This window comes from Trichomycterus rosablanca, chromosome 10 (assembly GCF_030014385.1).
Source record: "Trichomycterus rosablanca isolate fTriRos1 chromosome 10, fTriRos1.hap1, whole genome shotgun sequence".
NCBI classification, from domain to species: domain Eukaryota; kingdom Metazoa; phylum Chordata; class Actinopteri; order Siluriformes; family Trichomycteridae; genus Trichomycterus; species Trichomycterus rosablanca.
In genome coordinates this window covers 31,381,304-31,596,370 of record NC_085997.1, presented here as the reverse complement: position 1 = coordinate 31,596,370, position 215,067 = coordinate 31,381,304, and the positions used below count along the sequence as shown (strand labels likewise).

General features: G+C 39.2%; 8 protein-coding genes and 1 long non-coding RNA gene across 12 annotated transcripts; 6 read left to right on the top strand and 3 right to left on the bottom strand.

The window, feature by feature from the left end:
- The first annotated feature begins 1,232 nt into the window (after positions 1–1,232).
- On the top strand, positions 1,233–45,698 carry grid2ipb (glutamate receptor, ionotropic, delta 2 (Grid2) interacting protein, b). The gene is made up of 23 exons (XM_063003158.1): positions 1,233–1,324; positions 1,960–2,245; positions 5,240–5,572; positions 6,373–6,527; positions 14,006–14,272; positions 19,118–19,203; positions 22,941–23,010; positions 26,054–26,347; positions 28,197–28,348; positions 28,497–28,625; positions 31,148–31,230; positions 31,326–31,473; positions 31,607–31,917; positions 33,124–33,996; positions 34,105–34,192; positions 35,860–35,949; positions 37,168–37,364; positions 39,121–39,276; positions 39,358–39,444; positions 39,562–39,691; positions 40,624–40,742; positions 43,487–43,651; positions 44,521–45,698. The coding sequence occupies exons 1-23, from the start codon at positions 1,233–1,235 to the stop codon at positions 44,590–44,592; spliced, it is 4,383 nt and encodes a 1,460-aa protein (XP_062859228.1). The 3' UTR covers positions 44,593–45,698.
- Positions 28,126–47,232, bottom strand: LOC134321416 (uncharacterized). Its single transcript, XR_010013847.1, has 5 exons — positions 47,202–47,232; positions 43,438–43,531; positions 40,952–40,976; positions 40,602–40,752; positions 28,126–28,286 (listed from the first exon to the last, which is right to left on the bottom strand). It is a non-coding gene; the product is annotated as an uncharacterized LOC134321416 (long non-coding RNA).
- On the top strand, positions 47,149–54,216 carry LOC134321415 (testis-expressed protein 47). Its single transcript, XM_063003161.1, has 7 exons — positions 47,149–47,290; positions 49,155–49,239; positions 49,377–49,480; positions 50,454–50,515; positions 51,826–52,024; positions 53,849–53,996; positions 54,079–54,216. The coding sequence occupies exons 1-7, from the start codon at positions 47,165–47,167 to the stop codon at positions 54,132–54,134; spliced, it is 780 nt and encodes a 259-aa protein (XP_062859231.1). The 5' UTR covers positions 47,149–47,164; the 3' UTR covers positions 54,135–54,216.
- arhgap17a (Rho GTPase activating protein 17a) lies at positions 53,995–97,645 on the bottom strand. Of its 2 annotated transcripts, XM_063003159.1 has the most exons (20): positions 97,239–97,645; positions 81,703–81,742; positions 76,955–77,059; positions 76,770–76,846; positions 74,723–74,834; positions 73,215–73,291; positions 69,257–69,374; positions 66,400–66,468; positions 66,208–66,289; positions 64,148–64,275; positions 62,736–62,847; positions 62,564–62,645; positions 62,384–62,464; positions 61,999–62,112; positions 61,830–61,921; positions 61,568–61,724; positions 60,595–60,846; positions 60,134–60,261; positions 58,769–59,314; positions 53,995–55,394 (listed from the first exon to the last, which is right to left on the bottom strand). In XM_063003159.1, the coding sequence occupies exons 1-20, from the start codon at positions 97,289–97,291 to the stop codon at positions 55,276–55,278; spliced, it is 2,544 nt and encodes an 847-aa protein (XP_062859229.1). In that variant the 5' UTR covers positions 97,292–97,645; the 3' UTR covers positions 53,995–55,275. The 2 variants fall into 2 exon arrangements, with proteins under 2 accessions (XP_062859229.1, XP_062859230.1); XM_063003160.1 differs by lacking the exon at positions 60,595–60,846.
- Positions 97,646–102,969: 5,324 nt separating this feature from the next.
- Positions 102,970–116,343, top strand: lcmt1 (leucine carboxyl methyltransferase 1). 2 transcript variants are annotated; one of them, XM_063003814.1, is made up of 12 exons: positions 102,977–103,024; positions 103,180–103,347; positions 106,244–106,335; positions 107,290–107,411; positions 108,606–108,682; positions 111,109–111,170; positions 111,267–111,369; positions 112,961–113,081; positions 113,216–113,317; positions 115,656–115,747; positions 115,956–116,053; positions 116,207–116,343. In XM_063003814.1, the coding sequence occupies exons 2-12, from the start codon at positions 103,262–103,264 to the stop codon at positions 116,227–116,229; spliced, it is 978 nt and encodes a 325-aa protein (XP_062859884.1). In that variant the 5' UTR covers positions 102,977–103,024; positions 103,180–103,261; the 3' UTR covers positions 116,230–116,343. The 2 variants fall into 2 exon arrangements, 1 of the variants encoding a protein (XP_062859884.1); XR_010013943.1 differs by lacking the exon at positions 116,207–116,343 and having other exon boundaries at positions 102,970–103,024; positions 115,660–115,747; positions 115,956–116,044.
- Positions 116,344–120,167: 3,824 nt separating this feature from the next.
- On the top strand, positions 120,168–122,744 carry aqp8a.1 (aquaporin 8a, tandem duplicate 1). The gene is made up of 5 exons (XM_063003813.1): positions 120,168–120,456; positions 120,661–120,787; positions 121,648–121,862; positions 122,162–122,296; positions 122,480–122,744. The coding sequence occupies exons 1-5, from the start codon at positions 120,200–120,202 to the stop codon at positions 122,520–122,522; spliced, it is 777 nt and encodes a 258-aa protein (XP_062859883.1). The 5' UTR covers positions 120,168–120,199; the 3' UTR covers positions 122,523–122,744.
- Positions 122,745–128,754: 6,010 nt separating this feature from the next.
- Positions 128,755–134,408, top strand: aqp8a.2 (aquaporin 8a, tandem duplicate 2). Its single transcript, XM_063003812.1, has 5 exons — positions 128,755–129,008; positions 130,264–130,390; positions 131,221–131,435; positions 134,080–134,214; positions 134,366–134,408. Exons 1-5 carry the CDS (start codon positions 128,755–128,757, stop codon positions 134,406–134,408), a joined length of 774 nt encoding a protein of 257 aa, XP_062859882.1.
- An 8,636-nt stretch (positions 134,409–143,044) lies between these two features.
- On the bottom strand, positions 143,045–144,875 carry hbae4 (hemoglobin alpha embryonic-4). The gene is made up of 3 exons (XM_063003811.1): positions 144,784–144,875; positions 143,347–143,557; positions 143,045–143,173 (listed from the first exon to the last, which is right to left on the bottom strand). The coding sequence occupies exons 1-3, from the start codon at positions 144,873–144,875 to the stop codon at positions 143,045–143,047; spliced, it is 432 nt and encodes a 143-aa protein (XP_062859881.1).
- A 17,816-nt stretch (positions 144,876–162,691) lies between these two features.
- rhbdf1b (rhomboid 5 homolog 1b (Drosophila)) lies at positions 162,692–190,815 on the top strand. 2 transcript variants are annotated; one of them, XM_063003809.1, is made up of 18 exons: positions 162,692–162,900; positions 177,015–177,165; positions 178,570–178,712; positions 182,694–182,907; positions 183,576–183,776; positions 184,289–184,411; positions 184,920–185,083; positions 185,295–185,546; positions 186,059–186,170; positions 186,256–186,330; positions 186,424–186,585; positions 187,547–187,647; positions 187,737–187,800; positions 187,937–188,031; positions 188,142–188,217; positions 189,613–189,713; positions 189,799–189,952; positions 190,053–190,815. In XM_063003809.1, the coding sequence occupies exons 2-18, from the start codon at positions 177,043–177,045 to the stop codon at positions 190,470–190,472; spliced, it is 2,580 nt and encodes an 859-aa protein (XP_062859879.1). In that variant the 5' UTR covers positions 162,692–162,900; positions 177,015–177,042; the 3' UTR covers positions 190,473–190,815. The 2 variants fall into 2 exon arrangements, with proteins under 2 accessions (XP_062859879.1, XP_062859880.1); XM_063003810.1 differs by lacking the exons at positions 162,692–162,900; positions 177,015–177,165; positions 178,570–178,712 and adding an exon at positions 181,125–181,182.
- The last annotated feature ends 24,252 nt before the right edge of the window (positions 190,816–215,067 follow it).

The following is a 215,067-nucleotide window of genomic DNA, read 5'->3' as shown; positions in this document are numbered from 1 at the left end:
GTTTGTTTTCAGTTTTTTTGACAAGAAAATGTGTGTAAAATTATTAAGTCACTCAAACTAACAGTAGCAGACATTAGTGAAATCCCAAGACTGCCACAACATACATATTTGTTTACAACTTTAACTGTACCTGTTGCATTAATTATTGCCGTCACCTTTATTATTCATCCATACAAAACATTTGGTTTTATTACTGTAACACAATGATGAAAAGTGAGAATTTATTGTTGAGTAAATGTAGTTTTTTTTAAAGATCAACCATGAAACTGTGCTTTAATTTCCCCAAAACATCTTTTATATAATTTGGTTTTTGAACCAAATGTAATCTAGTTCATGCTGGGGAACTGAGCTTTTGAAACACCAAACCATTTCTCAGCTTGAAGGTTCAGAGCCCTTGAACTGGTAACATAATACATTGGCCAAGGAAGAATATCTGTTTAGAAATGCAACCACTGCTACTAAATAATTTAGTTAGCAGTGAATAAAAAGCCTCAGTAACTGGACATCTGAATATTTGTAGTAAGACTTAGGCAATATGTTGTATTACTTCTAGTATTACTGATACACTACTCTTTATTATTCTACTCTGTTATAAATGTATTGGTCAGTAAGACCAATGGGTTCAGTGTACCCTTCACCAGTATACATTGTTTATGCCATGCAGTCAGGGGGGGTTTAAGAATGTAACATTTAATCCACCTAATCCAAAACCAGGGATTTCATTGCACCTCTCCTGCTCAGAGTGATGCGACTGTGATCCTCACACAGACGTTTTAATTAGGCAGTATCATTCTGTTGGATCCCCATGCTGATACTGGGCCACTTTCCATTCCTTTGAGAGGAAGCTAGCTGTCAGAGTACGGGAGGAAGGTATTTATAGCAAAATGGGGCCTCACTTCACCCTTTTTTGGAGAGAGAATTATTAAGGATCTGTGCTACACTGTCCCAGATTCACTGTGTTAGCTCTGCAGGCGAGACTTGCTGCACTTGCCAGAGATGCAGAGTCAACTCGACGGAGGGCAGGACGCTGGCACAACATGCCCGGTCACTTTTTTACGTCTTTATGTTGTGCGGGATGATAGAGGTCACCGGGAGGTCCTGCTCATGATGGCTTATTTTTGAATGGAGGCTCTGTTAAACATTATTGGTTTATGTCACGTTGGTGGGAGAAGTAAAGTGGATTTTTCTTTTATGATTATAATCTTTCACACTTGTTGAATTTTGGGGGGAAAATGAAGAAATTCCTGCAGAATAAGAAAGGGAGGTCCTCCTTACGGCAGAACCAGAAGTCTGGCCCTCGCTATTCAACTAAAGATTTCTGTGAGTTTTGATTAAAGGTTTGACTTGTTAAAAAGAATTAAGAGTATAGAATTTAATTTCCCCTTGGCTTATGCTTAATTGTTAGACATGCATGGAATAGTGACATATATGAGCATTTAAATTTACTTTTGTACCCTCTGTTTGGGCACAACTGGGCATTTTTGTGATGCCTCAATTACACATCAAAGTCTTTTATTATAAAATTAATATTTCTGATGCTAATACATGTAACATTAATTGTCTGTTTCTTATTTAAATGTTAAAACAGGCTTGATCAGGCTCGAGTTTAAGATGCACTGTATATGATAAAACTGTGCTGTATACAGGCTATTCTAAATACAGGTGCTTTACTTTTCTTCAGCTGTGTGTTCCTAATGAGGTCAATGACGGTAGAAGGTTTGAGGAGTCAGCTGAGATTTGCTGGATGAGAGCATAAATTTGGTCCCACTTTTGGTCTCTCTTGGTCCCAAAGCATTTTCTGAACCCTATAGGTGGATATTATCATTGTAACCACAGTCTGGTCTTTTAGCATGGCTGTTTTATAAATTATTTATATTTGTTAGGTTTCAGTAGTTAAGGTTTCAGTAGGTTTATCAAATGGCACCAAAACAAGCATTTAAGTGTTCATGAAAAAGAAAGACAAGCTTCCCTCCTTCCTTTCTCTGTTACAGTTCTCAGCATGCCAACATCTAACCAGGGCTGGCCAGAGGAGTTTGGCTTCCAGCTCGGTGGCACTGGGCCCAGCTATATCCTTACAGTGGAGGAGGGTAGCAGTGCTCACTTGTCTGGCCTGCAGCCTGGAGACCAGGTGCTGGAGATTGAAGGACAGGATGTGTCCAGTCTGGGAGCTCAGGCTGTCACCGCCTTGGCACAGGCACAAAAGAACATCCCACCCAGCATTGGCGTAGTCTGCAGAATTCAACAGGTCTGAGGGCTTTTGAAAAGGCGTCTCATATGTACAGTACACCATGCACCAATTGTTTTCTCTTCCTGTTCCTCCTGTCTTACAGTAGCGCTTGTCTTGACTACACACAATTTGTTTCATACATATACAGTGTATCACAAAAGTGAGTACACCCCTCACATTTCTGCAAATATTTTATTATATCTTTTCATGGGACAACACTATAGAAATGAAACTTGGATATAACTTAGAGTAGTCAGTGTACAACTTGTATAGCAGTGTAGATTTACTGTCTTCTGAAAATAACTCAACACACAGCCATTAATGTCTAAATGGCTGGCAACATAAGTGAGTACACCCCACAGTGAACATGTCCAAATTGTGCCCAAAGTGTCAATATTTTGTGTGACCACCATTATTATCCAGCGCTGCCTTAACCCTCCTGGGCATGGAATTTACCAGAGCTGCACAGGTTGCTACTGGAATCCTCTTCCACTCCTCCATGATGACATCACAGAGCTGGTGGATGTTAGACACCTTGAACTCCTCCACCTTCCACTTGAGGATGCGCCACAGGTGCTCAATTGGGTTTAGTCCATCACCTTTACCTTCAGCTTCCTCAGCAAGGCAGTTGTCATCTTGGAGGTTGTGTTTGGGGTCGTTATCCTGTTGGAAAACTGCCATGAGGCCCAGTTTTCATAGGGAGGGGATCATGCTCTGTTTCAGAATGTCACAGTACATGTTGGAATTCATGTTTCCCTCAATGAACTGCAGCTCCCCAGTGCCAGCAACACTCATGCAGCCCAAGACCATGATGCTACCACCACCATGCTTGACTGTAGGCAAGATACAGTTGTCTTGGTACTTCTCACCAGGGCGCCGCCACACATGCTGGACACCATCTGAGCCAAACAAGTTTATCTTGGTCTCGTCAGACCACAGGGCATTCCAGTAATCCATGTTCTTGGACTGCTTGTCTTCAGCAAACTGTTTGCGGGCTTTCTTGTGCGTCAGCTTCCTTCTGGGATGACGACCATGCAGACCGAGTTGATGCAGTGTGCGGCGTATGGTCTGAGCACTGACAGGCTGACCTCCCACGTCTTCAACCTCTGCAGCAATGCTGGCAGCACTCATGTGTCTATTTTTTAAAGCCAACCTCTGGATATGACGCCGAACACGTGGACTCAACTTCTTTGGTCGACCCTGGCGAAGCCTGTTCCGAGTGGAACCTGTCCTGGAAAACCGCTGTATGACCTTGGCCACCATGCTGTAGCTCAGTTTCAGGGTGTTAGCAATCTTCTTATAGCCCAGGCCATCTTTGTGGAGAGCAACAATTCTATTTCTCACATCCTCAGAGAGTTCTTTGCCATGAGGTGCCATGTTGAATATCCAGTGGCCAGTATGAGAGAATTGTACCCAAAACACCAAATTTAACAGCCCTGCTCCCCATTTACACCTGGGACCTTGACACATGACACCAGGGAGGGACAACGACACATTTGGGCACAATTTGGACATGTTCACTGTGGGGGGTACTCACTTATGTTGCCAGCTATTTAGACATTAATGGCTGTGTGTTGAGTTATTTTCAGAAGACAGTAAATCTACACTGCTATACAAGCTGTACACTGACTACTCTAAGTTATATCCAAGTTTCATGTCTATAGTGTTGTCCCATGAAAAGATATAATGAAATATTTGCAGAAATGTGAGGGGTGTACTCACTTTTGTGATACACTGTATATAGTATATTGGTGAGATTTTTGCATTTGTGTTGGTTATAGAGTAGATTGATTTGCACCTTTACTCTCAAAAAACAGAAGTGTGTTTGCGCAGATATTTCACTATATGACTAAGCTAATACAACCACTCCAGTAGTAGCTCTTTGAGCTTTTGACAAGCAACAAACCCTCACAGTTTGACCAGGATACTGGTAATCTGAACCTAGTTTGCTGTAAATGTTTTAAATATGACATTTTTATCATGTAAATTGAGTTAGATGGCACTGTGGCAAAGTGGTTGGCACTGTCTTTTCACAGTAAGAAGGCCCGGGGGCCAATTCTCCGGCCAGATGGGCAGGGTCATTTCCGTGTGGAGTGCATGTTTTCCTTGTGTACGCATGGTTTTCCTAAGGTTGCTCCATTTTCCACCCACAAATCCAAATACATGCAGTCTGGCCAACTGGAGCTACTAAAACTACCCTAAAAGCCACAAACTACTAACAGTTTGTGAATGTGTGTGTGTGTGTGTGTGTGTGTGTTAGCTCTATGTTAGACTGTCAACCTCTCTGGGGTGTTTCCTACCTTTTGCCCAAAAAATCAGACCCACTGTTACCATGACCCAGACAAAGCGGTGGTAAATACAGAGGAACCTCGATTTAACTGACCTCCATTAAACGAATTTCCTATTTAACGGACAAAATCTGGAAAACTAAATGTCCGGTCCGATTGTTTAAAATTTCTACGAGAAGCGTACTCAGACCAGTAGTTCAGTAATCGTCTACTAGCCAGCGCACGTCTCTCTGTTTACATGAGTTATAGGCTTTGTTTTAGTAGGAGGCTCACTTTGTTCTCGCCTTTTTCTCTGTGTTTTATGCTTAATTTTTGCACGTTCTAGTGCTTCGTTATGCACCAGCACTGCTCCAGTAGCCACCAGCAGTGCTTCAGACTCCGAACAATAGATACTCTGAGCTGTCAAGTTTGCTTGGAAGCTCAGTAGCAAACTATACTAGGCTAACTGTTCTTGCCACTGCATGTGTGGGAGCTTGGAGCTTGGGGGGATAAGGATACATAGCAAGCGGAAATTGGCCACAAATAAATCCTATTCATTTCCACTTCTTTACTGGTACAAACACCACACATTTTATTTTTTTGCATCTGACCATGTGATTTATTAACCTATCCACAGTATCTACATAGTTTGTTTTTTTCTGAAACACTGTTTTAAGTAACTCAATGTGATAGATACATTAATAAATTCTTTTTAACTGACTTTATTTGAATGTATTGATTGCAGATGGACATCACCCCAGGACCTGATGGTCGTTTTGGCTTTACTATTGTGGGTGACTGCCCCCTTTTGGTGGACGACTGTTCTCCCTGTTCCCCTGCCGGACGCAGTGGTCTGAGGGCTGGGGACTATGTTATGGAAGTGAATGGGATCCCTGTGAAGCACCATGAGATGGCTGCTGCCCTCATAAAGTCATCACAGGGTCGCACACTGAGGCTCGGAGTGCTCTGCATGGGCAGTCGTCATAAGCGCAGCAGCAGTTTGGATGAATGGCAGAAATGCAACGAAGGAGGAATGCGGCTGGACCGCAAGCACAAGGCCCTGGAGTTCAACAAAAGGGTGAGGTCATGTTATAAAGGGATGATATGATTGCAGTGGCTGCACTGAGGGGCAATGAACAGAAAGATCAAGTAGAAGAGAGTGAAACTGTTTAGTTTATAGTAAAACTGTGGTCAGGATGTCTGTTGAAAGTTTTTAGGGTGTGAGAGGTAAGCAAAGTTACTTAGAGGAAACACAGATATGGGGGTTCACAGTGAGGGTATATCAAAATTTGTTCATTAAGGTCGCCCAGGTCTTAATTATTAAAGGATTTGTAATTTAAACAAAGGATTGCACTGTGGCACAGCAGGTAATTTTGGAGCTGCACCTTACCAAGGTCCTGGGTTTGATCCTGAGCTCTTTGAGGAGTTTGGCTTATGATTTTGGGGTATCCGTTAGGGCAGTTGTAGCCTAGTGGTTAAGGTACTGGACTAGTAATCAAAAGGTCGCTGGTTCAGGCCTCACCACTGCCAGGTTGCCACTGTTGGGCCCTTGAGCAAGGCCCTTAACCCCCAATTGCTTAGACTGTATACTGTCTCAATACTGTAAGTCACTTTGGATAAAAGCATCTGCTAAATGCCGAAAATGTAAATGTATCTGGTTTTTTAAAATAAATGACTTGGTAAATTGGCCTCTCTTATGTGTAAGTAAATGTGAATTTGGGCTGTTGCATTATCCAGGGTCTATTCCTGCCTCCGAAGAATTGTTCGTATGGGCTTCGTTTTCAACCTTAACCAGCATAAAGCAGTTACATATACGTTATGATTCAAGGCCATGGCAGTCCGCTGTTGATATATATTTATTGATAAATTATGTTTTAGATTGAGGAGGTTTTGGGGAATGAACCTGAGGTAAAAGACAAGCTGTTTGCCGTGTTGAAGCAGTTTGCTGCGGAGAGAAATGTGGACTGGCTGGCTTCTGTTCTTCCTGACATCTTGACCACTGAGGAGCAGCATCAGCTCATTTCTAGTATCAGGTAGGCACTCGGTCATTGTTCAGCATCTTTACCGTGTGCTAGTTTTTGACCTTCATTACAGTGTTTCTCTTGCGCCTCAGTGAAAAAAACAACAGCTTGTTATATTAACATTTCTTTCAACACATAAAAATGAATCTATTTCATTTTTCACTTGTATAAACAATGTGGCATGGATTCAACTGTTTGGATGTAGTCATGAGCCATGGGTGTAAAAGAACTGATACCATGATGCCGCGCAGGTGGCGCAGCGATAAAGTACGCTAGCTCACCAGAGTTGGGGTTTTGGATACATCGTATCGAACCTCAGCTCTGCCTTTCGACTAGGCTGGGCGGCAGTATGAACAGCAATTGGCTGTTGTTCTTAGGGGTAAGAAAGTCGGATCATAGGTCCTCATAACTGGTGCAACTGCGGCCCCTGCTGGCTGACTGATGGCGCCTGCACAGGGCTGACGGGGTGTGGCCCGCCGTGCACAGTGCCTGTCAAGTATATGAACTTGACTCGTGAAGGTGAAAAATGCTGTACTGACTGTGCGTGGGGGGGCGGGTGGAATAGTTTTTTAAATGCTCCTCATGCTATGGGCACTAGAGTGATCGTCTCATTTTCACTGCCAGTAGTTATTATAATGCTCTGTAATATGCTGTGGGTAAATGTTAAATCTCTTTCTTTTATTTTGTGTTTATAATTTGGTCATAACTTGCTAGAGTGTCAGTAGTGCACAGTCTAACCTTTGTGTTTAGCATGGTAAAGTCTAGTGGTTAGACTTGATCTGCTACTGTGGTGCTCAGGGATAATCCACTGGCATTGCTAAGTTAGCATGCTTATTAGTGACATTTCCCTCTGAGTCCATTCATGCTACAAGACCAAATAGTGATGAGATAGTGCATGTGATTTACTGTAGCTGATCCAGTGCTGACACAGCATCACGCCCTGGGCCTGGCACAATCTGTCTGCTTGGCAAATACAGAAAAAGGAACTGGCTCTTTACAGTTTCCTGAATTTAGCTTGTAGAGTTTTGCTCACATGGGGCTGTGATGCTGTAAAATATTTCTTGGCACCGCATGTTGACTATGTCAAATTTTCGTTCCTCCCTAGCTGAGATACCTAGCGGCACTAAGTCTGTAATATTTTCTCTTGAATGCGGATCTAAGCAAGTGATCAGCAGTTCAAAGACATCTGTCAGCTTGTGGGTTAATCTCAGAGTTTTGTCTTAATGCTAAGTAAATAGCATTAAGGAATAAATCCGCAACATTACAGCAGTGCTAGTGGCTTAGTTAGGACAGCAGTCTGTTATGCTAGCCCACCAAATCTGAATCTCAGTGGTGAGATTATCTGTCTATCTGGTCCTGGATTCTGTATAGTTGCTTTAAGACAATGTCTGTTGTAAAAAGTGCTATACAAATACATTTGACTTGACTATAAGATTATCTGACCATAAATGCAGTTAGCTGTCTTGTTAAAAAGTAGCTGTTCAGTAACATAGTTGCATGGTTATTGGTGCATTTGTCAAATATACACATTGCCATGGTGCCACCAATTACTTGAAATTACTTTGCCGACCCCACCCAACAAACTTTTAACCCAGTGCAGGTATCTGTCTGGCCCTTGCTGCCATCCTCCTCTTTTTTGCAAACCAAAATATGGTCACCCTACATATTCTGCATGTTCCTGCATGAGTTTCTATCAGGTACTCCAGTTTCACTGTATCTTATAAAAATAATGCAAAGTTTAATAGACCATTTTAAAATGAGCCATGCAATAAATTGGCTCTTTGCTCAGGCTGTATCCAGACGACTAAGCCCCGATCAAAATTTCATTTTTGGTTATGGATATGGATGCTCAGGGGATGCAGTGTGTCTAATGTGCTAGCCCAGTACTGCTGAGATCTCTGTTTACCCAGTGGTTTTGAGCTTTCTTATCTGGGCTGCAATAATGGCCAAAAGAAAGACTTGGGAACATAATACATGATATTTATATACAGTTATAATAGGATTATAGTATAAAGGTATAAGTCACACTTCTATGTGTTATGGGCTGCAGCTTGAAAATCAGTACAATAGGTTAATTAGAATAATGAGAACTAATTGAAAAAGTTCAATTGAAGATTGGTTTAATTACATATTGGCTGTTACATCATGTGATGGTAAGGTTGATTCATTGTACATACATTAAAACTTTATGTATTTCACCTACTAAACAATATCTGGGTCAGCCTTTGAGTCTAATACAGTTTGTGATGGCCTACTGGGACTCTACCCAGCTCTCAATACTAACACACTCTTTAAATTGTTATATAAAGTAGTATTTGATTTGGTTCTCATGCTGAATGCTGTTACACAATTTCAGTAACGTTACTGGGGTTAGAACATAGTTTTTTTGTTTGTAATAGAGAATAAAAGGGGTTGCCTCTTATTTACGGGACAAATTTGTTATGGAATATACACCGATCAACAATAACATTAAAACCACCTCCTTGTTTCCACACTCACTGTCCATTTTATCAGCTCCATTTACCATATAGAAGCACTTTGTAGTTCTAAAATTACTGACTGTAGTCCATCTGTTTCTCTACATACCTTTTTAGCCGCCTTTCATGCTGTTCTTCAATGGTCAGGACCACTACAGAGCAGGTATTATTTAGATGGTGGATGATTCCCAGCACTGCAGTGACAATGACATGGTGGTGGTGTGTTAGTGTGTGTTGTGCTGGTATGAGTGGATCAGACACAGCAGCGCTGCTGGAGTTTTTAAATACTGTGTCCGCTCACTGTCCACTCTATTAGACACTCCTACCTAGTTGGTCCACCTTGTAGATGTAAAGTCAGAGATGATCACTCATCTGTTGCTGCTTTTTATATATGTGCTGGATATAGTTTTGGTTGGTGGACTATTCTCAGTCCAACAGTGACAATGAGGTGTTTAAAAACTCCATCAGTATTGCTGTGTCTGATCCACTCATGCCAGCACAACACACACTAACACACCACCACCATGTCAGTGTCACTGCAGTGCTGAGAATAATCCACCACCCAAATAATACCTGCTCTGTAGTGGTCCTGGGGAGTCCTGACCATTGAAGAACAGGGTGAAAGCAGGCTAAAAAAGTATGTAGATAAATAGATGGACTACAGTCAGTAATTGTAGAACCACAAAGTGCTTCTATGTGGTAAGTGGAGCTGATAAAATGGACAGTGAGTGTAGAAACAACGAGGTGGTTTTAACGTTATGCTGATCAATTTACTTTAGTTACAACATAATAAAAGAACGAAATGAACGAGTACAGAAGCTTATGACTTCCACAAGATGGTGCTCATACCATTATAGATGTTTGGCAGCAGACCTTGTGTGTTAAAGCCTTTTTTTTTGCTAGAAAAACATGATAAAATCTGACTCATCACAGCACTATATTCAAGTTATTGCTCAGGGCTTCAGGTTTTGTGTTATTTATAAAGAGTTCTGCATGCTTTCATACTGGTGTTTTCACAAAAGGTTTCTTCAAGGACACTCCTGCCATGAATTACAGCTTGAAATTGTAAAGCTCATGGCTGATAGTTTTTGACACGACTGTAGAGGTACTTATTCACTTCTCTGGTTATTTTTGTGATTGTAAAGAATGTATTAACCATCCTATAATGCACTAAATCTAATCATCTTCAGACCGCTGTTCCTCTTTACTAATGAAATTGATTTCATGACTGATTCACCTGCAGTTTGTGCATCTGATTGGACTCTTAGGAACTCTGTAGTTGCTTATATTGCTTTGAACTCTCATACATGTCGTTCACATGGCTCAGTGGTCTAATACGCTGGCGCAACAATGATGAAATTTGAGCTCTTAAGTTCAAATCCCATCTCTGCTACCAACCAGCAGAGTGCCCACACAGACGATTGGCTGTGTCTCAGTTGCTGCTGCAATTTCACCTTCTGCTGGCTGTTCAGGGCAAGTCTCCAACAGGGGAAGAAATGCTCAGTGTCTGCATGTGTGATGGAAGGGGCGTGTGATAGTCTGCGCTCTCCTTGCTCAGGGTTGAGGTCTGCAGCGGGGAATTGACTGCTACTAAAAAACTAGAAAAAGAGGGGGTGTAAAAATAGAAGTTCTTCTATAGCTGATTCTTGTTGTTTGCAAGCAAATAGAACTCACCTCTGATCGCACTGTAATTTCATTTTTATCTGCTTTTGATGTATATTATGTATATTTACCTGTTATTAGTCATTTTACTTGATTTACTTGACATAAATGTATTTATTTATTTATTTTCACTAACTGCGTCATCCTGGTCAGGGTTGTGGTGGGACCGGTGCCACTCAGACAGACTGATCACAATGCAGGAACACTGTCCACAAAAGGGGACAATCCATGGCAGTGAAACACAGATTTACTCACTCATTCACACCTAGGGACAATGTAGTGCAGTCAGTATACCTTCTGTATGTTTTCTGAGGCTGGGAAATTGAGGTAGCAGAGGAAACGTGGTGACAAGAGAAAACATGCAACAACCAGAGGCGAGGATCAAAACCAGGGCTTTAGGAATCATGTTGCTATGCGACACCAACTCTGCACAGCCACACAAAATTAAATAATAATTCTTCTTTTTAACAAAAGAATCTAATACACACTAATCTTATAATACAATCTTATGATAAGAATTATATTATTAAGTTATTGTTATATTACTTTTGTCTGTGAGACATAACGCCTAGTGAATATAGTGTTCTTTAAATAGATAAAATAAATAGAGATAGAAATGCAGCATTGCTCAAGTCTTTTTAAGTCTTTATATGTTCCCGACTTTTAAGTTAGTATGATTTTTTTTATCAAATCTTGTCAGTAATGCCAGCCCACTTTTATTTAAATCACTCACTCATCTCTGCATGTGTAATGTGCACCTGGAGGCAGCTTGGGACTGACGGAGCATATTTGCATTTTGCCTGGAAACGTCTGAGCATAATAATAATATCTCTCAGTAAAAATGCACATCCCTTCAAGTGTAATTCAATTTTAACTATTGTTACGTCTCAAGCACTTAGAACAGACGTATGGTTGGAGCACAGATTGTGTTAGTGCTGTTTATACTTTATTTAACATGTACATTACTGTTCTTGGTGCTTATGTGGTGCAGCAATCTGTAGCCCAGCACTGAGATCCGGGTTAGAATCTTAGTGGTGCTATCAGCCGACCAGGCACCTACATAGACATGATAGGCTATGTCTGGGTTGGCCGAAGCCCTGTGTTGGATAGGCGTCTTGTCCAGGGTACTCCCGCAATGTGCCATGTTTTTCCTGGTGGAACCAGACCTGCCTCAACCACAACAAGGATAAAGCAGTTAATGAAAATAAATGCAAAATAAGTAGGTTTTACGGCGGGATATTCCCCTAGCACACCAGCACTGAGATTCTGAACACCATGGTTTGAATCTTGGTCCTGCTACCTGTCAGCTGGGTGCCATCTAGCTGGCACAATTGGCAATGCCTGCAGCAGACAGAAATTGACCACTGTGTCTGCTGTGTTGGAAAATGACCGGACTAAGTGGGTGGGGTCTTCAAACGCTGTGCAAGGACCCTGGTTAGAAGATTGAGGTGCCTGTGCAGAAGTGGAGGAGCCTCATGTGCATATCCACCAAAGCACAGGTGAATAAGAAGGGGTCTGCAAGGACCCACGTTGACGGGGCGTGAGCAGGCAAATATACCCTCCTCGAATGCAATCGGGATCCCCAGCAGCGGAAGACAAATTGACTATGAGGAGTTCTCGAATTTTGTCATTTTAATATGTATTTTCTATTTGCATGTTTCTGCAGCTGCTAAAAACTCTTTAAAGCATAGATGATGTTAATGTAGTGCACAATGTCACATATGGGTCTGGCCCCCCAGGGCACCAATACTGAAACACACCCTGGACTGGGGCCACTCAATCACAGAGCAACACACACTCACACATTCAGTCACTTACACACACCTAAAAGAAACTTAATGTGACCAATCCACCATTCAACTCAGCAGGTGAACAGGTGTATGAAGTGTCTGTTAAGTATACACTGATCAGCCATAACATTAAAACCACCTCCTTGTTTCTACACTTACTGTCCATTTTATCAGCTCCACTTACCATATAGAAGCACTTTGTAGTTCTACAATTACTGACTGTAGTCCATCTATTTCTCTACATACTTTTTAGCCTACTTTCACCCTGTTCTTCAATGGTCAGAACCCTCACAGGACCACCACAGAGTAGGTATTATTTAGGTGGTGGATCATTCTCAGCACTGCAGTGACACTGACATGGTGGTGGTGTGTTAGTGTGTGTTGTGCTGGTATGAGTGGATCAGACACAGCAGCGCTGCTGGAGGTTTTAAATACTGTGTCCACTCACTGTCCACTCCATTAGACACTTCTACCTAGTTGGTCCACCTTGTAGATGTAAAGTTTGTAGATGTAAAGTCAGAGACGATCGCTCATCTATTGCTGCTGTTTGAGTTGGTCATCTTCTAGACCTTCATCAGTGGTCACAGGACGCTGCCCACGGGGCGATGTTGGCTGGATATATTTTTGGTTGGTGGACTATTCTCAGTCCAGCAGTGACAGTAAGGTGTTTAAAAACTCCATCAGCATTGCTGTGTCTTATCCACTTATACCAGCACAACACACACTAACACACCACCACCATGTCAGTGTCACTGCAGTGCTGAAAATGATCCACCACCCAAATAATACCTGCTCTGTGGTGGTCCTGTGGGGCTCCTGACCATTGAAGAATAGCATGAAAGGAGTCTAACAAAGCATGCAGAGAAACAGATGGACTACAGTCAGTAATTGTAGAACTAAAAAGTGCTTCAATATGGTAAGTGGAGCTGATAAAATGGACAGTGAGTGTAGAAACAAGGAGGTGGTTTTAATGTAATGGCTGATCGGTGTATGCTGTCCTTCAATGGACTGACCCCCTGTCAAAACACAGCAATGTAGCTAGTAGAGGGGGCTCTGGTGATCTAGGTTTGATTCTCAACTCCATTTACTGTGACAAGTTCTGCATGTTTGCATGAGAGTGCGAGTGTGAAAGAGAGAGAGGAGAGAAAGAGAGAGGAGAGAGAGAGATGGTGAGAGATACTCCCACACCTTTGCAAATGCTGTACACTGGTAACTGTTCTGAGAGCTTCTGCAGTGTCAACATGAAACAAGACTTAATCAGAAATTCTTTTTAAAGGCTGAGTAATAATCTGCAGTACAAAAAAACCTTGTACTGCTGAATTCTGCTAAATGCTTGATAAATTTTTAAACAGGACATCATTTCCAGCTGCTTCATCCTGATCAAAGGGAAAATAATCTTTGCTCTCCTCACATATCTGCTCGAGCTTTCTGAGGAGCACGGCTGAAGCTTTTAGATGGAAAGTCTGGCAGGTTAACTGGCTCCAGAAGTTAAACTTCATGGCTCCTCACAGCTGATTTCCACCATCTCTTTCTGCTGCTCTCCTGTCACCATGTTTGCTAGGATCTTCATCCCTAAGAAGCACCGGCAGCGCTTCGATGAAACCGTCTCCCAGAGTCTCCTCAACCGAGTGTGTCGCAGTAAGAGTGTGAGCGAGCCCGGTCAGAGCAGACGACTGCGTCGCAGCCGCAGCCAGGAGCACCACGAACGACCACACATCTCCAAAAGGGCCAGCTCCGTCCCCAGGGAACCTGCAGAGGACCATGAGAAAACACACAAGAGGAGTACGGCTGGCATCCCTAGCGTTCCTCCCACCGGACCAAACCAAAGGTATGGACATTAAATAAGATGTTGGAATATGAACACTTATGCATGAAGGGTGTCTGTGCTAATGATGCTGTTTTACAAAACTCTTATAGAGTACATTGGAACTCAGGTACACTACATAACTTTCCTTTTTTCTAGCCTAAAAAAATCACATTTTAATAAAGTATAAAAATAATTATTTATCATTATTTTATAATAAATTATGATAATACTACAACTAATTAATTTTATTATTATTGTAATTTATTATTATTATTATTATTACTGTAAAGATCAAAACTCAAAAATATATTTAGTACTCTTTGAAAAAGAACCCAGTATAATCTTTTATAAATATTATTTTACCAAAACCAAATTGATATCCATGTACAGGTAATATATGACTCTATAGGGTGGCGCAGCAGCAGGTAGTGTTATTACACAGTAAATAGCTCTAGTACGCCATGTTCAGTCCCTGCCTGCAAATGTTGAGTTTAGTTTGTTCATTCATTTTATGCTTGGGCTAATTCTGGGTATTTCAGTTTACTAACCCAACCTAAATACATACCGTAGATACCCTATGTAAAAAGCATTAGTCCTCTAAAGTACTAATGCCTTGACCAGGGTGTATTCCCAGATTTTACCAAGTGCTTGTACCAAGACATGCACCAGAATCAATAATTAATATATAATAATTAATATAATTAATATATATTATACACCATATGGTCAAATGTATGTGGACACCTGACTATTAGCTTACCCTCCTCTAAAGTACTAATGCCTTGACCAGGGTGTATTCCCAGATTTTACCAAGTGTTTGTACCAAGACATGCACCAGAATCAATAATTAATATATAATAATTAATATAATTAATATACTGTATATTATACACTGTATGGTCAAATGTATTTGGACACCTGACTATTAGCTTATTGGAGACATCCCATTAGAAAACAATGGGCATTAATACAGAGCCCCCACCATCCTTTCTATAACAGCCTACACTCTTCTGCAAAGTCTTTCTACATGGTTTGGTGGTGTGTCTGTGGAAATTTGTGAAAAGAGCACTTGTAAGGTCTGTTCTTAAATTCCCTGCTATTTATTTACCAAAGTTATAGGAGAAGACTAAGTGCTATTTTATTGGCAAACACAGGTTGTATAAAGTATTATATGCAGGGCTGCCAGTAATTATGGCACATGTGATTTTGTTAATATATATATATTGTAACTATGCTAAAGGTTAATTTCTTAAACCCTTTTACTTTTTACCTGGGGTGCCAATCATTGTGAAGGGGACTGTATATGGACCTTACATAGATACCAGTCATTTTAACAATTGAACAGGGGTTCATATTAAAGCCATGTTGCGTCGTACATGGAGGTGGACGTGTACAGATTTTGACCCACTGGTGTAAAATTATGAACAATGCGAGGCTCTCCTTTCATAAAAACAAACATCTGTGTTGCCATATTACAGTCCATGAAATGTTGGATTTGCGTCATGAGTAGGAGGGTGTGCGTGGGGGCGTGTGGGAGAAGCATCGGTGGCATATGCTTATATCAGGACTTCACACTTACTCCTCAAAAAGGTAGAACGAAGCTCACAGTGTATTATCATAATTAAATGAATATTGATGCGACTGTATGGTCTGCTGACACAAAAACACTTCTGTGTCGCAAAACGTTTGATGTGCTCCTACACCTTTTTTCTCTATCTGTTCCCAATGTGGCCATCTTCAAATCCCTCCCACTAGCACCACCCCCTACGCTGGCCAAGGAGAGCTGTGACTATGCTGGCTGAGGAGAAAAATCTACGAGTTGTCTCAGAAAAATCATATTTATTGACACATACAAGCAATTTTGATTCTATAAATTGAAGCAATTTTGAGTTTAAATGACAATCATCTGGTTGATGAATGTCCATGTGCACCATTATTCAACCTCCAGCCTCAGTAACATTCTTCTGCCTTGTTAACCTCTAACAAGCAATTAATGTAAGTGCTAACAAGCTTCTGACACCTCTCTTGTGGAATTATTACCCATCATTCTTATACAAAAGCTTCTAGCTCATTGACGTTTGTTGGCTATTGTGCTGGAAACTGCTTTCTTTAAATCCCACCAAAGATTTTCTATGGGATTTAAATCTGGATACTGAAAGAGCCACTCCAGGAGCTTTCAGGACTGATTCCTTAACCCAGCTTTGGTTGAGCTTGGGATCATGGTCTTGTTGGAAAGTCCAATTATCACTAAGGTTTAATTTCACCTCAGAAGGTACCTGTGATGCCAGTTACACGACCCCTTCCTCCAGCAGAAAGACACACACACATCACTACTGATCCACCTCTATTCTTGACCATAGGATAATATTCTTTTGGTCATAAGCCTCACCTTTTTCGAACCAGACCCGTTGATCCCTATGTCATAACAGTTGATGTTTGAATTCATTACTCCATAGAACTGTGTCTCAGAACTCTGCAAGCCAATTAAAATTTCTTCTGGTGTATTCCAGTTGACCGTTCCTATGCAGTTCTGTCCATCCATCTTTACACAGTTGCCACTGACACATTTGTTCCAGCCTTCATCAGATCAGTATGTCTTTTGCAGTAACACTAAGGGTTTCTTCATTGTCCTCATGAGCTTGCTAAGATCTCTGGATGAAATTTTAAGATTTCTCCTACAGGTTTGCTGCTGTTCCATAGGGAACTTCCACACAATACTCCCAATGATGTCTCTAGAAATGTTCAAGGTCTAGGAAATCTCATACCTATTGCCTGTCTTGCGCAATGAAGCAAATTAAGGTTTATTATTAAGTTCCCAATGGTTTAGTCATGTTGTAACCCAACTTTAGGTCATACGGACTAGCAGTAGGTTTTAAGAGCAGCAATATTATGTAAGGGTTGAACAATTGTGACATGGCTGTATTAACAAAATATTCTTTATTTTGCTTAATAAAAAGCCATTGCACAAATATGTAAAAGACACTGATGCACTATTTAGAATACTTGGATAAATGATAAACATTTTAATCAGATCAGATATGATTCAGTAGTATTTTCTGGATTACCTATTTCAAGTCTCACTTTGCTTACTGGTTGTAATAAATATACTATACTAATTCCTTGTTTTAATATGATTTAAGGACTTTGCCTTATATAATTGGTTGGGTAACCCAGAAAATGCACTGCTGTTTCTCGTCCTTGTTTATTTAAAATCTTTTCGAGGAGTTGCCACAGCAACCCAGCAGCATGCTCTGTGATGTTGAAATGTCAAATGTTCTTTGTGAAAAGGAGACAAACCTTCACACTCTTGTGTTGAGATGTTAAATGTTTCCAGTGAGAAGCAGAAGCAGAATCTGATAAATAAATAAATAAATAAATAAATCTCAATGTGGTCATATTGTATTCATTCATTCATTGTCTGTTTTACCACTGCTTTATCCTGTCAGGGTCATGGTGGGTCTGATTCACTGGGCAAAGGTAGAAGCAGGGCAAGCATACAGACACAGACACACACACACTTACACTTAGAGCAGTTTTAGTAGCTCTAATTAACTTGACTGCATGTCTTTGGACTTGTGGGAGGAAACTGGAGCACCCAAAGAAAACCCACAAAGACACAGATTGAACATGCAAACTCCACCCAGCTTCCCCTGGCCACCCAGCCGGGGAATCAAACCCACCACAGTGCCACCCTGATATTGTATTGCTGTCTTCTATTAAACTGTAGTGTAAACAGAGGCCAAATTAAGAATCTGGGACAGATCTGGGATGCCTTCTAAAGAGGGCTGGATGTAAACATATTAGCAGCAGCGTGGTATCATTTGATTTATATGCGATTTATCATAGCAAGCACCTGTTTTTATCCTGTCTACACTGTATATGTCATCCTGTGATGCTTATCAATGCCTGCTGATGCTGCAGAACCCATTACACCATCATATTTCATATTAGGGCAGTTGTAGCCTAGCGGTTAAGGTACTGGACTAGTAAGCAGAGAGTCGCTGGTTCAAACCCCACCACTGTCCGGTTACAATTGTTGGGCCCTTGAGCAAGGCCCTCAACCCTCAATTGCTTAGACTGTAAGTCGCTTTGGATAAAAGCGTCTGCTAAATGCCAAAAATGTAAATGTAATGTAAATATTTCCAGCTAAAATAGATTTTGCTCATGTAGCCCCACCAGATTTGCCCAATGCACCCTACACTTGGCATCCTAAATTTAAAAGGGTCAGGGTTGTGTTACCTGCAACATGTGCTTGTGTAGCATCAGTGTAGACAACACTTCAACTAAAGAACCAGCTTTTTGTTGTTGAAACATTCTCAGAACACAGTTACCTAACAAGCTTTAATAAACTATTCATGAGACCCATTGGCAAAACATCTTTTAACATGGGTTTCCTCCAGAAACTCAGGTTTTTTTCCATTTCCTAAAAGCTTGTCTTCCTAAAAGACAGACTGGCTGCTTTAAATGATCCCTTGGTGTGAACAAGTAATTAAATGGGTGATGAACTGTTTCCAGGTGGTGGCAGATCAATTTTTTTTCTTCATTTTATTTTCGTCAACCACTTTATCCCCGTCAGGGTTGCAGCTGGTCCGGTTTCACTGTGAATCACTGGGCGCAAAGCAGGAATACCCTGGATAGGGCGCTAATTCATCACAGGGCTTCAACACCCCCACCCCTCCACATACATAAACACACCGCCCCCACAGGCTTAGTCAAGCTTGTCTTTATAGACATGCGACCAGCTGATTTCTAGCATAATAGACTTTTGCCCAACCAGAGCACCCAGATGTGCCATTGGCATTATATAACTTAACACACATTATCTTAAAAATGGTGTTTTTCTTACTGGTGGTTTTCTCTTTCTAGAACAATCCGTGTATTCAGAGGGAAGAAGACCTTTGGATTCACTCTGAGAGGTCATGCGCCCGTCTGGATCGACTCTGTCATCCCAGGTAGGCTGTGCGCTGCGTTACATCTGTAGATGACAAGAGTGCTTTTTAATGAGCTCAGACTTTAGAGGTTTTGTTAAAAAAAGAACAGCTAGTATTAGTCACAATCATTTAGCGCTGCACTTAGGAGGTTTACAGTACTCTGAGTAGTTCTACAACTGCTGTGATTGTGATCTTCATTGACCAGCATCTGCTGTAATTAACAAACCCTAGAAAAATATGAAGCATTAATGAAGTGGATGCAGTGGTTCATTGTGTTACTAAAGCCAGTGCTGGGTAGAGCCTGCAGAGTGTATAAGTGTCTGTGTGATTGTGTGTGGGAGCTGTATGTGTGAGTGTCTGCATGACGATATTCGCCCACTTAGGGCCTGGGCAGAGCCTAGTTAGCACTGAGTCAGCAGAGCCATGTGGGGCCCCTTATGGAAATATTGTAGGCGTCCAATATCGTGATGAAGAAATCGATTACTGAATCTCTTGTACTCAGAACAGAGTGTCTTTTTGTGTCAGTTTTGTGTCAGTTTTGTGAAAAATCTCAGCAACACATTCATGTTAACATTATTTAATTCATTTACTCATTGTCTGTTTTAAGAACAGTAATATAATGCTATATTTGAAGTATTACCTTATGTATGCTGCTTAGGTAGCGCAGTGGTAAAACTGCTAGCACATCAGAGCTGACATTTCAAACTCGTCGGTTCGAAACTCAGCTCTGCCATCCGGCTGGGCTGGGCGGGTATATGAACAACGATTGGCTTGTTGGCTTGCCGGATAGGGACCTCATAACTGATGCAGTTACGACCTCTGCTGGCTGATTGATGGTGTCTGCACAGAGTTGAGGGATAATGCAAACAGGGTGTGGCTCTCTGTACACAAAGCTGTTCCGCATATGAACTTGCCTCGTGCAGGTGAAAGTATTACCTTATGTATTTACTGGTTTTTTTTTTTTCCTAAAAGATGATCATTTCAAATATGCCACTTAAAATATAGTTGGGACAGCAGCATGTTTATCACTTACATGTTTAACACCCAAACTCTCTGATTACACTCTGTCAAGATGGTGTTTAGCGATAACTATTTGTGACAGTATTCCTAAGGCTGTGTGGTTATATTCATCACAGAATCATTTCGGTCTTTAATGCAGTGCTGTCTGAGGATCAAATGTCACAGGTTTTTAGTTATAGTTTTTGGCTTTGGCCTTTGGGACGTTTACATACATATGATGGCCTATGCCTATGGTGCTTGGGTGGCTGTTGCTGCATTGTGCCCAATAATTCAGGGTAAAACCAGCAACCCAGACAGAGATAACATGGAATGAAGGGAAATGAAGAACGAATTAAACACAATCATAACTTAGTATGTGTTTATCCCTCCTAACAGACACTTATTATTACAACTTCTGAGGTTTATGATTTCCAATAATGGTATTTAATGCTGTGGAGAAGAAAAAAAATGTACTGTTGTGATTTTATACATTTGTTAGCATTTATTATTGGCAGCTGTAAATGGCTTTTACAGTTTACATAGTGTATTATCATATGATCAATTGTGGAGTCAAACTCTCTGCCAAAATGTAGTCAGCTGTTTTTTTGGCAGCTTCATCATGTGAGAGTAAAGTATCAGACTTCCAAGAACAAACATGCAACTCAGTATCAATAACAACAGCATATATTTTTATTAGTTAGTCAATAAGGGCCTTTGTGGCCAAAAATGTGAGATACTCTTTTTATAGTAGTGTAGTCTTTACCTCACACAAATGCATTAATATGCATTTACACCAAAATCTTACAATTGATCCTGTTGATTTTATTACTCTTATAGCAGATGAAAGACAACAATTGGTTCAGTTTATAATGTACAAAACATCTGTGGGGTGAGACCTTTTATAGTAGATCTTTTTAGAGTAGCAGCAGTATTTTGTAGTCAGTAGGAACACTAACTGGCAACCAATCAGGTGTGATAAAGGGTTATTTGTTTATACACCATAACTTTATACACCATACGGCTAAAAGTATGTGGACACCCCTCATAATGTTTAAATGTAGTTGTTTCTGCCACTTCTATTGATAACATATGCTTTTAACCTAGTGCCAACAGTTTGGGGAATTCCCCTTTCTCTTTCAGCATGATTATGCACCAGAGCACAAATCAAGGTCTATAAAGACCTTACATATAGAGTGCTGGTCTCAACCCAACTGAACACTTTCAGGATTAATTAAGCTTGGATTGTGAGCCAGGCCTTCTATTCCAACATGAGTTCTTGACCTCACTGACTATCTTTACTGAATGGGTACAGTTTCTCACAGACACACTCCAAAGTCTTGTAAAAGGCTTCACAGAAGAGTGGATTATATCAAAGCTACAAAGGAAAGGGGGAGCAAATCAGTATAAATGCACATGGTTTAGGATTGGGATGTTCAACAAGCTTGCGGTCAGGTGTTCTAGTACTTTTTTACAGATAGTGTAGTTCTAGTTCTAGTTTTTTGGAAACATTAAAAACATCAAATAAGGCATTACGGTAACTGAGCCTAAATGTAGATCATCAGAATATTTATTTTGGCAGCTCTTCTGTTTTATCAGCACTCCTGTCTTATTAGAATGAAGTAGGAAATGGTTACTCAGCGTCCAGTGTTTTCCTGTACACATTCCTCCAGCTTATTATAATGGTGTTCAGTCTAGCATGTAATTAAAAACAACATACACGTTTTTGTAAGTGAGTTGAAAATGCTAGGGTAATGTTTTTGCATCTTTAACATTCCACGTTCAACATGTTTCAGCACTTTTGCTTTGATAAACAGGTAATCACATCAATCATTTATGGTAAATTAGAGACTATAGTTATTAGAACTGCATCAATAAGCATTCATGTAATGTGTGTGTGCTCAGTGATGGACTGATGACCTGTCTGGGTCCTGCCTTTACCCAATGAATCAGACTCACTGCGACCCTGTCCCTTAAAAATGTACAGTGGTACCTTGAAACTCAACATCAGTTGGTTCTGGGAGTGGCGTTAAGTTTAAAAGACGTTAAGTTTCAAGGTTTTTTTTTTTTCCATAAGGATGTTTGGGAAACCTGTTAATGTGTTTCATGGTCCCGTGGACTTGCATATATTTTAGGCTAATGTAAAATAATAACCCTAACCCTATACTGAAAATAACACAAATATAAAAATACTGAAATAAAAAGTTGATTCTTACAATTTCTCAGAACCCCGAGCTGCAACACAAGTTTAAAAGTGAAACAGTGAAGAAAATCCAGATAAACACAGATACATGTGGACACTTCGTGAATCTGACGGTTATTACACACAAATGCAGATTCGTCTCATATGCACACTTTAATGATGTATTACCGCACCGCTCAAGCCGAGTGCTGAACAAAGCGACTGTTCATTGTTAATTTGAAATAAAATAAATACATATTTAAAAAACAAACTGAAAACGTTGAGTTTAAGGGAAACGTTAAGTTTAGGGGGTACAAATTTCTTGACGAAGGGCTTTGAGTTTCAAAGATTTTGAATTTAGGGGACAATGAGTTACACGGTACCACTGTAATTTTTTTTTATATTTACAAAACACAATTAAGTTGTTTAGTGAAGACATTGGAAATCTTGTCAGTTAAATCAAAGTTCTAAATGTTTGTTTTTAGCCTAACTTTTTCTAAATGGGTTTTGTAAATAAATGTTGGTAATTCCAATTAAATTAATGTTAAAAATGGATAATTTATTAATTTTTATACTTCAGACAGCCCTGCAGAGGAGTGTGGTCTTAAACCAGGAGATCGTGTTCTCTTTCTAAATGGACTGGATATGAGGTGAGCTTTTTTCCTCTTTTGCAATTGTGACATTAAATTTGATTTAAAATGCACTCAGGTTTATGTGACATTTGTAAGATACTTCTGTATTAAAATAATATGGTTTAGTTATTGTGAACTACTGATTTTTGTGTAATTAAATGGTGTGTGATTTAGCTCGTGTCAGTGATTAAAATGTAATGGATTAAGCGCCTGGGTGGCGCAGCGGGATATTCCGCTAGCACAACAGCACCGAATTTCTGAACTCCTTAGTTCGAGGCTCTGTGTTGCCACCGGTCGGCTGGGTGCCAGCTGGCGGACATAATTGGCAGTGCCTGCCGCAGATACTAATTGGCCACCGTATCTGCAGGGTGGGGGCCGGACTATGTTTAGGTGAGTGGGTCTTAAGGACCCTAATTGGCAGAAGAGGCACCTGTGCAGAATGCAGGGGCGAGAAGAGGAGGGCTGTACATGTGTCGGAAGAGGCGTGTACAGTGGCGTGCTCTTCTCGAATGCAATCTGGTATCTCTCAGCAGCAGAAGACAAAATTGAGTGCGCTAAATCGGGAGGAAAATGGGGAGAAAATGCATAAAAAATAATAATAATAATGAGCAACTATGGTTTAATTATTGTGAACTACTGATTTTTGTGTGATTTAGCTCGTGTCAATAATAAAAATATAAGAGATGGGGACTATCTTTAATAGACTATTCATTTACTGAACATTTGCAGCAAAAACATTAATTGAACATTGTGGGGGGTGAGGGGGGGTGTTTAAGGGGCGGCAAGTGGGCGATGTTCCTGCCATTCTAAAACATCCCTGCCATAACTGATGGGAGCACGGATAGCTGCTAGCTGACCAATCCTAACATTACACATTACGCTATTGATTGGAATTTGTTTAATTATATTTTTACATCATTATATTGGAGGGGCATTTTGAACATATCCCATTGTATATTGTGCTTATGGCCTTAGTGTATATAAGATCTATGTAACATGGTTTATGTAACTCCATGTTTAACATGATAGGTTTTGTTTCTGAGCATGTAATAATAATAATAATTAGAATGTTTTCTACATGAATATAGCAATTTTCTGATTACATTACCAATATTTTTCATAACTGCAACAAGGCTTTAATTTAGGCTACTATTATCGCACTTATGAAATACACCGATCAGCCATAACATTAAAACCAGCTCCTTGTTTCTACACTCACTGTCCATTTTATCAGCTCCACTTACTATATAGAAGCACTTTGTAGTTCTACAATTACTGACTGTAGTCCATCTCTTTCTCTACATATTTTTTAAACCTGCTTTCACTCTGTTCTTCAATGGTCAGGACCCCCACAGGACCACCACAGAGCAGGTATTATTTAGGTGGTGGATCATTCTCAGCACTGCAGTGACACTGACATGGTGGTGGTGTGTTAGTGTGTGTTGTGCTGATATGAGTTTATCAGACACAGCAGCGCTGCTGGAGTTTTTAAATACCGTGTCCACTCACTGTCCACTCTATTAGATACTCCTACCTAGTTGGTCCACCTTGTAGATGTAAAGTCAGAGACGATCGCTCATCTATTGTTGCTGTTTGAGTTGGTCATCTTCTAGACCAGGGGTCGGCAACCTTTTTTGTACTCTGTGCCGATTAAAAAAAATTAACTGAAGATGAAGTACCAAGTGTGCCATGGAATACATCATATAACACAAACTGTTTCTATGTATGTCACATAAACCAACTATTTAGTTAATTAAACTTACATGTCAGTGTGATCCTTGTCACTGACTCTCTGCAAAGATGATCCATCTGTGGTGTACATGAGGTGAACTTTTACCATGGCTTACATTTCTAAAGAACACTCGTCTGTTTCTTGTACCTTGAAATTGCTCGTTTGATTGATTCCATTTTGTCAGCATCATCAGCATCATCAGCTCTGGTGCTTTGTCTCAAAATGGCAGCGCACACTTGAGGTGCGACAAACGATGCTTTCACAGCACATAGCACACACAGGCCGGTCTTTTTGTTGAATAAATACATACAAATCTGTCCAGTCTTGTTGAATTGAACGAACATCCACTTTTGCGCGATTAGCAGCCATGCTATACCACGTTTTGCACGAAACTGAAAGCTGACTCACTCCTGACACCTTGATTAACCTTAACTGGCATAAATTGCTCAACCTTAACTGGCCATAGGTGGAGGCGGTTAAGGTGGAGTAATTTATTGTTGTTAAGGTTAATCAAGGGAGTGAGCATATGGCATAGGGTGTAAGGACGGATCCAACTAATAAGGCGCAGCCCTGAGCATGAAATAAAAAAATTTTTTACCATTACCAATCAGCGTGCCGGGCAAACATGCTTCAAGTGCCAGCTTTGGCACGCGTGCCATAGGTTGCTGACCCCTGTTCTAGACCTTCATCAGTGGTCACAGGACGCTGCCTACGGGGCGCTGTTGGCTGGATATATTTTTGGTTGGTGGACTATTCTCAGTCCAGGAGTGACAGTGAGGTGTTTAAAAACTCCATCAGCGCTGCTGTGTCTGATCCACGCATACCAGCACAACACACATTAACACACCACCACCATGTCAGTGTCACTGCAGTGCTGAGAATAATCCACCACATAAATAATACCTGCTCTGTAGTGGTCCTGTGGGGGTCCTGACCATTGAAGAACAGGGTGAAAGCAGACTATAAAGGTATGTAGAGAAACAGATGGACTACAGTTAGTAATTGTAGAATTACAAAGTGCTTCTATATGGTAAGTGGAGCTGATAAAATTGACAGTGAGTGTAGAAACAAGGAGGTGGTTTTAATGTTAGGGCTGATTGGTGTATATATTTACATCAGTGTATATATTTACAAAAATTTATTCAGCTGCTTTATTTCATGCAACAATAATGAGGACAGACTCGAAGAACTGAGTAAAACAATAAGATATTCCATATAAATAAAACATAATAAAAAATTTTACATGCACTAACGCTAACACCCTCTTTTAAAAATTCATTAGCCATAGTTTAAAAGAGCAGCACTAAGCTGATTGTACTGTTTGTTTAGGAGCTGCTCCCACGACAAGGTGGTTTCCATGCTGCAGGGCAGTGGCGCCAACCCCACTCTGGTGGTGGAGGAGGGTCCAGTGCTGTATTCTTCTTCAGACTCAGAACCTGAGGAGACTCCATCCGTCCCCTGCTCTCGCTCACCTGCCCTCAGTTCTCTGCAGTGGGTAGCAGAGATCTTGCCTCCCAGCATCCGGGTGCATGGACGCACCTTCAGCCAGCAGCTCGAGCATTTACTCACAGTGCAGGAGAGATACACCATCTGTAAAGCTCTGGAGACCTTCTTCCAGCACAGGTTACAGCCATCCTGGCACTCTGATAGCTATTGTCATTCAAAATCAAATAGATTTAATGTTTAATGATTCTGATACTTATATAATGATAACTATACGATGATTCTGGTATAATTTCCTAAAGGGAATTAATTGAACTTAAATTTAATTTTCTGCTATTATGAACATACTGTAATACACATTTCGTATTTATTAATAATCAGAATTACTTCATTTGACAGTATTTGCTGGACCTGCTATGTTGCACAAGTGATATAAAGAGTAGTTTAAAGAAGTTAATTTTGGGGAAATTACTTCTTGAGTAATTTCAAAAAGGATCTGACCGTTCAATTTATGCTCCACAATCTCAATATAAAAAAATTGAGATTTGGCCGCTCAGGTGGCGCAACGGTAAAAAAAACACACGCTGGAACCAGAGCTGGGATCTCGGATACATCGTATCGAACCTTAGCTTTGCCTGCCGGCTAGGCTGAGCGGCCACATGAACACTGATTGGCCTGTTGTTCAGATATGGGTGGGGTTAAGCCGGATAGGATCTCTCTCTCATAACTGATGCAATTACGACCTCTGCTGGCTGATTGATAGCACCTGCACAGAGATGAGAAAAGAGTGTTGTCAGGGTGTGTCTCTCCGTACACAGTGCTGAGCTGCACTCGTCAAAGTGTAGGTGACAAAATGCATACGGCTGCTGGCCACGTGTCGGAGGGGACGTGGGTTAGCTTCATTCTCCTCAATCAGACATATTTCGTTGCCAATAAAATATTTAAAATGTCATTTTAATCAAGTCTCAAATACTGAAATCCCATTTGTTTCTACAACTGACCACTGCAAACCATTTACAGTGGTACCTTGACACTCAATGTCACTTGGTTCTGGGACTAGTGTTTAAAAGCTGTTGAGTTTCAAGGTATTTTTTCCCATAAGGATGTATGGGAAACCTGTTAATGTGTTCCATGGTCCCGTGGAATATATATATATATATATATATATATATATAGCATATATTTAAGGCTTATGTAAAATAATGGGGTTGTTTTTGACACATACACTAAAAATAACACAAATATAATATAAAAACACTAAATAAAAAGTTGATTCTTACAATTTCTCAGAACCTCGGGCTATAACACAAGTTTAAAAGTGAAACAATGAGAAAAATTCAGATAAACACAGATACATGTGGACACTTTCAGAGTGAATCTGATAGTTATTCCACACAAATGCAGATTCGTCTAATATGCACACTGATGACATTTTACCGCACCGCTCAAGCCGAGCGCTGAACAAACCGACTGTTCGTTGTTAATTTGAAATAAAATAAATATTTTTTTAAAAACAAACTGAACACATTGAGTTTAAGGGAAACGTTGAGTTTAAAGGTACAAGGTACCACTGTATTTAGAAGCTGGCTTGTAATCTGGGCCATGGTTGTGGAATAGGATGTCCAACAAGCTCAAAGACAGGTGTCCAAATATCTTTGGCAAAATGGGATTTGTTTGTTTCGAGGCTTTGCATCCTGGCTTCTAAAAATGTGCTTATTTATTGTTTTTATTTTATAGGGTGCATTTAGAGCGCTAATTTTAGTATGTGAAGACAGCTAATTTCACAGTGTAAACATGCTTTCAGCTCAGTGTTCCCACAGCCTGGAACGTTCCTTCAGCCTCACAGTGACAAAGCTTATGTGCAAAATGTACAGAAATAGCTTCAGGCACAAATAGATGCACACAAAAAATATGGAACACTGTGTGGGTTCTTTTGGATTTTCTGCTTGAAGCTTGCAGCTTTACTGGGACAGAGTACGGGGACTGCTTGACTCCATTGTCTCTGAAATGTTTTCTGTCTGGCATCCAGGAATGTGGATACGCTCATTGTGGATGTGTTTCCTGTGCTGGACACTCCTGCCAAGCAGCTGATCTGGCAGTTCATCTATCAGCTTCTGACCTGTGAGGAACAGGAGCGGTGTAAAAGCAAGATCTCACGCTTCCTGGGCTTTAAAGGAACAGGTGTGCAAGTGCATTAAAACGGGTTTAATTTTCTCTGTAGTGTAGCTGTCTGACCTCGGCTGTTTAGTCTGAGTGTGTTATGCATTATGCATAATTAATGATGTTTGTATATTAAATTCACTTTGCTGTATGTGCTGTTTATGTGCAGCAGAGGCTGAGTTGGGTACAGAAAATCACAGACGGAGCAGCTCTGTGAGGGTGACAAGAACATCCCACCGTAACAGCATGAGAGAAAGAAGCTCAGACGACTGTATCATTGGCACTCATCTAGGCATGGGTATGTTAAATAAGTGACTCATCTTTATGAGCCTCCTTCCACCCCCATTTTTACATTGTCTGCTCAAGAACATACTCCTGCACTCTTATGGAACCTTAAACATCTAGCCATGTTGTGTCTGATGTTTTTGGTTCAGTAAGACTGCTGCTGAGCTGAATTTTTAGGGCATCTTGTTGGTCAGTTTAAAGTTAAGGTCAAAAGTTTACATACACTTGTATGAGATGTGAACTGAAACACATTTTGTCAACAAAAAAAGTGATTTTAATGTTAAAGAAAACCCACAATAAACATGCAGTATGGAAGAACTTATTATTATAATTATTATTAAATTATTTGTTATTAATAAAATTATAATTTTTAAGTACACGGTCCAATTATTAAAAAAAGAACAGTTAAATGTCAACACTCCCAAAACAGACTTGATATGGCCAAAAGTATGTGGACACTTGACCATGAGCTCGTTAACTTCCTATTGGAAAACCATTAGATTTTGAGTCAGTGAATTGAAATTGTACCCATTTAGTAAGAAAAGCATTTGGGAGGTCAGGCCGGTCAGTTGGATTAGAAGACCTGGCTCCCAATCAACATTCCAATTTATTCTGTAGGAGTTTATTGAAGGTTAGAAGCATATAATTAATTTTATAAACGTGTAAGCAGGTGTTCACCACAAGCTATCATCCAGCTGGGCATCAGCTGTGGCTGAAGCTTTGGAATGAATTGATGCCCTGTTCATGGTATTCCTGCGGTGTCAAAAACTTTTAGACATATAGTAGAAATATCCTACAGGTGTGTGTAAACTTCTAACCTCAACTGTAAATGTCCAACAACAAAGCAAATATTGAACTGTCTGTACTTTGTGACTTTACAATTGCTTTTAAAAGACTGTGATCTCTTTGGTATCACCTGGATTTCTGCAGTAATTACTCATATGTGGTCTGATCTTCTGCTCCAAAACAAATGTACTTTTCATGCCTTCTGTTAATTAGGCAAAAAAGAAAACATACAAACTGCTGGGTTCATGAAAAGTAGAAAGAGATTAGAGATATGGGTTGCATATTTTTTCAGTATGAAAGCTTAAACCCCTAAAACACAGTAGGATGATCTGTGGCAGTGCATGAAGCTGGTAAAGACGACAGAAGCATTACTAAAGCATATCGTCGCTGTCCGATGAAAAACACATATCTCCACTTTTAGCGGTTTTCACTTTTTTACATGTGTAGATTGTGGGTATAAATATCAGCAAATATCAGAATGACCAATGAAAAGATGAAAAATCGAGCAATCTCTTTAATGAGTATCTCCATTGGCTGCTAGACCTGTCCATCAAAACCACGTATCTCCTCTTCTGGTACTGTTTGAGAAATGTGTAATGTTTGATCTATACAGTTTATTCAGGTTATTCAATTGTAAACATGTTTTATATTTGTACATGTAAGTCCATTTTACATATGAAACCGACGGACTGACGACCTGATAAAGACATACTTTTATTTCTGTGCTGAATTGTATCTAAATGTCACCATCTGTGGTTTGTTTGCAGCGTTACTGTCGGGAAAACGGTTTTGCTTTTTGCGGTTTTTTGAGTTTTTGGAGATAAGTGTTTTTACAAATCGTCTGCATTTAGAGGAAATCCAGCATTGTTTCTACTCTCTTTAGTAATATATGTCCTACACCAAGAACAAAATTACACTACTTTAGAAAATAAAGAAACCCAAGGGTCAGGGGTAATAAAAAAACAAAGGAACTGTAGAAAATAAACTGAATTTGTATTTATAATGTGAAATCAACTCAAAAGGCTTAAAGTCGACTTCATTCCCAGTACCAGGAATCCAACTCCAGTCCTTCACTTGATTTCGTATTAATGTGAACCACAGATGTTGAACCAAATTTGCAGTTAAAGACACGCCTTGATTGAAGCTGTTGGACAGTAATAATAGGCAAATTTAAAGCAAAAAAAATGTTATTGGTTAGAAATGTTGTGACGCCCAGGTGGCGCAGCAGGATATTCCGCTAGCACACCAGCACCAAGATTCTGAGAACTCCTTGGTTTGAGACTCGGCATTGCCACCGGTCGGCTGGGCGCCATCTAGCAGGCATAATTGGCAGTGCCTGCAGGGAGGGGTGACCGGACTATGTGGGCGGGGTCTTCAAACGCTGTGTAAGGACCCTGATTGGTGGATAGAGGCACCTGTGCAGAGTGCATGGGTGGAAAAGGGTTCCGTTAAGGGCTGCACGCGGGTCGGAAGAGGTGTGAGCAGCAATATACCCTCCTCGACTGCAAAAAAATTGGGGATCCCCAGCAGCGGAGGACAAATTGACTACGCTAAACGTTTCACCCCCATTAGTTTGCTATTATTTGGATGAAAAAAGACCACATTTTATTTGTATTTTTTGCAGAAGTCTATGTAATTCTAAAGGGTTCCCAACCTTTTTCATGCAAATGTATATGCTTTGAGATGTGTGGGTGGGGCTCTCAGCTTGCTTTGGGGTGCTATGTGCTGGACAGTGCTCTTTCTCCTCAGGGACTTTCACTGAGCCCACAACCCCAGGAGAAAGACAATGTGGGGATGGGACCTCCTTTCCTGAGTCCCCTGATATAAACCATGTGGGTACAATTCAGCACTTGCCAAGCACACATTACATTTTCAATTGCTTTTATTGAGTCATTCCATTTTCATCTAACCACACCAAAACCTGTAGATGACAGGAGTGTACACAGAGCTGGAGAATGCTTATACGCCGAAGAACAACATCAAGCCTCTGCAGAGTCACTGCTCACCTGGGAATGAGGGCATGGGCAATCCCGAGAGCCATGCCCTCACTCTCTCCTACACACATGCCAAAAAAGGTAAACCCATTATACCATCAGCTTCCTCTCATATAAATGGATAAGTAGTGCTTGATGGGGTAACATGTGGTATGACTGTAGACTTTATCTTTTGTGGACTTTACTGCTCCTTACAGTGTGTTGTTTCTCACAGGAAACCGTAAGTCTGGCCTGTCCCTGTCATGGAAGGAGCCCTGCACTAGTCCTCAGTATGACCACTATCAACAGGCTGTCCCTTCTCCAGGAAGCATGGACTCAAACCCCTATGTCAGTCTGGACAGCCCACCTGCCTCCCCTGAGCACTCAGAGGAGGTACCCAGCCCCCGTCGCAGGAAACTTTTCACCTTCTCCAGACCCCCTCGCAGCCAGGACACAGACAAGTTCCTGGATGCTCTGAGCGAACAACTTGGCCATCGTGTCACCATTGTGGACAATTTTCTGGGAGGAGAGAATGACTATGAGGAGGTGTGTCTACATTACATGGTCAAAAGTATTGGGACACGCAGCTCAGGTGGCGCAGCGATAAAAACACACACTGGAACCAGAGCTGGGATCTCGAATACATCGTATCAAGTCTCAGCTCTGCCTGCCGGCTAGACTAGCAACCACATGAACAACGATTGGCCTGTTGTTCTGATAGGGGTGGGATATTTAAAAAGCCGGATAGGGTCTCTTTCATAACTAATGCAATTATGACCTCTGCCGGCTGATTGATGGCACCTGCACAGAGGTGGGAAAAGAGTGCTGTCTGGGTGTGTCTCTCCGAACACAGTGCTGATCAGCACTGCACTCGTCAAAGTTTAGGTGACAAGATGCATACGGCTTCTGCCCACGTGTCGGCGGGGGCATGGGTTAGCTTTGTTCTCCTCAATCAGAGTGGGGATCGGCATTGGTGGAGAGGATGCACGACGCAATCGGGCAATTGGACACGCTAAAAGGGAGAAAAAGGGGGATAAAATGCATAAACAAAGTATTTTTAAAAAAAGTATTGGGACACCTTTTCGAATTATTAAATTCATGTGTTTCAGCAAAACAATTACTAACAGGTGGAATAAAAAAATTACATAAAAGAAATTATATGCTTCCAACATGTTATGCCACAGTTTAGGGAAGGACCTTTTTCATTCGAGCATGGTTGTGCCCCTATGAACAAAACAAGGTCTATAAAGACATGATGAAAAGATTGACTTAAAGAACCTCCAGTGGCCTGCAAAGAGCCCTGACCTCAGCCCCATTGAGCTTTGGAATGAACTGGAACATCAACTGAGGCTTTCTTAACCAACATCAGTGCCCAACCAAATACAAATACTCTTTTGACTGGACTGAATGGGCACAAGTTTTTACAGACATACTGTTGTTATAGCTGAAATTATCACATAGCAGTCACTCTATTTTAAAACCATTTGCTTTTGAAATAGGATGCAATGGTCAAGCTCATGGTCAGGTGTCCAGAAGACTGCTGCTCTGAGAAGACTTTGTAGTTTAATATGTAAGGGCTAGAGTGTTTTATCGCTGTGCCACCCAAGCGCCTTACTTGTGTTGTCTTTATCTAATATTAAAGTTGGAAGATCTGAAATGTGACATATTAGCAAAAATCAAGTGAGGGTCAAATACTTTTTCACAGCACTGTATAAGACTCTGTTTTCACCCACTGTTGTGTGTTTTCTATAGATGAGTTACCAGGATGAACGGGAGAACATGTTGTCCCGTCAGCCGAGCAGTGCCAGCAGTGAGGATCACAGCGAAGACACAAGCTCGTTGTCTTACTCCTCCGAATCTGAACATATTCCGCCCCCTCCACAAAGCCCACCACCCCCTCCTCCTCCAATTCAGTTCACTGATGGGCCCTCACCTGTTTGCCTCACACCACAGCACCTACCCCAACCCCCTCCGGCTTTCCAGAACCACCCCATCATACCCCCTCCACCACCCCCTCCTCGGTTCATTCTTGCCAGCCGGCCCTCCTTGCACCGGGTGCTGCCTACACACCATGACGCAAGGTTCCGTCACCCTCAGCACCCAAATCTCTCTGCTCAGTCCAGTCTCCCGACCAGCACACAGCTCAGCACACAGCCTTACCAATCCAAAGTCCATCCAATCCTGCATTCATCCTCTCACATCTCTCCACAGCCTGTACACGCATCCCAACAGCCTCATACATCACCTCATCCACCCCTGAGGCACCGTGCCCAGACCATCTACCAGAGCCAGCAAAACTCGGCCATGCTGCCCAATGCTCAGAAATCCTCACCTACCCATAAAACCTATGAGCCTACACATAAGGCCTATGAGTCTACCCATAAGTCCTATGAGTCTACCCATAAGTCCTATGAGTCTACCCATAAGTCCTTTGAGTCTGCCCATAAGACATATGAGGGTACTCTTTCAAAGGCACCACCCCCACCACCACCTCCACTACCCCCACCCTGTGAACCCCCACCTTTGCCAAAACCCAGCCCTCAAGCTTCAGATACCAACCACATGAGTGTCAAAAGGCTCCGCTGGGAACAGGTGGAGAATTCAGAGGGCACCATCTGGGGTCAGGTTAGTCAGTTGGAACAATCACAAAATAATCCACATTTTGGGATCAACAGATAATTTATCGATTTGATATTGATCTGATATTGATTGGTAGTGTTTGCTTTATTCCAGCTTGGCGAGGACCCTGATTATGGCAAATTGACTGACATGGTGAAATACCTCAATCTGGAGCAGCACTTTGGCACACATACTGGTTCCAGTAAGTTAGTATTTTTTGTTACTTTAATGTCATTATGTACAGTGGGTGGAGAAAATAACAGAAAAGCCTTATGAAATAGGAGCTTGACTTTGAAGTGATTAAATCACAATTGCAAACATATACCAGCTGTATAAAGCATACCAGCAAAGCATGCCAGTTATATAAAGCGAGTTGCTAATTAAAACATGCATCACGTTTGAAAGAGTTTTATCAGTGTCACTTTTTGGAGATTTTGGAGGCAACTAACAGAGTTACTAACAGAGTTAGTCTTGATGGCGCCCAGGTGGCGCAGCGGGATATTCCGCTGGCACACCAGCACTAACTTTTTGAACTCCTCGGATGATTGGCAGTGCCTGCAGCAGTTACTAATTGGCCACCATATCTGCAGGATGGGGACCGGACTATGTGTGGGTGGGTGGGTCTTCATACGCTGTGTAATGACCCTGATTGGCGGAGGAGAAGCCTGTGTAGCATTCATGGGCGAGAAGAGGAGGGCTGTGCTCATGTCAGAAGAGGCGTGTACAGCGACGTGCTCTCCTCGGATGCAATCTGGTATCTCTCAGCAGCGGAAGACAAAATAGGGAGGAAAATGGGGAGAAAATGCATTAAAAAAAGAGTTAGTCTTGATGGTGGAGAATTTATAAAGGTACAGGTATAACTTGTGGAATTTTAGGACATTTAGGAAGACCAAGTGCACCCTATGGTGCAAACATTTATAAGGCAGTTCTGTATGGTTTAGCCTGTAACCAGCTCTTATAGTTAGCACTGTGATATAAAATTTGGAGGATCCATATCGGTTTCAGCAGCAGCATGCGATTACGACCTCTGCTGGCTGATTGATGGTGCCTGCACAGGGACGAACGATACTGTGGACAGAGTGTGTCTCTCAGTACACAAAGCTGATCTACGTATGAACTCGCTTCGTGCAGGTGAAAAGATGCGGTCCACTACTACACACGTGTTGGAGGGGACGTGTGTTAGTCACGGCTCTCCTCAACCAGGGTGGAGATCAACATCAGTACAGAGGAAGCGTAATGCAATCAAGTGATTGGATACGACTAGATTGGGAGGAAAATTGGGGGGAAAATTCAACAAAACAAAAAAAAAGAACTGCTAAAATATCACCAGTTTTAAACATCATCAAACCTTTATCTAAAGTTCTTGTAAAATAGATTTCCAGTGTCTTCATCCCTTAAAGAAGTTTATTTTGGTAAAATGCCACCTCATCCCACCACAAACAATTTCGCCAACTTATGACAGTATTAATAAAGATTACATCTGTTTTAAAGGTAAAGAATAAACTTCAGTAAACTATCAGGTCCTTGATATTAATACATTATTACAGGTTTCCATTTTTGTCCATCCCCTGTATATAGCCATGAATTTCATTCATCAAAACATCTTTGTTGTTTACACGTTGTGACAGTTTTGTATTAATACTTAAAATTCATTTCTCATATGTGTTGTCTATGTTTGTGCTTTTTCAGCTCATCACACACACCACTTCTCATGGACCATTTTCAGTCTCTCCATCCCCATTATCCAAAATCCTCCCTTTCCACCCGACAGCTCAAAGCTTTTTTTTTTTATTCTCATGACATTTCATTTATTGTTTCCACTGCTGGTGCCAGATGAACTGATCCTTACAAAGTCATTAAATATGTCAGTTTCCCTTCCAGAACCCACCATTCTACCTGAGAGCTTTAAAAAGAAAGATGTGGTCGAGATTCTGTCTCATAAAAAGGCCTACAATGCTTGTGAGTATAACCGGGTTGCTTTGCAGTAAAATCATTCAGTTTGTTTTTGAGATTAAGTAAAAAGGTGAAGTTAAATGTCTTTAAATTTAAAGAGGGGTGTTAATATTGATTTTAAAAGGAGGCTTAGTCACAATAGTACACAAAGAAGGGGAAGGTTATAACTGTAAAACATATACTAGCTTACATTTAAACTGGTTACTGAATCACATTAAACTGTTAAAATAATTAATGGAGGCTAATTAAAATAAACATTTTATTTTTTTATTTTAATAAACATTTATTTTTTTATTTTTTATTTTTATTTTATTAAACATTTGTTTTATTTTTATTTTTATTTTTATTTTAATAAACATGTATTTTATTTTTTATTTTAACTTTATTTAATTTATTTTAATAAATTAAAATAAACAGTGGAGGCAAAACTGTGTTGGACAAAAAAACAATATAGACTTGAAAGAAAATCTTTGGAATCTTTTCAAACCTTTTGAATGTACTTGGACTTCTAAATTTCCTAAAAAAATTGGTGTAATCTGTGTCCAAGTCGTAAAATCAACTAAACAAATAACTAACATGAAATTGCAATTTTCATGACTGTATTGGACACATTGACCATTTCTTGTAAGTCATGCCACAACATCTCAGTTAGATTACCTCAAATCAGCCACATATCTTAATACTCCCTTAAACATCTTTACAGATGTACATTTGTTTGATGTTCCATCTAATTCAACATTGCATGATGTCTGATGGGTATGATGGTAACTACTGAATTGTCTTGTGGACTGTTTGTCTTATTGAAATTAATGAACATCAGTTCTTTAGAAATATCCTTGAAAGACTTCTTCATGTTTCTCAAGAGTTCTTCTCAAAATGGTCCTCTTAAATTCTTTTGATCTGAGCATGGTTCACATAAGCAGATCCTTTTTGAGAAGAGCAGACATTTTATAGAGCAGGGCACCTACAACTCGCAGTCCTAGTCTCACCCTGTTAATTGAGACATCTAACTTTTGTTGAAGTCGATAATCAACAGTTTTACATCTATGATCTACAAGTGTTTACTATCTGTTCAACTGTTCCAATGAAATGAAATAGACATGCAGACCAGGCCACAAATTATAAGTAATTCATTAAGCAATCCTTGTAATTCCTAAGGGTTTACATTTCATTTAACTTTTTATATTTGATATGTGTGCTTGCTTTTCCCTGGCTGCTCTCCAGCGATTCTCATCGCCCACCTGAAGCTGTCCCCAAAAGAATTACGACAGGTTCTCATGACCATGAGCACTGAACGTCTCGAGCCCTCACATATCAAGCAGCTGCTGCTGTATGCACCAGACGATGAAGAAGTCAAACAGTTTCAGGAGTTCAACCAGGACCCTGCCAAGCTCAGTGAACCTGACAAGTTTGTCCTCCAGGTGCAGACTACTTTTTTTTTTTTATATTATGCAAAGAACAAGTATGATTCATTAAAATGTGGCATAGTTGTGAGTGTTCCTGGGTACATACTGGTTCATGTACAGTGTATCACAAAAGTGAGTACACCCCTCACATTTCTGCAGATATTTAAGTATATCTTTTCATGGGACAACACTGACAAAATGACACTTTGACACAATGAAAAGTAGTCTGTGTGCAGCTTATATAACAGTGTAAATTTATTCTTCCCTCAAAATAACTCAATATACAGCCATTAATGTCTAAACCACCGGCAACAAAAGTGAGTACACCCCTTAGTGAAAGTTCCTGAAGTGTCAATATTTTGTGTGGCCACCATTATTTCCCAGAACTGCCTTAACTCTCCTGGGCATGGAGTTTACCAGAGCCTCACAGGTTGCCACTGGAATGCTTTTCCACTCCTCCATGACGACATCACGGAGCTGGCGGATATTCGAGACTTTGCGCTCCTCTACCTTCCGCTTGAGGATGCCCCAAAAATGTTCTATTGTGTTTAGGTCTGGAGACATGCTTGGCCAGTCCATCACCTTTACCCTCAGCCTCTTCAATAAAGCAGTGGTCGTCTTAGAGGTGTGTTTGGGGTCATTATCATGCTGGAACACTGCCCTGCGACCCAGTTTCCGGAGGGAGGGGATCATGCTCTGCTTCAGTATTTCACAGTACATATTGGAGTTCATGTGTCCCTCAATGAAATGTAACTCCCCAACAGCTGCTGCACTCATGCAGCCCCAGACCATGGCATTCCCACCACCATGCTTGACTGTAGGCATGACACACTTATCTTTGTACTCCTCACCTGATTGCCGCCACACATGCTTGAGACCATCTGAACCAAACAAATTAATCTTGGTCTCATCAGACCATAGGACATGGTTCCAGTAATCCATGTCCTTTGTTGACATGTCTTCAGCAAACTGTTTGCGGGCTTTCTTGTGTAGAGACTTCAGAAGAGGCTTCCTTCTGGGGTGACAGCCATGCAGACCAATTTGATGTAGTGTGCGGCGTATGGTCTGAGCACTGACAGGCTGACCCCCCACCTTTTCAATCTCTGCAGCAATGCTGACAGCACTCCTGCGCCTATCTTTCAAAGACAGCAGTTGGATGTGACGCTGAGCACGTGCACTCAGCTTCTTTATACGACCAACGCGAGGTCTGTTCTGAGTGGACCCTGCTCTTTTAAAACGCTGGATGATCTTGGCCACTGTGCTGCAGCTCAGTTTCAGGGTGTTGGCAATCTTCTTGTAGCCTTGGCCATCTTCATGTAGCGCAACAATTCATCTTTTAAGATCCTCAGAGAGTTCTTTGCCATGAGGTGCCGTGTTGGAACTTTCAGTGACCAGTATGAGAGAGTGTGAGAGCTGTACTACTAAATTGAACACACCTGCTCCCTATGCACACCTGAGACCTAGTAACACTAACGAGTCACATGACATTTTGGAGGGAAAATGACAAGCAGTGCTCAATTTGGACATTTAGGGGTGTAGTCTCTTAGGGGTGTACTCACTTTTGTTGCCGGTGGTTTAGACATTAATGGCTGTATATTGAGTTATTTTGAGGAAATAATAAATTTACACTGTTATATAAGCTGCACACAGACTACTTTTCATTGTGTCAAAGTGTCATTTTGTCAGTGTTGTCCCATGAAAAGATATACTTAAATATCTGCAGAAATGTGAGGGGTGTACTCACTTTTGTGATACACTGTATGTCCCACAGATGTTGCTAGTGCCTGAGTATAAAACCAGATTGCGGAGCCTTCTGTTTAAGACCACTCTGCAGGAAAAAACAGAGGAAATGCGCATTGGTTATGAATGTATCTGCAAAGCTTCTCTAGAACTAAAAAGCAGCAAGAAACTGGCAAAGATCTTGGAGGTAAATCGATTACACAGCCCAATCAGCAATGTGTTAATAAATCATTCTTTCTGTACATATTCTAAAAATGCATTGTTTCAGTTTGTTTTAGCAATGGGGAATTATCTTAATAACGGCCAGCCTGGGACAAATAAACCTATAGGCTTTAAAATCAACTTCCTTACTGAGGTAAAAATGCTGTTTATGCAGTTTATCATATTAGAAAATGTTTTAAAATGGCAGTTACATTTGTCATTGTCTATTTTGTTAATGATGTTAAAATCTTAAACCTGAATCTTTTTACAGCTCAGTACAACAAAGACAGTTGATGGGAAGTCAACCTTCCTCCATATTTTGGCTAAATCACTATGCCAACACTTTCCAGAACTTCTCAACTTTGCAGGAGAGCTTATAACTGTTCCACTCGCTGCAAAAGGTAAAATGCTAATAATGCAAGGTGATGTAATTATACAATGCATTTTTTACTGATGCATTATTTAAAATAAATGTTATGCCAAGTCCACACTACATGACTTTCCAAGTCGTCAGGTCACTGTACAGTTCACACTACACAACTGGATCTCTTGTAATCGGGAGTCTTTCAAGTCAGTGTGGCTTTCACACTACACGACTGATCGGCGATAGGGGGTTTCACGATCTATCACCAACTGGAATCGCAGGCGAGCTTCTCTGGTCTCCCAAAAATGCACATCAACAAGTATCGCGAGTGTTCAAAGTTTGTGCGCTGATGTGCAGCATAAAAGCAAGTAAGAAAAATAAATGAATCTGAGTGGATTTGGCTACACGACCAGCAGGGATTGTTTGTTCTATAGTGAGTTGGAGGTTAATAAATATTTTTTGAAATGCAATGTTGGTGTTATGTAGAGAAAGATAAGGTCAGAAATACTGTAAAGCTTGTGTGTTCCGATGTATTCTGATATAAACTATATTATGCCCCTGTCCCACCTGTTTACAACTCCTCCCCTGCGTTTCCCCTCACCCCGTATCTTGCGTTCTCGTTGGCTGTTCAACATAGCACTCATTGCCAGTCAGGCAACTCGGATCCAGATTTTTCACATTAGATATCTCTCTTCAGTCGCGCGGCGAGCCGCTTGGAGTTGTTGAGTAGTTCACACATAACGATTGAGAGCAGAGTTTCGATCGCCGAGCGAACGCCAAGTTGCCCCCGAGCCGGCAAATCTAGCGCCGACCAGTCGGCGAGCGAAAATCAAAGTGGGAAGTAGGCATTAGTAGTTTGTATTTGTAATTGTATTTTCATTATATGTTAAAAATTCTGTCAGTTAAATTATTTTTACGGACACAGGACAACTTTCATGAACATTTACCTATTTTTTTTTGCAAATCCAGTGAATCAGAGAACCATTACATCAGACCTTAGTGATCTTCACTCAACCATCCAGGAGATCAGAACTGCTTGTTTGAAGATCCCAGCCACAACAGAAGATCGCTTTGCAACAGTCATGAGTGTATCCTTTCCTATTGTAAAATTATATATGCTATTGTAAAATTATATTGTGTAAAAGTAACAATGAAATAGATTCACAGGTTGAGCAGAAATAATTATGACTACATAATAAATACACTGTCCTAAATATATTCAGCTACATTCTGTTAAATTAAAGAATACACACATAGTTAGAAGATGTGAAAATGTTTAAAGAGACATAAAACTCACATGTGGTTTGGTCGTTGTAGTGCTTCTGGAAAATAGAAAAATAAAAATAATGCATGACTACACAGTATGTGGGAACAAGATCCTAATGTGTGACCACGACTCAGTAAAGCAATCTCGTTTCCACGCCTTACTATGTTGTGGCCATGCGTTATTTTATTAATAACAGATGTCACCAGCAGGGCTCCACAGAGTTTAGTAAGTATACTTCATGAAATTCTTGATGGAACAGTAAGAACCCAGCTATCATACATAACACTGTACAATCCTAATTTTAATGTTTGTTTGTTTAGTAGGATTTTAACGTCATGTTTACACTTTTGGTTACATTCATGACAGGAACGGAAGTTACTCATTACACAAGGTTCATCAGTTCACACAAGGTTATATCAAACACAGTCATGGACAATTTGTATCTCCAATTTACTTCACTTGCATGTCTTTGGACTGTGGGAGGAAACCGGAGCACCCGGAGTAAACCCATGCAGACACGGGGAGAACATGCAAACTCCACACAGAAAGGACCCGGACCGGCTCATCTGGGGATCGAACCCAGGACCTTCTTGCTGTGAGGTGACAGTGCTACCCACTTAGCCACCGTGCCACTAATTTAATGTATTATTATTTTAACCATGTTAATAATAATAATAATAATAAATAGTACAGTAGTAGTAATATATGAACAATAAGAGCAGTATTTACACTAAACAAATAACAATTCAAAAACTTAAACTTAAGGGACATGTCTTTCTTTAATGGCATTTTGGTTCATGTGTTGGAATTTAGTTTTTAATGCTTTTTTAATGTTCTTTTGCTCTAAATGACTAAAACATCAGAAAATGAAGAATTTAGGGTCTATTAAATGTTTATTGTGGATTCTATGAAAATATGCTTGGACAAAAATGTATACCTACACCTATACCAAGGTGCTTGTAGTAAATGAATATGTAGTGGCTTACTTCACTAAAAACACTCCAAACGTGTATGGATATAAAGTGTTTCTGGTGGCACAGCAGTAAAACACACTAGCACACCAGAGCTGAGATTTCGAACACGTCATTTCGAATCTCTATCCGGCTGGGCGCCTACATAAACAACGATTGGCTGTTGTTCATACAGGGTGGGAAGCCGGACCAGGGACTCCTCATAACTGATGTAATTACGGCCTTTACTGGCTGGTTGATGGCGTCTGCACAGAGTCGAGAAATAATGCGTTGATCAGGTCTATACACAAAGCTGATCCATATATGAACTCGCCTCATGCAGGTGAAAAGATGCAGTCGGTTCTGCACACGTGTCAGAGGGGGTGTGTGTCAGTTGCGGCGCTCCTCAGTCAGCAGTGGAAGGAAGTATCGGTAGAGGGGAAGCATAATGCAATCAGGGTAATTGAATACGACTTAATTAGAGAGAAAAATTGCAATTGCAAAAAGGCAATAAAAACACTCCAAACTATTTAAATATTTTAAAACTCATGAGAAACCAATACCTACCTACACAGTTTTGTGTTTTAGTGTTTCACACTATTACAGCTTTGCACGTATTCATGCTAATAAAGAGTGCTTAGCATGTGGTCACTATGGTTACCACAGGAGAGTATTTTCACCTGCTGTGTGAAAAGCTGTACTAACCCTGGGGATTGTGACTGTTCATACAGGGAGCAGAGACAGAGAGAGGCAGGCATATGAAAAACAATTTATCTCCTCTTGTGTGGGATTTACTACTACAAACCATCTGAGTATTCAAAATGAAGTGTTTATCTGTCAGACACTGTTTATATAACTGTTTAGCAGTCTCTCAGAATGGTGACAAATTATTGCATTTAGCAGATGCTTTTGACCAAAATGACCTACAGTTGTTAGAATATAAACCAAGCAACTGAACGTTAAGGGAGAGCCTTACTCAAGGTTAAGGGCTTGGTGGTACCTGGGACCCTCAACCTACTGATAAACAGTCCAGTTCCTAAACCCCTGAGACACCACCAACCTTTAATTATACACAAACACATTTACTGTGCTATTAACTATGTAAGTAAGTTCGTTATGAAAACTGAGATTGTGTCAACTTTGCATACAATACCCAAATCTTTATTTTAGATTATGAACGTATGAACTGGTCTTCTTATTCTCATAACTATTCTTTATTTATGACAAAGTGTTTCTTTTGTTTTGTAAATAAGTTTATATTTTTGGATTTTAGGGCAGTGTATTAATTACCTGACTAACCCATCAGTTTTGTATTGGTATGTAATGTCTGTGGAAAATGGCATGGACAGAAGAAGCTTTAATATAGGTTGAGTCAAAATTATATTAATGCTAATGGATCTATTCCCCGCGAAATGTGTGTCTGGGCTTTAAATAGTACTGTTGCTTGCTGTTTTTTGTGTGTGGCGAACAGGTTGAGACTGTCCTGTAAATCATCTTACACATATGAAGTATGTTTTGTGAATAAATGGTTTCTGCCATTCAAGTGTTAACATCATTTTGACTCACCCTGTATTTAAGTATATGGGGTGTTTTGATTCCTTGACTTCAGAATCAGAGCTTCTTGGAGAATTCACATCCAGCTGTGCAGTCTCTGGACTCTCTGCAGCAGAAAGCAATGGTTGAGTTTGCCAAGGTTGTCATGTACTTTGGAGAAGACAGCAAGGCCACGAGCACTGAAGCCTTCTTTGGCATATTTGCAGAGTTTATCTCCAAGTTTGGGGTGAGCCATGCATGGTGTATCTTTAAATTAAAATCATATAATTATTTTCTTTGCATTTTTCCCAATTTTCCTCCCAATTTAGTCATATCCAATTACCCAATTGCATTACGCTTCCTCTCTACCGATGCTGATCTCCACTTCTGATTGAGGAGAGCTGTGACTGATACACGCCCCCTCCAACACGTGTGCAGTAGCCGGCTGCGTCTTTTCACCTGCACGAGGCGAGTTCATATGCAGATCAGCATTGTGCACGGAGTGCACGGAGACCCTGATCAACAAATGATCCCTTGTCTCTGTGCAGGCTCCACCAACCAGCAAGCAGAGGTCATAATTGCATCAGTTATGAGGTCCCTATCTGGCTTCCCACCCTGTATGAACAACTGCCAATCGTTGTTCATGTAGCCGCCCAGCCCAGCCGAATGGCAGAGCTGAATTTCGAACTGACAGGTTTGAAATGTCAGCTAGTGTGCTAGCATGTTTTACCACTGCGCCACCTAAGTGGCTTACAAAGTCATATAAATATTGAAACAAAATATCAGCAGTAGAATATGCATTAAAACAGTAAGAGACAGAATTTCCAAACTGTATTGGTGCGGCAAAGTTGAAAAGTCCAGGGTTAATCCTTTCCCCACGTTAATGGCCCAACATTATTTGCTACTGACTAAATATCCCTACATGTAAGTGAGAGTGAATCAGTGAATGTAATGGCTTACTACAGATTGTCTAGTGTGTATTCCCTGTAGACCGAGTGGCACTGATAAAGAAGTAGTTTTTAAAGATAAATAAATAAATGCTGATGAATACTTCAATGAAAGTGATTGGGATTTATCTAGCAGTGTCATTTGTAATTTTATTTCATTGTTTTGCAGAGAGCACTAAATGAGACACGGGCCTCTGAAAACCCCAGGAGCCCACGCATTGCTTCACCCCTAGTCTGGTGAGAACATGCCTTGGAAATGCTGCTTCTACAAACTACGGGCATTCATGTGCCAAGAGCTTAACAGAACTAACGGCTGCCCAGGGAAGCATATATTATGACCTATATATTTAATATAGTTATCATCAACATGAATTATTTATATTTTATACAAATCTAATATGAAAAAGCATATGAATATTATTAAATGATGTTTCCTTTGACAAAATAAAGTAGGTAAAATGTAAGCACTTTACGATTCAACCTCAGCTGACGATATTATGGACAGCTGGTCTTATTTATTTCCATTTACAGCATAATAGTGACCAAACCACCCACCAGTCTCATGCAGCAATGTGTAATGACGGCTGTAATAATGATAATCAGCAGTGTGTCAGATGCACTGTAATATATAAACATTTGAAAGATGTGATTAATTTTGCTCAGCACAAACGTTGTCACTGTCAAATTTCAGAGATCAGACACTGCCACACTGATGGGTGTATGTGTGGTTCAGCTGAGCAGTAAGGATGTGCATGAGAAACTGTACAGTATTACAGTAATTGTTGTAAAACTGGATGTTATCCATCAATGTCATCTTGGAATAGACTGTAACTGGAATAGAAAAGCAATGCAGGCTCTATGAAGTGGCCCAGTGTTTACATCCTGTTTGTTTTTTATGTTTTACAGGGTAAATTATTATGCAGCTTGGCTGACTAAATGTCAACCCTTTATTGATTGTTTGATATTTTTCTTTCTGCCTGATGCCTCATGTTTCTTAGTTTCCTAGTAGCTTACTTTTTAAATCCAAATGCATGGATTGTACTTACTGCCTAGCCCTGTGTCAAAAACCATTCATGATAAATGTTGGTCACTTTTGTGAGCCAGTGACCCTTTTGTGAGATGAATATCTACAATTTGCATGTAGCATTGTGTTTATAATAATATTTTTTTTATGTAGGCCTGTTTTGTCTTTATTTTACTTGATGATCGCGCTGCATAATTAAAAATTATTTGTGAGTAGGGTAGTAATTACCTGTGCCGTTCTGTTTTAGCTTTAATTAATGTGGGCCTCATATTGCTGCATTTTTCTCTAATTTATATTGTGTGAATAAATGGAGCTTCTGACAATCATAGGTCAATGTCTGTTTCTTTTAGATCGATTTGATCTTCGTCACTGCAGGCCAAAAGTGTTCATGGTGTTGAGATAATTACTATTGAAGTTTTAACACGTTCAATTTTAATTTTAATCTTGTGTGTCTATACCTATTGATTTATTATAAGACTAATACTAGTACTCATACTGGTACTGTTTAAGTAAAACAAACCATAGGTTTCAATCTACTTTTCATCCTTCCACATAAAAAGACTGAGAAACGAAGATTCATTCTGTCACACTGTGCATGTGGTGCATCTTTGTTCTGAGAGAAATTAGACAAAAATTAAAGTGCCACACACCATTAAACAGTCATTTCAAAAGTAATTTTAATATTATAGTAATTGCAAAATAATAAGGCTGTTAAAATATCTGTAAATTGGCCTTTGACAGCTGTTACATTCAGTTTAACATTAGTGTTTTTGTCCAGAAATATGACAAAATATGTTGAACACGTGCATAGATCAGTGTCCTTACAATTCCATCTTAGTGATTGAATCAGCTAGTGAAATTGGTCATATAAATAGAGCTAGTTTGACTGCACCTATTGCAAAGTACATGGAACAATGGTCACCTGGTTATGTTTGGAGAAAACCCAAACTGTCACTTTATGCTAAGCGGATATTTATCTGAATAGTCAGATGTAATTCAACCTACCCTATGTTGTCTGCTAATGATTCTGTGTTCACAAAACCTGTGTTCGAGTTCCTCCAAAGCACAAAATAAATATAATTTATTATTTTTAAAAAGCTATTTAGTGTACACATAAGAGGTTTGAAAAGTAACAGCAATGTTGAAATGCATTACATGGTCCAAAGTATGTGTACACCTCACCATAAACTTCTTGGAACATTGCAAAATTGTGGACAGCATTGGTGAGGTCAGGCACCGATGTTGATCAAAAAGGCCTGACCTGCATTTACGTTTTCAGCCTTCTTCCAAAGCGACTTACAGTACTGTGACAGTATATTGTTGAAGCAATTGAGGGTTAAGGGCCAACCGAGGCAACCTGGCAGTGGTGAGATTGAAACCAGCAACCTTTTGATTACTAGTCCCAGTACCTTAACCGCTAGGCTACAACTGCCCTGGGATTTGAAATCTACATTACAATTTAGCATGGTGTTCAGAGGGGCTGGAATTCTTCCTCACTAAACTCACCCGAGTATGTATTTATGGACATTACTTTGTTAAAGAGAGGAGCACAATCATGTTGGGCTTCCCCCAAGTTATTGCCACAAAGCTGAAAGCATCTTATTTAAATTCATATAATTGATTAATGCACATATTTGCAGTGGATGTGATTAAAACATATGAGCTCAATAATTATTAGGAGTGTCCACATACTTGTGGCCATATTATGTATAAGCCTTGTTATTGTTTGAAAAAGTCTAGAATGTTCTGGCACCATCTGCTGTTCAGCAACGGTAAACAACAACAGCTAATGTTTCTATTCATAAACATGGATAGTAATTACTCACTGTCCGGTAAACAAGGACGCTCCAGTTTCTATCATTTATACGAAAAGTCTCTTTTTGCTGAAGTTGAGAAACAAAAGACGACAAATAAGGTATAATTGTACCCCAGTTACAGTGAATTCGATCATTTTATTATTATTTTCTTTTAAGTTAGCTAAGATACAATCTAATTAGCTTGATTAGCTTCAGTTAGAATGTAAGGTAACGGTATTCCGTTTATTCGTTACTGATTTAACACACCTCATTATAACTGCTTCTCAGTCAGAGAACGCGACTGGTGGAATTAAATTAATAAATCTGTTTTATTATTTGAGTTGTATTGTAAATTGAGAAAACAAAGCCACAAAGGCTCTGGAATGGACTTATTGTGTTTACATCACTCCTGTCAGTCAACATTGTATACTAATTTTTTAAAAGTAAACATGGTAGACTTATGTGCTAAACAGCTGCTGTTGTGGGACCAAACTAAAACAAGTTACAGTGGTACCTCGAAACTCAACGTCAATTGGTTCTGGGAGTGGCGTCGAGTTTAAAAAACGTTGAGTTTCAAGGTATTTTTTCCATAGGGATGTTTGGGAAACCTGTTAATGCGTTCCATGGTCTAGTGGAACTGCATATATTTTAGGCTAATGTAAAATAATGGGGTTGTTTTTGACACTTATACACTAAAATAGCACAAATATAATATAAAATATAATATAAAAAATACACAAATAATCAATAAAAATACAATAAAACCTTTACTTTTACCTTTACTTCTGTGTCGTTTCCTTACGCTTTTTAATTGTGGAGATGCTTGATCTTGGAATACCATATTCCGTTCAGTATCGGCGCATTCACATGAGAAGTGTGGCGGTGCAAAAAACTTAACGTGACTTATTGTACTAAAACGGGCGAGAAATTTTATTAGTGATAAGAACTTATGAGCAGTAATAATTAAGAGAAGTTTAGTGTCGTTCTTTAGTACATTTTTTAAAAAACTGAACACGTTGAGTTTAAGGTAAACGTTGAGTTTAAGGGTACAAATTTCTCGACAAAGGGTGTTGAGTTTCAAAGATTTTAAGTTCAGGGGACGTTGAGTTACAAGATATTACTGTATTTAGTTATTTCATTTTTTGTTTTTGTAGATCTGTTTTTTTTCTCTTAATTAATCCCTTAATCAATCATCCAGTCCATCTTAAAATTGCTTTCCTGCAGTATTTGTGCTAATTACATGGGCAAAAAGTTGAGAATTTTCTTTTTGGTTATAAAAACTCAATGTTGATTGAAACACTAAATTGCTCCAAGCAATGTATAGAGTGTGGCAATGTTACGTGGCAAAATCTACTAAGACATAAGACACTATGGCAGAGCAATGTAATGTAAATACTGATGGCTCTTTAAAAAGTCTACACAGCCACATACATACCTAGAAACACCATGCACAGTGACAAGGGTCAGGTGGTGTGATGTAAAGCACATAGCTGATGGGTATTGGAACAGCACAAGGGAATTAATTTCCCTCGCATTACTTTTTTCTCAATTTGTTCATTTGCCACATGCACCAAAGTCCCACTCACTAAGATCATCACTGTTAATGCGTGTAAAGACACCGGCTCCTCCTTTTACTACCACTTTAACAGAGAGCTTTAACATGCACAGAGAAGAAAACTATGCTAAGCATTCATCCACTGCTTCTGCCAATGCCTTAGTAGACCGACAGTAGTGTCGCTGTTCTGTCAGCAAGGAGGTGATTTCCTATCCAGCCTTCCCTTTATCAGTCATGACTATTTGTCTGACCAAAAATCCGGTCCCTGTCAGCATTTTGGGACCAACACCATTTAAATAGATACAGTTTTATATACAAGTGATATTTGGGTGACCATACAAGAATATTACAGTATAGCTTGCTATTTATTTAGGCCTGCAAATGTTGGTTTTCATGAGCAGCTAACTTATGTCTGCTTCTTTTTATAGAACAGCTTAATTCACAGGTTGGTTTGTGTAGCGACTATTAACCAAGACCTGAGCAGCTGTAGTGATGAGCGATGTGCAGTAACTGGTAAGCATAACAGACGCTAGGGTCATATGAATCATTGGCCAGTTGGTAAAATGTACTGTGTAGTACATGAGTAATGTGATCCTAATGTATAATGCTATTTTCAGCAGCAGGATCTTGTGTGTTTGTACTAATTTCAGAACACTACAAACAATTTCTGTTAAAATTCCAGCAAAACACATTGACAGAAGGAGTTAGTGGCTTACTGCTGCTGTATCATAAATGCATCATCCATTTGCTCGAGGTAGGACACTTGTAAAGTTTGTTTTTTTATTTTTTATTGTGTATTCACTTAGTTGTCAGGTTATTAGTTAAACTTACATTGAAGCTACACTGGTAGTTATTTATCAGGAACACCTACCAAATACATATAATGTACACTGTACTATACTGTCTTAGCAATGCAATCTGTCAGCTCCTCTTTACTCTGTTCATTAATGGAAAGGAACCACTACAAGACATCAACAGGCACTTGATAAAAATGATGCACTGTACCTCATGGACAAGGCCTGCTACATATAATACACGTAACAAGAAGACGTTTCTCCACAAGGGGGAGCAATTGACATTGTTGCGGACTTGTGCTAGGCCTTAATAACACTGTTTACAGTGTAAAACAGTTTAAACTGTAAAAATGCTCATTGTTGGATGGCACAGTGGATCAGCAGGTAGTGTGGACCACCACCCCACTCACTTTATAGTCCAGCCCTGCACCCAATGTTTTCCAGGTGGTCCCTGAGATTCTAAAATGACTAAATGTTAATCTTATATTTTTATTACATAATCATAAGGATACAGACTTCTTCACTGCATATGTGTGGTGTAGAGCTGCTGAAAAAGTGCACTGCATCCGATGTACTTCAGTAAGTGATCGTATACCTACAGATTATATTACATGGCCAAAAATATGTGGACACCTGACCATGAGGTTGATGAAAATCCTATTCTAAAACAGTATAACTTTGTGACTATAAACTCCTCTACTCCTCTTGGAAGCCTTTGTACAATATTTTGGCATGTGTCTGTGGGTGTTTGTGTACGTTCAGTCAAATAACCATTGGTAAACTCAAGCATTAATAATGAAGGAGAAGGCCTGGTTTAAAATTAGTATTGTCATTTATTTAAAAGGTGTTGAGTCAGGTTAAGGTAGGTGTATCTGACAACTTGGCAACTCGAGATTTACTTGGATGTTTAACCTGTTTTGTTGCTCATTACAGTCTTCATCTGAGGTGCTCACACTGATCATAAAAGATCTGAGTGACATGGAGAAAGGATCCAAGTAAGAACACAAAGTGATTTTCATTTACTTCTAACTACCGGGGTTGTATTTATTCAGAGCCAGAACAGGGTTCAAACCTCGGCTGTGCTATTGGCCAGCCGGGCGTCTACACAGACATGAGTCTTTGTGTTGAAGTGAGATAGCCAAAGCCATGTAATGGATCAGCTTCCTGTCCAAAGTAATCCTGCCTTGTGCCCAGTGTTTTACAGTGGAACCGACCTCGCTGTGACCCCCACTGTAGGCATTTAGCATGTTATGGTTAATTAATATTCCATCATCAAAGCGACAAAAATGATTCGCATGTATAATTTTTAAATTCTTTTAGTCTTGGTACTTTCTTCATCATCTACTGTATATGTTCACAGTGGCCACCCCAAAAACATGGAGCTTAGCGTGGCTCTCCATACGCAATAAGGCTTCGTGTGGGAACCCAACACCGGTAGGTGATAAGAAGTGTCTGTTGGCTCTTCTCAATTAAAACTGGGGTTGTGCAAATGGCAGCAGATTCACAATCAAGAATTGGAAACGACTAGATTGGGAGAAAACGGGGGAAAAATCCAAATTATAATCACAAATCACACTTACCCCTTCAGTGGCTTAATTACACCTAAGGGTAGTCTAGAGCAGATAATCAACTCTCTGGATGTTGTTAGGCAGTGGGAGGAAACTGGACTAACAATAAACTTAAATGGACATGGGGACATGGTAAGAACATACCAGACATTTCACACATTGTGACCAGAGGCACGGTCTGAACCCAGGTCCCTGGGTTGCTGTAAACATCTGCTCCACCGTTGCGTATTCCTGTTAGGATAACTTTTAAGTGTGCATTTCTTTAAACTGGAACCTACCAGTTTAAAATGTTTTTTGTTCCCTCCAAAACCGTATTATGGTTTTGACTAGGTTTTGATGCTAGAGACCTGGTATGAATGGTATTCCTCTTGTCTACAGACATTAATTCTCGGTACTTTGGTGTCGTCCACATCCAAAAACATGTAGACTGGTTTGGCTACTCTAAGTTGTCCCTAGGTGTAAGGAATTTAGTAAATGGGTTTGTGAAATGCCCAAAGATAGACTGGTGTCTGGTCTATGGTGTATTTCTGTTTTTCTGTATTGCACCCATTATTTTCCATTGATTTTAGACCCACCACAACTCAGGTCAGAATGTAGAGGTGACTGAAGATCAAATAATTGAATTGCCAGGACAAAAAAAAAAAATAATCACATTGTACTATTTAGCAGTGGAAATGTATTGAATGACCAGTCCATGTTATATAATTTGGTTAATACATTTTTTTGTTTAATGCCAGCTGCTTACTAAAGGACTGCAGGATTCTTGTTTTCTCTCATTGCCTGATGGGTCGATTGTTTTCTTCATGGAGCTACCGAATGTTAAACCAGTCCCTAAGCTTAAACGTTACAGCTGTGCACACACCATCAGAAGAGTTGCTTGTACAAGACAGCCTGGCCAAGATTTACAAATATTGCACATGGCTGCTAAAATGCAAGGTGAGTAACCAGGCATTTACTGCACTGTAGAGGCTTCACGTTTTCAGCAGGTTTAAGCAAAGCTTCAGTAAGTGTACACCCATACAATGCAGTTCGACAACAGTATATAAGGCTGGACAATGAACAACATTTAACATTGTATTAAGATTGGCTGCCCTAAAGGAAAAAGGACAGATCTTTGATTCCAAAACAGCTTTAGTGCTTTTTGGAATGCTGTCACACGAGTGTGAACTGGGTGTAGTGAAATACAGCACCAGCAACAACAACAGCCTCCAGCTCTTTGACAAATGAATGGGACAAAAATCATGTGAATCATCCATTCAGCTGAGATGTTCCCCAGTGAGGCCACAGAAAACATTTTAACATCTACCATACAAATGATCTGGTCAGAGGTTTGTGCTTTCTAAATAGTTATTGCAATTAAAATATTTAATACTGTTGAAGTACAGTTTTTGTTGATCCCGGGTCTGTAGACCTGTTGCAATCATAAAATGTTTGCAAACAGTTGAAAAACATACAAAAACTCACATTTACTGATATAGTTGCATTCTTGTCATTTGCTCTACTATGATAATACAACCAAGATCTGTTTGGCTAGGAAATAGTTCATTTAATTTGTGCTCATTTAATCAACAATTGTACACAAACAAACTTGAATGCTAACTCTGAGGTGCTTTAGCTCACTACATGGCTAAAAGCAGTTGGATACCTAACCATTAGCTTGCTGTACATCCCATTTTAAAAACAAATGGTTTTAAAATAGTGACCTCTGTTGTGCCCATTCAGTCAAAGAAGCATTTGTATGGCTTGGTCAAGAAAGCCTCAGTTGATGTTCCAGTTTATTCCAGAGATTTAAACCGAGCTTTTCTTTACGTCTTTATAGAGCTTGCTTTGTGCACAGGGACACAGTCATGCTGAAACAGGAAAGGACCTTCCCTAAACTGTTGCTGCGAAGTTGAAAGCATATCATTTTCTCATTATAATTAATTTATCCCAGCTGGTAGTAATTGTTGTGGCTGAAACACGTGAAACCAATCAGCTTTCCTTCATCACACATGATCAGCTGTGTCTGTTGAGCACCCAGCCAGGCCAGTAGCATCACCAGCATTCGAATTGGAGACCTTAAACACCTCCGCCGTTCAGGGCTAGTACCACCAGAGTGCTTATACACTAACTAATTCCACTTGCATGTGTGTCAAGACTACTGGTTAATCATAGTCTTGCTGCTATTTAGATGCTTGCCAGAACATCTCCTGAATAACTAGCTGTCAGGAAAAACTGAATCTGCAGGTTTTTATTTTTTATCACATTTGTTTACATGCATTTTAGAGCACCAAAGTCTCAGGTTATTTTAGCACAGCCCATCTTGAAGCCATATTGCTAGGAACGAACTTCCCCTGTCTGTTCAAACATCCGAGTCTCTCACTGTCTTCAAAATATGATTACTGAGCAATAACATGCAAAAAAGCTTGGTCTAACAGGGGTTCAGCAGATTTGTATCCCTGGACTGGTGTCTACTTAAACTAGAGTAGGAAAATGTTTCCTGTGGAAGCTCTTCTGTAAGTCGCTCTGCATAAAAACCCTGATGGGTACTGTTATGGGTTGATAAGTGCTGAAAGTACTTATTTACAGCTAATACAGAAGTTACTGTTATTTTCTCCATTTTCTTGATTTGAGTAAAGGGCATTTATTTTTACATTAATTCAAGGTGATTTAGTGTTACAGTGCGTTTTACAGTGCATTTTACTCAGATTTTAATCAGTTGCACTATGTGAACAAAGCCGTGCTTTGTGATTTTATAAATAACTAAATATTACTCTGCAGGGTATCAGTGAAGGGCAAGGTACACAGAAACAGGATTTTTTGGTGGAAGAACAAGCCGTAATTCACCTTTGCCAGAGCCAAGTGCTGCATTCTCCCACTACATTCCTTCAGAGCTATATGAAACCAGTACACATACTCACGGATGCAGGTATGTTCTGTGTGTGCTGAAGGGTTAGGACTTGCTAGATTTAAAAAAAGAAAAAGTCTGGTGGAGATGTTTGTGTTATTAGAAACTGTGTGGCCAACGCAGCACCGGCTCTTGTGGCAGACAAATGAAGAAGAATAAAGGCAATAAGGATGCAGCAAAAGAGGGTGCAGCTTACAAGTAAAAGGAGCCTCCAAGACATAATTAAAAAACACCAACAGAAGCTGTTAATCTGCTTTTTGATTATTCTTAATAATAGCAAGCATTTTATTGTGTCCACCTCTGTCACACCATCAAAACTTTTGAATTCACTTCATTTCCCAAACTTCAGACAGTGTAAGGCAGCAATGTAAGGGCAAGGCCTGTGAACAAACATATTACAAAAATCGTCCTAAGTGTAGAAGTACATAATGTTGAGAATGGTCTTACTTGACATTATTTAGACATTTTTGGATGAGGGGGCAGCTGTGGAAGGATGAAATGGTGTAGTTGGAACTCAGTAAGACAAAGTTGAGCAGAGTTAATGTTCTTGTCCAACAAGTCACAGTCTTTCTGGTTTATAATTTGTCTGTTTGTAATTGGTCGATTGTACAGTTTGCTAAACAGTAAAGACAGACTTTTTATACACAGATAACTGAATTAATGTACACATATGAGCTTATGCTGTGAAATTAGTCATTGTGGACTCATCACATCAATGCCCAAAGTAAAGGAAAAAGCAAAAACCTTTGAAGGCAGAATACTAACCGTGACATGTTTATACCTTATATTGTAATAATAATATTGGTAATATATTGCATAATTCACTAACATGACAGGCATTATAAGACGCTTAAAAGAAAAATAGAAAAAACTGAGATACTGACATAATGTAGGTGTAGATGAAAGGTGTAGATGAAAATAGACGTAGGACAGTTTAGAAGTCACTACCTGACTGGAAACCTGCAGTCAGAAGCTACATTTTAAACAGTATACGGTTTCTATTTACCTTTATCCCAAACCTAACATAATCTGCACTTGAAAAAAAAAAACTAAGGCCACTTAAGAATAGTACCTCAAACCCAATTTCCCAGGTCCTTGTTACATTTGAATATGAGAGACTGTTTTAAACCTGTTTGGAGCCATGCCACTGTTTCTCTTACACCACCAATGGTCCGAGTCTTTGGAAGAATGCAGCCAGGCTGACGAGATCTTTGGTGAAATGGTGAGAACAGCAGCATTTTAAAGAGTCTTTTGTTTGTGGGGAAAAGGTGACAGGTTTAAAGCAGCCATGTCCTTCTCTTTATAGAACGGTGCTCTCTGTGTCCAGGTCCGAGTCCTTTAGCTGAGTGACACACTGCTGATCTGGGACAATGTCAGGGATTATGGCACGATTCAATCCTTTGAATTGCATTCCCGGATCTGTACAAGCATACAAGATGTTAATCACTAGACAGACTTTAATACTACATAACTACTAAGACAGTAAAAGCCTTCTGTGTTCTTTTATTTATTAATTTTTTTAAAGCATTTTCTCCCCATTTTCCTCCCAATTTAGCGCACTCAATTTTGTCTCCCGCTGCTGAGAGATACCAGATTGCATCCGAGGAGAGCATGTCACTGTACACGCCTCTTTTGACACGTGCACAGCCCTCCTCTTCTCACCCCTGCTTTCTGCACAGGTGTCTCTTCCACCAAAGAGTTCAGAAACTCGGTGCTGGTGTGCAAGCGGAATATCCCAAGCTGTAGCCTAGTGGTTAAGGTACTGGACCAGTGATCAGAAAGTCGCTGGTTCAAACCCCACCACTGCCAGGTTGCTGCTGTTGGGCCCTTGAGCAAGGCCCTTAACCCACAATTGCTCAGACTGTGTACTGTAACTGTAATGTATGTCACTTTGGATAAAGGCGTCTGCTAAATGCTGAAAATGTAAATGTAAAATATCCCGCTGTGCCACCTGGGCTCTGCCTTCTGTGTTCTAAAATATTTTATTCAATCTTTACTAACATGACAGTTCTTTAGGACAAAGATGAATAGTAATCATGAATTTTTTTTATTTTATTTATAGACAGAAAATATTAAAGCAAACTAGAGAATTCATAGAAGTAAGAGCAGTAAAAAGCAAAGGTAGTCTTTAAGAGGCTAATTTTGTCAGGTGGTGGTCAATCAGATTGTAGCAGGTCCTTGACATGAGCTACACACTAAAATCGGTTCAGTAGTCTTCTTACACCGATCAGGCATAACATTAAAACCACCTCCTTGTTTCTACACACACTGTCCATTTTATCAGCTCCACTTACCATATAGAAGCACTTTGAAGTTCTACAATTACTGACTGTAGTCCTTCTGTTTCTCTACATACCTTTTTAGCCTGCTTTCACCCTGTTCTTCAATGGTCAGGACTCCCACAGAACCACCAAAGAGCAGGTATTATTTAGGTGGTGGATCATTCTCAGCACTGCAGTGACACTGACATGGTGGTGGTGTGTTAGTGTGTGTTGTGCTGGTATGAGTGGATCAGACACAGCAGCGCTGATGAAGTTTTTAAATACCGTGTCCACTCACTGTCCACTCTATTAGACACTCCTACCTAGTTGGTCCACCTTGTAGATGTAAAGTCAGAGACGATCGCTCATCTATTGCTGCTGTTTGAGTTGGTCATCTTCTAGACCTTCATCAGTGGTCACAGGACGCTGCCCACGGGGCGCTGTTGGCTGGATATTTTTGGTTGGTGCACTATTCTCAGTCCAGCAGGGACAGTGAGGTGTTTAAAAACTCCATCAGCATTGCTGTGTCTTATCCACTCATACCAGCACAACACACTAACACACCACCACCATGTCAGTGTCACTGCAGTGCTGAGAATGATCCACCACCTAAATAATACCTACTCTGTAGTGGTCCTGGGAGAGTCCTGACTAGGGCTGTCGCGGTGACAGAATTTCCCCTTGCGGTATTCAGCCTGTCTCAATATCGCGGTATGCGGTTATATCGCCATTTTTTTGTTGTTTTTGAAAATTACTTAATTGATCTGGATTTTAGAGCTATATAAACAAGCTTTATTGTTAGGCTATGATTCGATATATTATTGCTTTATAATGACAAAGATGAGACAGCTTTAAGACCAATGAAATGCGTGTTTAGGCTATTGTTAAATACAGAACAGAGCAGGGATGCGCGTCTTTTCTCTATTAAAAAAAGGTTTAAATAAGCTTCTAGCCTAGGTTAGATATACACTGTGAAACAAAAAAAAAGTGTTTAGGCTAAATATTTTAAATGCACATCTAATCAAAATATGGTAAAAAAATAGAATAAAGAATAAAGTCTGTAAGAGTTTAAACCTGCGTTATCATGTGCGCTAGACGAACCAACATGTTCACCTGATGTGTTTTAGAGAGGATCTGAGTGGGGTAGCGATGTTCCCCTCGGTACTAAAACCCTCTCTGATGGTGCTCGTTGCATTAATACACTGTAGATGTACTGAACCTGCATGCGACTTTAGAGATCAGAGAAAATCTAGCCTGGTTATTGCGCCACTATTAACCATCTATTTAGTAGATATAATTAACATAACAATATATACTACGTTTCAAGTTATTATTCGTTTCAATACATTTTTATTCAACGAAAAAATGCATTTAAATCATTCCAGCAAGCCAGCAAGAGAGAATCTGCAGGCTGCAATGTCATATTAACCGTCATTAAGTGTTTTAGTTCGCCAAGGCTGTTTAAATATAGTCTAAATTACAAGTATTTATTGAGTGTGAACTCAATTTAATCATTAATAAACTTGCCTATAATTCCTGTTGCGATTGTTTACATTTTAAAACACAAAGCCTGACACTCAGCAGCAACGCATGAGAACAGGTTGCGGGAAAATGTCGCTCCTAGCTCATTTTCATTATGAATTTATTTAACATTTATTACGCACGAATGTAAGCGTATAAAACAAGATGGACCTGCAACAATAAAAAAAAGGAGATGAAAGAAAGAAAAAACGTGAATATACCGCGATATTTCAAAATTGCGGTTAGCGCGACAGCCCTAATCCTGACCATTAAAGAACAGCATGAAAGAGGGCTAACAAAGCATGCGGAGAAACAGATGGACTACAGTCAGTAATTGTAGAACTACAAAGTGCTTCTATATGGTAAGTGAAGCTGATAAAATGGACAGTGAGTGTAGAAACAAGGAGGTGGTCATAATGTTATGCCTCATCGGTGTATACACAGTGGTTTAAAAAACAATAATTTCTCTTTTTTAAACTGACTAATAATAATACAGCAGCACACCTAATGGAATGTACTTTTCATAGCCTAGTAAATACCTGTGACTCCATATCAAGCCAGAATGTACTGAATACTGAAACGCCCACTTCAGACAAATACAAGTATTTATACGTAAGCATACAGGATGGGATATAAATAATCATCAGACATGAAAACATCTTAAAGCTTTGTTATTCCTAACCAGCATTTCACTGGAGCTCTGAAAAAAATTACAATTTTGTGTGCACGCCGATTTGAACAGTTAAACCTGCCTGGTGTATTTAGCAGCAAGTAAACTCAGCTGACCAGCGGTCAGTGAAGTTAGACTTTCTCCTTGCTGCTGTGTAGATTCTTAGTTCAAACTAAGAAGTCTAACCTTACTACATATTGTTTACTGCAGTGAGTGATGTCTTCAAAGCTTTTGTTTGCAGCACTAAAAATAAACCTGCTAGCATGAGGGCTCAGCATTCAGTGCGCTGTGAATTCAAAACAACTACGAAACAACTGATTTAGCAATAGAAGGTGCCTCACCCATGAGTTTGTATGCAGTGCTCCACATGTCGTTGTCAGTGGTGTCGCTGGCTGCACTCTGAGGCTGTGGTGGAGGTGGAACCGTGGGTCTGTTGCGTGGTTTAGGCACCGGCCTAGGCCGAGGCAGGGAGCCAGTCTGAAACTGTGGTGGGGTGTTGGTATTTGCGGTTTCAGGAGACAAAGGTGGAGGAGTGTTTGGGGGACTAGGAGTGCTGGGTGGTGATGGCTCCTCACCCGTCTCTCCGACTGTTTGGCCTACAGCTGTCTGCTGGGCAGAAGGAGTGACCTGAGTAGGAGGCTCTGGAGGTGGATGGCTGGGGGCTTGGATTGGAGGCTGGTTGCTTGAATGGCGCCGAAGTGTGGAGTTAGGTTGAGCTACTGACTGGCTGGAACTCGAATTGGTTGGAGAATTAGCAGAGAGTGGTCTAGGAGATGGAGACAGGGATTGAGGAGTCCCACATGTAGGCTGTGAAGTAGACTGGCTGCTTATCTGCCCTGAAGGTGGGTTGGCTGGTTTAGGAGGTGCAGGAGCTGGCTTCTTCATAGCTATGACAAGCAGATTTAAAAAGAAAGTCACAGTTGGAACTTGCTAAACTAGTTGCAAGCAGGTTGCGAGTGGATGTTGAACTACAGCCAATGAGAACGCAAGATACAGGGTGAAGGGAAACCCGGTGGAGGAGTGTAAAAACATGGGACAGGGGCATAACATGATTTCTATCAGAATACATCAGCACACACACAAGGTTTACAGTATTTTGTTATCTTATCGTCCACGTCAAACCATAATACCAACAATGCATTGCAAAAAATATTTATTAACCTCCAACTTACTACAAAACAGATAATCCCTGCTGGTCACATAGCTAAATCCACTCGGAAAATAAATAGCATGTTTCATATACAGAAAGAACACTCCAATCTCCACACAGACAGTGACTGATGATAAGAATTGAATTCAGGTATCCATGGACCTGTAACTCATGTTAATGTACCAGCTGCACCACAGTGCCAACCTTGTGTACAAATTGTCATCAATACACAGACATACAGTCTTTGGACAAAGATGGTAAAAGCCCATCTTTTGTTGGCAGGGTAATACGACCCTCAACAGGGAACTATTTCTTATTTCTATGTCTGGGAGGGGGGGTGGTCAAGACCCTGCAGTGCGCCCAGTTATTCCAGGAAAGTTGGAGCCCCCGTGACCCTGATCAGGATAAAGTGGTGGTAAAACATGAAATAAAACTCTCCTACGTAGGTGTAAATAATGTGTATTGGCTTTTGTTAACAGAAGCAGAGTCTGTAATTACTCAGCAAATTGCAGTGCCAGTGTACCCAGTGTACCCAGTGTAAGGGTTTTGTTTGTACCTCTCAGTGACACGTGAGGACTGTGTGCTGATGATCCCGCTGCCGGAGGAGTCACATTCAGCTGTGATGAACCTCCACTACCATTTCTCTGAGCTGGAGGCGTGGATGCCGAGTCACATGACTTTGAGCTAACAAACAAACACATTTAACTGCTTTCATGTAGTGATGATAAAAACAGAGTGGGAGAGATTAGGATCACGACTATTACTGTAGCTGAATGTGTCAAAGCTGCATGCTGTAACATCAAGATTATCATGCAAATAAGGAAAAAAAGCAAAAAGCTGTGGAAATATTGCAATTCAAGATTTTTTTTTTCAGATTTAATAAAGCATTTTTGTCTGTGCAGTTTTGCACAGTGCAAAATGCACACAGAGCAGCTAGTATTGAAAAGAGAAACCAGAGCAAGCAATGATTTATACCAAGCACAGAACTATCACAGCCGCACTATACCAAGCTCATACCTGATCTCCTCAGTGTGTTGGGCCAGAAGCTGCTGCGCTGCTGCTAAGGCTGCCATCCCCAATGCCAGACTAGGCTGGCACACTTCCATGCCCAGACCCTCTGGTGAAGGCTGCTGGAGCAGGAGCTCAGTTGCAGACTGGCTTCCTGCAGTACTTACAGCCTCCACCGGGGGCAGAGGGGGCTGGAAGGCAGGCTTTCTAGTTAGCGTACTGCCTCTACGGTGATTGTGCTCCATTAATTTGTTAGCAGAGCTAAAGGGAGAGGAGATAGTGAAGACACCACCAGTGCTGACATTATCCCAACAAAGCAACACCACACTCGAACCCCTTTCACACGTGCACTTTTACCTGGGTAGCATCAAGAAATCGGCATATTTATTTCAAAACTAGGCGGCTCGGTGGGTAGCACTGTCGCCTCACAGCAAGAAGGTCCTGGGTTCGATTCCCAGGTGGGGCGGTCCGGGTCCTTTCTGTGCGCAGTTTGCATGTTCTCCCCGTGTCTGTGTGGGTTTCCTCCGGGAGCTCCGGTTTCCTCCCACAGTCCAAAAACATGCAGTCAGGTTAATTGGAGACACTGAATTGCCCTATAGGTGTGTGTGTGTGTGTGTGTGTGTATGTGTGTCTGCCCTGCGATGGACTGGTGCCCCGTCCAGGGTGTTACTGTGTGCCTTGCAAACAGCACTTTTTGAAGGGTCTCTACGATTCAGAAAAAGCACCCCAGTTGTGAGTGTGAAAGGGGCTTTAGAGTAAGAGAGAAGAATAAACTGCACCAACAAATATGCCTCCATTATAAACAATAAAGCAGAAAGCAATACAATCTATTGTTTACGTAATCACAAGGAAAGCAATTTATTTGATTAGGTGTGGTAGACCGGAGTTAATGTAAACACAGCTAAAGCATGAGAAATTATTTGGATTATTCATTTTTAATGTGCTGTAAAGGTTTCGTGACATTGAAGGTCAGTATGTGTACCTGTCTCGTCTGCCCAAATCATTCTCAGGTCCCACCATGCTGTTAGGTCTCTTTCTGTCTATTGTACCAGAGTCGTAGTCAGGAATGGACAGATTGTTGACATGGTTGGTCGGTGGAGCAGGCATCGAAAACATGCCTGATACATTGAATTCCACGTCTGAATAGAAAACATACACACACACACACACACACACATCTTAGTCTTTGTGTACAAAATAGAATATGAACCTTATTTTCATGAGAACAAGTTCATTGTTGTTACCTTCAGGGAAAAACCAGTCTGCATGTTGGATGATGGGCTCAATAATAATAACCACATGGACAGAGGTAGCAGCTGCCATCTCCGCTAGGCTCCTGAGATTAAAGATATAATACTGAGGCTACACAATCAATTATGTATACTATTTTTTAAGGAAAGATAAAATTCTCACCCCTCCATTTTTGGCCATAACAGATTTGGTCCTAGAACAATTGCAATGTTGCTGGGGGTCATCTTGTTAATCTCGCTGTCTTGAGCTAGCTTTGCAAGAAACTTCACCAGATACCTTATGAAAAAGAAACAATTGAAAAAATTGATTTGAAAGGCCGATTTTACAGATTCATTTTGTTCATGGGTTTCAAATTAGTCCTCATAGACTGTAGCTACAAATCACTTTTTGACAGACTACTTAATAATGTTAAAGGTGAGTTGGGACACAGCCAAATCATAGATAAGTTATAATAAAAAGTGTATCTTGACCCGAATTTACTCAAAATATTCTGTTTTATATTTTATTTTTATGCTTTACCACATTTAATCAATTCTGCTATACTCACCTAAAGTTTGCTTTGTTGTTCTTTGGTAGTTGATCACAGGTCACCCACAAGGCTTGTAACCTTTTGTCTGGGTCAGATATACTAGAACAATGTAAATAACCATGTAAACCAGTATAAAAAAGAAAAAAGCTTGTTTGATTAATGTTTTCGCTAGATAATATGGTGCATGGACATGCTTACTTGGATGCCTGAATCCACTCATCATACAGCTGAAAGGTCATAAGAGGCTCAGGCAGTTCCCTTAGATAAGACTTCAGTGCCCCTTATCGGTGAATAAAAAAAAAAAAGAGCTTCCGAATTAAACAGAATATGCAGTGTATCAGCATTACAGAAGATAAAATCTGTACTATACCAGCAACAGCATGGGGGTCGGAGTAGAACTCCTCAAGCTGAGAGGTGGAACAGTCCAGTGCTGCCTTCAGCTTCTTCAGTTTAGAGGCTCCCGCAGTTATTCGGAAAAGGCCCTGTTGAGCATGCAAAAGTGAATGGGGTGCAGGTACAGCCATGTTTACCATGGCTTGTGCCAGACAAAATTCCAACAAATTTCATTTGTTGCAATCTATTACAGTTTATTTGCTTGTAAAAATGTAGAACAACCAGTTCAAGTCTTAATGAAAAAACTGAAAAAAGAAAATAAAGATACAGGAGAAATACACATTGTCCATTTTATCAGCTCCACCACCATATAGGAGCACTTTGTAGTTCTACAACTACTGACTGTAGTCCATCTGTTTCTCTGCATGATTTGTTAGCTCCCTTTCATGCTGTTCTTCAATGGTCAGGACTCTCCCAGGACCACCACAGAGCAGGTATTATTTAGGTGGTGGATGATCTCAGCACTGCAGTGACACTGACATGGTGGTGGTGTGTTAGTGTGTGTTGTGCTGGTATGAGTGGATCAGACACAGCAGCGCTGATGAAGTTTTTAAACACCTCACTGTCACTGCTGGACTGAGAATAGTCCACCAACCAAAAATATCCAGCCAACAGCGCCCTGTGGGCAGCGTCCTGTGACCACTGATGAAGGTCTAGAAGATGACCAACTCAAACAGCAGCAATAGAGGAGCGATCGTCTCTGACTTTACATCTACAAGGTGGACCAACTAGGTAGGAGTGTCTAATAGAGTGGACAGTGAGTGGACACGGTAATTAAAAACTCCAGCAGCGCTGCTGTGTCTTATCCACTCATACCAGCACAACACACACTAACACACCACCACCATGTCAGTGTCACTGCAGTGCTGAGAATGATCCACCACCTAAATAATACCTGCTCTGTAGTGGTCCTGTGGGGGTCCTGACCATTAAAGAACAGGGTGAAAGCAGGCTTAAAAGGTATGTAGAGTAAAAGATGGACTACAGTCAGTAATTGTAGAACTACAAAGTGCTCCTATATGGTAAGTGGAGCTGATAAAATGGACAGTGAGTGTAGAAACAAGGAGCTGGTTTTAATGTTATGGCTGATCGGTGTTTTTAAATAAACAACAGGTCTAATTCTGATTTGCTTATATATAAATATTTATAGCCAAATTTCTAGCTAAAGAAAAAACTACTTGCTTATTTCTATACAACCCAAAATCTAAATAAGTTGGGACAGTAGTATAGAAATGCAAATAAAAAAATGCAGTGTCACATTTACTTTGACATTTATTTGCAAGAAGAATAAATCTGCCAGACTGTCTTCTCAATGCTGATTACTCACACCTACATGTTTTCTATTTCATTCAGAAGTAACAGTATAATTTATTCTGGTCATTGTCACACCTCTTCCTTCATGCCCGTCTCCAACAGCATCATCACACAGGCCTCTATGGGCAGCGCTATCTCTCTTCCACTGCGCTTCAGGTGCTCGTCCAAGCCTGTTCCAAATGCTGGCTTCTCGGTCCACGAGTCTGATCACAGTTAAACAGGGTAATTATACAGAGAAACACAAAACTATCGTTATCAGTCTTTCGTTGTTCATAGTTCTAATTTCTATAGCTAAAAATGTTGCTTTTTAGTTTTTCATTACTACATTACTGCTGCATTTCCTGGCCAACCAGAGTTTGTAACCAGTAATTAAGTCCAGATTGAGGCATCTAAATTTTTTCTTCTTTCTTTGCTAACGCCTGCCTTAAGGGTGGATGAACCAGGTGGTTTGACTCATAGCTCACATGCTGGGAGACTGAGTGCACCAGCCTCACACCACATGTGCCTACAGACGAACCCAAGAATAATCATTTACAGCTACTTCATTTTAAAGTTATTTTATACACTCATTGTAGGTTTTTGGAAAACGAGACAAAATACACTGGGTCATTTAATTTTCATGTTTTACTACTGTCTAATCCTGGTCAGGGTTGCAGTGGCTCCGGACAGGGAGCCAATCCATCACAGGGAATATCCAAGACATATCCTATCATATCTGTTTGTAGATGCCCGACTGGCTGATAGCACCGCTCTTAATTTGAACCTTGTGTCCCAGCAGTAACAGATTACCATAATTTGCTGCTGCGCCACCCGAGCGCATAATAATTAACCTATTAGACTAAACCTAGGGAGTTTTGGACAAATCTCAAAAGTAAGGAGTTATCAGAACAGGGTTCTTATTGTCATGAGTGTCATTTGAGGTTATGCCTAGTACACACTACATGGTTTTTGTCCTGATTTTCACTCGCCGACTGGTCGGTGCTAGATTTGCCGGCGTTACTCAGCGTTTGCTCCGCGATCAAAACTCGACCATCAATCGCTATGTGTAAACTGTTTAACAACTCGATCCACTCGGCGACTGAAGAAATATATCTAGCTTGTCAAATATCTGGATATGAGTTGCCCAACTGGCAATGAGTGCTATGTCGAACAGCCAATGAGAATGCACGATACGGTGTGAGGGGAAACGCAGAGGAGGAGTTGTAAAAAGGCGGGACAGGGGCTTAATATAGTTTATATCAGAATACATCGACACACACACACACAAGTTTTACAGTATTTCTGACCTTATCGTTCTCTACAAAACATAACACCAGTGTTGCATTGCAAAAAATATTTATTAATCTCCAACTCACTATAGAACAATCCACGCTGTTCGCGTTGCCAAATCCACTCAGATTCATTTATTTTTCCTACTTGATTTTACGCTGCACATACTTGTTGACGTGCATTATTGGACTTGGTATCATTAAACCTTTCGTCACTTCAAGCGTTTGTTTTCGTGACAGAACGTAGTTTGGGAGACCAGAGAAGCTCGTCTGTGATTACAGTTGGTGATAGATCGTGTAGTGTGAAACCCCCCATCGCCGATCAGTCGTGTAGTGTGAAAGCCACACCGACTTGAAAGACTCCCGATTACAAGAGATCCAGTCGTGTAGTGTGAGCTGTACAGCGACCTGACGACTTGGAAAGTCGTGTAGTGTGAACTTGGCATTAGGAGTAGATTTGTTTGAATAGTCAGATGTAATCCAAAAAACACCCTAAACAAATGTGCCATGAATTAAAACGCATGCAGGGACACAGATTTCACTGTCCACAGTCAAGGTAGCTTTAGATGACAATGGGTTTAAAGGCTGCCGTACAAGAAAGAAAAATTTTTTACTTAAGTTTGTCGCTGGCCAACAAAAAAGCCTTTTGAGAAGAATCTTTTGGTCACAATAAGCAGCGGTATGCTTAACGCAAATAAGGTGAGAAATATAAACCCAGCGACACTGCATCAACTGTCAACTGGCATACATGACGTCCCGTACTAGTGCATGTAACTTTTTACCTCATCTGTGGAGCTATTTGTAATTTGAAGACAGAACAACAATGCAATAAACAAAACCCAGCAGAGGTCAGTGGGGCTGTCGCACCTTGCTGTGCCTGAATAGTAGGCAGGACGCTTTCCAGCACAGCCAGTGATTTTCGATGGTAATCAGCTTGAGCCTCTAATAACTGAAAACACAGCACAGGGACACTATTATAAAGTAATATATATATTAAATAAACTACACAGAGTGAGTAAATCACTCAGTCTTTGCTTTTGCACCAGAAAATAATCTTACCGTTACATAGTGGCACGCATAGTCTCCTTCCTTTGAGGAGAAATTATACATGTCAGCAGAAAGTTGATCCTAAAACAAAAAGAATAAGTTACAGTTAATGTAAAATAAACTTAAACAACCCCAAAACAACCACTACACTTTGTAAAACTGCACAATTTAGAAGAAAATTATCTATACATTACACACATGTACTGAGTAATTACTGTTGTCACTGGAAAGTACTCATTCCTAATTAATTTCAGTCTACTTAATTATCTAATAGTACATCACATAATCGTAATATATTAAACACTTTTTGTTCAGGTGTCACACCACACCATGTCATTGTAGCCTGCATACCTGATTTGGTCCATTTTTATGCCGGATGCCCTTCCTGATGCAACCCTTCCTATTTTTCCAGGCTTGGGACCAGTACACTTTCCAATAGCTGTTTGGCCACACTCCGCCCCCCACCCTAGACATAGCCAATTCTGTCTACATGTCCAATAGCAACGCTGAATTTTGCAACCTGGTTGTCAGTGGTAGCAAGCTAGCTTGATTCACCGCTGCCACAAATATAAATGTTTGGGGTTATTTTGATGCCTCAGGAACTGGAAGTCTTTAATCTGTGCACAGATTAATGACGTCAAAAGAATATAATATAATATTGGAGCAGAACCTACAGCTCACTGATGGAAAGCTGCACCTCAATCACATCATGAGTCTTCCAGCAGGATGATGAGCTGAAACGCACTTTAAAAAACAACCAAGAAAAACAAAAACTTTGGACCAATCTGAAGAAAACTGCTATGATATTTAGGCCTGATCTAAATCTTACTAAACGTTTGTGAAAACACCTGACACTTGCAGTCAATGCCCATGAAGGCTGTGCTTTTTTTCCCAACATAAGATAAACTTAACCTTCAATAAAGGTAAGTTTATTCCAAGTAAAAGCGCTCGAGTGGTGCAGAAGTAAATTGCATTAGCCCATTACTGCTTGGATCCAGGGTTTGAATCCCCAGTGGTGCTATCAGACATGATTGGCTATGTCTGAGGGAGGATGACCGAGGCCCCACGATGGATTGGAGTCCTATCAGTGGTGTGTTACAGTGGCAAAACATGAAAATGAAATGAAAAATATTCCAAGGAAAATAAATAACTTGAATTAAAAGATAAGTGTGTTTCACAAGTCATAATTACACTGGCACTGCTGGATAGTGGACCTTGTGCAACCTCATTCTGTCTACAGCACAAGTGTTTACATATAATCCTGGATGAGATCATAAAAGAAGAAATCTAAATGCACTGAGACCATTATGCAATCCAGAATCTCTCTAGATCATTCAGACTTATTCAGATTACTTTTAAGTAATTTCACACATTAGTTTGTTGGCACAGAGGTACCAGCTTTTGCAAGTATTCAACCGTGATCCTAAGAGAACTTTTGCTGATTTCCTGATTGACAATAACACTCTTGTGCAGTTTCTCCACAGGGAACACAATGTGCAAACAAAGCGTAGTTGTACATTCAAGCATGCAGAAGTTTGTTCCTGGTAAAATTCATTTATTGTCATCTAAGATCAGTAAATTAGACAAAAGGGGTCCAAACATCTGCATAACAATGTACACTGAAGATCTAATAGTTTTTTAATAGCATGTTTGGTAAATTTCAACTATTTTTATAGCCGTTGTCTAACTGATAAAGGTCAGCACACTCTCTGTTTATTCTTTGAACCTCTCTGATGTTGATGAATAACTAAAGAAACCTGGCCTTTGTGTCACCTTATTTTTAAACCACAGTATAAAATAACTATAGGTATAAAAAAGTCAATTAATATAAACATGTTTTGGTATAATTAGATGTTAAATGTTTATTAAATGTTAAATTCCTGTCATTTTTAAGTAGCAATTAATCATATCTTTATTTGGGTATGAAAAATTCTGGATCTGACTGCATGTCCAGTTTAAAGATGGTAGCTTTTAGTTTTGCTCTTTTATTTTTTGCATCAGAGTTTAACATTACTACACTACACCGATCAGCCATAACATTAAAACCACCTCCTTGTTTCTACACTCACTGTCCATTTTATCAGCTCCACTTACCATATAGAAGCACATTGTAGTTCTACAATTACTGACTATCATTCTCAGCACGACATGGTGGTGGTGTGTTAGTGTGTGTTGTGCTGGTATGAGTGGATCAGACACTGCAATGCTGATGGAGTTTTTAAACACCTCACTGTCCCTGCTGGACTGAGAATACTCCACCAACCAAAAATATCCAACCAACGACGCCCATCATCCTGTGACCACTGATGAAGGTCTAGAAGATGACCAACTGAAACAGCAGCAACAGATGAGCGATCGTCTCTGACTTTACATCTACAAGGTGAACCAACTAGGTAGGAGTGTCTAATAGAGTGGACAGTGAGTGGACACGGTATTTAAAAACTCCATCAGCGCTGCTGTGTCTGATCCACTCATACCAGCACAACACTCACTAACACACCACCAACATGTCATTGTCACTGCAGTGCTGAGAATGATCCACCACCTAAATAATACCTGCTCTGTGGTGGTCCTGTGGGGGTCCTGACTATTGAAGAACAGCATGAAAGGGGGCTAACAAAGCATGCAGAGAAACAGATGGACTACAGTCAGTAATTGTAGAACTACAAAGTGCTCCTATATGGTAAGTGGAGCTGATAAAATGGACAGTGAGTGTAGAAACAAGGAGGTGGTTTTAATGTTATGGCTGATCGGTGTATATGTCTTAGGGCTGAGTGTTTCTGAATGCAGCTTTGCTGTAAGACTGCTAATAAATTGCATTAAAACGGAACACGAGAACCTGGGTGTGTCCTGGTCAGTGTGTGAATACCTTGCACAGCTCCATTTTGTTCATTGCTTCGTCCATCTCTTCCTTAAGAGAATCCGCCTTGGCTGTCAGAGCTTGTGTGTTTGTTCCCGAGATTATGGACTTGGTCGCCTGCGACCACCTGAGGGGTAAACAACGGAGGTTATTAAAAGAACTACAACTGGCTGTTAGATAACTGATTTTATGCAATGGTCACATGTAGATTTCTGGTTTTTGTTCTAACTGCTTAGAACATGACAGCTTCATGTTTAAGGCCAGTTCTCATTGTGCCACATGGAACGTAACCATTGTTGTTTACAATTCAATTCAAAGAGCTTTATTAGCATGACTGTTGTAGTGGTTAAAGTATTGCCAAAGCATTGAAATTGTACGGTGGCCGAGAAGTGCAAAACAAATTTACATTTCAGAAAACAAAATTACAAAAAAACTAAAACAAATTTACAACAAAAGCAAAAACAAATTTACAAGTGCTTGGGTACCCAGTGTTTGTAAATTTGTTTTGGCATATGTAAAAGTGTTTCAGCACTTGTAAATTTATTTTCGGCATATGTAATTTTGTTTTCTAAAATGTAAATTTGTTTTGCACTTCCCGGCCGCACATTTCTGACGGAAAAGGCAGGGACAATAAACCGGAAGTGCGTGTTGCTTACCTGCTGTCAATCAAACTGTTTCTCCGCGATAAAGTGAACGGAGTTTGTGATGGTGACGATAAACAAGGTTTTGTCTAGTTTGTGGAAATCATTTTATCCAGTTGACCCGCTATTGTTTTTCTTGTGGAAAGTTTTGTGCAGATGTTTAGACGTGGCGTGTGCATCTCTATCTACCGTCCGCTCTTCTAAACATCTAAGGAATTCCCACAAGAACAACAAAAGCGAAATAATGAAAATAATTAACACAAAATGGACAAAACATTGTTTATTAGGGACGGAACATTTGATACCGAGGCTTTAATGCTTGTTTCACTTTTGTAACACTGGACTCAGTGTATCGGAGCTCGTATTAAAGCAGCATGTGCGGGACTGATGAAGCTTTGTGCTGAGTTTTATCTCACTCACTATATAAGAGACAATCAAACCAGGGTTACCCACCGTCCTGTAACATACAGAATCCTGCTTTATCTGGAGACTAAACGCCGCGTTCTGTATTGAACTGATACAGGACGCTTTGTTCCGTATTTTTATCAATGGGAGACGGTGTGATGTGTATAAAACAGAAGGAAACTGCTGCTTAATTCATTATATTAAGTAGTGTTCACTTTTATTCTTAGTAACGTGACATAACCTGTTTAATAAACCGCTGTATGTGTAGCACAGTGGGAGGAGTGCGTTGTTTTGCCTAAAATATGGTTCTGACTTATTATAAAGAATGAAAATAATAAATTTTAAACACCATAAATAAAACCTTTGTTCTCATGACTGTGTAAGGTCCCCCCTGCTGCTATAACCAGCGCACACACACCGTTACTAAGAATAAAAGTGAACACTACTTAATATAATTCCCTCTGTCTCCCATTGATAAAAATACAGAACAAAGCGTCCTGTATCAGTTCAGTACTGAACGCGGCGTTTGGTCTCCAGATAAAGCAGGATTCTGTATGTTACAGGACGGTGGGTAACCCTGGTTTGATTGTCTCTTATATAGTGAGTGAGATAAAACTCAGCACAAAGCTTCATCAGTCCCGCACATGCTGAGTCCAGTGTTACAAAAGTGAAACAAGCTTCAACAAGCCTCGGTATCAAATGTTCCGTCCCTAATAAACAATGTTTTGTCCATTTTGTGTTAATTATTTTCATTATTTCGCTTTTGTTGTTCTTGTGGGAATTCCTTAGATGTTTAGAAGAGCGGACGGTAAATAGAGATGCACACGCCACGTCTAAACATCTGCACAAAACTTTCCACAAGAAAAACAACTGGATAAAATGATTTCCGGGTCAACTGGATAAAATGATTTCCACAAACTAGACAAAACCTTGTTTATCGTCACCATCACAAACTCCGTTCACTTTATCGCGGAGAAACAGTTTGATTGACAGCAGGTAAGCAACACGCACTTCCGGTTTATTGTCCCTGCCTTTTCCGTCAGAAATGTGCGGCCGGGAAGTGCAAAACAAATTTACATTTTAGAAAACAAAATTACATATGCCGAAAATAAATTTACAAGTGCTGAAACACTTTTACATATGCCAAAACAAATTTACAAACACTGGGTACCCAAGCACTTGTAAATTTGTTTTTGCTTTTGTTGTAAATTTGTTTTAGTTTTTTTGTAATTTTGTTTTCTGAAATGTAAATTTGTTTTGCACTTCTCGGCCACCGTAAAATTGACATTTATATAAATATACAAAAAGAAAGAACTTTAGGGAAAATATAAAATTTAAAAAAGGAACATAAAAAGAAAGATAGAATAAAAACAATCTCTTTGTGGGTCCATCAGGGCTGTTCTTGTGTTTGGGTGTATCAGTCCGTGTCTCTCAGACTGTGGCAGGCAGATACGTACTGAGCTGCTACAGTGCTGCTCTTCTTCTCCTCCCCCTAACATGATGAACAGTTTCTGGGTGTTGGTGAGGGAGCAGAATTCAGGGTGAAGTTTCTGAAATTTTTTGTAGTACACCTCCCATATGCGAGTGTATTTTGGACACTCAGTTAAGTAGTGCAGCTCAGTCTCTGTGGTGTTGGTGTTGCATTGTGTACACACTCTTTGTTCTGTGGGGAGCCAGGAGTTCTTGTAGCGTCCAGTGTCGATGGCCAGCTTGTGAGCACTGAGTCTGTATTTAGTCGGTGTGGTTCTGTGTTTGATGTCAGTCACTGTACTCAGTGTTTACAAGGTCAACAGTACAGTGAAAAGTTTATACTGGACCTGTAATTTTATTTTGTTATGGTACTGCTAAAATAAAATGAGAACGTATCAATATTACATTTTTTTTTCACTTAATTTGCATTTTTGCTATTACAATTTTGAATAATATGTTTAACTTGTTAATGTGAATTACAGATAAAAATGATATACAGGCTACGGTGTGTGGAAATTAAACGAAACCTGAATGTATTATTATAAGGCTGTTGATATGTACTATAAAGGATGGCAAAAGTTAGAAAGTTTAGAGGAATATAATAATTCCTATAATAATTTTACTCTTTTCACATCATTCACTTATTTTATTTTCATGTTTTACCACCACTTTATTCTGGGCAGTGTTGCGGTACGTCCAGGGTCCACTGAATCACTGGACACAATGCAGTGACACACCAGGACAAACACCAATCCATTGTGGGACCTCAGCTCTTCTCAAATACAGCCAATCTTGTCCCTTTGTAGACCAATAGCACCGCTGGGTATTCAAAGGTCAGTTTATTCCAAGTAAGGGCGCTCAAGTGGTGCAGAGGTAAATTGCATTAGCCCACTACTGCTGGGATCCAGGGTTTGAATCCCCAGTGGTGCTATCAGACATGATTGGCTATGTCTAAGGGGGAAGGCCAATAAAAAATGGCAAAAGGACTAGAAATGTTTATGAATATAATTATTTTACTCTTTTCATATTATCCTGGGCAGTGTTGTGGTACATCCAGGGTCCACTGAATCACTGGGCACAATGCAGTGACACACCAGGACAAAACACCAATCCATTGCAGGACCTCAGCTCTTCTCAAATACAGCCAATCCAATAGCACCGCTGGTTATTCAAACCCTGGATCCCAGCAGTAGTGAGCTAAAGTAATTCAATTACTGAACCATTATTCAGTTATATGGGAGCAAAACCTCATGTGTCAAACCTGTGTTATTAATGCTGGCAAGTGGCCATGATATAAAACAGGTAAGTAAATAATGAACTTGGCAGAGGTGCTTTTCATCTCCACCTCATTCTTTATCTACATACAGGCTGTATTCTCTTACATTCATGACAAGCCTATGAATGGAATGCACTCTTCTTATAGTGGATTTAATATCTCATAAATATTATACCTTGTTTTGGCAGAATCATAGTCTAGCACCAGTTTGGCAAGCTGCCTCCTCTGTTTGAGTATATTTGGGATGTCCACCTAAGAAAGAACGGTATTACAAATATTTTAAATCACCACTTTCATTTGAAATATTCTTGTGTATATGCACTACAGTGGAGCCAGACAGTGTTCAGACCCCTTGACATGTGCATTTTATGGGTTTAATTTTAAATTGATATAAATCCTGTTCTTACTCAATCTTCAAATCTTAAACAAAATTAATTAAAATCCCAAACTGAAATTCCAGTTTGTTGTCAGGTACATCATGTTTGCTTTAATTATAATTCAGTTGTGTGTAGAACTCACTTGGAGTCCACCTGTTACTATTTAAATTGATTGGGCATAGTATAAAAAAACTACACTCCTGCACAATTAACACTCAGTTTACACATCATTGTCAAAACAAGAACCAAGTCATTGAAACTGTCTGTTACTCCTTGTGAGGGTGGCACAGTGGCTAAGTGGGTAGCACTGTCGCCTCACAGCAAGAAGGTCCTGGGTTCGATCCCCAGGTGGGGCGGTTCGGGTTCTTTCTGTGTGGAGTTTGCATGTTCTCCCCGTGTCTGCGTGGGTTTACTCCAGGTGCTCCGGTTTCCTCCCACAGTCCAAAGACGTGCAAGTGAGGTGAATTGCAGATACAAAATTGTCCATGACCTTGTGAACTGATGAACCTTGTGTAATGAGTAACTACCGTTCCTGTCATGAATGTAACCAAAGTGTAAAACATGAAGTTAAAATCCTAATAAATAAACAAACAAACTCCTTGTGATCAAATCGTGGCATAGATCAAGGCTGGATATAAAACATCATCTTTTTTTTTGTTTTAAGTGTCGCCAAAACTACACAGGCCTCGAAAAGGACAATCAATAAACCAGACAGACTTCAGGTGTTGACTTGGCCTCAAAATTCCCCAAATCGCAATCCAAGTAAGCATCTGTGGGTGGTGCTGGACAAACAAGTCAGGTCTATGCAGGCCCCACCCTGATACTCACAGAACTCAAAGGATCTGCTGCTATCTGCAAGGGTCAGAGCTGTTTGGGCTGTTTCGCTTTGTTTGAGATAATATTAGGCAGGTCTGGGTGGTTTTTAATGCTTGGCCGAACAATGTGTGTATTTATCTCCGCCAGTATTGAATTTATCTCAACCAGAATTGAATTCTTCTTTACCTCACTTAAAAATGAGTCTTTTCCACTCTTTAGGTTTGGTTAACAGTTTTTTTTTTTCATTTCATTCCATTCCAATAACCTAATGATGACCACAGTTGTGATTTTATACTTTTACTCAATAAATAAGATTTGGTTTACATGATCATTTTATTTGTGCCTCATTAACAGAAACTGAAATTCAACAGATACTGGATTGGAACAGCTATCGTACATTTAAAGATGCTTCAAATGATAAAAAAAAAATTAGGAACATTTTGTCCAAAAGTATGTCCAAAAGTAAAACAGAAAAGACTGGTGTGCTTACCTCAGCCAACTGATTGAGTGGGTCTAAAATGTCCCTCTCGATGTGAAGCTCATGTTGCATCAGCTCAGACGCCAGTCTGTTCTCTGCCTCACCACACACCTCCATCATTTTTCTACCAAGCGCCAGAAAAACAGCAAAAATTCACTTTATATTTATTGTGTTTTGCTAGATGCTGAAGACAACTAGACTAGTGACAAAACAGCCAACTACAGAAGAAGTGACTCATTTGGAACCATTTCATTTAAGTTAGAATTAATGACAAAAATTTCCCTCAATATAACGCACACACACAATTCTACTTGTATGTCTTTATTAAACACATTCTTCATTTGCAGTCCAGTCTTGAAAACATATGGACAAATCTGGACCAACAACCTCTCCAAAAGTTAGGTATTCCAATTAATAAAATGAGTTCGCTGATGTGGGCTGTACTGATGCCCAGGCAAATAAAGGAAGGAATTCAAGTCTGATCTTTTCAGCTCATGTCTTTTCATGGGGGGAGCATCCAAATAGTTTTAAAAAGACCAACGAAATTAAGTAACGTTGATACTTGGACAAATAGAACCCGGATTTGGACAAATAGAACCAGGATAAAGTGGTAACAAAGAGATACCACTCCAACACTTCACAATGTTTCTGGAACTATATTTTTTGTTTATTTATTTTATTTTGGGGATTTTTCTTTGTTTCGAGAAAAAAAAAAATACTGCACAACTAAACAAAAACCTCATACCAACTGTAAAGCATGGTGGTGGGAGGAATCATAGGAAGAGATGGCTGCCTCAGGGCCGGGACAGCTCATCACAGAAAGAACTGTATCAAGAACTTTCATTATAAAATATCAGTGTAGTAGTTTATTCTGACCTAAACCAAACTGTAATGCTATTGCTTGACCTTATATGGATACAGTTTATACAAGCCTGAAACATTCTTGTTGCTGTAGGTGCAATGTATATGTGTCCCAATACTTTTGTCCATATTGTGTACATTTCTCTAATCTGGACTAAAATACTTCAAACAATCAGTCTGTTTAATAACAACAATGAAGAGTAATCAATGTCCAAATCTTGGTAAGGGTTTATAACATTTTGGCAACTATAGAAACTAATATTAAGCCTTTTTCCCATTTTCCTCCCAATCAAGTCGTATCCAATTACCCAATAGCATTTCGCTTCTTCTCTACTGATACTGATCTCCACTCTAACTGAGGAGAGCCGAGACTAACACACACCCCTCCAACACGTGTGCAGTAGACCACTGCATCTTTTCCTGCAGAAGGCGAGTTCATATGGGATTCAATCTCATGCATGAAGAGTCACGCACTGATTTCCATTATCCCTCATCTCTGTGCAGGTGTCATTAATCAGCCAGTAGAGATTGTAATTGTATCAGTTATGAGGAATCCCCTCTGGGATCCAACCATACAAATGAGTCGTGCTAGGGAATTTTACCAATGAGCCACCTGAGCGCCCAATATTTTTTTTTTTTTATTTTTTTTTTATTAACTATTTTCCCACTTTTTTCCCCCAATTTTTCTCCCCAATCTAGTCGTGTCCAATCACCCTGAATGCGTCCTCTATACTGATTCGACCCTTTTCGCCGCTGACTGAGGACACCACTCAACTGACATACGCCCCCTCCGGCACGAAGTCAGTACAGCCTGCATTTTTCACCTGCACGAGCCGAGTTCATACACTGACGGGCACTGCGCACGGAGGGTCACACCCCCCCTCAATGTTATTCCTCAGCCCTGTGCAGGCGCCGTCAGTCAGCCAGCAGGGGCCGTAGTTGCACCAGTTATGAGGACCTTCTACCCCTAACCCTGAACAACAGCCAAACGTTGTTCATACTGCCGCCCAACCCAGTCGGAAAGGTAGAGCTGAGATTCGATACTATGTATCTGGAACCCCAACTCTGGTGAGCTAGCGTACTTTACCGCTGCGCCATCTGAACGGCTTCTGAGCACCCAATATTAAACCTTTAAACAATACATTTATCACTGACTGGTGCATTGAAAAAAGTACCATAAAATGAATATTATATTTACCCGATAACAGACTCCTCCCCTAATTGACTGACGCCATCTTGCATCGCCTGTGATAAAGCAATCAGCGGAAGCTTTTTCTGTAAGACAGACAAAAGCTCTAGCAAGTACAAACATACAGATTTGATCATACTTAGACAAGAAATAATTTTCCACGAGGTTAAGTAATGTATGTAAGGGACTCTCACATGTCTCTTCTCAGCATCTGTGCCTATCTGTCCCTGCAGACAAAAGACCAGTTTTTTCTGTGTGTTGTGGGATATAGCTCGCACCAGCTCCATGCGCCGTTCGATCTGTGCAAAGCAACACAAAACATCAATGACAAAGTCAGATCAAACTGTCCATTCAAACCAGACTGTCCAGCAATCAAGTCTGTCAAGTAGTAGCAACAAAAAAGCTTTCATAAAAATGCCAAAAGCAGATTTCTTAATATCCTAATTTAGATTTATGCTGTGATATTCAGTGTTACAAAGAAAGAATTAGAAATTACACAGAATTAATTAGGATTTTAGCATCATGTTTTACACTTTGGTTACATTCATGACAGAACAGGTAGTTATTGGTTACACAAGATTCATCAGTTCTAGTTTTAATGTCAAACACAGTCCTGGACAATTTTGTATCTCTAATTCACCTCACTTGCATGTCTTTGGACTGTGGAAGGAAACCGGAGCTCCCAGAGGAAACCCACACAGACACGGGGAGAACATGCAAACTCCACACAGAAAAAAACCCACTTCTCCACTTGGGAATTGAACCCAGGACCTTCTTGCTGTAAGGCGACAGTGCTAACCACTGAGCCACCGTGCAGCCACATGTCTGTCACGATCTTTTACTCTGTGAGATTGTGGTAACTGCATAAAAAATATCATGATACAGCTGGATTGTTGTTGTCCACCTGTCAGAACTGGAAATTACAGCAACGGTCAGCAAAGTCACCTGGTCCAGTGAAGCCCATTCTCTCTGTAATCATGTATGACATTAATCCAGGGAAGAGTTGGCAATATCCAGGTTCAGGTCCAGGGAAGGACCTGATGGTAACGTTTCAGTACCAAATACCACATGAAACGTTGAAAGGTCTTGCGAAAGCCATGCCTGAGCGGGTCAAAGCTGTGTGACAGCATATTAGCCGGGTGGTCTTATTTTGTGGCTCTTCAGTGTGGTTTATAATTACACATTAACATCAACTGAAGACAAAACAAACAGATGCATCGGTTATATATGCAATGATGTTCCCTTATACACTGATCAGCCATAACATTAAAACCACCTCCTTATTTCTACACTTACTGTCCATTTTATTAGCTCCACTTACCATATAGAAGCACTTTAAAGTTCTACAATTACTGACTGTAGTCCATCTGTTTCTCTGCATGCTTTGTTGGCCCCCTTTCATGCTGTTCTTCAATGGTCAGGACCCCCACAGGACCACTACAGAGCAGGTATTATTTAGGTGGTGGATCATTCTCAGCACTGCAGTTACACTGACATGGTGGTGGTGTGTTAGTGTGTGTTGTGCTGGTACAAGTGGATCAGACACAGCAGCGCTGCTGGAGTTTTTAAATACCGTGTCCACTCACTGTCCACTCTATTAGACACTCCTACCTAGTTGGTCCACCTTGTAGATGTAAAGTCAGAGACGATCGCTCATCTATTGCTGCTGTTTGAGTTGGTCATCTTCATCACCTTCATCAGTGGTCACAGGACGCTGCCCACGGGGCACTGTTGGCTGGATATTTTTGGTTGGTGGACTATTCTCAGTCCAGCAGTGACAGTGAGGTGTTTAAAAACTCCAGCAGCGCTGCTGTGTCTTATCCACTCATACCAGCACAACACACACTAACACACCACCACGCTGAGAATGACCCACCACCTAAATAATACCTACTCTGCAGTGACAATGGGAGAGTTCTGACCATTGAAGAACAGCTTGAAAGGGGGCTAACGAAGCATGCAGAGAAACAGATGGACTACAGTCAGTAATTGTAGAACTACAAAGTGCTTCTATATGGTAAGTGGAGCTGATAAAATGGACAATGTGTGTAGAAACAAGGAGGTGGTTTTAATGTTATGGCTGATCGGTGTATAATGCCTAATATATCTAAAATAATAATTCATCAATCTCCCTCCTCAAAGAACTCCAAATAATAATGCATCATTGATGACTAATCATTACAATGTTGGAAATAAAATAATAAAAAAACACACATTATTTATAACAAGAAAAACTAAAGCAATACCAAAATGAATTGAGGCTCAACACTACATGTGAACAGGAAATGAATGAACACGCAGATCAAATAAGTGATGACATCAAAACTGCACTTGTGTTCCAAAACAGCCAGAGTTCAGGAATTTCACAAGCTGGGACAAAACATATCCACCACCTCACGTCATTCCAGCACACAGCAGGACCGGGTCACCACAGATTTCACTCGCTAGGTCTTCTGACTGAGGACTGAGATGAACCCTCAACCTAGCATGTACACCAGGGGAATCCATCAAATCCTGTCAGTTCCTTCACTGCTGAGGGAGATCCTGTTCAGAGACTGTTTGGATTAGCTGCTTCTAAAGGTCTCGTTTCCTTCGGTTCCATCCCACGCCAAACACTGGCGGATCAACATCAGACTAAACAAGCCTAAACAATGGCCTGCACTGCGTGTAACGGAATTCATGTCGTTTCTTCGAGTGTTCCACAGAAAAGGGAAACACTCCTGTTATATCACTGCTCGGTCACTGCCAAAACATAGTGATAGGGCAAACACATAATGAACTTTGCAGTATATGACACACATGATCACCCATATTCACTAAAAAGGTGGTCAAACCAATACAGACTGTAAACATTTCAGAAGTAAGAATGTCGTGACACCGTCCTTGACTTCAGGGTGGCAACAAGGAACTTAAGGGGAATTTCCAACTGCTGTTTTTTCTTGTGGCTGATTGATTCGTTTTAAATTGTTTTCTTTACATTTATACAGACGTCCAGACTGCTGAAACAGCTGCTTGTCACTGTTCAGCTCTTGTTTACACCACTGAGCAACCCTATGCTCTTTAAAAAAAGGTAAAAAGTTTTAGATCTTTCAAAACTAAAAACACAAATAACCACCGATCATTACCTGACAATCTAGGGCGGCACGGTGGCTCAGTGGGTAGCACTGTCGCCTCACAGCAAGAAGGTCCTGGATTCGATCCCCAGGTGGGACGGTCCCTGTCCTTTCTGTGTGGAGTTTGCATGTTCTCCCCGTGTCTGTGTGGGTTTTCTCCGGTGAGGTGTTTAACATTAAAAACTTGTGAATCTTGTGTAATGAGTAATTACCATTTCTGTCATGAATGTAACCAAAGTGTGTAAAACATGACGTTAAAATACTAATAAATAAATAACTGACAATCTAATAATAACAATATTAATCACTGACTTTAATGTTAACACAGCTTTAAGCTTTAACAAAAATGGTTAAACCTGGCAGTAATGTAGAACAGTAACATGAAGATATTGTAAATATATATATATATATATTAAAACCAAACATAATTCAACATTTCAAATGTATATGATAAACAAAGAAAAAAGCTTTTCTTATTTCAATAGAAAAATCATTTAGAGTTGAGCTGCAACTACTAGTAACCAAGAGGAACATAAAGTTCATGCCTCTTGGTAAAAATAACACCTTGATGAAACCCAAACATTTTAAATAATCTGTAAACCAACCAGTCAAAAGTGAACCATGGGTGCCATTACATCTGGCATAAAGTTATCACAGCTTTTCACAATAAGACCATTGTTTGTTTGTTTTATTGGGATTTTAACATCATGTTTTACACTTTGGTTACACTCATGACAGGAACGGTAGTTAATTATTACACAAGCTTCTTCAGTTCACCAGGTTATATCGAACACAGTCCTGGACAATTTTGTATCTTCAATTCACCTCACTTGCACATCTTTGGACTGTGGGAGGAAACTGGAGCTCCCAGAGGACACCCACGCGGACATGGGGAGAACATGCAAACTCCACACAGAAAGGACCCAGACCGCCCCACCTGGGGATCGAACCCAGGACCTTCTTGCTGTGAGGAGACAGTGCTACCCACCGAGCTACTGTGACGCCGCAATAAGACCATTGGAACAAAGCTTAATGATGGTGGTTAATTAGCTGCTCGGAATATACAGAGACTTTTAAACATTTTAGAGACAAGCTGCCATCAAGGCAATGTCTTTTTCCCAGGAATTTCAGCAAGATAATAGTATGTGCTAGAATAGCTTTGTAGATACAGGTAGGTGTGCTTGACTGGCCTGCCTGCAGCCCAGATCTGTCTCCTATTTAAAATGATGCATCATGAATAGGATAATCAGACAACGATGACTGTTGAGCATGAGATTGTACTGTTGAGCATGAGTCTCATATGGGCAAAAATACTACTTGCAAAACTGCAACAATTAGTATCCCTGATTATAAACTATTAAAAAGTACAAATCCCACATTCTTGCCTTTACTGTACTCAAATGTCCCAACTTTTCTGCAAACAGGGTATGTACATTACACTTTTGGAATCATTTTCTCAGCACTGATCTCACTAGTATTCCATCATTTTTTAAGAATGACACAATCCAAAAAGTATGAGACAGCTTTTGCTCCACCCTGTTTAACTGGTCAATGACATCACATGTTAGTGATCAGAACCTGTTTGTTCCATGTGGTGAGAAGTGTGTTTGTGTTTGGAATGTGCGCACCTAGCAGCACTGACTTTACCTGCTGCAACTGAGTGACTCACTGGGTTTCCATCCTTTAATGGAAACTAATGAAGGATTGAAAGTAAAGTGAAGTGAGTTAGAGTCTGTGGTGAGTCAGTCTATCCTGTTAAAAACATGACTGATGACAGTCCTGTTCCACAGACTCAGATCATGTGTAAAAACACTGATAAATGCAGTCACCTGTAAGAGGTCATCGCTGAGGACTTCTGTTTTCTCGGCTCTGTAAAAGAAAAGCAGAGAAAGAGAGATTTCAGTAAGTGATAAAATCAGTAATGGTTCGCTGGTCATCTAGAACATTAAACAAGAAGATTAATAATACAGACAGAGGTCTAACATGCTAGCCAACCACGCTGGGATCTCGAGTTTAAATCCCATTTGTGCTTTCAGCTGGTCGGGCACCTACATGGACACACAATTGACTGTGTGTCCGTAAGAAAGGAGGACACTGGTCAAAGCAAAGGTGCCCACATGCGGACGCGATCAATCACAGGTAGCTCTACATAAATCGTGGATGTGAGCGGCCAGTGATAGCTCAGTGGTTAAGGTACTGGACTAGTAAACAGAAGGATGCCGGTTCAAGCCCCGCCACCACCAAGTTGCCACTGTTGGGTCCCTGAGCAAGGCCCTTAACCCTTAACCCTCAATTGCTCATTGTGTAATCTGCTAAATGCTGAAAATGTAAATGTAAATGTAGGCAGTACTGCTCTCTGCAAACAGAAGCAATCAGTGACTGCACGCATGTCAGAGGGGGCATGTGACAACCATGGCCATGACCCTCCTCGCTCACAGGTGGGGGTGGCAAGAGAGAGAGAGAGATTGGTGCTTTAATTGGGGACGACTGGACAAAAAAATTAATTAATATAAAAAATATGCATACAAATCTATTTAGCACATTCAGTTGATACAACAATAAAACTAGCCTACAAATTGTGTTTTATTATTAAAAGCTGATTAAAGTGAGACCTTTTATTTATTTATTTAAATGTTTTATGCCATGCTTACACAATGGTTATATTAACAGCAGGAAGGGTAAGTAATTTTCATATCAGTCTATAGCCCTCGTCAAGTGTTGTTATAGTATGTTGTTTTTTTTTAAATACATTCTTTTTTTATTTATTTATGTTTAATTGAGGATTGTTTCTATTTTGGCTTGGTTACATTTTTCTCTCATAGTCTTAGGTATTGCTATAGATTGTCGTTCCTGTAAGTATTTAGGGCAGGGGTGTCAAACTCATTTTCACCGAGGGCCACATCAGCATTATTGTGGCCCTCAAAGGGCCAATTGTAACGTATCCTGCTGTGATTGCAGTCTGTTGTTTTTCTTGGAGGCTGAATTCTGCATTTATATTGTCCTACTTTACCACAGACACGGCCTCATAACACAAGAGACGCACCGGTTTCTCTTCCTGAAGAACAAACTTGTTTTCACTTTCATTAAATTTCCTCCTTATGCTTAATTTTCTTATTTATCTTCTTGTACATTTTGGGATCATGTGTAAATATGTGTAACATCATCTACTGGCGGGATGTGTCATTTTGCAGGTCACAAAATCAGCATGCATTTTGAAAGATGCAGTTTGTTTAGGATTTTACAGTGTATTTTTAAGACAATCATTCTGTCCTCACTAATAGTTTATCCCCCTTTCTCAGCTAGACAGACAGACAGACAGACAGACAGACAGACAGACAGACAGACAGACAGACAGACAGCTCTCTTCAGAATACAGTTGGTTTACTTGCTTCCCAGCTGTGTGATACACTGTGTGCATCAAAATGAAGTAAAAATACAATCAATAAAAACAATAAAGAACTTAATACAGTAAAAGCACACAGCTGTAGTCAAGTGTTACATCTGGTACAATATGAGATTTAACCAAACGTAAAATAGCGCTAACGAGTTAGCATTTAGTGTAAAGATACTAATTGCTATAGTAACAGTAACAATTGTATTTAATTATGGTAACTTTGTAACTAAAACGCTGTGATATACTCACTAAACATTTACAAACAGCTAAGAATATAAACACCACTACTTACAGACGATGCTTTGGTATTATATTGCAAGATAATTATCTGTATTTATTTATTATTGTTTACGTTACTTCGCGTTCTTTTGCAGTAAAAGTCACATGGCTACTCAGCGAAGGTCAAAGTTAGTTGCCATGACTACGATGTCGCCAGTTGCACTTAAAGGCGCAGGACTCCCATTAAATTATAAGCCCGTCTCTGTAACGACTCGAACCAAAACAACAATCGTACAGTCGTTCAAGCTCTCGCGGGCCACATAAAATGACGTGGGGGGCCGGATCTGGCCCGCGAGTTTGACACCCCTGATCTAGGGCATTCAGTCAGTATATGTTTAACAGACACAGGTATTCACCTTTTATTTAAGCTGTATAAATATAATAATTTTTATTTAGGTGTTTTTATTTAATACAGTCATAGACAGAAAAGGACAACAAAGTAGCATCAGATATTTGGGGCAAAGGACAGACAAGGCAGCAGCTCCAAGGCGAACAGCTGGCACGCTCGACTTTCCCAGAGAGTTTCAACATTCCACTACTGGCCTTGTAATGCTGGTCTGTACAGATGCTTAGCTGCTATTAATAGTAAACTAATAGAGGGCTTTGGCCCGAGCAAGATTAGCACCTCCCATACACACATGCTTGGTTCACACACAACTAATCAACACCCTGCATACAATTATTATAAATAATACATCAGCAAAGCTTCCCACAATTAGTCAGAAAACTAATGATAAGTAAACCTGATGAGTGTCAGCATATTGGCTTACCAGCAAGTCAAATTAAATACATAATACAGTATATAAAAAAATAAAAAACCTTACTTATGCAGAAATAAGCAAATAAAAAGTTCCATATAAAGTAACTCTTGGTAACTACGAAGTTAACAGCAAGCAATTTAGAAGTGTACTCAGTCTTCTCACTGTAGATGTCCTGCTCTGATAATGTACTGACATTATAACAGATATTAATTTATTATTTAACAAATTTGTCATGACATATTTCCCCCTGTTTACATCATGACCCATCAATTCCAATTCCTGAATGTGAATCTTCTGCCGCTTGCAAAACCCCCCCAGATCAAGCTCCATGTGACACGCCCCCCTACCAACTCAAGCATGTGCCCAGACCAGTCCCAGAGTTTGCATATTGCAGGAGCAGCAGGAGGAGACCCCGGCCGACCTTTCCTCCCTCAACTGTGTTTGTGTGGACGCCTGGCCAGGTCGGTGACTCTGCTGAGATTTGAACTTGTGAGTTCAAACAATCATCGAAGACTTGTGTGCTGGTGCATTAAACCGCTGCGCCGCCCAAGCACCCTACTTGTGTAAATTTGGAGTGGATATATGCACTGCAAGTATTATAAATATATTATATTGATCATGTATATTAACATAGGAGCATTAAAAGTTTTATAGCCCCTGTAGGCGGTCGGCTGAATGGGAGAATTTTAAGGACATTAAACGTGAGTATGATGGATTATAATGGTTCTATCACTGTTTAATCCACTTGCTGTACAGTGAGGAGTGCAAATTTATTCAGGTTTTTGCCACAGTCACCAAAAGCCTCAAGAAAATGAGTGTCTGTCTTTTTTGTATAGAAATAAAGTACCGCAAAACTAAACTCATTTACTCATCAGTCATCAGTCCTCTCTCTCAGCATGCTGATTTTCTCAAGTTTCTCAAGCAACATTTTAAAGATAAATATATTGTATAAAACTTAATAAACAATTATGTCAGAGTAATATGTTAAATAGAATAATGTGAGTAGAACTGCAAACTTTATTTTATAGCTTTTGAGGTCATTTTTACCATATGCTTGAGTAATATAACCTTGTCCCTCAAAACCATGAAGCCACGTGACCATCACATCACACTCCTGTTATTAGCACATCAAAGTTTGCCAACACCACAAGTCATCCACATGAGGACAGAAACAAGGAGCCTTCAGTTACACTGGTAGCAATTTTCACCCTCGTGTCACTGAGATTGTTTTTTGCTGATTGCATGTGAGCATTCCTAACTTGAAATTTACAGCTGGTCCCTCGGCTTCACAAGTATGTTGCCAGATTTCTACAGACCTAAACAGGAAAAGGGTGTTCGTTGCTTTACTTTACTTCATTTTTTATCCTGAACCTAAACATGATGTAGACTAGGGCTGGGCGATTTTGCCCAAAAAAAAAAAATCTCGATTATTTTAAAATGATTACCGATTCTCGATTAAGATTTCGATTTTTTTGTTGTTGTATAATGCAATTGAAAACAGCACCGATAATTATCCTTTCAAGGAACTCAAACTTTATAACAATAACTGTATAACAATAATTAATAATAATTAAAACTAAATAGAAATCTTAATTAGCTATATCCTTTATAAGAATAACTCACAAACAACTCACTTTAAATAATGTGCAGCAGAACCTTCTTACATTAAGAAAAGTGCAAAACCATATAAGTTCTTTACAGGTTTCTTAAAAGGAACACGAGCCTGTTTACTGTTTCCTCTATATAAGTGAGTCTGTATCAGTATCTACACTGGGGGGGGGCATCAAGTAATCACTCAGCTCAGCTTTGATTTTGTCCTCTTGTGACTGGGGGGTGGATGGAGGTCTTAAGATCTGCTTCTAACAATATAGACTACAATTCCCATGCTCCCACGGACTGTCACGTGACTATCACATGTCCCCGGTCAGCCAATCCTGATCGCGCTCATCGGCTCCGGAGTTTTGATTCATTTCAGCTGTGTTTGATTCAGTGAATCTTCATTAAACTCTTGTGTTTGTGTTTTGTTTTGCCGATCATGTTTGCGTTAGTTATTACTGAATCTAACCGTTACCGTGTATACCGTGTTGTCTTCCGTTTACTGTTTTAGTTTTCACTGATTTTGTACACTGTTTTTGCCTTTTTGATATTAAACTTTCCTTGATTTATATTCCGCGAGCGTCTGCTCAGTTTCTGCCTCGTGACATGTTGGTATTTTAATTAAAATATAAAGTATGTAAACAATCGCGATTGTCACATTTCTAACATCGGGTGAAAACGTTCATTCGAATTAACCGAATTAATCATGAAAATCGCCCAGCCCTAATGTAGACTTACAGTAAAAGTGTCCAGACCAAATCTAGTAAGCTGTTACCAGAGAGGGGTTAGTCTCCAGAGACCTGGCAACCATATATACAAGTAATGTCCGGCTAGAGCTTCTCTTTTTATATCAGTGATATTTCTTTCTGTTTGGTCATTTATTAGTTTTTCCCTCTACAAGACATGTTTTTATTTACAAGCAAACTAAATGTTTTACTGTAACAAATGACTTACCAGGAATGTGTGCTGATCTTCACGTGGGCTGCATCTCAAACCACATACAACACAGTACACTAATGACATATTGGTAATGTACTGATTACACACACTATATTTTACACTGATCAGCCATAACATTAAAACCACCTCCTTGTTTCTACACTCAGTGTCCATTTTATCAGCTCCACTTACCATATAGAAGCACTTTGTAGTTATACAATTACTGACTGTAGACGTCTGTTTCTCTGCATGCTTTGTTAGCCTGCTTTCACCCTGTTCTTCAATGGTCAGGACCCCCACAGCACTGCAGTGACACTGACATGGTGGTGGTGTGTTATTGTGTGTTGTGCTGGTTTGAGTGGATCAGATACAGCAGCGCTGATGGAGTTTTTAAACACCTCACACTGTCACTGCTGGACTGAGAATAGTCCACCAACCAAAAATATCCAGTCAACAGCACCCTGTGGGCAGCGTCCTGTGACCACTGATGAAGGTCTAGTAGATGACCAACTCAAACAGCAGCAATAGATGAGCGATCGTCTCTGACTTTACATGTCAAATAGAGTGGACAGTGAGTAGACGCTGCAACGCTGCTGTGTCTGATCCACTCATACCAGCAAAACACACACTAACACACCACCACCATGTTATTGTCACTGCAGTGCTGAGAATGATCCACCACCTAAATAATACCTGCTCTGTAGTGGTCCTGTGGGGGTCCTGACCATTGAAGAACAGGGTAAAAGCAGGCTAAAAAAGTATGCAGAAAAACAGATGGACTACAGTCAGTAATTGTAGAACTACAAAGTGCTTCTATATAGTAAATGGAGCTGATAAAACAGTGAGTGTAGAAACAAGGAGGTGGTTTTAATGTTATGGCTGATCAGTGTATATGGGGGTTGTGGTTTTAGACACATTTGAGTGGTTCTAAGTGAAATTCAGTCTGCTACTGGTTGTTCACAAACAATAAAACTCAGTCTGAATCAAAATGATTTAATCTAAAACCCATTTTTTCCATTATATCATTCAAGACTTGATGTATTGAAACCAGAAAACGTTTCTCTGCCATGAGAACAATTAATATCTGACAGGAACAGATGGATTGTGTTTTAAACTGCTAGAAATAAATCACATAAAACTGCACAGAATTTTTGTTCCCTAGTTAGCAAACATTCAGATAAAAACATGACATTTTAGACATTAGTGGTTTATTTCCTCTTAAATATTTCAGTCAGCCTTAGCTTAACGCTCAAAGCCGACTTCTCTCCCTGCCTGATACAGACACAAGTGGGTCTAGATTTTTATTTTTTTGGGTATCTATTGTGATTCTTTGGTATTTTACTGCATTTTCTGCTCCTAAAAACATGAACAGATGAAAAAAATAATGAGGCCCTGAAGCAGCACTATACTGAGATGAACCTTTTTGCCAAAGTTAACGTTGAAGAACTGTGTTTAAGGTTTTAGAACCGCGCTGACTGTACCGAGCACCACACAGAAACAGTGTCTCACACTGGCTGAACTGAACTATAGTAACCTTGTGACAGAGAAGGACAGCTGCTTTCAATTAACAAAGAGAAGCAAAGAAATTGACTGAAAGGCTGCAACCAAATCCTGATAAAACTCAAAAGACTTTTTGGAGTAACGCCTGGGCCAGGCTGCTGTCTCATGTAGAGCGAGAACAAAGTCACTAACATATAATACCCAAATGTAAAAAGGTGGTATCATTTCACACACCAACAAGGAAGACAGTCTGCTTATAAAACAATGTCTATATTCTATATAAAGATCTGCGTTAGGTACATCAGGTACTTGGGATTAAATTTTACCTTATTTTATTAGGATTTTAAGATCATGTTTTACACACTTGGTTACATTCATGACAGAAACGGTAGTTACTGGTTACACAAGATTCATCAGTTCAAGTTTAATGTCAAACAGTAACGGACAATTTAGTATCTCCAATTCACCTCACTTGCATGTCTTAGGACTGAAAACCGTAGCTCCCGGTGGAAACCCACACAGACACGAGAAGAACATGCAAACTCCACACAGAAAGGACCCGGACCACTCCACCTGGGAATCGAATCCAGGACCTTCTTGCTGTGAGGCGACAGTGCTACCCACCGAGCCAGAGTGCCACCTATTATTAAAAAGTAGTTCAAATCAGCCATGTAAACTGGACTATGTAAAGATACATTTAATTCAGAGCCGTTTAAGACTGCAAAATAACACAACAATATTAGAGCTTTAAACAACAAGTGCAGCAGATCTGTTGTGTTACTGCAGTTCAGTTTTTCCAGATCTGACTCTACATCATGATAAATATCTTAACATAATGTAAAATTACACTGTCCAAGACTTTGGAGTCATCATCCATGCTTATTTATAGTCAGTCCAACAAAGATCTTACAGGCTCTGGAGGCTTTGACAGGAAAGGTGACTTGTTTTCCACCCAAAATAATTAGGGATGTAACGATGCACCACAAGACAGCTAAAAATCGGTGCACAGGTGCCACGATTCGAATCGATTATTCATTTAAGATTAATCGATTTTTACTTTAAACAGCAGAGGGCATTGGTGCTATTCATCTCTCCTGGTTGACGGCACTTCACAAAGTTGCCAGGTAGGGGGTTTTCCAGCCAGATTTATTAATGTGAGGATACTTTCTTTATTTGTATTATTCATTTATTTATATAATGTTGGATTTGTTTTTAAATTTCATTTCAGTTTTTTTTACACAATAAGCATTATTTGGCACAGTTTGTACCTACCTCAGAAATGAAAGGGCATTCATTATTTAGATAAATAAAAGATAAGCACAAATACAGTATTTTATTTTTTTAAAGAGAAATAATAAAAGGAAACTTTGTCATAATTTGTCTTCAATTTCATTTTGTTTAAAAAAATCGTATCGTGAACCCAGTATCGTGAGTCGTATCGCATCGTGGGTAGTGTATCGTTACATCCCCAGAAATAATCCAAAGAGCCAAAGCGACCACAAAATGCAGTCACTGTTTCAAAGTGTGGCACAGCAGGTAGTGTGGGTGCTTTTCATCGAGTCGGGGCTGGACTGGTTGTTTCACATGCTTTTGTGTTTATAAACTATTGCTAATGAACTGATAATTGAGGAGGGTCCACACTTAGTAAAACACAAAGGTACCCCTTCCTGTAAAACTGCATTTGTCTCACTGATAAACAACAAAAAATACAACTAGTAATCCTTTTTAAAGCCTAACCCAGTATCTTAATAAGTACTTCCAGTGCTTTTATATCTGCCAACACCAATTAGATAATTACTTTCCATTTTTCAAAACAATACTCACATCCCATCAAGCTCTGGAAACAAAGAAAACCGACCCAAAATTGGCAGGATGTGCTGCAGCTCACAGTATGGAACATAAAGGAAAACATCAGCTCAGCTTTTTTTAATACAGCTACATTTTACTATTCAAAATCAAACATTAAAAAAGCTTTTTCAAATTTAGAAACATGAACAAAAAAGTTCAGCCCACAGAATTCAACTTAATATGCAGCATTACAGTAAATGTACAATTTAACGTAAACAGAATGTGTGAACAGTTTATAGAACTTTACCTAAACAAGCCAGTGCTGCAGCTTGAGTGGACTGTGTAAACTTACTTTATTTTAGGAGATATTATGGAACGTTGTTTGCTTAATTTTACTATCTATGCTAGATTATAATTGATAAATGGCCATAACACACTTTACTTCCACTAGTGCTGGACAATAATTCGATATCGATATATATCGCGATAGAAAATGTTTCAATAACGGTGATATGATTTTTAAAAAATTCGATCGATATACATTACGTCATTACGGAAAAACAATTTAATAGCAGTTAAATAACACTTCTATTGAAAATAGAATATTCAGTTTTAAGAAGCCCCAGCATTGCAGAAGGCTGTTAAAAGTAAAGTCTATTTTCAATGCTGATTTGGCTTAATAGTGTTGGTCAGAATGTGTCATATTCTTGAAAGAAAATTAAAATTTGTTTTCCATGCATTCACACTGGCATGTTCTGGGGTTCAAAAGAGTCTCATCAGTACACACAAGTTTGCAGTCAAATGATCAAGTATTGCAAAGGAATATCTTTGAAATTCTGTTAAGGTTATAGGCTATATTTTAGTTTTTCACAGGGAAAATGAGAAAAAATAAATATCTTATTATGCTAGGCTTGATGTAATTCTACATGGCACTCACTGCCATAGGTAAACGAGTAAGTGACCAAAACACTACTAAATCAACAGCCACTAGCCACATACAAAAAATAAGGTATCAGACAGTTTCTGTGCCACCCCTGTGTGAGCAATGGTCTCAGTCTGGCCACCCCTATGAAACACTGTCTACAGTTGAAAAAGAAGCAGACGAAATAGCTGATAAGAGATGAAGGACTAATTCAGTGGTTTATTCAGCTTGTATTTCTTGCCAGAAACCAGAAAAGAGGTTTGCAGGTACAGCCATCCAATTTTGGTGTTTTTGGCAGTTTTATTATTCATATCGATATCGGAATTATATCGTATCGACCGAAATTAGGAGTTATATCGTGATATAAATTTTAGCCATATCGTCCAGCCCTAACTTCCACTAGTCCATTCTTCATTACTAGCCAAAACAGATGTCTGCACTACATTACATTTACATGTACAGCATTTATTAAACACTGTTATCCACAGCCACTAACAGGACTGCTTCATCTGTGAACATTTCCTTACTCTAGTACCAGTACACAACAGTCTAAGAACACAAATCTGCTGAAACCCTGTGAGAACAAAGGTAAATAGGTAAAAGAGAAGAGTATGTTTAAATATGGGAGACATTTGTAAGCTCAAAGTCAGTTTCCATTTAAGTAACTATGCTAACAGTGTGAACTGATGTTTGTACTATGTCACCAGCAAAAACAGTTGTATAAACTATACACCGATTAGCCATAACATTAAAACCACCTTCTTGTTTCTACACACATTGTCCATTTTATCAGCTCCACTTACCATATAGAAGCACTTTGTAGTTCTACAATTACTGACTGTAGTCCATCTGTTTCTCTGCAGGCTTTGTTAGCCCCCTTTCATGCTGTTCTTCAATGGTCAGGACCCCCACAGGACCACTACAGATTAGGTATTATTTATGTGGTGGATTATTCTCAGCACTGCAGTGACACTGACATGGTGGTGGTGTGTTAGTGTGTGTTGTGCTGGTATGAGTTTTTAAACACCTCACTGTCACTGCTGGACTGAGATTAGTCCATCAACCAAAAATATCCAGCCAACAGCACCACATGGGCAGTGTCATGTGACCTCTGATGAAGGTCTAGAAGATGACCAACTCAAACAGCAGCAACAGACAAGCGATCGTCTCTGACTTTACATCTACAAGGTGGACCAACTAGGTAGGAGTGTCTAATAGAGTGGACAGTGAGTGGACACGGTATTTAAAAACTCCAGCAGCGCTGCTGTGTCTGATCCACTCATACCAGCACAACACACACTAACACACCACCACCATGTTAGTGTAACTGCAGTGATCCACCACCTAAATAATACCTGCTCTGTGGTGGTCCTGACCAATGAAGAACAGGGTGAAAGCAGGCTAAAAAAGTATGTAGAAAAATAGATGGACTACAGTCAGTGAAGTGCTTCTATATGGTAAGTGTAGCTGATAAAATGGACTGTGAGTGTAGAAACAAGGAGGTGGTTTTAACATTATGGCTGATCAGTGTGCATGTATGAGACCTGCATGGAGTTGTCAGTACTATGCCACCTGTGTAATACCAATGCCAATCTTTCAGATCATGACATACCTACTGCTTGTCGTTATGTGTTTTCAGCATCAGAATTAAATCTAGATAGAACATATCTGCATAAAAATGTTTAAATCTGACTGCTGATACTATTCAAAAACTGGTTAAAGAAACATTTTAGACAGCCAAACCAAGATCATTTATTTTAAATACATCATAGCATCATAGCAATGTTCCATAATAAAAATAAAAATGCCCTACAATCATTCTTTGCTGGGGAGAGCATAGTTTTCACTAAACCAGTTACAAAACAAAGCTAGCGGTCAAGTGCAATGAGCTGAATGTATATTTAGTCTGGTGTTTTATCTAACTACAAGTGTAAATGTATGTGATTAAAGTCTAATCAGGACTCATTCCAAATACAAGCCGCATTGCACAACATGGCATACAAAAAATGAGTCTCTCTCTACAACTACAACAAGTATAATATTAACAAGACTTAAATTTCAAACACGGTACGTTGAACTTTTTGAACTCTTTAGCTTAAAACAACATCTCTGTTTGAGTCAACACTCAAATTCCTTCTTAAAAATTAAGTGCCTCCAGTACAGCTTCCTGTTTAAAACCAGAATAAGGGGAAATTTCCTTTGAGGAGCTGAATGCCGAACAGAGTGTACTGCGTCCTCACAATCGCAGGAACTATGGGATCAGCTGAGGCTTGTGTCCGGCCTGCTCCCCCTCCCCATACGCCCAAAATCTTCAACACTCAGGTCTGCTTTTTTCATCACCGGCTTCTGATTTACTGTTAACTAAATACATGATTTGCTCAATGACTATTCCAGATGTACACATCTGTCATTTTATCCTATAGAGGCAGATATCTGAACGTTATGCTGCATACTTGGGTTCTCAAAGCAAACATGCAGCATTATAAAAAGTGCTTTACTTTTTAATGTTGCTACATGGAACTTTGTTGTATCCTAATCTTTCATTTTAATCCATGACTGTTTTAATGCAGCTGATTACAAATGCTTTAAACTGCTACAGAAAGTTCCTTCTACCTTTCAGAAGATGATCTGTTTTGAGATTAAACCAAACAAGTGGAAAAGTGGATGTGTTAAAAGGCTGATTTTCCAGAGGCCTGAGGGAGAATGTGTGATTAATGTGGGTTATCTTTCAGACCGAAAACATTTACAGTTTATTAAAGCTTGAACTTCAAACAGACTTGAAGAATGCAGCCTAAAATTGTCGTGTCTGACACAACAAGACAGAAGTGTTTATGCAACAGCCTATGAGGACTGATCAAATTGAGAACGTTCAAACAGAATAAAAATGAGGACATACGTGCCAAAGGTCAACGCTCGCTCACGAATTTGCTTCTAGGAACGCTGACTACAAATGTTCACATTGCCAAAGAACGCTTTGCAAAATATTCATGAAATCTACACTTATATATGACCCTTAACTGTAGAAACGCTGGATCTTAAGCTGGAACAGGATTATGAGTATTTCACTTTCTAAAGAGCGATTTAAAAGATGTAGAAAATAAAGTAAAAAGTCAAGGCCAAAAACCCTTACTATATACTGGTGACGTTTGATCCCTAGTTGTAGCCTAGCGGTTAAGGTGCTGGACTAGTAATCAGAAGGTCACCGGTTCAAACCCCACCACTGCCAGGTTGCCACTGTTGGGCCCTTGAGCAAGGCCCTTAACCCTGAATTGCTCAGACTGTATACTGTCACATTAATGTAAGTCGCTTTGGATCAAGGCGTCTGCTAAATGCCTAAAATGTAAATGTAAATGTCAAACAGCAGTAAATTAAAAGCCGGCATGCTTTTGCTTTGATATCACCACATGCTTAACAGAAATGGACTGACGCACAGTGAACATTAGTATTGTGGTCTAATAAGTCATTCCTTTAAATCTTTCTCATTTTATGGAAACTTCAAACGTCAAGCTGCATTCAAGGTGACGTCTTTTTGCACATTACAATATTGCAGCTGTGTAATAAGTGAGTGCAGGTACTAGACTGGCCTTACTGCAGTCCACTATAAAAACACTGAGAAGCTTCATTTGCTCAGTACAATACCATGTACATTTACATTTAAATTTTCAGCATTTAGCAGATGCTTTTATCCAAAGTGACTTACAGTACTGTGACAGTATATTGTCTAAGCAATTGAGGGTTAAGGGCCTTGCTCAAGGGCCCAACAGCAGCAACCTGGCAGTGGTGGGGCTTGAACCAGCAACCTTTCAATTACTAGTCTAGTACCTTAACCGTTACAACTGCCCTGAGACTTAAGTCACTTTTCTTTACAAGGTACCCAACCGTACATGTTACGCATCCAAATCCAGAAGATTTTACTGAAGGTGAGGACAATTTTCAGTTTGCCATGCTGCAGTTTGTCATGTAGCACTGTGTAAGTCTAAATAAAATCTACTGCAGTTGGGTTTTAAATATGCTACTTGTATTATCTCACTGCAGTCACAGTCTGACCAGTTAATTATCCCCTCTGTATCTCACTCAATCTATAGAACCTACTCTGGTCTGCTTGGTCAATGGCCAAGGAAGTTAACCAAATTTAGCAGGGTACTTACAGTACAGGCACTTGGCCATAGAAACAACCACTAAATGTGAGCCCACTGATTTAAAAATGTACCATACCATAAAGTCATATAAAATAGAACTGGGACATGCAACACTGAACATGCTCTACACTGGTGGCTTGACCTGACCTAACACCTTACTATCACACATTATGTTGTTTTTTGACTATTTATCCCCAGTTTGTGGTACATATGCTTTAACCTAGCAGTATATGTAAAATTAATAAACCTTTTAAACTAAAGAGTAAACTACAAAGAAAGGGGTTGTCTTTTCACAGATAAGCAGCATTGCTCAAAATTACATACCACGTTCACAATGAAGCCCAGAAATAGCTCTGAAATGTTGCCCAGAAATAGACAGAAGCCTGCCTGACTACTTTGTGAGCAAGAAGAAGTTTTCTAAGGAAAGAGCTTGGACATTTAAATTTGATTCGTTGCAAAGCTTTTCCAGCAGAGCAATCGTGATCAGATCAGAGCTGCTGAAGGCCTGTGGGCTTTTCAGCAGAGGAGTTTTGGAAATGATGAATAAGCACATACCGAGAACATAAATTACTCAGGGGGGAGAGAGGAGCATGGGAGTGGACTAAATCCAGAGCTTGTGATGATCTGATGTGGGTTTATTAATCGCACATATGTGTGGCTAAAATGTATGTATGTGCAAATTGTGCATCTGGTACATTAATGATAATAGAAGCAGTAGTGTATCTATTCTTATAAACAATATATACAGATATATAAGTATAAATATAGAAATCAAGATATTTTTATAGTTATAGTTATAAATATACACCGATCAGCCATAACATTAAAACCACCTCCTTGTTTCTACACTCACTGTCCATTTTATCAGCTCCACTTACCATATAGGTACCGACTGTAGTTCATCTGTTTCTCTACATGCTTCGTTAGCCCCCTTTCACGCTATTCTTCAATGGTCAGGACCGCTACAGGACCACCACAGAGCAGGTATTATTTAGGTGGTGGATCATTCTCAGCACTGCAGTGACACTGACATGGTGGTGGTGTGTTAGTGTGTGTTGTGCTGGTACAAGTGGATCAGACACAGCAGCGCTGCTGGAGTTTTTAAATACCGTGTCCACTAACTGTCCACTCTATTAGACACTCCTACCTAGTTGGTCCACTTTGTAGATGTAAAGTCAGAGACGATCGCTCATCTATTGCTGCTGTTTGAGTTGGTCATCTTCTAGACCTTCATCAGTGGTCACAGGATGCTGCCCACGGGTCGCTGTTGGCTGGATATTTTGGGTTGGTGGACTATTCTCAGTCCAGCAGTGACAGTGAGGTGTTTAAAAACTCCAGCAGCGCTGCTGTGTCTGATCCACTCATACCAGCACAACACACGCTAACACACCACCAGCATGTCAGTGTCAGTGCAGTGCTGAGAATCATCCACCACCCAAATAATACCTGCTCTGTAGTGGTCCTGGGAGAGTCCTGACCATTGAAGAACAGAGTAAAAGCAGGCTAAAAAGTGTGTAGAGAAACAGATGGACTACAGTCAGTAATTGTAGAACTACAGAGTGCTTTTAATGGTAAGTGGAGCTGATAAAATGGACAGTGAGAGTAAAAACAAGGAGGTGGTTTTAATGTTATGGCTGATCTGTGTATATTGTTGGTCATACTGTCTATACATATACCCATAACTGATAATTGTAAATATATATTTATAACTGTAATATAGTGTTTAGTGTAATATAGATTATAGCTGATTTATTGTGTTGAATTGTTTCACTGTGCTTAAAGACACATTGAATTGTCTATATAGATAACAATGTTGTCATTTTAGTGAGTTATATTTATATGACTGTATTCTATACAGTATCTAAAAAAAAAAGTGTAGATGAGCTGGCCTTACTGGTGTGTAAACTGGGCTGTTGGTGTTAAATGAAAGCGTGTAGTTTGGAAGCTGATAGTAAAAGTAAAGATAAGACTGAATAATCAGTAATGGACTCCTACTGTCCTGGCAACACAACAACAGAAAACTGTTTAACAATTCATAGCAACTTACCTGCCAACTGTCTGGTTGGCGAGTTGTTTCATCCGATTGAACTGCTTCTTCATTTTTGCCTTGTAGTCCAAACAATCCAAATATCTGGAAATAAAGAGCCGCGACCTTCCAGCTGCTTCATCAGCCGAAAATCCTCTGAATCATCTCGGCTGAACCGGGAACGTAACCGGGAGATGATTAGCTGTAGCTTCTCGGCTAGCTGCTTCGGCTAGCAGCACTTCGATATGAAACCGTAGCTCGGTGTAAAATGTGAAACAGAAGCGATTTTCTGTGACGAGCCGAACAAGCTTTTCCTCTCTGAGTCCTTCAGCATATCGAGGACGGATGTGGAAGTCCCATGTTGTGGCAGCGTGCGAAGGAGAAAGTTGACACATCAGCTGCTGGAGCTGGAAACTCTCCTCATGACTCGCTTACTGAACTGAAATGAATTCACTCACTGTACTGAGCATGAGGAGGAGGAGGAGGAGGATGAGGAGGATGATGATGATGATGATGATCCACTCCTTCCCAAGATCACACTGATCATACCGTCATATAAACCAATAACAAATACAGTTCAGATTTTCTTAACAGTTTAATATTGCAAATGGGAGATAGAAATATATTAAAACAATCAAAGCAAGTGTATCATAACACTGAGAAAACACAGGAGTGAGCTGGCTTATTTGCATTTACCCTGTCACTCTTTACGGTTCACAAACAAAAACATGTTTGACTCTCTTGCTTAATATTTGTTTGTTTGTTTATTAGGATTTTTACATCATGTTGTACACTTTGGTTACATTCATGACAGAAACGGTACTCATTACACACAAGGTTTATCAGTTCACAAGGTCACATCGAACAAAGTCATGGACAATTTAGTGTCTCCAATTTACCTCACTTGCATGTCTTTGGACTGTGGGAGGAAACCCACACAGAGGACATGCAAACTCCACGCAGAAAGGACCCGGACCGCCCCACCTGGGGATCGAACCCAGGACCTTCTTGCTATCAGGCGACAGTGCTACCCACTGAGCCACCGTACCGCCCCTGTTGATTAATGACCTGCATTTTATGATACTGTGATTGCAGGGGAAAAAGCACAATCAGTTACCGAATTTCTGCTATCCAATAAAGCCAGAATTCTACCCATGTAAGTTTAATTTGTTCAAATTGTAAACAAATCAAGGCATTAGTGTAATTACACTCCACGGCTCTATCATTTATTCAACAAAGATCAAACAATACTTTCTAATAAAATGTTACAGAGAAAAACATCAAAAACTTCAAATAAATTAAAAACAAAACATTCATATGCCTTAAAGGTAATCTGTAATGTTAAATCTTTTCTATTTTTTTATCCACTTTTTCCCATTTTCTCCCAATTTAGCGTAGTCAGTTTGTCTTCCGCTGCTGGGGGGTCCCTGATTGCAGTTGAGGTGTGTATATTGCTGCTCATGCCTCCTCCGAACCGCGCACAGACCTTTTTGCAAAACCCTTTTTCACCTATGCACTCTGCATAGGCACCTCTCTATCTGTCAATCAGGGTCCTTACACAGCGTTTGAAGACCCCACCACTATAGTCCAGTCATCCCTCCCTAGCAGAACCGTGTCTGCTGCAGGAACTGCCAATTATGCCCGCTAGATGATGCCCATCCGACTGGTTCCAATGCCAAGTTTCGAACCGAGGAGTTCAGAATCTTGGCGCTGGTGTGCTAGCCAAATATGTTAAATCTTAAAAATGTCTAAACAGTGGTAAAGTTTTATAAATTTCACTTGCACATTTAAATTTGTGAAATCAGAAATATTATTTTACCTTAAAGGGTTCAAATCACATACCTGTTGGAAGTTATTAATGTTGATAAAACAGAAACCAAACTATTCCAAACCAAATCATTTAAACAAATGTGGTAACCTGATAAAAACACCACATGTATCTATAATAGGGCAGTGGTAGCTCAGTGGTTAAGATGCTGGACTGATAATCCTAAGGTTGCCGGTTCAAGCCTCACCACCACCACTGTTGGGCCCCTGAGCAAGGTCCTTAACCCTCAATTGCTCAAACTGTATTCAGTCATAATTGTAAGTCGCTTTGGATAAAAGCGTCCGCTAAATGCTGAAAATGTAAATGTAAATATGCATTGTATACTAACATAGTTTTATGTATTTTCTTTCCAGATTTTTGTTTATTTTAGCTGAAAGCTTTACTGAAGTCTTGGCTAAACACATGTTTGTTGTTTGTTTACATTCCATTTTATATTTTGAATGTTACATGTCTTTGGGTCAAATCTGCTTGATTTGACATTGTTAGAAAGTTTAGACCCCCAGATTATCACTTTTGTTGATGTAATTTTAAAAATGTTTCCTACTTGCTCTGTTTCAATTTAAATGTCCTATAAATGACCATCACACCTTGGAAAAAAACTGAGGATTATAATAAAGAAGCATAAATATATGAATGGGTTTTATTGTGAAAGGAACAATTTGAGGTAAACAGTAGCTTAACTAGTCTTAAGCAAATATTACTATAAATAATCAATTGTGTTTTGGTTACACTTTAATTGTTAATTGTTTTTATACATTTGACAGCTACTGAACATTTTACAGTATAATATGTTGCACAATCATACTCAGCAGGTTTGTTATATGATATGTCCACATAAAGCAAAGAAAATCATAAATCTAGTCATATTAATACATCTTTCTATGAGTCAGAGGTTTTTCTTGTTGGATACATTATTTACATACATATTAACATATCTTTAAGCTAGTTTCTATTTTTCATTTTTGGTATATGTTTTAAGTGTGTCATGTTATGTGCCAGTAAAGTGGTCTGTAGTTCCTGTCTGTGTGTGTTTGCATATTCTCTGATTGTCTGTGTGGGGTTTCTACTTTAAATAAATTTAAATTGTAATGAAATGAAAGTAGTTTGACAGTTGTACTTTGTAATATTATTGAATTAGAGTTTGCATATTTTCTAGTATATACTGTAAACTTAAATAGGAAACCTTAAATAGGTTCCCTCTCACAGTCCAAAGACATGTAGTCAGGCCAACTGGAGCTACTAAAATTACCCTGAGTGTGTGTGTGTGTGTGTGTGTGTGTGTGTGTGTGTGTGTGTGTGTGTGTGTGTTTGCCTATGATGGACTGACGACCTGTCTAGGGTGTTTCCTATTTTTCACCCAATTAATCAGACCCTCTGTGACCCTGACCAGGATAAAGCAGTGGTAAAACAGACAACTGAATGAATGAATACTTATTAACATTGATACCCACACCTCACTGAAATGTTGATACATTTAACACAAAAACTGCAGCGTTATTATTAAAAACTACATAGTCACATATTGTGAAATATTGAGAAATATACCATGTGGAACCTTGGCGGATTGGGGTGGCGGGTGCTGTATAATGTTGAATTAGGAATAAAATAAAGAAAATATGTACCACCACAGGACACCTCTGACCAGATATGCTTTGTTAAGTTACACAGCATTGCCAGGACCAAAACCAAGCCATGTAGTCCAGGGAACTCAGTGGGTCTCCAATGTCAAACTGTGGCAAGGCCCAGATCAGGGCAAGAATATAAACCATATTTATTATATAGATCTTCCTGGCTGTATAGCCACATTGGGGCAAGAAGTGCCTTTATCAGGAAGGTAGGAAAGAACCCAAATGCCATTCTAAAAGTGTTTCAAAAGTCCTGTGCAGAGATTGGAGAACCTGTTAGAAAGACAATGATCTCGGCCGCTCAGATGGCGCATCGGTGAAAACACACGCTGGAACCAGAGCTGGGATCTCGAGATCTCTGAGATGAGAAAAAGAAAGCTCTTAGGGTGTGTCTCTCCGTACACAGTGCTGAGCTGGACTGCACTCGTCAAAGTGTAGGTGATAAGATGCATACGGCTGCTGTCCACGTGTCGGAGGGGGGTTAGCTTCGTTCTCCTCAATCAGAGCAGAGATCGGCATTGGTGGAGAGAAAGCATGATGCAGTGGGGTAATTGGACACGCTAAAAAGGGAGAAAAAGGGGAGAAAATGCATAAAGAAAAAAAATAAAATAAAAATTATATATATATATATATATATATATATATATATATATATATATATATATATATATATATATATATATATAAGAAAGACAATGATCTCTACAGCACTCCAAAAAAATGCCTTTATGACAAAACTTGAAGGAAAGCCTTCCCAGGATAGAGGAGGCAGTAACATCTGAAAAGTGGGAAACAATGCTATACCTATGCCCATGGTTTTGGAAAGAGTGTCCAGCTAGCTCATAATTATGTGTCATAATACTTTTGGCCATATAGTGTATATGTATACAGTATTTATGTGTATATAGTTAACCTTGTGTGGTATATAGTGTACCATAGCTTCATGCTGTGGTTTGGAGACTCTCTGTCTCTGTCAGAATGCGATTACGACCTCTGCCAGCTGATTAGAGGTGCCTGCACAAGAGATGAGGAAGAGTGCCCTTAGGGTGTGTCTCTCCACATGCAACGCTAGGTGGCGCCAAACTCATCAATGTGCAGGTGGCAAAAATGCATCCGGCTGCTGCTCATGTTTCGGAGGGGATATGGGTTAGCTTCAATCTCCTCTGTCAGGGCAGGGTTCAGCATAGACAGAGAGGAAGCACGATGCAAATTGAACGATTGGATGCGCTAAAGGGGGGAGAAAAAGGGAAAAAAAAAAAAAAAAAAAAAAAAAAAAAAAAAAACATACAGAAGAAGTGTGTAAATATGTCGCCCTGTCCTGGGTGTGTTCTGTTTTCAGCTGGCACCTTACCCACCACGACCCTAAAAAAGCGGAGAAAATGAATGAATGCCAACAGAATAATGGACAGTTTAGCCTAGCGGTTAAGTCACTGGACTAGTAAGCAGAAGGCTGCTGGTTCAAACCCCACCACTGCCTGGTTGCCACTGTTGGGCCCTTAATTGCTTGGACTGTATACTGTAAGTCATTTTGGATAAAAAGCGTCTGCTAAATACCGTTAATGTAATGCAATAATCAGGGCCGGCACGGTGGCTGTGGATAGCGCAGTCGCTTCACAGCAAGAGGGTCCTGGGTTCAATTCCCAGATGGAGCAGTCTGGGTCCTTTCTGTGTTACTCGTTACACAAGATTCATCAGTTCAAGTCTTAATGTCAAACACAGTCATGGACAATTTTGTATCTCCAATTCACCTCACTTGCATGTCTTGGGACTTTGGGAGGAAACCGGAGCTCCCGGAGGAAACCCATGCAGGGGAGAACATGCAAACTCCACACAGAAAGGACCCGGACCGCCCCACCTGGGGATCGAACCCAGGATCCAAGGTCTTGTTACTGTGAGGCGACAGTGCTGCCCACTTAGCCACTGTGCCGCCAGCCTGATGTTTTATTATATATAAGAAAAAGTAGTAAATATTATTATTTTAGGGGCAGCTGTAGCCTATGCTCTCAGATTGTGGGTTTCCTCTGGGAGCTCCAGTTTCCTCCCACAGTCCAAAGACATGCAGTCAGGTTAATTGTAGCTAATAAATTGTCCTAGTTGTAAATGTGTGTGTGCCCTGTGATGGACTGGCGACATGTCTGGGGTGTTTCCTGCCTTTTGCCCAGTGAATCGTACCCACCGCGACCCTGAATACGATAAAGCAGTGTTATAATAGACGATGAATGAATGCTAATTCCAGACTAGCAGAAGAGTAGATGGCGCTGTGCAGTTTGTGCTCTGTACAAAACCTATCAACACGTACAGAAGAAGATAATGCGTTCGGGTTGCATTATGGGAAAGTGTCAAGTGGATGTGAAGTAAGCTCTGTTAGTGACACATTTATTTAAATAAAATCAATATAGAACAAAATCCGTATTAAATATGAAGATTTAATGAATGCAGTGAATGATGTGAACCTGTGAGGTCCTGATCCTAATGTAACAGTGTTTATGATGTGCTGTGTGTTCTGCAGGGCTGTAAATATTGCAGTATGAATGTGATTGTGCAGTTTGTACAACAATAAATCCGATATAAACAGCAGTTTTTGAGTTCCGATGGCGTGTAAAGCACCTTTTACTGATTCTGATGCTGCTGATGAAGCGGTCAGATCAACCTGCGATGATGCCTCAACATGCAAAAGGTAGATCTGATAATCCAGCTCATTCTGATCATACCAGTCTGATGGTTTATTTATTTATCTGTTTCTGATCATAACGTAAATAATGTTTTATTTATTTATCTGTTTCTGATCATACCAGTCTGATGTTTTATTTATTTATCTGTTTCTGATCATACCAGTCTGATGTTTTATTTATTTATCTGTTTCTGATCATACCAGTCTGATGTTTTATTTATTTATCTGTTTCTGATCATACCAGTCTGATGTTTTATTTATTTATCTGTTTCTGATCATACCAGCCTGATGTTTTATTTATTTATTTATTTATTTATTTATTTATTTATCTGTTTCTGATCATACCAGCCTGATGTTTTATTTATTTATTTATTTATTTATTTATTTATTTATCTGTTTCTGATCATACCAGCCTGATGTTTTATTTATTTATCTGTTTCTGATCATACCAGTCTCATGTTTTATTTATTTATCTGTTTCTGATCATACCAGTCTGATGTTTTATTTATTTGTCTGTTTCTGATCATACCAGTCTGATGTTTTATTTATTTGTCTGTTTCTGATCATACCAGCCTGATGTTTTTTTTATTTATTTATTTATTTATTTATTTATTTATTTATTTATTTATTTATTTATCTGTTTCTGATCATACCAGCCTGATGTTTTATTTATTTATTTATTTATTTATTTATTTATTTATTTATTTATTTATCTGTTTCTGATCATACCAGCCTGATGTTTTATTTATTTATCTGTTTCTGATCATACCAGTCTCATGTTTTATTTATTTATCTGTTTCTGATCATACCAGTCTGATGTTTTATTTATTTGTCTGTTTCTGATCATACCAGTCTGATGTTTTATTTATTTGTCTGTTTCTGATCATACCAGCCTGATGTTTTTTTTATTTATTTATTTATTTATTTATTTATTTATTTATTTATTTATTTATTTATTTATTTATTTATTTATTTATTTATTTATTTATTTATTTATTTATTTATTTATTTATTTATTTATCTGTTTCTGATCATACCAGCCTGATGTTTTATTTATTTATCTGTTTCTGATCATACCAGTCTCATGTTTTATTTATTTATCTGTTTCTGATCATACCAGTCTGATGTTTTATTTATTTATCTGTTTCTGATCATACCAGCCTGATGTTTTATTTATTTATCTGTTTCTGATCATACCAGCCTGATGTTTTATTTATTTATCTGTTTCTGATCATACCAGTCTGATGTTTTATTTATTTATCTGTTTCTGATCATACCAGCCTGATGTTTTATTTATTTATCTGTTTCTGATCATACCAGCCTGATGTTTTATTTATTTGTCTGTTTCTGATCATACCAGCCTGATGTTTTATTTATTTATCTGTTTCTGATCATACCAGCCTGATGTTTTATTTATTTATCTGTTTCTGATCACACCAGCCTGATGTTTTATTTATTTATTTATCTGTTTCTGATCATACTAGCCTGATGTTTTATTTATTTATTTATCTGTTTCTGATCATACCAGTCTGATGTTTTATTTATTTATCTGTTTATGAGCATACCAGTCTGATGGTTTATTTATTTATTTATCTGTTTCTGATCATTGTTTATCAGATCTATCAAATCTGATCTGTTTATTAGGATTGTAACATCATGTTTTACACACTGTGGTTACATTCATGACAGGACAGGTTACACAAGATTCATCATGTCACAAGTTTAATATCAAACACAGTCATGGACAAATTTCTATCTACACTTGCATGTCTTTGGACTGTGGGAGGAAACCGGAGCACACGGAGGAAACACACTCGGACACGGGGAGAACATGCAAACTCCACACAGAAAGGACCCATCTGGGAATCGAACCCAGGACCCTCTTACTGTGAAGCGACTGTGCTACACACAGACACACCGTGCCAGTCCTGATTATTAAATTACATTAACGGTATTTAGCAGATGCTTTTTATCCAAAGTGACTTACAGTATACAGTCCAAGCAATTAAGGGTCTTGCTCAAGGGCTCAACAGTGGCAACCAGGCAGTGGTGGGGTTTGAACCAGCAGCCTTCTGTTTAATAGTCCAGTACCTTAACCTCTAGGCTACAACTGCCCATTATTTTTTGGCATTCATTCATTTTTACTGCTCTTTCAGGATTGTGGTGGGTAAGGTGCCAGCTGAACACAGAACACACCCAGAACAGGGTGACATATTTACACACTTCTTCTTCCAAATGTTTTTAAAAGGTAAACTTCGCACAGAAAGGATCTAAACCGGCCCACCTGGGGATCAAACCCAGGACCTACTTTTATTAAGTAAAAGTAGTAAATATTATTATTTTAGGGGCAGCTGTAGCCTATCGGTAAAGGTACTGGACTAGTAATCAAAAGGTTGCTGGTTCAAGCCCCACCACTGCCAGGTTGCCACTGTTGGGCCCTTAAGCAAGGCCCTTAATCCATAATTGTTAAACAAAATACTGTCACAGTACTGTAAGTTGTTTTGATAAAAGCGACTGCTAAATGCTGAAAAAAATTAATTAACCTTACATCAGGAGATGTAGATATTGAGGTTCGAACAGTCACATTTGTACTTTGTAAGAGCTAAATGTCTTATTTAATTTCAGAGCTTTTAAAAAACATTTCCCCTTAAACAATTTGGGTCGAAGGGCAGGGGAATAACTAACTGTATTTCCCAAATAGATGAGCCTCTGTAGACACCTCTTACCATATTCTCAGGGAACTAAGGTGTTTTCCCTGATGGTAAAGTTTCAATGACTTAATTAAAGCCAAATACATATAAAGTTGACTTTTTTGTAGTTTTGAGATATCACTGTTTCTCTTTACAGCTGTTCTTTTTATGTAAAACATTTAATTATATTGTTTATTTGTCTTTATTTTAAGATTTGCAACAAGTAAGGGTTACTGGACAGACCCTTACATACAATATTTTGTGAGGCAGACAGGTGAACGCAAGGCACCTGAGATCAACAGAGGTAAGTGTTTTTTATACTTTACTTGCACTTTTACATTATATGGCCAAAAATATTTAGACACCTGACCAGAGTGTTGGGCATCCTGTTTCAAACACAAAATGTATTAAAAGAGTGACCTCTACATGATCTTTTCAGCTATTACAACAGCCACTTGCTGAGGAGGCTTTTCACCAGACTTTGAAGTATGTCTTTGGAAATGTGTGCGCATTCAGTCAAAAGAGTATGTGTATGACTGGGCACTCTTGTTGGTCAAGAAAGCCTCAATTTTTATATCTTTATATTCTTGAAAGCTGCTGTAACATTGCAAATTTTCCCAGTGATAATAAAAGGCAACCCTGTCTTATCTTATTGATGTTCCAGTTCATTCCAAAGCTGTTGAGTAGGGCTGAGGTCAGAGCTTTGTGCAGGACACTTTAGACTTTTAAAATCAAGCTTCTTTTCATGTCTTTATAGACATTGCTTTGTGCACAGGGGAATAGTCATGCTGGAGCAGGAGAGGGACTTACTTAAACTGCTGCTGCAAAGTTGCAAGCATATAATTTCCTTCATATAACTGATTTATTTCACCTGGTAGCAACTGCTGGGACAGTAACACACAGATTTGAAAATTAGAAGGGGTGTCATAATACGTTTGTCCACATAGTGTACATTCACGTCATACATTAACATTAATAGTGTATACTTAAAAGCATATATTTCATACCCTGTGATCTCTTTCACAAATAGACATCTATCCCAGAAAAAAGATACTTAGCAGCAGATTTTTGTCAGGGACATGAGATTTCATATTTATAAAATATTTTTGGGCTTGATAGGTAGCACATAATCAAAAAACATGCATTATGTGCATATGTGTTGAACCTACATTACAGAAATCAGTCCACTGTTTAGTCCATAAAGCTGCGGCTGTATAACATATTACTCTGTCCCTTTTTAATCTGGTTCCTGCTGTAGGTTATTATGCTCGTGTCCAAGGAATGAATCAGCTACTTGATGCTTTTCTTAAGAAGACTCAGTGTGAGTGCCAGGTGGTGAATTTCGGCGCAGGACTGGACACCACCTTCTGGAGACTGAAGGTATACATTTAAAAATGGTTTAAAACAGCGGTCCCCAACCTTTTTTGCACCACGGACCGGTTTCATATAAGATATGATTTCATGGACCGGCGGGGGCAGGAGGATTTAAAATAGAATAACAATAGAATGGAAAATCTGTGTTCAGTGTTTGTTCTGAACAGTGAGTGAAGCAAAGGGCAAAGACACCATGCTTGTGAGAGATAAAATTCTCTCATTAAAAACCTCACATTTTAAAAGTCAGAATACAGAACTGCATATAGTGCAATACTGCCCCAAGTGGCTTTTACAATTAGAGACACAGCTCACTGTTACAGGGGCATGTCTGTCTGCCTGTTTTAAAATAATTGCTCAGATTACAGATTACGCTGAGTACATCTTTTAATTGATCACTTACTTGCAATAACTGGAGGCTAGATGAAATCTTTATTTTTGGATTTTTTAAACTGCTAAGTTGTGCGTGTTATATTTGTGTAAGTTTTAGTTTTAGCTGGAGAGGGACCTCATAACTGATGCAATTACAACTTCTGCTGGCTGGTTGATGGCGTCTACACAGAGTAAAGGAATAATGCTCATCAGGGTGTGGCTCACCGTGCACAGGGCTGATTCGCATATGAAAAAAAAACAAAAAAAAAACTTTTTCTCCCCCTTTAGCGCATCCAATTGTTCAATTTGCATCGTGCTTCCTCTCTGTCTATGCCGAACCCTGCCCTGACCGAGGAGATCGAAGCTAACCCATATGCCCTCCGAAACATGAGCAGCAGCCAGATGCATTTTTGCCACCCACACATTTATGAGTTTGGCGCCACCTAGCGTTTCATGCGGAGAGACACACCCCAAGGGCACTCTTCCTCATCTCTTGTGCAGGCGCCTCTAATCAGCCGGCAGAGGTCGTAATCGCATTCTGACAGAGAGAGACCCACATCCGGTTCTTTGTCCCACCCCCCAACTGAGCAACCGGCCAATCGTTGCTCATACAGCCACTCAGCTTCGAACCGGTGAAGCAGAGCTGGATTCGATACGAGGTACTCAGAATCCAGCTCTGGTTGCAGCGTGTCTTTTTTACCACTGCGCCACCTGACACATTACCAACACACTAAACAACGCTCCGACCATCCTGACTACTATTTCATGTTCATTCATTATTCTTGATCAGCTGTTCAAATGTTGCTTAAAATCTCCTGTGTTCATTTTTAGGCTGAGAACATGTTGCCGAAAAAGTTATTTGAAGTTGATTTTCCTACCATTGTTGCCAGGAAAATACACCATATCAGGTAAAGTGTAACCCCCCTTTATCTAAATGATTTGTATTAACTTTAATTAAATATAAATAAAAGTGATTCTTGTTAAGGCAGGCTAGTTAAATACCTGCAGAGGGAAGCAAAGGCTTTTTAACCATATGTGAACGCTTGTGTCCAAATGAGTGTAGCTTACAGCTGAACAGACTTCCTGTGTTAAAGCTCCTGCTTTGTGAATCTACAATAATGACTTGAGGAATTGTTTTTAGTAGGACTAAATAGTTTTTAGTAGGATTACTGTGCAGTAATCATGTGTACTTTATATAAATAACCTAAAAAGGTCATACCCATTGTGAAAAATATAAAATATATGCTCCCAGATTTGTGGCAACAGACGGCCTTTTCTGTTCCAGCACAACTGTACAGTGGGGCCAAAAAGTATTTAGTCAGCCACTGATTGTGCAAGTTCTCCTACTTAGAAAGATGAGAGAGGTCTGTAATTTTCATCATAGGTACACTTCAACTATGAGAGACAAAATGAGGAAAATCCAGGAAATCCCATTGTAGGATTTTTAAAGAATTTATTTGTAAATTATGGTGGAAAATAAGTATTTGGTCAATAACGAAAGTTCAACTCAATACTTTGTAACATAACCTTTGTTGGCAATGACAGAGGTCAAACGTTACCTGTAAGTCTTCACCAGGATTGCACACACTGTAGCTGGTATTTTGGCCCATTCCTCCATGCAGATCTCCTCTAGAGCAGTGATGTTTTGGGGCTGTTGCTGGGCAACACGGACTTTCAACTCTCTCCACAAATTTTCTATGGGGTTGAGGTCTGGAGACTGGCTAGGCCACTCCAGGACCTTGAAATGCTTTTTACGGAGCCACTCCTTCGTTGCCCGAGCGGTGTGTTTGGGAACATTGTCATGCTGGAAGACCCAGCCACGTTCCATCTTCAATGCTCTCACTGATGGAAGGAGGTTTTGGCTTAAAATCTCACGATACATGGCCCCGTTCATTCTTCCCTTAACACGGATCAGTCGTCCTGTCCCCTTTGCAGAAAAACAGCCCCAAAGCATGATGTTTCCACCCCCATGCTTCACAGTAGGTATGGTGTTCTTGGGATGCAACTCAGCATTCTTCTTCCTCCGAACACGACGAGATGTTCCATTTTGGTTTCATCTGACCACATGATATTCTCCCAATCCTCTTCTGGATCATCCATATGCTCTCTGGCAAACTTCAGATGGGCCTGGACATGTACTGGCTTAAGCAGGGGGACAGCCTGGCACTGCAGGATTTGAGTCCCTCTCCACGTAGTGTGTTACTGATGGTAGCCTTTGTTACTTTGGTCCCAGCTCTCTGCAGGTCATTCATCAGGTCCCTCCGTGTAGTTCTGGGATTTTTGCTCACCATTCTCATGATCATTTTGACCTCACGGGATGAGATCTTGCGTGGGGCCCCAGATCGAGGGGAGATTATCAATGGTCTTGTATGTCTTCCATTTTCTTACAATTGCTCCCACAGTTGATTTATTCACACCAACCTGCTTGCCTATTGTAGATTCACTCTTCCCAGCCTGGTGCAGGTCTACAATTTACTTCCTGGTGTCCTTCGACAGCTCTTTGGTCTTGGCCATGGTTGAGTTTGGAGTCTGACTGTTTGAGGTTGTGGACAGGTGTCTTTTATACAGATAACGAGGTCAAACAGGTGCCATTAATACAGGTAACGAGTGGAGGACAGAAGAGCTTCTTAAAGAAGAAGTTACAGGTCTGTGAGAGCCAGAAATCTTGCTTTTTTGTGGGTGACCAAATACTTATTTTCCACCATAATTTACAAATAAATTCTTTAAAAATCCTACAATGTGATTTCCTGGATTTTTTTTTCTCATTTTGTCTCTCATAGTTGAAGTGTACCTATGATGAAAATTACAGACCTCTCTCATCTTTCTAAGTAGGAGAACCTGCACAATCAGTGGCTGACTAAATACTTTTTGGCCCCACTGTATGAACCTTAACTGAATTGGAACTTAAATAAGCAGATGACACAGAATGTCATAATGGTAATTATTTTTCTGATGTTTCTAATCTATTGTGATTTAGTTTTACCTAATTGCTTTTGATGAGTGCTGGAGATTATTTTGGGTTTTTCCTTTCTTTTAATTAGTTTCAAGTTGTTTCTAAAAATCTTTATAGAATTAACAAATTTACACATATAACATGTTTACAGTGAAGTATATCTTTAAAAGTATTACATTTAAATACACTTGCTCATTATGCCATAAATGCACTTGTATATTTGGTCTGTGTGTGTGTGTGTGTGTGTGTGTGTGTGTGTGTGTGTGTGTGTGTGTGTGTGTGTGTGTGTGTGTGTGAATGTTTGTGTGCATGTGTTTGTGTTTCAATGTTAATGAAGAACTGTATTAAACTTTCTGATCAAGAGCATATTTATATTTTTAGGACTAAACCTCCTTTATCAAAGCCCTTGATTGAGACTCATTCATCAGATTCACTTCTGCTAGGTAATATTTCTATTGTATCAAAACATTTCAGCATGGTGGATGTTTTTTGTGAATATGTTCTGTTCTGATGGTTCATGATGGATGATTATTTGATAGACGGTCACAGCCTGGACTCAGACAGATTCTGTATTATTGGTGCTGATCTCAGAGATCTTCAAGGATTAGAGGAGAAACTCCGAAAATTCCACATAAATACAGAGTAAGTCTGGTGGATTCTTATATATTTAAGAGTTTATATTTATCAGTCCAGGAATCATAATTTCTGCTTATGAAAGCTAATCGTTTCAGTTTCAGGGAAGTTATGACTCAGCTTTCAGACATAAATCGTGTGTGACGGAATGGGTATTTGAATGGTGATGTTTATTCACTAGAAACAATGAATTTAGGAGAACTGGCGCCATAAATAAATTGGGCTTGGCTGGGGACGACGGCTTAGTGTCATTTTTCAGCTTTATTGTTTGGTTGATTTCCCTGGACTGATGGTCTTTACAACAATAGCACACTGGGGGGTCGTTAAAATATCCACATGTGCGTCAAAAATGCGCATCTTCTCGGACGTCGAACTGTTGTGTCTCGGAAATTTTCACAAACATAGAACATCTACGACAACCGTGGCCTCGATTTCAAGGACGCTTGCTTTAAAGCCTTTCTTTAACTTCCTGTGAGGTCAAAGTCTTACTATGTTTGGTACTTGCTGCCAGTCTTTTAAAGTGTTTGTCATATTCATTTAAAATCTTTCAGAATATAACAAACAAAAAATAAGAAATACATGACATGTTGCATTATATATAGACACTTATTTATTTTTAATTCATAATAATACAAATTTTTTATTTATTTTTATTCCAAAGTCCAAAAATACCCCAGTTCTGATTGCTTCCTGCCTCTGATTCTGCATATTTGTCCCTCTAATTGATTTAAAATATTAAATGTTTTACACCAAAGAATATTTGTGAGAACACAACACATTTTGTAAAAGAATTGTTTATTAAAGGAACCAACTGATCCAACATCCATTGCTTGTGTAAAAGTTCTTTTTCTTTGGCTACATAATAAACCAGTTCACCAAATGTAACTGCTAAGCCAATTGTCTAATGGAACACAGCAGCAGCATAGAAAGTCATTCTTACTAATATTGAACTGTACTGTCAGTTTTAAAAAGTGACAAGATTAGATCTGATATATTCATTTAATTTTGGTTTAATTGAAAAGTGAAAAAAAAAATTATAATAATGATATAGTGGCACTCGGGTGGTGCAGCAGTGTATTATGCCAGCCCACCACTGCTGGGATCCTGTTCAAATCTCATTGGTGCTCCAATCTGGCTGGGTGTCTACACAGACATGAGCGGCTACGTCTTTGGGGAATATGGCCGAAGCCAAGGGTTTTCCTGCCTAAAGTAAAAGGCAAAGTAAATGTAAGAAACGTTTTTTTTTATTATTTGCATTTTCCATGCTGTCCCAACTTTTTCTGATTTGGGGTTGTACAATTGGCAGCTATAGTTTAAAACTCAGATTTGCAGTGGATCTAAACTGAAAGACCATCTGAAGACAAATAATCAAACAGTAAGCCTATTTTTCAAAGTGTACAGAAGTTTTGTTTTGCTTTGTTCATGGATTTAACTTGTCTTGTGGTATACATAAGCAGGTATTAAAATTATTTGCTGTTGTTTTGTGTAAATTTCACTTTTGCTTGAGATGCCGGTTGGCCTAGTGAGATCAACTTTACTTTACCTGCCTTGTCATTATTTTACAGTGTTATGTTTTTTTTTTAATGTTCACTTAATTTAGACTGCCGACGCTGTTCATGTCTGAATGTGTGCTGGTGTACATGACCGCAGAACAATCCTCCAGACTGGTACACTGGGCTGCCCACACCTTCAACACTGCCATGTTCATCAACTATGAACAGGTAAGGTCCAGGTACTGGTTTAATCAAGCGATATCTGTTAATTGTTTAACTGCTGTGACACACAGAGCGAATATATAATGGATGTTAATACAACAGCCATAACGTTTGTACACGATTTTGTATGTTGTCCCCAGGTAAACATGGCTGACCGCTTTGGACAGATCATGATTGAGAATCTACAGAGACGACAGTGTACTTTGGCTGGGGTGGATGTGTGCCAGTCATTAGATTCTCAGGTATACCTTAAAATTTAATTTGGAAATGTCTAGAATGTCTTGTAGTATCACCATTGGTAGGCCACACAGACTCTCTAAACAGACCGACTCAGCATGGTGCATAAAAATGGTTGCAGTAGTCACGATCAAGTACCAAGCTTAGCTGTCTCTGAGCAGCATCAATATGTGAGTTGAATTTATGGTAGTTCTGCCTTGGTTAAGCATCCTGCATATTGGGTTCATCCTTCCCGGTATCACAGGTACAGCGCTACACCTGCTGCTTTAGTGGCGAAGCGTGCCCCGCCCTGTTATAACTGTACCAGCACTCTGTAAATGGCCCTCTCTGATTTCAGCATGGCAATCCTCCATTAACAAAGCACAGTTAACAGAAAATGGCCTGAAGATCACTAGATCACTGACCTCCTTGAGAGGAATAGAATTACTTAAAAAGAAGAGAGCTAAAGTGATTTTCCAAAATCTAGTAAAAATTCTGCCCAGTAAATTTTTATAGCAGCAAACAGTGGACGACTTCGCATGAACTGTACTGGTTTTAAATTTGTTGAGTTGCATTCATGTTGATAGCAAGGGAATGATGAGTTTAGTTCATTCTAGCAATGCCGTCATTTCTTCACATAACCGGAGTGTAATGTTGTTTGTTTTGTTACTGACGGTAAATCAGGCAAACTGTTTAAACTGCAGCAGCTGGTACTGTAGACACCAAGTCCCACAAACGCTGATTCAGTCAGTGGCTGAAGGTTAAACCACCTTTACTTGGGGTTACCTGGGTGGGAGCAGCTGATTACAGGATTCAGTATGTAAACTCATATGCGTATGTTTCTCACATGCATTGTTTTTTTTAAATAGATCTTTCATGTTACACGATTAGATTAAACTATCATGTTAGTCCGTAAATCTGTTTGTCTAGTTCATTCATTTATTTATTTAAAGTCTGTTTTATCACCGCTTCATCTCAGTCACTGGTCACGGTGGGTCTGATTCACACCCCAGGTTGCCAGTTTATCACAGGGCAGACACAGTCTGGAGGATTGTTCTCACACACACTCACAGTAAATTTTGGTGCCAGTCCTTGTCTGAACCTACCAAAGTAAAACTGATATTTGCTTTCTTTTTTGTTTGTTGTCACACTGCACATTTAAATGGCCCAGAATAAAGCTAAACTCGAAGAAACAACAATCTTTTATTTGTAAGTAGGTAAATGCTAAAACATTTTATTAAACTTTTTAAATAAGGGACAAATTTAAATGCACTGTATTTAGCCTTTGTGTGCCTAAGTTAAATAGGCCAGAAGTATTGAGATGTTCACTGAGGTACTAATAGAAAGGTTGGAAAAATGGTTTGGTAGTAGGAAATTGGATTCTTCTGTGACTACCTGAAGTACTGTTTACTGTTTGATTTAATGATATTTAAATAGATAATACAGTTTTAATTATTTATACTATATAGTCAAAGGTATGTAGGTATCCCTTTAATTGTTGAGTTCTGTTTCAGTTTTTAGTCACACTAATTGCTTACAAATGTATAAAATCAATCATAGAAAATATATACTATGCTTCCAACATGTTTCAGTATGACTGCCTCTCTGTCTCATAAATCGGATCCATAAATGAGTTTGATGTGCAATAATTCCAGTGACCTGTACTAAGCCTAGATGTCAACCCTTCATTATCAGTGCCTGACACCAACAAATTCCCACAAAGGGGGCTTCATATTAACCCACAGAGTTTTGGAATGAGCTGTGCACCAGTTTATGGTCAAACATCCACATACTTTTGGGCAGATAGTGTAGTGAATAAATCAAAGTAGTTCTGCTTTTCCTGTAATTTCTGCTGTAAGAATTACTCAGTTGTACAGAATTTGGTAGTGACTGCCAAAATTGTGAAATCATGATGAATTTATTTTTAGTGAAATATTCAGATAAATATTCAGATCACACCCCTTCAGCCCTGCAGCTCTCTGCTCTGGTACTTCTTTTGCCAGCTCAAATGGCAGTTTAACTGCTTTACTTGTCAAAAAATATGTGTGTGCCACACATAATTGACAGCTTTTTTAATTTACTTCCAGTGTTTGTGTCAAGCTGAAGTTAACCTGCTGTCATGTAGCAATCAAAGTGCAGGGTTTGTTTGCAAGCAGATCAATACAATCTCTCATTAGCAGTCTCAGTACAGAACCGAAATACAGTTGCTGCTTACTTACCTGTGTACACAAACCACACAGAGAGTAAACGCAACTCTGTGTGATTCAAAGCAACTCGATTCTGTGTGTAAAAATGTTTTAAAAGAAACCATTTTCACAGTTTGTGGATCGGTGGTCCTGACTCTTACATGTTTGTTTGTTTCAGAAAGAGCGCTTCCTGTCCACAGGATGGGAGAGTGTGAACGCACTGGATATGATGGCAGTGTATAGCCTGCTTCCTCAGGAAGACATAAGCAGGTACAGGATATGAAAAAAATCGCCCTGCGTATTGTGCCTATGGGATGTTATGACTAAGCTCTAAGGAGTAACTGTGCGTGACAGAATCAGCTTTTCAATAGTAGTATTTCTTGGGTAGAAACAATGCGTTTCGAATAACTGGCACCATGAAGGAGACTGCTTGGCACTGGGCTTTAAAAGTGACTTACAAATGAAATTACATTCACAGAATGGAACGATTGGAGTTTTTAGATGAGAAAGAGCTGCTCCAGCAGCTTCTTCAGCACTACAGTATCTGCTGGGCTGTGAAGGATGGGCTCTGTTTGGGTGAGAACTATCCCTACATTTAGCAAAACACAAATCAATGAAAATGTTACAGTGTATGTGATTTCAGGTCTGTTTACCTTTTAACATTAATAAAAGATTTTTAATGCTAGAAATGTACTAACACTTTTCTTATTTCTCCTCCTCATTTTCTAGGCTTTTCGCAAATTGGGTTTTAAGCATGACTGAGACCAGGCTGGGAAGATTTGTCTTTGTGCCAAGGTCAACATGAAACGGAGGAAGTCATTAAACGTATTTTTCCTTTGTTACGTCAATAAAAGATGAGACCACAATGGTGTCTATTTTGCCTTTGTTTTCCTGACATCTCCCCTGTGCTCGCAGGATTATTTTGAACCTCATTAAACTGTAATCACCATTAAAAATAGAATTTGAATGGCTTTTAGTATGATAAAAACAAAATATAACAATATAACAACAATAATAAAAATAATCATTACATTAGTACATTAGTTAGTAGTTGTATTAGTAGTAATATTATTGGTCATATTTGTACTTATCATTAATATATTGGAACCTGTTTTTATATTGGAATATAGTATAAAATTAAAAATAAATATAAAATACAGTGTATCACAAAAGTGAGTACACCCCTCACATTTCTGCAAATATTTCATTATATATTTTCATGGGACAACACTATAGACATGAAACTTGGATATAACTTAGAGTAGTCAGTGTACAACTTGTATAGCAGTGTAGATTTACTGTCTTCTGAAAATAACTCAACACACAGCCATTAATGTCTAAATAGCTGGCAACATAAGTGAGTACACCCCACAGTGAACATGTCCAAATTGTGCCCAAATGTGTTGTTGTCCCTCCCTGGTGTCATGTGTCAAGGTCCCAGGTGTAAATGGGGAGCAGGGCTGTTAAATTTGGTGTTTTGGGTACAATTCTCTCATAGTGGCCACTGGATATTCAACATGGCACCTCATGGCAAAGAACTCTCTTGAGGATGTGAGAAATAGAATTGTTGCTCTCCACAAAGATGGCCTGGGCTATAAGAAGATTGCTAACACCCTGAAACTGAGCTACAGCATGGTGGCCAAGGTCATACAGCGGTTTTCCAGGACAGGTTCCACTCGGAACAGGCTTCGCCAGGGTCGACCAAAGAAGTTGAGTCCACGTGTTCGGCGTCATATCCAGAGGTTGGCTTTAAAAAATAGACACATGAGTGCTGCCAGCATTGCTGCAGAGGTTGAAGACGTGGGAGGTCAGCCTGTCAGTGCTCAGACAATACGCCGCACACTGCATCAATTCGGTCTGCATAGTCATCATCCCAGAAGGAAGCTGACGCACAAGAAAGCCAGCAAACAGTTTGCTGAAGACAAGCAGTCCAAGAACATGGATTACTGGAATGCCCTGTGGTCTGACGAGACCAAGATAAACTTGTTTGGCTCAGATGGTGTCCAGCATGTGTGGCGGCGCCCTGGTGAGAAGTACCAAGACAACTGTATCTTGCCTACAGTCAAGCATGGTGGTGGTAGCATCATGGTCTTGGGCTGCATGAGTGTTGCTGGCACTGGGGAGCTGCGGTTCATTGAGGAAAACATGAATTCCAACATGTACTGTGACATTCTGAAACAGAGCATGATCCCCTCCCTTCGAAAACTGGGCCTCATGGCAGTTTTCCAACAGGATAACGACCCCAAACACAACCTCCAACATGACAACTGCCTTGCTGAGGAAGCTGAAGGTAAAGGTGATGGACTAAACCCAATTGAGCACCTGTGGCGCATCCTCAAGTGGAAGGTGGAGGAGTTCAAGGTGTCTAACATCCACCAGCTCCGTGATGTCATCATGGAGGAGTGGAAGAGGATTCCAGTAGCGACCTGTGCAGCTCTGGAGAATTCCATGCCCAGGAGGGTTAAGGCAGTGCTGGATAATAATGGTGGTCACACAAAATATTGACACTTTGGGCACAATTTGGACATGTTCACTGTGGGGTGTACTCACTTATGTTGCCAGCCATTTAGACATTAATGGCTGTGTGTTGAGTTATTTTCAGAAGACAGTAAATCTACACTGCTATACAAGTTGTACACTGACTACTCTAAGTTATATCCAAGTTTTATTTCTATAGTGTTGTCCCATGAAAAGATATAATAAAATATTTGCAGAAATGTGAGGGGTGTACTCACTTTTGTGATACACTGTATATAAAATTATATATTTGTAATGAGACTAATCAACAACAACAACAATAATAATAATAATAATACATCTTTAAAATAAGTAATAAAAATGAAAATGTGTCTACTTTAAAAATCCACAGTGCCTAATTTTTAAATCCAAAAATGTATCTGATTTAAAAATCTGATTTGTGGCAGTGTTAGTTCAGTTTTAATCACCAGTTAAAATTCATATGACTTTTACAACGTAATTTAGCCCATGTTAAAATAAAGGCAGTGAAATTATGAAATAGTTTTTATGTAACATTTTTAAAAGATATAAATATATATAAATGCATATGAGTACATTACAAGATAATGTTAAACTGCTCCTGAGGTTTCATTTACGGCATTTAGCAGACACTTTTATCCAAAACAGTTTTAGATAAAATTTTTTTGACTGAATACAGTTCAGGCAATTGAGGGTTAAGGGCCTTACTTAAGGGCCCAACAGTGGTGAGGCTTGAATCAGTAACCTACTGACCTATTGAGTCCAGTAAGCTACCACAACTCCCACCAATAAAATCATCATTAATTTTTAATACACACACTACTTTAATAGACACAAGTTTTAATGTAACTATTCACAGTTTTACGGATATTAAACCAGTTTTTCTTGAGTACCAATTAGTTTCCTTCTTTGCTTTTTTTTTTACTAATTTTGAAATATATTTGAAATATTGGTAGCAATAAAACATTATATAATTGTCCCATAATTTTTACTTCAGCCAGATTAATTCATTTATTGTCTATCACCACTTTATCCTGTTTAGGGTCGCAGTGGGTCCGATTCATTGGGTGGGAGACATGACACATCCAGTACAGGTCACCAGTCCATCACAGGGCAGACACATGTGCACACACACTGAACATGTAATGCTTACTGAACATGTAATTGCATAAAGTGAATATATTTTACTGTGTGGGGGGCAGCTGGACACTGGCAGGTTGTTGTATTGCATTGTAAGGTAGACGGCACAACGTTGTTTGAAGAGTCGTACGCAATAAAATTATATGGCAGGTAATTTTTATTGTAGCTCACACACTGTTTATCACTTTTCTTAGTAAAGTAAATATGAAATGATACTTTGACATTTCTCATTTTAAAATGTGCACAATTCTGATTAAAAACAATGTCTCTTAACTTAGGAATGAACCAGGCTGTTATATATAAAAGCTAAATGGACAAAAGTATTGAGTTTTAGCCACAGCAATTGCTAACAATGCTTACAACTTTGTAGCAACGGTTTAGGGAAGGCTCTTTCCTGTTCCAGAATAACTGTGCCCCGTGCACAATGCAAGCTCTATAAGACATAAAGACAAGCTCGGTTTAAAGAAACTCCAGTGTCCTGCACAGATCCCTGAGCTCAGCCCCACTAAACAGCTGTGGATATAGTTTTGTATTATATATATTTTTTATGTGGTTTAGAGGGTTTTTGCCCAAGCTTTACGTAAATAGTACTGAACCCTGACATAATGCAAGTTTCCCTTGTGTGTTTGGTTGTGTCTGTTTGCATGCACAAGCAAGTGGGCATATGCAGGGCAAATATTAACCCAATATGGCCTTGTGCGGCAAACAAATAGGTGTACAGTACTCTACAGTACAATATAGCCCTCACGCTGCTGATTTTGTCATCATATAAATGATCTATTGGTGTTAAATCTGTGGGTGATCTTGGTATATGAATGGTATGTGACCAACTTCAGTTGTTGTAGAAAAGTTTTATGGTTTATTTCCATTCATTATCAAGATGAGATAAGCACTATCATCCATCAGCTCATAGTGCATGCTGACCTGTGCTCATGGGTGGTTCCTTTTGCTATTAAATGGAAGGGAAGTTGAGGTGGGGGGGTTGAAGTGTCAGTCTCCCTTGAGCTCCCCCTCCCCTCTCCTGTGCTCCCTCAAATACACCTTTATCAGCGACACGTGGACAGTGTGCTGGTGACAGTGGAGAGCATGACTGAGTCCAAGTGTGAACTCTTTACCGTGGCCAGTGCAGAGACAGGGGAAAGTCAGAAAGATCAGGACGCCCCTATGGGTTTCTTTGAGCGTTATGTGCAGCCGCTCCTGGCTGAGCTCCTTGGCTCCGGGCTCTTTATCTTTGTGGGCTGTGCATCGGTCATTGGCAATGTTGGCATCACAGGGAGCGTCCAGCCGGCACTGGCACATGGACTGGCACTGGCCATTGCCATTGCAATCTTTGGAGAGATCAGGTCAGTAATTTATTCTCTAATTACATTTGTTGTTAATTGTTATTGTATGATATTGGACTTGTTCTATATGCCAACTGTACTGTACATGTAAACTTTACAACTTGCAGCAAAAACACTTTGTATTTCAGTCTCAATGTAATTTAGTATTTACATTAAAATATGTCTGTCACTAAACAATGTTGGGTTTTTATTTACTTTTTTTAGTGGTGGACATTTGAACCCAGCTGTCTCTGTGTGCGTGTACCTTGTGGGAGGAATGGAGCTGGCCTTGCTTGGTCCATACATACTTGCCCAAATGTTTGGTGGGATGATCGGTGCTGGCCTTGCCAAAGTAAGATTAATTAATTTATTCCATTGTTTTTAATTGTATTGTATTGTTTTTGTTATATTACTGTAGTAATGTTAGTAATGGCAAGTTTGATACATTGTTGTAGAACGTCTTTGAACATAGAACTACTCTTAATATATCTAATGTCAATATTGATTCCAGTAAATATTAAATATTGAATATAATGGACATATAATTTTTTATAATTTATAATACTTTTATTGATGTCTGCTCATTTTGACAGTGATTAGAACTAGGTTGTTTCTTTAATCAATAAGCTATTATTATGGTTGTGATTTTAATATATGTAATATATGTGGCTTATTTGTAGTGTTACTTAAATTTTAAAATATTTATCTATTGTCTTTTGATAGTGGATAATTTAATTAGTCTCACATATGTCAATAATCTTTATCATTATAATTTGTATGCTACTTCTATGGTATTTTTATGCTTTTAAGTCAGGGGTTATTTAATGGAATGTAATATTGTTTTCCTTTTATTTGCTGTTATTGTGGTGATATTTTATTTATTTTGGTTGGGATCACCTTAATGTAAGGTTTGGTTATTGTTAAGAAATTAAACTTAATTTTTATTTTATTAATTAATCTAAAAATGTATTACTAATGTTTCTTTTTATGCTGTTTTTATAGTATTTGTTGGGTAATTAAAACACTAAGTGTAATGTCTTTTAGTTTTAGTTAATTTTAATACTAATATAAATTTTTGGGATGTGGTGTTTTGTTAATATGATATTGTGCTACATTTAAGTCTCTTGTAATAGACCTTAAAAACTATTACAAATAAGCTGTCCTGTTGTTAATAACCTGCTTTGTGTGTGTGTTGTGTCTTTGTTTATCCAGGCTATTTATCCAGCTATTGAATACAGTAATGCAACAGGAGCTGCGTTCACCGCAGTCACCAGTGGCATGGATGTTGGAGCTGCTACTGTCGCTGAGATGGTGATGACTCTTTTCTTGACCATAGTGGTTAGCATGAGTGCAATTAATGGAAGGACTCGCTGTCAGTTTGCTCCCGTTCTTATCGGCCTTACAGTGACAGCAAACATCCTGGCTGGGTAAGAGACCCATAATACATTAGTGATGTATTCATTAGTTGATGATGGGGTATCTTTCTTCTGTTGAACCCTTTTCTAACACCAACTTTAACCTCTTAAAGGGTTAATGAGCTGGTGGACAGGTGTAATGGTAGCAAGAAACAACAAATGTGTAAATGAGTGAATTTTTTTTGGCATAACAGCAACTTGACAGAATATAACATGGCTTCAAAATTATTGCTATTAAAACAAGACCAGGCATGATTGTAATGTAATAAAAAATAATTAGGTTATTTTAAATGGTTGTGTTTATTTTACAGAGGTGGGATCTCAGGAGCTTGTATGAATCCAGCACGAGCATTTGGACCAGCAGTGGTGGCTGGTCACTGGACATATCACTGGGTTTACTGGATTGGTCCTATGGCTGGTGCTTTACTGACCGTCACTATTGTCAGGTATTGTAAATTAGTTTTGATGACCTAGTGTTACTCCATTGATCTAAAATAGTTCGTTAGTAAGAGAAAACTGTATTACAGCGTTAGTGCTGTAGGTAATAGTGTTGCATTCCAGTCAGTTGAATTTGTTTGCATTATGCCTACATAACATGTTGAGATGTAATTGTGTATTCTCTGTTCTAGGTTATTGATGGGTGACAAGAAGACTCGAGTTTTATTAAAATAATGGGGTTCCAAACTGAAAGGGTCATTAATTACACTTTTGACTGAATTGTCTTTTTTTGTTATTTCTTGTTTTTCTCTCTTAAACGTTACAATGAAATGACTAACAAATTAACACATGCACATTATGTACTTGTAAAGCTGTTCTTTTTTCCTGAGGCTGCTGTAAAAACAACTGTTCTGCCATTTATTGGTAACCTTTTACATATTTGTTTACAATTTTATATGAACATGTATTAAAATAAAAGTTTGCTTTTGATAAAAAATCTGTGTATGAGTATAAATTTCAACATGATATATACAGGTCCTTCTCAAAAAATTAGCATATTGTGATAAAGTTCATTATTTTCCATAATGTAATGATAAAAATTAAACTTTCATATATTTTAGATTCATTGCACACCAACTGAAATATTTCAGGTCTTTTATTGTTTTAATACTGATGATTTTGGCATACAGCTCAAAAAATTAGCATATCATGAAAAGGTTCTCTAAACGAGCTATTAACCTAATCATCTGAATCAACGAATTAACTCTAAACACCTGCAAAAGATTCCTGAGGCTTTTAAAAACTCCCAGCCTGGTTCATTACTCAAAACTGCAATCATGGGTAAGACTGCCGACCTGACTGCTGTCCAGAAGGCCATCATTGACACCCTCAAGCAAGAGGGTAAGACACAGAAAGAAATTTCTGAACGAATAGGCTGTTCCCAGAGTGCTGTATCAAGGCACCTCAGTGGGAAGTCTGTGGGAAGGAAAAAGTGTGGCAGAAAACGATGCACAACGAGAAGAGGTGACCGGACCCTGAGGAAGATTGTGGAGAAGGGCCGATTCCAGACCTTGGGGGACCTGCGGAAGCAGTGGACTGAGTCTGGAGTAGAAACATCCAGAGCCACCGTGCACAGGCGTGTGCAGGAAATGGGCTACAGGTGCCGCATTCCCCAGGTCAAGCCACTTTTGAACCAGAAACAGCAGCACTGGACTGTTGCTCAGTGGTCCAAAGTACTGTTTTCGGATGAAAGCAAATTTTGCATGTCATTCGGAAATCAAGGTGCCAGAGTCTGGAGGAAGACTGGGGAGAAGGAAATGCCAAAATGCCTGAAGTCCAGTGTCAAGTACCCACAGTCAGTGATGGTCTGGGGTGCCATGTCAGCTGCTGGTGTTGGTCCACTGTGTTTTATCAAGGGCAGGGTCAATGCAGCTAGCTATCAGGAGATTTTGGAGCACTTCATGCTTCCATCTGCTGAAAAGCTTTATGGAGATGAAGATTTCATTTTTCAGCACGACCTGGCACCTGCTCACAGTGCCAAAACCACTGGTGAATGGTTTACTGACCATGGTATTACTGTGCTCAATTGGCCTGCCAACTCTCCTGACCTGAACCCCATAGAGAATCTGTGGGATATTGTGAAGAGAAAGTTGAGAGACACAAGACCCAACACTCTGGATGAGCTTAAGGCCACTATCGAAGCATCCTGGGCCTCCATAACACCTCAGCAGTGCCACAGGCTGATTGCCTCCATGCCATGCCGCATTGAAGCAGTCATTTCTGCAAAAGGATTCCCGACCAAGTATTGAGTGCATAACTGAACATAATTATTTGAAGGTTGACTTTTTTTGTATTAAAAACACTTTTCTTTTATTGGTCGGATGAAATATGCTAATTTTTTGAGATAGGAATTTTGGGTTTTCATGAGCTGTATGCCAAAATAATCAGTATTAAAACAATAAAAGACCTGAAATATTTCAGTTGGTGTGCAATGAATCTAAAATATATGAAAGTTTAATTTTTATCATTACATTATGGAAAATAATGAACTTTATCACAATATGCTAATTTTTTGAGAAGGACCTGTATATAAAAAACAGTGACTGAAATATGAACACTGTAATTGTACAGTTATATACTGTATCGTGGCATTGCATTTGTGCTCTGTAGAGGGAAAGAAAAGCTTAATAAGTGATTTTGGTGTCCATTGTTTAAACAAAAAGCTTTTAATAAACTTAATGCTGATGACTAATGAATTATATGCCGTTGAGGTCAACAGTTTACGTGCACTTGTAAAAAATGTGAATGCCATTCAAACCAGCCCTATTTACAAGGGCACATACAAGTTACCAGCTGTAGTAAAGTATAATCACTACCGCATAATAAAGAGGTCAATGCCCAAAAGTTAAATTACATTATACAGCTTTTCTGCACTATTAAAGTAAAATTTTAATTGCATTTTGTGTATTTTTATTCAGCAATGGATAATATTATTAACAATTAATAATTAAAACAAGCTTTGTAATGTAATGTTAATACATTACAATAATACAATAATACAGTAATAATTTTCACTTATTGTTACAACCAAAGCTTTGTATTAATTTCCCTACACATTTGCATTTGGAAAACCTTTTCCCCAAAAAAGCTCAAGAGAAAGCTCATTAATTTAATTTAAAAATCAATAAATGGAACCTATTTGCATTATTATCCTGCAATTTGACGACTTCTAGGTTTTCTGATTTCCTCCAACCTTTTAAGATCTTGAAGGTGGATTGGCTGCTTCAGCTCAATGTTATTGATTGGTGCCCTGTCCAGGGTGTATTCTTGTACCCACTGTTTTTGGTAGTGCTAAACCAATCAGGAAAAAAGTTGCTATTAAAATAAATAAATGCAAATTTTGGCCCAATGTTTGATTTTTTTGATTTTCAAATACACATTAATAATAATCAGTACAAATTAATATGGGACAAAGTGTGATAATTTACTTTTAACTAGTTTATTCAAATGGTGTTATATGCTTAAGGATCAGGTGATACTGTAAGCTTTGCAATCACTGCAAGATCACTATTTGTCAACCCCCTTGTCAGATCAAAGATCAGCATTTTATGTCAAGCCACATAAAGTGATTAGATAAACAAAAGCAGTGCATCACACAGTCAGGTGTTATGCTAGAAAATCCAGCCAAGATACATGATTTTTACACAATATATGTTTGTTTACTTTACTTGCTGTCTGTAAAAAAAACACCTTTATGTTCCACATTTTTACACTTTATATATTATCATACTTATACTGGTTGGACATTTTGCTCATAAAGCAGCTTTAATTAATTGTGATATGAATTTTATATAGTGTTAAATACACTTTGTTGAATTTTGGTCCACATTGACTGCATCATGTAATTACTGCAGATTTGTCAGCTGCACATTTATGCTACAACTGTCCCATTGGTGCTTTTCTGATTTCAGGTCTAGAGACTAGTGAGGCAGTAAAGTACTCTGAACTCACTGTGTTTTCAGTTCTACCAGTTTAAAAAGAATTGTGCTTTGTTACCTGATGCCTTACCATCCTAGAAGTAGCCATTATAAACCACGCTTGATTGTTATTGGGGCCAAATGTGTGCCTAGAAAGCATTCCCTGCATTATTATGTCACCACCCCCAGCCTAAAATAATAGACACAAGGCTTTAGCATCTGCATGTTGCAACATATATCAAGATTTTGTTGACTCCCTGCACACTGTAGCCTCAGATTTCAGTATTTAGCTAAAAGGAATGGAACTTAATGTTGAACTTGCTGTTGTAGCGCATTCACATCAAGGTTTATTGTGCTGTGCACTTTGAGATGCTTTTCTGCTCGCTCTGGCACCAACAACCATTCCACGATCAAAGTCATTCGGATCACAGTTCTTCTCTATTCTGTTTGCTGTAAACATTAACTAAAACTCTTGATCCATGTTCAGATAATCTTTTGCATTGTGCTGCAACCACATGACTGACTGAAATATAGCTATATAATTGAGCATGTGTTCCAGATAAAGTGGGTGATGGGTGTAGATATGTAGATAAAAAGATAGCAGCATTCCTATCAAATACAGATAATATACGTATATTGACAGACTGTGATTGTGTGAGATTCAGATAAATAGGAAATTTAACTCACTATTTGCATACTTACTATTGGCATACTTTTCCTGCAGAAAAGAGAAAAACCAAACACAAAAAAAAGTCAATAAAAATTATTTAAATAATCACATCACCACTGCATATTTCATTATTAAATTTAAATTTAATTCTGAAAACCTGAAAACTGATCGACTGGTGAGTTTAATATAATGCAACTTGCTAGCTTGTTAAATTAATATTGAGGTGCTCTAGTGCAGCCACACTTGGGAGTGCTGAGTCAATATGGAATACATTTATGGATGTGTTAGGGAGGACATGTTTTTTTATTTTTATTTTGTCATGTAGGAGTTACTGATGTTCTGCTTGTTCTTATTGTTCTTCTTGAAAACTTTAAATAAAATGGTATTTAAAAGGGGGTGTTGAGGCTTAGTTTGGCAGTGGTAATGTTAGTGGCATGTGTGGCAGAGATCCGGTAAAAAAACACTCCTTGTTGCTCTCGTCGGTTTTTGCGTTATATCCTGCCAAAACACAAAAGGCTTCGTTACTAGAACTTGTTTCCTGGAAATGCTTTGTGTTAAGTGAATGTGCTATTAGGGAATGCATTGTCTACTGCTAGTGTTTCATGATGAACTAGCTGATAGGGTTTTATTCCCACCACCAGTTAACTGTCTTTGTAATGTCTGTGTAACCCATTGTTACCCTCATTAAGATTAATTGCTAAATATGGCTGTATAAATAAACTGTCAGATTCCAATTGTGAAACAGATTTCATTACTAACACAACACATATCACACTAACACATAGCACAAGAAAGTAAACGTGATAAGCCACTAATATGTTCAATAGTGCTTCTGGGACAGTATTTGTGGATATATCCAACTAACAACCAAACATTGAATTATTATCAGGCAGTTTATTGAAGGCTTATTTCGTGCTGCTATGTCAAAGTTGAATCCAATAATAAACTAATCAACTTTTCACAGCACTATTAATAAAATATTGTAATACCAGACCTCAGTAAGGAGTGATAGACTTTACATGGTCAAAGTTTATTGTTGGAAAATCAAGTCAAGCTTCTTGTGCAATACATGACATGTGACTATTGGTGATTAATTAATTGGAGACACTGAATTTGCCCTATAGGTGAATGTGTGTGTGTGTGTGTGTGTGTGTGTGTTTGTCTGCCCTGCAGTGGACTGGTGCCCTGTCCAGAGTGTTGCTGTGTGCTTTTCGCCCATTGAAAAGCTAAGATAGACTCCAGCGCCCCCCCAATTTTTTTTTCCAATTTTTTTTTTCCAATTTTTGCTTTATACAAGACTTTAACTGCTTAGTAGTCAGTGTTCGTCGTTGTTGGATTCTCGTCTTCATATTGATTTATACATTTTGAAAAGAACACAGATCTGGGCTGCAGGCAGGTCGGTCAAACACACACACTGTGTCTGTGATGCCACCTGTTGTAGCAAAGTAGCAAATGCAAGAATCAGTCCTGGCATTGTCTTGCTAAAATGACCATGAACTTCACAGGAAAATAACATGGGTGTCTCTAGTCTAATTGATACCAGTTATCAATTACATCTGGTTAATATTCACTAGGGGGCAATTACTTTTTTTACACAGGGTCAGTTACAGTTTGATAACCTTTTCATAAAAAAACAATAAATGATCGTCCAATTGTTTTTGTGAAGTACTTAATTTAGTTTGAGGGTTTGAAACAATTAAGTGTGGCACATGCAATAATAAATAGATAAGTAAAGGGGCAAACTACGGTGGCCGAGAAGTGCAAAACAAATTTACATTTTAGAAAACAAAATTACATATGCCGAAAACAACTTTACAAGTACTGAAACACTTTTACATATGCCAAAACATATTTACAAACACTGGGTACCCAAGCACTTGTAAATTTGTTTTTGCTTTCATTGTAAATGTTGTTTTTGTTTTTTTGTAATTTTGTTTTCTGAAATGTAAATTTGTTTTGCACTTCTCGGCCACCGTAGCAAACACTTCATGACACTGCTTATGTGTCTTACAAGTGTATCTACATGTTTTTATTACTTTATTTGTATGCAACAAGTAACTTTTACATAACCAAGATACTTCTTGTTAGCTGATATTGATAAAACTAGTTCACTGACCTGCCAGACTGTTTAATCTCTCCTGCAAATCTGACAAGTACGTGTATATGGTTATATACAAGCTGAACTCCAGCAATCAAGGTCAAAGTTACAAAAGATTCTCTGTCAACCTAGTGATAATAAAGAATTATTCAGAGCTGCAAGCACATTCCTTGTCAGTATTTTCTTTTTCACTGCAAGCTGACAAGGCAGAACATAGTAGGTATGGAAGAGGAGAAAATAGAGCTCAGACAAATGGAAAAAACCTGGGAGAATAACCCCAAAAAGGTTGCTAAACCAGGCAGCACATTTGAGAGAATCATCCAGCCATGCATTGGAGAGCTTGTAGGAACTATGTTTTTTGTCTTCATTGGATGTGTGTCTGTGATTGAGAATGTGGAGGCAGCAGGACGGCTACAGCCAGCGCTGGTTCATGGTTTGGCAGTGGCGGTGATGATTGCGTGTATGGCTGAGATCAGGTAGAAAACTTCTCATTCTTTGTGAGTACTTTCTGACAAAACACAAAGCTTCATTACTAGAACTGCTTTTATTCTTAATGTTTCTAGTGAAGTATTAAAGTTACTTCAGAAAATGTATTTTCCACAGTAAAATAATAAGCAGGTTGTTTGTCACATATGACTTAAGTAAATAATATTAACCAAACCAGTTTTTTTCTCTCAGTTTAGTCATATCCAAATTCCAAATCTTCATTACATATGTTATACTAGCACTGGCCAACACGTGAACAACCACTGGCTGCTTCTTTTTACCAGCCAGGAGCATACATACACCGATCAGGCATAATATTATGACCACCTTCCTAGAATTGTGTTGGTCCCCCTTTTGCTGACAAAACAGCCCTGTTTTGTCAGCAAACAGGTGCCGTATTGAAGAGATAATCAGTGTTATTCACTTCACCTGTCAGTGGTCATAATGTTATGCCTCATCAGTGTAGAATAATGCTTTTAAATTCCTACGCTGCTTGTGTCAGTGCCTAAACCAGACAGTAGGAGTCATGATGCAGTGTCATGATGACTTCCATCTATGCCATTTATTTCTCCTTTTCATAAATATGATCAGTTATGTATGTAAGGCTCCACTCTGTGGTGGTGGGCTATCTTATTAGACCCCTGCACCACCTGAGCACCCAACCAAACCAGGGCACCAGCTTTACACTCACCCATTCAGATGTTTAGAGAAATTTTACCTCAGGATCTTTAAAGCTTGGCAGCACCATATTTCACTTTAAATAATTATTTTTTATGGTTGTATGTGCACAAAAGCTTTGAAGGGTTGCCAAAAATTATTTGAATTTTTAATTACTAGCATTGAAGAATTGACAAAGAGAATGGAATTTGGTGATTGATCGCAGATCATAACAGAATGACAGAATATTTCTTCTAAATGAATCTAAGTAACAAACATTTTACATTTTAAGTAGAAGCTAAATATTTTAAATGAAAAAAATCAATCAGTATGAAAAATTCTACTTCAAGTACTGGAACCAGGTTACTGCCCACCTGTGGTCTCAATCCTCAATCCTGTGCCAAAAAGAGTGCTAAGTTGGAATAACTCCCTGACATACTATCAGTTCTGAATTAAAGATTATTAATAAAACCTTATTTTATTAGCGAGTGGCTAAATTATGCTTTGAATACAGACATATTTTGCATTTGTGACAACCAACCCCATCCTCTTCAGTATGCCAATGCAAAATCTTTTTTGTTTTTACAGTGGATCTCATTTCAACCCACCCTTCACCCTCGCTATTTACCTGTGTGGAGGCATGCAGCTGGTGATGGTTTTCCCGTATATTATCAGCCAGATAATTGGAGGTGTGCTGGGCGCTGCCATGTCAAGGGTATATATAATGTATATATGAATATAATGTATATGATGTATATAATGTATGTATGAATATAAATGTATATGTAGATAACATATATACAACATTGACTCTTGGCTGATCAGTCAGATTCGGTATCCAGACATGAAGGGCCTTGGTCAGTGAGGTAAAAAAAAGAACGGTCAGTGTTAGCCAAAATCATCATCCCACTGAGGCCTGGACTCAAAATACACTGAAAATCTAAGTAAACAAATGAAATAACAGGCTGGTCATTGAGATCAGATGTCTTTATATTAATAGGACCAGTTAACCTTCATCCATTGTCTGTGTGCCAATTGTGCCAATGGGCAATTTGACTGGCCTACGAATATGCAGGCCTATATACAGAAGGGTTTGATGCCTTGTCACTGTTGTGACACATTTATCCTATTTACCTAAAATTATGGGCAATTTGAGCCACAGTAGCTCTTCAGTTGGTTTATACCAGACTTCATAGCATTCAAGTCCTCTGGCATCTTGGTTGCCCAACAACCTGACTGCTGTTTGTGGCTTGTCCCTTCTCAGACCACTGTTGGTGGGTACTCACCACAGCTGTCCATGGGCACCCTTTACTGTTTTGGAGATACTTCAACCCGGCCTTTTTTGCTTATCTGCTGAATTAAACATGTGTTAACCAACATCAGCCCAACATTTAATATATACCTGACTGAGACATGCACTATTGTTATGAAATAGGCATTGCCATGCACATTTTGTGGGGTGGTCCTAAAGTTTTGGCTCATCAATCTGTGTGCGTTTGTACATAGTACATTGCATATTCTTCTTTATAATATTGTGGTTTTTAGGTCATGACATCAACAGAGAACTATGTTAATGCTACCGGTGCAGCTTTCACTATTGTACAATCAGAGGACCAACTATTACGAGCTGTCTTTGCTGAGATGACCATGACGTGCTTGGTGACCATGGTGGTGCTGCTTGGGGCGGTAAATGGGAAAAGCAAGAGTCCCATGGTGCCTTTTATGGTGGGCTGCACCGTGATTGTCAACATCCTGGCCGGGTGGGTCAACAATGCTTAAAAAAACGTGATCACATTCATAATTTTATGGCTATTACGCACAATATTGTACAAATCAGTCTTTTCTTTTCACAAGCTCTGTTCCGCTTGGATAAGAATGCATAACTATGTTAGTCAGACTTTTGAATAATATGAGAACGATGTGCTCACATAATTCTTCATCTGAGGGAAATACACTACATGGTCAAAAGCATGTAGACATCCTTTTTACTTGTGAATTCAGAAAAAAATTAAATAGCTTACCATGGCACTGTTATTTCTGCTCTTATAAATATAAACATATATAACAATAAACCCTTATATACTTTGATATGTAACTGGTTGACCTTGTAGGTGCTCATATTGTATAATAGAGATATATAGGAAGAAAAACAGCTTAGCAATGAATCAGCAAGTCAAACAAGCTCATAAGCAGGTTTGCAGAGCCCTGAAACATATATTATTTATATATTTACATTAATATCCTTGGCTGTACCATTTACAACCAATTCCAACTGCATCTGGAAGCAACATCAGGAGATTCCTGATGTTTACCATGTGCATTGACAAAAATTTGGCTGAAGTATTGTAAACACACTGCTATTGGACTCTAGATAATTTTGGATGCTACAGATGCCATGACAACAATAGAACCACCTACTATAATGGCAAATGTAACATTTTAAGAATGTGGAAGTGGAAGATGATGTATAGATAGATAGATAGATAGATAGATAGATAGATAGATAGATAGATAGATAGATAGATAGATAGATAGATAGATAGATAGATAGACAGACAGACAGACAGACAGACAGACAGACAGACAGACAGACAGACAGACAGACAGACAGATAGCTTACATACAAACAACTGGCCATTAAGAGCATTTTAAATTACATACAGTGTATCACAAAAGTGAGTACACCCCTCACATTTCTGCAAATATTTTATTATATCTTTTCATGGGACAACACTATAGAAATAAAACTTGGATATAACTTAGAGTAGTCAGTGTACAACTTGTATAGCAGTGTAGATTTACTGTCTTCTGAAAATAACTCAACACACAGCCATTAATGTCTAAATGGCTGGCAACATAAGTGAGTACACCCCACAGTGAACATGTCCAAATTGTGCCCAAAGTGTCAATATTTTGTGTGACCACCATTATTATCCAGCACTGCCTTAACCCTCCTGGGCATGGAATTCACCAGAGCTGCACAGGTTGCTACTGGAATCCTCTTCCACTCCTCCATGATGACATCACGGAGCTGGTGGATGTTAGACACCTTGAACTCCTCCACCTTCCACTTGAGGATGCGCCACAGGTGCTCAATTGGGTTTAGTCCATCACCTTTACCTTCAGCTTCCTCAGCAAGGCAGTTGTCATCTTGGAGGTTGTGTTTGGTGTCGTTATCCTGTTGGAAAACTGCCATGATGCCAGTTTTTGAAGGGAGGGGATCATGCTCTGTTTCAGAATGTCACAGTACATGTTGGAATTCATGTTTCCCTCAATGAACCGCAGCTCCCCAGTGCCAGCAACACTCATGCAGCCCCAGACCATGATGCTACCACCACCATGCTTGACTGTAGGCAAGATACAGTTGTCTTGGTACTTCTCACCAGGGCGCCGCCACACATGCTGGACACCATCTGAGCCAAACAAGTTTATCTTGGTCTCGTCAGACCACAGGGCATTCCAGTAATCCAAGTTCTTGGACTGCTTGTTTTCAGCAAACTGTTTGCTGGCTTTCTTGTGCGTCAGCTTCCTTCTGGGATGACGACCATGCAGACCGAGTTGATGCAGTGTGCGGCGTATGGTCTGAGCACTGACAGGCTGACCTCCCACGTCTTCAACCTCTGCAGCAATGCTGGCAGCACTCATGTGTCTATTTTTTAAAGCCAACCTCTGGATATGACGCCGAACACGTGGACTCAACTTCTTTGGTCGACCCTGGCGAAGCCTGTTCCGAGTGGAACCTGTCCTGGAAAACCGCTGTATGACCTTGGCCACCATGCTGTAGCTCAGTTTCAGGGTGTTAGCAATCTTCTTATAGCCCAGGCCATCTTTGTGGAGAGCAACAATTCTATTTCTCACATCCTCAGAGAGTTCTTTGCCATGAGGTGCCATGTTGAATATCCAGTGGCCAGTATGAGAGAATTGTACCCAAAACACCAAATTTAACAGCCCTGCTCCCCATTTACACCTGGGACCTTGACACACGACACCAGGGAGGGACAACGACACATTTGGGCACAATTTGGACATGTTCACTGTGGGGTGTACTCACTTATGTTGCCAGCTATTTAGACATCAATGGCTGTGTGTTGAGTTATTTTCAGAAGACAGTAAATCTACACTGCTATACAAGCTGTACACTGACTACTCTAAGTTATATCCAAGTTTCATGTCTATAGTGTTGTCCCATGAAAATATATAATGAAATATTTGCAGAAATGTGAGGGGTGTACTCACTTTTGTGATACACTGTACATGTTTTACTTCTATTCAGGGGTGCAGTATGAATTTAAGACTTATCTGGTCAATGTTTGTTTAAGGGTCCACACTGACCCCTGTCTACTTGACATTCCCCTGTCCCATTTTCTGTGTATGGCTCTTCAAGTTCTGCATTTTCTGTTTCAGAGGGGATGTCTCTGGTACCTGTTTAAACCCAGCGAGAGCTTTGGGACCAGCATTAATAGCTGGTTACTGGAGTTATCACTGGGTATACTGGGTTGGCCCTATCGGAGGTGGTTTGATAGCTGCAGCCCTTGTAAGGTGAGTTTGCTTTGCTTACCTTACACTTGTAACCACTTATACAGTACACACTTAAGCACATTCAAAGGTTTATTATTGCTTTTATTATATTATTCTTTTATTATCTCAATTATATTTTGGTCTCCTTTATCATTTGGTCTCAATTATTCAGGCTTCTTCTTGGAGATGAGAAGATCAGAGTTATTATGAAATGATGCCTCTAAAACAGCTAAACCTTTTTAAAGATCAAGCCTGTTTGACTTTTCATTGTGTCCTCATCATGTCTGTCTTCTACTATGTCTGTTTTTTTTCTTCAGTAAATGTCATTGTAACTGTAAAATGTTGTATTGTAATACTTGTATGTTTTTACTGAATAAAAATTTCAAACGTATTTGATTTTATGAAAGCATTCAGTCTTTTTAGGAATCAGCATGACACTGCTTGACTTGGCAATGTTTGCCCATTCTTCATTGCAAAAGAGCTCCAAAAGGCCTAAAGGTTTTGTGCCAAAATTGACCGCTATCTGGAACTGTTCATAATTCCCTTCACTTTGATTAAAGCCCCATTTCCTTCTGATAATAATAAACAGCCCTGAAGTATAATGCTGTCACCACCATGCTTCACTGTGGGTCTGGTATTCTTTTGGTGATGTGAAATTTTGTTTTTGTGCCAAACATATATTTTAGAATTGTGGCCAAAAAGTTCAACCTTGGTCTTAACAGACCATAACATATTTTCCCACATGCTTTTGGCAGACCTGATGTAGGTTTATGGAAAATTTTGCCAGGCTTGGATGTTGTTTTTTTGTAAGAATAGACTTGTATATGGCCACCCAGACATATGAAGAATATAGATTATTGTCATATGTAGTATACAACCAGTACTTGCTAAACATTCGTGCAGCTTGTTTTACATTGCTGTAGGCCTCTTGGCAGCCTCCCAGACCAGTTTTGTTCTTGTCTTTTCATAAATTTTAGAGAGACGTCCAGTATCTTGGTAATATAACATAGTGTGATTACCTCTATAACCATAATCTATGGCAGTTTGATGTTCTGAAACACATATTGTTTACAAATTGAGAGCCTTCAAAGACATTTGCCAGTCATCCAGGAGCTACATCATGTGACTTACTGCCCACTGCCCACCAATGCCAATCCCCACTCTGATTGAGGAGAATGAAGCTAACCCATGCCCCCTCCTACACGTGGCCAGCAGCCGTATGCATTTTGTCACCTACACTTGAGTGCAATGTGGATCAGCACTGTGTACAGAGAGACACACCCTGACAGCACTCTTTTCCCGTCTCTGTGCAGGCGCTATCAATCAGCCAGCAGAGGTCGTAATTGCATTAGTTATGAGAGAGTCCCTATCCCTATCCGGCTTTTTTAATATCCCACCCCTATCTGAATCCGATACGATGTATTCAAGAACCCAGCTCTGGTGTTCAGTGTGTGTTTTTACCGCTGCGCCACCTGAGCGGCCGCCCCTTTTCTCTCTTAAAACAACTTTCTTAAAAGTTTCCACTGATTGTTGTTCAGTTGGATGGAGCTTTAGTTTTATGCTGTTACCGTCAACGTGACGTCACCGGAAGTCCATCTCCACTGATTGTTAATATCCCTGAATGTTATTTTAAAAGATTGGTAAAAATGGAATGGACACATTTACATTTTCAACATTTAGCAGACACTTTTATCCAAAGCGACTTACAGTTGTGACAGTATACAATCTAAGCAATTGATGGTTAAGGGCCTTGCTCAAGGGCTCAACAGTGGCAATTTGGCAGTTGTGGGGCTTGAACCGGCAACCTTCTGATTACTGATTCAGTACCATAACCACTAGGCTACAGCTGCCCATTACACAGTCATATGACCTGTGAAACTTTCAGTCATTGAGACAACAATGTGCTCCATTTTATATCAGAATGTTTTTAAGACAAATGTGAATCTATTTATCCAGCAGCTTAAGCTGGGTCAGAATTGAACCATACAACAGGAAAATTATCACAAATATGCCAGCAAATGACATCTAAATGGCTAAGAAAAAATCCAGTTGATGGGCCAGACCTTAGATCTGAATAGCAGTGTATAAAATTATGCCTCCAAACATCAATAACCTAATGCAATATTGTAAATAAGAGTTGTTCTCCAAAACAGTGTAAGGTTGTTAAATATTTTTAATGAAAATGCTTAAGATTACGAAAAAGAAGAGATGATGCAGTAGTTGTGGATTTAATCCCACTGCACAAAACCACTCATCTACACTGAGTGAAAATGTTTACTCAGTATGGATTATGGATTATTACTCATTGTTTGGGTACAAAGTGTTTTAAATGTTGCTAAAAAAACAAACAAACAAACAAACAAAATAAATCACAAAATGCTGCATATACAAAGAAAAGACATAAAGAAAAGAAACACCCTAAAGCCTCAGGGTGTCGCTGTACACTGTACACAGGGTTGATTGCCCACACAAACACTGTCAAAGTACACTCTGGTCACGCATGCGCAAAGAGCCCACAGGAGGGCGCCAGTGCAACATGGATTAACGCTCCCATTGAAGGCGCTTTGAAAAGAACTGCGGAAAACTGGGTCAAAGTTCAATTAGGTGAACTTTAAGTGCCGCAGGAAGCGCGACAAATGTGCACAATGCGGCAAATGTGCACAGACAAGAACAGCGGCAAACTAAGCGGCATTAAACTGGAATCTCTGGTGACTGTGGCTGAAAGAAGGACACTAAGCAAACTCCACTCCATCATGGACAATGTGAACCACCCCCTGGCCTGCACACAGTTGTCATAAAACAGAGGAGTATGTTCAGTGACAGACTGCCGTCACTGAGCTGCTCCACGGACAGATTAAAAAGGTCATTTGTCCCCAGAGCCATTAGGCTCCAGCATTCGTGGACAACGGGTGATCACTAAGGACTGAGCGTATATACATGTAGGGGAGACTGGGTATGGTTGTAACATGGGGAGAGTTGTAACACCACCAATTCCACCAATTACAGATAAGATAGGAGTCATATGATCATTCCAGTGTTTACCCATTTCCTCCCCAATCCCACATGGTGGTTGTCAAGGCTGGAAATAGGCGCATGCAGATTCTATAAAGAAAACACTGATTTTGAGGTAAGAAAGTAAATTTTTCAACCAAGACTATATTTTGTTTAGTACTTATAGTATTGCAGATAAAACCATGTAAATTATATTACATTAAATTGTTGTTTTTCAGTCAAAATGTGATGCATTTTTCCCCTGCTAATTTCAAACCACTATGCTAATATAGCTAGCTAAACAATGGCTAACAGGGGTGGGGTGGGTTGTAACACATCTTTAAAAAGTGTTACAACCATCCCCTTACATACAACTAAGAACACTTTCTTGATTTTAATAACCTTGCAGAATGCCTCGGCAGTGGAAAAGAAAGACTGACAGAGGTGTGCCTGCAAATGTATATGGGACATGGGAAATGGGATATGCCATGTAACACTCAGCAGATACTGCAAATCACTGCAAAAGCTGAGAGACCAGGGGTCCAGTGATCTTCCCAGTGTAGGTTACAGGAGCAGCAACAAAGTTTTCTCTGAGGTGCAGGAGGAAGTGCTGGTTGACTATTTGACTCAGGCAGCAGACCTGTATTATGGACTCACTCCACGTGAGGTAAGCATATGACAGTTTAGTCACTGGAGAGCAGAGAAGAATTGAATACTAGTGTAGGTGTCAGACAAATTGAAAAACTTTTTGTGTCTATGTACTCAGGTTTTCTATTCCACTTTATTTTAGGTCAGAAAGTTTGCATATCAACTGGCAGTAGTATATAACATCAAACACCCACAAACATGGGATGAGAAGCAGATGGCAGGGCCTGACTGGTTCACATTCTTTATGAAGCGGAACCCCAGCCTGTCAATGAGGAGTCCAGAGGCAACCAGCCTTACTCGGGCCACAAGTTTTAACCGCACAAATGTGGAACGTTTCTTCAACAGCCTTGGACAGGTCATTGAGAGATACAGCTTTGATGGGAGCGATATGTGGAATGTAGACGAAACTGGTGTAACAACAGTACAGTCACCAGACCGTGTTGTTGCACGTCGCGGAGTCAAACAGGTGGGTGCGATGACATCAGGTGAGAGAGGTGTGCTCGTATCTGTAGCATGTGCTGTGCAAGCACTGGGAAATACAATTCCTCCCTTCTTCGTATTCCCCCGTAAACGTTACAGGGAATACTTTATTCAGAGTGGGCCAGCAGGGAGTGCCGGAAGCGGTAACGCCTCGGGATGGATGCAAGTGGAAGACTTTCTCTTATTCCTTCTTCACTTTGCAAAACACACAAAGGTCAGCCCAGAGAACAAGGTTTTGCTTTTGCTGGATAACCACTGTTCACATATATCTGTGAAAGCTATTGACTTCTGCAAAGAAAAGGGGATTGTGCTACTTACCCCCCCCCCCCCCCCCCCCACTGCAGCCATAAACTTCAGCCATTGGATCGCAGTGTCTACGGGCCATTCAAGAAAATGGTTAATACTGCCAGTGATGCCTGGATGAAGATGAATCCTGCCCAGACGATGACGATATATGATATTCCAAGTATTGTGAAGACTGCTCTGCCTGCAGCTGCAACACCCAAAAACATTCAAGCCGGTTTCCAATCCACAGGTATTTGGCCCTTCAATCCTGACATTTTTGAGGAGTGTTACTATGCACCCTCACAAGTCACTGACCGTCCAGACCCTGGTATACCATTGACATCTGAAGCTTTCCAGCCACAGTCTCCACCAACTCACCTGGGGAGTGCCTCCTCTCATCCAACTCACCTGGCAACTGCCTCCTCTCCTCCAACTGACCTGACGACTGCCTCTTCTCCTCAACTGGGTACTTCCTCCTCTTCTCCAACTCACCTGGCGACTGCTTCCTCTCATCCAGCTCACCTGGAGACTGCCTCCTCTCCTTCATCCTACCTGGTTACTTCTGGCTCCTCTGCAATTCATGTCACCATGTCCTGTGCTCCAGATGAGCCATGCACATCTGGGTTGTCTCGAGGTCAAGCATTCAGTCCTTCGGCTATACAGCCATTTCCAAAAGCAGGGCCAAGGAAAACAACTGGCAGTGTCAGGAAGAAGAGGAAGTCTGAAATACTCACCGATACACCAGTGAAACAAGCACTGATGGAAGAAGAACAAAGAAGAGGAAGCAAAAATGCAAGAAAGAGTATCTTGGGGAAGCATAAAGGCAAGCAAAAGAAAAAGATAAGAAAGCCCACCAGGAAAATGTTGAAAGCCAATACTGAGGATTCTGAGACCTCAGACGATGAAAACTTTTGTGTTGTCTGTATGGAGCCATTTGGCAACTCAAAGCCAAAGGAAGTGTGGGTAAAATGTGCCCTATGCAGTCTCTGGGCCCACCAAGCCTGCACTCCAGGGTTACCAACATTAATTTGTCACCATTGTGACTCTGATTAAGAATACACACACATAGATAGACACACACTCACACACTGACGTCGTTTTTAATTTGACCTACATGTAGCCTACATGTTCTTTACACAGGTGCATTGTAGTAGAGTGTTCATTAAGCATACATATCATTAAGGAAGTTTGTTCTAGTACACTAATTTACATACACATGCACACAGTCCTGAGCCAAACAGAAAGTGGATTTGATTTATGGTTAGTCACAGAGAGAGAGACATTGTTCTGGATTGTTCTTTTATTTCAATAAAGCTCTTTTTGAAGCATATTGCATGATGTGGCCTCTGTTTTTGTTTCTTTTGTCTAATTGTTACAACTTACCCCAGCATGTGTTACAACCTACCCGGTAGTGGGGTAGGTTGTAACAAAGGAACACCATGTATTTGACATCAACTCACAAGGTCTGTGGTAATCACAGAGAGGTTTGAATTAGCGCCATTTGTAGTGAACATATGTGTGTACTTTGTATAAAAGTTTGTGAACTCTAGCTCAAAAATTCAGTGAGTTACAGGTGCTGAAGCAAAATGTGTTACAACCATACCCGGTCTCCCCTATATATGTGTACTTAAGTATATTCATACACGCATATGTATGCTAATGTATACCAATTTAATGTGCAATACTCATCACTTACCACTTTATATTTAATATTTAATCTGGACCATGTACTGTATACTTGGAACTGCACCTTCCTGCACTTTTAATTCCATTCCATTTGTTTATTCTGTTATTTACACTTAATCCATCCACATCATAAATAAATAACTGCTCTGTAGTTATACAATATATGTAAAACTCAGGTTACCTTCAATCTGTGGAAGTGTTTGTGCTTTTTCGAAATTATATTGTTGTAATTTATTATAGTGTGTATTTGATTTTATGTACAATGCTACTGGGACTCTAATTTCCTTCAGTATCAATAAAGTGTCTGTCTGTCTGTCTGTCTGTCTGTCTGTCTATCTATCTATCTATCTATCTATCTATCTATCTATCTATCTATCTATCTATCTATCTATCTATCTATCTATCTATCTATCTATCTATCTATCTATCTATCTATATCTAATCAATCAATCAATCAAGCGGCACCGCCACACTCCAGAGGAATCAATGGCACAGTTACCACAAAAGCCATGCTTGAAAATAGGGCCCTACTAAATTCAAGGGAAAATGTGCTTAGTTTCACGGACCTCGTTTTTTTAAAATCACAGATTTTTAAAGAAAAGTGCCACATTTCACAGAAGTCATTAAATTACACTCATAAATTTAGTGATAAAATCAATGGAAGCTACAATACACAGCACAGCTACCTTAATGGATATGTAAATGCTCCTCCCTGTTTTGACAACAAAATACTTTACTTTGCTTGTTCTTCTGAGGCGCAGCACAGACTACAGAGAGATGATCACTTGTGTAGAGAAGCACACTTTTCCATTGATTATGGAATCCACAAAGGGACAAAAAGCACTCAATACGTAAACACACACATTAAACATCGGCACGCTACACCAGGGGTTTTCAACCTGTGGGGCGCCAGTACCTGTCTTGGGGGGCGCGAGTGCCTGTCCAGGGGGCATGGCATGATGAGATTTTTTTTTACTTTTAAAACTAAAGCAATTGATTTTTCATCCACAGGAGACATATTTGATTAGTCTTGCTGACCACACACACACACGCACGTTTAATATTATCCAGATTAAAAATACGGCTAACTGTGAAGATAAATCGGTGACTAAACAATGAGTGCTGTTATAGTACGTGTGTGTGTGTTTAGGAAAGGTGTCGGAGATGCTCTGTTCACAGCGTCGCAAGTTGAGTGCGCACGTGTGTGTGTGGAGGGGGGGCGCAAGTTCGCGGTCAGCACACGGAGGGGGGCGCATGTCCGAAAAGGTTGAAAACCCCTGCACTACACCACAGAAAGATACACACTGTTACACTAGCGTAGTTATGACAGCCCACCTCATACTGCATATTGTGCCTCATATTTCATATGCTACAAACACAAACCTTAGGTAGGGCCATACTTTTAGTATCTTACTTAAGTATCTGACGAAATTAGGTTTCAAATTAAACACAGAAAAAGCATGTTGATTCCAACCCATGGTACTTAAAAACCCTCTCAGCGCTCACCTATCAACAGAACATGAGGAAAATCTCAGTGTCTTAGGTAAGGCCCAAATTCACAGCTGTTTCCCGTGTAATATTCAATTTGCTGTCAAATTCATAATTTAAGGTTTGTGTTTAGATATTTAACATTTTTCAATTATGTAGCGTTCAAGTGCCTCATGTTTACTGGTTAATTTGCACTATGAGGCGGTCCTGCTGTAACCAGGCATCTTTAGAGTTTGTCGAGGTTATAAAGTAAAAAATAAAGTGTACATAGACAAACTATCGGGAGCAAAGTACTTTACTGGCTTGTTCTTCTGAGTTGCAGCACAGAGAGGATCACGTGTAGAGAAACACACTTTTCCATTAATTATGAAGTGTTATTTAATGACTTGTAAAATGTGGCACTTTTCTTTAAAAATCTGTGAAATCTGTAATTATTTAACAGTGAGGTCTGTAAAATTAAGCACATTTTCTTGTTAATTTAGTAGGGCCCTCAGGAGCCTAGAAGGGCATCTCAGTTGGGTAGTGTAATCCTGTTTCACATGTGTTTCAGACCACTGGGAATGATGGCTTTGGCCTTAGATGTCATCCAGCTAGGCACACTGTTGATGAAGAACGTCCAGCGCTAGGTGGCATTAATCAAACTGAACCACACAACTGAGAGTTGTGCATGCAATTTGCACCAGAGGGCTTGAAAGTGTTTCTAAGACCAAACCCAGTGTTTATTCCAAAAAGCTGACACTGAAACAAATGCTTTAACAAGATTACGTATATAACCCCAGTTTTCTGATAGCATGTGTGAGGTGCCTCAACAGACCCCCGTCCTTGCTCAGACGAAGAGCGGAAGAGGTGCTGGTGTTTTCAGATGATTTAAGTCGTATCAGTGCACTTCCATTGTATATGGAAGGCAGGACAAACGAACTTCACGACTGCAAGCCAGCCAAAGTCCTGCCGTAATGGTACAAAGGCTTCTGAGACATATCTGGGAGGGTGTATGTTAAATATGTAACCTCAAGACTTGATCATGCAGGTTGGGTCATTAAAAAGGTTCTTTATGGTTGTATACGACAATGCACTTCAGGGTATTAGCGTAAAAATGTGTTCATCATACACACCACCTCAACAAAACATCTCATGCACTTCTGCAGGGGAGAGGTGTACAACATTAATACCCAACAACAAAAACAACTGTTTTTCAACTGTGATGTCTTTATTACCAAAATAAATTAATTACATCTATAACAATCATTTCATTAAAAAAACAACTCGAAACTCTTCATCTGAACTTCTGCGCCAGCACTGCTGCGTAAGCTGAGAGGTACTTGTCTGTTGCTGCATGATCAATAGCAGAGAAATCGTCCTTCAAATGACATGCCAAAGTCACCAGGATACAGTGATTAAAAAGCTGTGGAAAGAGGTTTTTAGTTCAGTTTCAGTAATGCTAACATGCAAGTTATAAAACCAATACACACCAAGCAAAGCCAATGACATAAATTTGTCTAAAATATTTTTTTATGATTTATGAATTGTCAGTCATTGTATAGCTAGCACATTAACTCAATGTGATGTAAAATGAACCTTAAAGTTGGTTGGATGTATTCTCAACTGGAAGGCGTGGTATCTGCTGAGGTAGCCCAGATTGGTGGTAAAAAGTGGAGTGCTAATGTGTCGTGTCTCCTCTGCTATGGCTACAACAATTCTCTTTCCCAGAGTGCGCAGCTGTTCAGAACCTGGACTGAGGTCCAGGTGACCAAAATAAGTCTTTGTTTTAGGAAACGTTGTGAACATTCTGTGAAACAGTAAACAAAAGAAAAAAAATATTACACAGACACGAGTTTTGTCCAAAATGCTATTACAGACTACTACCCTTATAAAAGGTAACTTGTATAAAAACACAGTGTTTGATACATCCCAGTAATTCACATGCTTCTGTACTGTTGACTTTATGGTGGTATAAATGATAATAGATAATAGAATAGGATGCCACACAGCAACATGGGTCCTGAGTTTTCCCTTAAAACTATGGTTTCCTCCCAAAACATGCAGAATGTAGACTGGCTACTCTAAACTGCCTTAGGGTTTGAGTAATGAGCGAGTGTATGTTCCCCAGTGATGGATAGCCCTTTTTAGTTTGCAGTTAGTGAAAATTAATGAATAAAAGGTCAATATAACTATATACCATACATACATTTACATTTTCAGCATTTAGCATACGCTTTTATCCAAAGCAACTTACACAAGGAGCAGAACACAATGAGCAATTGAGGGTTAAGGGCCTTGCTCAGGGACCCAACAGTGGCAACTTGGTGGTGGTGGGGCTTGAACCAGCAACCTTCTGTTTACTAGTCTAGTACCTTAACCACTGAGCTATCACTGGCCCTGAGCTATCACTTCTTTATCACTCAAACAAAAATCCAGCTCTGTGTAATATGTTTATTTTCTGTATGGCTCTGTCTACAGGCTTTTAAAAACTGTTGTGTACTGGGTATTTTTTCAAACCTCCACTATGTGTGGAAATGTAATAAAATGGTGTTACCCTCTGGACATAAGTGTATTGATTACTGTCCAGGTAATAACCAAGTACATTTACAGATTGACTGATTGAGAACAAAACCAATCAGAACTTGAATGCAGCTTCTTTCTTTTCCCAGCACTGCAAAAACTGTGCAGCATTGATTCTGGACAATGGTAACTATAACCTTTGCCACAATGGTTGTACCAGTTAACCATTGTTACATTTACATTTTAGGCATTTAGCAGACACTTTTATCCAAAGCAACTTACAGTACTGTGACAGTATATTGTCTAAGCAATTAAGGGTTAAGGGCCTTGCTCAAGGGCCCAACAGTGGCAACCTGGCAGTGGTGGGGCTTGAACCAGCCACCTTTCGACTACTATTCAGTACCTTAACCACTAGGTTACAACTGCCCACAGTAAAACAATAAACCACAAGAAACTAAAGTATACCATTCATAAGCATAGTAAAAAGTTGTGCTTAAAACACTGCAGTCATACCTGTATAGAGCCTCACTCCCAATATCTTCTGCCACTGGTACCAGTTTATCCCACAGGTCTATTAGGATCTGTTTCTCCAGCTTTGAAAGCATTATAAACAAGAACGACTTCTAATACAGCAGCGTAATTCATATAATTAATTAAAACAACTTAGGATAAAACTGAAACATACAATAAAATACATTAATTTAATAATTAAACGTAAATATGCAGCGTGTTGTTCAGAAACCATGTAAACTATCACAGAAAGTCGTCGCTGATCACGTGACCGCGCTACAGTCGCGTCATGTACCAGAACCAAACCGCAAAGCCTGCAGTCGTTCATTCATTCAGTGAATGTTTTACCACCGCTTTATCATATTCAGGGTCGCGGTGGGTCCGATCCACTAAACAAAAGGTAGGAAACACTTCGGACAGGTCGCCAGTCCATCACACACACACACGCACACGCACACACACACACACACACACACAATTTTAGTAGCCACACAGCAATATGGGTCCTGGGTTTTCCCTTAAAACTATGGTTTCCTCTCACCTACACTGCCTTAAGGTTTGAGTAATGAGTGAGTGTGTGTTCCCCAGTGATGAATAGCCCTTTTTAATTTGCAGTAAGTGAAAATGAATTAATTAAAGGTCAATAAAACAAATACACAAATAATTTCTTGTTCCTTATCACTGTTCCTTATCACTCAAACAAAAATCCAGCGTTGTCTAATGTGTTTATTGTGTACAGGGTGTTTTTCCAAACTTCAACACAGGGAGAACATGCAAACTTCACACAAAAAGGACCCTGTCCACTCCACCTGGGAATTAAACCCAGGACCTCCTTGCTGTAAGGCGACAGTGCTACCCACCCAGCCACATTTAGGATTTTTACCAAAACTTCCAACAAGAGTCAAAATTACATGAAGTAAACGCAACGTTTGAATGATGTGAGACCAGAGAAACCAGTGAAATCAGTTATTTTAGCAAACTTAGTGTCTGAATTGTGAATTGGTCAGATGAGGTCATTAAATTTTTGGCGTCATGTTATGGATAAGTTCAGATTTGAATTTACCCTGTTACTGCAGTATATTTGTTATTTTGTTACTGCTTTATTTAAGAAAGAAAGGGTATAAATCATAAGTGAGCCTGAAGGGTTTTATCTATCAGAGTGTAACAGAATGGGAGGGGATCCCAGGACTCCTGTGTAGACTGATAAAGTGTCTAAACTGCCCCTATCAAGCAACAGCAGAGGATGGTGGCCTTAGTAATCACCCTTAGTAACTCTTTCTATTGCATTATACAGCTAGACTATACCAAACAAATCTAAAACGTTCAAAATTTCATCCATAGTTAATTATTATGATTTCAGGTCATGTTTATGGTTGGCCATTATTAGACTATATAATTATATGAACTGATTAGATAATTAGATATACACTGTAATATGCAAATACAGCCCTATTGATCATGCATCATCATCTTGCTAACCTCAGTTGGCCGCTTCTGTCAAAATCAACTAATGACTTTATTAAAGCAAAAGATGGCTTTACAAAGTACAGTGGTACCTTGAAACTCAATGTCAATTGGTTATGGGAGTGGCATTAAGTTTAAAAGGCGTTGAGTTTCAAGGTATTTTTTTTCCATAAGGATGTATGGGAAACCTGTTGATGCGTTCCATGGTCCTGTGGACTTGCATATATTTTAGGCTAATGTAAAATAATGGGGTTGTTTTTAACACTGAAACAACACTGAAATAAAAAGCAGATTCTTACAATTTCTCAGAACCCCGAGCTGCAACACAAGTTTAAAAGTGAAACAGTGAAGAAAATCCAGCTAAACACAGATACATGTGGAGCTTTCAGAGTGAATCTGACGGTTATTCCACACAAATGCAGTTGTCTCATATGCACACTTTGATGATGTATTACTGCACTGTTCAAGCCGAGCGCTGAACAAAGTGACTTGTTCATTGTTAATTTGAAATTAAATAAATATTTTTTTTTTAAACATACTGAACACGTTGAGTTTAAGGGAAACGTTGAGTTTAAGGGTACAGATTTCTTGACGAAGGGTGTTGTGTTTTAAATATTTTGAGTTTAGAGGACGTTGAGTTACAAGATACCACTGTACTCAATCAGGAGACTGGTATCTTTTCCAACCCTGTTATTCTAGTTTTTCTTTTTAAATGATTTTTAGAACAGTTCCTTTTTTTACATTACTTGAATGCTGTAGTAAGAAATGTGTAAATGAAGCTGAAGAAGGATGTTTTTGTGAGTTTTGATTTCAGCCTTTAAGACAAAAAGGTGGCTGTTTCAAAGATTTTCTAAAGCCACTGTATGTGTGCTGAATTTAAATCTGCTGCAGATGTCTTTACTTTTTTATTTGAAAGCAGGATGTTGTGAAGCACAGAAGCATGAAACCAGATCTGTATTTACTACTGTCATATGATCTATAAAGTGGCCACAAAATTAATGTGTTTAAAATGTGTTTAATGTGTTTAAATGTGTTTGAAATGTGTTTAAAAGTTTGCAAAATAGGTTTAAGAGTGGCCTGGGACAGTGGATCTTAATCTGCTGACCAATTGGGATTGTGACTGGGAAAAGTGTTTGTACCCTGGAATGCACCTGATCCTGTAAAAAAAAATTTTTTTTTAATGTTTTTATATACAGTTGCAATCTGAAATATTTAACCCCTCATAACATTTCTGCAGAGCTAAAGTTTGCTTTAACTTTGCTTTTTATCAGTTGAACAATACAGCAAACAAACTAAGAAAATGATGGATTATTTTAGAGAAGCAGGATATTGTTAATACTACCATGCCACAATTATTCATGTATGACCTAATGTTAAGTTACAACATGACTAAATCAATAGGAACTCAAAAAAGGTTCACCTAGATATAGATAAAATTAATTTGCTGTGAAAACTACGAAGCTGTCACAAAAGATAGATAGAGAGAGGAGATCATTTCATGACACCAAAGTAATGGGTATATTGATTTTGTTATTTATTTGTATTTTAACATCATGTTTTACACACTTTTGGTTACATTCATGACAGAAATAGTAATTACTCTTTACACAAGATTCAACAGATCACAAGTTCAATGTCAAACACAGTCATGAACAATTTTGTATCTCCTATTCATCTCACTTGCATGTCTTTGGACTGTGGGAAGAAACCGGAGCTCTCAGAGGAAACCCACACAGACACAGGGAGAACACGCAAACTCCACACAGAAAGGACCCGGACCACCCCACCTGGGGATCGAACCCAGGATGTTCTTGCTGTGAGGCGACAGTGCTACCCACTGAGCCACCATGCTGCCTGCAATGGGTATAAGAAGATCTTGAACATTCCTAGAGATTCTTTTGGGAGTGTTGTCCAAAAGTTCCAAGCTTGCAGCAGTAACCCTGCTTCGCTGTGAGAGAAAGCCCAAATATTTCATCTAGAGGACAACAATCTTGTCATGACAACAAAGAAAAACTACCATGTAACTGCAGAAGAATTACACATGACCGGATGATGACTGGAACAAATGTGTCAGTGGCTATAAGATCACTCAACAACAAATGCCTTTTATGGTTGGACTACATGATGCATGCAGCCATAGAGCACAGGAAGGGTCAACTGGAATACGCCAAGGAATTTGAATAGGCCAAGTTCTGAGACACTGTTCTAAGGAGTGACAAATTACAACTGGAAATGTTTGACCATATGGAACAGTGCTTTGTCTGGTGCAAAAAGGCGAGGCTTATGACAAGAACACTACTGTCCACACGGTCAAGCATGTGGGTCGGTCATTGATGATGTGGAGATTTTTTCTGCTGCAGAGACTGCCATGATCTTAACCATGTGGATTTCCAGAAATACTAAGGCATTTTTAAGGAGGTATGTTATGCCTTCTGTGGTGAAACTGAACCTTGGTAATTGTTGGACTTTCCAGCAAGACCATGATCCCACACATACTTCCATGTCAACCAAAGTGTGGTTAAGAAACAGGGCTGGAATCTCCTATACAGTGGCTTTCTCAGTCTCCAGATTTAAGTTTTTGCACTAGAGGAATGGGTTAAGATTACACAAGTGAAATTTCACAAGCTTGTTAGCACTTAGCTTGCACTTGTTAGCACCAAAATCACTTATTAGAGGTTAATAAGTACTGAGGCTGGGGCTTAAATGACAGTGCACATTAGTCAAGAACACTCAAAATGGCGCCCAGGTGGCGCAGCGGGATATTCCACTAGCACACCAGCACCGAGTTTCTGAACTCCTCGGTTCAAAGCTCTGTATTGCCACTGGTCGGCTGGGCACCATCTAGCGGGCAGAACTGGCAGTGCCTGCAGCAGATACTAATTGGCCACCGTATCTGCAGGGTGGGGGCCGGACTATGTGTGGGTGTGTGTGGGTGTGTGTGTGTGTGTGTGTGTGTGTGTGTGTGTGTGTGTGTGTGTGTGTGTGTGTGTGTGTGTGTGTGGATGGGTCTTCATACGCAGTGTAAGGACCCTGATTGGCGGAAGAGACGCCTGTGCAGAATGCATGGGCGAGAAGAGGAGGACTGTGCACGTGTCGGAAGAGATGTGTACAGCGACGTGCTCTCCTCGGATGCAATCTGGTATTTCTCAGCATTGGAAGACAAAACTGAGTGCGCTAAATCAGGAGAAAAATGGGGAGAAAATGCATTAAAAAAAAGAACGCTCAAAATTGTCAACTCGTAATCAAAAATCTTAGGGGGTTTAATAATTCTGATTGCAACTGTATATTGGCTGTTTTGAAACAATGCAAAACAATCATTAGACCTAAATATTTTAATAAGATGAATGTCCATATTGTTTTACAAACTGAGTGTTGCTGTGCCAGAATTAGAGTTGATGGGTAGATGGGTAGAATTAGGTAGATAGTCTAAATAATCCTGTGAAAAATTTGGCTTAAAGCTGGGAGGGAGAGTTTGAAAATCAAAATGAATTTGAAATTAATAAATAATTTTGAAAGTGGACAAAGAAATATGTCTTCCAATCATTTACTCACACAAATTAGTTGCAGAAATCAATAGAATCCCAACACTACAATGACATACATGTTCTTACAAGTATACATTAACTTCAACTGTTTTCTATAATCATAAACGTTTAGTTCTATAATACCAATTCATTTGTGCTTTATAATTATGGGCCATTTATAGTCCTGTTCGAATTAACTTGATCAAAAGGTGGCAGTAGTGAGCCTTGTGAAAAATAAACAAACGTAGTACTGGATCTTCCCCTGAAGTGGTTTGTTCTGCTCTTTAGCTCTATCTGACTGGACAGTGGTGTATTATCCTGGTCATCCTAAACAAGTTAATGGCAACACAAGCAAGACTAAATCACTTGTCAAAAGTCAGGACCCAGATCTCTGTAACAAGACTTTGTAACAATGTCTAATGTTAAAATCAATATACAGATAAAACTAGATTTAACTCATAGTAATATCTGCACCATATACTGTATGTCCAGGTCACTGATTTGAGTCTGAGCTCTAGTTACTGTCCGTGTTGAGTTTAGCAAGTTCTTTCTCTGGAACAAACACACATCATGGTTTTAAAACTTATATTATCATACTGAGATGTAGATATTGTGACACCCCAACATACACAGACAGAATATGTTCAAAAGATCAGTGGTATCACTTTAAAAACCTTCAAAAGAATTGTTTCAGATTTGTGCAGTTAAACTTTTAGCCAAGGTTTGTGCTGACATGACTACAGACACATTATTCATCTACAAAGCTTCTTACTTCCTGCAGAGGTGTTGCAAAAACAACCTCTAACAACGTGCATGCAACTGTGCACACGCGCACCGGCTACTTTCACTTATCATTCCTTTAACCATTACCAATTATGCTGCTTGCATAGAGTTTCCTTGACATTTATATTAACATAACCAACCGCTTTTACTGAGAACAGCAAGTTGGGTCTAAGTGCACACAGCAGTTCCTTGTAAATGTTTAATGATAATTAAACAGTGTGTAGAGTATTATAAGCCTTTTTAGTAGAAAAATGAGCTTTTGCCAAAACATAAATAAGTGTAAATAAAAAGTTTTATTTTCAAATTGCACATTATCCATTTTAACATTAGATATGATCTGTTCTGTAGAGCAACCAGTCATATCTATTAAATAATTTTCTTTTGTTTTAACAGACATTTTCCTTGTTATGGTTGTAATGTATTTAACTAGGCTGTATATCTATTATTTACTTAATTTTTATTTTAAATATTGCAAATAAAAAAACTAAATGTGCAGAATGTTAAATTATTTCTGTTCATTTTCACTAACCCAATAATACTGGACATAAAGCATTTTTTAAAATTATAGTTTTAATTTAAAAGTCTGTTTAATAGAGTACAGAACAGTTGTACCAATCAGTATCAAGTACAAGAATAATACCTTAATCATTTTAATATACAATTTACTATAATTGTAACATTTGTGCACGTGGGTGTATTTATTTTTAAATAAATTGTTCAATACTTCTCTCAGGATTTTATTCATCAGTTATGAAGTAACACAATTACACAAAGACTTTTAAGGCCAGGCATTTAAATCTTTATATTCCAGGCCGTTCAGTTGGAATGTGTATTGTTCTTTAGGGCAATATATCTTTAAATTTCCTTAGTTTTGTGTTCAGCTTTTATTGATTAGACTAACAGTTAAACTAATAATTGTAATTTCATGAATATTAATTATTCACAGGAAAAGCTACAGTGTGTGGAAATAAAAACAACCCGAGTACAGCCATATAAAGCTGTGGTGAGTAACCATAGCAACCAATGTTGTGTTGTGTTTCTTTATCTTAGCCAAATATGGGTTTGTTCAAAAACAAAAAAAAAATCAGCTACACTTACCATATAGAAGTACTTTGTAGTTATACAATTACTGACTGTAGTCCATCTGTTTCTCTGCATGCTTTGTTAGCCCCCTTTCATGCTGTTCTTCAATGGTCAGGACTCTCCCAGGACCACTACAGAGCAGGTATTATTTAGGTGGTGGATCATTCTCAGCACTACAGTGACACTGACATGGTGGTTGGTGTGTTAGCGTGTGTTGTGCTGGTATGAGTGGATAAGACACAGCAATGCTGATGGAGTTTTTAAACACCTCACTGTCACTGCTGGACTGAAAATAGTCCACCAACCAAAAATATCCAGCCAACAGCTCCCTGTGGGCAGCGTCCTGTGACCACTGATGACGATCTAGAAGATGACCAACTCAAACAACAGCAATAGATGAGCGATCGTCTCTCACTTTACATCTACAATGTGGACCAACTTGGTAGGAATGTCTAATAGATTGGACAGTGAGTGGACACAGTATTTAAAATCTCCAGCAGCGCTGCTGTGTCTGATCCACTCATACCAGCACAACACACACTAACACACCACCACCATGTCAGTGTCACTGCAGTGCTGAGAATGATCCACCACCTAAATAATACCTGCTCTGTGGTGGTCCTGGGAGAGTCCTGACCATTGAAGAACAGCATGAAAGGGGGCCAACAAAGCATGCAGAGAAACAGATGGACTACAGTCAGTAATTGTAAAACTACAAAGTGCTTCTATTTGGTAAGTGGAGCTGATAAAATGGACAGTGAGTGTAGAAACAAGGAGGTGGTTTTAATGTTATGGCTGATCAGTATATATATGAGTGAGCTCTCAAACTGACCTAATAATGTCATATCTGTTTGTTACCTGCTATAAGTTTGTTTCACTGTCATGTAGACATTGTTATTTATATAAGTATTTACATTTCATTGCCAGAAATAATGTCATCCATTGTAATTTGTTACTGGTGCATAAAATATTGCCTAAAGTTGTTTAACTTTTATAGACAAACACAGTAAAATTGGCAATGCTGAAGAGCTCAGTGACTACTAATGTGGCACAGACCTAGGATGCAACCTTATGAACAAGTCAGTTCATTAAATGTATTTAATTCTGCCTAGGTTAACTACTGCTGAAATGCTGCTATTGTAAAGTGCAGACACAGTCTTACAGAAAGTGACTGCTAAGTGCAAAGAAAAAAAAGCTTGTGGTGATAAAATTCTGTTAAATTAATTATTTACTGTTGAGTTTCTATAGAAACTGTTTCTGCCAGCAGCTGTGGTGTAGGGATGGTCGGTCAGAGTTTCATGGATTATGTTTTCGTCACAGATTTCAAATCATTTCACATTCACATTTCATTGTGAATGCATTTTCTGAAGGGATGAATCATGTTTCACAAACTGGCAATCTGATCGACAAATCATGTGTTTGTTAAATGGTAGTACAATGCTACCCCGACAAATGTGTGTCTAAATAGTAGTTTGAGGCTGTTTTAAGGCATGTGTCCCCTCAAATAAAAATAAATGATAATTCTACATTATACAGCTCTTAATACTTATCTGACTTCAACTTCCACAAAAGGTCCACAAAATGGTTTGCCAGGGTATCTTTTATATTTACCAGCCCTGCATGCCATCCAACACATTATGAATAAAGAAATTGAAGAGTGAGGACAAAAGAGAAGAAAGAAGGTTTTGTCGTACATGTGGATGTGTTTTGGGTGCCCATGCTATAAGTGTGCTGAGTTTTGCATATACATTAAAGTAAGAAAGTGTCCAGGACATTTACAATGCAGGATTTGTTGTTGTAAAGAGGCCTTACACACACCAACCATAGTAATGCTTGTGGGCTTTGGCTGTGCATTGAAATCGGGTAACACAAAGAGGAAATGGCTTTTGGATTTCCTTCACGTTTGGGACTCAGTAGTAAGAACAAAGTGTAGCACAATTCACGAAAGAGCTCAACTGGCAGTCTTTGAAGCATGAGAGTTTTTCTAAATGTGCAGTACACTGATCAGCCATAACATTAAAACCACCTCTTTGTTTCTACAATCACTGTCCATTTTATCAGCTCCACTTACCATATAGAAGCACTTTGTAGTTCTACAATTACTGACTGTAGTCTATCTGTTTCTCTACATACTTTTTTAACCTGCTTTCACCCTGTTCTTCAATGGTCAGGACCCCCACAGAACCACCACAGAGCAGGTATTATTTAGGTGGTGGATCATTCTCAGCACTGCGGTGACAATGACATGGTGGTGGTGTGTTAGTGTGTGTTGTGTTGGTATGAGTGGATCAGACACAGCAGCACTGCTGGAGTTTTTAAATACTGTGTCCACTCACTGTCCACTCTATTAGACACTCCTACCTAGTTGGTCCACCTTGTAGATGTAAAGTCAGAGACGATCGCTCATCTATTGCTGCTGTTTGAGTTGGTCATCTTCTAGACCTTCATCAGTGGTCACAGGACACTGTTGGCTGGATATTTTTGGTTGGTGAACTATTCTCAGTCCAGCAGTGATAGTGAGGTGTTTAAAAACTCCATCAGCGCTGCTGTGTCTGATCCACTCATACCAGCACAACACACACTAACACACCACCACCATGTCAGTGTCACTGCTGTGCTGAGAATGATCCACCACCCAAATAATACCTACTCTGTAGTGATCCTGGGAGAGTCCTGACCATTGTAGAACAGCATGAAAGGAGCTAACAAAGCATGTAGAGAAACAGATGGACTACAGTCAGTAATTGTAGAACTACAAAGTGCTTCTATATGGTAAGTGGAGCTGATAAAATGGACAGTGAGTGTAGAAACAAGGAGGTGGTTTTAGTGTTATGGCTGTTCGGTGTATATTAGCCAGAGTCCAGGCTAGACTGACAAGGTCCTTAAATGCCATAACCATGGACTGTTTAATTTAATCAATATTATACACTATTATTAGCTCAGAGGTCTTCATACATTTGTCTGCCTGGTGAATGATTAGGAGCACAATGAGTTCAGTTATGACATTTTGTTAGTTTTAATCATTTATGCAGAATGTCTTACTATCTTATTAATTATACATTTAGATCACATTGTTATGTGTATATCTGTGTTAGATTGTAATGTGCAGACTGATAAGCAGCACAGTAATACAAGTCAGCAGGTTTTGGAAGAGCTTTTAACTGTATATCATTTGTCTAAAACAGATAATCTGCAGATTTCCTGGCCGCTCTGTAGTTTAGATAATAACATCAGCAGCACTCCTCACCTGCTGTGAGTCTGTTGCTCCAGGGAATATAGCTAACTCCTGTTCTTCCTTCTCTATCCCACTCCACTGCCAAAAAAGCTATGCCAGTGGTTTTAGTGCTTTTTATACCCTTTTTATACTTTATACTTTTATACTCATAATCTAAGTTTCAGTATTCAGTTAATTGTTTAATTTACTTTCAGGGCTTCAATAGCTGGATTTGCAGCTCTAGAGCAGCATCATCTCAGGCGGTATGGTCAAGTCATCAGGAGAGGCTGGCCACGTGCTGCTGGCCTCCTTGAAACAGAAAAAGCAGAGACTGCCATTGTGTTCCTTTGATGTACTGCCAGCTTCCTGCTACCGGGTCCGCTGTGATGACTGCAGATCTTTGAAGAGGTTACAGGGCAACGGGCTGCTGTCGGAAGTTTGTTGTTGGGTGACCACAGGAGAGAGACTTTTAAAACAGCTGGTTTCCACTAAACTTTTAAACTTGTATTGCATAATGTCCATGTGTAATTTTCTTAGTGCACTGTGGTTTGGTACATACTTGAAACTTTCCCATGTTGTTAAATGCTCTTTTGGCTGAATAGCCCAAGATCTACTTCAAAATCTTGTAAAAAAAGAGTGGAGGCTGTTATAGCTGTACGGGGCCCACTGTTTATTAACAACTAAAGTTTTGGAATGTGATGTTCAGCAAACTGAAGGTCAGGTTTTCATAGCCTTTTGGTCATATAGTGTTCAACTTCAAACTAGGGCATCACTGCTGACCAAGGAGAATTGCAGACCAGCACATGCCACCTCTTACAGGTGCAAAGCCATCAAGTTTTTTTTTTCACCAGCCAGCAGTAGATTCAAACATGCAGCAGCAACAATGTATTCCAGCCTTTTCTCAAACATGATCAGGCTGGTGGCACAGCTTAAACTTGAACCTGGGTCTCAGCATTGATGGGATAGACAGCTGTATTACCTAAGCGGCACACTATACTATTCTAAAGCTTAATCAAGAAATGTAATGTTTTTAACATTTAATTCATGTAATCAGAGGCAAATCATTTATGACTTATTATGACAAAGTAATATAGCACTAAGTAATAACATGTTCTAGAACCTGAGTGCGCTATTTTTTGGTCAGGACCACACTGAATCTGGTTCAATCAGAAGCACTGGGCGCAAAACCAGGGTGCCAATCCATCACAGGAAAACACAAACACATTTAAATAAATGTAACAGAGTAAATATTTTGCATAACTATCCAGCTTTACTTAAAACTTTTAGTATAACAGCATTTTCCTGTTTAAACAGCAGATTCCCTCAAGCGTCATGACTATGCCTTATTACTTGGTCTGTTGCCCACATTACCATACTCAGTTTAAGAAAAGTTGCTATTTCCTGGCATCAAATTCATGGGACAGTGCCAGCTCTTGTACCCTGCACTAACTCATCTGCCTGCCTAAGGGCTGAGCTAATGGAGAAACAAGTTTGGAAGGCAAACTAACTTTCAGAGAAGTGACACAGTGTTCTGTTATTCTTACTCATGGCTCAGCAATGAACTAAGAGCCTAATGCATTACTTAATTAATTACAGCAGTTCTTAGTTTTCATTGAATGTTTTGAAAGCACAGCATGGTTCACATTACAGGGAATTGTGGTGTCTGACCCTCCTAATTAATACCTAATTAATACTAGCTGATGTTAGCATTCATCAGTATGCAGTTGACACTGCTAATTCAGAAACTTATAAAATAATAAATGTATTAAACAAGCTGGATAGCAGCTACTTAAATTAACATACACAACTGCACAACTGCAACCTTAATGAAGGTCCGACCAGTAATGATAGTAAAGACAGACAGCACAAGTGTCCAGCATGGAACCCTGGTAAGTGCATAAATATGAGCTAGCTGTTCTGACTTAATGCTAAATGTTATACACTGATCAGCCATAACATTAAAACCACATCCTTGTTTCTACACTCACTGTCCATTTTATCAGCTCCACTTACCATATAGAAGCACATTGTAGATCTACAATTACTGACTGTAGTCCATCTGTTTTTCTACATACTTATTTAACCTGCTGTCACCCTGTTCTTCAATGGTCAGGACCCCCACAGGATGACTACAGAGCAGGTTATTATTTGGGTGGTGGATCATTCTCAGCACTGCAGTGACACTGACATGGTGGTGGTGTGTTAGTGTGTGTTGTGCTGGTATGAGTGGATCAGACACAGCAGCGCTGCTGGAGTTTTTAAATACCGTGTCCACTCACTGTCCACTCTATTACACACTTCTACCTAGTTGGTCCACCTTGTGGATGTAAAGTCAGAGACGATCGCTCATCTATTGCTGCTGTTTGAGTCGGTCATCTTCTAGACCTTCATCAGTGGTCACAGGACGCTGCCCACGGGGTGCTGTTGACTGGATATATTTTTGGTTGGTGGACTATTTTCAGTCCAGCAGTGACAGTGAGGTGTTTAAAAACTTCATCAGCATTGCTGTGTCTGATCCACTCATACCAGCACAACACACTAACACACCACCACCATGTCAGTGTCACTGCAGTGCTGAGAATGATCCACCACCTAAATAATACCTACTCTGTAGTGGTCCTGGGAGAGTCCTGACCATTGAAGAACAGCATGAAAGGGGGCCAACAAAGCATGTAGAGAAACAGATGGACTACTGTCTACAAAGTGCTTCTTTATGGTAAGTGGAGCTGATATTAATTTTAATGTTATGGCTGATCGGTGTATGTGTGAATGCTTCTGTTCACGTATTAGGACTGTCTTCATGTATTCAGAGTTGCACGAGTCCTTTAAAGTTTGGCATATTGTCTGTGAAGACTAAAGTAACTAGAAGACTAAAATAAACAATGAACAACTGAAAGACCAAATTCTTAAACTGTATTATCAGTTTGAACCATATTGCAAAACGATTTGTCATGAATTGCATTATTGTTATAAATTAAATAATTGTAGAACAAATTGTAGAACAAACAAGTTGCTGAACACATTTTCAGGGTGGCACAGCAGATAGCATGGATGTTGCACAGCTCCAGGATCTCTGGAACCTGGGCTTTTTACTTACACAGACACTCACCACTACTTTGACCCCTACCCATATGCGTTTATAACAATCAAGTTTTATGTATCTAAAATGTTTAGCACTATTTTAGTTGAAGCTTTGGAGAACAGCAGACATAAATCAACATCTTGTTCCTTCAACGAGGCATAGATCAACATCAACACTACTTCCATCATTCATTCTGTCCAGAGGTCAAAAGGACAGAGAGGAAGTTCAACCAACAGGGTCAGAGGTTATGTGTTCTTTATTTAAGTGTGTGGCTTTAACCATTATTATCTTACGCAATCGGATGTATTGAAGCCCAGTAATTTTCCTGAGTGCTCTGCTCTTGTCAGTTAAACTCTGAGACTTTATTTCTATACATGACTATGGATTTCCTTTTCCTTTAAATAATGTATTTTAAATAATGTATGTATTGGATACCCATGCATACTGTAGATCCGTATGGTGTTGAAGTACTAGTTTCAGGAACACTCAAAATATACTACTATACCTAGGCTTAATGTTAAAAGCGTGTTTAAGAGAAAATGGACTTAAATGCTTAAATGAGATTTCATCAGGCATCCCATTAACTCTTATTGTTAATCTTTAACACAGTGAGGAACTTAAGCTGAACTCACACCGCTGACATTTAATGGCTTTCTTTTCCTCATTAGCTTAATGTCTCCAAAGAGTTCAGTCAAACCTGTTAGTAATGAGAAACTTTAAGATACGAACTCAGTTTGCATATAAATAAATAAAAAACATATATATCCAAGTCCTCCACTAACCAGATGTTATTCGGGTGTTGGATCATTCTTAGCCAGTGATATGGCAGTCTGTGTTGTACCTCTATGAGTGAATCAGGTGCACCAGTCTTGTTGGGACATTTAAACACCTTAGGCTGGAAGGAGCACTGTAGACAGTATTCACTCAAAAAAAGATTTGACAAATACAGTAGCTCTGATCTCTAACTGTACCACCCATGATGAATGCTAACGTGGTATGTGTTCCTAATGTATATAAAGTATTTATATAAAGTATAAACACTTTTTTAAAATCCCAACAATGCTGCTACACCTGGTACACTTACACAGGTACAACATATTCTTACATGTAATTAACCACTTAGTTCCATTGCAGTCCCTTTTGATTAATGAATATGGTAAAGGGGGTTAACAGGGTGTACAGAGCAATACATGGGCCCTGTCTGTCTGTTTGTTTTATTAGGATTTTAATGTCATGTTTTACACTCAGGACAGGAACGGTAGTTACTCATTAAACAAGATTCATCAGTTCACAAGGTTTGAACACAGTCATGGACAATTTAGTATCACCAATTCACCAATTCTCCTCACTTGCATGTCTTTGGACTGTGGGAGGAAACCGGAGCACCCGGAGACCCATGCAGACAGGGGGAGAACATGCAAACCACACAGAAAGGACCCGGACCGCCCCACCTTGGAATCAAACCCAGGACCGCCCCACCTGGGGATCCGAATATCCCCAGTTCTTTTTGAACCCAGGACCTTCTTGCTGTGAGGCGACAGTGCTACCCACTTATATAGTTAAAGTAATATTCTTGTTATACAGTTAAAATAGCCATCCAAGAGAAGGTAAATTCAAAAAGTTACTTTTTAAGATGTGAATGATCTGATGTCAGGGGTAATGGAGCTTATCTGTTGCATTATCGAAGCATTTCACAAACTATTTAAGAGTTCCCTTTAGATCCAGATGCACTGTTTAAAGGAAAAAATAACTTCCTGTCTTGTATTTCAAGTATCAGCAGTGACTGACGTCATTAATCACAAGTAATGTGTAAACAAGATTTACTTATTAGGCAGATTTTAGTTATAGTAGCTGTAAAGCAGTATATTCAAAATTTTAAAACATGTTCTTTAGCGGTGTCTATAAAGAGACCCCAGAACGAAACATGACAAATCAGAGTTCTCACCAGTTGTAAGGCAGTATGCTTGAGGTTAAAGCTCAGGTCAGAGATAATGTTTCCCATGTGCTGGGAATCACTGTTATTGGTGTACTGGTGTACTAATTTCCCCCATCAGCTACCAGCACTAAATTTCTTCAGCCACCCTTGCCACAGGCCTCTTGCCTTGCCTCTCGTTTCTCTAAGCAGGTATCATCATATTTAAACATGAACCACCGAGACATTTCTGATTTGTTTTGCCTTGCTGCTGGAACAGTGGTACCAATGTGTGAAATCAAAGCTGTTCTCACCTCACTGCTTTAAAACGATGATTAAGTGGTGAGATGCAACTGCAGCCTTTAGAGGAGACAGGAGCAGTAAAATGGACTTAAAGTTAAGGGTTGTTCTGCACTGGGAAAAGGTCACCAGTGAAACAAGATGCATATAACTACTGTTGTATTCATTATGGATGTGATTTACCTGAGTGATACATATAAAGTTGTCCTAAAAACTAGTTAATAGCAGATGGTTAATCAGTAAAAATAAATTACTTTGAGTGTTTATCAAATTAAAGATAATTACATACATTCATATATTTAAGGACAATAACAAAAATTAATATTGTAGGCGTGAGAGTGAGTAGAGGAAAAATCTAAGAATGGGAAAACCCAACAAATGATATAATTAAGAAGCATCACATGCACATTTCAGCATGTGATTCACTGTATGATGCTGCACACAGAGCATAGAAGAGCTATTGTGTCCCAAATGCCATTCTATATACTAAACAGTGTGCTAAATTACATTTCAACCAGGGTGAAGCGCACACTGTATAGGATATTCTGTGCAGTTTTATTTATTGTACTCAAATATTTCAGGATTTTATTTTGATTATTTAGGCTCTGCTCCCTACATCTTCAACACATTTTATTTTCTTTAGTTTTGTTTTTATTTATTTATTTATTATTATTTTTTTATTACCTGGTCAGGGTCATGGCAGGTCCGGTTTCCACAGAATCACTGCAATGCAGTAACACACCCCAGATGTTTGTGCATAAAAAGACCAAAGCAATGCCAGATTTCTCACAGAGTTACATCCACACAACTTTCTGTGGTTTACAAAGGTTCCAGCGCAACCTAAAACATAACTGTAAAGCACTATGTTGCAAAATTTTTTTGTCAGATTAAGTTTAAGGTAAGTGCACCATAAACAGTCTGCACAAATTGGATTTACATTTACATTTACATTTTTGGCATTTAGCAGACACTCTTATCCAGAGCGACTTTCAGAAGAGCTTCCACAGTAAACATTTCCCTACTCTAGTTTAAGTAGACAACAGTCCAAGGATACAAATCTGCTGAAACCCTGTTAAAACAAAGTTTTAATGGGATGCTATAGAAGGTAAGTGCATGTTATTGCTCAGCCTAAGTGCTTAGTAAAGATGTGGGTCTTTAATCATCTTTTGGAGACAGTATATTGAAATATATATTGAAAGCTTCATTAACAACATATCAAAACGCCAAAAAGAAATTAATAACACTGCTGCTGTGCAAAAAGAGTTTGATTACTGAAACTTATGCTTAGGCGTTAGTTTTAGTGTTGCCATTATAACCTGTTAAACCCTTTTACACACTGACCAAGCGCTGCATTGGTTTTTGTGTATTTGAAGGTGTATACAAATTTCATTTTCAGCAGTGAAGAACATAAAGTTCTCTATACAGGCTAATCACTAGTTACACAAAATTCATCAGTTCAAGTTCAAACACAGTCCTGGACAACTTTTGTATCTCCAAGTGACCTCACTTGCATGTCTTTGGTCTGTGGGAGGAAACCGGAGCTCCCGGAGGAAACCCACGCAGACACGGGGAGAACATGCAAACTCCACACAGAAAGGACCTGGACGCTTCACCTGGGAATCGAACCCAGGACCTTCTTGCTGTGAAGCAACAGTGCTACCCACTGAGCGACCCGGCTACTTAAACTTCTAGTAAGCGTGTGTATCTTCCAGAGTTCTTCGCTTGGCTAGCCGGTGTTTAAATTGTAATTTGCAGTTACGAGACCACTGGAATGCAGCATAACTTTCAATTAGTGCTGAGGGCAAAATCCTTTGTTCTTTCTAACTCTCACACACTGTGGGAGGAAACCGGAGCATCTGAAGGAAAGCCACGCGGACACGGGGAGAATATGCAAACTCCACACAGAAAGTACCCGGACCGCCCCACCTGGGGGATCGAACCCAGAACCTTCTCGCTGTGAGGCAATAGTGCTACCCACTTAGCCACCGTGCCACCCGCACTTATTGTATCTCCCCAATTGTTTAATTGTACTTCTTTATTCATTACACATCAGCCCAGATGCCAATCTTTATTCTGGATCTGCTGCACCTAAAATAAAACGCTATCTGATGAAGACTGAATTAAATTGTTAGGGTAAAGACTTTACCTAATTTTATGATTAATGGTACAGCTGGTCTCTCTCCATGTTCAAAGTTATTTGTGAGGGCAAACTGACAGATGACTTAAGATGGTAATTATTTAAGCTTTAATTTACCCACTGAACGGGTCACCTTGGCCATCATCGCAACCATTGCCCCCCCTGAGAGATTTGGCAGGAGCCGCCACTGGGTCTGACTAGAAAAAAAAAGCTAAACCAGGTTAATTGATCAGATTTGTTGTGGTTTGTACACACCTTGTTTACTCTCAGCACTGGAAGGTGTTCAGTTTGTGGACGGTGGTTGGCTCGGGAATGACGTGTGTACGTTTGATCAGGCCACGCCCACTCCAGCCTGCGAAACGGCCGTTATTCAGAGTCAGACTCAGAATCGTTCACTTTGGGTGTCAGTCTTCACAGCTCTGTGGAAATGTGGACAAGCGGCTTTTACACGACAAATTGTGATTGTTTTAACACTTTTATTTCGTGTACAAATTTATAGTCATGTCTCATTAGCTTTTAATCCATATTAGTGTTTATTTGGGAGTCACATTCGCGCGTAAACAACCGTGTCTTTCCACACAGAGCTGCGCGAGCGGACGTGAGAGCTGAGAAGAAGTTGAGGTAAGTAAGGTCTCACCGGTCTGCATCACCTCATTACACACAAACTGTATTTTAACTAAAACGCTATCTTTAAACATTCAGTTTATGCATAGCACTATATCAATCTATAATAATATAGTTTAGTCGGCTTTTTTGTTAGGCTGCACGACATGTAGAATAAGAAATACCGGCTGCTGTTGCTGAGAGTTCAGTGTTTCTGTACCAGATTGCTGTTTCATCTGTAATCTTCATGTAATCTGCTGCATGGATTAATGCAAATAACATCATTCTAGTAGAGTTCAAGATACACTGGTCAGGGTTCCACTGTTATTACTAATGCAAAAGAAATGAGAATATTTGGAAAACACAATTGAACAATGTATTAAAGCAAGCAGATTTTGATGATGAAGGGTGTTGAGTTTCAAAGATTTTGAGTTTAGGGGACGTCGAGTTACAAGGCACCTCTGTATTTTTCTATTTTCTATAGTTTCTGTATTGCACAAAAACACTGCACCTTTTAACCCATAATGTGAATTGCGCATGCTAATGTTTATAGGTATGAATGTGTGAATGTGTGTGTTGAGAGAAAGTGAGTTGTGTGTGATAAGACCTGCGAGCATCTGTGTAACCAAAAACAAACTTCTTGTATGTGTAAGCGTACTTGGCCAATAAAGCCCGATTCTGACATTATGGATATGTGCCCATGACCATCTCAATACACCACAATTCATACTTGCTCTCTTGTATTTGCAAGGCTAATATTATATTGTACTAGATCATATCATGGGCAAATCTGATCAGATGTATCACAGGACTCCAGACAACAGCATCTAAAATACACCAAACTTACTCTCACTAGTGAGTAAGCTTTATTCCACACTCCAATATGCTAATGAACAATTGAACACTCCAGAACAGTTAATCCTTGTGACACTTCTACAAATTACCTATTTATTGTATACAATGACACACAGCATTACAGCAATACACTGGTGTTTCACGTTCAGTTTTCATTCCTTATTTATATACAGTGGTACCTTGAAACTCAACGTCAATTGGTTCTGGGAGTGGCGTTGAGTTTAAAAGGCGTTGAGTTTTAAGGTTTTTTTTTTTCTCGTAAGGATGTATAGAAAATGCGTTCCATGATCCTGTAGAACTGCATATATTTTAGGCTAATGTAAAATAATGGGGTTGTTTTTAACACTTATACACTGAAAACAACAGCAATATAATATAAAAAAACACTGAAATACAATTGAAAAACAGTTAATAATTAATATAAAAATACAATAAAACCTACTCTTTACCTTTACTTCTTAATTGTTTTCTTATACTTAATTAGTGGAGAGCACATATGAGCAGTAATAATTAAGAGAGGTTTAGTGTTTCTATGTCGTTCTTTTAATACATGAAGTCACATTAGGCTTTGTTTTTTAACAATAAGCATTTTAGACTTTCAGAAAAGCTGATTCTCACAATTTCTCAGCACCCCGAGCTGTAACACTAGTTTAAAAGTGAAACAGGAGGAAAATCCAAATAAACACAGATACATGTGCACACTTTCAGGGTGAATTTGACGGTTATTCCACACAAATGCAGATTATAAAACGGATAGTTCCGGTCCTAAAATCTGATTGGCTGAGCCGCGTTCGAAGCCGTTGTAAAATCCCCGATAAACTCACACCTATGACCACCTCACATCATTCCATATTAATACGCCACTGAATAGAGAAAGTTAATGTTATTTTCGCCCTCACGTTGCCTAGCAACACTGTTAATCGGATTACCTTGCGTCGCGGAAGAATGCTTTATTGTAAGTTTATACACAATAAATACATTTATGATTAAACATTGTTGTATTTATTATATTTTATGTTGACCGCCGTTTTATAAAAGCAATAAGCCACTCGAGACCGTGCGTTACTGCTATGATTTTAGCACGGGGAAAGAAGTTTTAGGCACGACGCGAAGCGGAGTGAAGCAAAAACTTCATCCCCGTGCTAAAATCACAGTAATGCACGGCCTCTCGTGGCTTATTGCTTTATTCTTCCCGTATTCGCACTTTGATGACGTTTTACTGCACCGATCAAGCCGAGCGCTGAACAAAGCAGCAGTCGCACACACGTTGAGTTTAAGGGAAACGTTGAGTTAAGGGTACAAATTTCTTGACGAAGGGTGTTGAGTTTAAAAGATTTTGAGTTTAGGTGACGTTGAGTTACAAGGCACCTCTGTGTTTTTCTGTTTTCTATAGTTTTTGTATTGCACAAAAACACTGCACCTTTTAAACCCATAATGTAATTTGCACCTGCTAATATTTATAGGTATGAATGTGTGAATGTGTGTGTTGAGAGAGAGTGAGTTGTGTGTGATAAGACTGTCCTTATTGTATTTTGTGCACTGCGAGCATCCGTGTAACCAAAAACAAATTCCTTGTATGTGTTTAAGCATACTTGGCCAATAAAGTTGGATTCTGATTCTGACATTATGGATATGTGCCCATGACCACCTCAATCCACCACAATCTATACTGCTCACAAACGACAGCATTGCTCTCTTGTATTTGCAAGGTTAATATTATATTGTATTTGATCATATCATGGGCAAATCTGCTGCTGAAGTTACACTTGTATCCACTAGTCAACATCTTTTTTTATTGGACAAACTTGTTTGTTTTCATTGAAAAACATTTGAATGTGGAATTGATGTAGCGATTCAACTGACACGTTGCTGGAAAGCTCATTTAAATATTATTATCATTTACTTGCATACTCTTAATTCTGAGAGTCAGTTTGTTTGGTATATGACGTGTCCACTCTGACCAAATTGACATTGACTTAATGATAAAATATGTATTCACATATCTAACTCATGTGTGTACTATGCTGCATTGATACCAAGGTATTTTATATAATTACAATGCAAGCGAAAGATGAAATTGTTTACAAATAGAAGATTATTTGCTTTGAAACAGTATGCAATGTTCTTGTATATGTTCTTCAAATATGCTGTATAAAAATGTGATTAGTCACAGCTGCCAGGTCTTTGAATTTGAAGAGTTTTACTTTTCAATGAAGAATAGAACTGGGTCCATAATGAATAACAAGCATCATCTAATAAACACTGTAGCAAGCATAGATTTATTAGGATTTTGCAGGGACATGATTTTGTGTGTCAGATGAGGTTTTGATGGCGTTCCACTATATTTGGATATAACAGAGCACTGAGCTACATTTTAGTCCACATCTACATTACATCTAAACAATTCTGTGACAAGCTACACCATAGTGTATCTATAATTGATGGCATAAGCCGGATAGCCTAAATAGGTTTCCAGAGAATGTATTAATGTAAAGACAGAAACAAGTGGAAAATCCTCGTCTTGTGGGAGTGTGTGGAAAGTTTGTGTGTATAAATACATGGAAAAAATGTCAAATGTTGCCTACCTGAAAATAACACTTTGTGAGCAGATGTGTAAATGGCAGAGCAGAATAAAGCTTGGGAGAAGATTAGAGTCTCCCATACTGCTGTAGCTTACATATTATAATTAATGAGCCTTTCGGTTTGCCCTGCAATAAATGGCTTGATTTGACTCTGATTTCATGTATCTGTGATGGAACAATTCGCTTCATTTCAAAACACTGCCTTCTGTTCAAACTATTTTACTGTCGATGTACTTGTGTTTTTAAATGTCATTCTTAAAAGTGTCACGGTGGGTAGCACTGTCGCCTCACAGCAAGAAGGTCCTGGGTTTGGTCCCCAGGTGGGATGGTCCAGGTCCTTTCTGTATGGAGTTTGCATGTTCTCCCCTTGTCTGCGTAGGTTTCCCCCAGATGGTCTTCAATGGTCAGGACCCCCACAGGACCACCACAGATCAGGTATTATTTAGGTGGTGGATCATTCTCAGCATTGCAGTGTCACTGACATGGTGTTGGTGTGTTAGTGTGTGTTGTGCTGGTACAAGTGAATCAGACACAGCAGCGCTGCTGGAGTTTTTAAATACCGTGTCCACTCACTGTCCACTCTATTTGACACTCCTACCTAGTTGGTCCACCTTGTAGATGTAAAGTCAGAGATGATCGCTCATCTATTGCTGCTGTTTGAGTTGGTCATCTTCTAGACCTTCATCAGTGGTCACAGGACACTGCCCACGGGGCACTGTTGGCTGGATATATTTTTGGTTGGTGGACTATTTTCAGTCCAGCAGTGACAGTGAGGTGTTTAAAAACTTCAGCATCACTGCTGTGTCTTATCCACTCATACCAGCACAACACACACTAACACACCACCACCATGTCAGTGTCACTGTAGTGCTGAGAATGATCCACCACCCAAATAATACCTGCTCTGTGGTGGTCCTGTGGGGGCCCTGACCATTGAAGAACAGCGTAAAAAGGGGCTAACAAAGCATGCAGAGAAACAGATGGACTACAGTCAGTAATTGTATAACTACAAAGTACTTCTATATGGTAAGTGGAGCTGATAAAATGAACAGTGAGTGTAGAAACAAGGAGGTGGTTTTAGTGTTATGGTTATCTGTGTATTTTGGCATTAATAATAGTAAAACAGTCAAATTGACAAGCTGGTCAACGCTTAAGGCATTCCTTAAATTAAAACCCTAATGATGACACAGTAAAAAATCAGTGCAATTGCATTAAAGTTTTATAGCAGCAGTCAGGATGTACAGACTAGTTCAGACACATCTCTCTCCTGCAAACTATTCAGATCAAAAGGCGTAGTAAAGTAATTACTTTTGGACAAAGAAAGATGGAGACACATTTGTGATTGCTCTCTTATTAATGTGGGTGTAATTTGGACTTTCTTCACTTGCCAAGCTCAGTAATAAAAATAAGTTTTGAATGTATCTTTGCAACAGTGTCAAAGACTTTGTATTTAGCACTATTTGGAAGGTTTACTTAAAGAAACAGGGTGCACAGTTTCTGCATGTGTAGTGACTATGTTTGTAGTGACTGTCTAAAAAGAAGTTCAATATAAATGTAGTGGGGAAAATAAGTGGCACCAAAGCAAGCACAAGTACACTGGAAATAAAAACACATTTGATGAAATCAAAATGCAGAAAGGGTCCAACTCTGCAGCAGCTCTTCTTTTTTCTCACACTTTTTTTTAAATAATAACATTACACACAATGCATACAATTACATACACAATATTTGGCTTCTCAATTCAAACCTTTCTGAAAGGGTTTTGCATTGCCTGTGGTGGGTGACATTGTGATATGTTCGCTCTTTCTGTTATGGAGAGAAAAGGAGATCAAGCCCTGACACGCTTTTAACAGTGCTGTAAATCATCTAGGATATTATACAGGAAGGTTTCTGGAGCCTTGGGCTGCTGGTAGGTATTCACCATGGCTGTCTGTGAGCTCCAATTGCTGTTCCGGAAATATTTCGACCTAGTTGTCTTTTTCAGGTAAATTCATTTACACTGTTGAGACATGCTATGACTTTCTCCAAAAGCAAAAAATAATGTCAAAATCATGTAAATACAAAGAATTGTCAATACTTTATCTTGATAATGGTATTGCTATTTAATAATTTGAACAGTGTTAGCATCAATATGCCATTATGATTTTGTATGAGTTAGAAGTTACATCCAAATGCTGAAAATGCAAACTTCACCTTTTCTTCAGATATTCTTTTTTCCACATAAAAAAACTTTAAACCTTAAGTTTCAAAAACCTTAATTGGCATCTTCCAGTGAATTTTTTTAGCAGACATTCTCCCTTTTCCATCAGAGCTGCATCTGTGCTGCATCTGTGCTCAATTTATTTTTATTTTTATACTGTGCATGCCAACAGAGAAAGCACTCATGAGCTTTCCAGCCTGAAGATGTCTCAAAATGAGCTTCATTATGGAAGCAGATACTTTTTAGCCAATAGTATAAAACATCCCACGGTTTTTAAATAGCTCCCTAAAGGCATGGGCTTAGCCCATCTGCAGCCCTAGAGATGACAAATTTGCATGCTGTCCTCTCATGTGAACCTCCTTCCTTTGCTAAATTATCTTTGACAGATTCTACTGCAAATCAATTGTGGCTATCCAAACACAGGCTAGCCTACTGGTAGCCAAAGCTGCATATTGCGGGAAACAGGGATTTTAGTATAAATAATGAATAAAGTAATGTAATTAAATGTGACTTTCTGGTTTGAATTAGCTGACAAATCAGTCCACACATTTACTTAGTTGTACTTGGAAGAGTCATTGGGTAGAGAATGAACTACTACTGTTAGACATGTAATTTTATTTGTATTAAATATTAAATCGTACCAACTGTAGTAAAAATGTACAAAATAATAAAAGCTAATTTGTAAGACTGATTATTGCATAGCATGAGGTCATAGTTGTAGTTTTGGCTTCAAGTTTGTAATATAAGTGTCTTAAAATAGTATTTAGCTCCCCAAACTTAGGGTGCACATTTTTTTTAATATATTATATTTTATGTGTTTTTTCTCCCAATTGTCAATTTGTCTTTTGCTGCTGGGGATCCCCGATTTTTTGCATTTGAGGAGAGTACATTGCTGCTCACGCCTCCTCCAACTCACTCGCAGCCCTTAACGAAAAACTTTTCCACCCATGCACTCTGCACAGGTGCCTCTATCTGCCAACCAGGGTCCTTACACAGCGTTTGAAGACCCCACCCACATAATCCGGTCATCCCTCCCTGCAGGCACTTCCAATTATGCCCACTAGATGGCGCCCAGCTGATCGGTGGCAACGCCAAGTTTTGAACTGAAGAGTTCAGAATCTCGATGCTGGTGTGCTAGCGGAATATCCCTCCGTAGTAAGTTTCCAGTTGATTTTTTTAACAGCCTTAAATAAAAAAGTTAAAGCTACATTTAACAAAAAGAAAAAAGTGGTGATGTTAAAACATATTTAGCATAGTTAAAACATATTATTAGTAACTTAAAGACTTCTTTGATTTCTTGCAACACATACGTTAAATACATTTCTAGAACAATTTGTACAGCGTCACATGACAGACACCAGATGTAACCCTGCACCTGTGTTGTTGGACCCTAGTGCAGGAGAACTAAACAAGAATGAACAATATTGTGGATTACCATTTTTAATACCCCCTTAAAATAAAGGATATAAATGTCCTTAAGTGACCATGTCACCTTGTTAGACATCTGTGGCAAAACTTTTAACTGCTGTACAGTGTTGCAGTACACATCACCTTCAACCAACTGGCAGAACTTAACAGAAAAAGATTAATGAGCCAATATGCTTCATTAGTTTGTGTGAAATTAAGACCTATATTAAAAGAGTACTGGCTATTGTTTCTACAAAACAATGGCTCATGCATGACACAATAGGGTGATACTTAGGAATTGTTGGTATTTTATTATTTTCATGTGGCGGCTCAGCCTAGCCGGCAGGCAGAGCTGAGTTTCGATACGATGTATTCGAGATCCCAGCTCTGGTTTCAGCGTGTGTTTTTACTGCTGCGCCACCTGAGCGGCCGGTATTGTAGCTTTGACAGTCACTGATGAAAAAGGGTTGGCATTGATAGCACTTTCAATTTTAAAATAGTTGCACACTGCTTTGCTTTAATAGCTGGAAAAATGTGGATGAAAATTTAAAAAAAAAAAGTTACTTTATGACTCTGTTACAGTGGATAATTCCTGTTGTTTACTCAGTTCTATAACAGCTTAGGCTCGGTTTCATCCTGACATTTGGTCGGATACACTCGATTTGTGTGGCCGCTGTCAGCATCTCATGTGGCTGTTAGTATTGGCGTAATATGCTTTTTGAATTATAGTGCGGTGCTTTGTATTGGTGTGGAGAACTTTTTGAAATGGGTTTTTAATACAGGCACCAAAAACTTTCTGTTTGCAAAATATACTTTTATTTTTTAATTTTCACTCCAAGGAATTATGGTCTTTTTATGGTTCATTTGCAATGTTGCATTGACGTTATGACTTATTGACAAGTGTTACTTTGTTAGGAGTGTCTTTCCCACATTTGTTTTACTTCACATTGAATTGTTGTACATATATGATTAAGCAGTAAACCTGTAAACCTGGGGTTCTCTTGGATTGATTAAACTGATGAATTTACTGAAATAGGCGCTTGACATTTTTTAACTTAAGCATTGGTGGGCCACTAGCTTCCAAAAATTAAATACAGATCACGCGCACAGTGAGGGTACTATAACATAGTGCTACAGGCAGTCTTTGTCCTGGAAATATTTTTAGTAGAGATCACATGTTGTTTAGGCATGCGATTCAGATGCTCCTCAGACGCAGCTTTCGCCAACTGAGAAGTGGCTGCTTCACACAATCAAGCACTTGTGAGCAATCTATGTGATGGATCTGGGTGTTAGCCATTTTCCCTAAACTGTTGTGTTTCACAAGCTTTGCCATTTTCTTCTAATTAATGCTAGATAGTGTAGTTAATGCTTATGCAGCACATCTTCCCGTCTGTTTTTAAAAAGTCAAATTGTTTATTTTGTCCACTCACTGCTTACATATCATAGTTAGTCATACAGAATGGACTGTTGTAAAGGACTATATGCCTTTGCTGTGGCACTGCAGTACTTGTTTGACAAAGACACTTTAATTCACTTGGACTGATGTATTGCTGAAACTGCCAGCAGACCATCTTAGCGCAAAAGCTTGGAAAGAGTAACTTGACCAGCAGACCAGAGGGAAAAAAAATGGAATGGTGCAGAACATGTCGCGGTTATCTGAAGTAAAATAACCTTACTACTTTTGTGCAGATGTTTGCTGTATGCATGACTGTAAACTTCCTTGTGTCACACAGGACTAGGCAATTCAATAATATATAATATGAGTAGGTATATGTTATTAGAGCTGTGTTGTGATCATTTAGTCACATTTTGTCTATGCTTATGTCATTTCCAATGCTGCTTTTTAGCATTAGTGAGCAGCAGCATTAAGTTGTTTTTTTATATGAATATTAGTTATAATTAAGCAATAGAACACGAGTGTGTTATCGTGAATAACGTCACGGCTGTGATTCGGCCGTAGATCATCACAGCCGTGATGTTATTCGCGATAACACACGACCTCGAGTGTTCTATTGCTTTTATACAACAGTTTTTACAAAATAAAGAAAGAAAATAAATCAAAGAAGCCCTGAATTTCATAATAAATATGCTTTAATATTGACAATACCTTCCGCCAAAAAGTAGTTCCACAACGAATATAAAGTTTAACACTACAAAGCAGACATCCCAAGTTGCAAAAACTCATTTCAGGGAGGTAAGAACAACAAGAAGAAGAAGGCAAGAACCTCCAAAGGGAAAAAAAAGAAATAAAAAACCTCTCGCACACACCAAAGGATATGGGTGATAACAGAACTTTTAGGAGCTGCTAACTGGGCTATTAAACTAACTGTTCGCGTTACAAACACATTAATGTTCCCTACATAGTGCACTAGATAGTGAATTAGATAATTGATTTATGTTCCCTACACAGTGCGCTAGATTGTATATGAGATAACGGATTTAAAACGTGATCGGGAATAAAGGCTGTGTCGCCTGCGTGCGCGTTTGTGTGCATGAAGCTTGTCGTTACTGGCAACGCGTCAGCGGAGTAATATAGTTGTGGTGTGAAAAGGCCGTGCTGTTATCATGAATATCAGCACGGTTAGAACGCTTCTCAACCAATCAGATTGTAAGGTCTGAACTAACTGTTGTATAAGACCTAGTTTAAGCTGTATGGAATGTTTTAATCTAGTATGTATTTTACACAGCGGCATAGTGGCAAAGCTAGAAGGACCTGGGTTCAATTGCCCAATCAGAGACAGCCAGGGTCCTTTCTGTGTGTAGTTTGCATGTTCTCCCTGTTTGCATGTGTTTTCCTTGGGTGCTCCGGCTTCCTCCCACAAGTCCAAAGATATGCAGTCAGACTAAATGTCTTGTGTGTCAGTATGTGTGTTTGGCCTGTAATGGAGTGGCGACCTGTCCAGGGTGTTCCCTATGGGGTGTTTTCCACACCAGCCGATAGTCACTCTTAGTGGGCTAGCGTATTTTACTGCTGCACCACCTGAGAGCCGTAACGGCTTCACTTTAAAGACTTACAAATGATTTTCATTCCTGCATAACTGTGGTTTAATGCCACATGCACGAAGTCTCCACAGAGGAACAATATATCTTTTAACAGATGGATTCAAGTTGACTCAGTTTAGCCAATGAATCTGTGTTTGTTTATAAACAGATGCAGAGTGTGTGGGCTTATTTGCTAGTAATAAGTGCCAGACCAAATGCACCATGGGATATTCATGGCTTATTGCCTGTAAGGCTTGAAAACTGGGACTGTCTAAAAGGACAGAATTGATGTAAATGTCAATATCTTTTTTTAAATGAACCACATACACAAACCGTTTGCAGGGATGCTGAAAGAACAATAGTACTTTTGGTGTCATCGTGGTTTAGACTGAATCTGTGGTGGATGATGGGTGATCAGGGCAGAGAGTCTGAATAGTACTCTGGAGGAGCACAGTAGAAGCACATCCTGTTAACAGGAACAAAGTGGTCACAAACTGAGGTCTTAAATCACAGCCTCAGCATCTAGCCACTACACCCCTCAAATTCCAGTTAACAAGCACAAATTCAACATCTGGCCTTAGTTAAAACACTGGCCGTGTCAACATATCAACACCACACAGGCCTCTTCCATCGGAAATGAGGGTCATTTAATGTGACACAAGGTAAACTGTCATTATCAGTGTGGGATTAAAAGAGTGTGTATTAGCAAATGCATATTCAGATGCTTTAAAGGACAGTAGGATCCAGTATGTGATTAACCTTTGACGTTGTACTGATTTTCCACGTTATCCTTAGACAGCACCTTGTACAAAACCCAATATTTAAGAGCAGGGCTAAAAGTCAATTGTACACAACTACAGTGTGTTAAATTTGAGAGTAAGTATTGCTTTTATGCTAAATGTAACTTTTTAGTGTTGTATAAACATCCTGGTTAGTACACAGCTTTATGTCTGAGAGCTGAGTAGGGAAATATTAAAATTTCAGCAACATACATAATACATTTTTATTAGATGAAATGGTGTTTCGAGCAATAAATATTAAGTCATTTGGTTCTTTACTACAAACCAGACTCAAACCAGCAGTTTTTTATTCTTTGGTGAAGGTAAGAATGAATGGAGCTGGTTTGATGGTAGATTGGATGACCTGGGTTCAATCATCGACTCAACAGTTACAGTCTGTGAAGAGTGTTTTATGATGGGGTTGCTCTGGGTACTTTTTTTCCACCTACCAGAATGTTCATGTAGGGTCTGTTTAAAAACCTAGTGAGCTACCTTTCTGTCTACTGCCTACATAGGAAGCTGCCTAAGTAAAAAAGATTCTAATAAGTCATCGACTTATAAGTCACATTATTCGGACGTGCTACTTAGACAGTGATTACATCAAACCATTCAAACCAAAGGGATGAGGTGGCAAAACCCGCTAGAATGTCAACTAACATCTTCCTCCATCTACCGAGATTGTTAAATTGTCACTTACGCGCCTGAATTTGCAAATAAATGACACTTGTACACGTTTATACGAATTAAAAATCAATGATAATTTATTTACATTTGAAAATAACTCTGTCCGTTGCTCCGCATTCGTTCTCCATATTTGTCATTTTTTTGTGAGAAAAGTTTTGCCGCACTAAATGCTGGGATTGCCTTTATCGCTAAGGAAGCATCGGATTAGGCGCCCAGGTGGCGCAGCGGTCGGCAGTGCCTGCAGCAGATAGTAATTGGCCACTGCATCTGCGGGTGGGGACAGGACTATGTGTGGGTGGGTGGGTCTTTATACGCTGTGTAAGGATCCTGATTGGCGGAAGAGACGCCTGTGCAGCGACGTGCTCTCCTGGATGCAATCTGGTATTCCTCAGCAGCGGAAGACAAAATTGAATGCACTAAATCGGGAGAAAATGGGGAGAAAATGCTTTAAAAAAAAGGAAGCATCGGATGCTCCCCCGTTATTTAGTCAAAATACCGGTCAAATTTAAGGTACCTTACTAGGCAGCATTGTAAGGCATCTAAGAATTCGAACAGACTTCTTCTTGGGATCGCATGTAAGATGACGTAAAATGCGTTTATGTAGAGAGCTCACTAGGTTTTTGAACACACCCATAGTAAATTGCCCACTTTAAATTGCCAGTAGGTAAGAATGTAGACCCTTTCAAGGGTGTATTCCTGCCTTGTGTCCAGTGTTTCTGGGAGGCCCCTGACACATCATCAGATGGTTAGTAAATATGTAGTAAAATATAAGAATGCTATAGTGTAGGTTACTGTTTAATTAAGTCATCATTTCTAGTGTTGTTATCATTCACTGAAGAAAAAAAGTGATGAAATTTGTGTTTTCTGTTTAGAGTTTGGCTTTAGGTTCTGATATTTTGTAACAGTTATTTTGTAGTATTATGTTTGCTAATCTTACAGCTGAAGTAAAGTGTGTGGTGCATGCTGGGCAGAAAACAAGCTATCACTGATATTTTTGGATGAAAGCACATATGGACATGGACACTTTGGACAGTGCTGATTAATCATGTGCATTACTGTAAAACGTTGGTGCCATGTGCAAAGGCGAAGCAGAGCAATGAAAAATTACTAGACATGACAAATACGTATCTGTCTGCCAATTATTTTAGGCAAAAGTAAAGGTCATATCATAAACTTTTCCCGAACCTCCAATTTCACTGTGTATTTTTCTGGGAAACTGTGGTTTGGTTAGGGTGTGGTAAAATTGTTGTGGAGGGACATTTTTCAAGATTTGTGTTTCTACTTTCTGAAAGAAAAAAAAAAAACACCACTTTGGTTTCTTCCTGCCTTAAAATGTCTTTGGAACATGCCCTTACATCAGACAAGAGCTCTGCCCTACAAAGGCAAAGCTACAATTTTGGCCATTACCGAGTTAGGATCAGTGCTCACACACACACACACACACACACACACAGTGTACCTGCTATTATAGGTACTGAATAAATAAATAATAAGCACATGGTGACATGAATGCCCGACCAGGGCAAACATGGCATTGCATTTTGCTGTCTTGCTAATGAAGAGCCTGATGAGACGTAATGCATTTAATTGGTCCAAAATGTTACTGGATACATGCATTACAGTTATGTGTGCCATTCCACCTCTACTGAAACCTGGGTTCAAGTTTCGGTTGTCACTGTTGTGTGCCTCAACAGACAGTTGGCCATCCCTGAGGAAGGTAAGTGCACATAGAGATGCCCTTGCTAAAGTGACTTCTATGGACTGGTTGAGGCACCAGCACAATAATTCTCTGTATGTGGTAAAGGCTTTCTGTAAGAATCTGCCACTGACCTGTTCTGTTCTAAAAACAAAGGTGTCAAGTCAAGTCAGCTTTATTTGTATAGCACTTTTTACAATAGACATTGCCTCAAAGCAACTTTACAAAATCCAGGACCAGCTGTCCAGGTGTCATGTATGTCAGAGGAAGTATGTGCTAGTCCATTTATATTTAACTTTTTAGGTTGATCAGAGCGTCTAGGAACTTTAAAGCCATCTCATTTATTTCATCAGTCTTTTTTTGTAAGTGACTTTTTAGCTACAGTATTATTCTACTTTAGTTAAGCTTCTTGTACTTTGGTTCCTTTTCAATCTTGTAGGTGCAGGGCTACACCTTGCGCTTCAGTAGCCAAGTGCAAGCCGCTCCTTTACGGATTAGGCATTAAAACATAAGGGCTTGTGACCATCCTGCATGTAGGCAAATCTGCAAAAAGCAAAACATTTTAAGCTTTTAAGTTGTTTTGTGCTGAACACTATTTCTAAATTTCTATTTCTTGTGTTTTGTGAGTTGCATTCATCCACATTTGTATATGTGTGGTCACAACAGAGGTGGTGTCTTTGATAAATGCTTTTTATTGCTCATTGTTGAAGTGAAAATGACAGGCATTAACAAACTCTTAATAGATTGAGAAATATGCATATAAAATAAATATGATGGTGTTGATGATATGCAAGCAGTTACTATATCTGTTCATAATAATGACAGGACCCTGTCATGGCACCAGATGGAACTGGGGATTAAAGTCTTACATAAATCATCACAGCATTTTGTGTTTTTCACTCATATTCACATGTACGATGAGTGTTTGAGTGTTTCTCTCTGTCCAGCTGGCAGATCCGGGTAGAGGGGCTGAGCATGGCTGAATCTGACGAGGAGTGCAGCAGCAATGACAGCCAGCAGAGAAAGAAGCCGCCTTGGCTTCATTTGGATATTCCCACCACACAAGGCCCGATTGAGGATCACAACATCTTTCTACAGGTATTATACATATTCTGTTTACAAATTTACAAGTTTTACATTTTGACTGTAAATGTACAGGTTACAAAGAAATAAACACTTTGTACTAATATATGGACTAACAGACAGTTGATGAACTGCCTGCTCCAAATTCATTTCATGTGGGAGATAGTGAGAAAATGTGTGTGATGCTGCAGTAGACTGGCTTCCAGTCCATGGGTTATTCCTCATCTTGTGCCCAGTCTTGTTTAAACAAGAGCTGTGCCCACCCTGAAGAGTGTAAAATTGTTACCAAAGTTGAATGAATGACTGATACAAATATGTCCTGCACAAATTGAGTGGTTCAGCCAAGTTGTGCACAATCCAATTGAATCCTAATATCAGATTACTAATACTACTAATCTCTAATCTAGTGTAATATTGACATCCTGACAGTAAACAATACAACTTTCCTATATTAACCAGCTCAAAAATTTGTGGCACCCGGCTCAAAAGGGCTCAGTAACGTACCTGAGGATTTAAGTGAAATCTGGCTTCTGCTGCCACCATCAGGTCGTGATTGGAGATTTTAACAGATTTTGACTCAAATTCACAGAATCAAGCATTACCGTGGCTTGGCCTGTTGTGTTTTGCTTAAAAAATAAGTTTTCAAGTTTTTTTTCTTCAGATTAATGTATTTCACACTGATCATGTAAATATAATAAATTTATTTTACATGGTTCAGTTTATCTCCTGTTTTCAGTTTGAGATTAAGCAAATTAAGAACATGATTTTCATAACCTTTTTAACCATCTTCACCAAGCGTGCCAATAATTCTGGAGCTGACAGTATATGATAGTCACCCAGCTCTCAAATAAAGACACTGATAAGACTAAAACAAGGCATTTTTGTAAATGGAGCTGTGGCTATTTAATGAGTGAATTCACATCATGCTATTGTAGTCACCCACATTGTTTTTTCTTTGGTCATGGCTTCACAGATGTAACCCATATGCATTATGGGTTCTTCCAAGAAGTGTAATTCCAAGTGCCTCAGCCATGACCAGCACTTTATGTACCATTAAAAACAGCTGGTTTATCAACAAGTCTTTCTATCTTAAAGTTCAGAACATTATAAATGTAACCACATCATCAGGAATGTCCTGATGTGATTTTTTTAAATTTTCAGCTTTTCTCACATTTGATTACACAGAACTGTGTCTATCAACCAACATATAATAATCAGAAACTAACTCTCTGTAGATAAGTTATAATAAGTTACTAATGCAGTCACTAATACCTCATTCAAAGCAAAAACAAATGTGGAGCAGACCAGAATATTTGTCAATTTGCATCCAACAGTCAGCAAAAGTATATTACATTTCTTTTACAGAAAACCACAGTACATAGTACATAAGTACTAATACGTTTGTATGTTCTCCTGCAGCCATGGGCACAGAACAGTCTTTTCCTGCGCAGTGCCAGTGTGCCCACAGAGAACTTTCAGCTCAGATTTCTGCCGGTGGACCCCTATGCCTCACGCAGACCATCAGTACTGTGTAAACCTTCCCTCACACAGACCATCAAGAGGTAGGGGCACATAAACACATGGACATGATTGTTTTGGAATTAGGCATGCAGATAAACATCAGTACAACTAAATGATGTTGTTCAGCTGCATGTACTAAATGGAATTTGTCAAATCAGTGGTCACACCTCGTTAGCAAAGAATGTTTTGTGCAGCTTGTTAGTGTTTTTGTGTGATTGTTTTACTGTGCACCAAGGTGTTGTACCAGATAAAATATTGTGGCGTTTTTTTTGCAGTTGTTTTCTATTCCAAATCGCTATTGTACATTTTATCTGCACTTGATTAGACATTCATCCCCGTTAGAACAGCATACGTTTCTCATTACCTGCTGTGGCATTTGGGCGTACATTTACTTTGAAATTCTTTCTGCTTGATGCTTACCTATCTTGCTGTCTGACTTACCTTTCTGAATTTCTGCAATAGTAAATGTTTACTTTTTAGTTTTCTTACAAAGCTATTTACTAACTAACTTTACTCTTTTTCTTCTTTTACCTTTCTCTGATTTCCTCTTCTCCTCCTCTTGCTGGACCATGTTTTTAGCCCTGTAGGGAAACGGGTTCGCTTTGAGCAGATAAGCACAGTGCTGGTTAATGGCCAGTGTTTCTCTCGACTGGACGCCACCAGACGCCAGTCACTGCCCCAAATTGTGCTCAGGTACTGTCAAGCAACGAGTGACTCAGAGCAAAAGGACAAATGCCTTTCATTCACCAACTCCACATTCATCTCATTTACATTTACATTTTCAGTATTTAGCAAACGCCTTTATTCAAAGCGACTTACAGTATACAGCAATTGAGGGTTAAGGGCCTTGCTCAAGGGCCCAACAGCAGCAACCTGGTAGTGGAGTGCAGTTTAGTGTAATGTAAGAAAAATTTATTAATCTTGTTTAGAATGTTAATAACAAACAGCACCGAATGCAGCTGTGCTGAAACAGCCACCAGAGAGGTATGCAAACCTTACTCATGCTGGATTTCTAGATAATTGTGTCAGAACAAACAAACTCCTACTCACTAATGAAAGAAAGTAGCGCCTTCATACGAACACAAAGAGAAAGAAGAGCAGTAGTGCTTGCCACAGGGAATTTGCTTTGTTCTGGAGCGTGCAGTCTGTCTAGCCTCTGCTGTTAGGAATGAATAATTAAGGATAACATAGTGGATCTGGTCTTGATTGTGTTACTCTTTGTGGGAAAAGCATACCAGGTAGGTTTGAATTCTAATGCCAGACGTGGCTCATGCCATGCTAAGCTTTTCCAGACTGATGTTCCAAGTAGCTCTACGGCAAAATATTTGTCTTGCACTTAATTCTGTTTTATACTGAATGCAAATTCTTTTACATTTTACCATCCAGTTCATATCAGACTCAGACTTAGCTTTATTGTCATTCAACCACATACATGATAAAAACGAAATACAGTTACCCAGGCCTCTGTGTGTGACATGAATGAAATAGGAATAAACTAAGATAAGTATAAAAATAAAATAAAATAAGAAACTAAGAAAAAAAAGTACAAGTAAGAAGTATTTCTTTAGTTGTATAAATAATTAAATCAACTTAATAATTGTCATTAGTCACAGAGAGTGGTATTCAGATTTGCATTAATCTGGAATTTCTAATTTCAGTTTTTAAACTGCATATAAAACCTTACCTAAGAAACTCTTGGTCAGTTGAATATATTCATGCCAACTTTAAATGTAAGCAGTTTACTTCTGTGCATTATCCACTGTCAGTATTCACTGCAGTGCTGGTTCCACTCTTTGTCTTGTAAACAGTCCCTGACCACTTTATTAGGTTTACCTATCTTGTTTGTACATTTATTGTCCATTTTATGAGCTACCTTCCATATAGATGAACCCTGTGGCTATACAAATTTAGCCCATCAGTTGCTTTATACACTTTGTAGCAGAAAGCAGAAGGACATATGTTTTTTTATGTTGTTGGGGTACAGACATGGTGAATTTAACAAATGTTCTTGGTTTGATTTTTAATAAATTAGATTTGTAATTTAAAAAACCCTACTGTATTAAATCTGAGAAGCATGTCCATTATTTAATGTTTAGGATTATGTGGTAAGTTCTGTGTTTACTTGTATAGTTGAACAAATTGGTCAGAAGTTTATGTGTAGTACATGCTTTCTTCAAGCAGAGGCAAGTCCTCCCTCTCTTTTTGTATAGCTAAAGCTGGTGTTTTTAGAGGGTGTTTACACACACTCATCATGCAGGGCTTTTAGGAGAGGCAGCAGTTCAGCACCCAGTTGCTGGAATAGAGGATCAGGCGGAGAGCTTCTTTTTAAGGTGGATCAGTCACACAGCCAGAGTTTGGAATCAGTCTAAGCTACTCAGTCAGTGACAGTCCGTCTTTCTAGCATATTTGACTGGAATCAGGTCTCGGCCAGGTCATCATGTGCCAGAGGGATAGCTGATGTCATTTTGTATCAATCTGAGACATGACCTTTCAAACTGGAGAAAAGAACAGGTGTGTTGATGGGTAAATCCTTAGCAAAGCTTTAATACTGTGCATTGAGCAGATCTTGACTCACTTTAAGTAAAACTAACTCATTAATCTTGTTTGCTGCTTTTTCTGCAATAGACATTTTACTTGTGCTTGGGCTCCATCTAGCTGGCTACATTAACCTAAGGCCAGCATCCCTTAATAGGATTTAAGCTCATTACTGTAGATTTACCTATGTTTGGTGGTTTTTATTAAGGCCAGGGATTTTAACATTGTCTTTGATCATCTCATTTTTATGTAACCAAATTTGAGTTTTTTTGTAACCAAATCAGAGTTTTCTATGTCATATTTTTTTGCTGAAGAAAGCTGTGTATGTGTATATTTCACAAGTGTTTGGGAATATAAGAATAACATAGAGGGGCAGCAATGAAATGGACCCTCACTTTGTCTTCTATTCCGTCTTAAAGAGGCAACTTCCAGCTGGTCTCTGTAATGAAACACAGCTTTGGCCTGTTATTACTAAGTGTCCTGTACTCTAAACAATCATTACATCCTCCCACTACCCTTAATGTACAAACATTAAACAGAAAGAGGAAGATGGAGACAGGAGGGGGAATACTACTCATACTAAGTATAATACAGAATTATCAGGTTGTTCATGTGTAGGACGTTTTTGGAAATGGTCTTATGTTTATAATAGATGCTTATTATAGGCATTTCTTCACTGGCAAAATTGGACAGATGTTTCCTTGTTTTCTGTGTTTTCAGGTTTCATAACTGAGCCATTATTTTTGTTAGACTAATGTCATATGCAGGCAGATGTGTTTATCAGTGTTGTAGGAAATCATTTTCATGATTACACTTTGTGATGGCTCACTTATCTAAGAAATATTTTGCTCTTACATGTTAATGTGTGCTTTGTAATTAATTACTTTTTCTGACATCATTGTATAGTACATATCATTCTTCATACTGTGCTACTACAGCTGATGGCAATGCAATTACGGCATAAATGGAAGAAGTTCTTTTTAAAAAATTTTGCTGCTAATTTATAATTGCTAAAAATGAATGTAAATTGAAATTCAGTTTACTGTAATAATTGGTTGTTAGCTTGCAGGCCATCTAATAATGAATGGCTGAAGAATATAAGAGCATTACCAAAATATCCTGATTGTGTTATTAGTAGAAAAATTATTTTGGGGATACATAGTTACCTTACATAAATTATTTGATTAATATTGATTAGAATTTTTTGGTTTATGGATAATTCTGGACAGCCAAATCTTCCCTAAGACGTTCTCATGGATGGCAATATTCCCCCATTAGGACCCTAGTCATAACCTAATCATAACCCTAATCAAAGTGTTTTGGCATAAGGATTTTAGGTTTGACCTTGGGGTGAGGGTAAGACTTTACTTGAACTTGAAGGATATAACATTGGATGTCTATAACATTGTTTCTAACTAGCGATTTAGTATTTAAGTGTAATCACCGCACTATTTGGCTGTGCTCATCCTGCTCTTCCATTTTCATAGGGGAACAGCAGACTGGTTTGGGGTAAGCAGGGATGCAGACGCCAGTCTGAAATGGCAGAGGAAGTATCTACGCCATTGCAATCAGCGCTATGGCAAGCTGAAACCTCAGGTGATCCGAGAGATGGACCTGCCCAGCCAGGACAACATCTCCATAACCAGCACAGAGACTCCACCGCCACTATACGTTCCTCCAGCAAAGCATGGCATGCAGAAGGTTAATGAGCACTAACCACAAATACACCTCTTTAGTTTAATGGAACGAAAAAGTTTTATATAAAAATTTGTCATTGTATACAGTTATGATTTTCTTTGTAATTACTTAAGAAAACAAACAATTATACTTCATGTTTTAATAGCTCTTTGATTGACCGGTGACATGTCCAGGGTGTTTCACCTAGTGAATTGTACCCACCGTGACCCTGAATAGGATAAAGCAGTGGTAAAACAAACATTAAATAAATGAATGTTTTTAATAATTTATTTTAATTTTCATGTTTTACCACTGCTTTATCCTGATCAGGGTCACAGTGAGTCCAGTGTCTCCTGAATCACTGGGTCCAATGCAGTAACACACTCTGCAAAAGACGCCACTCCATTGCGGAACCTTGGACAATACCCACCCCTCAGACATAGCCAATCATGTCTGTATGTAGACGTCCGACTGGCCGACAGCACTGCTGGCAGTTTAATCTGTGGATCCCAAGATTATTTATTTACAATCCAGTGTAGGAAAGCCAAATGGACCATTGTATTTAACTGCTTGTATTTTATTATTATTATGGATTGTGTTTTACTACTGCTCATTAATATATATTTTGTCATGATTAGTGGCACCTCCTATGTAAAACTGTTTGTCAGCTTTGGTATTCTCTTGCCCAACAGATAGTGGATCCATTGGCTCGAGGTCGAGCCTTTCGTAACCTAGACGAGGTGGAAGCTTTCAGTCAACCTTCCATCACCCCGGGCGCCATCTCTCTATGCTCGCTTACCAGCTCTCGCTCTGGCTTAAACCGGCCACCACACAGGCGCAGGAGAGAGTCAGTCGCCAAGATGGGCTTCAGAGCAGCTGCAGCTTTGGTGAAGGTCAGACTCTGAAAAGCTAACACAGCTCTATGCCAGAAATGCATACACTATATTGACAAGTGTTAGAACATCCACTCTAATTTTTGTGTTTTAGTCACAACAATTGCTAACAGGTGTAATACATCAATTATCTAAAGGAAATTCTATACTTCCAAATTTGAAACAACAGTTTAGGGAAGGCCCTTTCTTATTCCAGCATGACTTCCCCTGTGCACGAAGCAAGCTCTATAAAGACGTGAGAAAAGCTCAGTTTAAATAAACTCCAGTGGCCTTGTTTGTTTTTATAATGATATGTAAAATTATCTAAAGCTAATCTATTTGTTTCTGGATTTGGTTCAGTCCACCACAGATTATTTAGCCAGTTAAGCTGGCTGCAATGGTGGCGTAATGACGACAGTCATTCCTCATGGTTGCTCAGAATGTATTTGGCTAGAATATTATTGATAGTAATATGAAAGTTTGAAAGTAATAATAATGATAATGATGTAACATAATGATGATTGCATTTTTAGGGACGCTCCTTAAAAGAGGGCACAATTAATCGCATACACAAACGCAGCTTTGCTTTGAACAGCTACATTGAAGATGACACCGTGGACTTCCTTGATGAGCTGGACACCTCCTTCTTTACAAGGGTAAGAATTCCAGCAGTGTTCCACAGGTCTCTCTAGACAACAAAAAAACTTTTATAACTTTTAAAACTGCTATAATAGTGTAATTGTTTATATACTATAATCTTATATTCATATATTAAGTTTGCAAACCATGGTACTACTACTACTACTAGTAGTGTAAAACTTTGAAGGTACTGCTACTATGGAGTGCTACGAATACTGACTCTCTGTATGACCCTTTAACTATATTATACATGCCTGTTTACCGCAGGATGCACAGTTTATGCATGTAGCCTATCCAAGTCACAAATGTGACTCACTATGTAGTGTGACCAACCCCTGCCAAACTGCCGTTAGGTGCTTGTTTTTCTATCCTGTTGTAAGCTATATTAATTGTAAGCTGCTTTGTAGTAAGGTGTCTGCAAAAATTGATTAGTGAATAAAAGTCCTGCTTTTAGAGCTAGAACATTTTATAACAGTGAATTTTGTGTGTGTGTGTGTGTGTGTGTGTGTGTGTGTGTGTGTTTAGGATGGACTGATACAAGAGGAACTATCCACATATGTAGATGACGTGTTCGAGTCGCCATCTGAGGCTGCCTTTCATGAAAATGATGCCAGCAAACTGCCCGATGAGATGGGTCTGACTGGCAGTGCCTTGGGAAAGCCTGAGTTAGAGAGGAGTCACTTTATGCTGTGAGCTTCAAAACACAAACTTGCAGATATACTCGTATCCTCATGTCCGATTGTTTACATATGGTGAAATTAAAGTGTAGTTACTTAACAGTTAGCCATCGCAGTGATAAAGTAAACCTTCAAGCTAAACATTTGCAAAAGAAATGCGAAGTAAATCTAAGACTTGTATGCCGCTGTTTAACTCGTTTATTTCTCTCTTTTCTTTCTGCAGACCATTAGACCGGGGGTGGAGGAAAGGAAAGGAGGGCACTTCAGTCCAGCCTAAAGTACGCTTACGACAGGAGGTGGTGAGTGTGAGTGGCCAGAGACGAGGTCAGCGAATCGCAGTGCCAGTGAAGAAGCTCTTCTCTCGTGAGAAACGCCCGTATGGCTTGGGCATTGTGGGCAGGCTGACCAACCGCACATACCGCAAACGCATTGACAGCTATGTGAAGAGACAGATAGAAGACATGAACGACAACAGGTGCTACCTAATAGTGTGCAAATTGTGCTTTTTAATCAATTCAAACTAGTGAATGGTCATTAAAATGATATATTACATGCTGTAATGACATTTCTAGTTGCCTATTTCTTAGGCGTACCTTCCTTGTACTGACACTTATATACCATTTTATCAAGTACATGTAACACATTGGCACACTTTGTAAGTATGAATATTTGGTCCGTCACACAATTGTTGCTATGCACAAGGACAGTGATAGTGGTTACGGTGGTTACGGTGGTTATGGTGGTAATGGTACTGGACTAGTAATTGGAAGGTTGCTGGTTTAAGCCCCCACCACTGCTAGGTTTCCACTGCTTGAGGAAGGCCCCTAGGCCTCAGTTGCACGGACTCTGTACTGGGATATACCTGATAAAATGAACATTAAATGTAGATACAAGGCAGATATCCCTTATACATTGGCAGCTAAAAGCATCTCCACATGAGTTTCTGTGTTACAGTGTATAATGTAAATATTTGTTTGTCTTTTGTAGGCCTTTCTTTACATACTGGATAACATTCGTCCACTTGCTCATTACTATTCTATCAGTTTCTATCTATGGCATTGCACCCATTGGCTTCTCCCAGCATGAGACTGTAGATTCTGTAAGTAGAGCCTTAATATTATCTAATACTTCACTTTAGTCTTAAATCTTGTGTTTTATCTACATTATGTTGTTTCTTGTTGTAGGTTTTAAGAACTAAAGGCGTTTATGAGAATGCCAAGTTTGTGCAGCAAGAGAACTTTTGGGTTGGACCAAACTCAGTAAGTTACCCTGTCAATATGGATAGTAACTGACTGGAAGAGCTTACATTATGAGTGTTAACAGTGAATGTAATGTCATATTTTTTCCTGTAGGTGGCGCTGATTCACTTGGGAGCCAAGTTCTCTCCCTGTATGCGCCAGGACCAGCAGGTGCATGATCTAATCCAGGAGAAGAGGGAGAAGGAGCGGCACACAGCCTGCTGTGTCCGCAATGACCAATCTGGCTGTGTGCAGACCACTCAGGAGGAGTGTTCAGTTAGTACCAGCCAACTAATCCCTCTCTGTGCACCACGGCTGTGTAAATTTACCCAGTGAATGTGTATTTGACATTTATATCTAGCTATTATAGATGCATATAAGAAGTGAATACAGCAGTTATTTGGTAACATTAGAAGCTTATTAATGCTTTATTTGGTTTTCTTAAATTTTCTCAGTAGTAATCACTGTTATTACCCCATAATAACCTGGGTCTGAACTCTGCTTATTTTTACCTGGGTTTCCCATGTGTACTCCAGTTTCCTTCTACCACCCAAAGCATTCAAGAAGGTGGATTGGCTAGCCTAAATTGCTTCTTGCTGGGTGTAAGTTGAGTAATGTATTTGTGCACGTGTCATGCATTTTACTTTGCCATCAGGTGTTCAGGTTGGCACTGAAGCAACTGTGAACCTGTCATGAAGATGATAAAGCAGTTAGTAAAATAAAACAGATGGATGTAATCAGTGTTACAAATTCTGTAAATGTTAAACTGTAAGATTGATCACAAACCCAGTTCCAAAAAAGTTGGAACAGTAGGTACAATGCAGGTAAAAACAGAAAGCCATATTTTAAAAACTGTTACAGGTACATGTATTTAGTTGACAACATCCTAACTGAGAGATATGTAATATTTTAACTTATTAACTACATTAAGTTTCGTAACTCTATGCACTTTTCGGATTTAATGCCTCCAACACATTCCAAAGAGGGAAATCCACAGGGAAAAATAAAGACCAGCAACTGTAGCGGCCCACCTCTCACATGCAGTGGGGCTGGCATGGGGCATGGAGGCACAGATGTTGAATAGTTTTGATTCTTTGAATGCAAAAAAACCTGACCCTCCCTAGTTTCATGTTTTGTATTATTTTCTATGTGAAAATAAGTTAAAACCTCCACTACATGGAACAGGGTAGTTTTTACAAATCTATAAAGCATGACTTTTTCTCTGTCTGATTTTTAGAGTACATTGGCCCTATGGGTTAAGTGGCCTCAGCACTCAAGTGTTCTATATGTAGATGGAAAATTACGCACCTACGGTTCAGTTTGCCACCAGGACCCCAGGTATTGCTTTGAATGTGTATATTGAATATCAGTTAGTACAATGCTGGTGTGAGTTGTTCATGTTTTTAATGACTTTGGTATGATATTAGGACTTGTCTGGAGCCAGCCTCTGTCCCACCTCATGAGTGGCCTGATGACATCACTAAGTGGCCAGTAAGTTTTATATGCACTGGGATTTGTGATTTGTAGAAGTTATGAATATAAAATTAAGTTTAGGTTGATCTTAAACTATGCGATTTGATAAATATACTTTGAGTAGGTGTTTGAGGTATATTCTGTCTTCTTTTAGATTTGCACCAAGTACAGCAGCAGAAACCACACAAACCTGCCACACATTGACTGTGTGATTACAGGCAGGCCGTGTTGCATTGGAACTAAAGGAAGGTGATAGACCTTCAGGAATACACAGCCTTTATAGTGACTTTCTTATTTATGTAAGAAATATCTTTATTTTTTTAGGTTTCAATAGCTATAAAGTGATTTTCTTGATGCAGGTGTGAAATCACATCCAGAGAATACTGTGACTTTATGATGGGTTATTTCCATGAAGAGGCGACACTTTGCTCTCAGGTAAATTTACACTTCTAACAATGTTGTGTACCAGCACCATTGTCTCAGCCTAGAATGCTTGTTAGAATACCTGATGCTTATGCAGACCCTTTAAAAGTACATATAGTGCTGTGAAAAATTATTTGCCCCCACGCCACCAAGATTAGACAAAGATAACCCAAGTAAACCTTAAATGCTTTTGTAGAATTACAGCGTTTAGCACTTTTATTGAAAATGACTTACAGTTGTGACCAAAAACAATTCAAGCAATTAGGAGTCAATGGCCTTGCTCAAGGGTCCAACAGTTCCAGCCTGGCATATGTGGGGCTTGAACCTTAAGCACATTTGGGTTATGCAGCAGTATAAGTCCAGCTCTGAATGGCTCAAAAGAAACAAAATTGTGACTCAAAGTCCTGATTTGAATCTTATTGAGATGCTGTGGCAAGACCTTAAACACGAAGGCAGTTGTAGCCTAGTGGTTGAGGTACTGAACTAGTAATCAAAAGGTTGCCGGTTCAAGCCCCACAACTGCCAGGTTGCCACTGTTGGGCCCTTGAGCAAGAACTTTAACCCTCAATTGCTCAGACTGTATACTGTCACAATACTATAAGTCGCTTTGGATAAAAGCCTCTGCTAAATGCCGAAAATGAAATGGAATGACATAGTTCACACGAAAACCCTTCAGTATAGCCAAATAAAAACAATTCTGCAAAGTAGAGTGGGCCAAAATGACTCCAGAACAATATAAAATTATAATTGAAAGTTACTTCAAACATTTGCAGTTGTTACTTACAAGGCTGCCACAACCAATTAAACGGTTTAGGGAGGCAATTACTTTTTAACATAAGTGATGGAGGTTTTGAAGAAATATCTTTAATAAATAGAGTGATCATTTAAAAGCTGAAAGCTGGGTTTACTTTATCTTCTATTAAAATTAGTGTTGAGATCTGATTAAACTGTGACAACCATCAAGGTTTTCTAAGCCATAAACATATCACATCAAATTGATTTCCAAACAAACAATACGTTTGGTAGATTTAAATGTGTGTTAGATTAATTAAACAACAAAATGACTTATTATTTATAACGTTTAAATGGTTTTCTTTTACTTTAATAAATGTATCCACCAATCCTGGTAATGTTGTTATATGTAAGCATTTACACAAGAGGTGTATTTATAGGTACACAAAAGTGATGTATTTTAGGTTTAGTTTCTACTTCTATTAAACTCTTGTGGTGTGAGGAAATTCTGGGGGACCATTGCAATAACTTGCGACTCTGTGAATGCATGGTTAGGGGAATAATGAAATAAAATGCCCTTTTTTTTATTGAGTTGTTGTTAGAATTGCTCCCCACTAGGTGGCAGCCCAAACCTATTAGTATAAGCAGCATGCTTTAATGATGCCTACCCATCAGGTGCACTGCATGGATGACGTGTGTGGCCTGCTGCCTTTTCTCAACCCAGAGGTCCCAGACCAGTTCTATCGCCTGTGGCTATCCCTCTTTCTACATGCTGGGTAAGTGACAGGTCATACTGAAAAACAGCACTACTATTTTACTATACCCCCATCGTACCAAGGCAAACATGTTGTGTTTCTTCAGGATTCTGCACTGCCTGGTGTCTGTGTGCTTCCAGATGACCATCCTGAGGGATTTGGAGAAGCTAGCAGGCTGGCTGCGAATTTCCATCATTTACATCCTCAGTGGCGTCACAGGCAACTTGGCGAGCGCTATATTTATCCCGTACAGAGCTGAGGTGCAGTAATTCACACAAACCCAAATAATTCACATGGTAGCTGACAGCTATGTATAATTATGGCCAAAATAAAACTTATTCTAACCATAATTTTACTCAGGTGGGTCCAGCCGGCTCTCAGTTCGGCATCCTCGCCTGCCTGTTCGTAGAGCTGTTCCAGAGCTGGCAGATCCTGACGCGACCGTGGCGTGCCTTCATCAAGCTGCTCTGCGTGGTTCTCTTTCTTTTTGCCTTTGGCCTGTTACCGTGGATCGACAACTTCGCCCACATCTGTGGCTTCATCTCAGGCTTTTTTCTATCCTTCGCCTTCCTGCCGTACATCAGCTTTGGGCGTGTTGACATGTACCGCAAGCGCTGCCAGATACTAGTGTCGCTGGCACTTTTTCTGGGAATCTTTTCCAGTTTGGTGGTGCTTTTTTACATCTATCCAGTCAAGTGTGAGTGGTGTGAGCTGCTTACCTGCATCCCTCTTACGGACAAGTTCTGTGAAAAATATGACCTCAATGCTCACCTCCACTAAGGCCTTACGGAAGAAACAAAAAACAGGAAAGACGTGGATGTTTGGGATACTTGACAGTGCTGTTCCTAATACTCTAGATTTATATACTAGTGGCTTTGACTGACAACAAGATATCCATCATTATGTTTTACATGCAATCATTTAAGTTCTTTTTTTTTGATAGACTTTTTTTGACAGACTAAATCCCCTCAGTGCCTTGTAGACCAATGCTTACTGCTGCCATAGCTATGCTCTGTCGTCCCTAACCGGTAATTGTATGCTACTACTTATGTAGTACACGTTTGGTAGTGTTTTAGCTACCAGCTTATTTGAAATACACAATACAATGAGGAAAGAATTTAAAGCTTTGTGTGTATGTCGTTCATTTTTGAGTTTGTCAACCTGAACAAGGTTGGCCTTACAATATTCTCAAATTTCAACATTTTTAAATTAATTTCTAATAGGGCGCAAGATGGTTGATTTACAGCAAGAAGGTCCTGGGTTTGATTCCCAGGTGGGGTGGTCTGGGACCGTTCTGTATGGAGTTTGCATGTTCTCCCCGTGCCTGTATGGTTTTTGTCTGGGGGCTCTGGTTTCCCCCCACTGTACAAAAAGTTAGGTGAATTGAAGATACAAAATTGGCCATCATGAACTTAAACTAATTATTCATGTGTAACCAGTAACTACCTGTCCTGTCATAAATAGACCCAAAATGTAAAACATAATGTTAAAATCCTAATAAACAAACACATAATTCTAATAGTTTATGTAACAATAAAGTCAATACTCTTCTGTACATAAAGAGTGGCTAACTTAGCAGAAAAGTCAAAATAAATGAATCATATGTATACATGTTTATGACACACTATGTAACAAAGCATTTGATAGGGAACCTGGCAGCCACTGACAAAAATGAGGCATTAAGTGACTCATCCAGAGAGCAAATCCAATTAGGGTTTGTTAGCCTATGGGGCACAGATGTTTGCAGCATTATTCATTTCATTTCCATTTTCCTGCTCCATCCTAGTCAGGGTCTCTGCAGGTCTGGTTCCACCAGGAAACACATAGCCATTTATGTCTGTGTAGATGCCCAGCCAGCCGATAGCACTGCTGAGATTTGAACCCAGATGTAAGCAGTAGTGAATTAGAGTAATAGACCTCTGCGCCACCCGAGCACCACTCTACTGCATTGTTTAAGCGATAAATCACACTGTTGTTTGATTTTGGTAAATTCGAATGTCAACTGTGCAAACAATAACACTTTAATCATTCAGTTTTTTTTTCATCTGAGCAAGTCTAGCAAGATGTTGAGAACTAGCTAGCTTGAAACCAAGTGGGGAGAACTATAAATGTAAAGATTTTTGCATTCAACATGTACAAAGTACAAAACAGGAAAAAGGAGGGAAGATAAAACAGTTGATGCTAACATATTTTTATCATTAACAGTTGCTTGTCACAGTAAAAAAACAATATTACCACAAGACCAACAGTGCTTAGAAAAGTATATCATGCTGTCTTTTTTCTATCATCCAGTTCTTTTGTTAATATCTTTTAAAATAAGGATCTTCTCCAAGGTCCTGCTTATTTGGGTGCTATTGTAACAGGTGCAGCTGCAGCTCGCTGATTGGGGTGCTGCTGGTCTTGATCCCATGTATATATGGGGGAGGTTTGGGGTTTGAGTGTACCATGCTGTCTGCCACAAGCTAAAAGATATGCTATGCTCAATAGCGAGTACATCAGTACATTTATGACGTTACATCCCTATGGCTCACCGTCTCACCCTTCCATATTAAAATAAAGCCCCTTTCTATTGTGAGCTATGTTAATTACAACCCCCTTCCTTACTGTAGCACAACACATCACAACAGAGGCTGTGTTAGTTTAGGCGAGATGGTAATTAAGAGCTATCAAATTAATGTGATGAATGTGTGTGTTGGGCTGCAGACTGCTGAAGTCGCTCAAGTGCTCTTCTGTTCATGATCACAGGACTAAAACAATGCCTCTAGCATGGTGCAGACTCAAATCTTCCATTAGGAACAAATTCCACATATTTGATCATGTCTTATTTCATGGTCTCTCGTGCTATCCTTCTCTCGCTGCCCTCTCTGTCTCTCCAATGTCTCCATCATGTCATTCCCTCTTTTTTTGGATAAAGGACAATGGAACAGCTGAGAGAGGCAGCCAGTGCAATCACAGCAGCTCTATACATCAAATCCACCCCAGCACTACAGAGGAAATTAGCCTGTCTATTTTCCAGCCCCCATCCTCTTCATGCACTGCCCTATAGACATGGTAATTTTAGGGTAAGAGGGCCATATCGCAAATCATTGATCAGCATCAAATCAGCGTACACAGAGAGCTCCTAATCCTCCCCACTTCAGGCCTACACAACAGCTATTCGCTGATTAGTGAGACGCACTTTGCCTAGGAAGAGATCTTTCAGCACAGAACGCTAGTCTGGATCTCTGTCCATGTCTTTTTTCATCACTTTCCTCATCCTCCTCCTCACTGGCTCAGGTTCTTCTTCTATTCTTCCCAGCTATTATTTTAAATTCCTATCGTTCTCCTGAATGGCTTTTATATTATACATTATTATACAATTATTGACAATTGTGTATATTGGTCAAAGATGAAATGCATTTTTGTGACCAACAGCAGTTCAGTTTTATGCTTCCAACATTTTACCATCTTAAACCTCTCAGTATTAAGCTGCAGTTACAGACACATTCCTTACTCGCTCCTCTATTCATATCACACGAATATCATTTAAATTTTAAAGAATTGTTTAATGTAATACCAGCCAGCCACGTTATACAAACAAGTATAAAAAACTATTCCAAACACGTCCTGTTTCAGAATTAGGTTTCCTTAATCACATCATTCCAAATCATTCTCTTCCTTTTATCCAAAGTGGTGGCTTACAATTATGACTAAATACAATTAGATCAATTATGGGCCTTGTACAGGGGCCCAGCAGTGGCAACTTGGCGGTGATGTGGCTTGAACGAGCTACCTTCTGATTACTAGTCCAGTACTTTAACCGTTAAGCTACCACTGCAATTATAAACGTGACAGGGTCACTGAGGCACCAGGTGTAGCCCTGCTTTTGCAAGAATTAAAAATGAACCCAATTTATTTATGGTAGAACAATTCTGTGGCTAAAAAGCCAAAACAAACAGGTAATGATGAAAAGGCAAGGACAAAAGGGTAAAAACAAAATCATCTGCCATATTAAAGGAAGCAAGGTCATAAATGAAAGACAAAAACATTTGCAGTGCATAATGGAGAAATTAAATAGAAAAGAGATAAAATGAAAGAGATAAAAAGCAGAAATGAAAACTGGTTGTCAGAATATTGCAGGCTGCTCAGAGCGCCTGCAACAATAATGGCTTTGGTTATTATATTACATCTAACCATCAAAACTAATGTCCAGCATGTGATTTTTTTAGGCTGTATAAGCTGTGATGTACAGTCCAACTAGCCCTACTAAAAAGGGCACAAAGAATTCGCCAACCATAGTCCATCATAGTCACTGATAAGGAATAAAGAGACGATGTCCAAAGTAGATCACATTATAAAACTTTTTATGCCTTTCTATTTGGTGTATTGACCCATCTGATTCTGTTATATATTTTTAGAAAACCCCCAACAAATGTTTGAAGGAACTCAAATTCCAAGACTAGCATGTCATACACTGCGTTGTAACAGTTAGTTACTAATTAACATGCTTAAAGAAAACTAGCTGAGAGAATCCATAACATTTAGGCTGTAATATGATTAATGGATCCTTTCAGTCTCACTTTCATTGTTTTTTTTTCTTTCAAATATTTGATAGTATAAATGTAAAATGAACCATTAGTCTGAATAACAGTTTTTTTATTTCTGTAAACGCACAAGACAGCAGAGAATTGCATATTATGTTATGCATTATGCATATTAATATTGCTGTATAAAACACACATCTTTCAGACAAAAAAGACACATCACATCCTTGACCCATGTATACACCGATCAGCCATAACATTGTTTCTATACTCACTGTCCATTTTATCAGCTCCACTTACTATATAGAAGCACTTTGTAGTTCTACAATTACTGACTGTAGTCCATCTGTTTCTCTGCATGCTTTATTAGCCCCCTTTCATGCTGTTCTTCAATGGTCAGGACCCCCACAGGACCACCACAGAGTAGGTATTATTTGGGTGGTGGATCATTCTCAGCACTGCAGTGACACTGAGATGTTGGTGGTGTGTTAGTGTGTGTTGTGCTGGTATGAGTGGATCAGACACAGCAGCACTGATGGAGTTTTTAAACACCTCACTGTCACTGCTGGACTGAGAATAGTCCACCAACCAAAAATAACCAGCCAACAGCACCCCATGGGCAGCGTCCTGTGACCACTGATGAAGGTCTAAAAGATGACCAACTCAAACAGCAGCAATAGATGAGCGATCGTCTCTGACTTTACATCTACAAGGTGGACAGACTAGGTAGGAGTGTCTAACAGAGTGGACAGTGAGTGGAATAATACCTGCTCTGTGGTGGTCCTGAGAGAGTCCTGACCATTGAAGAATGGGGTGAAAGCAGGCTAAAAAAGTATGTAGAGAAACTGATGGACTACAGTCAGTAATTGTAGAACTACAAAATGCTTCTATATGGTGGAGCTGATAAAATGAACAGTGAGTAGAAACAAGGAGGTGGTTTTAATGTTATGAATGATCAGTGTATGTGTTAATGTGCATTCTTGGGCTGAAGAAGGTTTTTTCATGGCAGTGCCATGTTTTCCTATGGAAGCGTATTTTTGTTTATGATATAATTCATTTAGAATAATGAGTAACTATTTATAGTGATTTGTATTGTATTTAGAAATGATTGAGCAGTTTCTTTTGGAACCATCAAAATATTTTGAATAATTCATCAGAATGTTCTATATACATTTCCAGACAGCTATTTCCGGCACTGAAAAAAAAAAAAAAAGCATCGTTCTTTCAGAATGTTTGCTCTAATGCAGTGACTCAACAGGTGAATAACAAAAAAAGGACCATACTTAATTAGTTTAGTTAACAAATAATAGCTGCTGTTAAGGGTTGGATTATTATGAACAGTTTAGAAGTTTAACGCTTGACCGGCTTGGTCACATTTTTGTCTTCTTTCAATCATCGATTAAACAGAATTCCTCAGTCTGGTGCAGTGAAGAGAAACATCCATTCTTGGCTGACCATAGCTTCTCTCTGTTAGTGCGTTCTACTGAAGGAGACTAGAAATTAAATAATCTAATTGCCTCAAGTAAGAGCAAATTATGTCTAATAACCTTTCTTAGATGTCCTCAGCAGCTTAAGTGGAAACATTAGGGACATTTAGATGGGAGGTAGGAAAATAATGTGAATTGTTGAAGAGGTTCCACCTGGCTGTCAGTCTAGACACCAATTTTTTGCTGCCGGGTTGCATATTATAGTAAAGGCTATAAACTGCACATGGATGAACAGTGTGTCCTCCAGGCTAGGAGCTGAGGGATGAAGGGGGAAGGCTGAAAGGCGACCCTGAAACTATATCCGGGCAGCTGCGCAGCAGGTGGTCAGTGGCAGACCATCTCTCCTCATTGTCCCTTAGACGAGTACAGAGGGCGCAGCATGCCCTGCAACCCCCTCACCATCACCACCACGACCACCACCCCCAGCCGTACCAGGCCTGGGGCTTCCAGGTAAACAAGCAGGGGGTGCATGTGTTAGTGTGTGTGTGTGTGTGTGTGTGGTGACTGCCACAAAGCACCTGATCCAGTCGCTGCAGTCATGCTTGAGTGGAGAGAGAGAAGCCCCAATCCCAAGATGTGACCTATCTACCACCTGTGCACTCCCTTCCTGTCACACTGAGGAGGAGAATGCATCAGATAGAAGGGTTTTGAATGGGCATTAGTCAAAGTACACTGAACGTGGTGCTGTGACCCCAGTATGAATACATTATGCAGGTTAATAGCATTAATCAGTTACCTGACACAGGTTCATCATGATTACTAAACTTGTGTCTCTTTCAGAGTGGTGCACTCTAAAAGAGGGTTTCAAATGCCCCTTTGGGTTAACCACTAATAAGGACTAACCCTCATCCCTTTTTGCTCATACCATAGAATATGCACTATATGGCCAAAAGTATTTGGACACCTAACCATGAGCTTGTTGGACATCTACCTCTATGACCTCTATGTGATCTTATTTGCTATAAAAATGACCACTCTTCTTAGAAGGCTTCTCACAAGACATTGAAGTATGTTTGTGGGAATCTGTGCCAATTCAGTCGAAAGATGGTCAAGAAAGTTTCAATTGATGTCCCAGTTTATTCAAAGGGCTCTGTGCAGGACACTGGAGTTTCTTTAATCCAAGTATTCTTCATGTTTTATAGACATTGCTTTGCACACAGGTGAACATACATGCTGGAGCAGAACAGGGTCTTCCCTAAACCCTTGCTGCAAAGTTGAAAGCATATCATTTTCATTTTGTAATTGATTTATTATACATAAGAAAAAATATAAAATAAATGAATTTAAAAATGAGAAGTAGTGCTCCAATACGTTTGTCCATAGAGTGTATTTATCAATTATTTTTCAGAGCCAAAGGGATGTTATTTTATTAATTGAGTGATTATATACTTCAAAATCAGCTTAATTTAACTAAGGGTGAAACACTTTACTGATAGTTGCAACTAATAAGGAGCTGGAAAACTAATTCTATATAAATAATTCTACTTAACATCTTTTGTACTTATAGTATTAAAAAAAGTAAAGATATTGTTGATGTATTGCTTTAATTTGACATACTATTAGGTTTGCCCCTATGCTATTTGGGTTGCAGCATCCCTAGAAACCTACTGTAGCTATAAACTTACAATGAATATAGGGGAAATGTAGAATTTTTTGAAGTGGTCATACGTTGCTGTACAAAATAAGGAAATTAAATAAAAGCTGCTATAAATTTGTGTTCTAAGATTAAACAAATTTTTTAAGAAAGCAAAACAACTTATAAACTAATAGAAGTTGCACTACAATTCTGTTGAAAGTGGCATTAGTACAATAATAAAGTCAGTTAAACTTCAGCTTCAGTTCCTAAAGCTTTCTGTATTCATATTAGTAAAAAAATTAGAGTATTAGACTATATTAGAACCAATATTGATGTACTAGAACCTATATGTCTGTAAATGGTTCTACCTGAAATGATCGCTTCCCTCACCTAACTATTTTTCTAAGAGCGTGTATTAAAGCATTAAATCTCTGATAATTAGGACTGTCATTGCTTGGTTCAGATAACATTTGAAGATCAGATGTCAAATAACTTCACTAACCAGTTCCAGCCCTACAATCTCAACTCATTGTTATAAAAGCCCGCCACGCTGTTAGTTTCTCCTTTGGGTTTTTTTGGAGAGCCAACGGCCACATTCTGGCCCACGGCTCTGTCACTGCACTACTCAGCTGTCAGCGCCAGGCCTCAGGCTGCTGGAAGCTGTCTTTCCCAGCAGTAGCAATCCTCAGCCCTCTTGTCGTCCATCAGAGCCTCCTGAGCCTGCTCTTCCAAGGCCCGGCAGTCTGCTAATTACATCCCCTTACACGTCTGCTCGCTACTTAAGCTTAAAGAGATCCTTTCCTATCTTGGACTATGTTCAGAGTCATAGTGCACTAATTGTTTTGACATCAACCTGGTTGAAACATTAAATAATGAAATATTGTTTTGGAGATAAATGACACAGCATAGCTGTGTTGGTAGTTCTGTATGTTTTCTACATGTCCTTTTGAATACTCTTCATTCACATCTTTGAATACTGATTATTCAAATCTCCCAAAAATGACTGTTTGGATCAGCTACCTTTAATTCACTCTGAAAAGTATGAATGACATGGTTAGGTAATGTGCTTTTATGGATTGGCCTCCCTCCTTTTTTGGGACCATCTTTGGAACCAACTATATTCTGACCTTGATAAAATGGTTACTATAAACGAATAATTACCATTAATTCATGTTTGAATCTTTTTTTGTTTGCAATGGTCTATAGAAAGCACCTGAAGACCTCAACTATCTTTAAAGGTGAATACCAGTTCCTCAGCTTTTGGAACACGATACTTAAATACGTATAGTACAGACGTGAAAAATAATCCACTTCTGGTACCACCTGGGTCAATTATATCCAGGAAAAGCTGACTAACTATTGATGTCTGGGCCTGCTTGACGTTGTCTTGCAGTGGCCAGGGTATTGTTTTTAGGAATGGACTATTGTTCCTTGACACAGCTTAAGTGTCTAATCAGTAAACAGGGCGAGTGCAGACTTGCCCCGACTCGAGGTGCGGCATGTGCCTCAGGTTAGCCTGTTCCGCCTCAGGATTACAAAAGAGCACGCTGGTACATTAGTACATGTCATAGATATTGGGATTTTTCCTCCCCAGGGGGTCGAAATGGATGAATGCAACGAGATTTCATGTACATAAGTGTTAGCTGAGGATGCCAGCAGTAATACTTCATTAATTGTACCCAGTTTGCATTATGTACAAATATTTTTTCAAAGATATCATAGCGTAACCAGCAGTTTATATTAACAATGTACATTTAGTACCATACTGAAAAAGGATTACCAAATAATTATGAAATATATAATAATTCAACAACAACAACATTTGTTTTATTCGATGTGGTTTTCAAAAACAATTGACATCACTTTTCTACAAAATCACCTTCCGATGCATTTTTCCCAGCATCGTACCAACTTTAATGCCATCAGCAAATAATGTTTTTGCTTAAGTGCATAGCCACCAATGCACCGCTGCTTTCACATCATCATCACATGAAAATCTTCTTACCCTTAAAGCTTCTTTGACCATCCAAACAGGTGGAAATCAGATGGCGCTAAATCAGGTCTCTCAGTCTCTCAAACACGATCAATTACTACTAATCCCACCCTCACCGTTTCTCAAATCAAATCAAATCAAATCAAGGTTTATTTGTCACATACATGGTCATACACAGTACAACTGGCAGTGAAATGCTCACCGTTTCTAACCAAAATATAAACATGCGGAAACCTTTTGAAGATCCCTCGTACTTTGCTATAACTAATGTAACTGCCCTCTTTTTGAATGTCTCTTTTACTGCATGTTTGTAGCACTGGGTCCGATTTATTGGGCAGGAGGCAGGAAACACCCCGGACAGGTTGCTAGTCCATCATAGAACACACAGTTGCACAGAGGAAACACACAAAGCAACATACACAGAAAGGACCAAACCCAGGCACTTTGTGCTGTGAGATGACAGTGCCTTCCACTGCACCACCATGCCACCTCACAAAATAAATCTTAAAATTGAAATTCAATAAAAAGTCATTGAATTATAGGTGAAAAAGTTCAATGGGGGGGGGGGGGGGGGGGGGGGGGGAGTGGGGTTATCTGCTGTTAACCATAATGGTGGGTCATTTTGGACCCATAAGATAACACAAAGCTTACAGTGATATCCCTGTACACTGTTCCATGACAACTGATTACCTGAGTATTGACACTCTTTAACAGTATGGAGGTAATCATTAACACTGACACTGTCATTGACACTGACACTGATATTGACACTGGTGTTGTCAGTAACCTTTGAATGAGGAGGCTCTTTAGGTACAGGGATAATGAACTGTTCTCTTTGCTTCAGTAACCTAAAATAGCGATAGGATTTTTATTAGAACTGTAGCCTGTAAACCCATGGGCATTGCTATGGACATGCTACACTTGTTCATTGACCATTCAGTAAGATCTGGTCTCTGGTTGGATGCCTGACGTTGGCATGATATTACTAAGGCAGGTTCAGACTTGCATGCTTTGCACCCCACAGGGCCTGGGCTATGCCAGAATTTCCCTTCTAGCACCTCTCACCCAATCATGACCAAGCACTTTAAATGCCCTGCTAGTGAAATTACAACTTTGCTTATTTTCATTAGAGTGCCTCTTTAAACAGGGCAATCGTGTGTTCGCCTGCAAGGGTGCTCAGCGACCAGGCTGACCTCCAAAGATTTCTACATTCATGTCAGCAGCCTATAAAAAACCTTATCAAATAATGTCATACACCCACGATTTCCATTACGACAAAAACATCAAGAGCTGAATAAACAAGTGGGAAAATAAAACAATTGCACATGTTTCCAGACGTGGTCTGCATGCAATAATTGAACAATTGACACGCCAGCCTGCTTTACAGCTGTATAAAAACACTAAGTACACCAAGCTGACCACTATTTGGGATCAAGATATCAAGAAGTGTCTTGAAAAGAGGAGTTATTATCAAGACTCTGATTGCAGGAGCTTCAGTTACAAAGACTGCTTAACTAGCTGGTGTTTAATAGCATGTGTGTCCAACATTATGAGAATGATACAGGTCTGAATGCTTGACCCCCAACAAGGAAATTTGGTGGCTCTGTTTTGCAATATGGATCATTTTACTGAATCACTTTACATTCATGGATTGTGTTTCTGTCACTGAAAAGTGTCACCGAAGGACAGTCAAAAAATTAATCTGACAGATGTCCTAATCAGTATTTTGAAACATCTCTATCTTCATGGAAGAACAATAATGCTTTTATCAACAGGCCATTTGGGCTCACTTATTGGTATGATACAGTACATGTTAATCATTTTCTTTTGCTAGAACATAACTTAACTGAACAACTATGGAAGGTTTTGGACTTACTACCATTATCAAAACATCAGTTGAAAGATCTTTAGGAAAAATAAATGATATAATTTCTTGTTAAACTTTTGAATCTTTGTTACATTTGTAGAATCTATGTCAATGAGCATCAGTAAGGAACTTTATGTTAGATTTCCTTGTCATTTGACTGTATTTTCTTTACAGGGTACAGCTTACTTCTAGTAGTGCAGGGGATATGTGTCCTGAAGTTATATCATACTGAGTGACCACATTGCTGTACACACATGACATAGGGTACGTTCTAGTGCTTCCCTTTCAAAGTTAATACATCAAAAAAGAGACAAGTGTCCCATCATTTTGAAAGGCCTACACAAGTCTGGATTGTCACATAAAACTAACAGGCGTGCCATTTGCTACACCACTGTATGGTAAATCAGGTATGTATTGTCTGCCCTTTAGGAGGAGGCTTTTCCAGCCTGCCCAGACTCTTAACAACAGCTTTACAATGCAGCGGGAGCTGGGCCAATAAATGAGGCTACCAGTGGACCAGGCTGGGTTCTGGGAGGTAGCTCAGCAGGCCTCCATTGTTATGCTAACAGATGCTAAAGGAGGTCTGGGGAGCCAGGATACACATAAAAAGAATCAGAAATAGAGAAAAGCATGGGAGGCCAAATACGTACAAGGCAAGAGACAGACAGCACCTCCTGTGTCATCATATTATGGTTCTCACTCTCAGCAGCCTGGCAAAGGATGGAGGAATCTTTGTGATGTCAGCTTTTTAAACCACGAGAATATGTTTTAACTGGGATCAAAAACAATAGGGACAGTAACAGTTTTCTCTTGTAGTAGTTTTTCTCTGTATTGTATTTGTATTTAATCGGTCTAGTACCATAGTTTTAAAACGAAGTTTTAAAGCCTTTATAAAATATCCATTGTTTGTTTTCATAGACCAGTATTTCTTAACCTTAGTTAGGTTATAATAACAAGTTTACTATAGAATCTCCATGTGTCACTGACCACAAACGCAGGTTAAGAACCCCTGTTGTACACAATTAAGTCCAATCATGCTTGACAATGTTTTCTGATCTATCACAGAAAAAGTAAATACACTTCTTATCATTTTAGACAGTTACTATTAAAAGTTAATTAGTTTAGATGCACTTTATTGATTTATTTTTCATTTTTAATAACTGCTTTATTCTGGCAAGGTCTGTGGTGAGTCCAGTTCTACCGGGAAACAATGGGTACAAGGCAGGACTACTCTGCACAGGGCACCAATCAATCACAGGTCTTTCCATCCAATACCCCTGTTCCACCCACCCACACACCCCAAACACAGCCAACCATGTCTGTGTAGACTCCCTGTTGGCCGATAGCACTGCTAAGATTCAAACCCGTATCTCAGCCGTGGTGGACTAGTGTATAGACAGCTGTAGCAGTTTAAAGCATATTTAGGCATCTATTAAGCCAAGCAAGTTGACAACAACTTCTATCCAGTATTAGAACAAACAAACCATTTCAACTTGGGTGCAGCAGAACTGTCTGGATTGCTTTGGGGTTGATCAGCAGTGAATAAATAGTGTAACCTGGCCACTTACTGCTTAGACCAGTCACAAATCCCAATGGGGTGAGCTTTCCAAAAACAGACAAGAGTTTAAATTCCCCAGACATCTACTTCACTCTATACACCAGGCCAAATGGACAAAGACAATGATCCGGGGACATGCAGACAAGAGACAGTGGCTTTACTTCAAAAACGTGTTAATCCACTCATTCATCAACTTCAGCAAATAAAACAAGTCATTCATCTTCAAATATTGTTTTCTTCATAAATCTTTGCTATGTGTTTGTCTGAGTGTTTGAAAGATCATACTTGTTTATGGCTGAACTAATATTTGCTATGTTTGGCATGTGAACTATACATTGTATCTCTGGTTCTTAGCTAAAGCCCCATTCTTTTGTGGCTGTGCATAATTGGCACTACAAATAAGAGAGCAGTTCTGGATTTACTTTAACCTGGCAGTGGATCAGTGTAGCTCATTACAAACAACAGAACCTTCCCCTTAGCCACTGTGTGAATTCAGACTTTTAAAAAACTTGGAATGGTCAGAAACTGAAATGGGACTGTTGTTTTCTTTTCTTTTTACACCAGCTGCTTTAACTGGAACAAGTGGCACAAACGCTTGTGACAGAGCAACAAAAGAGCAACTCAGCCGATGACTGCTGAGCACATCTCACTTTCTGAGGTAGTCATTCATATACGTCCAAATGTTACGAATGTTTTTAATGCACCTTTTCAGCACAAAAACAGGGTACAACCACTGAAATTTTGTTTGCCTAAAGACAGCTCTTGGACAGACATTCATTAAAATTCCTCAGGCAGTTGTAGCACTGTCTACTTTTCTGTGATATATTTGAAAATAATTAGGGAGACAATGTATAGTTCATTCATTTTAATAAAACATTTTAAAATGTCTAAAAGGTTGCCACATTTTTACAGTGTTGTATCTACAACCAAAGACTTTGATGTGCTGTTCAGCTGACAACTTGAAAGATTGAAAGCTCTCCAAAATTGTAATGATTTGGCCCATAAGCATTCTGCACAAGTTGGGTACAACATCTGTTTTTGGAAGCCTCATCATAGCATAACGTCAAAACACCAAACAGGACATCAAGGTTAATGATGACGTTGCTTCTGTGCAATGAGAGTTGAATTATTCAGCACCTTTAACCTCAGATGGAGTTCACAGAATTGTTGGTAAGACTGCTTTTATATCAGTATTGCTTGTCTGGGCTGCTTTTTATAAGTTTAACCATTTGTTTTATCTGAAAGTTGTAGTGTTGTAATATAATGTCATTTGTTTATATTGTGGGGCGGCACGGTGGCTAAGTGGGTAGCACTGTCGCCCTACAGCAAAAAGGTCCTGGGTTCGATCCCCAGGCACAGGCGGTCTGGGTCCTTTCTGTGCAGAGTTTGCATGTTTTCCCCGTGTCTGCGTTGGTTTCCTCCGGGAGCTCTGGTTTCCTCCCACAGTCCAAAAACATGCAGTTGGAGACACTGAATTGCCCTATAGGTGAATGGGTGTGTGTGTGTGTGTGTGTGTGTATGTATTTGTGTCTGACCTGCAATGGACTGGCGTGTGCCCTGCAATGGACTGGCGCCCTGTCCAGGTACTACCGTGTGCCAGCACCCCCCCCCTTCCCCGGAATTTATATTGTCTACCCTTAGTGTGTACTTTGCTCACCAGTAAGGTAAAGCGGCCAACTCCTCATTCTACCATCCCATCTTGTCAACACCTCCAGTATTATTACAGCCAGCCAGTGCATCTTGTCTCCTGTTCCCTGCTTCATCCACATGCCTTGTCCTTGTCATTACACACCTGTCCAAAAAATCACATTCTCCAGAGGGACATTGCAATATCTCAGTAAGAAAAAAAAAGTAGACTGAAATGAGGATGTTGTATGCCAGAGCCCTGGAGAATTTGTAACTCATACCATTACCCCACTGGCTTCCACAGGATCAATTAAGGAGGCATTTGGATTAAAAAAAGATGCCACTTAATTGCTGTAGTCACATTAGCCTCTATTAACAGAGGCAGAATTTTTACTAGATATATTTTATTCAAACCTGGTGCATACAGAGTCTACCTGCAGGGTGGGTTCACTTCCTATAATCTGTGAGTAAAATGATAAAGCTTTCAATTGAGGCATTGTCTAATGTTACATATCCTTAAGTACACTTGTGATGTGCGCAGTGTTGTCAAACACTATCTGTTTAATTATAAACAGTAAAATGTTTAACACATGGCTAAACACAAGGACTTTGTTCCTCTAGTACTTCCACACTATGTGTGCTGTTGCTCTCAGTAGAGAGCTATTACTCACCTTAGGCCTCAAGTGCCCAATTACCGGGCTTCAGTTCGTCAGAGGTGCACCCTACTGCCATGTCGTCCGACTGTACTGACTGTATTGTGCACTTGTATGTGTGTAGAGGATTGGCATGACACATGTTCACCTTCGCTGTGCCTTCAGGGCTTGATGGTTATAGGCTGCTCCAGGTTTTGTACCCACACATACTGTGATGTCAGGAAAAACATGAGGTGAAATGTATTACATATACATGTTCATGTCAAGAGGGAATATGTCTATTATAGATTGGAAATGTAAGCCTCAAAGGAAATACCATGATATTGATTAAAGTCCTGGTCTGTTGTTTCTCACAGTCTGTAACAGTGGTGTACACTGGATTCTGTATTTAAAGAACATTAACCGTGCTTACCTGGAACATGAAGGTGTTGCGCATGTGTGTACGACTGAATCCCAACCTGCCAAGAACAGGTGTGATCCCTGCGGGCCCAATCAGTTTTAATGAAGCCCTGGTGGTGGTGTTTGCTCTCCCCCTCTCTCAGGTATCAGCAGGTATACTTCCAATCTAGCATCTCTCTAATTCACCTTCACACACTATTGCATAATCAGTCTCAAACTGAAAAGGTTTTAATTATTCACAGCTATAGATTTTACATGTTTGGAATATCACAGCCCTTGAATCTTTTAGGTACTGAGAATAATTATTGAATCACATTTTCCCAGTGTTATTTGAATACAGCTTTGTGGATTAAAAAAAAAAAGAAATGTTGATAAATTATAACCATTTTTTAAGTTAGTATTTGTTTAATTAAAACTGAGCAATGTCATTGGAACACTGCAAATTATTAATTACATTATGTTTCAGAACACATTAGGTTTTAACATTTATTAATCTATTCATTGTCTGTTTTACTGATGCTTTATTCTGGTCAGGGTCGAAGTGGGTATGATTTATTGGACGAAAGGCAAAAAGCACCCCAGACAGATCGCCAGTCCATCACAGGACCATGTTATAACATTAAAACCCAATCTACTGGAATCATGTTTAAAACATTGCTAATGATACTGGTAACATTTTCATTTAGGTAGCTAGCAAACATGCAGGATGTTTTAGTTAAGAACAAAATTTAATACAGATGTGTTTTGGGACAAATTGTTTTATTATTTTTAGGTGTGTGTGTATGTGTTAAGTATGCTTAAAATGAACATTTTTGTTTCATTTAAAAAGTTACTTTTAAACTAATTTTTTTTTAAAACTTAAATAAAAAATATTGTCATGAACATTTATTTGCAGAAAATGAGGGAAAAAAGCAGTATAAAATTACCTGTGCTTTCTAGATTCTGAAATCTTACTTTAGACCAGTGGTTCTCAAACTTTTTTTGTCACGCCCTCCTTTTGGAAGATGAAAATCTGTCATGCCACTCCACCCCCCCCCCCCCCCCAAAAGCTAACAAAAATAGGCCAGTTTTAACTTTAAAGATCATTAATGTTCCTTTGACCTTGATATCAGTCATTTCTGTTGTACGTGACTTTATCAAACCACTTTTGCCATCACTAAACTGCTCCTTCAACCAGTCCGCTATTTAAAAAAAGGAAATTAAATTTGCAAACACTTTGCAAAAAAAGATAAAGTTGAATCTGTGCCAAAAAAAGTCATTTGTGAGAGTTCTAGTCTTATCACATTTATTTTTTATCCCTGTGAAATACCTCTCCATTCTGTAAATCTAGACCAGGGGTTTACACACTTTCATGGCTTGAGATCTACTGTTTTAGTCTACTGGTCATCCTGATCTACTTTTTAAGGTCGGCCTCATCATTTTTCAAAAAAGCTTTGAAGCTTTTTTAAATGCGCTTCAATTGGGGGTCAGAATTAATACTGACAGACCTAAAAACACGGTTTGTTTATTCTCCATCGTAAAAAAAAATTCCGACGTTAGAACATTGGTTTCGCACTTAATTTCCGTCAGGCGTGCCCCCCTGTCATGCCTCTGAACTTATTATTATTTTAACTAATTTTAAGGCAGTTTCATAAAATAAAATAAAATATTTTGCCATGTACTTTTGTTTACACTTGGCGATTTCAGTGGTACATCAATGTATTTATTAGTTTTACTCTATGAGCAGTTGCTTCATTATAAGGGCAATAATAATTCTGCATTCAATTTGTTCAGTGTGTGATGCAGAATTCACATACTTAATGTGTGTGTGTGTTTTGTGGAAAATGACATGCAGAAAATGATCTGCTGAGATAAAATTGTTTGAGTCTTTTTTTCATACTGAAGCTGCCCAGAGCCCCCACGGGTTTTTCTGTGTCATGGGACTTCTCTGTGTTCACAAAAATGGGAGCCCTCCAGAGAACCCTTCATGTACTATGGCTTAAAGGTACAACATCTTTCCATTCAACTAGCAAAACAACAAATTCCACCTTCTGGAGAGCAATGAAAAAAGGAATCTGCAAAGCTCTTTGAAGGACATGTACTGTACAGTTTTAACAATGTGTCCAAACTAGTGTTACAAATCAGCTAGAGCCAGGTTTATTTATTACTCACCTCACATTAATACTACACTGTTATCAATATTGGACATCATATTAAAAGAAACCTTAAAAACATTTCAACTTAAATAAACCATTGCTCTGAGTAAGATGTTATATTTGTGCTGAACAAAGCTCTGGCACTACCCTGTAGTACCCAGGTGACCAATAAATAATGAAACAGAAAAGGGAGCAGCTTGAATGGAGGCCACAGCTCATCTTTCACCTGACAGAGTCATGTTTATACAACCATGTGTTAATTCCACCACCAGTTAGCGTGAGCGCTAAAGCTAATGAGCTTCCATCTCGTGTCGTGTAGGCGGTAGGCATACCGGCCATCAGGTGACAGAGACAAGCACTAGAGAGAAGAATCTGATTAAAATGAACCACCATAACGCTCTATTTGCATTAATGAAGAGAGACGGACCGTGGCATAAGGAGGTGTTGAATTTCTCTAAATGAGCAGCCTCACACAGAGCCAAAGCATGACGAATGGAACAAGAGACAAAAATTAACAAGTTAACAGGCAGTGGGAGTGCAGTGAAACAGCTTGATTAAGATGTTTATACATATGCTGTATGGCCAAAGCGATAAAGATACCACTGTAATTCTCACATTCAGGTGTAGAAAAAGAATTATATAGAATTAATTGTAAGCTTCCAATTAATTGTAAGCTTTTTCTTGTTCCATTATACATGCCCAAAGCAAGGTCTATGAAGACATACTGTAGTTTAAAGAGTTTGGTTTTGAGAAATTCCAGTAGCCTGGAAAAGCCTGGACCGCAACTCCACTATAAAACAGGATGAACTGGAACGTTGATTGTCAGCCAGACCTTTGACTGTGGCTTAATAGACACATGTTTCCTCAAGCATAATCCAAAATCTTGTGAAAATCCTTTCCAAGAGATTGAAGATTGGAGTATACAGGGGCCTGCTCCATATTAATCCCCATGCTTTGGATGTCATATGTACAACAGATTTTATCCAGTTTAAATGAATAAGAAAGACATTTTAAAGTTGATTTTATTAGTTTTGCGCCAGTACAGTTAGACTAATATAGGTCAGGGACTATGTTTATAATCAGTTAGCAGAGACATACTGTAGCATTGACATAACTGACTGCTGTGTCAGTTTAAGAAAGAATTTCTCAATATTTGGAAAACTAAATATGTGTAAAAACAATTTGATGACTCAAGTAACTATTACAATCATCAGCCATATAATTTAGATAAAAGCAACTATTTACAAAACGATTATCTAGCTTTCAGTGCTATAGTAGATTTTTACCTGTTGCTACATCAACCCTGAAGCTCCAAAGTTCAAATTTTGGGCATAAAACATTTTGACATACATGAGAAACATTTCATTGTTTCCCTTTAAACCATTTATTTAAAACACCTCTGTTCTTCTCTTCCCGGCAGTAATAAACTCTGTGCTCTGGTCTAAAGATGGATGCTTAAATGACAGAAATTGGGAGGTCTCAGTGACATGGAGATGAGTTTGAGTTAAAACTACATTGGGTGGTAAAAGGCAGAGAAAAGACTAGAAGTTTGATCACCCCCCCCCCCCCCCCCCTTCACCCTGATATGGGGCACAGTGTGTGGCCAAGCTCCAGGATTGTACCTCTTGTCCTGCTTGTCCTGACATACTGTCCTTTGGCCTCTCTCTCTCTCTCTCTCTCTCTCTCTCTCTCTCTCTCTCTCTCTCTCTGTCTCTGTCTCTCTCTCTCTCTCTCTCTCTCTCTCTCTCTCTCTCTCTCTCTCTCTCTCTCTCTCTCTCTCTTTCTCCTCGTCAGCCCCAGAGACCTAAGAGACCCCAGAGGAATGCTATTGAGAGGCCATCCTGCCAGCCAGCACCCGCGCCTGCACCCCACTTTATGACTAAAAGACGAGATGAAAGAGGTGGGTGGGAGTGACATTTAGGAGAACTCTGGGCTTATTTTGAATTCCCATCACAGTTTCATCTTCTCTTTTGCAGCAAAAAAACAAAGTGTTGAACTACTACCGTCAGTATTCATTTAACTAGACCAGTGATCAAACTGTAAACTGTAAAGTTCAATGGAATGAAGGTTTTAGGTAGAGGTGGACAGACGGGGAACTACCCAACACTTTAAAAAACAACTTTGTGATTACATTTCAAATACTGATGACATTACAATAAGCATAATAATGATACTGGTATGTGATGACAGTTCATAGACTAATACAGTTTCGCTCATTAATAAATATACTAATAAACAGGCAGCCAAGACAAAAAAAATCATCTTTACCAAGCAATAGCTGACTATAACAAGAAAAGACCCCAATTTGGGTCATACTAATATGCATATTAAAAATAATCTAAAAGGAATAAAGACAAGCATTTACTTGTATCATGGTAAATATAATGTTGGTGTTAAAGTTGGTAACAGTAACTGTCTGTTTTTAACAAAGGTGTATAGGAAAAATCTTTGTACTTCTTCCAGTTACAGGGTAAATTAGTTCAAATTTACTTACAACATTTATAAAAGCAATACTTAATAACAGTCGTAAAAGCACCCACTACATGCAGCATTTTAAAATTCTCACTTAGCTGGGTAAGAAGGGTGGGCAGAGGTCGTCTGCTGCCTGTACGAGAGAAAGCATTTTAGTAGATCTCAACACCCCCACTATCTGGGTTTTCGAACTGGATGCCAATTCACTCAGACACTCCTGAAAAGACATTGTCACACAGACGTGTAAACAGCTGCTCAGTTTACGGGCTTGTATTCGTACATCTCGGCACAACAAGCATAATTAGCATATTAAAAACACATAAAGCGCAAGCTCTGAATTTTAACAGTGGTGTAAAGAGACAACAAGGCTTCTTACACAGAGAGCCGAATTGCAAATGTGAGCACAAACGTAGTCCAGTAGTTTGAACAATAACATTGTTTAACAGGGTTCTTGCTAGGGCAAAAGTCACAGAAGATTTGAATTTTTCATATAATTTCCTAATTCTTAAATGTTTTGAATTGGCATTACAAACAGGGTTGAGCAGTAACACAATACAAGTATTTACATTTATATTTTGTAAAAAGACAAAATACAGAATAGAATACACCTAACTACTTTACAATTCATGTTTTGTAGTTTGAACATGGGCAGAAACATTTAAGCTTTCAGTTGTTGCTATCAAACTAAATATGAGCCAGTAGACCAGCGTGGTGAATAACCTGACTGGATCAGGGCAGGTGAGTATAAGTGAGCAGGTGGGAATCTCATTCAGAGGCTCTTTTTCTTACATCACTTTAGTCAGTCTTGCCAGAATACTATATATACTAATGACTATATTAGTTTAATAGTGTGGCTTTTTATAATTTATTTTTGAATGTATGCTTCAGATATTTAACAAGTATTTTAATGGCTTATTTAATGGCTATTATGACCACCTTCCTAATATTGTGTTGATCCCCCTTTTGCTGCCAAAACAGCCCTGCAACTGTGATGCACTGTGTATTCTGACACCTTTCTATCAGAACCAGCATTAACTTCTTTAGCAATTTGAGCTACAGTAGCTCGTCTGTTGGATCGGTCCACACGGGCCAGCCTTCGCTCCCCACTAGCATCAATGAGCCTTGGACGCCCATGACCCTGTTGCCGGTTTACCATTGTTCCTTCCTTGGACAACTTTTGATAGATACTGACCACTGCAGACTGGGAACACCCCACAACAGCTGCAGTTTTGGAGATGCTCTGACCCAGTTAAAAATCTTAATTATTAAAACTGATTTTGGCCACTATATGGCCAAAAGTATTTGGACACCTGACCATGAGCTTGTTGAACATGCCATTTTAAAAACAAATGCTATTAAAATAGAGATAGAGTGACCACCCTTTTGAGAAGGCTTCTCACAAGATTTTGAAGTATGTCTGTGGAAATTTGTGCCCATTCAGTCAAAAGAGAATTTGTTCCAAAGTTATTCCAAAGTTGTTCAATGTGGCTGAGGTCAGGGCTCTGCGCAAGCCACTAGAGCTTTTCTTCATGTCTTTCTAGAGCTTGCTCTGTGCACAGAGGAACAGTCATGCTGAAACAGGAAAGGGCCTTCCCTAAACTGTTGCTGCAAAGTTGGAAGCATATTATTTCCTCCTTATCATCATTTGGAAAATGAAGACCTACAAACTGTAAATTTACTGAAATTTCTGATAAATAACTAGTAAAATGTGCCATTTATTTACTGTAAAAAGAATTAAATACAAATTTTGTTTATAGTTTCTTCCATGTAAATCATTTCATGCAGTTTGTAGTAACAGTTCATTGTACTACTAATCCAGATTTCTTATGGGCTGAGTGGGGGCTGATTAGCCAAAAGGATTTTGGAATCTATAAATTCTATATAAATTTAAGCATTTATGCCAGATCACTGGTTACTATTATCTTCTAACTGGGCCAGTTTCTGACAATTCATAATAGGTCTTCAAAGAAAACGTATTCTAAATTAGCTTCACATTTTAACCCAGACCTGTGGGGGATCTTTGGCCAATTTGGTATGCTATGGTGAGCTAAGGATTTGTGTGGTTTAGTTAAGCTCTAAATGAGATAATGTTAAGGATTCAAAATGAAAACGCTTTAATCACTCAGGTCTGAATAAGAGAGTTTATAGAATTAACTTTGATTAATGAAAATGAGAACAATAAAATATGTGTAATTCCTTAGAGAAATGTGATCTTTTCTGACTAGTTCCAGAAAAGATGAGTCCTAAATTGCCAGTCGTCTGTATGGCAAGTGATTTGAACATCTTTTGATCCCTTTCCACTAAAGAAAACATGTTCCACACAACACTTAAGGTGTTCTGTGACTTAGACTATACAATTATGATTTACCCAAGATAGCAACCAAAACTGAGCTTTTCATTTCCCTGAGCACAAAGTCAGTGCTGAGCACAGAGTCAGTGCTGATTGTAGTGTTTTTGCAAGCATTGCAGCCAATCTACCCTTTTCCTCAGTGTGAGATTTGGCTGGCATGTCTACATAACACCTGTAATCAGAGCCTGCCAGCAGTGCCTGGGGGAAAATAAAGCAGCGTTGGGCAGCCCTGCCGTGACAGCAGCTCTTGTTCCTGCTGACAGGTCCGCATGCTGGGCCTGAGTAGAGACTGTGGCCCGTGTAAATACAGTGCTGAGGCTCTGCCGCCAGGGAGATAATGTTATCTGCACTGCCAAGGAGCTCTCCCAGCCCACCTCCACATAAAAACCTCTCCCCTGAGATGCTCATTCCCTCCTCCGCTCCCTCAGCCTCTCCACCCACACCATCATCAAGGCTCTAACTCATTTCTGCTACGTCACCTTTGCAGAGACTGAGCGCTGGGTATCAGGTTAGGGTATTTTAACCACGGCCCATGCACACAGGTGCTCCGAAAGCCAATGAGCATGCCATACAGTGCCATGCTGTCAGACCTTAACATCTATGTCTTAATCTGTAATTCAATTCTATTTTATTAATATAATTTATTAATAATAATAAACTAAATCATTCTATCAAAAACCCACACAATTTTTTGTCATAAATGTCTTATGTCATAAAGTATTTGCAGGCAACTTGTATTTAATATGTAGAACATTCTAATGTGGGTAGTAACATTGTTGTATAGCTACTGTTTTGTTTAATTTCTTGCAGTAGCAGCCTTCAGTTGGTCTTGTTTTTCATTAATTACAAATGTGTGCTGTCCTGATCATTAATTGGCAAAGTAGGCCTAAACAATAATGCTTCCTATACCATGCTTTATGCTAAAGTTTTGATGATAAGATAATGGCATTGGTGTGTAGTGCCTTTTGTGTTTCCTGGCATTGTATTTCACATTTTTACTGAAGCTCTGTAATCACTTTCTAATCCTTTTACTGACCCAACATTACCCTGATGGGGGTTATGTTCTATTTATAAATATATATAAACATTACCTCAGAATTTCAGTAATCTTTTGCAAGCCTGGGAGATCCAGCAATAGCTCTTATCTGGATAGCAGCAGATTAAATTATAATATAAGTATATAAGTAGTTTTTTTGTTCCCGATCCCGTTCATTAATTTTGATCTTGATCCGATACCGAGTCTCAAACCGATACTTGTATTTTCTAGATATTGTCTAGATAAGAACTAGATAATACTGTTCACACAGTGCACACTTTAAGTACATTACAGTTATTCAAATTAATCCAATGTATATGTTTAACAACTGAATAGCTCTGCAGTGCTGTAGGAAAAAAAAATTGCCTGCATCCAAGCTATTGCTTAATGTTCTTAGATTTTTACAAAATAAAAGTAAACAAACTTAGTGCATCATTGTAGTAGTAAAACTAGAACACTCAGAATGAGTGAGATAATTACAGTTTCACTTTGAACTTTACATTCAAAGAACACAATTCTGTTTAATGCAGTGATACACTAAAAATGAACAGAAATCTCCACTCAGAAGTGGTGTAGCAGCTTAACTTGAATATATATAAAAAAAGTTACTTAACAGCATTACAGTAAAACCTGAATACCAAAAGAAAATGGCAAGGCACTCTTTTGTTATGAAGGAAAGCCAGTTCTTAAAGTGCTTTGATTAGAGCTGCTACAGTTGTCCTTTCTCTCACTGTTATCTATACTCTTACTCTCACTTCAAAATAAAGTGAAGGTTCTTTTTGAGGAAAATCAGCATCTCTGCCGTGTTAGCGGACAGCCGGTTCCTCTTCTCATCATATAATAATAAACTCGCTGTATTCGACTGTGTGTTTATTTTTTAGGTGCCGTATCAAATTGGTAGTAATTGTAGATCGTTTGGTTAAATGATATCTGGTTTGTTTCTTATGAGCCACCGTACTTGTATGCGTGTTGTAACTGTTACAAACTTTTCTGTGGTTGTATTGTGACAATGGTTTGATGGACGTTTCTACGCAAAGTGAGTGTGTTTTGACCCTTTGGGGCTTCCATAGTGCATGGAATAGCGTGCTTGGCTAAGGCGATGACTCTAGCTGTCCGCTATTCGGTACCATAACAGAAGAAGTTAATAAAGTGTTCTGCTCCCGACAATTTGTGAATATACCGTGTATTTATTTCTTTATTAAGCGAGTGCATCACTACGACGCTCAGTTACATAACTAAGCCAATCAGAGTGCTTGATACTGAGATGTCGTTCAGTCTTGTAACACGTAAACGAAAGAAAATTCAATGTGCATGTACAGTGTATCACAAAAGTGAGTACACCCCTTACATTTCTGCAGATATTTAAGTATATCTTTTCATGGGACAACACTGACAAAATGACACTTTGACACAACGAAAAGTAGTCTGTGTGCAGCTTATATAACAGTGTAAATTTATTCTTCCCTCAAAATAACTCAATATACAGCCATTAATGTCTAAACCACCGGCAACAAAAGTGAGTACACCCCTTAGTGAAAGTTCCTGAAGTGTCAATATTTTGTGTGGCCACCATTATTTCCCAGAACTGCCTTAACTCTCCTGGGCATGGAGTTTACCAGAGCTTCACAGGTTGCCACTGGAATGCTTTTCCACTCCTCTATGACGACATCACGGAGCTGGCGGATATTCGAGACTTTGCG

Excerpts from the sequence above, each read along its gene's own strand:
- grid2ipb (XM_063003158.1), top strand. The coding sequence starts at position 1,233 with ATGAAGAAATTCCTGCAGAATAAGAAAGGGAGGTCCTCCTTACGGCAG. Across the intron at positions 28,349-28,496 it reads CCTGGGCTTTAAAGGAACAG|CAGAGGCTGAGTTGGGTACA; the intron begins GTGTGCAAGTGC and ends GTTTATGTGCAG. Across the intron at positions 39,445-39,561 it reads AAATCAACTTCCTTACTGAG|CTCAGTACAACAAAGACAGT; the intron begins GTAAAAATGCTG and ends ATCTTTTTACAG.
- LOC134321415 (XM_063003161.1), top strand. The coding sequence starts at position 47,165 with ATGTTTCTATTCATAAACATGGATAGTAATTACTCACTGTCCGGTAAA. Across the intron at positions 49,240-49,376 it reads TGAGCGATGTGCAGTAACTG|AACACTACAAACAATTTCTG; the intron begins GTAAGCATAACA and ends TACTAATTTCAG. Across the intron at positions 53,997-54,078 it reads ACACATACTCACGGATGCAG|AAACTGTGTGGCCAACGCAG; the intron begins GTATGTTCTGTG and ends TTGTGTTATTAG.
- arhgap17a (XM_063003159.1), bottom strand. The coding sequence starts at position 97,291 with ATGAAGAAGCAGTTCAATCGGATGAAACAACTCGCCAACCAGACAGTT. Across the intron at positions 69,375-73,214 it reads TATGATTCTGCCAAAACAAG|GTGGTCGCAGGCGACCAAGT; the intron begins GTATAATATTTA and ends TTTACCCCTCAG. Across the intron at positions 66,469-69,256 it reads ACAAAATGGAGCTGTGCAAG|GATCAACTTTCTGCTGACAT; the intron begins GTATTCACACAC and ends TTTTTGTTTTAG.
- lcmt1 (XM_063003814.1), top strand. The coding sequence starts at position 103,262 with ATGGCGTGTAAAGCACCTTTTACTGATTCTGATGCTGCTGATGAAGCG. Across the intron at positions 108,683-111,108 it reads AGGAAAATACACCATATCAG|GACTAAACCTCCTTTATCAA; the intron begins GTAAAGTGTAAC and ends TTATATTTTTAG. Across the intron at positions 116,054-116,206 it reads GAAGGATGGGCTCTGTTTGG|GCTTTTCGCAAATTGGGTTT; the intron begins GTGAGAACTATC and ends CTCATTTTCTAG.
- aqp8a.1 (XM_063003813.1), top strand. The coding sequence starts at position 120,200 with ATGACTGAGTCCAAGTGTGAACTCTTTACCGTGGCCAGTGCAGAGACA. Across the intron at positions 121,863-122,161 it reads ACAGCAAACATCCTGGCTGG|AGGTGGGATCTCAGGAGCTT; the intron begins GTAAGAGACCCA and ends TTTATTTTACAG. Across the intron at positions 122,297-122,479 it reads CTGACCGTCACTATTGTCAG|GTTATTGATGGGTGACAAGA; the intron begins GTATTGTAAATT and ends TCTCTGTTCTAG.
- aqp8a.2 (XM_063003812.1), top strand. The coding sequence starts at position 128,755 with ATGGAAGAGGAGAAAATAGAGCTCAGACAAATGGAAAAAACCTGGGAG. Across the intron at positions 130,391-131,220 it reads TGGGCGCTGCCATGTCAAGG|GTCATGACATCAACAGAGAA; the intron begins GTATATATAATG and ends TGTGGTTTTTAG. Across the intron at positions 131,436-134,079 it reads ATTGTCAACATCCTGGCCGG|AGGGGATGTCTCTGGTACCT; the intron begins GTGGGTCAACAA and ends TTTCTGTTTCAG.
- hbae4 (XM_063003811.1), bottom strand. The coding sequence starts at position 144,875 with ATGCTTTCAAAGCTGGAGAAACAGATCCTAATAGACCTGTGGGATAAA. Across the intron at positions 143,558-144,783 it reads GGGAGTGAGGCTCTATACAG|AATGTTCACAACGTTTCCTA; the intron begins GTATGACTGCAG and ends ACTGTTTCACAG. Across the intron at positions 143,174-143,346 it reads TACATCCAACCAACTTTAAG|CTTTTTAATCACTGTATCCT; the intron begins GTTCATTTTACA and ends CTCTTTCCACAG.
- rhbdf1b (XM_063003809.1), top strand. The coding sequence starts at position 177,043 with ATGGCTGAATCTGACGAGGAGTGCAGCAGCAATGACAGCCAGCAGAGA. Across the intron at positions 182,908-183,575 it reads CAAAGCATGGCATGCAGAAG|ATAGTGGATCCATTGGCTCG; the intron begins GTTAATGAGCAC and ends CTTGCCCAACAG. Across the intron at positions 187,648-187,736 it reads GTTTGCCACCAGGACCCCAG|GACTTGTCTGGAGCCAGCCT; the intron begins GTATTGCTTTGA and ends GTATGATATTAG.